Raw genomic sequence first — 288,358 nt, forward strand, 5'->3', positions numbered from 1 at the left:
AAATTATTCAAGAGAATATGCCTTTCAAGTCTGTTATATTTTAGAATTAGTGGGACAGGTTAGATTTGGATCTTCATCCATAGCCATACTTTCTGTCAACAGTCTTTTATCTTTGTCATTTTAAACTTATGACTAAGAATGCAGATTTTTTAAAGATTTAATTGGAGAGATGAGAAAAGTAATTTTCCTCTGAGATAATATATTTGATAAAAGTTATGAACACTTGAAATGGGAAGTTATGTTTGGAGCTTTCTTTGTACTAAACTGTATTAGCATGCACTATCTTTGACACTACAATAACTGTAAGGTCTAATCCAAATATAGCTGAGCCTAAAATTTATCAGGGAAAACTACTTTTTTTGCAGTAATTTGTACATTTGACAAATATTTTAAAGCTAAATATTTAACAACTCTCAGACTTTCACCCCTGGTACTTGGTAGTTTCCCATACCTGAAATTCTGTGTTAGTATGAGAATTTCTATGTCTGTACAAATACAGCAATTACAGATGTGGAGGCCTGTTTGGAGGGAGAGGGCAGAAAGACTCTTAGGTTGACAGGCATACAAATATATGCATGCTTCAGAAAAACTTTAGAGTAAGACTCCAAGGAGCTTATCCATTTGGCCATTACCCTGAAAGATGCTAACTTAGATTTTCACCAGACTAAAAATAAAATTTGTCAAAGAATTGCGTTGATGTGAGAAAAGCAGCTATGTAGAAAGATGATACTTTGGAGATTATGACCCATGAGATACTGCTAATCCTTGATGTGCTTTAAAGTCTAGTTAAAGAAAATAAAAAAAATCTTACAAAACATTTTGAGCATTAAAAATATAAATTTCATTACATATAATTACTTTGCTGCCTATTCTACAGTTTTACACTAAGATGAAACTGCAACTGCATAAAAATATTTTCATGCATTTATCATTGAAATATGATTACTGAGGTTTTTTAGAAAACGAAAACAGAAGTACAAAGCTATATTTTAAACTGGCCTTGCTTGTCACCCAGAATTTTTCCCTGTTTCTCATTTTACTTGAAGACCTCCTAAATAATGAACAGTTTCTAGCAATTAGTGATTCCCTCAGGTAAGTGAAAATGTAAATCATAGCTTACTCAAACTTCTGTGTTCTATAATTTGTCTTAGACCTAAAGTATATTTCTTCTCTGTAAATATTTCAAAAGATTTAATGTTACAATAAAATCGACACTGCAATATTATTGACCTTAGAGATCTCATTTTAATCCTCTTGGTATTCCCTGCATTTACTTAAATCACTATTTTACAGCTTCATTCTTATACCTGATGAATTCCAAGAGATCTATTGCTAATCCATTTGGAAAATGTAAATCCACAGATGATTCTCTTTAATCACGCTAAATTACTTTTACGTGAAAGAAGTTAATGGTAATTTAATTTAAATTTTAAAAGAAAGGACTAGGATATATTTTAACTTTGTATTCAATGTCTGCCCATGAATAATAAGACACTGTAAGATCAAATGCAAATAGAGGTTTCTTTATCTGCATTTGTGATTTAAAACTGCATTTGTTTTGTGGTGAATGAGTTGATGGATAGGGATGTTCTCAAATTTACAATGTAAGCAAGAATATGTACAGATAATATAATTGACATACAAGCAAAATAATTTACATAAAAGATCCGATTCAACAAATTACATTACTCTAGTCAGGAAGCAGAGAGTGGATATACCAAAAATATTCAATTCATTTCATTTCATGTAATAAATATTCTGAATAAACTTTTCATGAACAGCCCATAAACCATTAAATATTTATGGGAATTATTTAACCAGTGTAGAATAACAAATAACTCAGAAAAAAATTATGCATTGTGGGTGAATATCATTCAAGGTAAAAGAGTTCATATCACTGCATAAGTTATTAATTGTGAGTCATTCTTTTTACTATAAAGGATAAGAAAGAAAAAAAATTAGGTTTATTTTGCATATTTTGTTCAGTGTTTTTCAAAATGAGTTACAGTCCTTAAATGAGTATTATCCCCATTTCATACATGAATAAAGCTGAGGGACTTGGTGTTTTATCAAAAACCACAGATTAAGTGAAATGGTGGGATTAGGGACAGAAGTGCAATTCTTGACTTAATTTTTTAGTCTCCGCTCAGTAAATAATTCTTCTAAGATGACTGTCTACTGAAGGAAACAGGAAGATGGGAAGGCAAAGCTTTAGGCTCAAGCACCAGGAATAGGAATTGTCACAGGTTCCTATGGAGATTTCTTTCAGATTTATAAACCCTGTCTCTGATGAATGGTGCTCACAACCCATGTTGGTGGATTTAGGATGTTAAGATTATCCTAAACCTTGGGTAATGGGATTATTGTGGGCTTTCAGTTAAGACCATTCTCCTTCCTCCACCACCCTAGTTCTCTCACATTTCTCCTAAGACAGTGTGGTGCCTGCCTCCCCTGCCTCCTCCAGCCATGGAGGGCAGCCTCTCAGTGAGAAAGGACTAACAGGTGCCAGTCACCACTGGGGTCACCTCTATTCCATAGATGTGTGTTGAGGGATAGCATGTAAGAAAATAAAGATAGTGCAGAAGGTAATCTCACACCTGAGGAGTTGCAGCTGTACTAATCACCAAAGATTAGGAACAGGCCTGCCATTAACAGGCCACATCTGTGTCCAATAAGATGAGTGCTACAAAAGAGTGTGTTAACTGGTTGGGGAGAGAGATGGTGTTTGTTGACTGGGTTGTGAAGGAGTTGGTGCTGTGAGGAGCTGCCCATAAGAAATCACTGAGAAAGTATGGAACTTTTGAAACAAGATGACAAGTGATGTGCCTACTGGTGAATCCAATGGAGTTGCTGTATGTGGAAGGGGACATCTTTCTTTTCTCCTACAGCATCTGTTGCCTCTAGCACCCAACGAAAAAGATTCCTTTTGAGCCTGAAGGCTGTGTTGTACCAGACAGGTTGCTTTAAATACTTTAAGAGAGGAAGTGTTGTTTTCCCTAAGTCTTTGGGGCTACAGATGCCCTAGAAGTCAGCTCTTAGAGGATGCACATGATGGCTTGCTATAAAACCCAAGTCATTTCTGTTCCATCATTTTCATTCATGTGCTGCCTGCTTGTTCATCCATCAATGTGTTCATTTTCCTGTCTGAATTTGCATGCCTAGTCTCCATTTTCTTCAGGACTTTACCTGACATCCTCTTCCATCCCTTCTCTGTCTGTTTCCTCCTGGTGCCTTCTCTTTCCTAGCCTGAATGGCCCCAGGCACAGAAAAAATCTCACTGGCCTATTTGCTAAGATACTTCCCCACCCTCTAGGCCGGGATAGGTATGATACATCTTGGTGCTCCCCTTTTTGTGAAAGACCCTTGATGCTCATACAAAAACTTCTTGGCTTATACCCACTCCACTATGCAAGCCTTGGTTGTGATCACAGAGGATGTCCTCCTTGCCTGTGCTGAGCTCCCACAGACCACAAGAAATGGGTGAGCTTGGTAACTCTTGAACAAAGGTGTAGACACCTGTGTTGGAAGTGGGATGAAGTTTGGGCAGAATATTGTCACATTTATATATTTTGTATATATATCTAGATGGACTGGTGCATTTAGATAGTGTCAAGGAAGCAGAACAGTGCAAGGCTCAGCTTGATAAAGCTCCCCTCATAATATTTTCCTTCTATGTTTTCATGGGTAAACTGGAACTAATGCAGTGCTCTGGGTTACAACTGATGAGTTCCAAGACCATGTGTGATGCAAAGATTGGGGCTGGTGCCCAGAGAACATTTGAGGGCTTTAAACTGCAGGGCTTTGGGTGCATGAGCTTGGGTACAGCTCACCCAGCTGCAAAGAAAACACATCAGTCCTACACAGAGGCAAAAGTGCTGTGAAACCCTTCTATGCACTGCAAAGTTGTCATTTAGGACACACAAAATGAGGCAAGATATTAAGAATCAATAAGTGGTGATCATTATTTTTCTTAAAGGCTGATTTCAAATTATATATAAATTGTTTATTTGTGTCCACTTTTCTTCTAATCACTATGAGAATATGTGTAGTCTTTATTTTTCTGTGGTTGTGTTCGGTTTTACTTTGCAATTTGGAAAAACAAATTTTCTAATTTTCTAAGAATGTGTTTTAAGAAAAATTTAAGAAAATTCAGGAGAAAATGTCCATTTTTGCCTCAAAGACACTATCAAGCTGAAATCTTGCAAATTTTAAAACTGAACTCCTAAAATGAAGTAGACTACCACATTCTTACCTTTTGCTAAGCTTGTGAGATGATATTAAACCTGTTTTCTCTCCAGATTTGCTCTTGAAAGGTCCTCCCCAGACATCAGGAAAAATGGACCGACTCAGAGATGCTCCAGGTGAAAGTATAAAGTACATCATAAGAGGTTTCAAAAAAGTAAATAAGGAAAAGCAGTTTTCTGTCCTTCTGCCTATAGTACAGAAAAAAATTTCTTCCATGTAACTGCTGCTGTTTGATCACATCTATTCCAGTCCAGATAAAAGGAAAGAAGAGGCTGATCCATAGCTAATTACTTGCATCTGATCTTAAACTGGTCTGTTTTCTCCAGCATGCATTCTACTTTGCTTCATATATCTTTCCTTTCACTGTGGCATCTGAGTACATTTATTAAGCCATTTAAATAAATAAATAATGAAAAGCCCACAAAGCCCTGAGGATTCAGGAAGAAATTGCTTTTCATGGAGCACTTGTTTATACAATGATGTGGAGTTTTGCTGCATAGTTGTGGGTGGTTTAGATACTAGTTATAGTGAACTGCCCTGGAAAATCTGTGTATGAATAAACCACGTAGATGTCTGTTGTGGTAAGTATTTAGGTACTTAAATAGCACTAAGTAATTAATGAAGCTTCTCTTTCCCTCAGTGGCCCCTGGTGAACATGCTTCTGTCGTGTTCTGTGCTTGTAACTCTTTGCTTATCCTGTTTTACTGAGAACAGTGATGCAGTTTCTCACATACATAAGAACCACAGAGAAATAGAAGTTGGCTGGAGAAAAAAAGGAGAAGTGGGAAGGGAAGAATGAAAGGAAAAGGAGGAAAATGAAAAAGCAGAATATCTCAAGATGAGTGAGGAAATAGTATAATAATACAAAGTATTTGCTGCTGTCCTGTCCCTCTCACTGCTGTAGCTTTGAGGAGTTTATTTGCATTTGCAGAGAGGTCATAGTATCACTCATCCTATATGGAAACTTTGATTTTGAAACTTAGAAGAAGCCCAAGGTTGTTGAGAGAAGTGGTAGAGATAAAAATGGATTGAAGAATACTCTTACCTTCAACTTCAGCTTAAAAAAGATGATGTTGCTACTACAGGCTTTAAAGACAACAGGCATTTACTCCATCATTTGTTCTTTCCATGTTCTGAGTTCTGCCATTCCCTCCAGGCCCTGTGTCTTACCTGTGAGACCACACAGAAACATCTGCCACCAAAGACTTGAGTTTCAATAATTAACTGCAAGTCTTTAGCACTTCACAGCACTGAATCTCACATGGTTAATTTCCCTCTCCTTTCCATTTAGGTTTCGAGAAAAAACCCATTTTTCATAATTTTGCACATTCAGACACAAAAAATGTTCCTAGTGACACACTGAAGAGAATTTTTAAGTGGAGTTACAGATAGCTGTAATGTAAAGCTTTGTGTAAATACACCTTATATTTTTATAAGAGCAGCCTTTTCCCTCTACTCTTTTATCAGAGTAGAAAAAAACCCATGAACTCCTGCACTACCAAAAGCACCTTTTTTTGGAATGATGTGTGCAGCAGAGGAGCAGGTCCTGGTTCTGGGCTGGCAGGGGCACAGTTTTGGACCATTCTGCTGCAACCTGATGGTATTTCTTAATAAGTACTTTTTTGGTGTAAAGCCCATTTTGGTAGATTTTTAAGGAGAGGGAGGAATTTGGTGACTTTTTCATAGCACTGCCTCTGTGATTGGCCAAGTGCTTCCTTCCCAAACCAGAACTAGGGTGTAGCAAATCTTCTAGGAAGACTTCAAGTTTCATGTCAAGATTCTTCATGATGGAGAATAAAATCTCTGTGTAAGTGGTATCTGTGTTTAACTACCATTTTTCTTACCCCAAAATTTACACATCTCTTCTGGAGATAGGGTATTAACATATCCACTTGCCCTTCAAGAGCAGTATTTGGGAAGAAATCTATCTGCCCCAGAGCACCACCATGTTAACAGGACTTTTTTTGCTTTTTATTAAAGAGACCTCAGAATATCTCAGTGGCAAGTTTCCCAACAGAAGATGCTGTCAGCCTATAATTTTTGTTTTATAGACCCATTAACAAAACCTGACAACTAAATTATAGGTTCTACCTTTGGTCACACCAATAGTGTTTTTGAGAGGACACGAATGACTCCAGGCATTTTATTTGTGGATCCAGATGATCCCCTTGGCTTCAAACACATATCGAAATGGATATGCACAGCAAACATAAATGACTGCTTCTTAAATATGCATCCAAAAAATGGAGAGTCTGTGCAGCCACAACAGAATTTCAAAGAACAGTGTCCCTGCATGAAAAGCATATTTTGTCAATCCGTACAATTTGGTCTTAATTCACTCAAATCCACAGAGCTATCCTGTTTGCACTGACTGGTGGTCTGGCCTCTTTTGCTATCTGTCCTTCATCAAGTTCCTTAGGAGCACTGAAAATATATATAAACCAAACAAGGAACTTTTACTAGGGTAAAGCAAGACAGCCAGGGTTTGTTGTAGCCATAAACAAAATAGCTGCATGCCTGGACCAGAACAGGGAAGCACAAAACAGCTAAAAGACTACTGAGAGAGAGGAGAGGGAAATTGCATTGGTGCTGCTTCTTCCAGAATTTCTCCTCTATCTGAAATGCAAAAGGGTGTGTCCCTGCCTTCAGTAAGGTAAAGGTTAGGTTAGCTTCCTTGGAACACATGGAAAATTCCATTTTATGTGGGAATGAAGCACTAAGTAGTGAATGCAGTCTAAGTGTCTATGCAGATCCTTAACTGATTACAGAGATACCATAAATAAAATGACTTTCAGAAATAGAAAGCAGCACTTTAGCTGATTTTTGAAATGACCCACAGAGCTCAGTGTTTTTAATAATCAACATTGCTCACATATGAATAAAAATTATGGGTTTGGTTATCAATGCATGGAAAGCTTTGACATGTTTATTTTTATTCTTAACATAGAATCAAACTTCAGAGTACAGTAAGGTTAATCCTGCAAAGTAGTATTAAAAAAGCTGCAACTTTTTATGTACAGTGTGATTTGTATTTTGTTAACTGACATTAATCAGATAGGCCAATCTCTTCTTTAATGTTACACTTCAGTGTTTGTGTACGAGGCTGTGGGTTTTGTTTCAGTCTATCTTCACTACCTTGTAAATTGATAAGTCATTTGGTATAGACACTGGGCCATCTAAACTAGGTTTAATCATTCAAAGAATACCTCCTTTTCTGTTTAATTCACAACCTTGAACTTGATGATAACTTCAAAACTGTAACTGCATGTGTTGCAAACAGATTGTTCATCTTTTGAGTTGGCCATAAATTCTTTGAGTTCCATTTTCTTAAGCACTGTTCTCTCTTGCAGAAAAAATAAGTGTATTTTGATAACAAAAGAAATTACAGCTACTTGAGTCCCCTAGAATCTTTTTTCCTCATGGAGTGAATTCTCCAAAGTACTTATGATCCCTCTGGTTTGATAGCACTGCTTTACAAGAGATTATTGTGATAGGATTACTCTCAATTTCCAGCAGCAGAACTGAATTCAGCAGCCAAACCCAGTGGAGTATATACCACTAACTAACTGGGTAAGGACTTTCCACTGGCCCTGGCTTTGACCCTGCCAATTCTGCAGACTGTGCTCTCCTGAAGAGTAATGATATACACTGTCCAGAACATTTCTGATCTTTAAAACATAAACCATCTTGTGGTGCATTATGGAGAACCAAACATTTCAGAGTTGAGGGAGCATCTGGAGAATGCACTTGGTCATACAGTTTACTTCTAAGTTGCCCTCTGAGAAGCAGGAAGATGGACCTGATGATCCTTGTGGGTCTCTTCCAACATGAAATATTCTGTTATTTTCTATGATTCTAAGAGAAAACTGGAGGCAATCTTTGTGAGGCTTAATGCTGGCAGTGGCACATCAAAACTATTCTATCATAAATTATGCAATATTCCTCTATAACAAAAGTAGAAAAATAGTTATTTCCACTCACTCCAATAAGCCTCTGAGCATAACATTTTGCCTGGTAAGTATTTATGCTTTATCTTATGTCTTGATGTAAGAAAAAAAAAATGTCCTCTCCTACTATTAGCCATCGCATGGACTATTTTTTTCATATTTAAAGTGAGAAAAGAGTTGCTACTCTATCTGTACTTTTATGAGCAACATCAGTAAATACTAGCATTCCTGTAGGTGATTTCCTTCACAGAGTTCTACAACAGTGAACAATATTTTAATTATTTGGACTGGAAATTGATTAGCTATTCCATTGTTTGTATTTTAAAATGGGCTGAGCAGGCAGCTTCTTTCAGCATTGCATTTCTCACGCCCCACAGGAAGCTGCTGCTCTCTGGTATGGGTGAGAGACTCAGTGTTTTAGAGTCACTGCTGTGCTGACACAGTGTCCTGGATGTTCCTGCAGCAGAATTACAGCTATGTGGAGCTTGACCCAGTTAACATCTAGTTTACCTCTAGATAATATTATATTTCCAAGGAGATTTGCTTTCCTTCCTGCAACTCCAACAAAGCTTTTTCATGCAAGGGACACAGAATAACCCTTAATCTCCTTCCACATTTTTACCTTTTCAAATTTTCTGAAACTTTCCTTCATATGAATTTGCAGACCTTGAAGGTGGGATACTTATTGAGTAGATGTCTACAGCTTTTTCTGTAGAAGACTGACTGAATCCATTTTCATAGGAAAGAATGATCCAGTAGCCCATTATTCCACATGATACTGTTCTGTCAGTTCCTTTAATTTCAAGTAGGAAGAAATCAAAGCTTTATAGATAGAGAGTAGAAATAATCTGTGTTTTTGAAGTTGGACAAGGCTGTTATTGATGACTTTTTATTTTTTTATTTAGCTTCTTGATATTCTATAAGCATCTAGCTCCTAGTTGAGGCAGAGTACATAAAGAAGAAAAGCTATTTCAAGGCCTCAGGGCAAACCCAAAACATTCAGGTTGGATTTGGCTTTGTGTTCATCCTCTAAAGTTCAGTGCATACTAAAATCTCTCAAAGACACCAAGGTTTTCTGTGGGTTTTTTTCTTCTTTATTTTCCTTGGAAACTAAAACACATTTTACATAACCACATTATGTGCTTCACAGTAATATATGAGAATTCATAAATGGTATAAATGGCCTCATACAAATTCAAAACAGCACAAGAGTCAATAAACTTACATTGCAAGAGCTCCAGAACACAGCAGAGAAATATCTGAACCTTTCAAAATTAGTTCATTTTTTCCTAAAAAAACAAAAACAACTGAAAACCCCTGAAATTTGGTTATATTCAATTTATTTACTGAATGTTTTTTCCAAGCTTTCATTTTTTAATATCTTCATCAAATTATTTTATCTCCACTTTTGGCACTATTACGTTTATCATACATATATCCACTTAGATCTGAAATTGCTTTAATAGGGCAGTAAATATGCTAGAAAACATAAAATTTAGGGGGTATAGAAGATTTTTGTTCTACTGGTATGTGAGAAATTTATGGGTAAATATTCAAAAGTAATTAATGTAATTCACCTTGTGCTGAAAGAGAATCTTTGTCCCATGATGAAATTTATCATAGGTATATATTATTGAAATATTTCTGGATTAGTTTGAGGTTTATCTTAGATGGGAAAATTGCCAGCCTCACATCTTCCCCTCCATGTTGTGTCTTCCTTCTTGATTTTTCCCCTACTTTTGCAACATCTCTGAGGTTAGTTTTGGCTGGATTTGGTACTTTGTACTGCGGCTCATTTCCTCCAAGGCCACTTTATTTAGTAGTCACTAAATCTCCCAATTTTTGGGATTTTTTTTTTTTTCAATTGCATTTCTTTTGATCATATCTCCTTTCCAGAGTGTTTGCAAGTCTTTTTTTGCTGTTCTGCAAGATTTCTTTTCCCGTCCCAAAAAGAAATTCCATTTCCTTTTGGGACAGGAAAAGAAATCTTGTGATTTCAATGGAGATCAATTGGACAAGCTTTGGTGCAAGTCCCTGCACTTGCTGGCATGCCATGCCTTTTGATGGCTTTGACTGCAGCAGAGATTTTTTTCCTTTTTTTTTTTTTTATTTTAAGCATCCATGCCATGTCCCTCATATCTTCCCCTCCGAGTTGTGCCTGCCTCCTTGATTTTTCCCCTGCTTTTGCAACAGCTGTGGGGTTAGTTTTTGCCTGATTTGGTTCTTTTGCACTGCATCTCATTTCCTCCTGGGCCACTTTCTTGTAGTCACTAAATCTACTGATTTTTGGGGTTTTTAATGGTTTTTTTCCAATTGCATTTCATGTGATTGTATCTCCTTTCCAGAGTGTTTGCAAGTCTTTTTTTGCTGTTCCACAAGATTTCGTTTCCCTTCTCCAAAGGAATTTCCATTTCCTTTCAGGAAGGGAAAGGAAATCTTGCGATTTCAATGAGGATCAATTGGGCCAGCTTTGGTGCTAGCCCCTGCACTTGCTGGCATGCCATGCCTTTTGATGACTCTCACTTTGGCGAAGATTTTTCTTTTTTTTTTTTTTTTAAGTATGCATGCCATGTCTCTCATATTTTTCCCTCCAAGTTGTGTCTGCCTCCCTGTTTTTTCCCTGCTTTTGCAACAATAGTGGGTTTTGTTTTGGCCTGATTTGGTCTTTTGTACTGCACCTGCTGTAATCCTGGTCCATTTTCTCATAGTCCCTAAATTTCCTAAATTTTTTTTTCCTCCAATTTCATTTTCTTTGATGGTATCTTCATTCCAGAGTGTTTGCAAGTCTTTCTTTTGTGTTTCCACCTTCAAGGGGGATCAATAAGGTTTGTTTTGGTCTCTTTGTTATAATCTCTGTCTAAAAAATATAAAATTGAAAATATTTTACTGCTTTCTATTTTCTGAATAATTTTTCACAATGCTCATCAAAATGCTGGTTTGTTTGAGATGTATCCAATTTTGTGTTCATCTTGGCTCTTCTGCTATTCTTAGCATTCCAAGTTTCTGTGATCTCAGAAAAGGCCTCCTAAAGTTGAGATTTGTTTGTCTTACTCTCTCACTTCAGAACTGTACAGAAAATGATATGACATTTTGTGGCCTGATCCCATGCCCAGAGTCCCATTCGCCTCAAAAAGTGTTAGATTATGATCTTCAGTTCCTTGGTTTTATTCTTCATAAAGTAGCCAGAAGTGAAACTATAATTTCACTTGATTATGACTTTTAAAAATGGATAAGCCCCAGATTCTTTCTTTTCTTCCGGATCCCATGTGTTTAATTGGATAATTTTTTTTCTTTCTAAATAAATACTTAAAGTTTGAATATTTTTTAAACAAAAGCATATTGAAAATGTATCTATCATTTATCATCTGAAAGGAAATTAAAGTACACACTTGTGAGCAGTGCTCTTACTAGGAATCAATGCTGTACATGAAAAAAATGGGTGGAAGTTACTTCACTTTCAGATTTTCAGATATGTTGAAAATATATTAAATTTCTTTGACAAATATTTGTCTGTGAATCTCCCAGGCTTGAATGAAGGAGAGGCAAAGGAAATGTATGTCACTGTCTACCTATACTACTCAGGTAACTGAAGGTTTGGAAGAGCCCCAGGACTTCATCCATTTTTTTCTTAATTTTTCTTAAAACAAGGCTGTTAAGTTAGGGATTAAACAGACATTTCTTCATCTGGAATCAATAAATGTATCAAGTCTATTGTTTTCACTTTCTCATCAGGCTGCCCCAAATTCCACCTCGGCTTCTCCATTTCAAATGCACTGTATTTGTTTTCTGAAACAGATGGAAAATAAAGGCTGCTCATGATTTTACTCAAAAGAAGCTGCAGATACAAGTGAACATCATAAAAAAAACTTTAGACACAATAATAAATAAAATCATCAGATTCTCAGGAAGCTGTGTTTCTTTCTGGGACTGCCTTTAGCTTTGCCTTTAGTCACTTATTCACTCATCCCTCTTTGCTAATCTCCAGTTTGCTGAGCTCAGTCACAATAAATGTATGGCTCTGCCACACGTGTCTGTGCTAACATCTGAGGACAGACTATGACATTTTCCTTGACTAGCATGAGATGAAGAAAATTCAAAGCTTGGCACTTTTATGGACAAATCTGCCTTTTGAATAGATGAGTAGAGAAGGAAATTTGTCTATGCACTTGGAAGAAATGGAAGGAGAGAGATAATATATGAGCTTGACATTCAAACAAATTTGAGCAACTTAGTTCCTTTTAGAAAGCCTTTACCACAGGTAGCAATTGTGCTGAACTGGACAGAAAGAAAACTCTCTGTCAAATTGTTTTCCTTCTACTGAAGAATTTAAATGTCTGCTGTAATGCTTCATATTTTACTATCATGCTAATTTTTGTTATAGCAGCAAAAATGTAGACATTTTAAAGCAACTGTATTCCTGACATTTTGCATATATTTTTATATTTAATATATGTGCATAGATGAGTATATACAAAGCAGTCTTGAAGTGCTGCTAAGACACCAGCTATGGAAGTGAATGCATTAGCATAGAGGCATGACCTTTGAAGGTGCCAAAGTTAATTTAGATGTACCATACAATTCTGGAATAGTAACGCCAATTGTATGAAAATTTATTAAAAATAAAGTATCTATTTTTTAACTACTTTGAAACATTTGAACTTTCCACCTAAAGACATGCAGTTTCCTGACCATATATGTTCACCTTTCAGATCCAAACAAGCCATTTAGCTATTCAATGTGAGGTGTTCTTTTCATGTGATGTATTTTATGCAGCTGGGGAGTTATTGCTTTGCAAACACCACAGAACATTTTGCACCCCGTGCTCCTGTTTACCCTGCTGCTGCTCTGCACATCTGTGACATGACTGCAGAATCCTCTGCCAGGTGTTGCCAGCCCCACACTCCTCTTCCCTGACAGGACAGGAATAGAGATTTAACGAAAGGAGGTTGCCCAAAAGAGCTTGGAGGAGGGCTGGTCCTTTCACAATAGTGAAAATATAGATCTGTTGTGGTCAATAATAGCAATGTTTTTCCTCTGTGTAACTTCAACAATTTGTATCACAGTTTTTTTCTGGCAATCTGATACTGCTTTAGATTTGAAACCTAATTTAATTAAAAAGGTGTTTCTTAGAAAAATGGATTGGACTCGCAAACATTTTTTATAGAGATGTAAAATAAGAGAAAACAGATTTACACATACATTTTTGCCACCTAAATTACAGACTATGGTATTTGATACAGTTTTCAAAGTAACACTCTGCTGGCAATATTCTAATGATCATCAGGTATTTAAGTGGCTGTTGGTTACCAGCATACCTTTTTATTTATTTTACAATTCTATTTTACATTAAATACATTTAGTTTTACTTCATGTGGAAAACCAGGAGAGAAGCCTTGGAGTTAAAGGAAGCAAGACGTATCCAGCAGGTAATTTTATGATCTATGAGCATGTTGCTGTGAGAAAAAGCATGCGAATATCTTTAGAAAGTAATTGGCTTATTCATAAAATTAAAATGATTCAGGACCTTAAGGTTTACAAGGTTAGACTTGCAAGTGGTAATAGTTGGTTTAATAACAATGGAAGGCAGCTCAACTGAGAAGTGAAATAAAAAGCAAACTGACTCAGGAATGGTGTAACCACTGCTGGGTTAATTTAAACACTGGTGTACTAAAGTGAGTTCACAGGATTACTTAAAGGAATAATAAATTGCTTTGTTACAGATTCATGTCATCATTTGTGCTAAAATATTTCTTAGGAGAACTGTAAAAAATGAGCAGATGTGAGGCGTTTTTTCTATTAATTTTTATACTATTGAATGACCTTTAGTTTGTTTGATATTATTGGTTTGCTGAGCCTGTATTTTCTTTTCCTATTATTTTTCAGTATTAACTTCTGTCTATAGATGGCACTAACTTCTTGCTATTTCAGAGAATCCAAGAAAGAGTTTCTTGACATATGCAAAACATTTCTTGGCACTTTGTGTGCCATAATCTGTCATAAAAACATAAAATGACCAGTTTGTAATTTGCTTTAAAGACATTAAAAAATCTTTTTTTTTTTAAAAAAAGATTATAATATTTCCAATGGAAAAGAGATTCAGAATGTCAGCTGTGGATATTTATTTTTAATGTCTTTCATATATATAACGATTCAACCTTTTGGAAATAAGTGAAATGATCTAAAATAAGAGAATGAGTATGTTGTAAAGTTCAAGCCTTGTGCTGGCAGCATGACTCTAATAATAGGAAATGTTGCTACAAATGTTTCGTATAAAAATTTAGATTATATCTTGATATATCTTCTGTTTCTATATCTGCATTCATTAGTTGTAAAAAGCAGAATGGTTTCTGTATTAGACAGTCTGGAAAATAGAATTTAAATATTTCAAGACAGTTATACTGAAGTTAGCGTGTTTATGTAGGACTAAACATTTTTCTAAGCATTAAGATATGGCCTTTTTACATTGTATGCAATAAATGGCAGCTAACCTTTCATAGTTGTGAAGCATTACTGCACTGTAATTGACATCATTGGCACACTGATTTCTGCTATTAATCCAATTTTAAGCCTGTTTAGTATCATATTTCTTCCTGTGCTTTACCTTATACTTTTTTCTTTTTGTCTTATTGCTTGGCACTGCTGAGAAAAGTCCAGTTCCATCCTCCTGACACCCTCCCTTCAGGCACTGATAGACACTGAAGAGTCTCTTCTCAGTCATCTTCTCCGGAAGCTAACAGGCTCAAATTCCTCAGCCTTTCATCATAAGTGAGATACTCTAGTCTTCTTTGTAGCCTTCCCCTGGACCTGCTCCACGAGCTCCATGTCCTTCCTGTGCTGAGGAGCCCAGAACTGGACACAGCACTGCAGATGTGGCCTCAGTAGGGCTGAGTAGAGGAGCAGGATCCCGTCCCTTGTCCTGCTGGCAATGTTCTCCATAATGCACCCCAGGGTACCATTGGCCCTCTTGGCCCCCAGGGCACACTGCTGGCTCAGGGACACCTTGCTGTCCAGCAGGATGCCCACATCCTTCTGTGCAAATTAAAGATGATGATAGATGTGGTACAAAGGCAGAATAACTGGTGGAAAGAGATGGAAATAACTTTGAAGCAGATCTAAAGTGCAGAGTTTACACAGGGAAGTGATGATCAGATATCTCTATCTGAGAAGACGAAACGCTTTAGCATATGAAACCACAGATTAGGCTGCAAATATTTTCATTAACTCTAGTAATTTATTTAAATTGACATCAAATGACTGAAGCATAACAAATAGAGCATTTGTTTTTAAAGCAAGGTAAGGAGGCCATCAAGACACTACAGACACATTAGTTCAAAAGCAGTAAATCCAGGCTACAATTTGTATTAAAGAATCCTTAGGATATGGATACAAATTAAAAAAAAAAAAAAAAGAGACAAAATGCTTTATGGATTTACTAGTTTAAACAGATAGATTATCCTTAGTAAAAATGATTTCTCCTTTACAGATATCCTGAAGCCTGAACTTCATACAGTAATAGGAAAAAAATATTAAGGACAGCACAGAAATAAAAGTTAACTGAAAAACAAGGACAACTAATTGTGACACTGAAGAGCAATTAGGCTCCCAGAGTTCTCTGAAGATCATTTTTGCTGACAAATTGATGCAATATTTTCAAAGTAGAAATCATACAAGAAGTAATTTAAGTTAAACTTAGGGTGTTCAGAAACATATCTAAGTTACAAACAAGACTGGACAAAAATACTAATTAGAAGTACAAATTTAATATCCAAAATTTTTGCAGTGATGTAAACACAATTTAGTCAATCTTTCTGAATCTTTATATTCAAGATATGGAAACACTGTGTTCAAGCCTACTTTCTTTTGTGTTTCTTTGGGTGTAATTACATAGTCCTTGGTTTTCCGAAGAAAATGAAAATTTGAAATAATGTCTGTGAAAGACACAATGGTGTTAATGTATCCTCAGAACATGAAGCATATACTGACAATATGGAAATGCTCTGAGGGAAATTTATTTCACTTGCAATTTATTTGCTTCCTGCCGTAATTGGACAAAGGAGTTGAGTAGCTGCCAGGGAAAATAAGAAGCTGAGCATTCAATCACCACGCCTGAGATTCCAAAATTTTAATTGCATCATTCACTGCAAGACTTTGGGGGGAAAAGTTCTGAAGACAGAGCACATCATGAGTATTGTGCTGATGACAGTCTGTTTTCTTATTCCAGATGTCTCAATCACTGCCAAACAGCACTACTCAGCTCTGAGGAGAGCTCCTCTGGTGAGGACAGCTCCTGAGAGCTCCTGCATCAGTCCCTGGGGAAAGGCAGGCAGATTATGCAGATGAAGACTGTGATTATGTGGATTTTCAGGGAAAAAGTAGAACAATAACATTCCTCAGTTATGTTTCTGTATTTAAATGAAGCTGAACCCTTCACGTGCACAAATTGCAATAGCAGCATCCTACTGTCTCATTTGTAAGTACTTGATTGAGATGTTGGGAGCCAGATTGACAGTGGAGCTAGTTAATTTTGCAGACACCCACTGCCATGAGCAAAATCTGTTCCTAACTCTGCAGGTGTTTAAAACTTCTGCATCTGCACACCCCTGGGAAAGATGGTGATGCACTGCTATAGCCAGCAAAGTCCTCACAGCATTGAGACACCTGGCAGGTGATTACGGCCTCAGGCCTGACAAGGTTCAAAGGATTTTCACCTACTTTACCTGGAAGTCTCCAACCAACAGATGTGCTTAGACATGAAATAATTAACAGTGCATTGGCCCAGAACAAGAAAATGAAAATTCACATGAGTCTGTTGCTTTCAGGTCAGGATAATCACTTGGAGGTGCAAGGCCTGGCTTCCCACCTCTGTGCTGATACATGTTCTAATCCCTGAATCACTTTCCAGACTGGTGGGGAATATATCGAGGGAGGGGGCAGGAAGGGAAAAGGGGCAGATGAAGAAAATATATTATTTCCATTTGTGATGGTAAAGGCAGGATAGATGGATTTTTACATTTACAAAAATAAAGGAGAGCTTATCAGCTGACAATGGAAGAGTGTAGAAGGAGAAGATGTAGACCTGTGAGGTATCAGCATGTTTTAGGAGGAAGATACTTTGCAGAAGCCACTGCTGCATGTCTCCCTTTCTGGTGAATCTGAGTCTGTGTTCTGGGTGAAGTGGAACACCTCTGAAAGGGGTGGGTAAGAAATTCCCCAAGCCATGTTGCTGCTCAGCTGACCTTGCAGCACTTGGCTCCCACACTAGTGGAGGGGAGCCTATCATCTCCTCTTTTGTTTGAAAAGAAGAATGGGGCCCAGGCATTTGGAATAAGTTTGGTGTTGAGAATCTTTGATAACATTTGGGCACTAACAAAAAATGCAGCTTAAATTACCCTCTCTTTCAGAGTTATCTGCCACATTGACTATCAAAATCCCTCTTTAAGGAAATTTCAGCACCTATTTGTTGAGTTTTTAACACTCCCCATGCTAGAGTGGCTAATTTGAAAAGTCTGCATTTCACAGTGTAGAAGATGATCTAAAATTTAGGTCTCTAAAATCCCCAAGATTCTCCCATGAATTTATTCATTTGTGGTATTTTAGGAATGGCACTCAGCACACTGAGAATGTTAACAGATGCAAATGTAAGTGCCACTGAGTACATTTTTAATGCCAAACGAGTGTTCTTCGGAATAACTTTCAGGCAAAGTTGGAGAAGTTCCACAGAAAACTGAGATGAAATTTAGTAAGTGGCATCATGACAGATACAGAAATGTCCTAGAATTTTGCTAGCACATGACAGACATGTTAAACCTTCCACAGTCAAGTCAATGTTTGAAATAACTTAGGGAAGAGCATCCTATTCACACTATGCAAACCCCCACATTTAGATTCAAAGGTGGTTAGTTCCTGTGATAATTATTAAATCAAACAGACAGTGAGAGGTGTTTGCATCAGCTACCAGTACTTGATGCTGGAATGGTGAGGGAGAAAGCTACTTTAACTCTGGGGTTCATTAAAAATAAGGAATGAACTGCACAGTTTTCTTATAAACAATTCCTACATCAAAATTTATCACTATGAGTACATTAAAACTTTATTACCTTTACTGTCTTCCCATTAATGTCTTAAAGCTCTGGTTTCCAAATAAATGCAATGACAGACCTGCATTAGAAAGTTTCTTAGGTTTGTAAAAGGTGCATGGAAAAAATTCTGTTTAAAGTACTGCAAAACAATAAACTGATCAGTGAAGTAGCTAGTTCTAAATTTCTCATTAAATGGTTCCTCTGCTTTTCCTATACCTCAGAATTGAAGGCATTTGGGAACAGACTCAACAGCTTAGAGCTGGGCACATCGTGTAGCTATTGTTTCCACCTTTCCCCTTGAGAGGTGATGTACAATAGGTAGGAAATCTCACAGGAATTTCTTTTTTGTAAAGTGCTCATTCTGAAGTTCAGTTGTGTACAGCCCTTATCCTCTGGTCACTCTTTGGCTTCTCTAAGTGTCTAATGGAAAACCTTGGAATTCAAACCTTGACTAAAATATTTGGGTGTATTACTTTTAGATGTTATTTGGCTAAGACATTAGGAGTGTCTACACCAGGTAATAAACTGGTAGTGCCTGATATAGAATGGTGCAGCACAGTGATTAGCTACTTTTATTGCTGGCATAGAAACACTTTTTAGATGCTGTCTGTTTTCTAAATAGCAGCCCATGTATTCTGCATGCTTCAATTTGATGAATGTGGGAATCTTCAGCCTGACATGCTGAAGGATGACTGATTTATCTCAGAGAAATAAATGAATGATGTGAGCTCATTGGAACCTATGAACTGTCATTCTGCCATGTTTAAATGCTTCTTTTGTAGGTGACAGACTTTTGTAGATCACATAGACTGTTGTTTTCTTTCACAGCAGCTTTGATGTGTGCAACAAAAGTAACTGATTCTCATTTGGGTACTCATAAGTAACAAAGTTTTGATGTTATTAGAGCTTAGAGGTACTGCAATAAATTAGTGTTAGACTGATTCAATGTACATTACATAGTTTAGTAAGTGGCTTGCTTTTAGTGGTTTGTTGCCATGTTTTGAAATGCTGTGCAAAGTATATTCAGCACTGTAGACAACAGAAGTGAATTTTATTTTAAAAATTCATATTTAAGATGTATGGCCTGATTATTGTTCCTCAGAAATCTGGAGAAAGCTTTATTTTTTTCTTTGCATGTTTTGCATATAAATATAGAGGAGGAAGTAACACAGAAAGCATACGAAGCACACAGCTTAGGAAACTTGCTAAAATGATCAATGTGTTTTATCCCACAGGAATGGTTTTTCCCCATTCTCCTTGGTGAGCATTGAAAAAGTAATTTTGACAGCATGAATTCTTACTTGCTATAAAGTCAATTATTCTGTTAGTTTGTGTTTTACTTAAGAAATACGATTGTGGCCTGAATTACAAGTGTTTTCCTTCAAGCTCATTTCAAACAGGTTTTGATACCAGGGATGGCTGATGCATGGTCCCTTCATTTTCACAGGTCTTCTCTCATTGATGATGCTGTGTGTTATGAAGCTCATGTGAGTAAAAGAAGCTCATGTTGTGTGTTATGAAGCTCATGTGAGAAAAGGGAAGCCATAAAGTAAAAATGATCAAGACTTAATGAGGTCAGACACATTGGGGTTTTTTTGCATTTTTCATTCTACTAGAATTTATTAGGGGAGAGGGGTAAAAATCAACCATTCATCTGGATGCTTAGTTTGACATCTGAGCCATTCACATCAGTAAATTTGCCTTCGTTATGCAGTTCTATCAGTGTATTGAAAGATGCGAATACACACACATGCATGCACACACAAAAGAAGTGAGGGCAATTATTGTTTGAACATTGAAAGTCTGTCAAAAAGGAAAAGAATTAAAAAATGAGGCTTCTTCAAAGTTCTTCTTACTGCATATATGTTTGAGGATTGCCTCCTCCTGCTCACCTTTTGTGATAGTTACTCCTCCACCTGACCTGAATCCCTGAATGGCTGACTGGACGTAGGCTGTTGGCTCTCCCAACTGCAAAGTGTGAGGATAAGGAGGCTCAAAAATACCCAAAACTGCTGAGTCAGGTGGTGGAGAACTAGCAGTAAGACTATGACAAAGAATGCCTAATGCCTTGCCTAGGCAGTCTTTGTCCAGGAAAATTCACTGAACTTGAAACCTGTGCCCTCCTGTGAGAAGGGTAGCTCTGTGCAGACCCCCCTGGCCTGGCAGTGCCCCCACTGGGGAGGAAGGAATTTCTGGCTCCTTAATTCTGTGCTGGAGCCTAGTGTATAGAACTAGTGATAATACACAAATGAATTATTGCAGTCATAACATGGCTGTAGCTATTGGTTGTTCTTTGGCTCACTGGCAATTCTCAGGGATTTGTCTCAGGGTAGAACAATTCTATTACTGCGGGTTTGCTGTACACCCAGAAAAATAGGTTATGGCTATTAACCAGTGAGAATATCTTACTTTTTAATGTTGTGCATAAAAGTTCCCTGACTGTTCAGAGAAGTAACAGAAGATCTTTGTTGTGAAATCACAAGAAACTTCTTTCTGGCACCCAAGAATCTTTTGCTGAAACTGTTTTATATACCAAATATTTCTCCCATGTGAACATATAAATCATCTGTGTTTTATTACAAAAATACTACCAAGTCCTGACAAAGGGGAACTCTCACTAGGTTCAGTTGTTTGTTCCCTTCTTAAAAGAGGAATGTTGAAATCTGTTGTGTGAGCAGGAATTCCTGGCAAAATAAACTCCCAGGAATGTTGGAGACATAACTGTTTCTCTCAGCTAATAAACAGTGCAGGATTTTATTAAGCTAGTCCAGCCAGCACCAGGGCAACTGCCCGAAACTTTCCACATAGTGCAAAAAAAGGGAAGAACAGATGCACTTCACACAGAAGAAGTAATTTTGTACTTAGTGCTTAAGGTGCACATACCTGAAGGGAGCTGGGTTGTGCTGTCTTGTGTGCAGGAGAAAAGCTGCTCTTGGTTTTAGTGGTTTGGAGTTACTCTCCTATCTTCTCAACATTCTTTAATGAAAACATTGGACTCCCATAACACTGTTATTACTTTGGATAAAGGCTCTAAAGTAGCACCTAATCCTGAGCTGTTTGGAAGTTAAGTGTTTCATGGAAATAGTACTTAGCACTTGGGGAATGCAGAAGGTTGGTCTCTGCTCTGAGTTATTCTGGACTAACTTATATTTGTGTTCCTGAGCTCAGTGTCTGTATTTTTTTTTTGACAGCTTATTATTTTATTTTTTTAACTGTTTTTCCCCCTCATATTAACATGGACAGTTTGGTTAAACTAGATCCATGAAAGCTACCAGCAAATGCACACATCTGTCAAAGGGATTGAAGTCAATGGAAAAGGAAGAAGCAATCTGCTCAATGTAGCCACTGCAGTCACTGTAACATTTAATGACAGTTAAGGAAAAATGTGGCTGTATTTTTCCATTAAGGCTATGGGGTCCCATTGAATCCATGCAGATTATACTGAATTCTAGAATTCAGCAGTGGGGCAGTCAATTTATGAGGGAGATACCAAGAGAGATGTCTGCAACACATGATTTAAGAGTACCTTAGGTTTTAAAATAAACAAAGTCACTAAAGAGGTTAGAAAGTGTGGGGTTTTTGTTATTTTCTTTTTATTTTTTAAATTTAAAACTGTACAGTGAATTACAGTTAAATTTTTCATAGTGAGAATGACTTCTGAGGCACAGATACTGTATAAATCCCAACATATTCTCCTAAACATCACTTGTGAGAGATAGGAGGTTTTGTCTTTCGGTGAGGGATGTGACTATCTAGCATCAAAGCATTTAGCAACTGAGATGAAAGAGCAGCTCCATTGAAAAACACGGGCAAAGCAACAGGCTTTTGGCTTACTGCAATGTACAGGAGGTGTGGTCAGTTCTTGTTGGAGTATAGGGCTAACCTTTACAAGGCTGTCTAACTGGCTGCTATAATGACTTTGTCTTTAGCTGGAACTGCACAGAGAAAAGTTAGTCTTTATAGGAAAAAGCACAAATTTAAAAACTTGTTTTAATTTTGTACATAAATTATGTTAGGCTAATTTGGGGAAAAAAATTCTTTGAGAAAAGTCTGTGGGTACTTTCTAGTTTGAAGCATAAAATGCTGAGGTGGGAAATTTGGCCCAAACTCTTTTCTGAACCAAACAAAGCATGGTTTTGGATACAGTTTTCAAGCTATTTCCATGTGATGCAGAAATGAGGCACAGACATACTGATTTTTTTTGTAAGAAGATTCATTCTGGATCTGATCAATATCATGCCTGCAAAAGTTTCACTGTACTTGATGTATTTGGGTCAATGTAAAAAGGTTATTTTAAGAAATAACAATTTCTTGAATTTTTTTTTCCTATGGAAATTTGTTTCAAGGTTAGTTTAAGAAATGTGTTACCTAAGTTAACAAGCTATAATCAACAAATACATGTGTCTAGCAGTTTAGGGCAAATCTTTAGGTTATAAAATAATGAATTTCTTTTTATTCTCAGGAGTTCTGTATGTAAGTCATGTGTGAATAGAAAATCATGCATGGAATGTAAAAGTTAGAAATCTAAAATTGCCAATGGTGGAGGGAGGGAGGGAGGGAGGGAGGGAGGGAAGGAAGGAAGGAAGGAAGGAAGGAAGGAAGGAAGGAAGGAAGGAAGGAAGGAAGGAAGGAAGGAAGGAAGGAAGGAAGGAAGGAAGGAAGGAAGGAAGGAAGGAAGGAAGGAAGGAAGTGGCGGAACGAAGGAAGGAAGGAAGGAAGTGGCGGAAGAAAGGAAGTGGCGGAAGGAAGGAAGTGGCGGAAGGAAGGAAGTGGCGGAAGGAAGGGGCGGAAGGAAGGAAGGAAGGAAGGAAGGAAGGAAGGAAGGAAGGAAGGAAGGAAGGAAGGAAGGAAGGAAGGAAGGAAGGAAGGAAGGAAGGAAGGAAGGAAGGAAGGAAGGAACTTTTGCTTCTGATTTTTTTTTTTTCTGAATAAACCCTTTTAGATAATAAATGAATAAGCCCTTTTTGATCTGCTGGACTAAATTATTGCCCATGGCTTTGTGTTCCATGATGCAGAGTTTACATCAGAACCCCAAGAAATAAAGAGATGTCTAATTCTATTTTTCCAGAGGAAAATGATGTGTTTGTGAAGTGTTTCCATTTTCACAGCCTGTCACTCAAACAATGCTATTGGCAAGCTTGGCCTGCTTTTCCAGCACTCACAGAAGAGTGCCAGGTGGCAGATAAGGATGGGAAAGAGCAAGAAGAAACTTAAAAAGACCACTGGAGAAAGTAATTCAAGAAGCCTGTGGCTGAAATTGTTTCATAGTTCATAATATTTTCCATAGCACTTCAAAACTGGATAGGTCTTTAGTGGATGGAAGCAAGGATGTAAAAAATGTAACTTAATAGAGGAAAATATACACACAGCACATCCTCTAACTTGCACTTACTTTGCAGTTTGGCACAGAATTTCTGCAGAAGTGCATACTTTCACATGATTAAATTTTGTTTCGAAAAATCTTTTTACTCATAAAACTGGGAATCATGCTATTTTGAAATTCTGAGATACTCACAATGTGGTTTTGCAATTTTCTTTGCCTGCTTCTTGTTTTTTGGCATGGTAGCTCTAGTAACATGTCCTGCACAAGAAAAAAAAGAAGGTATCAGGATACTGCTACAAGGGAGAAAGAGTCCATGAAATCATGTTACCCCTGAGTAGGCAGACATGGGGAATACCCTGCAGGCTCTGCTTGGCAGAGTAAGTTTTATATTGATTAGAAGGGGATGATCCTGGTAGCAAGTGACAGAACTGTCCCACTTACATCTGATTTCACAGCATGGTAGTGGTAGTAGTATTTCAAGTCTAAATTAGCTCTTTGGCCAGTGTGTCTGAACACTTTGTCATGGTTACAGCAAATGCACAACTGGGCCAATGTCAGGAAAAACTAAGCAAAGAGTAGACTGGTTAAACAGTTTGTGAAAAATGTACACACAAATACCACATTCCACTTTAAGAGCGTCCACAGTGCTTCTCTGTTCTTTTTTCACAATTTTTTAAAACTCATCCAAGAAAATTTTATTGGCAAGAATGTTCATAAAGTGCTTTGGCTGCATCTGTGAATAGCAAGAGCCATCCCAGAAATGTTTGCACAGGCATTATCACTGTCTCTTACACTCAGAGAGGATAAGCACATTTGTGCAAAATATGTAAAGAAGGAGTATTAGGTTTTCTGAATATTTGAAAAAACTCTAGGTTGACATCTCCTTGAATAAATATATTTTTTAGCATATCACAGTTTCATTCAAGCAATCACACAACAACAGGCATATTTAAAAGTAGGTAGCACATAATATTTCCAAAGTTGTTAAAAAAGTTGTAATAAAAGGCCTAAAAAAAGATGATGCACAAATTCAGTTGAGAAATCAAGCCATGGGAATGAGTAATAAGTAGAAATACCTATGAAGTGAAGTTGTAGTTCTTCTGTCTGTGGATGTCTTCAGCTCCAGGAAGGATTTCCTTCCACCCCTCCCTCCTGCAAGATTTATTCTCAAAGCATAAACTATTTGCCTTACTGGAGGAGTTACTAGATGAAGTTTTATAGCTGGTAAAATACAAGTAGGCAGACTAGATCTAATGATCCATAGTCTGAAAATATATTAATGCAAAGGTCTTAACTTATTGAATGCACTTATTAAACAGATAGTTTTCAAAGAAACCTGTGGGAATTAGACACCTAAATCTCCATAAAATTAAATCTCATTCATTGCATTTTCCAGTCACTTCTGTCTAACTTTTCTACATTTTCTTCCTATAAAAGTGGAATAAAAGTCATCTGAGAAAAAAGCAGAATAACATTCTGACTATTTTACACTTTCTGACACTAAGAGAATTTCTTTATGGACTCCAAACAAAATCTTTTTTAATATAGGATCTGCAAAGTGGAATCTGGTCATGTTTCCTAACATGCAATTTAAACATTTGGTTTTTAAATATTGGAGTGTTTTCTTCAGCTTTCAAACTAATCTAATCCTGGCACTATTTACAGAGAACAGGATTACTGATTCCCATTTTTCTTTTCCTTTTTTTTTTTCCTTGAGACTTGACAGATTGGTGGTAATGCTGCAAAATCAAAACCTGCAAATAAGAACACAGAAGCACAGCATCAAAGAATTACAGAATCACAGAATGGGTTGGTTAGGAGGTGCCACAGTGGGTCACCTGGTCCAACCTCCCTACTCAAGCAGGGCCATCCCAGAGCACATGGCACAGGATTGCATCCAGACACTTGAGTAACTGCAGCAAGGGAGACTCCACAACCTCTCTGGGCAACCTCTTCCATGCAGTCACCTGCACAGTAAAGAAGTTTTTTCTCATGTTCAGCTGTAACTACCTGGGCATCAGTTTCTGCCCATTGCCTCTTGTCCTATTGCTTGACAGCACTGAGCAGAGCCTGGCTCCATCCTCCTGCCACCCTCCCTTCAGATACTGACAGACATGGATGAGGTCCCCTCCCAGTTTTCTCTTCTCAAGGCTGAACAGGCGCAGCTCACACAGACTTTTCTCATGAGATAGATGCTGATGTCCCTTCACCACCTTCATTGCCCACTGCTGGACCTGCTCCACGAGCTCCATGTCTCTCTTGTGCTGAGGAGCCCAGAACTGGACACAGCACTGCAGATGTGGCCTCAATAGGGCTGAGTAGAGGAGCAGGATCCCGTCCCTGGTCCTGCTGGCAATGTTCTCCATAATGCACCCCAGGGTACCATTGGCCCTCTTGGCCCCCAGGGCACACTGCTGGCTCAGGGACAGCTTGCTGTCCAGCAGGACCCCCAGGCCCTTCTCTGCAGAGCTGCTGCCCAGCAGGTCAGCCCCCAGCCTGTGCTGGTGCCTGGGGTTATTCTTCCCTTGGTGCAGGAGCCTGCATTTGTCTTTGTTGGATTTCAGACAGTTCTTCTCTGCAGATAGATAATGTTTCTGCAGCAATGTATACGAAGTGAGGGAGAGATTTTTCCACTTCACCTGACATGACTGGTGTCACCTGGATGTCCTCTTTGTCCATTCCAGACACCACTCTGTATCATTTAAATTAAACAAGTGTGAGGTTAGAGTAACCAGAGATTTTTTGGAAAGCAGTTTAAATGCTCTGATCAAAAAAAGTTATATGTTAGGTTTTGGACCAAAAGTTACAGTTCTGAAATTCTTTTATTTCAATACCTACTCCTGAAAACATTTGGCTCTCAACCTCTCAGGTACTAAAAGACTCACCTTGGTCCCTGCATGGGAGCACATTTGTCAGTGTTTAGCTTCCCTAAAAGCATTGTCACAACCCATTCACTTAGGTCCATCCTTATCTGTCTGTCCTACTTCCAGACCTTGACACCTTGGCAGCAATTTCCTCAGAGCACCTTAATGGGACTAGGCTGTGCAGAAAATAAAACAAACAAAAACCAAAAAAACAAACCAAACCAAAAGGCAGTAGATGAACTCATTAGCTTTTCAAGAGACATCAGTTAGAGGTGCTCTATTGTGAAGCCTGGTCAGCAGAGTTGAGGCAGGACAATGCTGCTGAGCCTTCATTGACTGAATGGACATCATCTGCTACAAGCAATCTGGGCTTAGCACCCACCACGAGGGTTTAACCACTTATCACTGCAAGTTTTGGACAATATTTTCTTCCTTAAAAGCTCAGCTGCTGAACATGCACCTACTGCCCAGGAGGCAGCACTTTCATTTCCACAGCTATTTTACTTCTGTATTTAGTAGAAGTGATATGATTTAGATACCTCAAATCCTAAAATTTCTTCCATTGTGTCTTATCATCTGTAAAAGCAAGTTTCTACCCTATTTCACTCCAGATTTCCACAGTGATTCCCCAGCTAAAGACTGAACAGGTTTTTCAGCCTCTGACTTTTACATCATCTTACTTACCAGTTTGGTTCTTTATTGAGAATTTTTCAGCCACAAGTCAGAGTGAATAATCTTTGTCATAGCCAGGAGCATGTCTTTGAAGATTACACACCTGCTCCTGGCTGTAATCACCTGAACAGAGAGTATTGTTCAGTTAAGTTTTCCCTCCTATTGCCCAGGACAAATCCTTGGGGCATAACAATGAGATAAATTACACAGAGGCTGTGTAAAATGAGCTGCTGATGTTTCAGAGCAACAAATTTGCAGTACAAAAAGTCCTATCAACAATTCCATTGGCATCACTGCTTCCTCTGTCACAAGCCCAACACTGACAGTGCTCTCACTGTACTACTGGAGTTTTCTTTGTTGTTAAACTGACACCAGCATCCTACTCATGCATGGGATCCCAAATGTCTGAAGGAATATATTTCACCCATAGTAAAGGGTGGTGGTATTTCTAAATTCCAGTGTGAGTAATTACTGCCTGCTAGTGTAAAATGCCTTTGCTTTCATTCAGGTATGTTTGCCACTTTTCCCTCTTTTCTACAGTTCTGGAGAAATGGATCAATAAACTGGAAGTATTGTCTCTTAGCTTCTACCTCAATTTCTTAAGGCCATTTTATTAATGCAGACTATAATTAACACTAAATTAAAGAAAAATCATCATTATATTTATGTCCAAGATAGTAATTTAAAAATAAATATTTGAGAGTCTAAATCCAGTTTTTCTCTTGATTTTATTTGAACAGACTTGAAACAAATTAAATGATTCATGAGTTCATCCTGGCTGGATATCAGTATTTTTTCTTATGCAGAAAGACTGATGAGCTGGAAAGTGACAATGAAAATATTCTAAATGTTAAGTCTGATTCCAGCAGAAGCAACTATGTTCTGGTAATTTCCCTTCAGAGCTTCTGGAGACTGGTTAGTACATGGACTATCAACACAATGGGCTGTATTGTAATGCTCTTTCAAAGATATTATATTTTCAGAATACATATTTCTACATAGTTTACCTAAGAAAGACATTTTGGGTGTTTTGGGTGTTTCTGTTGTCACATGACTCTACAGAAGAGCTAAAATGAGTGCAGGGACTTGAAGGGTAACAGTATAATTTGGCCAGATAGAAATGAAATACTTGGGAAAGGCAATTACAGTTGGCACAGCCTGTGCAGGGGTAGTTCCAGGATGGTCTTTAAAGGTGTTTTCTAGTCTTTAGTGACAGGTCCTACTGAGCACCAAAATGCTTGGGCTGAGACTACAGGTTGCTTCATGCTGTCCTGAATCACCCTTCAATATCTTGCTTTAACTGCTGAGATATTAATATCTGGATTTATATGTGAATATTATTATTATTATTAATACAGCTGTAGTAATAATATTGTAACATATGGGTCTCTATTTTAACATCACTATGTCATTCTGTGATTGTGCAGGAGAAGCAATTTACTGCTAAAAAAAAATTTGTGGGGGTGGGTTTTTTCTTCTCAAATTGCATAAAAGATACAAAAATATTCCAGTGCTAAAAAATGTCTTAAATCAGACACAGTTATGAGCATAAGTATATAAAAATCAGTAATCAATGACCAGATGTAAGGTTTGACTTTCACACTGCATTACTCCCATATTATTATTTCTTGAGTACTGAAGTATGTAAGGAACCTCTGAAAACAAAAGGACAGACTTATGATTAATTATGCCCTTTGTAACTTCCACTGGATATAATGGCTGAAAATAATTGTTATGAAACACCTTTGAAGATTGTACTGTAAGTGTGAGTGTAAAAGCATGAAATTAAAAACCCTTGCAATGCAGATGACAGTTGCCTGGGCAATAGAAAGGGCTTCTTTCTTCTTTCTAATATAGCCCCCCTTGCCTACAGAATCTGTTTCTTTGCACAAAGTTCAGCCATGCCAGGATGAGAAAATAGCAGTGAAAAATAGGTGTTCTCTAAAGGCAGAGTGACCAGAAAGGACTTTAGCTTTTAGAGGAGAACTTTTGAGATATGAATCCAAAAATAGCTCTCTCAGTGCCTGGCACACTGGGATGCACATCTTGAGGGAATTTGCTGAAAGGGGGAACAGCACCTGCACAGGCACCTTTTAAAAAACAATAGTGTTTCAACTGTTGTCAGCAAAGGACTAAGAGTCTTTGATCCAAACTTTCATTCTGTTCATTCCAGGAGAGCCATCAGCCAAATTTCTCCTTCTTTCCTTTTTACCCACCTCTCTGCTACATATAGGGCAAAAAGAACCACCTGAACTATATGTTTCCTCTTATGCTGACTTTTCTGAAGCATGCTTAAAATTAGCTCAGCACCTGCAACCTTATTAATAGCTTTGTGTCACTAGCCCCTAGTAGTGGAATCCCAGCCTATCTGCCTGATAAACCTGGATACATATAAATATTCTTCTAAGCTACCTGAGAAGAAATTTATCCAGGCCAGAAATGATATATGAGCTATTCCCTCTGTGTTTGTTACCTGGACTCTTACAGGATCAGGACCACAAGGAGACTTCAGGGACCTCAGCTGTCCTTTAGTTTAAATACAACTGTACAACATTTGTCATCATCCTGAAATAACAAATATCCACAGCATTGTTTTCCCCAGGTGCTCCATTCGTAGCTTCAAGGCTACACCTCACACTTCACACTACTTCCTGACAAAGATCAAGCAGCATTGGTGTAAAGAGAAGGCACTTGGATTGAACTCAGTCCTGCAAACATTTTGGGCAGGATTTGAGGCTTACAATACCCACCATACCATTAGCTCTGCCTCCATTTTTTGCAGACATCTTCATTGTTTAACAGTTTTTACTGTACTTGAGAAAACATCTTTTGTTCTTTTCAAGATGTGAATAATTAATTTCCCATGTCCTAACTCTTAAGGTATTCACCAGCTTTGAGGATCAGTTTCTATATTCAAATAACAACATGTGCATCCATTGTGGAGCCAGCTAATAAATATTTAGGTCCAAAAGAAGGAGAGCAGCAGAAGCAGCTTAATTTGTCAATTTCTTTTTCATCACTCCCTATAATTTCTTACAAAAAATACCTGCCAATGTCACAAGGCTCTTCTTTGATTGATGGAATTTATAAAATAATAGCAATTAGACATTACCTGGAACATTGAGTGAATTCATCAGTTTTTGTATTGTAAGAAATAATGCAGGTGGTATGTAAAATATGCATAATTCAGCCATATCTATTATCATTAGATGTAAAGAAAAATAAATAACAAGCTGGGTTGTGCATATGATTATCTCAAGACAAAGGAGCCACAGTATAATGCCATCTGCATCTAAGTTCATATATTCCACATTTGCAGTAGCTGCACATTGTGAGTTCCTATGATCCAGCCAACTTTCAGCTATTTTGGCAGAATATGTTTTCTCTGTTTTAACTAGAAAATGAAACAAAATTGGCAATATTTTTATTCAAAAGTCAGTATCCAACTACCTCCCCACGTCTGCATTGTGGGATTAGTAGATGAACAACATATGAAAATTATAAAGTATAAATTGATGTGTCTGTTAATAATAAAAATTAGGATTTTCGGAGGATGGAAATACAAACTGCTTTCTGATTGATTGAGAGACAGCTGTGAAGCAGAAAATAGCTTAGCCTATGACAAAATGAAGTGGCCAATAGTAAAAGTGGATCTTATGTAACCAAATTGTTGCTGCTTTGAAATAGTATGCCTGCTATGTGTAGTAATCTAAACTGTAGGCTTTTAAAAAAAAATTATATTGACCTTATAATCATGTATTGGCTTTCCTTTGTGTCAGTATTTGAAAAGACAAACAATAATGAAGGACTCACTCCTGCAAAGTGCTAGGCACCCTGGGTCTGACTGTGCTGAACACTGAAGGCTTGTGATTGAACAAGGGGTTGTCCCCCTCTGTTCAATGGTAACAGAGCAGGACTGTGACATTCCTTTCAATTAAATATGTGCTCTCCTGTTAGTCTGGATTATAGATAACAGTGCTAGGAATCAAAACCTAAATGCATAAATTGATTTGTTTTAAAAGCTGGCATTTTCCTTTGACGTCTTTGCAGAAATATTAAAATATTAACTAAATTTTCAGTGTGATTTTGTTGGCAGTAGATATTGTTTTTTAATATATAGACTATTTTTAAAGGAAATATATGTTAATTGGGTAGTTCCTGATTACCTAGGTTTGTGTATAGCCTTCATCACTCCTGGGAACTCCAGTGCTCGTCTAATTTAGTTGGTTCCATAGTGCTATTCTCTGTGAGATTTTAATAGCATAAAATATGTCCTTGGAGAGATTAGACTGCTACTGTTGATGTCTCAAGGGTTTGGCTTGAATAGACAGTCAAAAAACAAACACACACCAAACAATAAACAAATTATGCTAAATAACAAGCATCAATCACAGTAAAGAATGTTGTCAATTTATATTACATTTGTCCTTGACTTTCAACATGCATTTATAATGTGCCAATGATACAGCTTTTAAAAGTGAGAAGTCATTTAAAAATTTCATGTTAAAAGTGGAGCATTGCCAGGTTTCCACAGTGCAGGAGGGTACCTTGAAATGTACCTGTTTCTTTTGATCAATTGCACAAGGACTTGCAGGTGCAGGAGGGGGTGTCTGTCCTAGGAGGATTATCAGCATCTGTGGTTAATCCTCTACACTTGAAATTAGTGTCAGGCATCTTATTTAACTAGTGGAAGATATGACATAAAATAAGACCTTACCTACTATATCATATCAACCAAAATTCTTCCTTCTATATGTTTTTATTCCTTGCTTTGTAAGTGCAACCAGAAAAGAAGAATAGTATAATGGAATTTTCAGATTAATAATTGATGTCATGTTTGTATCCTACATATGGTCTCAGCCCTCTGTGCAAACAAGTACTAAACTGAAAAAGTTCTCATAAAATGGCAGTACTTTTTATTAGCTCTAGTAAAAAGAAAGAGAAATTAGAATAAAAATTTTTGAGCCAGCACAAGCCTTTTAAAAGTGAATGCATATGAGTGAGTTGATTACAGGAGGAACCTTTGATATTATCTGTCTCAGAGATCTGCTTAGTAATACTGTCAACTGTGGCACACTGTCATAAAATGAAGGAGGCTTTCCAAATTGTTCCCATAAGAGTTCAAGCAGGATTTGAGGCCACTCCAGGATGGGCATCTTAAACACAGGATGCATTTGCACACAATGTCAAAGTGCTCATGCAACTGACAAGGAACTTGAATTTTTTTCCAGTAAGCATTTCTAACAAAAGCAGGAAGCAACAGGAGCTTAAAAAAAAATAAAGGAGTACAGTCTCTGAAAGTAAGTGGAGTGGCAGAGCAAAGATAGTGTGGTTGTTCCATCTGGAAGAGATTATGCTAAAGGCTGAAGTGCCTTTGTCAGCGTCTTCCCTGCATCTCCCAGGTGTCTCTGGAGAAGCTCTCAAGTCCAGGAGGAAAATGTTGATCTGGATGATGGTGCTCTGAAGTGCCATTGCATGAGTTCTGCAAAACATTGCATCTGAAATATTCTTTGGTACATCATATGGGGAGATAGCAGAGAAAATGTCCTTGCTCTAAGACATCTTATGAGGAGAAGTGATTCAGGCAAGAGTTCAGCAGGGAACAGACACTGTCTCACTCACAGCTCTAGTGGATCTGTCAGTATGAGACTGGATCAGAGAACTGAAAGGAGAAATTTCAAGCCCAGAAAAGTGTGTTGTTCCTTTGCCCTCAGGGTTTGATCAAGTAGGTGGAACAACACGCCTTCTTCACAGAGAGCTAAAAAAAAACTTTTCATGAAGTTATGACACAGCTTTTGACAAAACCATAGCAGATTATGTGCAGAGACTGTGGGCTTTCTACAAATATCATATTTTTGAATCAGTATTTTTCATTACAGGCAATAAAACGGTTTTCTTTTTAAGTGATATCCCATTCTTTAATTTAATTTTTCCTTGGAAAGTTAGAGCTGGCTAATCCTGTGAAAGCCCCTTGAAGCAGGAGTAATGAAGCCCTTAACAAGAGACTTCATTGCAAAGTATGGCTGTTTCAACATGAAAGTTTTATGAGTGGCGTAGTCACCAAACAGGGAAAAGAAAGTACTCAAAGAGGTTTTCTAAATTGTTCCCTGTGTGAATCATCAAATGGTGGAAATTTTGCCCTCTGCAAGAGTGTACATCTTCTGATGATCATTAGAATATGTTGGTTTAGCTGACATTTAAGGTGTCATCTGAGAACCAGTAAAAATCAAACAAATCAAACATTTTCAAAATTTTCTTTTAAGCAGCATAAAGATCTGGTTCTAAGTCTTACCTTGACTGAACTTTAAATAGCTTGAGTTAACTTCTATCAGCTATCATGCTGATTTATATACTTTAGAAATCTAAAGAAGAGATATTCTGCCTGATGCATCTGTTAAGATGTCCAAGTTGGACCAGAAATCTCTCATCAAGACTCATCAAAACCTAATAACATATACTGTCGTCACACTTCAAACTTCAGTTAAACAAGTCCAAAGTTTTAATAAGATTTCTGTATAGAATATGTATCCTTCATCTGTTTGCTCTTCAAAAGTTATTAGTTTTTCCACTAGCAAACAAGTTTTTAATTCTTAAATGCCCGTCTTTGGTGAAAACTGAGATCTTTCTCTAGCAGAAACAAAATTAGTAAGGTAGGGTGGAAGCAGTAGAGCAAAAGGTGGTGACAGGGGCATGAACTGTTTTAGACTTGGAGAGTGTAAATATGCTCTGCAGTGTCATTTATTTGAGCCTCACAGACTATGAGGCTACCAGTCAGGCAGCTTACTCCTAGCTGAATCTCTTCCAGTCTGAATTTGGGTGTAGCCAGACAGAGTTGCCACCATGAGATGTACCATGTGCTCTACCAAGCTCTGGTATTTCATACAAACAGGTATTTCTACATTTCTGCCAGCTCCTCTTCACCCCTCTGCCATGCTCTTTTGCATAACTCAGAGGAGGATTTACCTGGGAGCCATTTATAACACTGCATCAACAGAAACTTTGGCAATCACATCTTACCAGGAATGCTGAGGTGTTCGGCTGTCCGTCTCTGCTCCCACACACGTGTAGAGTGGCTCTTTTGCAGGCTGAGCTTCAAAGGATGAGTCTGGACTCTAGCTTTTTGGTTCTTCAGAATTGTTTATTATTTCTTATCTACAAAGTTCTTTCTCTGCCTGGCTGGGATCTGACCAGCAAGGCAGCCAAAGGCACTCGGACCGCCCACGAGGCAGTTGCATCTTTTTATAGTAAAAACTATGTACATCATATTTACCTTTCATTCCCAATACCTATCACCCTTATTACCAAGTGCACCTTCACCACAGACCAATCCACAAGTGCCAACATCACACAGAAGATGGATGACAAGAAGAAGAAAGAAGAACCTTATGACACAGCCTGTTCCCTCCTTCTTGTCTCCATAACCCCCCTGTACCAAAACCCCAAAATCTGTGCTTCACCCTATAATTATGTCTTCCCTGCACCATTCACACCCATCACATGAGTGATTCTCATAGGTTTCATTTCCTCATACACAGGTGGCACATCCCTAGAAGGATCAAAATCAAGCCACCAAGTGCTTCTGGTGACATTCCAAGACCTCCGAGCCCCCCAAGGGTTCTCTCGGTAGCTCTGGACATCCGGAGTGATGTGCTGAGTTCCCACAGAATGCCATGTCATCAGCAGAGCAATGGTGTCACATTTTCTGCTGCTGTCTCCCACTTGCTCCTCTGTCTCCTTCAGGCAGAAGACTGAAGTAATTGTGAAGAAAAGCATTTTTTTCCTGCACAGAAATCTATGGCATTGTTCAGGCTGGTGCAGCCAGTCGTATTGCAAAACCATTATGAGCTACAATTTTCGTGTGGTAAGAATGAGTCAGTGTCTTACACCTGCCCTCAGGCTCTTTCTCGAGGTTAAAAAAACAACCTAACAGTAATTTTTTCTGGCATTTTGATATACTCCTCTCATACACACCACACTAATGAGATATCTGTTCCCACTGAATGAACACTCTATTGTTACTTGTCTTTTAACACAAGTATAAATTGAAAAATCATGGAAAACTCCTCCCATTTAAAACATAAATCAAGGGATATTATTATTTGAAATACCTTTATTCACCAAGTTATGGTGTTAGATACTATATCTGCTTTAGGTCTCATTTTATTTTTATGCAAATGTTTCTCTCCCCTACTGTATTACACTTATCATAGAAGAAAGTGAGTGAAGACAGTGGGAAAATATTTTGAAATAGCAAACCTTTCTCTCTTCCTCTCACCTCTCCACAGACCCCTAAATATAGTCAGCTTCACGTCATGATAGGAAGAAACTTGAAGATAGGAAAGGAAAAGAGAGAAGAAAAGGAGCATACTTTCACATTAGAAAAAACTCTGCATATTTTTATGCCCCGTCATGTCAAGCCCACATTAAACATTCTATCCACTCATTTCAGATGATCTCCTCTCCAACAAATGAGCGGGGTCTGTAGAATAATTAGCCTTACTAAAAATCTTGGGCTGTGTGAATGTAGTAGCTGATTCTCTGTGGTGTGCTACAAGCCATTGTGGTATTCAAGGTTGGACATCACCCACTTAAATTAGCAGTTTATCAGAGTCCAGGATGGAAACATCTGTGGGGATAAAGGATGGTGAATCACATGACACAGATTAAAAGTAGCTGTGATTAATGGGACATCACACAGCAACAAAAAAGAGAACCAACTGTGGAAAGAGATAACTACCACCACAAGGAGCAAATTATTGTCCAAGGTGATGTAATTAACTCCAAGCCTCCCCATGGCTTGGATGACCAATTCCAAGAAGGCTTGCTATTGTGCCCACAATAATGACAAGGCAGGGGATTCTTGGTTTAAGTACTGGGATATTAAGCTTCATTTTAATACATTGCAGGGAACTGATAGAATGTCAATGTTGAAGATATGGCAATTTGTAATAGCACAATTAGTACAATATATTGTTGTGAGTCTTTCAACTAACACTCCCCTGAGAGGAAAGTCAGAAGAAAAGCTCAGATACGGTATGCTGTGAGTTATGTGGTCCTTTAAATGCTTACACTCAAGAATTGCCCATTGATTATACTTTTTGTCATTGTGTGAACTCAAAGCAGCTCCCCAAATGCATTTTAATACAGTAGGCATGATTAAGGCTGTTTTTTTTTTCTTTGTCCTTATTACTTATGTCCTGGAAGGACAAGAGGTATTTTTCTTGTTTTTCCAAAAAACAGTTTTAGCCCTGTGAATCTTCCACTGTTTTGCTTTCTCAAAGATACCTTGGTTCATAGTACATCATCTTCATCTGTTTAGAAGACAAAAACTTTATTCAGATCATTTGCCAGCAATTCCTGCTGCTTTCTTTCTTTAGCTTAGAAATGAAGATTTATATGCACCTGAAGGGAATTTGCTGACAACTTAAAATATTGGGGTATTCCTAAAATATTCAATACCTGAAAACTGGAAAGTGAAGACAGAATTTTAATTTTCTCTGCTATCTTTGATACTATAATGATGATTCTAAGCTGTCCAAAAGAGAAATAAGTTTTAATAAAGAAATATCCTTATAATTTGCCATCCTCGTGTAAAAATGCGTTTTGAATTGCTTGTAATTTTATCATAAAATACATGTTGGATTTGGATCATGGGAATATTGCATTGGGTTCTGCTGTGGTGACAGATTGACTTCAAGCTGGCAGCCGTGTCTATTCATGTCTGATAGCTGTACATGATCACCCAACAATAGATCAGAAGCTCCAAAATTTGAAAGCCTTCTACATCAAAACTGAGAGAGTCCAAACTGCCTGATGGCTGCATACTTTCTGGGTACATTGGTTTCTTATGGTATTTTCCTTTTGACTTGTTCTTCCTTGGTGTTGAATTAGGCACATATATGTGTGTTGTGGTCCTAATGACAGAGTACTTGCTGTGGCCTGCATGAAAATCTACTAGAAGTCTCTAGACGTCAGAAAACATAACTTTGATTAGTTTTATTAAGCTCCCTCTCTCAAAATTTTAATTTCTTCTAATTGATTTCTAGATTGTACAAATGTGAGATGCACTTGGGGAAGTCTAAAAGATGATGCATTGGCATTTTTGGCAGTTTTTGTGGAGATAGCTTTCAAATAATGTGGTGGGCTACTGGTTATGTACAGCTTTTTGACCACTAAAACCAAAATAGTATTGCTTGCTGTCAAGGCTTAAGATTGTGAGATTCTTGAGACAGATGTGTCATTGTTTCATTTGTTCATTTGCTAATAAATACTGCTGTTTTTATAATTGCTTCCAAAAAGATTTACTAAATTACCTGTGGCAATAAAACAGATATTGATTGAAGCCAAGCTGGAATTTTACCAGTGTTCAGACATATTCATTTAATCCAGAATTGTGGGAGGTCCATATAGGAAACAGTGAGAAGAGAGAGAAAATATTCAGATACAGGTACTGCAGTTCTCATTAAAAACTAACGAGAGAATTTGTCTCTGCCCTGCTGGAGGCTGAGACAAAAACTCCATTACCTTTAATGTGCCCTGTATTGCACTTCCTGCATTTGAAGGCATTCATGGATAGCTGCTTCTCATTCTTTAGGCATAATAGCATCCTTGACGAGGTAAACTGAGCAGACTAGTGTGTGACTCCATTACATATTTTACAGGACTTCTGATGTCTATTTCCTACAGATTATGCTATCTGGAAAAGACCAGAACTAGCATGAAGTATAACCTCCTCTGCTCCTTTTAAATTTATGGCTATTATTGCTATAAATAATTTTACAAACTTCTGCAAAAATTACGTTTCAGACAGCAGTCATTCCTGAAAGTTTTCTCAGCCAAACATAAACCCTGCCCCAGTGGTAATTACTATTTAAAATCCATTCTGTGTTTTTCAAGCAATACTGACAATGCGCTAAGAGTGCTTTTAATTTTCTCCTTGAGGAAATGCACTGTGCAAATTCATCTCACAGAATGACCTCTGAACAAACTCTTTTGTGACTGCAGCAATATGAAAATGCATGTTTGTATCTGACCAAGTTAACAACAAGGTAGACAGAGGGAAAACTGCAGATCCTTATTCTGTAGGCAGAGCTGCTTGTTACCAAGGGATTCTTTCAAGAAATAGCAGCAGTGTTTTTGTCATCCCCACTCCTTGCAAGAGCAGCATCTTGAAATTTTCTTTTCCAACACAATGGTTTCTGCAGTCAGGGCTCTACTGGCATGGCACTCCAGAAACATGTGAGGAAGGGAAGAAAACTGGCCATGGACAGCATCTATCTATAGATTTTATTTCAACATCCTAGGAATTCTGCATGGATTGTCAAAGTCTTAAAATGGTAGCCTAATTTTAAGTTCATCAGCAGTCACTGACACAGATTTGCTAAGTGTTTAGATGTGGATATCTCACTTTTGAAGCTTCATCCTGTTCCCTGAAGTTAGTGTACACTCCAGTCAGAGAGATTATGCAGAAGGTCATGCAGGTCTACTAGAGAAAGGATGTAACAGCAATGCATTTATTACCTAACTTATTCCCCAAGCAATTTTCCTCTAACCAGATCTGGTTGCTTATCTAGTAATTTCCCAAAGCAGTAGAACGTAATTAAAACTGTTAATTTTTATTTTTTAACATTATGAAAACAGTAGCAGCAGAACTTTGCATATCTTTTTTTTTTTTTTCTTTAATGGATCAAATAACAAAACTGTAAAAGTCTGACAGCAGTTATCTTCAGATGACAAGATGCTGTTCACTTGGATTTTGGCTGTGTTTCAGAGAAAGTGTTCTTTTTCACCCCAAGAAAGAATACTAGCACTTTTAATCTTATTTTATCTAAAATAATTCAAAACCTTCTCAGTTCTGCCACTGGTGTCACCCAGCGCTTAAGAATTAATGATTCTTAATGAGAATCATTAGTTTTCTATCACAAATATTTCTGCTTAAAATATGTAGAAGTTTTTTTGTTCCAAATAGACATTAATGTTGAGTACTTCTCACAACAGCATGGGAGGCTTGTATGTCATGTCTGATAAATGGTGTTGTTAATCCTTAATTGTGTATTTATAGTTTAGTTTATGGTTAACTGGGAATAATTTAAAAGTACTTATGGGAACGACAATAGTTCTTCTCAGAGACTGAAAGTTGCCAAGATTAGTGTCTCTTGCAGGAACAGATTGTAGGAAAAAAAAGCTACCAGATCAAGGTTCATTCTATATATACATATCTCAAGTGGTTCTAGAATTAGTTATTACTGAATAAGCTGTTCCCATCCTCATTGTGTGACCAGTCTTATGCAGGAAAAGAAGTGATTTTTTCCTATTAATTTAACCTGTTTTGGAAATTATTTTGACCTGGTCTAAAATATGACCAGGAACAAAGAAATTGTTCAGCTGTCATTATGCAGATTAAATCAGGGTGTTGTATTAAATGTTCTTTCAAATATGGAAATATATATTGACTGTAAATTCCCTTTTTTCCAAAAGTGCACGGAATATTGGATAGTGATGTTTAGCTTCCACTTTAGTCAGAAAATAATTTCAGATACAAGTGCTAGAAAAACTAGTGATTTGATGCTTTAGAGAGCACATGGTATTGTGCCACTAATAAAAAGAAAAATCCACAATGCTGCAGTCTGTCTTTTTTTCTGTGCCTTTTCCTCTGTTAAGTCTTTGCTCTCTACAATGGCCCTTAGATCTTTTCCAAGTTTTGTACATTTGGTTTAAGCTCAGCAAGGATAAAAGATTAAATCATTTTTTTTTATTCTCATGCATATCAGTTTATGGTTTTCCATTACTAATTTAATTTAAGTATATAACTATCTGATCAGGACTGGAGGTACACATTTCATAGGTATAGCACTATGGTTATTAGTTGTAAGAAGCATGGAATGAAAGGTACATAACCTGTGGCAAACATATTTTTCCAGCTTTCATAACATATAATTGGAAAACAGTAAATAAACTGAATGAATCCCCCCCCCCCAAAAAAAAAAGGATTGAATTTCCCCCCCCCCTTTTTTTGAAATGACTTTAGAAATCAATGCAGAGCTTGCAATCCTTCATCCCTGTGTCTTTTGCAGGTCGTCCTGTGCCCTAACACATTGCACTCTTTAGCACTCCCATTTGAAATTGATTTGTCTCTTTATTTTCAGGTTTTCACATGTTCTCCTGCAGTCAGAGTTTCTGAGTCTGAAACCTGAATGATTGTAAAATTACCATTTGAAGTGGGATAACACATCACAGGGCTTAAGTTCAAAGTGTTGGGTGAAAATCACTTCTCTGCATTCCTGCTTTTAAAATACATTTTCAGTGGTTCTAGAAAGCTGGGCCACAACTGATGGGAGCCAACAGTTACTGCCAAACAAAGCAAACAGTAATTTTATCTTTTTGAAATTGTTGGCCATTTGTGAAATTTCCAAGAAGTGGATTTAGATTTTCATCAACTGGCTGTATTCCAGACTCTTTTAAGATTTAGAGTTTTGATTTGATGGAAAACAAACAAAAATATTAATACGCCAATTAATAATTCAGTTCTAGTGACCATAAATAAAAATTCTCAAAGAAGAAAGCCTTTAATAGGCAGTATATAGGTAGTCTATGAGACTGCAGCTACTCAAAATGTTATTTAGAAATTGGATTAGAGGTGCACTGCTACAATCAAATAATAACATGCAAATATCGTGTTATCTCTACTAGTATTTTACATCAAGTTTTACAACCTGGTACACAATAATTTCTGCAGCAATAACCCAAACCCAGAGATTGACTTTTCTTATACCCACATACTTTGTTCTCATTCACGTTTTTCAACAGAATAGGGATTGCATCTCAGCAACGAGCAGTGAGCTTGCAGAGTAATTAGTGTGGTTGAGCAGAGGAGCTAAGAATTATAACTTAAAAAAGCTTCTGGGGAGGCTTTGTAGGTGCTATTTGGTCTGACATTTCATTCCTTTTTTTTGTTTTATTTTGTTTTGTTTTTTTTAATGCTTCAAATGCTTTATCTTTCTGCTGGGACTTAATAATACTGTCTTCTGTTGTACCACGCTTCAGAGCAGCTGGTAAGAAGCACTATAAAAAATGAAGGCTATTATTACTTCATAGAGGAAGGACAAACTTTGAAGCTTAACTTCAAAGCCTCTATACTGAGGTGAAGAATCACTTTCTAGGCATTGCTTTCCTTGTCTCCTCTGAAAAGGCAGTTCCAGCAATGGGAGGAGAGCAGCTAGAAAGCCTGAGTCACATACTTGCTTGACCAGCAATATGTGCTAAAAAATTATTCAATCTGTCTCCTAATTAAGTGATTTTTTTTGAACAATCAGCACAATATTATAATTAAGTATTAATTAATTAAGCATTAGTAAGGAGGAGCAGTCTTGTAGTTCACGCAAATGTTTTGATACCTAAGGTAAGCATATCTTACTAGTTTCAACAATCAGTAGTAGTAAGAATTTGCCACCCAAGTCCTAGAAAACCAAAGTAGAATAATGGAAAAGGAATAGGGAATAATTAATCAGAAGCTTTAAAGAAGGAGGTGGAGTCTTGTTCTTCATGCTGAGATTGTTTTCATTAATTACTTCCACTGCATTCTGCAGAGATAGTTGGAGCTTTCTCAGAACATTCCAACCTTTACGTGCTCAAACATACTGTTAAATTCCTATGACACATGTGCTATTTTTTTTTTCTTGTACCAAAATGGTTGATATTGTGTGGCCTGAAGAAAACAGGATATTGGGCAGATTTGTACAGATTTACGAGAAAATTCAGCTTCCGAAAATAAAACACAGTAAATCACTATGTGCTTGAAACAGGAATCACTGAGTGGCAGTAGTCCCACTTATCAGCAAGATCTCTCCTGGAAAGATAGTTATATTTTCCTCTACTACTATCCACAGGAGAAAAAAAAATACATAATTATATTTTGTTCTTATATTTGTTATCATTCCTGTAAGTTGATTAGCTTTTCTTTTAGAACAATACAAGGAAAGAGCCACTTTCTCTGACAAATTAGACATGGGACATGTTAAGGGTCATTCTCATAGCAGTGACAAGAACAACAAAAAGTTTTTAAGGTGGACATGAATAGCTGGTATTTTGGTTACACAGCTGAAATTACACCTATAAAATCAAAGTGTCTACCTCCAACTGTCTACAAGTGCCACGTGTTACTGTCCATTCTCTATTGAGAAAACCAGTCTGAGACCATTTAAGGAGTCTGAAGGTGCACAAGTCCATGGGCCCTGACAAGACCCATGCATAGATCCTGAGGGAACTGGCCATGGAATTGGTTAAGCCTCTATCCATCATATTTGACATTCCACTTAACTCCTCACTGACTGAAAAAAGAGAAAAATAACCCCAATTTTTTAAAAAAGGAAATAAGGAAGACACACGAAACTACATGCAGGTCAGTCTCACCTCAGTGTCTGTCAAGATCAAGGAACAGATTCTCCTGCAAACTCTGCAAGGCTCATGGTAAATAAAGAGGTGATTGGCAACAACCAGCATAGGGAAAGTTTTTTTACAGGTTTTGCTTCACTAAAGGCAAATTATGCCTGACAAATTTGGAGGCTTTTTCTGGTGAAATAATGGCAGTTGATGGAGGAGAGAAGATCTACAGGTATCATCAACCTAGACTGGTAAATAGCATTTGACTGTGCCACACAACATCTGTGCCTCTAAATGGGAGAGACACGTGTTTGATGGATGGACCACTTGGTGGATAAGGAACTGGCTGAATGGACACAATCAAAGAGTTATGATCAATGGCTCAATGTGCAAGTGGAGAGCAGGGATGAGTGGCATTCCTCAGAGGTCAGGATTGGGATCAGCATTTTTTATCATCTTTATTAGCAACATGGGCAGTGGGATTGAGTGCACCCTTAGCAGGTTTGCCAATGACACCAATCTTTGTGGTGGAATTGACACACTGGACTGTAGGGATGCCATCCAGAGGGACCTTGACAGGCTTGAGAGTTGGGCACATGTGAACCTCATGAAATTCAATAAGGCCAAGTGTGAGGTCCTGCACCTGAGTCAGGGCAATCCCAAGCACAAATACAGGCTGGGAGGAGAACGGATTGAAATCACCCCTGGGTAAAAAAAATTGAGGGTGTTTGTAGACAGAAGGATCAATTTGACTTAGCAATTTGCATTCACAGACCAGAAAGACAAAAGTGTCCTGGGCTGCATCCAAAGCAGTGTGGCCACCAGGGCAAGGGAAGTGAATCTGCCTCTCTGCTCTGCTCTCCTGAGACTTCTCCCGGAGTTCTGCTGCACCCAGCTCTGGGACCCTCAGCACAGGAAAGACATGGAATATTGGAATGAGTCCACAGAAGGCTACAAAGATGATCAGAGGGCTGCAGCACCTCTGTGAGGAAGACAGGCTGAGAAAGTTGAGGCTGCTCAGCCTTGAGAAGTGAAGGCTGTGGGAAGGCTTTACAACTTTTCAGTACCTAAAGAGGGCTGGAGAGGGACTTTTTGTAAGGATGAAATGCTTTAGGATGAAAGAGGGTAGGTTTATATTAGATACTGGGAAGAAAGTCTTTACTGTGAGGGTGGTGAGACCCTGGCACAGATTGCTCAGGGAAGCTGTTGATGCCCCATCCTCGGAAGTTTTCAAGGCTAGGGTTGATGAGGCTCTGAGAAATTGGGTCTATTAGAGGGTGTCCTTGTCCATGGCAAAGGGGTGGTAGCTAGATTATCTTCCCACTCAAACCATTCTATGATCTATGACTTGGCTCTTCAGATGTAAAAATAAATTCAGAAATAACATTATTTTTAAAAACTTTATGTTTTTTGTTTCTTATATTGGTTAGTTTATTTCTGTACAGACTTGGAGTGCCTTAAGATCACAGTTTTGCTTCACTACTCATAGGGATTGTGTTTTTTTATCCCCAGTCATTTGGAGCAAATCAAATGTTGCTTAAGTTTATTTTACATGTCAGCACACCTAGAAGCTGAAAATCTGCTCCTGGGAAGATGACCTGAGAACATCTTAGGCATTGAAAGCTTAGGAAGGCATTTTTTTGTAAGAGTTGCTGTGTCAGCTCTCTGCTGCCTATTTGACAATTCCCTTGTGTAAGAACATTCTCAAAAGACTGGTTAAGCTAGTTTGTAGCTGTTTTGTGGCACTGTAGAGAGCCTAAGGATTTCTGAGATTAGTTTAAAGTGGACTTGAAAAAAAATACAGGCAATGTTCTTCCCTGTCTCCCCAGTTTCTAAGTATGTTTATGAAGGTTGAGTATTCTTTAAGAACCAAAATAATATTTTATCAATACATAAATATAAAAGGATGTCTATGAATGCTTTCAAAAACCTTAAAATGGATGAAATAGGTACCACATCCATGCCCACAGCTTAAATTCCCAATAAACTGTCACAGAGGACAACACTGCAATCCATGATGTCACCTTCTTTGCCATCTGATTTCAAACAAATGATTGTACATCCACTGCTGTCACAGTGCTTAATAAGTAAAGTTGAGAGGCCATCAGGATGGATTTGATGTTTCTCAGTCCATAAAATTTGGACATGAATAGCAGAGCAGATGTTGTCTTATGCAACTGCTGTCCAGGTCTCATGATTTTTTGATCATCTCCTGATGTTTTGCTACCCTAAGAATTAACTTTTCTCCTTAGTATTTAGCCGAAATCCTATTTCCTGTTAATTAAGCCACATGATTTTTTTTGTCTTTTAGACACAACACAGTGATTAGGGAAAAATGTTCCCCAAATGCTGAAATAAGGTTGTACAGAATAAACTACTCACCACACCCACAACTCCAAGCTCCTCCCCCTCAGAGCTACTGCAAGAAATTTATTCTGTCCAGGCTTTGGCCAGGGCAGATGGACATCTATGCTTCAACAGGCATGTAGAGGCTTGGTAACATAACATAATATAACACAGCACTGGCTAATCCATTTTAGTTAGCAGGTCTCTGTTGCATGAATAAAACTGATTGTATTCCTCACTAAAAGAAATATGTGCCAGAAGATGAAGGTTTTTTGCAGTGTTCAGCAATGGTGGATGGTTCAGGACAGGTACTCTGACAGCTTCTTGTCCTATTGTGACCATGGTAGCAAAGTGAGCTGCCCTATTTGCTGTGTAGTCCAACAGCATGGACCTCAGAGGAGGAAGAGTTGCACAAAGGTTTATAATAAAGGAGACAGAGACTTGCAGAGGAGTAGAATGGGCAGCAGAAGCATTGGTGTCTTCAGCAATCCAGCTAAATCTGCCTGAGCTTCTGTCAGGCTTTTTATCAACCACGTGAGTTCCCCTTGTGGACTGAGTCTGAGATCTCTAGGATTTTCTCTGCTTTGACACAGAGGAATGAGTGACGTGGGTTGGTCATGCATCATCCAGTTTGTCACAGCAGCAGATCCACAAGTTTCAGGGGAATTAGCTGGAGTTAGTTAGGATCAGAGCAGCACAGCAGGGAGTGATCCTGGACTGCAGGAGCAATGTGCAGCCTGCCACTTCTGAATTTGGTAGCCATGACTTGATGTCATTGCACTGCATTGGATGAAATTTAATGTTTTACACTTCATTTCTGTGTTAAAATTTAATAGAAAGTCGCAGGATATAGAAAGCCAGCACAGAATCTCAGACTCACATAAGTTTATTGCTGTAGAAAAGTTGCCCATTTTAAATAAAAACCTGCTTATCTTAAAAAAAAAAAAAACCTAGACAGTTAGTAACATTTTGTATGCTTAGCAATAGAAAATGTTCTTCTTGCTGAGTGTGGCTTGGTTACCAAATCTCATCCAATTTTGTCCTTCTCTGTTTATGCACCCACATTCTCTTGGGACCTTTGCAGGCAGGTGCAGACAAGGATTCCAACTGTTTACCTGCTCATTTCATAAACAAGTCCTTTTATTTATCATGCACATCAATCAGTTCTCTTCTTGGAACAGTTAGGATCCCTCATGCATTTTCTTCTGTATGTTCTTCTCTCAAAATTATTTCTTTTGTGCCTTTTTGTAAACACCTAGACTTGCACACTGTGTACGTGAAGAAAGTTGTGTGACTGATGAAGAACATGAAGTGAATACAGGGTGAAAATAAGCTTGCCAAGATGTTGTATTTAATAAATACAAAATTTTTACTGCTTTAAAGTGTTTTCATGGCTACTTGTCTGCAACACTGAAGAAGACAATTGAGAAGAAGTGGAGCTTTTCAGTCAGCATTGCCACTTAATTTTTAACACAGTTGTCTGAAGTAGGCATCTTGTAACACTCCCTCACATATCCATTTGTTAGGTGTATTTATTTGTACCTCAACTCTGAGAAAAGAGCCAGATGCAGAAGTCTAGTCAAAAATCACAAAATTTCAATTATCTGGAAAGTCTGAAAAGTCTTAAAAGTTTAACAGTACATACATATAACAGAATGGTGTTATTCCTTGAAGAAAGTATACATAAAATCTAAAAAAAATCAAAAATGTTTAGTCTGGGTAAAAAGTCAGACACTGCAGGCTCTGAGTCACTGAACTGAATAGGAATTTCTTGTTTTACAGCAGCTGAAATGTGGATTTTTTAACTTTATTTTACATTTTGGTGTTCAAGAAAAGTTACTGCACAAAGACCGACATTACTAAACAATATTTTCTTATTGTATTTGGTAACTTAAAGGTCAGCTGGCACATGCCATTGATTTCTTTTTTTCAGATACTGCAGTTAAACAAGTTCTGCAATTAAATTTATTACAGGTGATTCACTGAATGCTTGAACAGCACAGTAGTGTTTAATTTCGAATGCAATCAATATTTCCAAAGCAAAGCACAAATAAAATAAATTTGATACATACAGAGCGGGACCCATGGTCATTGACATTTTCATTCAATAATGTTTTTGAAAAACAGCAAACAATATGTTTAAATCAACTAAAAATTCATTGTTCTTGTGGTACAAAGGTAACTACTTTAGAAAAAAAACGACATGCAGGAGAACAAGCACTCCTCCCTCAATGCCCTAACAAACAGAGCTCTTACAATAATAATATATATTTCTTTTGGAAGAAGTAATAATCAGGAATAAAAAGCAGCAAAGGATGGTGGCCAAGGCCTCTTAATGGTAATAGCTAGAAAGCACTCTAATCCTTTCCTTCCTGCTTTTCTCTTTTTGTTGCTTTTTCCCTAGCAACAAAATGTATTAAATAGTCAATCAAGTGAGTAAATTTCAAAATTATTTGTCTAGAAAATAACACATAGATATAAGAATTTTATTTTCTACTTGAAGGAATTTGATAAGTGTATTTTAGCTTCTACTTTGATTTTTTTATTACAAGGCTGCAAAACAGAGCTGCCTTTTCATAGAGATCAATTTAAATGGGAAAGGTGAGTAACTTTTGAATACACTGTTGAAAATACTTCAGGGATTCCCTGAAGATTGATATGACTTCAAAGCTGGCTCTGCTTCAAGTCAGAGGTTGGACCAGATGATCTCCAAAGCTTCAATCCAGACTAAATTATTTTAAGGTTCTGAATTTTGCTCTTCAGCTGGCAGTCTTTAGGACTCTGCAGAAACAGCCATATTAAAGAGAGACCAAGAGTACAGTGTTTAAAAGTTAATCTTATTTCTCCAGATATTCTTTAAAAGACAGTAGGTGAACATTAAAAAAAAAAAAACCAAACATATATACTCAAATCTGTCTAGCTCCTAAAGGGGAAAGAAAGGAAGGGAACTTGGTTTGACTTTAATAAAACTATTGGAAAATTCCAGTTTTGCTTTAATGGTGTAGACTCTCCTTGTCATATAAATTTTAATATATGTGATATCAACAATTTCCACTGTTTGTTAATCTCATGGGGAACACTATGGAGGGTTTTCTTCCAGATCTCATCACCTACAACAAGTTTTGTGACTTTGAATATGAAATGTTTCTTGTCATAAATTGACAGTTCTTGTTCCACCCTAATCCCATGAGGCTCTTCTAAAGAAAAAGGAAATGTAGCAGTCAAATGGTATGATATGAAGTGACAGCTTGATTTGTAGCATTTAAAAGATGGCTGCTATTATTATTAGACAATTTGATAGAGTGGAAAAATGTAATTTTCTCTCCTACACACACTTTAGTTCAGTTTCTATAACCGAGTTGTATTTTACATGTATTTTAGTCATTGGGAAATTTGTCCCTACTTCCATGAAAATAGAAAATCTCTTATGTCAGAACATTTTTATAGCACTTCTTTACAACTCTCTACATTTTCACACCATTTGCCATTCAGGCAAATTCATGGGGAAGCCCAGTTTTAGATTAAATATTGAAAGATGTAAATTTAGCTGCTGTCCTCTCAAACCCATATTCCTCTGTCACAACTCATTCAGTTCCAGTCATCACCAACTAACTCCTTTCCCATGAGATATTAGGTCCCCTGAGTATGGGTGAGTAGCTGAAAAATGGGTCACCTTGACATATTCTACAGATATCTGGGTGAAGAAATTCAGGACTAAATTACTCATCCTTCTGATCTTTTATTATTTTTTCCCTCAGCAAATTCAAAGGAAACACTCCTTCAGTTTTTGGTACTTAGTGACAACAGATGTCATAGGAAAAATTCCTGAATTTCTATGATTTGGGGAACTGACCTGCTACCAGTTATGGGTTAAGATACATCAAAAAAAGAATATATGCACCATTCACTACATGAGACATGCTTCAAAATGCCTTCCCTAAATAGATCAAACAGAATATATTTAAAATCTAACATAAGATGCATATGATATGTGAGTCAGTCCAAACCATCCACAGCAGTCATGGATGCTGCCTCCACAACACTAAAGTCAATACAGAAAATGAATCAGAAAGAGAGAACCACCTGGCTCCATGTGCTGTGCATCTCTTTCCTCAGAAATTAGTGTTAAAATTTAGCAAAATTAATTGACAACTGAAGTCTCACACACGATTTTTTTATGGTTTACTTCCACTTTATTTCCTTGATTTGATTAAAGCTTCACTGGGTTACTCCTGAATTCATTTTTCATTAAAATATATCAATTTTACCCTCATTGATGAAGTACAGACAAGTTAATGGTGAGCAAAGGGCACAAAAGGGCATGGCTGATTCTCCGGTTTCTCTGCTGATCTGCATCTGCCTTGTTCTAAACCTTCTGGAGTAAATTGAAGTGCATAAAAGCAGTGTGAACAGTCAATTTGGAGGCTTCAATTTCACTTAAAATATAAATAAAACCCAACAAATACCAAAAGATGTGACAAATAGAGAGAAAAACATTTTAGCCATTTTTAATCCAATATAGGACTTTAGATCACTGCATAACTAAAACAGTAAAGGATGACTGAAGTTTCATTTTTCAAATCAATCATTTTCCTTTATATTTTAAAAAAAGACAATTTCTTGTCTCACTGATAAATGGCAAAATATTGCCCAGAACTTATAACATTTCCCAGTGTTCAATTTATCTTCTTGTACTGAATGTATTTACAGACAGCAAAAGAGAAAGAAACAAGACATGCAAACAGAAAAATATAAAATCATTTGAACAAAGGGAACATTCCTGCAAAACACAGCATCCATCAAAAGTAACTCTGACACATTTTTGCAACATGAAAAACAGCAATCAAAAGGCTGTTGCCAAAATGTTTTCCATTTTTCCTCATATGAATTAAACTCATATTCCTTATTTATGTAATAAAAACTTAACAATTCTCAGTCTGTAGAAACTGTTGCTACCAATTACTACACAAAAATGGCAAAGAGCTGAGGCCCAAAATGCATGTGCAATGCATATGCACATTATCTCTTGGCTCGGGACTAGAGAGACAGCACGCCCTGAGAAAAAAGTCCCCTAAGAGAGGGACTCTATTGTGAGCCACCAGCTACTGCCAGCAGCTGACCTAGGTGTCATAACTACCTCTGTTTGACAGTACAGCATGTCTGGGAACCCTGGAGAGTAGGAGTCTTGAATTTCTCATTAATCTGTGCATAGAACAACAGTAAAGAGCTAAGCCACAGCTAGATGAATGTGAGAGACTTCATCTCTCCCTGCCATCCACAGGAATGCCTTCCCTGCAAGAAAGCTGGGAACTGCATTCACTTCTCCTGAGTGCTAATTACATTTCTCAGTTGCAAGGCAAATGTCTTGCAAAATCCAAATAAACAAGTGAGATACCAAATGTGTTGTATAAATGTCTAATAAATCAGGGAAGTTTTTCTGCAAAGTTTGACTGTGAAAAAGTAGTCCATTATTCAGAAGCTGTGGCTGCAAGCTCTGCAGTCATTTTATTATCACACATATTTCTCTAAACTATTAATAGGAGTGGTGCAGCCACAGGGAGAGTATATGGTTAGACATGAAAGAAACAGCACAACAAGCCCAGTTCAAAGATGAACACAGAGATATTTTGGAACATTGTCTTTGTTTGTCTGTTTGAATGTTTTTTAATTAGACTAATAGTATGGGTATCATGAAAATAGACCTTGTTTGAAAACAGCCAGAGTCTGTAATAATATGAACTTATTCTTGACCAGATGTGTGCATACGTGTTGTTGACCTTTTTGTTCTGATCTATGTGACCTTCAGATATTTTAATCTAATCTCTAGAGCTGATACCAGATAAGCAAGGTCTGTGTGACACGTGTATACTGTTTGTGAACTAAATTTTTTTTCAGAGTGAATTTTTTTAGGAAGAAAAAGGGACAAAAATTATTGTGTGAGAATTTAAAAAAGGATGAACAGAAGAAATATTGGCCTGAAAAATATTCCTGTACTTTTTCTACCCTCAATAGGGTCATTTTCAATGTCATATGTAACTCTTAAATTTCTCACTATCCACTACGGAAGTGGATATACCCAAATATAATATATTTTGCTGTGAACAATGAAGAAAATACTGTGAAGAATGAAGCTTTAAAATAAAAGATTTCCATGAAGGTTCTTTCCAGCTTATGGATTCCGAATATTAAAATGCTGTTTTAAGCTTTCTAAGTCCCTACCAGCTGTGTGACAGGACCATTTTGTGAGAAACAACATTTAACTGTGTAAAACAATCTCCCCTTCATCTCTCTCTATGCTGATAACTCAGCTGTGCTATAGTGCAGTTACTACTGCATTACCCACTTATGTGGAAGAGCAGAATTCCCTTTACTGAGTTAATTAGTGCAGTAAGTAAAGGCAGACTGCAAAGCAGAAATCAGACTGGATGATCACAGTGTTACCCCTAGGCCTGAATTTGGTATCATTTCAAGATGGTAAAGTACTGCTCCAGGTCTTTGAGGGCAGGACATAGCTAAAGCATTCAAACACACATAATGAAACTCTTCAACATCTGGATATAAAATAGTCTAGAAAGACAGAAAACAAAACCAACTGTAATTTCATAATTGTCCACAAAGTCAGTAAAAGTCTGAGAGCTCTTAAAATCATGGTATAATTTCAGCTACTGCTTCCAAGATGAAGTTCCATTTTCAGAGCTAAAACACCAGCCACCTGAGAAACAAGAATATGCTCTAACTCAGAATGAAATACAACAAACTACCTACTTCTATTCTTATCAGACACTCTCAACAGATGTTACGCATAGGATCAATATTGAAATGTAGTTACACTGATACCCCACAACTGTAATTATGATCTAAATAAGCAAAGAATAAAATAAAGCTGGGAACCAGATGGATATTTCTTTATGAAAGCTATTTCAGATCCCGCAGCGTGACAATGATGATGAGCCCACCACACTTAAATAGGTTTTGCCAATAAGCTGGGCACCCAGAGCATATGTTTGAAATAACAATCAGGAATAGTAATTATTGTTTAGAAGGCACAGCACTGTGACAAAGAACACCCAGCATTTTTCATTACAGTGAAAACTAAATCGTTAAATTGTTTAAACCCAATAAGGTAAGGGATTAAAAATGTGAAACTCATAACCTGCTCTCAAATTTTGCAGCCAAATGTGTCTGTCTCTGGCAGATTTTAACCCACATGTGACAAAATATCTACTGAAATCAATTTTTGGTAATAGCTCCTAAAATTCATAGGAGAAATTTTTTTGGTGTTAGGGGCAAGCGTATGAGTGAGTGAAGACATAGGCATATGGAGACAGAGGAAAGTAACAAATGCTAAAATGTATACAAAATTTAGGAAAACATTTTCTTGTGATAAGAAATGCAATTGTATGAATTTTAACTTAGTTCAAAAGTTGTATCTAAAAATAACCTTCATCTGGCTTTTTTATACAACATAGCACAATGTTCTCTTGAGTGGGGTACATTAGCATGCCTAGCCGTGCAGTCTGGACGTTGTAAAGGAAGTTGCTATTGCTAGATATTTTCTCAGATTCCAGAGGAGGAAGTGTCTTAAACTTTCTTCTCCTCAAGGCAGTTGCCCATTAATACATTCTCTTTAGTCTGCAGATTGCTTATAAGAGGTATACTTAGACTGTTTTTCATACCCAGCTTACTGTTTTTATTCTGAGACATTGCTCTACATCACTTGTTACATAATTGTAAGAAAGCATGAATTTTAAAATACCATCAGTAACAAAAAAAGCTAAATCTACCCTTATTTAGGGTGAGATAATCCTAGATTCAGGAATGTGATTTGACTGCAGAGCAGAATAAAAGCCCTTCCAGTTCTTTCCAGTCCCTTCTTGCACACAGGGCAAGCCAGGCAAATACCCATGAATGTCTTCTGGACTTCAAGTGAACAGGAAATTTCTTCATGTCAGATGATTCAAAGTGCTCCAAGGGAGCACATACCTAAAACTACAACTTTCAAGGTAGGAAACCTGTTTTAGGAAACTTGTTTTAGGAAAACTCAAATCAATGCACAGGTTTACTTGTGACAGCAGTGTCCAGAGTTTCCATGATTTAGAGAAGAGTTTAGTGATTTAAACACTTTTTTCAGGGACCAGGGAAATCTGAGTGCTGTTCCCACCTAACATGACATCTGTACGCCCACCTAGAAGTGCTCACCAGAGAACCGCTAAACCAACTTTTCAAAGACCAAAAGAATCACTCCTCACTAGAAAACTAGAAAATAGCAAACAGTAAAATGGGACAAACCCAAGTAAACAGCTATTTAAAGGTGTGCTTGAGGACACTACTTTTTTAGTAGCTGCTGTTGATACAAGTATGCTGCAATCTCCAGGGTTATGTAGAGAGACCTGAGCTAGCTGTAAACAAACTCTTCTACCACCAGCAGTCTAATCACAACAGCATGGAGCTCTTAGGTTGTCATGCCTTTGCAACTCAAAAATAATTTTTCTGAAAAGTGAAATTGGTTTTTTTTCATAAGAAGGATTTTTCTCTCTAAAAGCCTGACAAAAATACTGATAATGCTTTTACTTTAGTGTTTGATTTACTCCTGGTGCAAGCAAATCTACAGTCAGGGGAAATGTTGTTCCTGGCAATTCCTAGCATGGGGCTTGAGGCGAGGAGATGTCAGTTCTGGTTCCGGCTATTTGTACACCACAGATATGAGTGCAAAATTTTGTGATCTTGGCCAGAAAACAACCAAGCAGGAATAGCAGGTAGGAAATCCTCATGTTAATGTTGCTGCTTAAACTCTTATGATATGACAGTCCCCATAGAGTTAAGGCTAATTAAGCCAAGGAGTAACATTTTTGGACCTTTCAGGATGGAGCACAACAGTTTCAAGCTTACCTATTCAAGCTTAACTGCAGGGAACTGGGGCCTCTTCCCTTTTAAGAGAGAACCTCCACACAGTGGTCTGCTGTGCATTAACTGAACTTTTCTGACTGTTCTAATGTCAACAATCTCTCAGCTAGACACAAGACTTCATGCAGAGAGATGTCACTGGGATGGGGAAGGAACGCAGAGCCATGCCTAGCGCAGCGCAAACTGAGTCTGCTGACACTATGCAGGCATGGAGCACTTCACGTCTGATTACACTGCAGCATTCCTGCTGTTTTAATAAGACTTTTCCTCTTAGAAGAAATAACTAATGGTGTCACATTGTGGGGTGGCTTATTCACAACTCTCAACACTTGACAATGCTAAATGACTTTCACCAGTGACCTGAATTCAACTCAATGAGAACCTAATAGCTACAATGTCAGAGGCTCTCCCTGTGCATGTACAGCTTCACCTGCATCACCTGGGGCAAGTCATTCAACTCACCTGAACACAGAACTGCCAGCACTGAATTAATTCAACAAATTGATGTTTACATGGATGCCACACTTAAAATGCTGGACTTTGTCTACCCTTACTACTTCTTTGCTGCTCTTATCCCTTAATAGCACACATAATAGTACTGGAAATTAGTGATGTCAAACCCATTAATGTAAAACAGCATATTTATTTAAAGCAAAATAATTTATTTGAATAGGGCACAAAATTTCATGGCCTGGAAAACCTCATGAAAGCATATAGATGTTGCTGTTTTATAGACAGAGACACTGAAGAAAACTGAAATTCAGATTTTGCCTTCCCCTGTTCCCATCCTAGAATAATTTTGATACCATTTTAGAGTCCTCCCCAAATGCTCTTTTCAATGTAGCCTGTTCCACTTACCCTCTTCTGTTTTTTCTCTGTCCTATGTACCACCTGCAGGTCTCTCTAATGTCCTTCTACTTTTCTTTCCTCTCTTTTCACTTGTTTCACTGTACTTTGCAGAGTGTTTTACCTTATGTCACTGCCAATCTGTCTCCTGAGGCACTAAATCTGCACTTGTGGAAGGAGATCCTCCCCTGGCTGAGTGAGTGCTGCTGCCTCTGGAATTGCTGGCTCAGCTCGGTGGGCGGCCGGCGGCCAGATGGCAGCAGCAGGACACTTTTACAAGCTGTGATTCCTCACCATCCCTGTGGAAAGGGTGAGCTTGCAAGACCCAGAGTAGTCGGTTTTGTTTATGTACTGGAATTAAAAATTAATGTTGGAATGATTTGCTCAGCTGTAGTGTTTTCAGTGCAGTTTGCCCAAGTCCTGAGTATATTGATTTATAATATGTAAAGCTAAAATGAATGTTTTCAGCAAAAAATGACACCATATGATTTTTTTTTTTTTTTTAGCTTTGCATTTTGTCAGAAATTCTGTTTTCAGGCTGTGGCTAAGTAGTGTGAATTTGTGAATAATCTGGAGAGAAACCCATGTTAAGCTGTGCTTTGATGTAAACTCAAGCCATGTTTTTTCTGGTGTTTTTTGCCTGGGGATGGAAGGCAATGCAGCAAGCTGTGACAGTGAACCTGAACTTGTTCAGACCCAGCACACCAAACAGAAACCTGGAGGTGGAGCTGCAGGCAGGGAGAAGGCAAATCCCAGTGCAGAAATCTGCTCCATGAACAGAGCTCTGCGAAGAAACCATATACAGAATGAGAGATCTTGAATCTTGCAGAGCATGTGGAATCTCAGCATACCCTGCAAAGTGAAAGCACAGCCCAGTTCTACTCTTCTGGGAGAGGCTTTTATGAGCATGGGGGAAACTGCTCCACATGATGTAAAGACACACTGGAAATCTGTAAGCTCACTAGTTTATTCGTAGATAAATATTTGAATATGGCCACAAATATTCACTATTTAAGTGTAAATTGTTAGACCTTCGGTAAGTTCTTTCCAGATGAAAAAAAAAAAGTATTCTAAGAAGTTGTTAGTGGTAAAACCATGAGAAGGAAATTTCTGATCTCAGGTCTACCAAATAAAAACCTAAATATTACTTGTACAATACTATAGGGACAGTCAACTCTGTTTTATTTCTTTCATGGAAAAAAAGCTGGAAGGTCTTTCAGCACAGAAATGAACAGACTATCTTAGACTGCAATAATGAATGAACTTAATCTACCTTTATCTAGACTTTGCATATTTTTATTGTTAGAGCTTTCAACAGAGGTGATGATTAAGTATTCAAAACAGTGTACTACACTCCAGACATATTTCAGCTAAGAGCTCCTGTACGTGGATACTTAGAATTACTCTTTATTCTGTTTCCTGCCCACACAGTTTCCCTGATCCATTGCTCAATCTGCCTTTCCTGTCTTTTGTTCACAATCCTTTTGCTATTGTAAAAGGTTCTCTTTGACTAAGATGCTACCTCTGTTTTTCCAAATCCTCCTTTGAATACCAAATGCACTTTGGCTCCAGGATTCAGATGATTAGGTAAAATCCTTCTTGCCTCTTTGAGTTCCTGCAGACTCATGAAATTCTTACTGGAGGTAACTCTGAGAACTCTGTGGATAGAAAAAACTATGGTGGAAACAGTGAGAAGAAGACAATGCAATGTTGCAAGGCTTTGATTCACCAGGTCAGCACTTCATCCCTTCCTAGTCTATGCTATGGTAAAATATCTTCCCTAACACAGAGACAAACACTCATATTTCAGCCCAAAGGAAAAAGAAAAATATATGTAGCTTTAGGTCAGTGTTGACAAGATGTGAAAGCAGTTTGCCTGACCTTTATGGAATTTAAATTGTTTTGATGCTAAAAGGAAACAGTAAAAGATAAGAAATCAAGTACATTTTGACCTCACTTTGAAAATTCTAGATGTTTGTACCTCTGACTAGCCATTAATTGAAAATGAAATTCAATTTATTATTTAATAGATCCCATTTTCCTATAACTTTATTTTGAATCAGAATTACCTTAATTTGAGCAGCAGGCCTTTTTGCAGCATTGCAGTTACTTCTCTGTTCTGGATCTCTTGATGTCCATTGAACATTACTTTTCTCCTTCTCAAGCTGACTGCATTTTTGTTCAAACTATCTGAAAAACAAAGTTTCCTGGTTCAATTTCTTTGAAGACCTCAGCAATAGACTCAGCTGCAAGTTAAGTAGCTGGCCTCCAGTAACCAAGGTCAGACCTTTCAAAGCCACCTGAATTTTTATCAGTGGATGCATAATACCAAGAGAAGTCATAGATATACCATTCAAAATCTGTTTCTGTTCTCATCTGAAGATTTTCAAATGCATTTCTCTTGTGTTCCTTGAAGTCAGGTCTTGGTAAAGAAAGTTTTAATATTTTGTGGTAAGTGTAAGTTCAAGGCAGATTTCCTATAAGGAATGGATACAGTATGGTCCAACAAATCAGTATTTGAAGCTTTTCCATCTCCCTAGATAGTTCTAAGGCTCTTACCACTTTTACTTCAAAGTGCTTTATCATAAGTTCTTCATCATCTTCTAGTTTGATCAAAACAAACCTGATTTTGATCTTCTCCATATGATAGTGAAAATTAGGAAGCCTGTGCAAAACAATTTAAATATTTCATCTATGGGAAGATGCTTGTTTCTGTCAGTGTCCCTTCCACACCTGGGCAGCCTGTGAGTTTACACTGATTCTTTTCAATCAAAAATATAGTTCCTGCTTTCAACATCTAAAGCTTTGCAAAATGGCTTCTAGCTAGGCACACTTCCGACTCCTTTCCTGGCATGGAAGTTCATTTGGTAATATCAGCCTTTGCACATAAAAAGTTCTGGTAATGCAGAGGCTGGATTGAGAAAGTAAGCACTTTATCTATAGTGAGTCATATCCTAAACTGCTGGTTGAGGCAATGGATATTATTGCTATTAAATTTGTAGGAAAAAAAGTCAGTGTATCACTCCTTTCAAATATCTAAATTTTTAAAAATTTAAATTTGAATATAAGAAAGTCAGGCTAAAAAAGAATATTTATGCTGACAGAGGAGTAGCCAAAAAAAGAATAGAAATTTTATCACAAACAGCAGGAAATTAAAACAGCTAAACATCACTTTTGATTCAGCACTACACTTTCTTCTGCAGTTCAGTTGTGTCACTGGACTGAGATTTCATCTAAACGTGTAGAAGTGTAGGACATATTAGATGTTCTATGGGGCCAGAATTACTAATATAATGATCATATGCATTTTTTGTTTTCATTAATGTTTCATTTGAGAGTTTCCACTTGTCATCAGTAAATTAAGTTTTCAACCAAAACAATTTAACAGGGGGAAAAAGAATAGATTCCATGGAAAGAAGCAAATCCTGCCACAAAAAGGATTAAGCCTGTTTAATCATAAAGCTGGTATTATATTGTAAAAGAATTTTGAGTTAATTTTTGGAAGAAATCTTTTTTATTATTCTTGGGTTGGAGACATTAAGTAATAAATAGAATTGAGTAGAAAATGGTAACCACCCTATTGCCACTTAAAACCAACCTCTACATTTTATTGCAGGGGTGCAATTAAGTTGCACAGAATTACTTAAAACCTCTATAACAAGGGTATTATCATCTATTGAGCTCTAAAGGGTTGTAGAGTAATTTCTTTGCCATATGTTTCAGCTTCATTAGAACATTCTTACTTTTATTCTCTCTTCTACTTGGCTTGCATTATATTGAACCTCTCTTTTCAGAAGTTAGTGCATCTATCTTTCATTGTGTTACCAGAACGCCAACTATTTAAGCAAATTAATTTTCACGTAATCTTGCCTTCAAATAAAATGACGAAAGTAAAATAAAATAACAAGCTTCTAAAATTAACTGTCTGTAGGCTTTAGGTACCCATATTCAAAATCCAGAAATTCTCCTCCAGTGTGGGTATGTTTTGAGGAGGCAGACTTTGGTTTGCACCTGCATGCACACGGACATCTCTGCCCAAACTTCTTGGAGCCTCACTTATGCTGGGGCTCCAACACTGAGTCAAGTTTTCACCTGTACCAGGCATGGAAAGCTAAGCTCCCATTCACAGCATAAACTGCTGTGAGTCACAGCACCCAAAATCCCGTGGTTTGAAATTAATTCTCCACAAAACCAGCATATGATTGTTCTGTGAGGAACAGAGCAGATAATGAATTTCTGGTGTGTCAGTAGATTTTCAGGTCCAAGTTGCTCAAGGGCCTTCCCTCTTATTCCGAGGTCCTAGATGAGCTCTTGCACCCCTGGGTTCTCTAGTGCCAAGGTAGGGATGAACTCAACCCTCGAGGGAAGTTCATAGACACTAAGTTGTCTGCTTAACTTCCTCTTTTAAATATGCTGGTAGGAAATAATGTCTTTAAAATCTTCACCTCTGTCAGATTTGGTTAAAAGCTGTAAGTGTGCAATTTGTTGGAATATACACATATATTTATACACGTGTGCACAGAAAGGGGCCAGGGTCTCCACTGTGAGTAGTTTGCAGATATATATTACATAATTATTATGCTTATTTTCTATGATAACTTCAATGGAAATTCTTTTTATGTAAAATAACAGGCAATTTGGTGCTGTAATGCTGCAAATTTCTCATACTGCTTTGATCAAATCTCCACTTTCATTTTTACTGTTTATATTCTTAAACTGCTGCAAAGTCAGTTATCTTGTCAGCTCCAGTTAAATGCAACTTCCTGCTAAAATCTGTTTACAGTGGAGACAAGCATCTTTAAATGTTTGAGAAGAAGTACAGAGAAATATTGAGAAGAAATAATTTGATGGTTATTGATAGATGTTTATTAAAATGTATTTGTCATCTTCTCAAACAACAATCATAAATACAATTTGTAATCTCCAGTGGTTTGAGCCAGCAGAGTAGTTTCTCCTTTTTCTTTCTTCCAAATGTCACAGTACGATCAATTCAGTATTGAGGTTTTGTATCCCTGTGGGATGTGATAAGATAATGGTAGTACAGACAGACCTAGTTAGACAGAATCAGTTTGCAGACTGTTTTCATAAATATTAACAAGAATCCCCTCCAGACTACCAAAGCAGTGGCTTGTCATTTGCACTGCCTGCCAGTGAAATGTTTTGGTGGCTTAGGCACAAGCAGGCACAAATTAATCAGGTTTGACTGAGCTACATCCTGACAAAATCCTTATCTTCTGCAATGTTGATTTCAAAGCCTACAGTAGCTATTTCATATATCTTATCATTATTCAAGGCCCTTTGGGGGAGTACCCTAATTTCGTAAACATATTATGCTTTTTTGGAAGGAAAAGTGAAACACATGCTGCAGGGGGAACCTTTATAATTTGTTTTGCTTACAGATATGCTGAGCTACTAGTACTTCATAATTAAAAAAAAAAAAAATTCCCAATGTGCACAATTATTTTTCTGGCAAGGAACAGTTGTTTTTATCCAAATAGATAGCCAAGATCTAGAGCTGATCCTCAGAAACTGCAGGCCACTTTCTCAAAGTTTATTATCATAGAGAGAGCTGGGCTGACTCGCCCTCTACCCCAGTTCCTCACATGATACTCAGGGCAAAGGGAAGAGCTGAGGTTGGAAAGGTACTGTTTTCATAAAGGAAGGACAGGAAGTTCTTTGAGCACCAGTAACCATAATGAAACATGATGGTGCATGGGTTTATGTGTCAGGACTCATTGACTGGAAGCTTAAGAAAGCACCAGCTCTAATTCAAGTATCTCTACAACTCCTTTATTGAACCTTCTCCAGTGCAGAAACTCCAGTAACAACAGGCAGGGTAACACTGAAGGGTTTCCTTCAGTTTAAGCATCTGTTTCTTTAGCTTCCCAAATTCCCTGTGAGAAAACTTGAGAAAATTTAAGATTCTTTAAAATACATACATCCTATGTAATTATTTTTTAAAATACAAACATCCTTGATTGAAACAAGCAATTTGATTGAAATAGGCTTACTGATTCCAAAGGTGGGAGAAGGGATGGCTCTGACAGAGGCAGACAACATAATAACACAAGCCCTGTTCCCTTAGGAAGAAAAGTCAAATAAAGAAATGCTGTTCTTTCCCAAACCTAAGAGAGAACTGTCATTTCTTCTATTGAGGTCAGAAACCACAAGCCTGGGATGAGCTGGGAGATAAGCAGTTTGCAAGAGGGAAGGACCCAAGCAACAAAATATCACCCCTTGACCAGGAGAAGGAGATGAAAGATGCAGGGAACCAGGGACCAAAAAAAAAAAAAATAAAATCACTCAAAATCTTGGAGATTATGGGAGACAGCAGGTAGGAATTTGGGTAGGCTGTAGTCAGATATTAAAAAGATTAAGAATTGTGGACATGACAAAAATGCTATCTCTGAGATAGCAGAATAGACTGAAGATCACAGCAATACTTGGAAGTAATTACACTGAATTTATGTGGGGCAGAATTCTTGTTATAGCACAAAGTTTGTGACAGAGAAGTAGAAAATAGCAACAGGGTTAGATGGAGTAGGATGGGACACTGCTGAAACACTGTCTGCGTTAGGAATGTTATCTGTTTCAAACTGAAGATTTTTTTTTTCCTCGTGCAGCTAGGGAAACTGTTGCATTATTTTTTTAATGCTAAAGGGAAAGGGTGATGTTTTTGCTGCCATGTCCTCTCTATGTTATCTTGTAATTTCTGTTCATTTCTTATTTATATTTTTTTTCTTTTTGCCTTTTCAAATCTTTTCCGCTTTTGTTTCTCTTGATTTTTCCTGTTTTTCAATGTTGACTGCAGCCTGTTACCCAGCCTCTCAGTTAATTGCTTGCAAAACCAATCTGAAATGTCACTGAAAATTGGAAAAAAAAAGAGAAAAATTGTTGTTTGATCTGATCTTTACTTTTTAGATGCATTTTTCCTTGCATTGATTATCATTTCACTGACTGCTATTTCCTGCCTTGCCTGCATCACCTGAGGTGAATTTGATCATTGCTGTTCATGTGATTAATATTTTGAATAAATGAGACAACCCAAGTATTTTGACCAGATTTCAAAAATGTTGTTACTGTGTGACTCAGAAATACCACAGTGATGGCCTTGATGGTCAGACATCTCTTTACACACAGGCCAGTAAAAGTAAAATCTTCCCAAAGTGTTTCTGCTCATTGAAGAATTAATAGTCAAAGACTCTACAACAGGATTACAAGGAACAACAGAAACAAAAGAAGAGAAATCTAAAAACAAAACAAAACCAACAAAGAATAAGAAAAAGAAAAAGAAAGAAAAAGAAAAAGAAAAAGAAAAAGAAAAAGAAAAAGAAAAAGAAAAAGAAAAAGAAAAAGAAAAAGAAAAAGAAAAAGAAAAAGAAAAAGAAAAAGAAAAAGGAAAAGAAAAAGAGAAAGGAAAAGAAAAAGAGAAAGAGAAAGAAAAAGAAAAAGAAAAAGAAAAAGAAAAAGAAAAAGAAAAAGAAAAAGAAAAAGAAAAAGAAAAAGAAAAAGAAAAAGAAAAAGAAAAAGAAAAAGAAAAAGAAAAAGAAAGCCAAACCCAAGAACAAGCCAAAACTCCTCTCTCCCATATTCCTTAATAATCTCTTTCCCATATTCCTTAACAAATCCTTGCCATCGTTATTTTACCTTCTCTATGGAACATGCCAAAGATGGCTTCTATTTTAAAATTAAGATTAAGACAGGTGTCTTGATCTAGGTTTAAACTTGTAACTCTCTTTGTTTACTGATCACTTGAATAAATAATCTGGATGTTCTTGCAGCACTCTCCTGGGTGGTTGCTCTTTGCACTGCTCATTAAACCCAAATAGCAAACACCCACCAAAACCTCAAACAAAAGTCGGGTTAAAAGTTCTTGTACTAATGCAAAATCCTCTCATGAAAGGGCAAAGTTACTTGAGAGAAGACAGCAAGCTTTAAAAGGACTGATGGCTGACACTGGGACAAAGACAAAGCAACTCAAAGTGCTGTGCAGTCACAGTTCAGAAAGAGCAGGAGAGCCCAGGAGAGAACTTTGGCAGTTTTGGTTTTGTGGTTATTTTTTTTTTCTTTTGTCTAGCCTGTTGGCTGGGTACAGGAAAAAGACCATGGACCTTATTGTGAGTTAACAATCTGTTATTCTGAACAGAGGCATTTGTTTGCCTCACGAAGTTTAAGACACTCAGCAAATGCACAGTCATAATTAATTTTCCACACTCCCTTGAGAAATCACCTTTCCCAGGTGTGCAGACAAAATAGTAATATGGCATCTTACTTTTAGAAAAGACTTTTCTTAAATAAAGCAGAAGAAATATTAAAAATGCAATAGAAATAAAGGAACAGCACTTAAAATATTAATTGCAGAATCATTTCCTCTTGCTTTATTTTCATAGATCAGCCTCTGTTCCTGAGGAAACAGGAGAAGAAAGGCAGCAGGTAGCCAGAAGCAGAGAGTCAATGCTCTCACTTGTCACTGTCAGTGCCTGCTGTGTGGGGAAAATACCAGTCTGCCAAGAGCCAGCAAAAGCCTCAAGGGGGCAAAGTATTCCTAATGGCTGTGAAACTTTGGAAGCAAACAAAAATATGAAAGGGCAAAAGCCCTGTGTTTTCTTTGCACACTCAGGCAGACTTTTTTCAAATATCTTTGAATATTTTTTGTTTCAAAATAATTTTCAGTGTATGTTGTAAAACTGCTGTGAACTCCAGGGGATGCAGAATATACCTGGGTTTTGCTTGGAATTTGCAAACCTGGTGTTGAGTGCTTCATGTGGGGTAATTAACACAGTGGAAGTGTTCCAATTAATGAACTTCAAAATGTTGGGGTTTGGATTTTTTTGAAGGAAGATCTAATATTAGTGCCTAGAACACTGGAAGTGTGTTAAATCTTGTCCAGTATCCTCAGTGTGTCAGCAATTCACATTACAGCATGCACTGCTTTAAGGAACCCCCAGCAGGCACATTCTGCACAACCCTTCCCTCACATCAGTCTCCTCCTCCTCTTCCATCACTGGAAACATGGTCACACCAGTAAAGAATTGCATACCATTTTCAGGGTTTTCCAATTTTGTACCTGCTGTAGGCCAAAAGACAAGGCTTTCAGCACATGAGCATCTAGAATAGGTTTTTTGATCTAAGGATTCTCCCCCTATGAAGGAGGGAGTCTATGTCTGAACTCCCAGGGGCAGCCCAAGCACACAGGGTTGTCTCCCCTCTTTTCCTTCACACCGTTTTTTAAGAAATGGTGAAAGAAGAAAAGATGGAGAAAAACACTGTCACCTCTTACTACATATTAGGGATATAGGGCATGGTTGTATTTTGCTCTTCAGAAAAAAAAAAAAAAAAAAGAGAAGAAATGAGATATGTACCACATAAAATATTCTGGCAGAGTCTGGATTTTCACCAAGAGCTTTTACTAGGACTTTTTTGCCATGGAAGTATGAATCAATCTAGCTGCACTAGATCCAGATTTACCCTAGCATGGGAACAAAATCTAAGCTTCATCTCTGAAAACAAATGAGAAAGCAGTGGGCAGAAAATCTCCCTGAAGTACTGATGTTTAATTAAGCTGAGGCACACTTGTCTTATTTGGTTATACTAAGATTTGAGTAATTTCCTCATTTTTCCAACACTGTGGCTCATATACACTTCTCATAAACACTTTCCTCTTAATTTCAATATATGCTTTTACTATTCTAGTCTCATAGATAGTTTTCTTGGAAGACTGGCTCACTTCTCTCTTCTTAACCAAGGAAGCACTGCAAATTTCTAGCTTGTTCAGGGAAAGGTAATTCCATCTTTTTGACATTATTCTTCTCCAACAACTACCAATTAAATCTCATTCCCTTGAGAATGCTCTGGTATGCCTCCAAGACACATTCTTTTGAGCTCATTTTTTTAATCAGATATTTCATTCTTAGCTCCACTGACTACCAGGGATTTTATTCAGCTCCTATGCTAGGCCAGGAAGGCCTAATTCTATCTTCAGAGAATGTCTGGAACTCTAAGCAGCTGCACTCAGCAGCCCAGTACCAGACTGGGAAGTTCCCCAGGTGCAAATTTGACACAACATTCCAAGTCCCGCAAAGTTTCAGTTTAATACATGATTTAATAGGACACAAGAAATGGCTGGAATCATGAGGAAAGAGAGAAAAGTCATGTGAGGCTATGGAGAGGAACCAAAATGAGCTAGAGGTCTCAGGTCTGAGAGTGGAAACACTTGCATTACGAAAAAAAAAAAAAAGAACTGGTTGAGGTTTTGAGGTTTGAAGGATCATTTTCACTATGAAAATATCTTCTCGATTTTCTGTACTAAAAGCTTGTTTCAATAACATTTTCCCACACAGCTCTAACAGCAGGCAATAAAGTCGAGTGTATTGAACTAGAACAATGGAATTGTTTTTATGATACATGTTGTCTAAGAATGAAGGAAAAGTACTGGGGTGCACTTGCAAACTGGCAATGACAACAGAACTAATAACGTCACTGAGGAATATTTAGATTGATTGGAGCTGATTAACACAGTCAGACAGGACAGTGCAAAGAACCACAATATGAGCTAGAGCAAATACAGATACAGAAGACACAAGGCAAGCCTTTGTTTTTAGGACAAGGACATAATTTCTAACTTCCTTATTTTTGTCTTAAGGAGGTTAGAAAGGTTAGGAGGTTTGTTTATTTCTTCCATGTATAGTCAGAGTTCTGGAAGTGACAGATGCTCATCAGATGCAGCAAGTTCCTTCACTAAAGGCCTTACTGTGACAGCAATTTTAAGTACTGATTTTCCTTGCTGTTAAGATGACATGATTTATCGTTTTTTCCACATAACTCAGAGGAAAGCCACCACTTTGTCCCACTTCAAACAGCCAGAACAATCTTCAATTTTCTGAATAGGTTTATGAGAGACTGCCAGCATAAATTTAAATTTAAGATATACTGACTAGAAAGTGTGAAGAATACACCACGTGTAGTCCACACTTCTTCTTAGAAATGGTTATATGCCAATTACCTTAATTATTTCATTTCCATGTCATATTTCAAGTGTAATCAAAGAAAAATTATTTTATTAAAAAAAGTTAAAAGAATAATATTTACTTGCTCTGAAGCAATATAACGGATGGATGAATATGGAGCTAGATTATATTTCTAAGCAGTATATATATATAAATTATAGTATTCAGAATACTCAGATTAGAGATTATGAATAAAAATTATGCTATTATAGGGCAAACATTTGAGGAATTTTTGAGTTTGATTTTCAAAAGGTAATTGGTTCCTTTTGCATTTTATATTCTATGATTTTTAGCCATCAAAATAGCTAAGTAGTTTTCAAACTCAGCCTTTAAATCACCCAACTGTTTTTAGTACATTTCCAGTCTAGCTACTCAGCCAAAAAAGATAATAAAAAAGAAAACGCTGGGAATGATTCAAATTGCTCCTCTTCTACAGTTATTGATGCAGAAAGTAAGACTAATAGTCTATAAATAAAAAAACACATCTGGTATAATATTTTCATTCTACTTTTCATATTTTCATTATTTAAAAATGTTGATACATGATGTTAACACTGTCAATAACTTATTTATTTGTTGAGAGTGACATCTGACCTTGTTTGCACATGAAAGGATGGGGAAATAACTAAGAGTTGTTAGCAATCCTGTTTTTAAGGACAGAAAAGGAGTGTTCTGTGCTGGAAAAGGACTGATTGGTACTTATTAGGATCAAGAGCAATCACAAGTAATGTTTATCATGAAATTATTTTCTCTCTTAATGAGAATGTCAGTGAAAATCAAACTTTGATTCATTTTGTACTACCACATAAAAATCCAAATATATGTTTTAGACTGTAAAGACAAGAAAAAGCAAATTTGCAAAAATTTTAAACCATGTCTAGGTACAAGCAGTTCATAATAGTTTTAGTAAATAAGTTATAATGGCTTCAAACTTCCAATGCCCTTTTTCTTATGCCTTTTACAGATTGTGATGCTGACCACCTCTCTCATGTTCATCCAGTGAACATCTTGAAATATTGTGGCTATCATCTAAGTAACAGAAGAACATTGGGTTTAAGATTTTCAAATCATAGAAACACCCAAAGAAGCCACCACATTACAATACTGCTGGAAAGCAAATGTGTTGTTGAAAATACTTCAACAAAAATTTCATTTGTGATTGTGAAAAGACAGAGACTAAAAAAATAACCTTAAACCCCTTGTTTTTAAACTCTGATCACTTCAGAAAAGGTTTTCATGAGATCTAATGGCCTTTAGTCCTTACTTCTGCAATACAGTAGCTCACTGGTTCTTTCCCTGTGGTGTGAAAGTTGAGCTTAAGGAACATGATTTCAAGAATAAGTAAGCTTGATTTATCTTCATATTCTTTCACCTTTTAGAGGCATTTCCAACAATTCACTTTTAGAACATTGCAGACCACTTTACAGCAATTTTTGTATGCTTTTTCGAAAATATTGGTAGTATTTCTGAAAAAAGGTAACACTTTCTCTGATATACCACCATTATTTCAATTGATTTTTCTTTGCAGCTATATGATGTACTAGTTCAACCTCTCTTTTCTCTAAACAACTTTCAGGCAGCTTCTTCCAAGCAATGTCTATGATTTTTCTTTTTCCCCCCCCACTAAATTTAGCCTTGATTTCCCCATTTCCCTATTTGAATATTTCCATCAGAGCAGCACATATTTGTTATATTATATAACTTGACCACTTGTTTGCAAACCAGGTCAATCCACTGTTTGAGGGTCAAACTGTAAGCAATGTTTGTGCTTTGACAAGTAACTGTCTCTTAAAAGTTCAGTCCTTACTATTCTTTACAACTCCAATGGATGCCTTATATTCACTCTGGGTTTTTTTCCAGTGATGTCAGTAATAGCATATCTCATAAACTTGTTTGTGATTTTCCAGGACCTGCACCTGCTTCAATATTGCTTTTTGCACTTGATCGATTGCCTTGGTAGGTCTCTTTGGAAGCGTGCATGTTGTTTTGCTGTCATTCTCCTGGCCTGTTCAAAAACTCAAAGCTGCTGACATATTTCCTTCAGAATTTCTGTCTTAAAAAAGGAAAATATTACTTTGTATTCTGATGTCAGTATTCAGATTCTTTCCTTTCCCTTTTTACTGAATGGGAAAAGCCCTTTACTCTCCTGCTTTTCTTATTCCTTTATTGCAGTGCAATATGCCCTAAAATATGTGCTAATAGCACTGACTATCACATTCTCATGCTGAAATTATCTGCCTTAAATATGATCCTTTTTTGTGGGTTTTTTGTTTTGTTTGTTTTATTTGTTAGGTTTTTTATTTTTAAATAAGTGGCTTTCTGAAATTTAATTCCTGCTTCTGCCTGCTGTCTGACAGTGCATTACAGCATTTCATAATACAATTTTCATAAACTTCATAATACTTCAAGAATAGAGGTGTGGTGGTTTAATCCCAGGTGGAAACTAAGCACCCCACAGTCAGTCAGTCAGTCAGTCAGTCAGTCAGACAGGCACACATTCACTCACTCATTCACTCACTCACTCACTCACTCACTCACTCACTCACTCACTCACTCACTCACTCCACACCAGTGGGATGGGGGAGAGAATTGGAGGCGTAAAAGTGAAAAAAAAAGTGAGTGGAGAAAAGAACAGTTTAATAATGGAAATAAAACATAAAAATAATACATATCAATTGTGATGAAATAGAAATAACAAAGAGAGAGAAATAAAACCTAAGAAGAACAAGGGATGGAAATGAAAACAGTTTCTTACCACCAACTAGTGATGCCCAGCCAGTCCCTGAGCAGTAATTCCTCTGCCAACCTTCCCTAGAGTTTTCTTGCTGAGCATGGCACAATATGGTACAGAATATGTCTGTGGTCTCTTGGCATGAGTTGTTCTGGCTATGACCTCTCCCAGATTCTTTTGCACCCCCAGCCTCCAACGGGTGGTGTGGCACTAGCAGCAGAAAAGGCCTTGGCTCTGCCCAGCAATAGCTAAAACATCCCTGAGTTCCCAACACTCTTTCCATCACAAATCCAAAACACAGCCCCATACCAGCTATTACAAATAAAATTAAATCCATCCCAGCCAAAATCAGCACAGTGTGTAACAATTGCTCTAATCAAGTAAAGAAGGATGGGATAGGAATTATTGAGACTTGCTTAAAATGGCCCAGACAGGAAACATCCTACCTAGAAATTAACAATTTTCTATTGAGTTCTGTTTCTGTGAGTAGTGTTATGACTTCTGCAGATTTTTATTGATTTTACACAGGTTAGATTCAACTCATAAGTTCAATTCTCATGCCTTGCCTCTTTCGGACATAAAAAGTACCTATGTTTATTCCCTGAAGTTAAAAGTTTCATATAGTAATTAATAATAAATGCAATCAAATAAATATGGTGAATTGTAAGATTGTAACCAGCTGGGAAAAATTTTTCAAGATATTATGGCACAATAAAAACTTAAAATGATCTAGTAGCAAACCAGTTTTATTTTTTTAAATTAATATTCATTATTACATTATTTTTAAGCATGTTTTCAAGTCAGGACTAATATCAGGTGCTTGGTGCTGCAATTCTGATTGTATTACCACTAAGCTTTAAGAAAAAAAAAAAGACAAATGGAAAAATTTCTTTCCTAATTGGATAAAATACTTTAGGATTACCTGTTTACATGTGAGAAGTTTTTTTTGGAGTAAGTTCAGATATTGCAGGTTTTAGATATGTGTAGGTGTCCAAGTTTTGTCAGGGATAGGGTTAATTTTTCCAGTGGGTGGGAGGGGAGCATGGCTAAGGCCCAGATGTGATTCTGTATCCCCCCATGTCAGTGCCAGGGTGGGGTAGTGGTCTGCTTCTGAGAGGAAGGGTGTTCCTTCTACGGGGAGAAGGCAGTGCTGGGGTCAGTGTTTGTCATGGGCTTGCTGTGTAAATCATTTCTTTGTACTACAATATGAATACTCTTGGTATTAATATTGTTTTGGTTTAGGGTAATTTTGAGAGAAAAACTTCTAAAGGGGGTTCCTCTAGAAAAACAAATTCAAGTGGCCCCTCCCCCAGCTGGTGTGGGAAAAAGATTTTCTTGGAGGAAAGTGGAAAAAACTGCTTATTTAACAGGCAAAGCATTCACCAGCACAAAAAAGGAACACTATTAAGCAATAAAACCCCGTGCCAATCTGAAGAGATGACAGACTCAGGAGTCCCTCCCTGGGCTGTAGCTCAGCTCACTCAGTCTCTCCTCAGTCCCTCCGGCGCTGGAAATGCCGCGGCCCAGCCCGGCCCGGTGGCCGCAGGTGCGAGCTGCCGGCGCTCCTCCGGTGCTCACTCCAGAGCAGGCTTAAACAGGTCCAAAGAAAAGGACCAACCACAGTCCAGGGAACTTCTCTGCCTCAGCTAGCTAAAAACTAACTAAAAGCAAAGGAGGGCTCTGTCCCACTGTCAGTCCATCCCATCCGCAGAGAGCACAGTCGAGGAGCGGGAATGCAGAGGAGTGAGTGCAGTGTCTGAAAACAAACTGCTCGCTTCTTCCCACTTCGCTCTCAGAACCAATCTTAAAGGTGCAAAACTTATTATACAACATAAACAACCTATTAGGGATACAAGCATCATATAACCACCCCAGGACAAATGTTGCTGCTATTTTTTCCTTATCTTGTTGCCATTTCCAGTAAATTGTTCTTCTCTCAACCACGGTTTTCCTCTCTTGTGCCTCCAATTCCCAACTCCATCCTGCCAGAGCAGAAAGGGGAAGGTCAAGGGGAAAGGGAGCAAGTGGCAATGTGGTTGGAACTCTTGGTGGAAGCACTAAATTAGGGACTACCATTCCTAAATCACAACAGTAGATAAAGACAAAACCATATTCAATTTATAACCCTTGTTTCATGTGGATTGTATTAGTTTGGTGCTTTTAAACTAATTAAGGAGCATTTTCGTTTGTAGGAAATATATTTGCAACCCAGTCCTAAATTTTAGATTCTGAATAATTCTAATTTACTCTAATAATGGTTTCAATTTCACTTAACAGCCCTCAAAAAGAATTGAATGTGATCAGTTGCTGTGTTTAACTGGATCTAATAAAAAATTGTTAGTAACTGAATACTGAAAAAAATTATGAAACTTTATTTGATGGTTAACATTTATAAAATACTGATTATTTACACAGTGTTTCCTCTATTTGACTGCTTAATTGGCTTTGTGAGATATATTTTGCCTTACAAATAGAAGTGTGTGACTCAGAAATTATATATATTCTCACATACAAACTTTTCTTCTTGTTGAAAGCAACAAAGGATGAATGTCCAAACAGAAAAAGTTTTACAATATATCATATAGTGAGGCATCCCCCAGCAGGTTTTAAATTACTGTCTTTCAGGTGGCTCACTGAGTGAATGAATATCAGCTGAGTGGAAGCAGCAGCCCCTGAGTCAAACATTTATAATGAGACTTTGAATTACACCTAACATGGAATACCCAATGGGGAGGCTCTCATGAGTTAGTTTTTCTTACTCATATATTTTTATACAAAAGAAAACAGTAATTTTCTTAACTTAAAAGGAAAGTTCAGCCATCTTTTATCCTTGATTCCACTGTAAAAATGGAATAACCTTTATTAAAGAATTATAGAGGTAGTTTACATACTTCTACAAAGTAGCTTAAATAACTTGAAAGTGATTTCATGGTGAAATTTACTTACCTCAAAGTACCATTTAATCACAGGATTTAACTTCCATAAATTATTTCAAACGCACACAGCTCAGGATTGTTTATATTCTGCTCATAAATATTTTCTACATTACAACATTATTTGACTTGCCCACTTTATATATATATATATATATATATATATACACACATATTTAAAATTTTATGTATCTTATCCTTTGTGTAACAAAATTAAGAAACCCTATAAATCAAATTAAAATGAAAAATACATCCTAAATCTAGTTCAGTAGTCTTCCATGTTTTCTAGATTACTTCTATTTCATGATGATTCTTCAGTGCTCTATAAAAGTTAATAGGCTGGCAAATAGGCTGTGCCATCTGTTTCAGTTGTGATGAGTTCATTAGTCTCTACCTGTAAATTTGAGTGTAGTTCTTAAACAGCTTACTTTTGTCTGTGAAAAGTCAGGCCCTTCTCTGTCAATGCTCTTTTAAGTTTTGAATCAGTCTAGCCAGTATTTCACCTTCTTGTAGAAAGACTAATATGAAAATTGTCATGGTGCTGAAAATAATCAAGGACATAATAAAGCAGGAAAAACACCTGCACTAAACCAAACTCACTGAGTTCAAGCTGTATTTCAAACAGACTTTGAACACTCATCTAGTGAGATGAGCTACTCAGACTTCTCCTTGAAAGTAAATCTCCAGGGGAAAAAATGCTGCTCTACAGATAAAGAGATATAGCTTTTTTTCTTACAATTTGGAAAAAGTCAGCCATAACCAGAAATGACACAGTACTATGAGTTTAATTAGGCAATGACTTTCAGAGAAGAGAGGTATTCTTTTGTGAAGTAGAGGAATTACTTGGAGGCACAAGAGACAGTTTTCAAAAAAATTCTCAATATCTTCCTTTTAAAAATCACTGTCCATTCTTGAAAGGAAAATTCTGATTTTTTAATATAAGTCAACTCAGCTTCAAAAAGTATATCACAAATGATTATTTTATTTTCTTAAGAGAGCAGAAATTATGCCTGCGCCTGCAAACTTGTTGTTCTTCTGTGAATAATAGGTTAATTCATTATTAGTAATTTTTTGTACATCTAATGAAGGCAATCCTTTCTCTCTCTCTGGCAAAGAAATTTTAGCATATAAATATTTTTTAATAATTTATCCTCTGCAGTGTTGGCATGCTGTACCCTGTTACAGTAAGAATAAAGATTATCACTTCCAGACTCAAGTATCACGTGTTGGGATTGCAGTAAAGTGTCAGTTCTACAGGTGCTGTATGCTTTTGATTTAATCATGTGTGAGGGATGTCGTGACAGCTGCCCCATTTTCTTTAAACATTAGAATAAAAGCTTTTATTTATAGTAGCAGATGGTGAACTTCGATCCACTCCTTACGTCTCAGTAAATTTTATAAACTGTTAGAACTGGGCAAATACCTTCAACTGAAATACAGTTCGCTAAAATTTGTGTTTTGTCCAACCTGAATGATTTGATTTTTATCGAATCTTCTTTTGGAAAATTAAAACCAAGTTGCTGGATTCAGGTCAACATCACTAGTTACACTCAAACTTTCTGTTTCTATGAAGCTATATCATGAAGCTCTTATTTGTTTTCCCCACAGCTCTATGGTCTGCTATCATCTCTCATTCCCTATGATTCTCCTCAGACCGGAGTTCATGGCAAGGTTTCCCTGCCACTGCCATTCTCTTGTGCTCCTGCCTGTCTGCCACCAATGTGCTTTTTCCAAAGTGTGCTTTTTCCAAAGGGCATTGGTACAAAGCTGCCTCAGCTGGGATGTAAAGGTGGTGGCATTCCATGAAATCACAGGCAGAAGTGACAGTTGTGCCCTGAGAGCCCTTTAATCACTCAGTGGGGAACAACCTGACCAACACTGCACCATACCAGCACTTACTCTGAGGCTTATTCTAAAATGTTAAGCGGATTTCCACTGCATGATGTGGATGTACTGGGGATATATTCTGGGAATCAAAGCCTGGATAATAAAGACTAAAGGGCCAGTGCTTTCAGGATTCTTTTGGTGTTTGTGTGAGTGCCTTGTTAATGGAAAATCACCATTTAAAACACAGAAGATAAAATTTTAATTGATTTGACATAAACTAATACAAAAAATAAACATAGTTTGTTTTACTTGAGATAAACTTTGTTATTTTCTTTCCAGAATTTAAAGAAACTGCCCTGGGTTATTTTGAATGTTTCCTTATTTTTTTTTATCTCGTATAGTATATTTTAGGAAACTAGATTTTCTTCATTATTTTTGAATGTTTAGTATTAGGAAGGACAGCTTAAAAACCTTCAGAAAGCATACAAATCAAAGCACAACACCTAATTATATCTCTGAATGATCACACCATCTTTTACTATAAAATAAAAAAATGTCCCTTCTTTTAGCTGTCAACTCTTCATATCAAGAGACTGTAGTGAGAGATCAACTACTAAGGGAAGTCTGAAAAAAAATGCAGTTATTTCAAATCATAACCTCCTTCCATGTCAGTGTGTTCTGATTTTCAGTGGTAATAAGGATGGTATGTTACATACTGTGAGCAACATCAAGATTTTTTTCCATGTTAAACTGGGACAAGGTTGCCTATGGGGCCAGAAAAGAGAATGACAAAGAAAAATATATACCAAGCCTTTGCCTTCCCATGCACCCACCCTATTAACTTTTTTTAGGGTCTTGCATTTATTTTCTATGTTAGAGATCACACTGGAGCCTTAAACAGGCTCTTTACTCAGCTTTCTGTATGGGCAAAGAACTCTTCAAGGTCCAGGCTGATGCCTTCAATCTGCAGAGTGAAGAGCCAGGCGCTTGTGGAACATCATTATCCCTGGGTCAGAGCTCCTGGGAATGTGGGATTTGAAAGGAAGTTCCTTTGAGGTTTGAATCTAAGTCAAAACACCCCCAACTATACACATATAAAAATGCCTAGAATGCTTTAAAATGAACTTTAGTTGGCTGAACTCAGACTCTATTTAAAAGTCCCAATTTAGGATTTGAGCTGAAATGACAAAGCTTAAGAAAAAGTTGGCACAAGGAGGTGACAGGGCAAGGTTATGATCATGGAAGCAAATAAAGTATTTCAAACATATTTGTGAAGAAGGAACATGGATGTGGGTATGGCCTTTTTTGATATTAGATCAACATATTTAGATTATGCTTATTTCTTTTCTGTTTTGCCTTTTGGAACTCTGGTACCAGCTAAGGACCATCAGGATGGGGTGTGAATTAGGCATAAGCTCAGAAGATCCAGTTGACATTTTAGGAAATGGCTTTGAACAAACACTCTTCCCACTGGGCTTGAATATTGTTTCTTATCAAGAAAACAAAAATTATAAACAAATACCACTTCAACATCACTTAGTTATCAGCTTTGTCATGTTTTATAAAATGATGCCTGGTTTTCATGAACTGGGTCATCTGTAATTCTTCTGAAGCTCACAAGAATCCCTTGCCATTGCTGTATTTTTAGCAAAGAATAATGAATAACTGATAGGATGAAATATAGTGCTACATAATTGGCAAATGGAGAACATTTTGCAGAAATCACTCAAACTATTTTGAATTTCATTCTAGTCATGGTTTATTTAACACTAGCAGAGTGCTGGAAGAGTTTCACAAAAGATTGATGACCCTCTAGAGCAATTCCTAAGTGTAATATTATGTCTTAAAGAATTATGTCACTTTCTTTAAGGGTGCTGAGAAAGATATTACTATGCATCAATAAAAATTCAAGTTTTACCTACCATCTGTATTGCATAAATCAAGTAGAGGGTAAGGGTTTCCCCGGAAAACAATTATGGAATGGAATGAGATGGCCCAAAAGGCATTTACTGTACTAAAGCATGTCGATAAATGCATTATGCTGCAGCTACAATGAACTTCAGAATACATTTTAAGGACAACATTTTCAAGGATTTGTGCCCGGGGCCCTGTATACATGGAAAATGGTGTTTCTTATCCTTTGAGCTGGAAATTTTCTACAAGGAAGAGGTGCACCTGCTCAGTTTGAAGTGTAGTTTAAACACAGCTTTAAAGCTAATTGGAAACATTTTTCAGGTCAGTTTGGCCATTTTATTTCAAATGAACTCAAACTGATTAGGAATCTTTCAGTTGAACTGAAACAAAATACTTTAAAAAGAATGTGTGTGTGTATGGGTGTCCCTATATTATGCATACATAGGAAGTTGTTGAAACAAAATAAATAGGAAAGCTTAATAAAAATATTTTTTTAAAAAATTCCAATATAGAAAGACTGCAGTCAAATCAGATCAATACCCTTAATTTAACATTTACCATCTTACTAAGAATCTAGGCCACTGTAAAATCACTTTACTTATTTTGACAGTGTTCGAGGAGATTAGACAATGGAAACACTTCAAAACTGATCAAATGTATGCTGTCTTCAGTTTTCTCCACTGAAGATACTAGTACCACCATGTGCAAGTCAAATCATATCTCAGATATACAACATAGCTGATCATGTACATATCCATTACTATTCTTTTGTAAAGAGACATTCCCCATGTCAGTTCCTCAACCAAGATGCAATGAAGTGCGCTAGAGCTGTTCACAGAGAATTGGAGCTAGATCTCTATTTGTTGTTCAGGAAATACATAAATTTTTGATTCATAAATAAAATACAATGATCTTGAAACTTTTTCAAATTTGAACGCATTTCAGAAATATTTATTTTGATGCTAAATAAAACCCATTTAAAGTAAGGATTTATAGCAGAAATTACCTCTGAATGTTACAAATACAGTGAAGAAGGAATTGCTTGGGATGGTTGTCTAGATTCTGGTGTCACTTGTATTTGGAAATGTACATTTTGAATAGAATTTATTTAGTAAAGCCCGAAGGGCAAGGGGTTAAACCGTGCAATAAACAAAACTGCGTGTTTTGGAAGGAGAGGAACCTTTCCTTAAAGTACATATCACTTGGATTGGTCAAGAGAACTGGTATGACATCTCTCAAAGGATTGCTAAAATACCATAAAATGAAAACTGACAAAGACTGTGCAATATAATAACACATGTATTATCATTTCAGCCAAGTAGCCCTTGGGAGGGACCTGCTCCCCTTGAGGAGCTGTGCCTCACCAAGGCAGTGCCCCACCTGTCTGGAGGCCAGGTGTGCTCTCTGACCGCCACCCTGACTCTGGCAGCTGAACCAAGATCACCCTACAATTTCATGGGCATTTTGGAGCTATTAATTTTCCACCACTAATGAGCTGAGATCAGCTCAGCTGGTTAGAGTATGGCACTAATAAAGGTGCTAATAACACCAAGTTCATGGCTTCAATCCCTGTACGGGCCATTTACTCAAGAGTTGGACTCAGTGACACTTGTGGGTCCCTTTCATCTCAGAATATTCTGTGAATCTGTGAGATGCAAGTGGAACAGATTATAAGTAGCACTGAGGTCTCTTTTATTGATTACCCTAGATATGTAATTCTCTTCTGCTTTTTGTATAACAGTGTTTGTCAAGCTGTGAAGGCTGTACCTCACTCATCAAGAGTACTGTGACATTAGTCTTTCTCACAGTTATCTGCTAAAAGCTTATCAGTTCCACTTAATTTCCTGAAAACTCAGTGCCACTCTACAGTCTGCTGAAGCACTCAGTGATATTTAGCAATGTTTATTGAGGAAAGATTAAAATGATGATCACCCAAGGAAGACAGTTTTATAAATTTTGAAGGTAGCTGTTTTCAATAAAACTCATTTTCAAGTGTTGAGCTTTTTAAATGAAAATGGTCACCAAAAGCATGCCTTTCTCAAAGTGGTGCTTCATTGCTGATGGTAATGTCTCCAAATTCTGCTGTGCAGTCTCAGCCTCAGCTCTGCTGTGAGATCTAGAATATTACCCAACTGTCCTAAAATACACTTACTTTTCATTCTTCTTTGTATGTGGGCTTGGCTTGTGGAAAAGTTTACAGATACTTCTTTCCAGAATGTGGGGTTTTGGTAAGAGAGGAGTGGTCTGATAAGCCCTCAGTGTTGCTTAACTAGATATAAGTATTCAGTGCATTAAAGCAGAAGCAGTGTGCAACCTTCCACAGTGATTGGAAATTATTTTATTTTTAGTAAATGTCCTGTCTCAAAAACTACAATTGCTAAAAGTTTGAGAAGTCAATTTTCTGATGTAATGATAATATTCTTTACTGGAAAAGGATGGGATTCATTATGCTACTAAATGAAATATTAATAACTTATATTTAAAAGTCAAAATAAAATAGAATTCTCAAAACTATTATGATGCAGGATGAACCAAACAGATACATTTTCAAAATAAGATTCTCTTTTTATTTTGACATTTATTCCAAAATCTCAAATATTTTTACAAATCAAGAAACACTATTTTTCATCTCACACTTTTATTATCAACTTGCTAGATCAGCCTCTCTTACCAAGCATCTGTGCTATGTCTGTCATGAAAAGACCCTGTCATGGCCCTTCTTCAGGCAAAAATTTTTTTCCTTGCACAAGAGGTTCTGACTCAAAACTTACTTAGAAAATTCTTATGTGAAAGGGGTGCAGTGTCTTGCAGGTATAGAGCTTAGTGCTCTGTGATTTAGTAGTCTAATTCTGTAGCCTAAAGCTCTCAGCTAGGTTAGCAAAAATCAATGATCCTTGTATTTTAGACTGCCAGCGTGTTTTAGGTAGTTCTCAAAATAAAAAATCCAGGAATGATGTGGTGATGTAGACTGAGAGTTCTTTAGTGAATGTTGTAAAAGATAGATTAAAGCACTGTGCCGTGCTGAGCTGTCTTTGCTTCAGCCTCTTTCACGCCTGACTTCGCAGTTACCCAGATTCAGCTGGAAGATGTTCTTTGTCTCCCTGGAACTCAGTCATTAAATAATAGCACTAAAAATCTTGTGAGTCAGAAGCCCCAGTTTTCTGTAGCTCTAACATTATTCCCAGACAACATGGTACATTCTCTCTATTATTCATTCAAATTCAGTCCAAAATCAGTACAAATGTAGCTGTAATCTTAACCATGAAAGCCTCCCTCTGCCCTGACATTTTGAAAAGAAAAGATGAATATTGAAAACAGGTCATAATATCAAAGCCTGTCTGTACAGCACATTTAGAAAAAATAACTGTAAATTTATGGAAACAGGGCAGTCTTCCTTGGAACAGTAACTCCAGCTAATACATTTCACCCAGGACACATTGCAACCCTCGAGCTAAGTAGCTGCAGTGCTCTCAGAGTGGGGAGTGCCACAGTTTTTGTCCTACACAATAACTGCAAGCAAGGACATAACAAAGAGGCTTGGTTTGGTTTACAGCTTGAAGGAGACTACAGCTTTTCCTGAGGCAAGCAGAAATCACAATGGCCCTGGTGAACCAGAGCAATTAATAATTATCCAGCCACCTAAGACAGCCATGTATGGATGCAAAAAGTTCCTTTCTCCTACTTCTGATCTCACCTTGATGCTGCCTGCTGCACTAGGGAAAATATCCAAAATCACAACTGGTTGAGCATTTGGCCAAGCGTTTGAGTAAATTTGGGAATTTTGACAGGCCTTTCTCCTGATATATTCAGGAGTTTAAAAAAACCTCAAAAGAATAGACCTGAGTTTCTAGGCTAGCATTCAAGGTACATTTTTGAATTCTAGTCGCTCTGCTGTTTCCCTCAGCCCATACTGAATTTTCCTATGACAGGACCCTAAAGATTAGGCGAATCAGATACTGATTGTAAGCTTGGTGGTAAAGGAAACATGTAGGTATTTCTGCTATCAGACAGAATTGATTCTGGTTTTTTGTTTTCTGGATCTAGCCACCAACTACTGACAAAGAGGAGAGAGTACAGAGTACTGCCAAGATCAGTATGAGGAATTTTGGTAGCTGTGCATCACTGGGAATAGAACATCTGCTACATGCATCCTGCTGTATTCTGGCAACTACCTACTTAGCATTATCATGCCCAGGAGCTTCCATTCAGGTACACATCTATGGTTTCACTGAGGGGAAGCTGTTTCTCTCTACAGCATGCATGTATCCACAGAGTCAGGCAGAAGCTGAGCAAAGGTTTTGAGGATCCAAATTTTGGATTCGAGATCGGTGCCTTAGAGAGACAATAGTGACTTACAGAGTTTGTGTCTGTTGAAGACAGTCTGGAACTGAACTAGTATGGTCAGCTGGTCAGTTCTGGACTTAATTCTTGTTCCAACAGACAGGCCGAGGTGATTCTACCTTGTGAGTTGCAGACTTCACTGCCCCACTGCTGTACTTTGGAGGTTATCCCTTAAGGGGAGAAGTGGCAGAAAAAGTTACTTCAGCAGTAGTAGGTAATGGTGACCTATCTCCTGGGGTGGTTAAGAAGCAGACAGGTATCTAATTGGTCCAGAAAGCCAATCATCAATGGATTCAAACTGAAAGAGGGTAGGTTTAGGTTAAATATTAGGAAAAAATTCTTTACCTTGAGGGTGGTGAGACACTGGAATTTGTTGCCCAGGGAAATTTTAAATGATTCATCCTTGGAAGTGTTCAAGGCCAGGTTGGATGGGGCTCTGAGAAACCTGTTCTAGTGAAAGGTGTCACTGCCCATGGCAGGGATGTTGGAATTAGCTGATCTTCAAGGTCCCCTTGCAACCCAAGCACTTCTATGATTCCATGAGTTCTTCAACCTAGCTACTGTAGCACTGACCTTGTTTTCCAAAGCACTTCTGGAGAGATAACCCAAAGACCTCCACTCTCTTTGACAGCACTCCATTAAAACAAAAATATTCTGATTTAAAGAGTCACTGTTAAAGGATAAAAAAGGAATGCTAATGAGGTCATTAAAAAATAACGATGCAAATCAGATTCATATGGAATCCTTAGTTTTCAGTGGCATTAAAATGCACATATGCTAAGTGGCATAGTAAGAATTCCAGAAGACTCACCAGAAGGAAAAGTACCAGAGTGGAATGGGTCTGACAACCAGAAAAATTTGTGGGAAATTTTTTTTTAAAGTTTGGGCCAAGTGATCAGCTCTGGGACCACAATGTTCACCTACAAGTCGTGATGGACAGACTTGTAATTATTATGAGCCTTGAGTTTACACTTGGCTTTACTAATTTGAATCTTTAATTTTCACAATTCCATTGTGAATGCATGGAGTTTTGAGCCACTGTAAAAATACGATTCCTTCCCTGTTAGAGCAAAGATATACCTAAGTAAAAGTTGTTTTTTTTCAAAATCATAGTTAAAAAAATCTTCAGTTTCTTCAGTCTTTTCCAAATTGTAGAGTAGCTTACATAGGAAAACACTGCTATTACTTCTGAAGGAGATGGCTTATCATTATAAGAGGAAGGAGCTTTCAACATTTCTTTTTTGCTGTCATATATTCATTGTTTCACATAATATTAAAATCATATCACTATGTTATTTAAAATGTTATATTTTCAGGTCAGAACTGTGATCTGGGGTCTTTATAATATTCTTTTCTTCCTAGGAGTGTGTGATAATTTATATACAGGGAAAGTATAATTAATGCCAGAGTATGCCCTAAAATCAAGTCAGAACTTTTGCAATGCAAAATTAAGGCAAGATCTTTGGGTAGGATATTACACCTATGTTTATACACATGGACAGCAGAGAGGTGTGCTTCATCTCTACTCTGGCAGTGAGTTCTAAGGAAATGGGAATACAGGATGTGCTCAGAGTAGCCATTACCTATTTCTGACACTTACTACCATGTTTCACAAAAGGTTCCCATTCTCCTGGCAAGGTCCTAGTCTGATCACACAGGACTGTTTGGATCTTGGCGTCTCAGTGACTCAGTCTTGGCATCTGAGTCTGCACACCAAAGGAACTATGAGAGAAAATTATTTCAGTGTGTATGAACAATATTCTGAAATTTGGGTTTATTTTGACTGGGACACACACATACCCTCCACGCGTTGCAACCATGAACAAAGTTTTCCACAAGAACAAAAATCCAATTTTCTTGCTGCAGAGACAGCCTTCCTTGGATTTAGACTGCCTCACAGCAAAGCAGACAATCAGAAAGTCTTTCACTGGATTTGTGATCCTTTCTTGGTTTGAACATTTGTTCAAGCTAAGCTTGTAACTGTGTGACAGTTATGAGTAATTCTGATGGAAAACTGCTTTACTGGCAACACCTTCAATCTTACCTTCCAAAAGTTCAGTTTTTATAAGTTGTTTAAAGTCTAGAGATCCTCCATCTTGAAATCAAATCCTGGTGTATCACTAGGTTTGCTTTTCAGATTGGTACTCATCTACAGATTATTTTCTGCAATTGCCTCTTAACAACAAAATTAACTGCTTACTACACAATATTCTCTTTGGTGAAAAAGGCGGAATAACAGACTGGAAATGAATGGAAAATATCTTGTGTTTAGTCTTGAGTTGGCTCCCATTGCTGAACCATAAATACATGATACAAATCAGGTGCTGTGCAGTGCAGCTGAAGCGCAGTTATCTGTGATGGACACTCAAGAATGAGCTAGCTGGACCAGAAGGACTGGCTGTGTGGGAAATTCCTGGGTTTGTGTAATCTAAGACACTCTGCTTCCCCTGAGAGCTGAGGAGACCATGGCTCCTGGTCTTCTTTGTGTCTTTCTGGTCTAACCCCTTCTAGTGTAATTTTCTTTCTAGGTTTGCCATGTGGTGCACCTGCCTGATTCCTTCTAACCTATGTTAGGGAGAAACAGACAAAGATGGGAATTATGCTACATGTGTTATTTCAAACCATTGAAGAAAACTCATTTTAATTGGAGTTAGCCATCAAACACAACAGCAGCTGTGAAAGATGTCAGAGAGCAGTGAGATCTAAAGGGGAAGGAGGGAGAGCCAGAATGCAAGGTTTCCACCACCAAACACACAGCAGGACTGAGCAGTGTATGTTCAGATTGAGCAGGGCGAGGTGGGGTTTACAGTTACATCTTTTCCTGCACAAAAAGCCACCTTGTCCAGAAAGCTTTTGGAGACTGTCATTAGCAAATATTTTTGACAGTGGTTTCCCCAGCAGTTTGTTTTTTTTTCTTCCCAAAACATGTGAGATGTGCTTTACAAGTGTTTCCCCTCTCACATGTTTTGATTTTTCAGATTTCTCTGTCTCCAGTGCAGCTTTCCTCCAGGAGTACCACTGAACCCACAAAAGCATCATTTTTTATCAAAAGGATATGAAATCATATGTAGTGATGAATGGACAGGATGAAACTGGCATTCTGCTGCAGTATATTAATTTTGGCACATTTGTATTCTCTCTCCTGACAGGTTGTGTCTAAAATATGTGCTAGGTTTTTTTTTATCTATGCCCTACTGGATTGTTCTTTATTCTTTCTTTCTGTGTTCCCATTTGTTACATTATTTATTTATATAGCATTTTTTTCTCTGCAAGAAGCTATCCCTAGCCTCCATCTCCATCATGTCTTCTCCCCAATCTTTAAGCCACACAGTCAGTTTCCTGAAGACAGTAGATACTTGTTTTATGGCACGCTACAGCAAGCCTGTTCTCAGGTTTTGCATTTGTGATGGAAAACTTCAGTCTCTGACAAAGCTACTTGGCAAAGAATATCTTTAGACCCCTACAGCATCAGTAACACCTTGGAGCAGCATATTATATTGATAAAGTAATTATTTCTGAGGTGGTTCAATAGCACAGAAGAGAATAATTTTTAGGGGGGCTTCCCTGATCTTACAACTTTTTGAAGGTCAACTGTGCTGCAAACTTCAGCATAGCTACAAAGTGAAAAAAAGAAAGGGAAGACTTTAGTACTCAGTATTAATGACTTTAAGCCCTGATATTTACAATGTCCTGTTGGATGTTATATTGTATTGCTTCCACCACTAACCAGTCACTTGGAATTGCATGGGAAACCTTTACAATATTTCTTTTAATGGGGAAGAAAAAAGCTTTTACATAAGTTTGGAAAGTTGAATTTGTAGAATACTACTAATGATGTTTTACGAGTAATTCAACAGGTTATGGATGTTAATATTTGCTTGACACAAAGGCATCTAAAGGGCTGTGGTGAGTTGAGCATTGTCAAGCTCCTTTTAAATCAGAGAGCTCTCAGAATGTCACTTTATGTCATGAAGCATGAAGAAGAAACCTTCAAGCAAGGCTCAAACTGATAAGGTGCAGAGTGCTGTGTCATACATGAGTATTGGTAGCTCAGGCCTGCCCCAGCTACAGAGGTGTGCAGCCTGGGGCTGACCCTAAGCCAAGAAACTCTTCCTCAGGAGGTCTAATTAGCAGTTTGCTAACTGGAAGTGGGGCGGTCTTACTGCCTCTTGGTCTACAGCCAGTTCAGTAAATGTCACCCTCAGGAGCTCTGCTCAGTCTTCTCTCCCAGTGTTGGTGCACCAGGGGGAGTTTTGAGGAGGTGTTGCACAGTCCAGGAATTGCATCAAGGCCACTACTGAACCCACATGTTCTGAGTGAGTGCTGTCACTTATGCTATCTGCAGTCTTCAGTTTGCAAAACCCCAAATATACCTTGTAAAATGTTAAAAAAAAACAGTTTATGAGCCTCAAGATGGGATCTTCCTTTAGCAGTTATATCAAGGTTTCCTAAAATGATTAAAAATTAAGACAGCAATTTCATCACTTTACTGTGTAAATTTATAAAGCAAAAAGTTCACACTTTTGCTTCTAATTACTGATTTATTTGTAGTGAACCCTTTCACAGTTTTTTCCCCTCCCATACTTTTAGTACTGTGGAGAGATTATTAGTGATGAAGATAGTTGGTACGCTATTCATTTTCTGCAGCAGTTTTGGAGTAGAGAGTGCTGACAGCTCAGTCCAAATGCAAGATGTTCCCAACAGGCTGTGAGCCTTCTCAGCATAGTTTCTAACCCAGGAGCAATAACAGCATTGCCCTCACAGCATAACTATTCCAAGGAGATCCAATATCTCTCTTCCTCTACAGCAGTTTTGAAATTGAAAGTTAATGCCTTCAAGAGAGCTTTGAAGGAGTTCATTCCAAAGTCAACATTATATAATGGAAGCCTGCCAGCTTAAAATTAATGTGAGAAAACAGGTTACTCATGAACTGCCATTACAGTATACTAAAGCTGGAGACTTTATTTCTAGCTGTGTTTTTGTAAGAAAAACATGTATTGCATCATCCATGAGAGCTTGTTAGCTGTATCCACTAACTTACATCCTTATCCTCAGTAACACTCTTAATCAGAGTCAATCCATTTTCCATACAGGAAGAAGATAAGGCAGGCAATATAATAGCTTGAGATTTCAGTAACATTATCTTACTTCATAAATACAAAGACAAGCCTTCCCTGGGATTCTTTTGGTTTGTTGTTGTTTTTAATGCCATCTAGCTAACTAAAAAAGTCTTTGAGCATTATTTTTTTCCAGAAGACACATGCATTTATGTTTATATAAATTCATGTGTTATTCTATTAGATCATAAAATAAAAAAATCCCAGAAGAGGAAATGTAAAATTTTAACAGTAACAGCTCCAAGCCTTTTAATTTTGGGAGGAGTAAAAAGAAAATACAAGTCTTGGTTCCTTCTCTCTGTTGGAGGTTAAGACTGCCAAAAATGAGCCTTGAGCAGGTGTTCTCTGACTAAGGATGAAACCAAATAAGATGAAACCTGGTGCTAACAAGAAAAGTTACTATGAAGGAGCCCTACTTTGGCTAAGTCAGTTCTGTGATATTAACAAGCCAAGGCAGGGACACCTGTAGATTTCCAGATTACACTGGGGCTCTTGGGTTGGGCTTTGGCCCAGTCTGGTGTATTCTGTCTTCAGAGGAGTAATCAGGAGGTCATTCAAGGCTGAAATATATAGAAAATAGCTACATGTTGCTCAGTTATTTACTCAGCACACAGCTACAGCTTTCACCCTAGAGTCACTGAATGCAGAATTCAGGTCGATGTGTTGACTGAGCAGATCACAGAAGTGATTGCCTCTGGAAATAGAAATGTCAACACCCACTGAAAGAAACTGAGACGTTCCTGTGGATATTAATGAGGGGAACTTGAAAACTGAAGCAAGAGCTATGGTCTCCCAGTGTAAATATCTCATTGTATTGATGAGAAAAAAAGGTCCCAGGTGATAGAAAGCCCTTTCTGGAGGTCACATTGCTGTTAGAACATTGCCCCTTTCGTCATTTTGTGGTAGTCTCTAGGTTTGCTAAGAAAACGTGCAGAAGTGCATACTGTTTACATGTCACTATAGGAGAATTGAGTTAGAGCTCTCCAAGGAATAAGGATAGTTACTCTTCCTTCTTGCTTTCAATTCCTCCTACGGGGTACTGAACTGACAAAGGGGTTACAAAAATATTTTAACAAGGATAAATATACAGATCTAACAACTTACCTGCATACAGAATCACTTGTGGTAGTATCTGTATATTTAATTTGCTTTGCTGATCCTTTTCTTTAAAAAGCGACCCTTCCTTTCTGTGCTGTGCAACAGAAATTCCTTTCTGATGCTTTCCCAGGGTACTGATGGGCTCTAATTATTAACAGTCTTGTGTGTCTGCACTTCTGTGGAAATGCAAAGGTGCTGAAATGGCCAGCTGAAGTTGATTCTGCATAGTATGAGATGGTACCTGGAATGCCTAAAAACAGTAATTTCACCACTGTGAAGCCATAGCTGAACTTAGAACGAAAGCCAAGGCATGAAGAGCTGTGCTTAGAGAGCATTCAAGTGCATCAGAGAGATTATAAGACCCAAGTTTTCTAAACTGAGCTACGGTTTCAACTCAGTCTATATTGGTGGGGAGTGAGCAGGGGAAAAGGAAAAAGAGAAAACAGAAGAAAATAAAAAAATAACATAATAATGTGCTAACTAGTGCATGGATAGGCTATTCCTATCTCTCTGAGCCACAAAAGTGAGACTGAAGGACTTCTGCATGGGAATCTCACACTGTTGTTTCTGTTGGAAATGGTCCTTCAGACCAAATATCTGCTGGCTGTCAACCAGCTAAAATTTCATCCCAAGGAGTGTGTAGCATAAGATCCAGTCCTCTTTTTGAAGACTAATAGGCTTTCATTTTCATGGCTGTCAATATGGTACATATACAGTAAAGATACTAACAAGAACTAAAGCAGTGGAGAAATTAAGGAGAAACATGGGTGGCATCTGGCTGTCTCCTGCTTATCTGTCCTCACTGGGTTTTTGTTTTAGCTTTGGTGCTTGAAAACTGTTTTGCAATGTCAAAGGATATGCAGGACACAGGAGTATTTGAAGAGTAACAGTAAACCTGATGTTAAACAAAAAATTCAAGGAAACTACTCATCACCCTGTGAAGGTTTCATATGGATGTACAGTAAATAATTTTGGTATTTTCTTAAAGGAACCAGCTTTTCACCTTGGACAGTATCACTACCCTCCATTTGTATGCTAATCAGATTCCTCAGATGAAATGTCCCATTCCACTCTTCTGAAATGTATCATGTTAGCTACAGCTTTAGCTTTGCAGGACTTGCCCTTACATAGATCTGGATTCTTCACAGTTTAACTCACATTTATCCACTGCACCACTGTGACACTTGGGAATAAATTCGGAATAAGCACTTTCTGTAAAATCAAGGAAGAGAGCAAAACTAGTGCCTGGACAAGATTGAGTTTAAGTGAAATAGAATGTAGAAATGTGTTGACACACTACTGTTGTATTAAGAAGTACAAAAAAGAAGTGAATGAAGAGGCGTGATTGGAGAAGTAGATGAATGGAAATTGAGAGAAGACACCAAGGGAGCACGTACATAAAGGAAAAGAACATATGCTGGAACAAAATACTTTAAAATTTTGATAAATAAAAAAGTGCAGGTAATTAAGTTTAGATCTGCCTATTTGTTTAATAGCATTGTGTAATAATTAATTCTGTAGTTCAACAGCCTAAAATGGTCTAGATGAAAATGCTTTAAAATATGTTTACTTGCTTTGCACCACAGCAAGCAAAATCATGGATTTCAACATGGCATGGCAGAACTGTTCCTTCTTCAGAATGTAGAGTCAAATGAAATGGTGGGACCATTGCAAAACCCAAGAGACGTTTCCCTGCTATCTTAGTGCTGAAACATGAGATGACTGAGTCAAGAAAATCAGAATCTGTTATTTTGTTACCTCCCATCCCTGATGGGTACTCCCTGCCAAGAGAAAAAACAGTCATATGCTTTTTTCAAGATAAGCATCCTGGAATTGAGGCAGCTACTGCTGGTGCACCTGTTCCATTCAGCAAGATGTCATATATGTGTTACCAGAAGCACCATGAGACTGCATGTCAGGTCTGGCTGTTTGGGAAAGGCAGCCTGGCAGGAAGTTCTCATCCACCTTTGGTGACAATTCCAACCACAAAGCTCTTCAACCTCACCTCTTTGCTGACAATGATTTATGTTTTGTGCAAACTGCAGAAAAGCTGTCAAAATGTTTTAGAGGATCCCAAATGCTCTAAAGCATGAGTTTTAGGTACACGACTGGAAGATAAATGTTGAAATGCTGGGCATTCAGGATACAGAAGTGGGCACACATTCTTCATCTCCTCAGGGAACTACACCTCAGTATCTGAGAGTACTCCCAACATCTCATACTCCCGTCTTAAAACACAGAATAGCCTCTTGCATGAATTCAGAGTTTCTTCCCCAACTAGCCATACAAAAAACTATGTTGTGAAGATTTCAGGCCATTTGAAACAACGCTAAAATTCAGGGAATTTATTGTTTTGCTACAAAATATTTATAAGATTTATTAGTTACCTTCACCTTTCATCATCAGAAACATATCGTGAAGGGATTTTGCAAGAGAAGAAATCTGAGTGGTAGAGGAGCATTCCATTTGAGATTACCTGAAAACTCAGCTTTCAGAATAGCTTGCTCTATTGGGAAGAAAGTGAAATTGGTTGTTCTTATTCATGTTGGCAGAGAAGAATCCTTCATTACAAAACAGTATTAGGTGAATGCATCTTGCTGCTAAGGACAGGGAAATGCAGAGACGAGAATTTTAGAATGTTAAAATAAAAAGGCCTTTCTGGAAGAGTGTGTTTAGAATGAAGCATTTATTCAATAAGGATCACAGACCTTATTTATTTTTATTTCAATGTTTTTTCATGCATTTGTGGTAATGGAAACAATTTACAGATTTATTTATTATGTTTCTAGGGTTAGCTTAATAGTTATTTTCCATATGCAATAACAATATAAAAACAACTGTGATATTATTCATCTCTTTAGCAATCAGTGAACTGATTCACCTTTTTTTTAAGCACAAATATTACTTCTTTTACATAGAAAGCTGAGTTTTGAGCTGTGAGGAGCTGTTTCCCCAGAAGAAATTACTCTTATGAGTGTGGATTTGCTCCAAGCTGTTTCCACCCTGTGAACACACACTTGTCCATTCTCCTCTACAAGATACTGATCCAAAGGAGGACGAGGTGAAGGAGCAGAGATTGTGGAGTTGCTGGTATGTGTCTTTAGGAGATCAGTAATACCTCTGTTCACAGCTATGGGTACAGGAGAAAGCTGCATTAAGTTTCTAGAAAAAATTTCTTCTAGTGATTCAAATGACAGAAACACATTTCTTACTTCTTAAATTATAATTCTATTTTTTCTCAAATTTAATTTGATCATGTTATGAAGCAAGTTCCTAGGAAGTCTATGGAGTCTGCTGTATACTGGACTACCAAACCTACCCCTATTTTACTACAAAAGGAGATTCCCAACAGGCAAATCAGTGTTTTTCTTCACCTTAACCCTTCTTATCTTATCAGAGTAGAAAAGAGCTTTGGTCTGGGACCCATCATAATTTAGCTAGAAATTCTGGGGTACTTGATGTCCTATAGCTTTACTGCAAGGTAATCTGATTCCACACAGCACTTATATCTTATTTTGTGCTTTCTTTTGGCAATGTTCTCACTTGCTTAATTCATTTTGGTTTTTTTTTTTTTTTTTTACAGATCAGGACCCTATTCAGTAATTGTTGGAGATTGACAGTTTTTGACTGTGGTGTTTCTACACCAGCACACCTAAACTACATTTATTCTAGCAAAGTGTCAGTGTGGTATGGTAACAGTGTATGGATAAAAATGATGTGGTGTGACATCAGTAGATCAGGTTTCTTGCTAAATTACTTTGGTTCTCCTACAGATTATAGTGCACACAAAGCTGTTTCTACTCTGTACCACAGCTGATCTATTACAGGTCCTTTAACAGGATATTTTAAAGCTGGGTCAGATGTATCTGCACAGTAGTGACTACAATACATATATTGCTAAGGATTTAAACTAAAAAAAGAAAGAAGAAGTCTGTCATGCAGATCCTTGATCCTGAAGGCTACAGAAAGGATGGACAGTTTCCCTGTCCTAAGTTTTGTTAACACTTCCAACCTTAGGAATATCAGTAAGTGTGTGAGCAATTTCTAACTTTATCGCTTAACTTGAAGTTAACTGAAGTTAAGATTGACAGCTAATTTTAGCACTTCTTGATGACTACTTCTATGATATTCCTTTCACTGAAATGCCTCTTTATTTTTGTTTCTATTTGCTACATTCAATATAATATTGATTATTAGAAATTTCACACATCCTTTCCCAATATATAGATAAATATGATAAATATACAGGCTATAAAGCAATACCAAAATGATTTATTGTTCCTGAGTCAGGAACTAGGGACTACTGTGAAACATATTGTAAAGGCTGACCCCTCTCATGGATGGTATCACTAAACCATTTGAACAGAAATCTGTGCCTTAAGGAAGACTGGAAGAATTGTAGAATCAGCATAAAAATTAATTTTGTGTACCTCTCACCTTGAAAATAAACTGTTTTAGGCCAGTTTCACACACTGTAAAAGCTGGTTTGGGGGGAGTATTACTCTTGGCCTCTGCCTCATGTCACCTCCTCACTGCTGTCAGTGCAGGGAGTGCTGACACTGAAAGCCAAAGGTGTGACTGTCACCCTGCAGCTGTGCCCTGTCAGCTGCTTCAGGCTGGTACCTGTGCAGCTGCTGGCAGCACAGAGTTCAACATGGAGCCTGCCAAACCTGCCAGTGACACTGAGCTGGCATTTAGGGCAGGTGGAGATGAAATGTTGAGACTCACTGATCTCCTCTGGCTATAAGAAGCAAGCTTTGAACTGAAAACTGGATGGCTGTATTAGTCATGCATGGGACATTAGCAGAGGACTGATCCTGCCCTAATTACAGTGCTTCTCAGGAGAGTTTAGGGTTTAGGTACACTACAGTGCTACCATTGCCATTGTTAAAATGACAAAGGTGACCAGTGCCCAGCTGGTCAGGAGAGCAAGAGAGGGAGAACCACCCTGCAGCCTGGCCACTTGCATCCACAGAGGATCTCTGCAAGATGATCTGGGGACATGCAGGCTCTTTGCAGTCACACATCTTACTGCAGCATGGACTCGTATTTTACACATAAATTCTGAGTGTCTGACTGCTGACCTAGAAAAATCATACTGTTTGGAGCTCCAGAAATCTGGTAATTATGGGGGAGAAATCTGTGTCAGTTAGATATGCCAAGCAAATTCAAGAAATGTGGTTATTGAAATAAGCCCTCCAGATTCGAACAAGCCTGTACAAACGTGCTGATATCTATGGCTGATTACTGGGCTGTTGGTTTGCAGCATCATCTGGGGGCTGTGACAAGGATTGCTGATTTACTGTGGAAGTGTGCTAAATAACTGAACCTCTGCTGCTGAAGAGAGTACAAATTCAAGAAATGTTTGAAAGAAATGATATTTGTTCTGTGCTAACATAGCCTTCAGAGTGAAGCATGTGCAGCCCCCTTCCATGCAGATAGCAGTCACAGGTTCTTGTGTTTGTTTTTCTTATTCTGGCTCCGGTGGATCTGAGTTTTAACCTGCAGGACAATGTTAAAGCTCACCTTGAAAAAATGAAAATCTGCCTGAAAGTAGCAAGAACACAGAAACTAGAAAAATTAAGTGAAATTATGAGGCACAAAAAATAGAAAAGGAAAATGGAAGGAAGGAAGGAGAAAAGAAGGAGATAAGAAAGAAAGAAAGAAAGAAAGAAAGAAAGAAAGAAAGAGAAAAAGAGAAGATTGAGGTCAAAGGCCAGAAGTGTGGAATAGAGAAAAAAAAAAAAAAAGGGCACCTGGCTTCTTTGGAGCCATGGGATACCTCCAGTGATGCTTTGTTTGGTGACCTGGCATGACATGAAAGCAAAAATAGACTCCACAATTCTCAGGACCTCCTTCCTCTTCCCATTAGAGCCATGTACATAGAAGGATTGCAAATTGTTTTTAAGATTTAGTGGGTATGACCTGTTCCTCCTACAGTACTGAGGTTGCTTGTGGAGAAGAGGGAGAATTGAATAAGCAAGGTGACATAACAAGTTTATTTGTGCCAAACATATTTTTTTTATTATGAATTTTTTATTCACATAAATGAATGCACACATTTGACCTCAATAGGATTGGAAAAGTGGCATTAATCATTTTGATAAAATAATTTAAAATACCTCTCCCATTGCTAATGAGCTTGTGTTGTTCTAGTTATAAGTATCCATAAAAATGTGTGCAATGTTGTGTTAGGCAATAATTGAATATCTGTGAATTATTATTATTGTTTTCATTCTACTGCATTCTACCTAGGTAGTACCTGCAATGTATTAAGCTCTCCTCAGGCTACATACAAATGCAGGCATTTCCCACAACATATGCTAATCAGTAAAATCAAAATGTTCATGGCAAATGTCAATCTGTGAACCCAACTCCACTGAAAAAAAGTTTTTCTTTGTGCACAAGCATTGTGTGCAAACTACACTTTCCAGATGTTTTTCTTTGTTTTTGGAAAATAAAGTTGATAAAAAATGGCTGTCAAATGCAGACCTCTGAGCAAATGGAATTAAACTGTCAGAAAAATCATCTTAATCTTATGCCCTCAAGTCAAGTCCTTTGCTCAGCATTGCTTTAAAAACCTGCCTAACCCAGAATTTAAATCCTACTGGAGTCAAGATTTTTTATCTAAATAGTTAGGAGTGCTCCTGAACTGGTGTATATGTTGACAGCAAAATCCATGTATTTTAATAAATTTTAAAATATATATATATATATATATATATATATAAATGTATATATATATATATATATATATATATATATATATATATATATATTTATTTATTTATTTATTTATTTATTTATTTATTTATTTATTCAATAGATTTACAAAATCCTTTCCATTAGTCTGAAACAATATACCAAGGTAACCTCATGTGATACGTGTAAGAGATAAGCTTTCCCTCCTTTCTCAGGATGGATTTTTGAGATTAATCCCATTCATTACCTCTATTAACTCATCCATAGTTCTGCTGTAAGGATACTCAAACCCTTCCACTGTCACATGAAATGGTGTAATATCAGTCAGTACTCCAGCCAATCAATGTCTACCTGTTAAGCACATGATACACAGCACAATGAAAATATGTTTGGAAGTAACTGATCTAAATGAATCCCAAGTACAAAGCCTGACCATTAGTCTGAATTATGTTCTGTACTAAGAAAGAAATATTTTTTTCAAACCTGTCTTGCAAAGCTCACCAGATATTTAAAATATCAAATAAGTTGTCTAGCTTTCTCCAGGCTAAGCATTTTATGCACTTTCATAGTAGATCAAAATGCATTAGTGCAATTATTATAGAGATTAAGACTAGAAAGACTCTGAAATGTATGTTATGTTTCTTTAAAAGTAACCTTTCTCTCCTCATTAAAATGGTTATTGGTAAAACCATTTTCCTCCCCCTGGAACTCACAGAATAAAGCTAGTAAAAGAAACTAAGTACCATTCATTATTGCCAGCATCTGTAATTGTTTGTATAATACTTTATGGAAAAAATATATAAAAAGCCACATCTGAACTCCAGACTATTAAAAGTGTCAGTGCTATTATATCATTTCTGAAGACCAATTTGCCTTTTTTTCAAGAGGTTGTAATGAGCTAAGTTCATTTTGCTTTCTACCATTTATCTTTTCAGCAGTAATGGAAAATTTCCCCCTCAGGCACAGCAAGCTATTCTTATCTTAGACAATTAGGCAGAAATGAAAGGGATCATAAAGGTGAGATTTCTTCGCAAACAATGTGATGTACTTCATACCATTTAACACCGAGGAATGTCTGAAAAACAAATTCAGAGTGGTATATGAATGCAGGTTGGCTAATAGCCAACTCTGAATAATGTTTCAACTTCTTAACACATAAGAAAGAGGGCAGGCAACCAGGGTCACTTAAAGATATGCTTAGTTTCTAGTTCTGTTATTGACAATATTTCATTTTTAGCAGAGCTTGGAAAACTTACACAGACTTTGAAAATAAACAGAAACAAGCCTGTGCAAAGCAATTAATTAATTACAAGATAAGAGGAAAAACACACATTTGGATGGCTTCCTCTACCTGTAAGCCTTCCTTGGGAGGTCTGCAGACATCAAGGTTTTGGCAAAATATTTGCATTGAGCCCAAGAAATGGCGAGGGGTAGTAGCTGCATGTAGATTTTTTTGTTGCCTGCATGTCCCTGTGGTGGTGCTGGTGGCTGAGAATGCCACAAAACTCTTTAAGGTCTCCTTTACAGAAATCTTCCTCTAGTGTGTTTGAACTACAAACTAGCTCTGCTTCTGGCTGTTATTTGACTAATTGGGTTCAGTTATGGATTTTTGGGTGCTGATGTTCTGGGGCTTGATCCTCTCTGTCCCATCCTCTAAAGTATCACTAAGGTGTTTTAAGGCTAGAGACTTATTTTATGGCCAGTATTCAGTTCAGGATAGAATATTCCTCCATAGCTTATTTTAATCTTTGTGAAGTGACATTACTATATGATGTTACCAGGTGGCACTGGTGTAGTTGGGTGTAGCTAATTCTAAATAATTTAGGTGTATACATCTGCTATATCTAGCCTACCTCCTCAAATGCAGGAAATGACAATAATGATATGAGTCCATGAGAAAGTTCACAGAGAAGCACTGTGCAATAGCTGCCTAGTGATTCCTGAGAACAGTGTTGTTCCTCAAAGCACAAAAATTTGAGAGAAGGAGAAAACTCCTATTTTCTGTGTACACCACAGGATTAACATGGTATACATATAATAAGTAGTAATTTAAATTACTTACCCCTTTCCTTCTTTCTTTTTGGAAAGTAGCATCTTTAATTTAATTGTAACCTATAAATCCAACAAAGCTATTTATTTCTCTGTTACGAGAGAATAGTTACTGCTGAAATTTCTGCACTGCAGTGCAGAAAGTGGCAGGTAAAGCACTGCAAAACATGTTGCATAGCACAGAGTTAGGACACATCCATATTGCAATAATAGAGTATCATAATACCATAGCTTTCTAGATACTACCTATACAAATTGTAGAGTGCATGGCAGGTGTTTAAGGCATGTTGACACTGTTACACCAAAGAGAAGACTCAAAGAGTAAGAACTGGCAAAACTTCAATAGGAACTGAACTGTGCCCTAGTCCATTTTATCATTGCAGGAAAATTCTAAGTCTTCTCAGAGGAAGGAAAATTGTTGGCACTCTACTTAGAGCAAATAGCTGCAATTAAAAATCATTACTTAGAAAAAATTCTCCTTTCACAGAGAAAATTCTAATTTTGAAATGTTCTAGCTGAAAGAATAGAATTAGAAAAAATTATGTTCCTCAGTATTTACTAATACTCCTTACTGCCCTTCAGATTTTCTAGGAAACTGCTTAGGTAAGCACTCTGTGACTTAGCGCCTTCAAACCAAACTTAGATAGTTCAGGCTGATATTTAATGGTCTGTCTTACATGGACCAAAAAAGAGCAGAAAGTGCCTATCTCAACAGTGGACTTGGAGAACCCCCAGGGGCAGCATTACCCTTTGCACTACCCAGCAAGGTGGTCAGGAAAGGTTACAGGTAGGAACCAGCTCTGGTGACAAGGTGGTTTTTCAGCCCTAGGAGCTGCAGCCATGTGGTGATGAGTGTTTTCCCCAATGTTCCACCCAGTTCCACATGTTCCATATGTTCCACCCAGTTTTCCTTCTGGCTCTTTGGTCTCCCCAGTCATTTTCAGTCTTACTAGTGAAAATGCACCTGGTCTTGGAGGTGATGGTGTGTGATGAAATTGTCTCAGAGGCTGTGACTCTTCTAGAATGGCTCGTGCAGCACAATCCATGTTACAAAACAGTCAGCATGTAAATGCATTTATGTACCACTCTAGGCAACCTCCTGGACATTGTTTAGTGGCAGTTTGCTATTAGAAAATCACTGTTTGATTATGAACTCTGTTCCATGTATAGGAACATAGGAACATCTTTTTTTTTTCTTTCTGAGAGTTGTTGAACTGGGAGATGGTATTAGTTTTACTCTAGACTCAATATTTTCTGAGTTTTAAATTTTTTATATTGGTATATTCCTCACTTTTGTCAAGAGTACCAATTAAGAAATGGGAACTCATGACTCAGGTTTCTTGAAATAGAAATTCTTCCACTCTTAGATGAATCACAAGTCTACATGTACATTATTTGACATACCTAATTTACAGGATTATTGCTGTTGCCAGTTTGACATTTTTCACTTCAAATAAATTCACCCATAGGCACAAAGCCACTTTATACAGATTTTCTTATTGAAACAAAATGTCACTATGAGAAAGCGACAGGCTTAGTGAAAAATACCACTATCCTATAACAAAAGGGTGCTGAAATTTGTAATATAAAGAGTAAGTTTTGACAGGAATAATACTGTCATCTGTAGAAGTATATTTTGGGAAAACTTATAGAGGAACAAACTTATGTAGAATGAAATATGTCCTTAAATTTTTCTGCATGAATCTGAATCCATAATATTGCAATTAATTAATAGTAAAAAATGAAGTGAGAAAAAAAAATAAAGAAAACATGTACTAAGGAACTTCTTAATTGGGCTGAAGACTTTGTTGTAATGAATGTGCTCCCCATTCCTTCTATAATTAAAGGAATAAGCATATAATAAGTTTCTACTAACATATCTGCAACAATGTTTGTAGCTTTATACACATGGCCCATAGCTGCTTGATCACAGGATTATGATGATTCTATGAAAGCAGATGATAATCAGAGAGCAGAAAAAGTGTGGAAGTGTGCAGAGAAGGAAAAACAAACATGATGTGATCTAGTGTAGGTAATGAGCCTTCAGTGTGAGAGATTCAGATCAAAGTGATTCAGTGGAGACAGGGTTTTGGTACAGAGAGTAATGGGATTGCAACCAGAAAATTGGATCTGCTTAGCACCTGCTTCAGGTCACACTCTGCAATAGTCCAGAAGCTGTTCTCTGGACTGCTCTCTGCTAATTAGATGACAGGAAAATATAAGAATATGTTTAGAAAATATTCTGTGGGTTCTTTAAGAATTCCTAACCGGTGATCTTTGCATGTTTTCAGAAAACCTAAAGATCATCAGATATGTTGACATCACACTATATAATGACTGAAAAACAATTGTGAAGAGAAACATTATCTGAGCTCATATAGAGAAATATTTCTTCATTTGTAGTTTCTTCAAAACTCGATCACAAAACACCCAGCAAGTAACCCTTCTAAAAATTGTTTCCTTTTATTCCTGTAATTATTCATTGCCTACCAGAAGAAAAAAGGTGACTTACAAGACTTCTGTCACCATGAAAATCAATGTTATACTCAATCTCTCTCTAAAAATAGCAAGCTATCATCAGTCAAGATAACTAAACTGATAAAACACCTTGGAAAAAAAGTGACCCTTGCCTCATGTTGTGATCTTTCTGATGTTCTTATTGAAGTTCCTGATAGATATCAATACTTTATGGCCAGACATCAATATGACTTTCAGAGACTTTGCATCATAAAAGATTATCCTCTACATCAGAGAACAGTTTAAAATGTGTTAAGACCAGATATTGTGTTTACTGTTCATAAGGAAGATGCCTTAGAGACACTTCCAGGACACACCACAAAGCAGAGACCTTGAAATTATGGGAAAGATATTCATAATATATCAAGTTACTACTAGCAGTTGGTAGCAAGCTCTTTTTTTACTAATTAACTTTTGCACCTAAAAACTTTTAATCACCAGAAATTATATAAATCCTCTAACAGTTAGGGAAAGTTCTTTGGAAAAAATCCCTTTAACAGTGGAAAAGGACAAGGACATTTCCAAACAGGAAAAGAGTATCTTAATCATACTGGTACAAAGACTTCTGCTGTGTATGCAATTATTTGGGGCATTGCAGCATTCATTAGCTTGGAAATCTTGAGAATTTTCCACTTCATTTGGCAAATATGAGAATTTCTAGTCTGCTAAATCTAAACAACATGCTCACATATCACTGAATCTCTAAATCTCTAAATAGTACAGAGGCCATTTCTTTTTTTTTTTTTTTTTTTTTTTTTTAAATGATAAAGAAGGTTCTGTACATATGAAACATATACCTTAGAGTATTATCTGAAATATTTAGAGAAAATGAAAAATACATGTTGCTACAACTGCACTATCAGTGTCGTGCTGCTGGTCATGCAACCAGTGCTATTTCTCCAGCAGGGCTCACCAGGAGGGAGATTATATCTCAACTTGATGCAACAGCTGTAGTAGCCAACAGAAATTGTCTGCAAACCCACAACTCTTTGCTCTATCAGAACAATTTTAACAGAAAAAAGTGCACCAAGACATACAGACGGGTAAAGCACTTGCCAGCTGGGTGCAGAAGAAGAGGACTAGAAGCTGTCACTAGAAGGTGACAGAAGTGTGCCATTGTAGAAGTAAATAGCTTAGCTGATGAATGTGGAGGTTGAATATCAATAGGAAATAATGCACACACATAAATATGGGACTGGAACATCCCAGTGTCATAAAATTCATTTGTATGCAGTAATTATTCCTTAAATGTGCACTTGAGCTGAAGACCTTGTGGTATACATTACAAGATTTAAAGTAAAATCCATATCAAGTGATAAAACTGCACACAGAAAGAAAGTTTTGAGAGCAAACATTAAAAATTTGTGGTGGTGATAAAGAGTTGTAGCAGTTATTGATCTTTCACATTGCTTTTCCAGTTAATGTGACAGTCATTTGAGTCAAGCCAGATGCAAACAAGATATTGCAAAGACTGTGCAAAGTCCACTAAGAATAAAATTATATAAACTCTCAGCAACAAAGAATTTCCAAGACTGATGCCCTTGCAACCCTCTGAATCATTTAAATTAGCCCCACATCTCAAATCAATCAGGACACAAATGTCCATGACAACTTTTGTGCTTCTAACAGCAGTGTCAGCTTTGGCAGATATTGACTTAAAAACTAGAACTGAACTAAAACCATCTTTTCCCCAGCCAAACACAGATCAGAGCTACTCTGAAGTTACTCTTGGTTGTTTCAAAGGTCCAGTGTGCCCTAGTTCGTGTTGACCTTTAGAAAGCACATGCAAGGGAGAGCTTAGCAGAATCAGGAAGCTAACCTGTGATCCTATGGTATATTTATTTGTTTTCTTTTAGGCAAAACAGTGCCCACTATGAATTTTGTTTCCTCTTTCTTTCCTTCACAAATCTGATGGTGAAATATCTCCTAAAGCATAATTTTCTTCATAGGGCCTTAACTTCTAAAGGACAACTCACAGTGCTATTAGAATTTAAATCCTAATTGCTAATTGACCATAGAGTTAAACTGAATCAGTTCCCTGTCAGTCAAAATACCAAATAGAATTATTAAATAGAAGGCAGTCTTCAATCAGCAGATGCAGGACTGTGATGCAGGGCAACTAGGACAGTCCTTCCAGGGGCAGAAAACTGTTATGGACTGTGGAAGCCTTCTGATCCTTTCTTTCTAGTCAGCAACTTTCCATATTGATCTTTTCCAGAGCCAGAAGGGCAACCACTCAAGTCAGAGGAGGGGTCACTTGGTTGAAATTAAAACATCATGAAGTCTGGTCCAGGAATGATCAGTAATTGCTACTCTGCTTTCTCTTTTGCTTTGTGTTCTATGATTTTACATGTTTGACCTATTCAAATTGTAAATTCATTCATGGCAGCAGTTATTCCATAATAAAATACACAGTTTCACCAAATTGTCCACACTGAATCACTAGTAATATATTTCTTTATTAATATTATTGCAGAAATACTGTAGCTAGAGAGAAATAGTCAGGTGTACCTGTAGTGAGATAGAGCTAAATATTTCTTTCTTACAATGTTATTGCTTCTTATTTTTAAGACCGCTATTTAGCAAATGTTTAAACAGCTGAAGATGACCTTACTGCTGTGACACTAAATCACAGGAAAGAGCTTCTAGTGTCAAAATATTAATAAGAAATGTCAAGAAGTCCATGGATATGTCATTGTAAAATAGAGCCGTCAGCTCCTGTTAGAGAAACATCAGCTTTACATTTACTTCAACAAGTAGTAAACAGTCCTGACAAGTGAAATGTTTCTTGTGTTTCATCCCTTGGAGGATTTAGAGGAGAACAGATGCTGCTGTTTCTGAGGGGTTCAAATGCAGGTCACAGTGCCACCAGGAGGGCAGGGCTGTTCAGCAGCAGGGAGCACACTGCCCTACTGTGCTTCCCACTCTGGGGCAGGTCTCCACGACTCTGCACACACAAGCTGATTCTGGTCCCCTTCCTCTCCCACAGGCAGCCCTGGGGACAGGTGCCCCTCAAATAAATGCCTGGTGAAACTGAAGAGGGTGCACAGCTGCAGGCAGCTGCTCTCACTTGCTACCAACAAGCAGCATACCTTGGCTTGCTTGAAGTTTGCCATCAGAGCACCTTTGTGTTCTATAGGATAAATAGGTTGTGACTCCTCAGAGCCTGTTTTCCCACAGAACTGCAAACAGAATTTGGTACACGACACAAATACAAATATAAGAATCTTCCCTACTCATGGGAGGGTTTTTTGTTTGTTTCTACATAGAAATTCCAGGAATGCCATTTTTTAACTAATTTTGTTTATACAAAATCAGATTTCAAGAGGGTGTGGAATCCTTGGAATAAAATAAATACTTAGATAGAATATACATGTACAATACAATAAATAAATTAAAGCTTAACTTTTAAAGGCTCCTATTAGGTTGGTTGGACCTACTTAGGTCAGCAGGAAGGTCAAACTAAAGGCTACTCATGGCTTAGTTTAGTACTTTGGTCAGTGAAACAGTGCCCTGCTAAACAATGTTGAGGATGAGGTCACAGTTTACAACTCATATTGTAGTGAGGTGTTTTGAAATTTATAGTAATAGTCTCAAGTTTTTAAAATCTGTTTTATCTCTTGATGCCATGATTCTAATTCTACTGAGTTATTCTCCAGAAGACATCCTGCTATTCTTAGTTTAACTTCATAACTAAATGAAGCTACATTTGGAGCTAAATCATTCTAAATGTATCTGGCTGAACACATTTGCACCTCTCCTGAAGGCAGCAGCCTAAGCCTGACACTGCCACTGATGTCTAAGCAGCACAGGGAGTGCTGCAGGAAGCCACAAACAAGGTCCCTATAAGTGTTCAGTCCATTAGTACTCGCCCTCCTCCTTGAACTACTTCTGACTTTGGGACAGGCCTAGTTCCTTTTGGTTATTATTTCCCTAAGCCTGTATTAACTAATTTTTTGTGGGTTTTTTCTTTTTTTTTTTCACATTAAGACACGCTCTTTTGATTGTAACTTCCATCTTTCTACTGTAAATCCAACATCTATAGTTCAGGATTATGAGGTACACAAGTCTAAATTGCATGTAAACATGAACTAATCTTTCTGGTCAGACTTTAAGCTCAGTAGTGGTGAAAGAAGCTCTAGAAATTTTTGACAGTCAAAATATATTTGTGCAGGCAGGATGGCATCAACTGAAGATATGCTTCATTTTTTCTCATCAAATACAAATCCCTTAGGTCAGTCTTGACACTATCAAGAATCTTAATACTATATAGAATTGTGGCATTCATAGTAGCATCCTTTATAAAGAAAATTACTGCCTGTTCAGCTTTCTAGGTATTTTCTTTTCTTAGTGAATAACATTAAAGGAACAGAGATATCAGATGTTCTGAGCTTTCTCTGCAAATGCTCAGGAATACATATTTGTTTTTCCTTCTTTGTTTACAAAATGCCTGCAGAAATGTAACAAAATGTTCAGATTTGCATATATGTACAGAGCTTTTTTCTCCTTGTAGTCATGAAGTTTTCAAGGAGTTTTTTAAGTTTAACTGTAACTCATGCAATTCTCTATTTAGTTAATTTTAACTGGTGCATATTTACAGAGAAATCCCAAAAAGCTACTTTCATGTTTATTGGAAACACAACTGCATGGAGCTACAGAGATTTATACTGTTCTGTCTTAAAATTAAAGTTGAAAAAGACTCTTAGAGAGAGAGAACCAATTTTGCTGAAAAGTTTTTTCAGAGACTAGTCCAATTTTTCAAGTGGAAATTTGGAAAAAAATTAACAGCTCCATGCCACAGATTACATGTTTCAAACAGGTGAGGCATTTAACATAGATAGAGATCATGAAGTCATATAAGAGACAAGGATACAGATGGGTAATTATACAGTTTGCTCATTGACATGGCTGGCTGTATAAGACCTCCTTAAAACATCATGTAATACCTGGGGAAGACTTAAGAGATATCAAATATGCTTTTGACAAATGAACCAAGTTTAGATCTCGATTTTTGGTAAAAATGTCAGTGACAAGACCAATCATAACGTTGTCACTGAAATTCCTAGGCCTCCCACAAGAGCATGGGAGGAAAACAGTGTTTCTGCTACAGGAAGAAGTGGCCATTCTAGTTTGCACTAATATCTTTTGGCTGTACTTCATTATCTGAGACTGCTTTAGAAAACATTTAATAAACCTTTTGTTCTTAAGCTTGTAAACTCGACGCTGCCTCTGGTTTGTAGTTTTTTCAGTTGCACACAACCCTGAGCATGTTGATTAGCAGTGATGTTTGCAGGTGTTTCTTGCAGTTTTATTTGCTTGTCTCTCCACTCTGCTATAAAGTTGTGGAAAGAAAAACTACCTTAATTTTAGATGCACAGAAAATGAGTCTTCTTTCTACACAGCTGCCTGCCATCAACACAGTCCTGGCACTGTGAACTCAAATTATTTCTATTTTCTTACCCAGGAGAGCTGATGAATTTGGACCTCAGTCATGGGACGGTTGTGTTTTTTAAGAATAGGGCTTAAGCTCTTAGAGCCAGCCATGGAACAGCATCCTGTGGTCCAGTTCTTGGCTAAAAACTAGATCAACAAGTGTTGGTTGCTCAGAGATATTTCCAGTCATGTTTTGAATATCTCCATGAGATCTCAGCACAACCTGTTCAACCATTCTTACAATAAAAATAAAAAGGTGTTTTATCATCTTTAAACAGAATTTTATGTGTTTCTATTCGTGACCTTTGCTTCTTGTCTCTGGACAGCATCCAGAACCACCTCTCTCTCTTCTCTTTACTCTCCCTTTCAGTTGTTTTTATGCATGGACAAGGCCCCTCTGAGCCTTCTTGTCTCTGTGCTGAACAGTGTCAGCTCTCTGAGGCTCCTCCTTGTATGAATGGTGTTTCACTCCTTTAACCATCTTTGTGGCCCTCCACTGGCCTCACTCCAGCAAGTCCATTTCCTTTTACAAAGCTCCACACAGCAGGTGTGGCCTCACCAGGGTAGAAAGAGGACAGTTGTCACCTCCTTGGACCTGCTGGCAGCTCTGCTCCTAACACAGCCCAAGATGCAGGTGGCCATCTTTGCTGCAAAGGCACATTGCTGTCTCACAGTCAACTTTGTGCTCACCAGAACATCCAGGTCCTTCTCTGCCAGCATTCCTGCCCCTGTGAAGGCTGGTGCCCTGCTGAGCTCCCTGAGGTTCCTCTCTGCCATCCCTCCACCTCATCAAGGTGCCTGTGGATGGCAGCCCACCCCAGAGGTGTATCAGCCCCTGCTCCTGCTTTGTACCATCAGCAAACCTGTTGGTACAGCACTGTGTCCCAGAGTCTATGCCATTTATGAAGATGCTAAACAGGATCAGCACCAGTTCTGCCCCCTGTTCTGAGCCCAGCCCTGGGGACTGGCCCCCAGCTGGAAGTCAGGCTCCTGATCACAAACCATTGGGCTGGCTCTTCAGTCAGTTTTAAATCCACCTCACCATCCATTTAACTATTTTGTACCTCATTTACCTGGTGCGTACTTCATCAGCTTTTCAATGAAGTTACGATGTGAGAAAGTGTCTAAAGTCTTCCTTTTTATTTCATTTTTCACTTGTCTTGCTGAGGAGCCCCTTAGACATATCCATGAAGTTTTTAATCCCTTTTTCTTATTGAGTACTTTTTCAAAGAGAAAAATTTTGAGACGTTTTTGGAATATCTTCCTTATTTTAAGGAAACATATGACATTTTAAAGTTTGACATTTAGAGAAATATGGTGTGCTTAGATCAGCATGCTCTTTAATTTCAGTGTTTCAGCTAGATTGTCAGCAATAAGAATTTTGAATTAGTGTTTAAAAAAATATTCTCCCAGGCCTAGGATTTTGGTTTTGGTTTTTCTTTTTCCTTTTCAAATATTTTATTCATGAGAATTTTTAGGATTTTTTACTCTCTTGATTTATACTATATTTTTCTAAAAATCAAGAAAATTGCAGAGACGGAAGAAAAATGTGTTCAGCTCCTATCTATGACAGCCTTTGTCTACCCAGAAACCCAGATATAAACTATCATGTGTATGATTACATAAAACCACCATTCTGCATTCATTCTTCTCATCTTCCTTGGAAGCTGTGCACTCAGTTTATACAATCCAATTAAAATACCTTCAAACTTCAAAGTAGAAGTAATCATAATATTTTAAAGAGTAGTTCATTATTGAAAAATCATGTTACAATATTTCCATGTTAGCTGGAAATTCTTACTACAATTGAGCAATTTTAATGCAAAAGAATATAAGAAAGAAATCATTGCATGTTGTTGTGGTTGAATATAATTGATGAAATCCTGGACCCACTGAAGTTTGAGAAGTTTTCATTGACTTGAGCAGAGCCAGGATATTATCCAATACATCTGATACTGTATTTCACATGCATTCTAAAGAGGCAATTATGTCCTTGCTTCACATTACCATTTTGGTAGTGTCAGGAAGCCTCAGTGAAAAGTACATTCTGACAGGTATTACTCTTTCATGTGTCTTATTAGTCTTACAGATGTCACTCCACAGGCTGCAAGAGGATCACAGCTGCCTTGTAGGGTTATGTATTTAGGACAGAATCAGAGCCTTTCTCCCGTTTCGATTCTGAAATTGATTTAAAGGCTCAAAATGTAAACCCCTTTTTAAAAATGACATGCAGGCTTTCTTCCTTCCTGCATCAGGTTCAAAACCTTTTTTCAGGAGATGTTCTAGCTTTTTCTGAGGCTGCCAGTTTTCACACTGGATTTTGCTTCTGAATTGAGCACAGGTACACACATCCACCCATGCAAGTGAGAGATGTGCCAGGGAGCATGGAAAGCATTTTTTTTGCTTTAAAGTTCTTAATCACCATGAGCCCTTGCTATTTTTAAATTTGAGGGTTTAATATAAACTACAGTTTCTAAATAGCTTTAAAAAATGACTTTGACCAGATTTCTACATAGAAACTCCTTGTTCTCTCTTAAGAACCTTAAAAAAATCCAACCCAGGGGTCCTCTTTCAGTGCCTGAAGATGAAAGGTAAAGACATGCAAAACTGAAGAATGGCTTCTGCTTCTGTGTATGAGGAGCACAGAGCTCCCAGGTGAGTGACAGAAGCCACAGCCTGCTCCCAAGACCAATGCCACTGCAGCTGTTGGAAGAAGTCTCCCAAACCAGTATTGTGATTAATATCACTTTTCTCAGCAAAATAGCTCCTTGTAAGCTTCTGAGTAAAACTTGGAATCAGCTGTCCTGGACTTTCAGGCTCTTGATTTTGTTCACTGAATGATCTCATTATAAATAATAGCAGCCTTTACTTGTTATTCTTTAAATAAGAGCACATCAATACCTGACATTTAAGCATGGTGACATGGAAATTTAATATGGAATTGATATTACTGGATAATCCTGTGCTCAGACATGCTTTTGTCACAAGAATGAACTTCCTGTCTTCTCAGGCTTTTACTTCCCTCTTAAGCAGTGTGATTGCAAGGTTTGTGACCATTGGCCTGGAGTTTGGATAATTAGTTGTTGAATATTAGCAAATATCCCTCTCCTTATAAACCCCGTGTTAAACGTGAGCAAGTAAGAACATTAAATCACTGTTAGCTTTCCCAGCTGGAAGCTAAGTGTGTACTATTCTCCATGTAGGTACTGATGCTCTCTCTTTGGTTCAGCTCTGTGCTCTTTGCAGACAATACTTCCAGCCCTATGCAAAATGAGCATTGGAAAGATGATACATACCAGGAACATAGAACACAACATTTCTGTTCTGAATTCTCCTTAGTCTCACCCACACTGGAGACTCTTTTTAAGCCAATAAAATATAGCTTCAAAGCACAGAAATTTTAGTTGTAATACATGAAGTCAATATTCCTGTCTTTTGTGTCCAAATCACAGAGCAGGCCTATCACAGCTGTGTCACATAGAATCTCAGAGTGGTTTGGCTAAGAAGGCACCCTAAAGATAATCGAGTTCCAAACCCCCAGCCATGGGCAGGAACCACTTCCTCTAGATCAGGTTGATCAAAGCTCTCCTCAGCCTTGAACACTTTGGGGAGGGACATCCATAGCTTATCTGGGAAACCAACTCCTATGTCTCACCACACACACAATAAAGAATTTCTTCTTAATATCTAACCTAAATCTTTCATTTCTCATTTTAAACCCACTTTCCCTCATCCTGTCACTATTAATACAGGGCACACAGTCAGCATACTGTAAGGTTTTACCACTTGAGAGCTGGCTGTACCACTTTGGCCAGTGAGTGATGAGAAAGTTGAAACACAACATTCAGGTCATCTGGCCAGGTATCTCACTGGTGCACTTCCTAAATCTGTTGAAGACCATGCTACCCTGTGGGCAGGGAAGCAAACTGGAAAAGTTAGCATATTATTCAAAACACTTTGAGGTTATGCAAATTTATTCTACAAGTTCATTTCTATAGATAGCTACTTGAAGGGAGTTGCTTGACACTTTTTTTCCTTCTTAGATTTCAAGTCAAAGTGGGTGTACAGAAACAGAAGATGAGTCCCCCAAGCACCAAAATTTTTTGCTCCAGTACATTAATAGTACAAAGTTACTGCCACAGCAGAGCTCCAGCAAATCCATTCATTTACCTTAGACTGCATATGTAGTCTACTCAATGTTAAATCTTCTTCAGGCACTCTGAAAGTAAATTGGGGTGTTATTCTTTATGTTGCAGCTCACCTTGCTTGGCTTTGGTATATAAAACAGAATAAACAAGATAAGACTTTAAATGCTTCTGAGTGCTTTAGACAAGTTTGATAGACTCTTATGGACCTTTATTCACTTTCCATCATGGGTCCTTGTCAAAACTGACAGAAACTACTTAGCCAAGTTTTTTCCATACATCTCTAAATTAGTCACTGTGCCAAAGGTTTTTATTAAATTAGTTAAAATTGCATAAAGGTCAAGATTTTCTCTTGACAGCATTGATTTGTGAAGCAGTAAAAAGTACTTCAAGTCTTTCAAGTCTTGCTTTGAACCCACAATTGTGATCCATATGAACTATGAAATGTCACAACAGTCACTTGAGGAAAATCTGCAGAAAGATTTTGCCCAACATGATCAGCATAAGTTGAGTGGTGTCTAGTGAAATCTGTAACTACTTAATAAAAATGAAGAGTTACAAATGTGACTAGAGTGAGATATAAATAATAAGGCACAGTATTTCATTAAATAGCAAAACCAAAAAAGGTGATCTTTTTTTTAAGAGCAACCTTTTCTCATTTACAGAGATTTATATTTTAAATTCAGGAGTTTTTTGCATAACCAAGGACTGCTGTCTAGTAGGTGTACCATGGGCTACATTTTAGAGATTTTTTTAATAGCCTTTGCTTACCTTTTTCTAGCTGCACCAATTTTCAGAAGTAATGTGGATTGCTCACTATTTTCATCTTCTTTGGGAGAGGCCAAACGGTTTGGATAGGTTTGAAGGAAAGCAAAACTGTTTAAAAATTTGCCTCTTGCTGATTTGTCATGCACATTTAACCTAGGGAGTACTATTATAAAATTTGAGCATACGTAATATATCAATTCCAAGCTTTACAATTCATTTTATTTTTAATATATTATATATATATGTGTGTATATATATTTTAGAGGAAAGGAATATAAGGACCACAATAACGGTTTCTAATACAAAGGTGTGGAGAACTTCAGATTAAGGACAGTTGTATAAATTGGTCTATAAATGAAGTAATCAGATAAACTGCATGGTTGTCTTTAAGAATACATATAACTCTCTTGAGTTGGAGGGTATCTGAGATATCTGTGAAAGATGTGATATTTATTAACTTGTACAAAGAGAAATAGGGAGAGTGGGGCTACAGCCTCTTTAGAGGTAGAGTACCTGTCCTATGAAGAATGGCTGAGAGCACTGGGATTGTTCAGCCTGGAGAAGAGAAGGCTTCAGGGAGACCTAAGTGTGGCTTTCCAGTACCTAAATAAGGCTAGAAGAAAGTTGGAGAGGGACTTTTTACGAGGGTATGCAGTGATAGAACAAGGGGGAATGGCTTCAGATTGAAAGGGGAATAAGTATAGATATTGGAAAGAAATTCTTAACAGTGAGGTTGGTGAGGCACTGGCACAGGTTGCACAGAGAAATTATGGATGTCCCATCCCTGGAAGTGTTTAAGGCCATGTTGGATGGAGCTTTGAGAAATCTGGTCTAGTGGAAGGTGTTCCTGCCCACAGCAGTGTTCTCGGAACCAGATGATCTTTATGGTCCCTTCCAACACAAAATTGTAATATTTTGATTTTATCATGTTTCAGTGGAAGTAGAGAGTGAATTCTAGTCTGTGCTAACAGTAAGATATAGCTGAAAGGACTGAGCTGAAACTTGAGTGACAGCTTTTCTTTGCAATTTCTGTTCTTTGTGGTTTGCATGGAGCAACTTAATCAGCTTGGGCCCAGTAGATGACAGCAAATGGTGTTTCATTTCCATCTGATCACGTGCTGTGTAATATACATGAAAAGGGCTGAAGCCTCAAACCATACTTATTGGTCTGAGCCTCACAGACCTCTCAGGGGGCCTATAAAGATGTGATGCCCTCAGCCACTTTCCTTGAATGTTTGAAGTGTAATCCTTCTATAGCTAGGGGACTTGGTATGTGAAAGTGCTCTATAAGGTATTACTTATGGGCAGTCTTGTATGAACTAAATTTTCAATCTGTTCTTTTAAACCATCAAGTTCATTTTGATGGAGTTTAAAAATTATGTAGTATTTCAGTCATGAAGGATTTTATTTCAATAAAAGTAATAAGGGAGCTTCAAGGGTTGGGATCATTACTGAATTACCACATCCTTAGGGAATTAGAACCATTTAGATACTTTTTCTGTACAATTAAAATATGACACCGTGGGATTAAATGTTAGGAAATACACCACAAGTAATGACTTCATGCCTTATTAGGTGCAAATAAATGTTAACAGGACAAGAAAGATAACAGGCCAGATTAACTCTTGGGGCACATGGGACAAGGATCTGTTGAATTCTGCACAATTTCTGTGCCTGGTATGCCGTGACAGGATTCAGCCAAGTATGCTTTTATGGCCGTGGTATTTATGGTGCATACTGATTATGTTCTAGATGTATATTACACCATAATTCAAGAGGATTCAGCTCACAGACCGAAGATTCATCTGGTGCTGACAACATTATCTTGCTTGGCCTTGTTTTCACAGGAGCCAGCTGAGCAGCACAGTCAGGGCTAATAGTCACTTTACTGTGGGTATGAGGCTCAACATCAGATGTACCTGTCTCTTAAAAGCCCAGCAGTGGCAGGTTAAATCCACTGTGATTAGAACTGCAGCATTTCATTTCAGTCACCTTTCCTTCTAGCAGCAATCAGTCTTGTGACTCCTTCTAAGGAAAGGGAAGAGCTAAAACTGCATCAAGTATCAAAACACCTAATTAACTGGTAGTAAAGGCTAGGAAGACACTCTGATCCTGCTGAGGCAGTTCAGCTCCATAGTCTGGGCTGAGCTGGGGAGACACAATGAACCATCAGCACTCAGAAACTTGCCCTTAAAATCTGTAGTTGCCTGAACTTCACAATGATGGCAGTGGCTGCAGGGCTGCACTCTTCTCCTCCTCTGCTTTAAACAATGCACACAATCCCCCTGTATGGCAATGGTAACAGGGATTGTCCTTTTCTGTCAGAAGGATTTAAACTCACAAAGGTCCCCAAATATTTCTTGGTCCGTTCTGTGAATGAGTATATTTCAGATGACAGTTCTATTGTACATGGAAATGAAAAACCATTTGCCCTCATCTACAGGGCTCCAGCTGATTAAATTACTCCATGCAAACCACAAAAGAACAGAAATTGCAGAAGAGAAGCTATCACTCAAATTTCAACTTATTCCGTTGAGTTACACAGCCAAGAAAGCAGACAGGACTCATTTTCTGAATCAGCTGGTAAGAGGAAAACACAGCTAAATGTACAGAGCTAAATCCTCTGCTCTCTAACCTGTATGTGCTCAGACTGGGAGACCTAGTCCCTGCTGACTTGTGATGCCTCCTTGATCCAGCCATGAGCAAGAGCATACCAGTGCCTGAGCCATTCTGCTTGCTGGGGTTCACATCCCTCAGACCATGTGGGAGAGGGTACAGGGAGTTTTCTTGTCACTAGAAATGAAGTCAGCTCTGGTTAGAAGCCCACTTGCAAAACAAGCCAGAAAAACAAAACTTTTAAAAGTGAAGTTTGGCTGATATAATTGAAATGATGAAAATTATTTAAGTAGATGGAAAATAATGAACTTTGCTAGAATATTTGAGGTCATCAACAGTAACTCATAATGGTCTCCTTGAGGTAAAAAAGAAACACCAGGAGACCTTTTAAGACCCCAGTGTTCCTGCTTTTCTATTTCAGTGAAGATGCTATGAGAGCATCCTGCAAATGGAGCTCCAGAAGAGCCCAGCCAGCAGCAAGCCTCCCTTCCCCTCTGCCCACCCCTCACCTCCTGGCAGGCACATTGCCCCTTGGTGCTAATTGCAGAGTTCCAACTCTTGACAGCCTTTTTATAGGCAAGGCAGGAGGGAAGGAGACATTTTTTTACAGGTCTTTACAAAGTACTAAAAGACAAATTTAAAATGCTTATTATGCTGGAGTAGTTCCACTCTACTTAAATGCTGGCTCCAGGTTTACTTCATTATCCTCTTACCAGTAATTAAGCTACCTAGAGACAATCTGCAAATAATAAAATTCTGTGGTGGAGGAAATTGGTTCAGACTACAAAGAACTGAATGAAATTATTGTATAAAATAAAGGTAAGCAATGGTGTAAAAAAGATATTTAGTTATTTCTAGATAAATACATTTTAAGGGCCATAATATTTCCTCTACATGAAATAGATAAACTGAGGATTTGGAGAAGTTCCTGCTCATTTCTTCTCAATGAAGTTTATTAGGTAAATATGGCTTTTCATTCCCCTAATGTCTGCTCCATGGACTGGTGATTTTCCTAGATTTTCAGCTGTTTAAATCCAAAGGCTAAAGGCAATGCTTAAATGAGGTGTTCTGACCCCATCTTCCATCCCATTGACTGAAGAATACAAAGATATGAATGCATGGAAGAAGCAAGTTTCTCCTACCCTGAGCTGTAAACAAAGTGCTGAAATCAGGTCTTCCTGGAACTGAGGCCAAGGGTTTAGCTGGGCAGTGTCCTCACTCTCTATTTTCCATTTCCTGATCTCACTTTAGCTCATGTAGGCTTTTTTTTTTTCATATCCTTGAGAAACTTTCCTGACCCAGAGCTCAAGTCAGAGCAGGGAAGGACATGTTAACAACAGAAGAACTGAAATGGTTTTATTTCTACTTATTTTTTAACAAATAAAAAGATATAAAAAAAGAATGAATAAAAGAAAAAAGAGCAAGGTATGACAAATTGAAGGAAGAAAAAGCAAAAATGGAGGAGAGATTTTACTTCATGCAGCATCAGTAAATCCTAGTTAAATGATCTCAGTTAATTGTCTGAACTAGATTAGAAGACAAGTGATACACAGGGGACATAAAACCTAGCGCTTGACTGCTCCTTCTCATCCACCCTGCAAATACTGATGTAAAATCTGTGGAGGCTAATTAATTCCTACAGATGTGAGAGAAAAATCTGCCATGTAAAAGGTAAATTTCCAGAGGTAAAAGCCTTACACAGTATGGAGCTACATTAAAGGAGCAAAAACGTATTTCCTTTTAATACTTTATGGGTGACAAAGCACAAAAGCAACTGAGAACCTTCATGGTGCGCTTTAAAGAAAATGGACCTTAAATGCTGTCAGGTATTTTCATCAGTTCCTCGGTTACAGAAAGTGGCTCTGCAGCACTGGTGTTTGTAAACATGATGGACACCCTGACATCACAGGAGAAAACAACAGACTCTCTTTTCTGTGTGACTCTGGAGCACTTAATAGGTTAACACAATGGGTTTTTTTCACAGAACACACCTCCCCCTCAAAAAGCTGCATTTGTTCAATTTCACACTGCAATGGGCAAATTGAAGACAGCTGGCTTTGTTACTCATCTGTGATTTTTTTGGTTTTGGTTTTGATGGATTAGTTGCTTTGTTGCAGGTATTAGTAGAAGGAGAAACAAATAATTCAAATTGCAAACAGTATAATTAAGATTTTGTTATTGTGCCAGTACAAGGTAACCTGAAATTTTAAGGTCACAACTGAAGTGAAGGTTGGGGAAAATAAATATATCCATGGCAGGGGATGAAGATCCACCTGAGCCTAGTGGCTCTCTGATCTGATATATTAGAGCTTTAAAATAGGAAAGAGCAACATAGGAAGTCCGATCACTCCTGGTATTTATGTCCCTATTTATGTTCTCTGCTGTCCTGATGGCATTGCCATCAATCCAATTACAGTGCAAAGTAAAGATATTTGGTGTATTTCTAAAATCCAAAGCCCCTGAAGTCATGTGATGGTAACTCTCTTCCCTCTTTGTGTCTGTACTAAGTTCTCTGTCCTCAGAGGTATGATGAAACTTTGATTTCTAAAAGGTCAAAATCCAAAAGGCAAATGCAAAATCTGAAAATGTGTGGGGATCTCTGAAATGTATTTTAGTCCTTCCTTATGATACTCACAGGGTCTAGCTCTAAATTCTTGAGTATGCACAGTAGGTAAGGCTGAATATTTAAGTTCCATTCACAGCCACAGGAAAAAGGAAATATGTCTATGACAGATGCATATTCCCCTTGAAAAAGGTTTGTGTCCTATAAACACCATCAGTGGGCTTAATTGCAAACAAGATTTTCACAGGCTGTTTCTAGAAAACAAACAGGTTTTTGCAAATTGTAGAGAGACTGGCTTCAACGCTACTTATTTCATTATTGGACTTAAGAATAGTGGCAACCTATTTTGAAGTTTTCCTCACCTATTTTATCAGAGCTTTGTATATATAAACAAATCTAGTCAATCTTGTTCATGTTTTAGGCTATTTTTTTTTATTAATTACTAGCATTCTGAAAATAATATATTTTCATGATTTAAAGAAAAAAATAAATCTAGGCTGAGGTTTTTATTGATGAAAGAAAACAAAGGTATTTTTCAATATTTGGTAAAAAACACTCGGAGGCACATATAATGCATGATAAACATTTTGGAATATAAAAAGTAGCATTTAATGTGATGTATGAATTGCTAAATAAATTATAGTAATGCTGTAGTTATTTTTCTCCACTATTGTAAGTGGAAATTTACTAAAAGTTGTAAATACACTTTCCAAACTGATTTCTCATAAAACTGCTAGAACGTTAAAAGCAGAATCCTTGTGGTTATTAACCAAATCCTTGCTTTATACAAGTTGAAAGGCTGTTTCAGATAATGATGTAATAGTTAATATTTTCTCTGAGACAGCACAGTTAACAAATATGTTTTAAAGAAGAGGAGTTTAAATTATCCCAAGAAATGAAGTCTACTATAAAAACTTACTTCTTAGGAGCAATTTTCCAAATGACAATATAAACAAGACTTTCTGGGAATGGATGCAAATGAAATTTGAAATATATTATTTTGTTTAGCTTGGGGTAACTTTTTCTGGGATAAAATTCTGTTTTGTTCAATTAATACATTATAAATTATGATTCTAGCAAAGTCTGTTGGGTGGCTTACTGAAAGACTACTGTCCATAGCATGCAAAGTCACTTCTTTTTCAGGAAACATAATTTCTCCACTAAAGGGTTTTCATTTTTTCTTCCAGTGCCCTCTATGTGAAATACTTTTATATTGAGTTCTCTTTCTAAATTTTTAATGTAAACAGAATATGGAAAGTACAATGATAATCAAGCTCCATTGAAGCACTATATTTAGTTTACAAATAATCAGAGAGATAAATAATGAATAGGCAGCAAAGTCTTATCTTTCTCCCCAGCCTGCTCCACTTGGTGTTTTGCTCCGAAGTTATTAGCCATTTTTATAAAATTTATTATTCTATTTAGTAAATTAAAACTTTACTGTGATTCAACAGCAAGATTAATCCTACATGTAGAGCTCATGGGAACTTGAATACTTCATTAACCGTACAAACTCATGTTTCCTTACAAGGCTTCCCATTCCTAAATACAAAGCACAGGTCTGTGGCTGCCATGTCAAGCCCTTCAGTGCTGCCAGGCTGCTGCTGTGGTTTGACAGAAGTGTGGATGGATTGCCCATGGAGCAGAGCAGAGCAGAGCAGAGCAGTGTGGCAGCCCTGCAGCCCGAGGCGCTCTGGGGATGCTGCTGGGTGTCACTGAGGCATGGAACCATCTCACCAGGGCTCGAGCCCTGGGCCTTGGCTTTGGTCACTTGCACAGCTCAAATACACAGTGACACCACGGAAATGATTGTGTTAGTGTTAGGCAGAAGGAGTAAGTCTAGTCCAAACTGCTGGATCTCACTCAGAGATCAGAAAACAGGACAGACATTGCTGCCATGGCTGGAAATAATGAAACTCTGTGCCCTCTATCTTTTCTCCACGTAGGCTTGCATCAGCACTGCACAGGGACAGTGCTTCATGGAGATCAGGTAATGGTGCTGGCCCTAAGCTGGGAAAGCCCAAGGAAAGCACACAGCTCCCCCACAGGCTAAATGTGAAGTTTGTCAAATGCCTGTTTGTGAGGAGCCAGCTCTTGGCATTGCCTCTGCAGAAGAGCCTGGGCACAGCTGTCATGTCCCTTACTTTCCCACCAGGCCCTCCAGATTAAAGCAAATGACAGCCTGGTAGGGCTTGCACTGTTACTAGTTGTGCTCTGAAGACTCTTGGTCCCTCCTGTTGGCAACATTTTAAAGGAATTTTGAAAGGTCTCATTTTGGCAACTTCATCGAGCATATGCTTTATTAAAAGGAGCAGTTCCTCTGCTTTAACTATTTAGATGTGTGTCTGCACAGTGGTTTGCTTGCCTAGTTACTACTTAGGATACTGAAATCTGATTTTAGGTGCATTTGACATCTTTAAAAACCTTGTTTATTTCCTGCCTAAACTTGAAGATGCCCAGTGGCTTTTTGTATCTGCATTTTTGCTCCAGGGTGCATGTGAAGCAGTGGAAGAATTGGCAACAAGTTATATCTTGCATATACTTATGAATTTGGACAGATACTCTTGATATCCCCAGGGATTCATTCAGTAAGTATTCTCCAGACTCATTTGTGCCACACATAAAGAAAGGTCACATTTGTGCTCATGATTTTTATCCTTCTCAAAGCACTCACCTGAATGTGTAATACCCAGTTTCAAATCTCTTTCTAATTTCTCTCTTCACTGCTGGGATTAATAAGCACCAATATATTCCTTGACTGGAATTATCTCTCCAGGTTGAGCTACTGCCCATGCCTGTGCATAAAGAAACCCAGACTTCAGTGCTGGTGCCAGGAGAAGAGCAGCAGCTGGAGTGATGCTCAGGCTCCTGCTCCTGAGCTCAGCACTTCTGATCACACAGTAGGGGCTGAGCTCCTGCTGTCCCTGCAGAGAACAGCCTCAGTGCAGCTTGTTTCTGGCAGTTCTCTGACACACATCTCATCACAGGGGCTGAAGTGGGGATCCCTGGGGGATTTTACAGCTGACACTCACACCCCCATGGGACACAGAGAGGTTAATGCCACAAAGCAAAGCACCCTCTAAGTATAGGTTAATTAACATCAGTGTTCATAACAGTGCCTTCCCAAAAGTGCCTTTATGCTTGCTGCTGGCAAATTAAAGTGTATCTGGAAAAGTCTTAGGAGCAAGATAGCTCTACATTTATTTTTCAGGCAGACACTAGAGAAAAGCTTTTACCTACAGGTGAAAGATCTCCATTCTAACCAGAGCAGCCTACTTACAAATTACCTCACTCTTCCAACAAAGTTTCTGGATTATATACAAGTAATTATTTTATGAAATAATTCTCATCTGGATCAGAAAAAAAAATTCTGTGACTTAAAAGCAAAAATAATGCTTCCAATAAATATATCTTGTAATAACTCACATTGTTCATGAGCTGCAGTTGTCTTACATTCAATAAGACTCAGGTAAAAACTAGATGGGATAGGAAAAGAGTGAATAAAATATTTAGAAACTAAAAGTCACAGAAGAATCAAAATCCTTCTAGATATTATCTATTTATTTCTTATTTTGAAATTTCATACATTTTTTGTTGTCAACAGTCTGACTCACGACAGTGTTTAGGAGCCTTCTCCACTAAATTTTACTTCTTTCTTACACATATATAATTAATAATGCCTATTGGAATTCTTGATATTTCTGGTAGATGAAAGTCATTCAAGGTGGAGGAACTTCTTTGGCTGAGTTTTGTGAGGAACTCCAGCAGAGAGGATAATTAAATGGGAGCTTCACTGAATCACTTCTTACTTGCCTTGGAGATCTCTTCCTTCCGTGCCTGCTTCCTCAGGGATGTCATAGAATCATTATTTATGGACAATGTTTACCTGTAATATTATGTATAAACAACTATACCACATATTTCCATGTTAGGAATTAAAAGTTGAAGGAACAGGAGGTATTGCCTTCTGTTCCAAACACAGGAAACCTCTGCACTTCAAAGCTTTTCTCTCTCTTTGGTGAAAATGTCACTATTTATTTGTTTCTTAAATTCAACTTCACCTCCATGAAAAAAAGATCTCTGCATTTCTCACAGAGGTTCTGCAGTCCAAGAAGAGGGAATTGATTGTATTTTAAATCTTCCTATAGTGAGTATTACAAAGCAAAAATGATCTTGTACAGTGCATGTATGCTGGTTCTCTGCTGTGTAGCTTGAGAGTAGTTTCATTATTATTTATTATTATGAATTTTGAAGCCTGATGGAAATCTTCATCTGCTTTAGAGTCTACCCTCAGTGCCTGAGATTTCATCTGAAATTGAAACACTGCAAATTTCAAACAAATATTGGAGCCCTATGTGCAATGGAGACTTTTTAGCACAGCTCCATGTATCACAAGCCACATCTCTATCAAGCATATACTGCAGCTCTTTTTTAGCAAAAATGACAGAGGTCCCAAATTGCACAGGTAGGTTTGTCTTGCTGACAACATCATCTGGGGATTCTCCTCCTCTTTTTAAATTCATAATGCTGCAGAAGGTTGGTTGTTGCAGATTTAACTATTTGTAGGAGCAATGAAGAATAAAAATATACGTACCTTGACTCTACCCAGATCTCTTCAAGTCCTTGATCTCTTTTATTATTTTTTTTCTTTTCTTTGGCAAAGCATATATTCTGTTTGTTTTGATGAAACTAAAAAAAAAAAGGTATTTTTCTTCCCAAATATCCTTACTGGTAATGAGCAATTACAGCTATTGGGTGCCTCAGCAAGGGCACTGCTGTGATGAAGCTGGACCCTGCAAGCAGGTGACAGGAGAGACTGAATAGAGTCAAGGATCCCCCCAGGATTGCTAGGACGCAATATGAGGGCAAAGAGATAGCAGGGGGCTGGTGTTGGATTCCATGATAGCTACTATTCTCTTTTTATTGCATGGATATTAAAAAAATTTACTCAAAAATTTACCATCACTAAGCCTTCTCTTTAGGGTACCAAAATCTTGAGTCCTCCTGGGTCCTTCTGAAGCTCTATGGCCTTTTAGTCAGCTAGCAGTGATTTTTCAGTACATCTATGTAGCCTCCAGCCCAGCCTGAAGCCACAGTAGACAATTCCTTTGATATTGTTTCTTGCCAGGTTAAATTTTTCTGTCTGTGTTTTTAAAGGGATTTCTCAATTCTGGTATATCCTGTTCTGAATAATACAGGATATAGGAGGCCGTTCCTTGATGCTCAGTTAGCAAGTTAATGAACTGAAAAATTGTAGTACGTGGATAAAAATATTTTACACAAAAAGGTCCTCTTTTATCTTTCCTATGAAATTATATTTAAGAAACTGAGAAGATTAAGATTTCTGTTTCCATCAGAGTAGAAAAGATTTTCACAATCAGAATCCCCTACTTCCAGCCAGGACAATATTAGTTTCTATAAAAAACTTCTTATAATTTTGTACTATATTCTAGGAATGTTTCAGGAGAGTATTCACACCAGTCTGGAATGCCTTTCAACACTGAACATGTAATATCTCTCTTAAGTATTCTTCTGCCATGTGAGGAAATATTGCCTGTTTCCAAGGTACATTTCAGAATAGGAATACTGGCTGATCTTGGTGATACTTCCCCTGCCTCCCTGTCAGATGGTGTGACTGACTACAGGGGTCTTCTGCTCACCAAAGAAGCCAACAAGCAGGGAGATCCGCTGTGACATAAAGCTGCTGCATTATAAATAGCTGGAAGCACTTTTAGGAAAACTCTGCAGTGCAATTTGACTTGGTAGATTAGCATGAGCTATTTGTGTACTGACTTGCCAGTGAAGTCCAAAGATCATGGCCAAAACTTTGTGGTGTCCTGTAGATTCGTCCTTAATTCTCTCACAAAAGTAAAGATGCACACACACACAATCCTCTCATTCTTGACCTCCATGAGCTGCTGCACCGTAGGCACCTCTCTTGCCCTGTGTGGTAGTAGCTGTGCTGGCTGCATTAACAGGAGTATGCACTGGTGCTGCACTGGCTTTTACAGAGGTCAAAGGTCTGGGACCCCATCAAAATCTTTTTAAGAGCTTGAGAAGACCTTGGTTACCCAGCCACAGACTTTGGATCAGGCCCCCACATTACTGTGTGTGTGTCTCTAACAATGAGCACCAGTTAATGCTGTTTTCAAGGGCAAGCTTGAAACAAATGCACTGACTGATGGAAGTGAATTTCTTTGAAAACAGAGGGCTGAGATTATTTTGGCAGGTCACAGAAAGATCAAGAAGCAAAGTTCCCAGTAAGAATCTCCTTACTGGAAAGAGAAAAGAGACAGGAGAAAATAAACGTTGCCTGCTAATATTTAAGTGTTATTTATTTTGACAGAAAAATGTGGTACATATTTTAAAAGAATTTTAAAAACTGTATGATAAAATAGTACAAAGAAATGGAAATTTCTATCAGTTACTTCTTTTTCTTCCACGTCATTTACTAAGATGCATAACTATTGTGAAGAAATCCTGATAGTCTGGATGTATTGGGTAAGGTAATATTCATTATGCAGTTGATTCTTGTATGCAAATGTTCAAGGAAAAAATACATTTGAGTAATTTCCTCCAGAGGAAACTTTAATGATACAATATTTTGCTTTATGCAAATTTCCTACCACAGGAGATAGTGCCCTTAAAACTAGTTTGGGGTCTTTTTGCCTAGTACAGGTGAGTGACAGATTTCATTTTTGTTTTAGTGGTAGTCCTGAATTGCTGTCATTTATAGCACATGACATTTGCTGAAGAGAAAAAGTATATGATTCAAATAATCCTGATTGGGCTGAAGCTATTCTTTATATTATAATATTCCTGCAATCTGGAAGATGCACAAAGGCTTAGCTGATACTAGCAGTAATTTCAAGTGAATTCAAATTAGATATGCTTATTGCAGATCAAAGACACTGCTAATAGCATCACACTGTTATGGTTGAGAAAACAGAGAACTATTTCAGAGAGCTCAAGATTTTTGTTTTCAGCCCTCTGAATTTCAGTGACTTTCCCAGCCAGGGTCCTTCATTTCCAAAGTCAAATATGCAAGGAAAACTTGAATAAATTGAACTCCAAAGTGTTTTCAGTCAGCTGCCTACAATTCTCTTATGCAACAAATAATACGTTTTAGAGATAACCCCTAGCCTGTACATGGAACCAAGACAGATTATTTAATTTATAATTTGTTCCTGAAATGGGCCAATCAAACTTAGTTTTCTTACAAAATTTATTGCCAGGAAGTTCAAAATGTAAGTATGTTTTCTTATCTGTTTATAAAGGAATTGAAAAAAAATAAACAATTTGTTATAAGGCATTGCTAGTGAAAAGTAGAAGTCCGCGAAGCAGGATATGAAGGGCAAATAAACCCAGGGCTCTTTCCTGATGATGTATTTTGTGACATACATTAAAAAGTAAACTTGTTTTCCTTTTTGTAAAGTAAACCTAATATGTAGGGATTATATTCAAGCAATACATTTGCTATTTGAAAATACTTTTATAAAAATCATAATTAAAACCATGAGCTAACTTCAAAATGAAATCTATGTTTTATTCCCTATTTCATCTTGTAGGCACCCTTTTAGTTGCTGCTCACATTTTAATGATCAGGTACTACATATTACCTTTGAGTCAATGAGAATTGTTTTCAGCATTTCATTGATTTCACATACTTCAAAGCAAAATAATTATATATTGAAAAGTGTAGTTAAAATATGCTGAAGTTTAGTTACATTTCTTACAAACAATAATGCACTGTGGAGGCATTAAAGAAATTTCATGGCTCTTAAAGCTGACTAGGTTATTTTGGATGAAATTCATTTGACTAACATGTTTTTGCTAAGCCTGAAAATGGAAAGCTTCCAGTCAGCCAAGCACTAAGGCAGAAAAGAAAAAGCCAGGGGCAGCATCCCTTGTAGTAGCTCTGTTCTTGGACATAGAAAAGGTTTAAGTCCTTCACCTGCATGATCACCTGTGACAGAGTAGGAATGTTTCCAGTGAAACAACAACTGCAACATTCTTGTTTTGAAGAAGAATTTTGCTTTGAAAACTTTCATGAGGTTCTATTTTTTAAGTCTAAACTTTTTTCAAATGCCAGACAAAGCCTGCATGCATTCTTGCTAGTGTGTCCTTGGCCAGGGTCAATCCATATAAGTTGTCTATGGACCCTAGGATTTATTTTGGGGTATTTGTGATCAGTTAACTTGAGCAAGAATACTCTGTAAGGGGAATGAATTAGTTCTCCCTCACATAGCTCTGTACCTTGTACATTGGCACATACTGAAATGAGGGACCCTCACACCAGATATCTCAACTCACTTTGCTTTTGTGAAAACATTTTTCGAGTATTGCTCTTTGGTCCAACACAAAGATCTCAAATAGCTGATGTTGCTGCCCAGATCTGTTGAGCAATTTTTCATTGTGGATGTCATGACTGCTTGGAAGTGTTTGGGAAAATCAAAGATGAACAGCTAGGTTGGCTTCTTATACATTCACTTATCCAAAGTGCTGGTGGCAGAACTCTCCCCAGCCAGCTCTCTCATAAACCAGCTCTACTGGCATGAGCTGAATGTGGAATCACTTATGTGATTCCAGAAATGTCCTCACAGGCCTGTCTGGCATGCAGAGGCCACTTGGATCTCCACCACAGCTAACACTTCTGAGGAAACAGCTCTCTTCCCTGCTATCCTGTGGGGATCATGAGTGGTGGCACAGTTAAACTATTCATCCAGGCAATACCTCAATAAAAAAGTAATTTATTAATAGGGCATATATTTGTAAGAGTGTCTTTGCATCCCTCTGTATCTTTGCTTAAGGACCCTTGTAGTTCTTAAGGATAAAAAGTCACCCGTGTTTTTCTGAAAAATCCATTTGGTTTTGGGAAGATTTTCCCTTGCTCCAGTTGCTAAGCATGTCTAAAAATAGTCATTCTGATTTCACTAAAACTACTCAATGAATTATGAATGTCTCAGCCCAACCACATGTTTTACAAGAAAGTGCTTAAAGACCAGGATGTTCCTAAGATGATTAATGTGGTGAAGGGTTTTCTTCCTTTTTTCCTACTGGAGTTCTAACACAAACTCTGGTACACAGAAAATTTGACTTGTGTTTTTATGGCAGTGAGTCAAACTCAAATACTCCCGTTCTGAGCATCCTTCTGCTTAATTGATGAGCTTGATTTGTTCAGGACAGGATGGGAGCAGACAGAGGATCTAGTTGTGAAAGAGTTATGCAGTATCTGCTCAGTTTTTCCCCATTTGACATTTGTCCCGCTTTGTTATGAGATTGTTTTGTGTGATCTTTTGTTTTTTTTCATTGCTCCCCAGAGACCAGCTGCAAGATGAAAAGGGCTGCAGCATGCCCAGCTACTGTGTAGCCAACAAAAGCTGCAAGAAGCTTAGCATCTTCCAAGACTTAACCTTGCCAAAGACTGGACCTTTAAACGGAGCATTTTGCATGTGTGTAGCATTCTTATTTTACACTGAATAAACTGTAGGAGAAAAGTAAGAAGTCTTTCCCCTTTCCAATCCTCTCTCCTCCTATCACCCATCCAATTCTGGCCTCCACAAGCAATTTTAAGGTCATCTGCAGGAGGCTTTCCTTCCTCTATGGAATAGTTCATCTTACTGTTTCCCAGATATTAGTGTTTCCTGCTTAGACTAATTTTTTTTAATTAGACTGCTTTTATTTTACTTTTCAAGGTCTATTTTTTCAAAGATATGTGTGTGGTTTGTACTTTTCTTCTATTCTTAAGCTAGGAAACATAGAGAATAAGAAATTCTTTTATAATCCAAGCCTGGCATTCCTTCAGTTCTTTCACAGCTCCCAAACATACTGCTCACCTTCTGTTCACCATTTACTCTCTTCATATTTTACCATTGTTTGCATATCTTACTCCAAAAATATTTTAATGTAAATAAGCTGTGAGTCTTTGCAGCTTTCTGTGGTACAGCTCAAAGCTGAACTCTCGTGTGCCTCTGTTGATAGCTCTTTCCCTGACAGCAGGCAAGTGGCAGTCTTGCAACCAAATGCAAGGCATTGGGCTCACTTCACAGGTGTGGAAGATCACATGTCTTGTGATAATAATGAGGTTGCAATCAAGGTTTGAAATTCCCTAGCTCAGCATTTTCTGGGGGTTCACACTTTCAGAGGCAATTACGTTTCCTACCAGCGAAGGACTTTCTAACATTATTTCTGCAGACCCTGATAGATTTAGCTCTGAAATGAGGCATGCTACTGCTCTGATATTATGCTTTTTGAGTAGACTGTGTATGTGATCTGCAGACAGCTCACTGCATCTCAGAAGCACTATAACTTCCTCATACAGAAAGCACCTAAATCTGTACCAAGCAAACCTCTTCTTTTAAAGGTTTCAAGTTTTGTGTGGGGCTAAAATACATGTTGGAACAGGACTGAGATGAGAAGATTTCAATTCTATGTGAAATGTTTCAGGAGGGATGTATCCATGTCTGTGCTCCAGGCAACTTGTGGAGTGAAAGCTAAACCTGTAGAGGTCTTGATTATTACTTAGACATCTGCAGTGCACGTACAGCAGTGGAAATGGCACATACACATACACAAAAAAACCCTACAAAAACTTGGGTGGAAAAGGAAAGAGGGGAGCACAGCTCTTGACTCCTTTCACTGAAGTGTCTGTTTGACATAGAAATTCAGTATTTAAATGAGAACTACATGTGGCCAGCAGCAGGAAGATTGCCAGCAATAAATTAGAATCCTGTCCTAGTCCTTGTTCTACCAGGCCTTTGCTTATCACAGTACATACATTCCTTACACAAAATCTGTAAATAGGCAATGGGACAGAAGCCCATGCTCAGATTCTTTTCTACAGAAGGCTTGGCCAAGAGTGGCTTAAGTGATTGTTTCAGGAGAGGATGTCCAATCAGGTGGAGATAGCAAAGTGATTTGGGTGAAAACTCACATCAAAAGGGGCAAAGTATGCCAAACCAGGGACTGACGGGTATTGAAGTGCTCAGGTGAACATGCTGTGGTTTCTCAAATACATAATATAGAACAAGGAACAGAGCAAAGAAAAAGCCCATAGATTTTCCCCAGGTAAAAGAAAATTATTATTTTTTTATAAATATTTTTTAAGTAATCAAGATTAATTTTCAAGTCTTTTCTACTGACCTGAGCACTATCCCTTGACTGAAGTCATGATAAAATAGATAAGAATTGCATTGGCCTTACTGTAACACAATGACTCTAGTGTGAGCTGTCACATTTCATGACACAAGAAGCAAAATATGGCCACAGCTGAATACAGAATTCATTAGCCACAAAGGGATTAAAACCTTTTTGTCAAAAGACACATCTGCCGTATGTCAGGCAAGAACTTGATGCTGTCATGCACATTAAATTCCAATCTAAACCCAAAATTACTTTGTTAGCTCTGAATGCACCTGGAACCATGGTAACCATCACTAACTGGTCTTTGGCCAGAGTTTAACTTTTCCCTCTCCTGCATGTCATGGTCATAGGAAACACCAGGCCAAGATAAATTCTCATATCAGTAAGTGTTCATTCATCTTTTTAATGTCTCTGAGCAATTTTCTTCTTGTGGCTATTTAGATTGTCCCATCTTTGACACATATTCCACATCATAGAGGGACAGGAATGATAATTTCAGTGGTGCATGAGACATACAGGTATGACCAAAGTGACCATCTAGTTCTGTGTCTGAAAAAATGAAGCAATTAATTGATGAGCAGTTCAGAAAACAACTGATGCTATCCAATAATGCTGATGATGGAAGCAGTGTGGTCAATTTCTTTCATGAATGAAACTCAGTCATACTTTTGGCTTGTTAAATCACAGTGTGGTTTCATGCTCTTTTGGCTGTAAATTAATTGGATCTGACCTACAAGGATGTTTGTTTCAGCTTGTATCCACAGAATTACAGTAGATCTTGTTATTTTCCTAGTTAAAACGCTAATTAATGTTGAATTCCCTCAAACTACTCAGACAAATGTTGTTATTCCAGAATTTATTGCCATCAAACAAATTAGATTTCAGCTTTTTATAATTTCAAGTAGCTTGCAAACTTACATAATATACAAGAAATAGGTAATTACTTTGAGAATAATTCTCATACTCTTATTGTAAATACTTGAATTATTCATCTAAGAATAAATTTTATCCTTTGAGTACTTCTACCTATTATCTGACACCAAAAATTTTCCCATAGGAAATGCAATGCATTTTGACTTTTATTTTTCATAGGTTTTATAGAACTTTTTAATGTATTCCCTTGACAAAACATTTTTCTCTTCAATATGTCTTAAAACTTGCATTGGTCTCTTAAAAAAACCCTCCTCAGACACCAAAAAATGAACTTAAACCACACAAAAAGGTGTTGGAAATTGTAGTTACCATAACTGTGAAAATAAGGAACGTGTACATTGGATAAAACCAAAACCAAGGGAAAGTGAGTTTTGATTTATGATATATTCCACATAATATGTGTTAGCTTAATGATATTGTTTGCTTTGTGAAACCAGGAAAAGTAAAAAACCAATCCTTTTTCATTTTATCTGAATCATTCCAATCCATTTTTGGTGCAGAGTACACTTTAGTCTTTGAGCTATTATTCACTTTATTTCTCCCTTCTCCAGTCAAGGAAAACTCAGAGAAATAAATGTGAAAGCAAGAAGTTTTTAAGTAAGTATGCTCTTTAGAAAAAGGAGAGGAGGGGAGGGGAGAGGAGGGGAGGGGAGGGGAGGGGAGGGGAGGGGAGGGGAGGGGAGGGGAGGGAAGGGAAGGGAAGGGAAGGGAAGGGAAGGGAAGGGAAGGGAAGGGAAGGGAAGGGAAGGGAAGGGAAGGGAAGGGAAGGGAAGGGAAGGGAAGGGAAGGGAAGGGAAGGGAAGGGAAGGGAAGGGAAGGGAAGGGAAGGGAAGGGAAGGGAAGGGAAGGGAAGGGAAGGGAAGGGAAGGGAAGGGAAGGGAAGGGAAGGGAAGGGAAGGGAAGGGAAGGGAAGGGAAGGGAAGGGAAGGGAAGGGAAGGGAAGGGAAGGGAAGGGAAGGGAAGGGAAGGGAAGGGAAGGGAAGGGAAGGGAAGGGAAGGGAAGGGAAGGGAAGGGAAGGAATAGAACATCCTATGAAAACGTTGAAATAAAGCATTTTAACAGTTTTCTATTTTTTTTCATGTGAATAATGTTGTTCTTCCCGAAATGCCAGCTTTTGATAAATTATCTCCTCATCAAAGTATATTTAGTCAGCTTTGCTGAAAATAGAAAACACTGTAAAACCACATAAAATATGCGAGCTTAGTAATGTGGGACAAATCTGAATAAAACAACCTATGAGTACCCAAGGCAGCTGAGGTGCCCCTTCCGTTGGAGGCGGTGGAGGGCACAGGAGAGGCAAAGAGCAGAAAATCTCCGGTTTTCCCTTTTCCTGCTCCCGCCGTGGAGCGGACGGAGCCCGGAGCCGCGGGACCGCTCCGTGCGGGCTCCAGCGCCACCTAGCCCCGCGCCCGGGTACTGCACCGCGGCACGGCCGGGGCCCCGCCGCGCCCTCGGGGGAACAGACCCGGCCTGCCGCTCTAAACCCAGACTGCTGCTCTAAACCCCGACTGCTGCTCTAAACCCAGACTGCTGCTCTAAACCCAGACTGCTGCTCTAAACACAGACTGCTGCCCTAAGCCCGGAATGCGGCCCCAAACCCGGCCTGCTGCCCTAAGCCCGGACTGCGGCCCCAAACCCGGATTGCTGCCCTAAACCCAGACTGCGGCCCTAAACCGGGACTACTGTTCCAAACCCAGACTGCTGCCCTAAACCCGGCCTGCTGCCCTAAACCTGGACTGCTGTTCCAAACCCGGCCTGCTGCTCTAAACCCGGCCTGCTGCCCTAAACCTGGACTCCTGCTCCAAACCCAGACTGCTGCCCTAAGCCTGGACTGCGGCCCTAAGCCTGGCCTGCGGCCCTAAAGCTGGCCTGCCGCCCTAAACCCGGGCTGCTGCTCATAGCTCACCCAAAGGCAGCCGGCAATGCTGCCAAATATCTGCTCCAGGATGTTAAAGTGCCAGGAGTTCTGGGGTAAACCAAAGTAGGATTTCCTAAGCACATGGTGCTTGTGAACTGCACCACAGGGTGCCTGGCACTGCTGACCTTCTGCAGTGATCTGTGATGCCAAACTCCTTAGTGGTGATCAAAGCAAGTGGTTTGGATCCTTCCAAAGACAAAACTCTGCAGTTGGTGGTAAGGATTATTCTGAACAAAAAAATAACAATAGCAAATCCAAAAACAAGCAAACAAAAAACCAACAAAAAAAAAGTAACAAAAAACAACCAACCAACCAAACCCTCAAAAAACTAAGAAAACACCCCCAAAGTGGCAAAAAGTGAAACATTCTACTGGAATCAGCCTTGGTTTGGTTAAATTTTCATTGGGAAAGCCTATTTTGGTTCCCAGGTGGATTTCCTCCATAAATGTCTTGCAGAAAAAGGTCTAGAATAGAGCTTGACGAAGCCACATTCCTCAAGGCAAGAACTATTATGTCTAAGTTACCTCTGAGAAGTGATAGTTCAAATTACACTAGACAACCTTCATTCCAACGCATGCTTTGATTGGGGTTTTTGTTTGTTTGTTTTTATTTGATTGTTTGGTTGGGGTTTTTTGTTTGGTTTGAGTCTTTTTCAGAAATCTTCTCCTTATTTCCAAGCAGAACCTTGTTTAATGTAATATGATCCCATTATTTCTTGTCTAGCTACCCTGGACATAGAGAGGTAGCTCTCTCCAGGATATCTTTATACCTAGCAAACTTGCTACTGTGTCACCTTTTCAATCTTCTTTTCTTTAGGCTACATGTCTCATTTCCTTCAATCTTTGCTCATAGGTTTTCAGGCCCCTGATCACTCCTGACATGCTCTTGTCACCTGGGGCTTGGGACACTCATGGAGAGCATGAGCCTTTGCTTTGCCAAAATCAGACAGAATGAAAGCAAAAGCTTTACCTGACAGCACTGCAAAGCAGTACCTCTGACCTAGGTTTTAAAGGACGTCTCATTAGTGAATGACTTTGAAAGTACACAGTGATGCTGGCCCAGTTTGAGCAAAGGTGTTCAAATCTTTTAAGAGTTTTATTGTACATCACTTTATGTTCTGATAGGAAGCCATGAAATATGCATAATATTTTGATGTCTCTTACTTGCCCTCTCTTTAGCAATGCTTTCAGACTACCAAAAATTTTTCAGTCTGGGTTTGTTTAAAAAACAAATGCAATTAACTCAAAGTTTTTAATGCATCCTGTTTGTAAATAAAACAAACAAGAAATCCATTTCTCCTGAGAAGATCTATGGTCTCCATATCACATTAAATTATTAACAGCTCTTACCATGGCAGCAATTACTGGGAGACATTTCCTGGAGATGGCCTCTTGCCCTCAACAAACACATTGACTAATTTTGACAAATATCATTGGTTGCAGAAAAATGCTTATTCCTGCTAGCACATTTAATGATCTGCAGAGCATGTCCCTTTCTAATACTTAGCAGTTATAAAAAAATACCTCCTACACCCTGCAATTAAAACAGTCTGAAAAATAATTAGTCACGGGGAAAGAATGTCAGACACGAATAAGGGTTCCTAAGATCACAACCATTTTAGTAATAATTGTTGAACAAACTAGAGAATGACTCAGAAAGCTACTGAAAGACATAATTTTAGTGATAACTTATTTTTAGGGAGAGTTTATAAGAAATATTCAAAATTAGTGGATTTCATAAAATTAAATATGCTGTTTGGATATTTACCACAATTAAAAAAACAATGAAAAAAACATTGCTAAATCAGGGTTCCAGACCTTTTCCAAAGTATCTCAGAATACTGTGAGAATCAGTTAGCTAATATGAATCTCATTAATATAGTTTATTTTCAGAGGCTATTTCAGCAACAACATTCCTACGTTCCTCCCAGGAGAAAATAAAGAGGAAGTATTTAGGAGAAATAAACATCAGTGGAACAGTAATGTATTTTACTAGGAGAAGAAACTATGTTATCAGATGCTGTGACAGCTTCTGGACACAAATTCAAGCCCTGAACCAAGCCCATGCCAAAGGCAAAGTCTATTCAGTGCCTCTGCAGGGGGGTGCCTGCCCATCAGGGCTGCCCAGAGTGCTGGTCTCATCCCTTCTTTCACATCACTGGCCATGGGCACCACACAGACCATGTTAGCCCCTGGGTCTGGGGACAGGGACACATGTTTGGCTGCTCTCTTATCAGCAGTCAAGTTTTCTTTTTCCTGAGTCTTCAGCAGGTAATGTTGAACAATGTCTATAGTCCACAGTTAGTTTCATTGAGCTTTTGGGAAATTCTGCATGAAGGTGCAGCAAAGTTGTTTCCAATAAGAAGAGAATAACATATTCCATTTTCAATGAAAATCAACCTTGTATCAAGTCCGTCTTTCATTCCAGACAGGTTCCTTTAACATTGGGATCTTGGTTTGATGTAACAGGTTTTTCAGTGCCTTTTCTGTGGCTGATGTTTAAAATGGCATTGGACTTGTCTACACTAGCTTTTGGCTTATAGTTCACAGATGATCGTTGTTGTTATAATCCTATTTTACTTTGACTAAGAGGGATTTCCCATTTTCAGAAGTGTTTAATCTAATGGAAGGCAAGCAGCAGATGTTTCATAGGCATCCTCATTAGTCTCTCTGAAAGATTACTGTGTGGGTAGAAACATCCTCTGTTTTCAAAGTAATTGTCATATAGCAGCTTAATCTGGTGCACACAATATTCCAGGTTTTATATAATTACCCTAGATAAGACTGGGGAAGAGAAACAGTGAGGTCTACAGGAACATTTTTGACCTTGGGTATGTCACTTTTACTTCCTTTTTACTTCCTGTTACCCTTCTAGTTTGTGGCATAAGTTCTTTGACACAGAGATTATCTTTCACATATGGTCTTACAACAGGTGCCTTTGTGCAGTCAGAGCTTCTCTGCTCAGTGTAATAAAAATAAACAACAGGGACAAGAAATTAAATACTGTAGGCCTTTATTCTGCTGTGGTAATAATGTGAACAAAAAGGAGTGTAAGGGTGTCATCTAGGAGTATGTGAGCATCAAGCATCAAGCTAGACTCATGAGTGGAGAGATTAAATGCAAGGCTTGAATTCAGAGAAATTCCCACTGTAGTCACCACATATATGTAAGTAGGCTTTGGCTTTATCCAGTTCTGTTCATCATAGAAAACTAAAGCAGAAGAGAAATGGGGAACTGATGGCAATAGTAGCGTGGAACAAATTAACTATTCACAATTAGGAAATTTTCAGGCTTGTTTGGGTAGTTTATGCCAATCTGAGATGCAGACTCCAAGCCACTTTTGAATAATTCTCAGTCTGAAAAGCAAAGAAAGACAGAAAGGTGAAGATTTGCACTGTGGAATATATTGTTACACTGCACCAGTTACAGTAAGTACAACTTTGTGTTTCTGTTTCCTTAGTGGGCAACCTGTGTAAAAAAGGTTAAATTAGAACCATAAATTACAAACAGTTCTTTCTAATTACCTACTTAAAAATATTCTACATATTGGGCTGTAAAATTTTTCTGTTCTGAGTATGGATACTATGTTGAACACTTCAGTATTCATAGAAAGAGTAGTTGAGAGTATCACAACCAACCAAATAAAATACATTTTCTCCCACTACTACATCAGTTCCAGTTATGAACTTGACTGTACAATCACAGCCATACTTAGATTGTGGCTGTAAAGGCTGGCCTGGTGCTAGCATACCCTCACAATCACACTTAGTGCAGCAATACTCCTCATTTGCCATGTTTCAGCACTGCTTTTGCTGCCATTGTTACTGCCATTTACACATTGTCTGTGTAAAATATCTCTTTCCAGCAGAACTCTTTTCTGTGACTCCTGGGGTTAGTTTAGAGTAGTTCTAATAAATATCAAAGTGATTCTGAGTTGTAATACGTGTATAATGTGGTTTTCCAGTAATATTTTCAGTATGTCAGGAAAACAGAATGTTCTTTCTGATTTATTCTAATTTACTTTCTTCTAGAAAGAAATCTGAATACATTTAGGCTGCAGAATCAAAACCATAAAAATATAATCATTTTCAGAAATTACTTCTATAAACTCGCATGTAAACAAGAACCAAATACCCTTATCTGTGGTAGGTGAAGGGAAATAAGTAGCTACCATCACCTGTTGTGCAGGCTGCTGGCATGGGTAGAACAGGCTCACAAGAGGGACTGGGCAGGCACACAACCACATTGCTGGCTGTGTGGGCTGTTAGTGCCTCTACATTTATCATTTACTAAAAAAACTTACATGGAGAGAGAAAAGGATGGAAAAATATTGAGATATCCATATTTAATTACGTATTCTTTCTAAACATCTCTTTATGACCTGTCAATGTTATTTTTCATAGATGTGTTTATGGGCTATTATGGGTATGAGGATATTCCTTCTGCACATTTTTTTACTAACATTGCTTAATGGCCAGCTAAATATATTTATTAGTGAGTTGTGTGGATGGGAGTGAAAAATGTATATTAAAACAGTCCAAAATTTTCCAATGAAAATAAAAAATCACTATGTAATAATATGAAAAAGTTAAAATTTTTCAAGAGATACTGTTGATTTCAATGTAAGTTTTACTGACAATGTTCCAGCCAAATGACTATTCAGGTCTAGGACTCGGGAATTTTATTCTGCCCACTACACATTTAGAAATATCAGATCTTGGTGTCTGACATGCTGAGATGGGATCTCATGTAGTCATTTTCTGTTCTTCTCCACCAAAGAGCTACACGATTACCTCTCTCACCCTGGGCCAAACACAACCAGCTGGCCATATCTTGGTGACAGACTTTTTTCCCTTGGGAAGGCTTTCACATGGCACAGGAGAACTGGTCACCATTATGCCAGAGGTTTTATCCTGTAACAGGGAAGCTTCAAGCAGCTTGAGTGGAAAGGTTAGTGCTAGGGCATTGTGCTAAATCCAAGACATTTTCTTTTTGGTCAAAATATCTAAAGTTAACATTGTTTCTGGTCTGACCTCCTTGTTCTTGGCCTGTGAGTCTTTAGAACAGAAATTTGGGATGAATTATTCTCCCGTGCCTGTATATTTTGTGGGTTTTTTTGGTGGTGTTTTTTTTTTTTTTTGTTTTTTTTTGTTTTTTTTTGCAACTGAAGTTTACTAGAAGGCTATGATTTAAGGAGCAAAAGAGCACAATGTTAAGTCTGCATACTAGAAATTCAGTTTGATCCTATCCAATTCAGTGGAACAGTCTGTTACTCCTTTCTGAGCCAGGCAAAATCTATTCACTTGTGCATTTTCAGCAGTAGCATGTTTTGAAGGGAAGTTGTTATTTTTGGTGCCTTATAACAGACCTTAACTCTTTTGTATGTGTTCCACACTGGACAGTTCCAGGTATTAGTTGCAGTGGTGGTTCACCTAAACTTTTTCGGCAACATCTGCAACCTATATTCAGACAAAACTTCTAAATGAATAAGGTTCAGAAGTTCAAAGTCATCAAGGCTGGTGAAAAATATTTCTTAGAGAGCTGCATTAATGTCAAGTAAATTAAAAAACCCCCTTCCACTAAAACAAAACAAAACAAATCCAAATCAAACCAAACCAAACAAACCCAAAAAACAACCCCCCCAGAAAACCACCAGTCATTCATGCAGTTTTAGTTTTAGTTTTCAACACAATTAAGAAATAACTGTGAGGAGAAGAACAGTCTAGGAATTAACATGCAGATAAGATATGGTGCTTTCTGCATTGTCTGATTGTATCCACAGTCATTACAATGAGAAGTAGCCCTTTAAATTAAAATAGTCTAGGCCAGCGTGGACAGCCTCATATTTGCTGCACTCAGATAACAATTTAAAATAAAATAACTTGTGTAAGGATGAATTCTGAGCATATTAAGGCTTCCTGATTGACAAGACAGCCAAAAATTTCTAACAGGAGATGTTCAGGACTGTCTTTGGACTTTGCAAAGCATAAAATATAGACAACAGTTACACACAGAAGCCCGTCATCACCCACCAAAATTTGCCTTCTTACAATATTGTCCAGGGCTCTGAGCACAAACACTTAAGACACTGTAATGTAATGATAAATAAACTGAAGCTGTTCAGTGTGCTCACTCCCTAGGAAAAAAGGGAGCTTATTTTCTCTCCTAGCACATCAAATATTTAATCAGCCACTGGAACATGAGGCACTGTGGATTATATTGTCCCTCAGTCTGTTGTTCTGCCATGAGGGGCATTGCTCTAGGTAACTGCAGGGACTTCCAGCAAGCATCTGGGTTCCATGCCATCCTCTCAACCCCCTTTTCCTCCTTTGCATTGAAATCACAGACTCATTTTAGGTAACACCAAAGCTCGTGATGAATGCAGTTGAGCCAATATCTTATTCTTTAGTTTGATGTTCTGAAAAAAATCAAATTACACTTTTGGTTTTTCGGAGGGAGAATACCTCATTAATATCATGGTGGTAGAGTACATAATCAGCATATTTAGAGGTTCTTCACTCATAGCAGCATTTCAGATATCCAATATTTGAACTCCTTTGGATAAACAAATATGTGGAAAAATAGAATACTTATATAATGAAATGTCATTTATCATTCAGTGTTACAGATATTAGACAAAATGCCAAGTACAGAAATCTGTATAGTGAAACCAACATTCATCTTCAAAAAAATCAATGTGCTAAATAATAATAGCTAACCTGAAAGAAAATATATTTGCAGAAGCTCAGTTACGCATGAAGAAAATGGATGCGAGTAAAGAACAAATGCTCAACAAGAAATAATACGGCAATTTTTTATCTGCTTAAGATTTATCTACAGAAAATTTTAGCACTTTTTTTCCAAGTCGTATAAGTTATGCAAAATTCACACAAGATGTGTTTTACATCCCAGAGGATCTTCATTTTAGAAGCTCAAAACTTCACTTTTCTGTTAAAAGAAGATTTTACGGATCCCATAAGGTTATAAACAAAAAGAATCCCTCAAATTAGATAGTACACCAAAAAAAAAGAAAAAAAAAGAAAAAGAAATAGTAAAGCAGTCACATAGTCCATCTGCTATGGTTGGCTAATTTAAATAAGACCTTGTCCAACAGTATCTTGTTATTCAGCATTCAGATTTTAACAGGGCAAAAAACAAAAAAAATTGAGCAAACCTTTCACACTTTTAACTTTGACAAACACTTCCTTTATATTTGTATCTAAAGTGAAACAGAATATGGTAGAATATTTTAATTAACGTGAGTTAGGGTATTTCCACCAACAAACTTAGAAGAACTCTGTTGCTCAAGGCAGTGCTCTGAACTGTGCTCTTCCTTTGCACCTTTGATTGTGTGCAAAGGAAGACTGAATACCTTCACAGTTATCAAAATCCAAGCAAATGAAAAGAAAAACAACTCTTCACTCAGTAAAAAGTCCAGAAGTAGATAACCCATTACTGTAGGCAAAGCTGGGTTCAAGGAAACTCCCATAGTTAAAGTGATTATAATACCACAGCACTGAGCCAGAAGAATTATCCAAGACCCCCGTGTGTTGTTTTGCAGTATTCATAAATGGACTCCTACTATAAGGACCTGGCACCTAGCAGTGTTTTTCCATGGGGAAGACTGCACCACACATCAGATATGTCACACTTGTAGAGACCTCAACTCACTGCTCAGGAATACTTAGAATGAATTTGAATTCGTGCAGGTCTATATCTACCAGACTTGAAACAATAGGCTCAATTTGGCCGTAACAGAGGGGAAGTAAAATACACAGCAGAGTGTGTATTTTTCTGTATACTGAATTCCTAGCCTGACTTATGGTTTGACTGTTAAAATTCTGGGGAAACATAGTTGTACCAAAACACGGACTAGTGCAAAATCCTCAACACAATAAACATAATGATTTTGTCAGTATCTCAGACATTTATAGTTATGAAAATACAATCAAAAAACCAAAATTGTGTTTGAGCCAAAACCAATATGAGGCATTATACCACAGTGGTGTTTTGCAGTATCTGGCATCTGTTTAGAGCTCAGCACAGCGTGTATAAGTGCCTGGTGGACTATTGAGACTCTTTGCTATAAAACATCTTACCTCAAAAAACACACAGAAGCCTCGTTATAGAGGAGCTTTGAGCTGAATTATAGCTGAATCTAATAAGAGATATAAACCTTTATTATAATGTCTTCCCAATTTGTTTATTGAATAACTGAATATCTTTGTTCCTGGATTAGGACCCATGAGCTATGGATCCCAAGGGCTGTCACTATTATTTAAGTGGTTTATAAAATGCAATACTGTTTTTGCCATCTTAAATTATTCACATTTAACAAGCTCAGGAAAAAGTCCTTTTCCATATAGAACAAACCTTCAAATTCAGTGAAATGTATAGACAATGCCTTTCTGATAAAAATTTTGCATTTCACAGTTATATAAATAACAACTCTGCTCCTAAATTGTTTTAATTAAAAATCCAGTCAAGAATGCCTCTCATTCTCTTTTAATTTCATTAAGATTACAGAAAGTTAGAACAAAAAATTATTTTCTTTACCTCCCAAGACATTTTCAAAAACAAGATGTTCCTTTTTCGTTCACTCAAATCATTGTGTTGCTCTTTCCATAGAACAATGCATAACTCAAATAAAGAGGTTTTTCTTCTGTTGATATCCAAGATACAAGCTGCTTTCTAGATTCATTTTATGACAAATTATCATTTCATCCCCAGCATGGGTTTCAGTGTCTCTCCACATATATGACTATAACTTCTCTATGCAAAGTCAGAAACAAATCTAGACACACAGCATTGGTATCTAAATGAGATCCACTGAGAATTACCAGATCTTAAGAGAAATCAACAATCAACAATCTTCAGAAATGCAGCCTCAGCACCATGTCAGTGATGATTCTCTCTATGAAAATAACACTATTTGTAACACTTGCTGTAAGCAAGCTTGAAATTGGAGGCAGCCTTGAAAGAATAAATTCACAGTGCTGGATATAGAAGTACTTCATTCTAGGAAATGGACTTTAATTAGAACATCACTGGTGTCAAATTTCTAATAAAATGTTTAAAGAAAAATGGAGATAGCAGAACCTTGGGAGCTCTGCTAATGTAGAAACAGCTGTTAATTGCTGGGGATTTACATTTTTATATTAGCACAAAGTCTGAGGCACAGAACTGATAAAGAGACACAAAGGCTTTGTATTCATCTAAGCTCTTTTCAGATTGCCAATAAATGGTGTGTTCAGCCACTGTGCAGCCACCAGCAGCTCACAGAGCCCTCAGCATCACCTCCTCTGCTGATGCAGCCTGTGGGGATTAACTCCCACCTATGGTCCCAGTCATTTTCTATTACTCCCTGCACAGATTACCCTGGACTGGCTTCATCTGCATTTAGAATAAACCCAGTTGTACTCAGTCTTTCCTAAGGAGGCTGGAAGACAGAGAAGGATTGCCATTTTGATAGCTTTGCTTCCTACTTCCTTGAATCTCTCCCACCACCAGTGGAGCATGACATAACTATCCTCTGAAGCAAAATATTCTGCTGAGCCCTGTATGGATTTTCAGTAAGAAATTTGAGAACAGATTATTGCATGTCTTCAGTGAACGACGTGAATTTCTCTCTGGGGCCTCTGAGGATCAGACCATTAAAAAGGCGGTAAATTGAAAGCTACAGGTAGGAAGTCATGCAAAAACTTGGGGAAAATGGATCCAAATTAATTTTGTCTCTCCTGAAGCTGTCAGGTACAGTGGGCCAATGAAAGCAATATGGAAAATTCAGCTACTAATGCAACAATATAACACCCAAAGAATTCCCCCTTCAGAGAAAAACAAAAACAAACAAAACCCCAACAAAACACAAACAACAACAACAACAACAAAAAAAAAAACCCCACAAGCCAAAAACCCCCCAGAAATACCAAAAATATATTGATCTTTACTACTCAAATTTAAAAAGTGATCTTCAGAAGGATGTATTTGCATAAATTGCATAGTTTAAAACATCTATATTTCAAAATGACTCTATGTACTTTCAAAGCTATTTAACAAAATCACTCAAAAATAGTAATTTGGGAGGTACAGAGTGGAAAGAATCTGATGAGAGAAAGAAGCAGACATGACATGCACAAATGAAATCTATTGTGCACAGCCTTGCACCTCAATTGCAGGGAATGTCTGTGAAAAAAGCCAGAGGGAAGCAGTGATATATATGTGGATATACATTTGTGCAAATGTATTTCGACAAATAATCATTCAATCATAGCATATCCTGAGTTGAAAGGAATCCATAAGAATCATCAAAGTCCAGCTCCTGGGCCTGCACAGCACCATCCCCAAGAGTGTTTTTTACACCATGTGCCTGAGAGTGTTGTCCAAATGCTTCTTGAACTCTTAGGCTTAGTGCTTTGACCAGTTCCCTGGGGATCCTGCTCCAGTGCTCAGCCACACTCTGGGTGAAGAACCTTTGTCTAATACCCAACCTATACCTCCCCTAAAAAGTTTTAATGCCATTCCCTTGAGTCCTGCCACTGGTCGCCAGAGAGAAGAGATTGGCATCAGCTCCTCCACCTCATGAGGAAGCTGTAGGTCGTGATGAGGTCTTCCTTTAGTCTCCTCTTCTTCAGGCTGAACAAGTCAGGAAACCTCATCTGCTCCTTATATGGCTCCATCATTTTTGTGGTCCTTCTTTGTATCCTGTCTAAGAGTTTTATATTCCTTGTGGCACCCGAGGCTGTGCACAGTATGTGTATAGGTGCATAAGGTCTCTCATTTCTAGGTAGGATACCAGGGCATTGGGGCAGCAGTGTCAAGGGAAATGAGCTCCATGCTAATGGACAAACCAGCACAGTTCAGAGACATAAGGTGGTGAACTCAGAGAAGAGGATGTGGAGGCTGTTCCTGAGCACCTCTGTCAGATGACACTCTCTTCAGATACAGCTTCACACCAGAGACAGGCTCTCTTCACTAGCTTCTACACCAGCCACCTCTCTTGCCCATTTTGCCCTGCTCCAGCAATGCCCAGGCTCCAGCTGTCACTTTTGTGGGGAAATGTCTGTGAGAAATAGAAACACAGAAGAAACATACTTGCAGTGCTGTCACTGGTCTTAGGTTGGCTCTGTTTAGGAGGACATGCTTGGAGATACCAAGGACTTGAATGGACAAGGTTCTGAGCAACTGAAGTCTGTCTGTCCTTGCTTGGGGTTGGGTTGAAACCAGTGGCTGAAGTTATGGACTGTGTCTCAGTGGTACTGCAGGGAGGCTTATCCTGCATGTCACTCACCACCCTCAACCTCCTTACCTGCTCAGGACAGTAATAAAACCAGAGGTCACAGCACTGGCTTTGTACCTGCTGAAAAAACAACCAACAAACAGAACAAACAAAACCCCCAAAAAATTCCTGGTTTTCATACATTCGTTGAAAGTAATTGTTTTACACAACATTCAGGATGTTTACATTTTCAGAGAGGAAAACTGAAGTGCTGCTAGAGGAGGAGTGATTGTAATCCACATTTTTCTTTTGCCAGAGCTGTGTGAGTAGAACAGTTTTATATAAGGCATTGGGGTTGGAGGTTTTCTCATCTGCTGCTGTGATTTTTCACTTCTGTTGGCCCGGGAAGATCATCTGTACTGAATAGCAAAGAATTCACTTCTGTATTGAAACACCTGTAAGGGACTAATAGTTGTAAAGCATCTTCAGTTCATCCTGAAAAGGACTATAGTACTAAGCTGAATGTACTTGAGAGTTTCCAGACACCCTACTCTGTTCTAATAAACAATCTAACATTTTTAACAAGTTCTGCTAATTCAGAATGAAATAAATAAAATATACACATTAAAGTGCAAGAACCACTTCTGAGATGAAGTTCATTTTATTTAGCTATTTTAAATATTAAAGTTTATTACATCATAGAGCTTGTGCTCCTTTAGTTGAATTTCTGGAACTAAAACCTTGGTAATTTGAGTATCTAAATGATCTGGAAGGGAATAAGTGGAGTTATATACATTTTAAAATGAAAGCAATCAGTTATATCTCACATCTATAGACTGGGTTGTGGCATTATCTCAGGCCTAGCATAAGGAGACTCATTTAGGGATTCTGCCCCAGACGAGGCCAGGACTGAACTGGGGTTCAATAAGTTGCACTTCCATTTCTGACAGTGCTTGTTGCAGGGGCACAGGGAGTGGGGACAGCTTTAGCCCTGATACACAGTTTTTGAGTTATTCCTGCCTGATATCTGTGCCCACAGGAATCCTTTCCCACCATCTGCCCCAGGCTGCCTTTGCTCCAGGAACATAACTCTTTATGTAGATGGCCTAACCAGGGAAGCAAAATATTTGCAGTTTGTCACAAGATTCAGCATGGGTAGAGGAGTTATTTTAATCCTTAAAATAATTAAAAATAAATTGGAATCACTTTTCAAATCACATGTAAACACAGACCATGTCCTTGTTATCATGCATTATCTGCAATGTCAATACTTGAGTAAAACTGTAAGGACATATTTTCATGCATCTTTTGATTAAGTAAATGAAAAAGAGCTTTCTTGTTCTGAGGATTCTTTGCTGAATGTATTATTAGGTATTACATAAATACTGAGATTAACCCCCTTGTACTTTGTTTATCCGTTATTTAAACCTGCTGCATTGACAGATATGGTTATTGTGCTGTTATGAACTGTAAAGATAAAAGCCAATTTAACTATATTTGCTATGCAAGAGCAGTCAACAGTCAAGTTAATGACATTTTTGACAATTACCTTTTTTAGGTGTGAACTAAAAGTAGCTAGAGCACTAGAGCAGGATAGTCTTTCTTTTCTATGCAGCTTATCATTTGATAAGAAAGCATTTACAGATTTAATGGTTACTGAGAAAGAAGTAATCTAAGAACCAAAATCTGGGGTTCTAAAAGAGCTCAATCTTTTAAGAGAGCTTTTCTGCATTAAGGACAGCAGGATTTCATTCTGTGCTTTTAAATGAACAAACTAATAAATAGTTTTGAAGACGCAAAGTCAAAAAAGTAGTAAATAAAGGTCTTTGATGGATTAACTGTAGAAAAGATTCAACTAATCATTGCTTATGAAGGGGTGACCTTCAACATAAATAGAGCTATTTTGTCAAACCAAAGTTGATTTGATGGAAACAGAACTAACAGGGAATAAAATCACAAATTGTCTGCAGTCAAAATGCTTTGTGCAAGGTTATAAAAACATTCAGTACATCTATCAGTGGTAGGGCACTCCCATATTTTAGATCTATGATTGTGACTTGTGATATAATAGACTCATAAAGGCTGAGGCTGGAAGGACCTTTGGATCATTTATCTGACCAACATCATAAGACTTCACATCTCCCCTATGCACCAGTGCACTGAACCAATCAGTTCTTCTGGGCTAGACCATGGCTTGATATAAATGCCAGGAAATGCATATTCCTTCATGCCCTGCAATACAATTCCAAAACAATGGAATAAGGTTATAGATGCAGAAAGTGATCAAGCCATCTTCATTCCCACATGGTTTGTGGGCCACTGCAAGGCAATGGTTTGACTCTTCCCTGTACTGAGGAGGCAGGATGTGAAGGCTGTCTAGTCTCCCCTCTACACAAGAGCCCAGCTAGCTTTACAAGAGCTTAGGATACCTGGTGATTAGTCCTAAAGTGTGGAGAGACCCCTTTCAGCCTCAGCCATGGACCTTACCCATGAGAAAGAAAAATTATTAACCTGGCCTCATCACATGTCCTCAGATTTTTTCTCAGTTTTTCTCTGTTCTGTGACAGGAATGAAACTTTCAGTCCCTGCCCTGGGGGAGAGAGATAAGTGAAATTCTGTTGACCTGTGGTGAAGAGAAGCTTTGGGAGGGCTCCAGGGTCTGATAGGCCTGTATTGCTGCCTGGTGCATTGAGAAAGGAGTGAAAGGGATGGTGTAATAAAAATACGAAGAGAGGTCCATGGGCAATCAGAAATTACTACAGGGCCTGGGACAATTTGGAGAGGGATCGGGAGCAGAAACAGTGATTTCCTGCATTATTCTGGTAACAACGAATAATATTGATAGGAATAGGCAGATCCATCAGGTCAATGTGTAGCTCTGAGGTTGGTGCCAGCCAAAAAATTTGATTTGTCAGCCATGGGAGAATCTACTCAATACCTGGTCTATTGACTGCTGACAGGATGCGGCTAACTCAGAGGGACAAAAGGGTTCTAGTACAGGAGATAGTAGGACTCATTGTACCCCTTGTCAAAAGAGAGTATGTATGGACAGGCTGGGGAATGAGATGCTGGAAAACAATGCCATGGTGAGGGACCTGGGGGGTCCTGGTCAGCACAAAGGTGAATGTGAGCCAGCAGTGCCCTGCCAGCCCAAGAGCTGGACTTAATTACCCTTGTGGGTCCCTTCCAATTCAGCATGTTCTGAGATTCTGCAGATACCAGAGCCCCTTCTGAACACAGATCAGCTTACAGCTAATCACTGGGCGAAACAACTGCCTTTCCTTATAAAGACTGTTGGAGATGCTTGGAGTCTGCAGTCTTCATTTCAGCCCTCAGACAACCTGCTTGCACTGTAGTTTTATTCTAGCTGCCTTTTTTTCCCCTGGGTGATTCTTTTTGATTTATCGGGTTTTTTTATTGGCAAATGCCTGAATGGTCTAGTACACTATTTAAAGGGAAAGTGCTTGTTATTAGCAATTTAACTGTAAAGCTGATGAAGCATAAAGAACACAAAACCAGTTGAGAAAAAAAAAAAGAGACAGCTGCAAAGGAAACAAGGAAACACAATATATAGTCCATAGCCCCTATATATTCTGAGTTGAAAATTAATTAATCTGTCATTATTAAGACTAAATTTCTTCCTTTCCCTTCTTCAAAAGAAAGAAGAATTGGAGATATTTTTATAAGCCTAAGTTCACTTAAACTTTGACTTTGTTGATGTTTGGATCAACCCCAAAGATTTAGTGACTTAGGAATGTGAAAGTGATGAGCAGGAGGAATCTGGATTGAAGTAGCCAGACTAGAGGATACAGTTCCCTATGGTGAGCAAAACAGCAGAGAGAAAATGTTTCTTAGTTGTGACTTGAGTAAAAATGACCACTTCAAATGACAATATTCCAAGGTTTCCACATACATTATCACAAAAAGGAGGAAAACATTAGGAAATCCTATTTGTAATGGGTAATGTATATCTCACTGGATGCCAGAGCATGAGCATACCAGAGCATGTTCATCCAAGTGTTCAAGCAATCTGATGATAAAGTGGATTATTAAACATTTGGACTCAAAATAGAAATAAGACACTGTTAGATCTGCTAGAAAGTAAAGAGGAACTATGGCCAGAACTCAACTGGGTGGAGAGTTTGTATAATTTTTATACCTTTGAATGTGACAAGAGACATGATGCTGGAGTGAGAAAAAGACTGACACAGTGACAACCCAAAACCTACTACCTGTTGACACATTATATCATGCAAAGTAGCAGTTATTTTTGCTCTGCAAATAGCAGTAAGTATTAGAGGTGACAGGAGATGGGAAAATACAAGGAAATTTTAGTGGTTTTCACTGGAGATAAGAAAGAAAGGGAACAAGTTATTATGGAGATAACAGTTCTCTAGGATAAATAAAGAACTTTTTGGTCAAAATATGAAATATGGTCTTTCTATACAGAGTTTTTAGCAGTTCATATTCAAGTCTGTCAGTATGGTGAGTATTGCTGAAATAATTTCTACCTTCAAAAGAGTATGTTATCAAATTTCTGTATTCATTCAGAACTTTTTTGGATACATTCTCCCACTTTGTTATCTCTTGTTCCCTCTTGTTCCATCCAGAAATAAAACTTTCCTTAATTCTTTTTTTCTTTCCAGGCAACTCCATGGTTATAACTTAGGATTGGTTTATTAAATCCAAATATTACTTATTGATCTGAAACAGATAAAAATGCAATTCATCCAGCTGCTTATGCTCTCTGAGAGACTTATTTTACATACCAAGCAAGTGCATGTCATAGCCAAATTGTGGAGTAAGTGGACGTCTTGTAAATGGGAGCTTGTAAAGCTTTTCATTTAATTTTCCTTTGACATTCCAAAGGAAATGGAGCAGATCTCCTCAAATTAATGGAAGGGCATAGAAACCTTTGCAAAGAATATTGTTAGGCCTGTGAACGATAAGTGTTACTTTTCATACCCGGTGAGCAGGAAATTTTTATGTCTCAAAAAGCGGAAAAAAGAAGCAGTAATTAGACTCTCTAATAGTGAAATACAAGTATATGAATAGTCTGAGGGAACTGCATGTCCACAAGGTCAGTTCAACATTCCTACCAATTTAGACCTGAAATTGTTTTCGTTATGCACATCTAATACTGCCTTTCCAGACTCTCCTGAGTTGTAAATAAAGTGACAGACTTTTATGTCAGTAATTGGGTGGTATTGAGTTATTGAGAAGTGGGCTCAAGGGGCATGATAAAGTTAATGAAAGCTCTTGCACAATACACGTACTTGAAAGGAGTACAAAGGTATAACTTGTCTAGGATGGCCTATTTCAGTAGTCAGTAGGAAGATTAATACGATGGTGTCAAACAGAGATAATTGATACCAATTTTATGTATTTAAGTTTCTATCAAGGAAGTGCACTGAAATCCATCATTCCATTTACAGTGACAAGCTGGTGTAATAGCAGTGGAATTTTTAGGTTTAATTCTTTCGTGACTTGTGATAAGCTGTTATTCTGAATTATCAAGATTATGAACTGGCAGATTTAAAGATCACACATGGGGCCCAGTAATGCATTCCATATGAAAAAGGTATTAAAAAAGATGAGAAAACATTTCTAAGAACCGAGCTGCAAGGAGACACTGAAACTGTATAAAAAGCTTTTCAGGCGTAAGGCCACCACATATCTCTCTTCTTTCTGTTAGGTCCCACTGTCCAAATAGTCATCCAGCATCACTTTGTATTTGTTTTTGCATGTTTTGCAGCAGTATCTAAATTTTCATCAGTACTCTGCTATACCAAATAAATCCTCTCTGTCCCCAGTGTGTCACCAAGGACTTGGGGCATTTGGCTAAACAAGCACTGTGTGGTGAATTGCTGCATCAACAACTAGCAATCAGCTTGGAGTTATCAGTTAACAATGGATGAGTAGCACATTCTTCACATGCACAGAGAACCCATCTCTTCCAAGGAACATCATCTTGGGAAAGCCAGAGATCCATTGAAAGACTCTAAAAAGGCTTGTGTGCAGACAGCAACCATGGAAAGGGAAAACCAGCTGGAAAGGGCACTACCTTGATCATAGGAAGAAGCACCAATGGTGGGATCACCAATGCACATGGGATCACCAAAGCACATGGGATCACAAGTGCACATGGGATCACCAATGCATGTGGGATCACCAGTGCACATGGGTGTAGCCCCACATTTCTCTTCACAAAGAAAAGCAAGGCACAATTCTTCTCAAGAATATTTCTGGGATCCACATTCTCTGAACCTCAGAGAATGTAAACACAGTTCTTAACATTTGCTGTGCCTGTGTTTGTACAAAAGTAGAATACAACATGGAGATTGTTTATCCAAAATCATGGTGTTTTGTTTCCTTAGCCTATCAGGGCCAAGAGTGTGTGTGTGTCAGGACTGTCAGGTGACAGTCACGAGATTCAGTGCAGTGTGTGCAGTTTGTGTATAGAGTTGAGTGCTTAACAGATTCAGTTTTAAATATATAAAATAATATAGTATAATAAAATAATTAATTAGCCTTCTGAGGTCAATGGAGTCCTCCTCATCATTCCTCCTTCGTTGGAGCCTTCTCAGCATTGCTCTACGTGGGATCACCAATGCTTCCTTATAGTCAGTCCTGGTGCCAGGCACCTGTAACCTCTTGCCCTGAGGGTTACTGGAGTAGAACTGTTACTGCTTGCTAAGGACTGTCCTTAGCCCATCTCACCAATATAAATGTATACATTTTTCAGTAGTTGATTTATTAGATAGGCAATAAAATTCCAACACAGTTTCTTCTTCATTTGGAGGTGTGTCAAAAAAAGTGAGTGAAAACACTGCATTATCATTTTAGTTACAGCTTTTTTACAGTTCATTTAGCCACAACCAGCTTTGTACGTACATGAAAATTTAAAAAAAAACCCAAACTTTTAATATAAACATGAAAGACCCTGCCCTTCTGCAGACAGATGCTTAAATAAATACTTTGGTAGTTGTTTAGTTTTCAGCATTTTTGTTTTCCATTCTGCTGCACCAAAAAAGGTATATAAATACATCACAAAACTCCATATGATTTCAATATTTAATTGACTGGAAATTTAATAAAAGATTTTACAAAAACATTTTCTAAATTAAAGCATATACATGTCACTGTTGCAAATTTACTGTTTTGTTTGCCTATAAATGAAACTGAGTATGCTATATGGCAATTTCAACTTTGCAATGATTTGTGTTTGTTTTGTCTTAATTTTTCAAAGCTGACAATGCATTTACAGGGCCTATGTGATAGAAGTGAATTTTTATTTACTCTGTGATATTCTGACACACAAAGGCACGTGTTTTGTTATCCAAACAGATGAGGACTAACCTAATATGTTTCCACATTCTTTTTATTTAAAGAACATAGAACTTACACTTGTGTTCAGTTGGGATAGAGGACTCTTATTTTCTTGTTGTTGATGATGTTTCATCACTGGTAGATTAAGGAAGAGATATTTAACTCTATCTTTCTCACTTAATTTGAGTGGACATGGGGCTTTTGACAACAATTACTCATCCAAAAGTCCCACATGCAGAAACCCTTCAAATGAGAGCCTTTTCATAACACAGCCAATATTTGTCAAGATGCTTTACAGATGCCCAGTCCAATATAGGTTCTCCTTCTTCTTCTGTTCTCTGTGTTTTCCACAACTCATTACAAAATGGAAGACCACAAAACGGAAGACCAAAAACACAGACTTATTCCCTCCCAGCAAGCCTGCACCACCCCAAATGTTCTGATCCATTAGGAACACTCTGCAATTTGTCATTTGACCTGATTTTCAGAGGGAAGTCTGAAATGTTGTAAGTGGCGTCATGAAACAGTTTCCATTTATCACAGAAAAGTGTGTGATGGTAAGGAGCTGGTAAAAAAAAAGAAATCTCCAGATAAAATGTTTACTTAGAAAATGAAAATATTTCAATTCCAATCAGCTACTGCTGTTTATCACTGGAGTGCTATTTTGACTGTGTTTCATCTCTGTTCCCTGTGGGCCTATCTCCTTGTTCAACTTTTTCTTAACTCAAAAATATTTTTTATGAAAAAAAGTCTGATTTTCTAAACAGTAAATAGATTTATATTTGCCTGCTTTGTGCAGAGAATATATGCATATTGATTATTTCATACTAATACTGTAGATTTTTATTAATAATATAATTAATGCTCAAATTTAGATTATGGATTTCAGAATATAACATAGATAACACATGTATGTTTATTTTTATGTCTCCTTCCTCTGAGAGAACTGGAAACCATTAGTCTTTCATAAACTGGGATATAACTTTCAGAAAATTCATGGAAGCAAAGAGAGGGTTTTTTTTACCATCATCTTTCTCTAGATGTCTATTAGCTATCCAAAAAAGAAACATACAAAAAAATTCATTAACCAATTTAAATATTTGATATTCTAAGTCATAAAAATTATAACAATTTAAAAACCACTTATTTGTTAAAAATCCCCAAAGACAAACAAATTGCTTGTTGATATTTGCAGAGTTTCAGAGTTATTTGCAATGCATGAACACAGTTCTCTTGTATAAAAGAGCATAACCAGACTGGCATGGTCCTCCAGGGCTGACAGCTTTTGCTGGGCTGGTTTTGTAAAGCTCACAAGATATTCATGGAGGAAGAGGCCATTGTTAACATCATTTTCCAGTGTCCCCTTCTTCTGTCCCCAGAAGCAGACCTGGAAGAGGGACTGGTGCTTCAGGCTCCAGTGCGATCCTCACTAGAAGCCACTCTGGAAAACTGCCCCCAGACCCACCCTCTGGCTTGCAGCTGGGGTGGCAGGGTGTTGTGAGGTGAGAGTATGTGAAGTTCACCTGATGGTCAAGGTCCCTGGGCTCTTTTTGAGCACATGTTTAAAATTCCTTCTTCAAACATACAGAAAACCTACGCAGGAACTTCCTTTGAGGCCCTGCTAAGAAGGTATGTTTCTCCCTGTGCAATTCAAAACTTCTGTCAGAAGTTTTCTTGGGCCATTCTTTGAACTTTTCAAAGGATATTCCTTTGAAGATGCGTTTTACATGGCAATCCCACAGGTGCTAAACCAGTGCTGCTGCAGCAGGGCTGTGTTTCACCAAATCTATTACCTCAGCTGCCTGAATGGGTGCCTGCAGGAGCACTGCTGCCAGCACCAGCTCACCTCAAATGAGGCTGGGCTACGGCAGCCCTCATTTAGATCAGTTATTGCTGATCTGTTAATCATCAACCATCTTGAACAAGGTTTTAATTTTTATTATGCCAGATGTCATTCATCAGTTACAATGACGTGTAAGCAGCTCTATATATTGGTTTTGGTGTTTTTTTTCTGGTTATACTTATGCTAAGGCTGAAATTCAAAACTAGGGAATCTTAGAATATATTAGCATATTATTATCACTCTAAAGCTAGTTAAAAATAAGCCCCAACTGGATAACTATATTTCTAGTCACAGATTCTTATGAAATAAATATAAAAATGGCAAAAATCCAGTGCTTGAAATAACATGGAATTAATTTGTCATTCTGTAAAACAAACCAAAGCATGATTAGATATAGTTAGGTAAAGAACAAGACTGAAAGAACTTTCATTTTCTTTCTTTTATGACTATGTGTTTTCCTTTCCTGCCCAAATACAGGCTGTATTTGTACTTCAGGCTGTTTGTTTCACGTATTTTTTAGCACGTGCTTATCTACACCCTCAGTTCTTTGCCACCATATATCTGGGCATTTTTCCTCTTTTATCTACTACAAAAATACAAGAAAGTATGAAGATACTTCACCTACACTGGGATAGAATATTTACATTTACTGAGAAAAGAATGCACAGTAAAGATATGAAGCTGAAAAGCTGCAGCAGATTCAAAGCTTAAACATCTGATCTATAAATTTCAACCAAATGTTGCCAAGCCCTGCTTTGCTTTATTGTCCTGCTGCTTAGGTCAGGGCCAGTGGACAATGGGGAATCGATGTTGACTGGGTTCCTACAGGATCCAGTGATGTACTTTTTTGGGGAATTGTAAACCAAAACAGAATGACCCACATCATGCTATCTGGAGTATATATCAGTTAGATGACATTAATAGGAGAGATAGAATCTCTGGGAATCTCCAATACACCTGATTCTTTCTTCTTCTGCCACTTAATTAAAAAAAAATACCTTTCAAGTCTTTAACAAACATTAAATATTCAAGTTCCTAAATTTGCAAAAGAAAGGAAGTTGCTGATTAATAGGAACATCTTTTTCCTATTCATACAAAGAGGCTGAGGCTAAAATCCTGCTTGTCAAAGACTATGGATGTCCTAGGCTTCAGATGAGGGAAAAGCCCTACCTAATGCATCCTAGCTTCTAGCAGGCTTTCATTTCAAACTTTTTTGTTAGAAGACAAACCTGTCCACTTCTAGCTACTGAAGTTTAGATCCAAATTTGTAATGCTGTTAAGAACTGGCAAAGTGTGGACAATTCCTGAAAAGTTATTAGAATGTAATCACAAACACAAATTTATGGTTTACATTTGTCCATCCTGGACATTAGCAAGGGTTGAAATTACAGTCCTTTAAAATAAAATAAAACAAAACAGAATTAAGCTAAAACCTAAAGCCTTACTTTTTATTTGGCATGGAGTGATATTTACTGTCACTGTTATCTTCCTGCCAGATGATCCTGCCTTGTACTTTGAAAACACTTTGTGTGTGTGTGTGTGTGTGTGTGTGTGTGTACGCTTAAATTACTAAAATCTTTGCTAAAATAGTGAGGGAATGAAACTCCAATGATATCAGCTGCCCTAATTAATGCAAAAGCCAGATACTGCCCTCAGAGGGGTGGTCTTTGCATTGCACTTCTGTTTGTACCAGAGACAGAACTAGACCAGAAATCTTAGTGTAATCAGGCTTAAAGAGATGGCATTTAGAACAGGGAGGCAAAAAGATATGTGCTCTGGCATTACCTATGGCATATAAATGAGGGACTTGAAGACAGAAATGGATCAATTCTGATCCAATTCCTTGCAAGTGAAACACCACATCAGCATAGCCCCTTGGCTTTAGTGAGACTGTGAAGATGTGTCAGTCTATGTATCTTGGATTTTAAAATAAAATAAGGAAATGGCTAAAGGTGAATCCTATCTGGCTATGAAATAACATTTGAATTTGAAAAGAAGGAAAACATTTAAGTTCTCCATGGGGGTGAGCATCAGTAAAGCTTTCAGACTCTCGACAGCTACAGGGATCTTCAAATGTTTAAGTTGAAAGTACTTACAGAAATCCTGAATAATCAGGAAAGCAACTTTAATGAGGTTAACCACAGGGAGCACAAGGAGTTTTTTCCTCCCTTACTGGCTGGGTATTCTCCTTTAGGAGGACAATTGTAACTGTTAGGCTAATTCACTGAGATGATTTTTTGCCACTTTTCTTCCTTCAGTTATATCCAGAGGTGAGTTAATATGGAAAATAATCAAAAGACGCCACCAAATTTTGCTCCTGCTTTTGTTATTCAAAGCCAGTCAGGAACTCAGCTGTACCAATTAAAAAGATTTGTTTAAAAAAGTGAACTCTACCATGCTACAAAAGCTATATTTGTAATGGCTAAACATTTTTTTTCTTTTCCTGGAGGTAAGCACATTTGAAGAAAAAGCTAAGAAGGAGAGAATATTTTCAGACGGGAAGGAGGACACTGTGCTCATATTTTAATCAGAATAGAAGAAATGTGCAAAATGTTGATAAACTGTCAAGAATAGTTGTAAAGCTACCACAGTGACAATGCAAGCAAACCTGGTTAGATAATGCAAGTTTCTTACTTTGTAAAGTAAGGTGAAGGGAATCAACTCTTTTCACCAAATCACTGTATGATTTAGATTGCAAAAGACCTTCATGATCATTGAGTCCAACCTAAGACCAATCAACATCCTGCGGAGAGATCTGAGGACTGTGGAACACTGCTCCTTTATGGAGCAGAGTCAATTAGCTGAACAGGTGATTTAGGACAGTGGGCAGTAGTGGCTCCTTCCTTTGTTATTACAAAGGAGCAGCTCCAAAGGGTAATTTGAACTCTAGATAGGATGAATCCCTTTCCTCTCTTTGCTGAGATTCGAAAGAGTGTAAACCATTGTAAGTTGGATCTTGTGAGCCTAACAGTACCCACGTTGCAAAGAGCTGTGTACATTAGTCAGAAGCAGCCACAACACCCCTTGGAATAGTCCAGCCAAACAGTTGGTGCAGAAAGATGCTGGGAAAGTATGATGACAGTCATTAAAGAAAAAATTCCTGCCTTGATTGGTTATTTTGCTCTTGCAAATCAACCATTGCTGTATTTCTATAGACAACACACTGTGATAAAGTAATAAACCAAAGTACAATTCCCCTCTCTGAAAAACCAGAGCTGAAAGAAGACCTGATCCAAATCCAACAAATGTTTTTCTACTGATTTCAGTGGACATTAGATTATGATCATAAAATCAACTCAAAATTCTCATCTAACCAGCAATGCAGCACAGCAAAGATATGACTGATTTTATTGCACACATAAATGTGAGCAAAACTCTTCTCCCCCAGAATTTGACTTGTTTACCTGATCAGTGTTTAATACCAGGCCTTGCTCATGTGCTTTTTAAAGCCATAAAAATCATGACTGACACTTTTCTGCAAGAGAGGTGTTAGGTCTGGTATCTCAGCTGGCTCCAAATTTGGGTAATTACCTTCTGCCCCTGCAGTTTAAACAAGATACACCATTTGTCTTCATTACCTGCCCTAAAATCTCTGTTCCAATTTGCTGTGCTTTACTGCAAGAGCTGCTGCATTTCACTGCACTGCTTTAAGTGGTAGGTGAGCTGATTTCAGATAGATAGTTTATATAAAATATTTTGTGATCCTTTGAAGTGAGCAGTGCTCAGAATTATTTTTGATTTTTAAGTCCTCATGAGTATGCCAGGATAGTCATATTAAATATGGTACTTGGCAGCTTTTGTTTTTAAAGACTACCATATGGTATATGTTCATCACCCAAGCTACTTCCTAGAACAATTCCATATGAGTGTTTGATGTTAATTTTATTTGGGACTGTACTGAGATCATCATGCCAGGTTAATTAAAAGATGGCAAAGAATTCTCACAATGAACTGACGCTAAAACAGAAGGAAGTGTCAGTTTTCAGTGAATAAAATAGCAATGCTAGAAGGTAATTGTTTCCTGTTGTTAGCAAAAAAGAAAACATAAGAATATTGCAGAACTCTGGTTTAAAAAAAAACAAAACCCAAAAACCAACCAACAAAAAAACCAAAACTAAACCAAACCAAAACAAAAAACAGAAACAAAACCAAAACAAAGAAAAAAAAAGACAAGCCCACCAACAAGAGGCTGTCCAAAACTTGTAGTAATGATTAACAACTTGGGTGAATTTATTCCTTACTTGGCAGCACAGAATGTAATATTCAGAACATTGTCATATAACATGCCATAAGGAACAGAGTACGTGAGTCAATAGGGATGGAAGTGTATTTCAGTTTGAGTCTTTAATTTATGAATATTGCCACTGATATCTTGAAATGTAAAGTGCTTTATCCTCTGTGGCTGTGACACACTCAATTCAAATAAGGCACTTATTTGATGAATCCTATCTTTCCTTTAAATGTGTTTCTGCCTGTATTCCTGAGCAAAAGTCCTTTCCAGAGTCCTGGATTTGGCCTTCATTGTAATTCAGTGGGTTTAATTAATCACTAGAATGACTCAGTTTTATACCTGTGCAATTCCATAAATTTGAGTTAAGGTACTTCCATGCTAGCTGTAGTTATGCAGTGTTGAATAAAATGTCATGCCAGAAGACCATCAAAGTTGCAGGACTACAGTGAACATTTTTTGGTTGCCTCATATTTTCCTTGAAGTGAAATACACTTTGTTGTGAATCAAAGATAAGCCTAATATCTTAAAATGTTAAAACCAAAATATTTTCTGGCAAAGCAAAATCTTTTAAAGTCGAGATGTAAGCAAAATCAGAACAAGCAACTATGAATCAGTACACTGGAATTTTTCATTTAGCAGAAGACTGATCTTCTACAGGTACTGACACCTGTGTCATGCTTCCTCCCAGAGTGATGTGCTGCTGCTCTGTTGCATTTGTTACAAATGAAAAGCACAAAATTCTAGAAAACTGTAACCCACATCTCTTAGGGGAACAGGGCTAACTGCAAAACCAGTGCAATTAACCTGCACTGTGACATTTCATGTTGCCTGTGGAAGAGCCAACCTTCCCTACAGGAGAAGGAACTCACCTTCTACAGCATCCCCTACAATGGAGAGGCCAGTTCCTAACCTTGAGTGTGACACTAGAGGAGCAAAATTGGAGAGCAGTTGGCTCTTATAGTATCCTTTTCCTCTTCCCCTTTTATTAGCAATATTGATGATTTGGACCATGGATTTCACATCTCACATTGACCTACACCATAAAGCAATAAAGCAATATCACCCCTACGCCATACTTGCAGCCTGGGCAGTCCTCTGTCTTCCATACCATGTCAAAAGTTTCAAGGCACAGGGGGAAGCAATGCTTTCACATCTGGAGAACCCACACAGCAAGCCAAGCCTGCCAAGAGACCTACCTGCCTGAAATCCTTGTTGGCATCCGGGCCGTCAGGACAGGGCTGCAGACATCAGGGAAGTGTGAGTTAAGTTGTTCTGGGTGGCAGCTTGAAGCCCCATGATCAATAAAATTCCAGAAAAGACAATATTCATAGGGAAAATGTCTTCATCCTTAAGCTTCCAAAAAACAAAGTATAGTGCTGAATACTTTTACATCTTGATTCCAGACAGCCCAAGAGACCCAGTTAAAAAGTGGTCAGTCTCTGGTCAGTCTGACATGGCCATGTGAAAGCACACATTCAGCAAAAAGAAAATATTTTCTTTTTTGTCTAAACTCTAATTCCTTTATGATTCATGATAGATTTAAAAAAAATAGTTGTTACAGCAAGACAGTGATATTTTGTAGTATTGCTTTCCAAAGCCCATTTCTTTTCAGGTGACTGGAAAATGTTTCTGCTGCTTTTCTTATCAATCCAGTATGACCTGGCTAAAACTATGTATGGGGCACAAGCGCTCTTATGAAACCCAGATGAGGTTTTGGAATCTAAAAATTTGATCTTAAATTTTTAAAGTTAATAAAGACATTTTATAGTAATAAAAGAGAGAAGCAGCTGATGCTTTTTGAAACTAAGCCTGACCTTTTCTGTAATGCAAAACAATCACCTTTAGTGTATACAATGTTCATTCTTGGCCTTAAAAGATTAGTATAATTGTATTTAACTTTTTTCTCTCAAGAGGAAAGACAACATTTTCAATTTCGTTTAACATTGTCTTTACTGTTAAATAAAGGTTTAAATGTGCTACACACAACATAACTGTGAATGATATTTCCTGGGAAGTGTTCTAATCTCACACTATGGTCTGTTCACTCAAATGCTTATAGAAATTAATGTCAAGTCATCAGACTTCTTTCCACTTTTTAATTTGTCATTTTAGCTCCTTTCAAAATTACATCTAGCTATTCACTCTGTAACAGCACTCCCATGAAAAATTTGCCAACCAAAGAGAAATGACCTCCTCTCTCATAACACAGTCACAAATCTCAGCTGAACAGTGTCAGTCATAGTCTGGGTGGAGGTCTGCTTAATAGTTTCTGCAGTGATTTAGACCTGTGTGTGCTGTAAGCCTGGGGCTCACTTTGGAAATGTACATTCAGTGTCAGATGGCATGTTTATTTTGGGCCCATATTGGGCTACATTGTTATGTGCTTGTTTGGCACCAGACTCGGCAGGCATTGTTTGCAGAGGTCTAGTGTTGTTCCCACTGGCTTCTCTTAGGCATTCTATGTGCTACTGGTCAAAGTTCCTGGTTTGAATGTACAATGCACAGCATATAACTCAGCCAGCCACGAATATTCCACCTAAATATTTGTCTTTCCATTACTGGGTGCCACACATCAAATCAAAGAGATGCAGCAATACATCATTGCATCAGAAAAAAAGTAGTGCATCAACCAATCACACCAATGGCACAAAATGTAATCAGACTGAATTCCAAATTCTGTGTCTGGAATGGACAGAGTAACACCAGGCACAGTAATAAATGGGGAGAGGAGCAGCTGCAGAGCTGCCCTGCAGGAGGGGTCTGGGGGTGCTGCTGGCCAACAGCATCTCAGTGTGAGCCAGCAGAGGCCCTGGCAGCCCCGAGGGCAAACCCCACCCTGGGTGCATCAAACACAGCACAGCCAGCTGGGCAAAACAGGTCACTGTCCTGCTGGGTGAAACAGGTCACTGTCCTGCTGGGTGAAACGGGTCACTGTCCTGCTGGGTAAAACTGGTCTCTGTCCTGCTGGGTGAAACAGGTCACTGTCCTGCTGGGTGAAACGGGTCACTGTCCTGCTGGGTGAAACTGGTCTCTCTCCTGCTGGGTGAAACAGGTCTCTGTCCTGCTGTGCTCAGCCCTGGGGGGGCCTCACCTGGAGTGCTGTGTGCTGTGCTGGGCCCCACAAGTCAAGAAGGATGTTCAGGTGTCTGAATGCATCCAGAGGAGGGTAACAGAGCTGGTGAAAGGGCTGGAAGGAATGTCCTGTGAGGGGTAACCGAGGACTCTTTCTTTGGTTTGGAGAAAAGGACACTGAGGGGCTACCTCATTTCTCTCTGCAGCTTTCTGAGGGGAGGAGATGGGGAGGGAGGTGCCAGTCTCTACCCCCTGGGATCCAGTGATTCCTGTATGGGAATGGCTCAAAATTGTGCCAGAGGATCTTTGGTCTGGACATCAGGAAACATTTCTTTACTGAGAGGGTGGTAAAATTCTGGGACAGGCTTCCTCTAGAGGTGATCAATGCCTGAAGTTGTCAGAGTTTAGAAGGCATTTGGACAATGTCTGTGATTACAGGCTTTAAGTTTTGCTCAGCCTTGAAGTGGTTGGGCAGTTGGACTAGAAGATCTTTGCAGGCCCTTCCATCTGAAATGTTCTAGTCTAGTTTAGTCTAGTCTATGCAGAAGTAGATGAAAGAGATGTGGTGAAGCTTCATGATACCATGGTAACTCAGAGTGCCAAAAGCCAAGCACCTTACTGAGCTATCTCTTGTATGCCATTAGTATATTTTGAAAGCAGAGTATCTTATCTCACTCAAGGATACTTCTAATTATCAGCAAATGTGTACTGCATTGTTTAGCATGGAGTACTTCATGTGCCCAACTGTAAATTCTACTTGCCTTTGAAAAGCCATCTACATGCAGACCTGGCTTTCTGGAATGTCTTGGAAAATGACAGAATATAATGTAATACAAATATTACATACATACATTATTCTTCATAGTCTTACTTGCTTTTTTTGAGTGGCAGGTGTCCAGTCACTGATTTGCTCATAGCTTCTCTGCCACTAAGAGAGCAATGAGAACAGAATGAATTATACTTTTTTTTCTACCTTCCAAAGAGTTCTAAACTGTTAAAAAACAGCTATTATTTATTTTCATGGTCGCTTGTTCTATCACCAATCTTATTACAGTAAACTATGTGCAATAATTGAGGGCTGTGTAAGGAGGGCTTGGTCAGAAAAACAGACATGAATGAACAGTGCCAGAACTGGCTGAATATATCTTCTGTGTCTTGGGAACTGGCTGTCATTCATGTCTACTATTTAACTAGGACAAAGAATTTTAATTGAGAGACTGACTACAATCTTGCTCAATAAAAGCCCTTTCCTTGAAAAAATTAGTGTCAAATGTCATTGCTCTTCACTGGTATATCCTCATTACTACAGCTTCAGTCTAACAACAGGCTTCTCTCATCAACCAGTTTTTTTTTTTTTTTCCTCCAACTCCTCACTTTTTAAATGCATTTTGCTGTGGCTGTATATATGACATGTTCATTCACATGAAAATATTTATAGATCAGTTTTACACACTGAGGACTGAAGAGTAAAGAGTTTTGAAGCACCTGTATATAAAAACACCTGAAGTTAATATTTAGTTATTTGATAACTCTTTATTTTAAGATGAAATTACAAAACATAAAAAAAAAATTCCAGGTGTAAGCCAATGGCAGAAATTCACCCTCAGCGTTAACAAAATTGAAAACAAGGTCTATTTCCTTAAAGAAAGCTTCCATTGAAGCTCAGCTGGTAGTTACTGAAGCAGGAAAATCCCATCTTACAAACCAGAAATTGTTCTGATGGTAAGATTTGCAATTTCCCCACCTTTTTTATAACATCTTTTATACACACATCAGCAAAAGTTCTGTTTTCTCTTAGCATCAGCAAGTTTGCCAAAAGTCTTTGTTAGACTGCAACTAGGTTTTGTTTCTTTTGAAAATCCTAGTTCAAATAAGCTAATTTGGATAACATTCATCAGACAGCTTCAGGCACAAACCACTCCTGACACATTTCATTTCGAAGCATTGATACTTTATACCTCAAAGCAGTTAAAGTTTTTGGAGACTTTAGCTAATTTTATCTCGAAGGAGTAAAACCAGCCTAAAGTAAATTAAAATAAGATATTAAATAAATTGTATTCGATCAGAAAATGAAGCAAATAATTTGAATTCCAATTTTTTTTTCCTAGCTTGGTTTGTTGCTGAAAATGCTTCAATTACATATATACTTGTGCTTCTGAATTATCAAATTTTCCACATATTTATGTATACATTTACTGACTGTGTTGCTGCCAAGACTGTCTAAGTGCATAAATGAAGCTATATTTGTAGGGAACTGCAATAATCTCTATTAGACCAACTGACACAGCTGGTAGGAAACAAACAAGCTTGCAGGTTTACAAAGCCTGCTCCAGATCTGGAACAGATGCAACCACCTCAGGCTAAATACTCACTGCAGACAACTGCTCTGAGTTTCTCTTGATTGTGTTAAATTTGAGGCAATATGAGACAATTAAAAAAAAAAGTGATGGGCATGAGAAGAGCAGAAGGGCAGGTTAGCAAAAGGGGAGATGATAGTGTTGCTTACCCCCACGGGACAAGCAGAAATTGAGAGAAGGAATAATTATCAGCTTGGACTGTGAGATACAAGTGCCAGTTTTTGCTTCAGTTGAATAATGAGGAAATTAAATATTATTTAGTTTTGTGATAGCTAAAACAATGGAATGTACTTCTAAAGTGCATGGAAAAACCTAGTGTGAATCTGAGGAATAAGTCAATATATATTCTTTGGGGAAAATTTTCTTGCAATCAGTTTCTGATTTCCTTTGTCTTGAGACCCAAATCCCAGCGCCTCACTTGTGCCAACACTATCTGCAGGGATTTCATGGAAGCACTGGAATATATTAGGCTTCTTCAGCAGGCTGGTTTGCTTTTGTCCTGATCCAATTTATTGATACCTTTCATGGTATTTTCCCCTGCCTCCACAAACAGTCTTACTGCACCACCACAGGTAAAGCACATCTGGTGACATGTGTAACAATGATAACTTGAATTAAATAATATTTAATTTAAAATTTCTTAGCACTTAAAGAGATTTTATTTGTAATATAGCTATATTACATATAAAGAATGGCCTTTTTTTTTGCACTGGAAACACTCTGAGATATTTTACCATTAGAATCTAGAGATGATTTTCATCCTCTGAAGGACAATGTGCAAACATGTTCAATAATTTTGTTATTATCCACTGCATCAAGCAGCAGATGTATTTGCTTTAGAAAATGTAGTCACCAGTAATTCACTCACTCTTGGCTGGGTAAAAAACACTAGATAGAGAATGAAATGAGAATAACGTTTCTCAAATAATAGAGAAAGAACAGTTTTGACATGATTTTGAAACACTATCCCAGGGAAATATTTCTTTGTTCTAGCATACTTAAGTTCAAATATTTAATACTAAATTGCTATGAAGCTGGAATTGGATAAGGAAATACATTGTGTCCCAGAAAGTGCCTTCTTTTGGGTGCATGCACAAAAAAAGTAATGCTCACCTGTGGGAGTGTGTGCAGCAATGGAGAGGGCAGTGCCTGTGTACTGCCAAGCAGCTTGCATGAGGGTTCAAGGAAATGCCTGTGGAAATGGAGATGAGGAAGAGACACAGGATGAAAGGAGTCGACTCAGTTGCCCCCTTTGTTAAAGACTTTGTGTGTGAGCTTGCTTAGGCCTCATTCATAAACATCAGAGTAACACATTTTAGATACAATTCTGCTCATTTCAGGAATCATTCCAGTCCAAGCCTCCCTAGACCATGGCAAGCAAGAATTATTAACCTAAAATATTGGGATTGGGTGATGCAAGAATGGTAGGCAGAGCCTAAAAATATGCACAGACATACCCAGTACACATAAGGCTAATATAGCAAAGTATGGTCAATGACAGTATGAACTCTAAAGGAGTAGGAAAAGCTAAGATAAAGCATCATCAAGCTCAGTCTTAATTATTCTTGTTCCTCTCACTTCTGCTGAGTAGAAGGTGTAAAGGTGTCAGAGCATAAGGAGAACACAGCATCAGTCAGGTGACTGACATTCTTCTGCCCCCCTGTGAAATAGATATTGGACAATATATACATATATGCACTGATACATATACATGTATGTATGTATATATGTATATATGTATATATATGTGCAGATAGATTTTCATCAGCAAACCAGAAAAGATTTTTTCCTTGTCTTGATTTAACTTATCATTTCAGTAAACTTTTTCTGACAATGTTCATACTGTAGTTAGTGTGTGTACAGATGATAACAGTTGCATTGGTTACTTTACTGATGAGTAATAATAAAAGGTAGGAAACTAATTGCAATGGTCTCTCAAGGAATGAGAAATTTTTCTGTATTATAAAGGGAAAGGCAGAATGATATAAGCTGTAGCAATAAAGAGGAAAATTAATTCCAAGCTTTTACAGATGACTGCAGCTGTATTGCTTAGTATGCATGTCAGCTGCAGGAGAGTGTTTAAGAAAGGAGATTCAGTTCTACAGTAACAAACCACAAAGCTTCTTAAATGGGCCAAATTCAGCAGTAGAGTAAAACACTGAAGTCAGAGGAATTACAAACCAGGTAAATTTAGCATCCTGTGTTCTGCATCTTTTAATAATTAAAACAAAATTAGAGGGGAAATACTTGGTCTCTACTGAGTTGCTGTTACAGACAGGTTACCAACACCATATAAAAGAGAACGCTAAAACAAGATAAAGTGATTTCTTTTCATTTTTTTATGTATTTCTCTAGGTAGAAGAGTATTGTACAACCTTCCATACTAGAATTAATATACCTTGTTAGTGATATTCACTGCAATACTTCTTTATTTCCCTCTATAGAAAATGCAGATTATGGAATTAGATTGAGGACAAGTTTAAAAATAGAGGCACAATCTTTATTCAAACATAATTCACCATTAGAGCCTTCACCTAGCCAAAAAGTCCACTGCTAAAAAGCCACAATGTGCTCCAATGGGTAAAGACAGAGCTAAATGAGAGCTCAGTGCATTACCCTGCTTTGAGTATAGGTACCATAAAAAAATCTGTAAGGTACAGTAACAATTAACCTCCAGTTTTATAATAGCTACAATATTTTTCAAAATATATTCTTCCATACCTGCTACAGCATATTTCTGATTCTCTTTGCCAACAAATAAGTTTAAATTTTTTAAAGACATAATAAATGAATACATTTTTCTCATTTTAGAAAACTGATTGCTATTATGTTTCACATTGATTTTTTTTTTTACTTATTGAAATTCTAAATGCAGAAGATCATTCAAAACCTTACTGACAAAATTACAAGGGAGTTTTATTTTGAATATTTCACTTTACAAGAAAAACAGAAAGTGCAGAAAGAGAGAAGAGTGGTTTACTATCATTTTCCTAAATCTATGATGACATTTTTTGGAAACTTCTAGGTGATTTGGGCTTTAAAGTCCTCTTCTCTAAGAAGAGTTTTGCAATTCCAAAAAAGCACTTTACAGAGCGTATGTTCCAAGAGTTGCATCTGTACTGCAAGATAACTACTCTCTGTGGAACTGAGAATCTCAGCAATGAGATTCTTTGATCACCAAGCCCAGGGTTCTAGTGGATGATCTGTGTGGACCCCTGCCGTGTTTCCATCAAAGAAAAACAGCCTGCAGGAAGGTTAGTGACAAAGCAGGTTTCATCCTCAAATTACTGTCATGCAGGAAGGCATATCATAACAGAATAAGGGGTAAATGCAGATGGCATTTCATTTGCCAGAAATTTTATTTTAGTTTGAATTTTCATCAGCCTCACTGGGACAATCAATTTATTGAAGTTAAACTTGTCACTCAGTTTTTGAGGATTTGAACCTAAAAGAGAATGGAAGTGAGAATGCCTGTAGTGCAGTACTGAAGTTAGGATGGTCTCCTCCCCAGATGCACTTGTTCTGCAGGGTGCCTCCAGATTTAGGGGACACTGACTCTGCTGGTCTCTTCTCCTGTTCAAGACACAGGAGTTTCCTCATTCCTAATGCCCAAGTGCAACTGCTTGGGTGCTTCCTGGATAGTCTGTGGCCTTGACAACTGCATTTAGCTCTAGCTCTCCCATGAGATCCAGCACTTAAACAATCATCTCAGTAAATGCTGGAGTGCTGCCACCTCACTACAGAATCACAGAATCAATTAGGTTGGAAAAGATCTCTGAAATCATCGAGTCCTGCCTGTCACTGAACACCTCCCTGTCAACTAGGCCATGACACTGAGAGTCATGTTCAGGCTTTCCTTAAAAGACTCTACCACCACCCTGGGAAGGTCCTTCTACTGTCTAATCACCATTTCTGTGAAGAAATTCTTCCATATATCCAACATAGCCTCCCCTGGATGATGGTGTCTAGTTCTAGCTACCTAGAGGCTGACTGCCACCTGGCTACAACCTCCTTTCCTTCCAAATAGTTGTAAAGAGCAATGGGATCTCTTTCCAGCCTCCTTCTCTCCAGGCTGAACACCCCCAGCTTTTTCAGGCACTCCACATCAAACTTGTGCTCCAGACCCTTCACCAGCTCTGTTGCCCTTCTTTGGATGCGCTCCGGCATCTCAGTGTCTTTCTTGCATGAGGAGCCAAAAACTGGACGCAGTGGTGAAGGTGTGGCATCAGCAGTGCCAGGTACAGGGGGGCAATCACTGCCCTGGTCCTGCTGGGCACACTAGTGCTGACATAGGCCAGGTGCCATTGGCCTTCTTGGCCCCCTGGGCACAGCTGGCTGATGTTCAGCTACTGTCCACCGGCACCTCAAGGTTCTTTTCTAGCAGGCAGTTTTCCAGCTGCTCTATCCTCAGCCTGTAGTGCTGCATGGGGTTGTTGTGTCCCAAGTGCAAGGCCTGGCACCTGGCCTTGTGGAACCCCAAACAGTTCAACAGACCTGGCCCCAGTGGGGAGCTCTGGTGGGCACCTCTGGCTGCCAGCTGGATGTAGTACCACTCATCACCGCCCTCCGGACCTGGCCATCAGCCACTTTATGGCCCAGAGATGAGCATGCCCACCTAAGCATGAGCAGCCTGTTGCAGATTACAGTGTAACTCCTGGAAAACACTCATGCTGACCTTTCTAACTCTGCTGTGGAAGGGAATCAGCAGAAAGACAGAACAAGAATGAATAAAAAAGGAAATTTTGTCACTTCTATTTATTGTTTCCACCTCTTCAGCAGAATTGCACAGTTCAAAACACTGGGCTGTCAGTGCAGGACATGTGTTGATTTTAATAATTAAGCACTGCTGGATTGCTGACACTATTAGTCAGGGGTCAGTAGACGTTTTCATTACAGTTGCCATTTTCTAAGACTTCATAAATGTCATTTTGATTCACACTGTGTTGAGACTTAGAGTGTAGGTTATCAACTTCCTGGCACTTTTGCCTCACCATAATAATCTATTTTTAAAGTTTTCAAACCACAGCAATTAAGATTTTTTTTTTCAGTCTGCTTCCAGTTGCACTCTGTAAGCTGTGGGAACTGAAAAAGCAGCAATTTTCAAACCTCATTTCTTCTCACACTCTAACAACACTGAAGCCTTTGGAGATGGAGTAGCAGAGAGCAGTATAAATCAGTGGAGGACTGTTGGAGCTGTGGAGACAGGGTTCTTAAGGTCTTGTGAGAGAAGTCTGAAATATGGGTAACTTTCCTTTGAATGTAGTACCACCCTCCAAGACACAGGTGTTGGGAAAGGAAATGCACTTTCCAGTAGATGGAAAACAACTGACAGCTGAGCCAATACAACTCACGAGGTTGTTGGAAAACTTTCACTGCTACCTTGTTATTCCCTCTCCTCCTCTCCTGCCATAGAGCAAATTAAGCTGTTTACTGAGCTCTGTTTCACTGTCAGGTAATGGATGTTCTATATGCATCTATGCTATAAGAAATTATACATTAAGAGTTTGTCAGCTAGACCTCCCTGCACACTAATCCCTAATTTAACACAGTTTTCCCTCAGGAAGAATGCTAAGTGTATTTGTTGTGACAAATAAGGATGCAGTCCTTGCCACTATTTATAGATGTCCTTGCAGCACATAATAGTTCTGTTTTGGTGACCCAGATGAATTTGTCTGTTTGGACTTCAGCTACTTGTTTTGCTTTGTAATATTTAGGAAACCTGCAGCAATTTGCTTTTTATAATGACTTTTTATTCTTTTTTTTTTTTTTTTTTTGCCCTTCTCATCCAGCTTTGCCTTGGGAGGGCAGAACATCTCAGGAACAGTAGAAAACCCTTCCATATAGGCTCAAGTCTTAGGAAAAGATAACATGGGCTGTAACACAGTGCTCAGGTCATGGACAGACTTCCCTGCTCACCCAGGAGAAATGGCTCTTGAAGTGGAGGACCAGTTCAAAGAAAAAAGTCTTATGCTTCTGTAGTCTGTGTTCTTGCTTATCCAGTCCTTATCAATCAGAAGTGCCAAATTTAACTTCAGCAGAGCAACCTTTAAAGAAACTTGCTGTTCTGTTTTAGATGAGTTATATGACACATGAGCTAAATACAGAATAAATAAGACACAAATCTCTTGCTATTCTCTCTATCAAAGCCAAAGAGCAGTATTTGAAATGGATCCCACTATTCCATATTTCTCCTATTTATTAGTAAAATTTATAATTTGATTAAAAGGATAGTAGGGCAACATAGGGATCTTTGGTTCAGTGGCTCTTGGGGATCTCTTGATGGTCTTAAATTGTATTAGGCTGAAGCATATAATTCCCAGAGAAAAATGGGTGCTTCTGCTGACCAGAAGAATTCCACTTACTTGGAAAATCCTTTTCACCCATTCCCAAAAAGAAGCTTCAATGTTGACTAGAGTCTAAATTCTGAGACTAACTGGTAAAATATTTTTCATGTCTATTAAAAAATACTATCTTGAGCAAAGAGTTGATAGACACCAGAAAATTAAATGAATTTATTTCAAATGCATGGCCTGAAAGCCTAAGTACTGGAGAAATTCTACAGTTTGTTGAATTTTGATTAGTTTGAAAATGTATTGAATTTGCATGACACACACAAAAAGTTATTTTTAATGTAGTCATTTACCTTAGTTACTGCTCTTGAAGTTTAGTCTTATACAGCTATTATCAAAAAAGGGAACATCAAAATTAGGTGAATTTAAATATGAACATAAATATTTCTTTCTATATGTGAACCAGTAAATAACATCAATTTCATTCTCTGAGTTTCAGATTTAGGCAAAATTTCATCAAAGCAGTAAAGATGTACGTATTCTTGTATACATGAAAAGAAAAACAAAGTCAAAATATTCAAATCCACAAAATTAATAGTTTATGTTTTAAATATGCAGTAAACCAAGCTATCAGAATTCAATTTTGCTTGTATTTCTTAGTATTCGCTTTGTGGTATTGAAAAAAAAAGCAAAGTACAGAAATATTTTCATAGTTTTCATTTGATTTAAATTGTTTTGGTTTACCTTGAAAAGATCAGAGGTAAATATATTGTTATATTTTATATATTTAATATAGATAATATTTTTATATATATTTACAAGCTGCTGCTTCCAAATATATATTTATCTTTGGTTGCAAGTGTTACTGTTTTGCAGATTTCTCTGTAGAGGCTTTGAAACTGCACTGAAAAATCATGTTTGAAGAGAAAAAAAACATCCCTCTACAGTTATTACAACCACAAAGGAGCTATAGGTGAGAAGTAGTTCATAACTATATTACCCCCTCTATAATTATAAGTGTGGCAATTAACTGAAAGCCAGAGTCAGCATTCCAGTTCATGACTCACAGCAAAGCTACCTGTAAAATTTTACAGAAATTCATTGAAAGAGCTCATATCAACTGTTAGGGAAAAAAATCTAATAAAAAAATTGATATTCAGAATGTTCTGTGTAATAACCCTGATGAGATAAAAATATACATAATTTTATCAGGAGTTTGGTAGAGAGAAAATGAAAAAACAACCAAACACAAAACCCCACAGTGAAAGAGTACCCATATTGACTATGAAAGAATATTCGAAATCTTGAAAAAGTTAAAAATTCAAGACATAACACTCAGCCAAGTATATCAAACAAATTCTCTTCTTCATTTTTCATGTCTAAACATGGTTTTACATTTCTCAGCTGCATGTTCAATTATATTTCAAAAGAGTACTCAGCCAAAGATTGAAGCATTGTTTTATCCATGCTGTCATGAGCACACCAACAAGCTCCAATTGCCCTGGTCAGCTGTAACCATCCTGATCTGTAATGAGCTTTTTCAAGAGTGTCTCCCCACCAAGGGCTGTGTCTGATGGTGCTGGAGGTCAGCTCTGACCCGTGTGTGACCGTGGATCAGGCTGCTGTGAAGGGCTGTGAGAGGGCTCCTCCCGGTCTCCCCCTGCAGCTGGGGCTGAGTGCAAGCTCAGGACCTGCACCTTGCTGTAGGGAGGGGTTGTGGGGACTTGCCTTGCACCAACCTCTCACTGACCTTGGCTCTGTTTTTACATCTCTTTCTTGCCCTTGGTCCAGAACTGTCATGGAATCCTAGAATGGTTTGGTCTGTAAAGGACATTAAAGATCCTCTTGTTCCAACCCTCTGCCTTTGGCAGGGACACCTTCCACTGGACCAGCTTGTTCAGGGCTCCATCCAGCTTGGCCTTGAACACTTCCAGAGATGGGGCATCCCCAGCTTCTTGGAGCAGCCTGTTCCAGTGCCTCGCCACCCTCACAGTAAAGAATTTCTTCCTAACAGCAAACTCAACTCTATTCTTTAGTCTTCACCTGTATTGCTGGCACCTGGCTATCCCTGTCCTGCTGGATGGCCCTGGTTTCCATCCCTGGAGCTTCTCTGCTGAGGCATGGTGGGACTGCATCCATGCCAATGAGGATCCCTTCTGTGACTCTCAGTTCCTGGCTCCCACGGCCCCATGGGATCATCTTGTGGTTGCAATGTCCTGGCAATAATGAGTGAAAGTGGATCATGCCAGCAATTTTGAAATGTGTAAGTATAAAAAACAATACAGGAACTTCCCATGATGGACACTTCAAACTCCTATCAGTTAACATTTTCTCATTAAAAAGATATTGGAGGAGAAAAAAAAAATCCTAAATCCCAAACTGTTCCTGTGTTGCTTTGAATTTGCCCTACTTGACTGTTTACATGTGGTACCTGAGAGGAATTGTGAGATGAACTTGATTGATGTTTCTAAAAAACAAAGTTGTGAAACCTGTTCTGAAGGCCTTCCCATAAAGAAGTGCAAGTTATTTAGTCATCATGCATGTTAAACATTCTCCAAAAAGACCATGAATGTAGCATATTCTCTTTAATTGATTTCTGTCTCATGTTTTAATTATTCTAAATCAAGCATGAATATCTGAACAGCTGATTAATTTCCCTCATTAAGAAATATTTTGATGGTCTGGACATTTTCGAGTGTGACATTTGGTTAAACTGAATGTAAACTTTAACTTTCTGTGAGGAATTACATTAGATCTGTGTTACAGTTTGAGCATTGAAGTATCATCTATTTCATCTTGTTCCATTCAATAAACTTTTTTTTCTGGATACTGGCACTGATTAACTATATGTAATTACAAGTGATAATGGGACTGTAGAGGTAGGTAAACAGTAACATGAGATTTGCTTAATGATTGGTTCTTTCTTCCCCTTAATTTCAAGGTAGTAAACAATGGTAGCAGCAGGTTCATTAAGAGAATCAGTACTTTTATGGACAGTTAAAAACTAATTGTAAAGGTGGCTGCATTCAAGTGAATGGTATCTCCTTTTTTTTCCTTCTTTTTTAATTAGAAGAAAAGCTAAGGATGTCAAGAGGAACCACATCCTTCAGACAGGAGCATCAATTTTAGAGGAACCACAAAGTTTTATATAATCAGAAGTTTAAGAACCAGAACACTTGCCTTACTGACATTGTTTACATGCAAAAAAAAAAAAAAAAAAACGCCTTGAAAAACTTCATTTTGTTTTATGGTTTTGCTTTGCTTTTCAGTTGCAGTTTCTAGCTATGATCTTCCTCTTTATTTTTTGGATGTAGAGTGTCATTTTAATTGTGTGTCTGTAAGACAAATAAAGAAATGAGGCTCCTGATTTTTCATGGAAAAGATGTATGTTCATAAAGAAAAAAATAAGTGTCTGTTGTGGGGGAATTGCTGCTTGTCACTGTCCTCACCCCTGTTCTAAATCTCAAAATTAAGAAAAAGACCCTTTTTTACTTTGTTTTTTGAGTATTTTCCTCATTATCTCTAACTTTCTATCTGTACAAATAAGTTTACAGCAAAGGACTTGAGGAATATTAGTGCTGAGCAGAAAAGAGCAATTGAATTAAATAAACAAGATTTTTTGGTTACTGAAGGTGAATACAAATTAAAATTTCAACCCCATCACACATTCCAGTATTTCTTCATTTAATCACAGACAGAAATAAGTGGCAAATATATTCAGATTTTCACAGAAGGGAAATTTTTTAAATTCATGCTTTCAACTGTTAAAATTCATCTGATTAGGAAAAAAAAAGGTGTCAAAAGTTCTCAGAGGAGATAAAGTCCATCAAAAGTTTGATCCTTCTTTTCCAAACGTCAAAATATTATTTTCTTCAGTGTGCTTACTCCAATACAAATATAATGTGGTACAGACAATAAAATAAAATAAAATAACTAACTAGTAACAAAGTAAAAACAAAGCACTGCATGTACAGTTCTTTGCCTAAGGAGACAATGACAGAGAGAATGGATAAGACACAACTAAAATTACTTAGAGTGTTTAATGCATTTCTGTAATCTGCTCTCACATGATATCAGTGGGGACACTGCAAGAACCTTTAAAGTAAAGCATTTTTGCTTTTTATTCTTGCACCAAATTGGAAAATCATGTTTGTTTTTCATTTGTTATATAGATTTTCCTATGGCTGTGTCTGTATAAGCAAATAGCCTGATGCAGAAAGAAGAGATCAGTGCATCAAAGAAATTGGTACTCAGGATCTCATACCCACACTGCATGTGGCTGGAGAGTTTTACTGAATTTCAACAGGTCCCTCACATCCTAAATGTTTCCAGCACATGTTTTTTTAAGAACAGTGGCAGTGGATCTCTGCGCACCTGGCCACTGGAAGGAATCTACCTTCTGTGCACTGAAACCTTCTGTGACCCAAACCAATGTGTGGATACAACAGGGAGATTAACTTCACAACTTCAGTTCTGCTCTCCACCAAAATGCCACTTTAAACACAGCATGTGTCAGATGAACTGCCTTCAAGTTGTTAACTGGAGTACATGTCCTCATGATCTCACTTTTAGCAATGCACCACAAGCCTAAGAGTTGTGCACAGCAGCATTTTGAGTAGGGGAGGCCCACAGTGAATCATGGGTGACACATCTCAATCTGAAGAGCACAGCTAGATAACACAGTAGCTGTCTGATCACACGGGAACCACTAAACTTCAGCAAATTGTAATGTTTCAGATGGCATCTATCCTGAAATAATTTTGCTTTATTTCTTTATGGGAAATTACAGACCTCAAAAATTAACACTTTCAAAAGTTTTAGGAGAACTAGTAAGCACAAGTTCTAAAATTGTTGCCTTTAAATTAGCTATTAATATTTTTGAAAAAGATCTTGGATCTTGGTAGCATTAAGATAAGCAGGATGGTAGAGGAACAACAGATGTTTATTTTAGGTCAGATACTAACATTTTTAGAGGCCAAAGTGTACTATGACTAATGCTATTTGTGATTAAATGCACAAAGTTGAAATCCAGATGTCTGCTCAGCTATTAAATAGACCTGCAGTACTTAATTAGGTGCTGGTTTCAACCACAAAGTTTTCCATGCTTGTATTTATTGTGCTAAGTTATGGTCATGAGCCTTATAGAACTATTAGAAAGCAAATGAAGCTTATAGAGATGGTGGAGGGTCTAGAGTGGAAGCCATATGAGGAGCAGCTCAGGTCTCGTGGTCTGTTCAGCCTGGAGAAGAGTGGACTCTGGGGAGATCCCATTGCACCCTGCAGCTTTCTCACGAGGGGAAGCAGAGGAGCAGACACTGATCCCTTCTCTGTGTGACCAGTGACAGGACCTGAGCACATGTCAGAAAACTGTGTCCAGATATTAGGAACACTGGAAGACACTCCCCAGGGAAGTGGTCATAGCTCCAAGCCTGACAGAGTTCCAGAAGTGTTTGCACAATGCTCCTGGGGCTGTCCTGTGCAGGACCAGGAGTTGGACTTTGATGATCCTTGTGGGTCCCTTCCATTTCTGGATATTCTATGATTCTATGCTATGGTTATTTCTTAAAACCAAGAAAGGAGAATTAAACTAATAGTACTAAATGTACAGCTACCAAATGCTTAGGGCAATCACCTGTGAAATGGGAGACCCAAAATGTGTGTCCAGCTATCTCAGAAGGGTTTCCACTGCCCACATGTTCCCAGAAGGATAGTTTAACCTAGGAAATAGCCATCCTACATTAAGTCTCTGAAAGTCACAGCAAAGAATGCAGCAAACAGAAGAAATCACACACCCAAAATACAAGGAAAAGGTAGTATTTTGCAGCTTAGTGATACAAAAACATTCAGCTGGAAAAGTGGGACTAAGGATTGTTTGTGTTATGTGAGACAAGTACTGGAAAACTTTAATAAGAAACAAGTAAAAAGGAAAAAAAATTACTACTTAATTATTTGAAAAAAATAGTCAGAAAATGAAAATTCAGACCCAGATTCAGAGTGGACAGAATTGCTGTTGCCATGAGTAACATAGCTCATCTGAGGGACAGGGATTGGATTTATTTGTATCCCTATGTGTCCTGGTAACTAAGCCATTCTCCCGATGGAGAGAAAAGATTGCTGGACAGAGATTCACTTGACCACCTATAATCTTCCCAAAAGAGATTAGATCAGTTTCATCCCACAACAATCTTGACTATAGATGGACACTATATCAGATAAAGGTATCTCAAATAAGATGAGAGAAGTTACTTTGGTAACTAGGTGTCCCCAGGAAATTGTGATGGCAGTAGGGGCCTAAATCTGAGACTTAAAATTGTCATTTGGGTACTTAGAAAAGATACTCTACTACATTAGGCACCTCAGCCTTTTATTAGATAAAGGTCTTATTGATGATGCAGGCAAGAGATAAATCCAATTTCTTCTTACAGTTTTCTTCCTTGGTTAGCAATAACCCAGCCTACGAGGGACACTTGTAGCACTTAGAAGCACAACAAAGGAAATAAAACATAGTTTAAGTGCAGAGACATTTTAAAATGTTAAGTGCTACAGTGCTGTGAGTTGCACAATTATTAGAATTAAGCCACTTAATAAGGTAGCAGTTCTGATTACGTGCATCAGCTACCTCTGTGTATTGTAAATCTGGAAATAGGTTAGAAATGACAATTTATTTTAAAGATGTTTCTATTTAAGTTAATGGTATGGAAAAATCTAAAAAATTTGTTCCATCAGAAGAATCATCTTAGCTTAATAGACACAAGAATTATTTTGCAAAAGGTTTTGAAAGTATCCCTTACAGCTGATTCATAAATAGAAAACAGAATATTGTAGAGTTTTATTCACCCTACACTTTCAAATTTACTAAATAGAGATAAACAGAATGGGCATGCTAAGATTTTTTTTTCTGATTAATTTTATGGCAATTCCAAGTGTTTCAGTTTTAAATTAATTGTTTGAATACAAAATTATGCAGCTTTATGATCCAGGAGATAAGAAGAGCTCTAAAGATGCCTCTGAGACTTGAAAGAGACAGCATTAGAAGCTCATTATTGCCGGCACATTTAACATGGTTAAAGTAGGGGAAAATAGCCATTAAGTTAATGTAATAGTTAACTGCATTAATTTGAAAAACTGCCCAGTGAAATGCTTACAGTGATGGTGTTGGGGTTTTGTTTGGCTTTTTGGTTGGTTTGTAGTTTTTTTTTTTTTTAATTCTGTAGCATCTTCAAATATTAGAGTCAAAACCATTTGAAGAGTAGTTATTTCCAAGCAACTGAACATAATGTTTATACTTGAAGAAATATTCAGTTTATAACTCAAATATGTGTCAGAGTATCAACATTTTCTAAAGAGAGAAAAGCAGATGTTAATATGCATAGAAGATTAATGAATTCAGGACTATTGGGTCGTAAAAACAAACAAAATAAGCTCTAACTCTCCTTTCCATTAGTCCCTTCATCCTCTGGGTCCTTTATTCCAAACTTTAAAAAGTAGTAGAACTTAATGAGAGTAACAGTACCTGTCTCCTAATTGCTTAAAACTCCAAAGTAAACATTACAAACTGTTGAAAAAAAAAAACAGGAGAGCAAAAAGGTAACACCTAAGTCCTAGAAAAGTTCACATTGAAGAAACATAATGATTGATATCATAGGATTAGATTTAATACACTTTATGTCTCCTAAAACGAAGTAATCAACGTCACAAAAGTAAAATGCAGAGTAATCCCCAAGACATATATATGGTTTACCACTTGCTTCAGAGTGGTTACAGAGTATGGTGCTATGTTTAATGTCCCCTCAAATTTTTTTTCATATCAATTATACAAACTTCAGATTTTTTTTTATTGCTGTTGCAGTTTTACCACTTTTTTGTTATCTTGTCACATTTTTGGTCTCAATAATTTCTTTGGTAACAGAACCCACTGTTCAACCACTTTGGAAAAAAAAAATATTCCCTAGATTTTCACTTCAAGTTACTTCCTGTGTTTTAAATTTGAGACAATGATCTACTGAGGTTCTACAACTCAAACTTTGTAAGGATCGTTGTAGATCCCAAGGGTTCTGGCTGCAGGTGGTGGCATTAGGTAGAAGTGAGGCAATACCTTTAAGACAATCAAGCTGAGGAATGTGGAGTACAACTGTCTCAAGAGACAACTTGCAGAAAGAGTAGCATTCACAGAATTTCACTGTCAGGGCGTATCCTTAAATGGGAGCATTAACTGGGTAACATAAAGTTTGGAGCTGCTTCCCATACACTGATGCCATACCCTGATGTATCACGCCGGAATTCACATCTGATAAAACCTGGACAGCTGATGTCACTCTCTGTTTTGGTGGACAGGACGTGTAGTGCAGATGGGTTGGGACTGAGCAAATAAACACTGGAATAAGACACTTGAGCAATTCAAGAAGTCATTGTCACTGATACTACCTCAAAGTAGAACTTCCCAAATCTCTTACCAAAGCAAGGAGTAAACTGGTCTGGGCCAGGTGAAAAAAAAAAAAAAAAAATTTGGGGACATTTGGCACCTGCTTTGTACCTGATCTTACACTGTGTATGCTGCTTCTGCCCAAGTGACTCTCAAGAAGCTTTTGGTGGCAGAAGAGGACAAGAAAAGATGAAGAAATTGCTCTGTTCTCAATCTCAGACATGGAATCAGCACATAGGAACTCCTAAATTGTAGGGCACAACAGTCCTTGTGGGAACAGAAAGCTGATGCAGATCTAGAAGAGAGCAGCAGAGCCAGCATCACTCAGGGTCACTGCTGGAAGCTTTCAGGCAGCCCACACAATACCTAATTTACACATTGTAACTGGGAAGAATGTGACTGTTATGCAGATCTCCTACTTTGTGGCTCCACACCATGGTGTTTGGGGAAGGAGAAATTCAGGCAAACTACTCTTCATTCTTCTTCAGTCGTTTTTCCTTCCCATTAGCCCTGACTACAGGATTACAGAGGTCATTGCTCCTCTACCCTCTCCCTAGGCAATGGTGGAAGGCTCAAGAGCTGCAAATATGACTTTGCAAAATTAGAAGTCTGGTCTGTATGGGGATCCAGTATCTACCCGAGGAAGACATTGCATGTCTGTGCTGTCCTTGTTACTAATCAGGCTTTGGCAGCCCTGGAAATGGGTGCCAAAACCCAGCTACTTCAAATTTGACGTGAGGAGGTAGAAGTAAAAGATGGAGAAAGACATCAGGAGTATTTTCCACCTCTACTTTTTGAAGTAAAATAAGCCTTAGAGTTCCTGAATCCCAGAGGGATTATGTTATGATTTAGCTCCAAACCCCACACCTGGTAAAATAAACTCAATGGGAATTTTTTCTAAAGACAGTGCAGTTACCTCAACTAGAACTTGTCAGAGATCATAAGTGAGTAGAAAATAAAGTGAAATTAAGAACTCAAACACTTTAGATTCCATTTGAAGGATAACTCTTCTACTACTAAATCAACTGGAAATCTATTGAGGCAAGAGCATCCTATAATTTACTGCTCCCAGTATCTACACTGTAAATTGCTTTTTTTCTTGTCTTGGCTACCTTAAACTCTACTGAATTTTCCTGACTTACTAATGCCTTCTTAAAGAAAAAAAATTTAGAGAAGAAACAAATAAAAAAAGTTTTAAATTATTTTGTATCTTCCACTGACAATTCAATATGTTCAAATATTTGTTTAACATTATTAAAGTCAGTTATGATTCCTTGTTTTCTTTTAAGAAATGTCCAGGCTACACCAAAAGCACTTTTGGTGAAGGTATATCTTTGGAATATATTTTTGAGACCAATTTAGCAATTTTCCAAAAGGGAGGAAGTGTTACCTACTATTCCATGTCAGTGAAGTGAATGCATGAACAAATGAAAATATCCTCTTCCTTTCTACTGTATTTCTTCTTCTCTCCTGAATTTCCTACACTGATTATCCAATTATATGACCTTAACTGACATGAAATTAAAAAGAAAGCGGAATAAGAAAGAGTAGCAAACAGCTTTTCATTTGTTGGCAAATTCACTTTGTTATCTCCAAAAGAAACATGAAATAGCTGATTCTCTGAGAGTCTTTACAATGAAATCTGATCAAAGTTTACGCCCTTCAAACAGGAGCAGAGCACTATTCCTATGTAAAATGTGTGCTCCAAAACCATTGCAGTTACACACAGCATGAAAGTTCCATGTTTACTTACAAGTAACAAATGGGTGTGCCTTGAAAGAACTTGTTTGTCCAGTCTAACCTTGAATATTTGGATGCCAAAAGGGCCCAAACAGGCATCTTCTTTTAGGTTTCATTCCCTTTAGACACAGATAAATAAGAGATCCCTTTTGGTATTTTGTGCCACTATAATAATACTGTGTACACCTACTGCAACTGTAAATTCTTCTAGTATATTCCACTGGCAATGATTTGTATTTGAATAGTTAGCCTGTTTTTTCTCTGACACTTTTTATGCCTCTTTCTTATTTTCTTTTCTGTCCATTTTCTTGAATATTGCTTGAAGAATGCCTACCGTGCAACTTACCATAGAGCAAAATAGCTGTGAGACCAGGCATTAGAGTCATTATGATCCCCATGCCTTCCATGAGTTTATTCCATGAAATATAAGCAACCTTCCATTTAATACAAAAATAGAGCTTTGATTTCTGTAACAACCTCAAGGGACCTTAGACTGGAATTCTGGGTTGTGAAATTCAGATTATTGGATTCCATACATCTTTGTTCCATACTTCCATACTGCTTCCATACTAATTAATTCTCTGCAGACTATAGAGTAACCACATAAACCAAAGAAAATGTTCTTTTGTAGTTTGCTCTACAAGAGCCCATTTTGTCAAATTCCTCTTTGCCCAAAGTGGTGGTCTAACCAGTCTCTTATCAATGGCTAGCAACAGTGAAATGTGAAAGCACATTCCATGTTTTCAAATCTCACAGCCTGCATAGATCAGCTTGCAAGGTGATGTTTCACAGATCAGCTGACATGCTATCAAAGAAGATGGCTGATCTTTTGAAGGAGGCTCATAAGTAAAAATTGCAATTAAGGATGAGAATTAAAAATCCATTACATAATTTAAACGTACTGATGATTGCTTCTTGCCTTACAAAAGGTTATATTATTATCTCTTCAATTAATGCAATTTTTATTAGCAGAGAATATAAGGCTCCCCAAGAGTTGGACAGAGCAAAATGAATGTGGATCTTTTTAAACTTAAGTACCTGCAAAATGCCATTAACTGATTTAAATTTGACACTCAATTAGCCACTCTGATGTTATAAGTGCTTTTAGTATTTGGAAGAAAAACATCTCAGCCACTAATTTTGAATTGAAAATAGGTTTAATTTAGTTGATTCTAAACTTTTTCTGCCGGAATAGAAAGGTTTTTATAATGAACAATAGGGATTCTGAGAGCAGTTACCATGAGTCAGACTGGGACTATGTCACATTTTCTTAAGCATGCTTAACACTCCCTAGTTATAAAAAAAAAAAGTTTTCACTTTGATATAATTTTGCCAAATTTTAACAATTTCTCATGAAAAATTTTACTCCAGGTGTATGTCTACGGACCATCATTTCCTTATCCCTGAAAAAGTCAGTTAAGTAGTTCAATATATGGCTTTACAGTGTTAAAAATGCAATTCAGCTTAGAGCATTTCATGTGTCCACAGAACAGCTTTCATTGACTTCACTTACAGCTGTGTGTACCCTGCACCTGTGCAAACCAGACTCCAGAGTGTGCCCAGAAAATTGAGGAAAACATGCAATTCAACCACCTGTGAAAAATTTAACAGCTTGATCCCCAAATAAAAGTCAAAAATACATAGTACTTTCTATGCCTTCTTGTTGAAGTATCACTATTAATGTAAATTAGAAGTGAGAGATGGGCATGTGTTCTCCTAATTATTTGAGTGTTATTCCAGGGGAACAAATGGGTTCTGTGAGTGGAACAAGAAATGTGTTAATTCTCCATTTACACTGACTTTGAAGGTGACTTATTTCCTGTGTGATGCACCTGTATTTCCACTATAGCTACCTTGGAAGAACACTGCAATGGGATACAGCAGATATTTTTACACTGTGCAACAAAACCTGAGTTACATGAAATTATCAGTGTTTTCAGCTGAAGGCTTGATGCAGTAAAGACAAATCAGTATGCCACCACTAAACCCCACTGCCAAAAGTTCTACTTGCCATAAGTGCCTCTTTCTGAGACTTTACAGGCTTTGCTGCTGGGTATCTGACTCATTATGAACAAAGAAAGTTGTGCCAACAGAACTTTATAACAGAGACAAAGCTTTTGAAAGACTTGGACTCATTCATGCAGTCATTTAAATGAGCCTTGTTTTCGTCAAGGCTGCAAGCTTTTCCTTTTGTGATATATAATTTCAAGGGATCAATGAAGTGTTTGCTTTATGAAGAGAGGCACCTCCTTTCTTTCTGATATTTCAGTTTAAACTATTTCATCCCTTGCTGTGATTGCTCCTTATAAGGCAGCAGAACAAAACAAATTTTTACTTGTCTTGTAAATGACTTTCAGTTCTCATCACTATTTTGTCACAAAAATACATTCATTTGGTGCAATTTTCCACTTTTCTTAAATTTATTATTGTGACCCAGAGAGTAACAAGGACACATGATTACCTATTGAAATTGCAAGACTGATGAAAATGCACATAACTTTCATAGAACTCCCAATAATGTATTTTCAAAACAGTAACCCTCAACTTCTGTTTCTAGGGGATTTTTTTTTTTTTTTTTTTTTTTTTTTTTTTTTGCCAAGACATCCAGTGCTACAAGGTTTCACCATTGTACCACAGGGGTCTGTACCACCTACAGGCAAAACACTGCATTGCCTCAAAGAAAGATATTTTTCTATTTGTTCATAAAGCAGGCTTTGTTCCTTGGTGGAAAATGCATTGCAAATGTGCCTATTTAACAGGATAATTTATATATTCTATCTCAGTGGGACAGTATGATATGTCACTCTTTCTTTTGTTTCCATTTTGGATTTTTTTTACAGAACTTAGTTAAACTTGGCCAAATCCCACATGAAGTAATCTGTGATGACCCCAGAGACACTGAAGCTCTTAAGAGCAAAGCTCTTTTCAGCTGACTGTTAAATTAAAATATTCAAACTTGCCAAATCCAGTAACCCCACAGTGGCAGAGCTGCTGTACTGGTGTGTCCCCTTGTCCAGCCACAGCGAGGCTGAGCATGTAGATGTGCACACATGGGCACCCTTGCATGGAACACACGTGCATGTGCACACACAGCCACACAGGACAACATGGGGAGAAAAATCTGCACTCAGGCAAATGCCAACAGCACCAGAATACAGAGTCCCTCACCCAGTAAAATAGGTAGAAATGGAGTTTGATGAGAACACAGGACAGACTGCAGTGATTAGGCACAGGGAATGATCTGACAAGTGCCATCTAAGATGCCACTGGCCCCTTTTATTCCTATCCCTCTGTTTCCATGCTTGTTCCTTTGTAGAGCATGCTGGTTTCTCCATTCTGTGCCTTGGGTTCTTCCCTAAACATCTCATAATGAGGTCTTGTATAATCCTAACATGCTCTTCCACAGCATCCCACAATGACCCCCCAACTTGGTAGGCAGTAACCTCCTCACCTCATCTCCTCACTAGAACCTGTGAAGTGATCCAGACAGCTCTCCCAGTGACAAATGGTGATGAGTGCCATCCCCAAAGCACTGATGGCTGTCCTCTGACAGCCTTGGGAGGAGCCAGGACAGGGGCTCATTTTTTCTAAGTTTATTGTGATTCTCTCTCTTCACAGTGTGAGTCTCTGCATCTTAGTGTTTGTTGGACATGAGCTTTTAGTAATATAACCTAACACACACTGGCACATTCTTCAGAGAAAGTGGATGGCTTCTGGGCAGTGATCTGTGTGGAAGTTCAAAGTGGCTTAAATGCAATTTTGACAATAATGACATGTTATAGTGCATTTGTGTTCAGCCACCTCTTTGATGACTGGAAGTACTACAGTAATGCTTATATATTCCTAAAACTGAATGGGAATTTATCCTCCTTAGACAGGATATGTAGCAATATCTGAATAGTTTCAGTTTACAATGTACCACATTAAAATACAATTTTGTTTTGCTTGATATAGTGGTGTCTAAGCTCAATATAAGAGAATGTATTTATGTCTCATTTCCTTGCCCATGCCAAAAGAGTACAAAACCTTGGGGGGAAGAAGACCAGACATTTGAAGGCATTAAACATTTTACCCCTCCCAGTCTGATTTGCCATGAAGTAGGATTCAACATAAATCTGTAATAAATTCCTCTGCAAGTGTGTGTGTATATATATAATATTAGTTCTTATAATCTTTGTTTTCACTTACTTGAACTAAGCCAAATGAGTTGTGCAAACAGCATTGCTGTGTCATTAGAGGAAGAATCTGTGTCAAGTGGGAAGGGCTATCAGCCTGGCATTAGGACTTCAGAGGAGCACCAGCAGAAGGTTCTGGTGATGCCTAGCATGTCCCAGCCACTGGACCATCAAGGCTGTTGTCTCTTTTCCCAGGGTTCTTCAGAATGTGTCAGGTTCAGCTTCTTTCCTCACTGTCCTGCCATGGATGAATTCCTTAGGCTGACCCCTCTGATTGATAAGCATGGGATTGATCTTAAGAGGCAAATGCCAAATCTTCAGGGTCAATCCTTATCACCATACACAGAAGGAGAATGCAACCTCTCTGAAATAATTCAACACTTAAAGAATAAAATGAAAAAACCCTCAGAATTCTTTAAGAGGTACCTGACTATACTTGAAAACAGGTACAGATAAACCAAACAAAAATGTGTCATGATGTAAAATCATCATCCTAGGATCTACTGGTTAGTGACAGTCATGTTAAATTATCTTCTGTCATGCTTTCTCTAAGTGGAGCCTAGTCATTGACATATCCTGTCCTTGGCTTCCCCCCTCTGAAGTAAATACAGACTGAAATGACTGTATTGATTTTACATTTTCTTTCTTAGTTAGAATTACTTTAGTAAGTGCATGCTCTCTCCCTGAGTTTTCTACAATCTCCAGTCCTAATGACTGATTTAATTAAGCAAACTGCTCATTTCTTACCTACAGAAATACAGTTTTGTTTCACAGAAATTTTCTTTTTTCATTCCATTTAAAGATGCCTTTGAAATTCTCCATTCTACCAGTGAAACTTCACACACAGAAATGTGTTTTTGATTGTAAATCTGCCTAGTTACAGATGCAGTGCAGCATATTCTGGCAGATAAATGGGTCTTTCCAGACTGCATTTTCTCATCACAGATTTAAGCACCTAAGTTTTCCAGAAAGCTGCATGTTTATCATGCAAATCCATAAATGAGGACAAAGAACATGTCTCTTTACCACGCCTTGTCAAAGAGTAGATATGAAGTTGAAGAAAAAAAAATCATTTGGGGTGTTTGACTTAGATGACCCTTGGAGACAGCTTGCTGAGATCTGGAGAAATGCTGGTAACAGTCTCTGTTATCCTGCAATGTAAAAACAAGTTCTGCTATTAGAACCTATCTGTAAAAATGCTGGGCTGTTCAGTGCTGGATCCTTGCTGGCTTTAGGAAAGTACTGCAGGCACAAGAGACTTGCAGAAGAAATCAGGCACACAGATGAAGCCTGGTTAGACAGCTTACTTCTTTTAATCCTTGATAAGATTGGAAATTCCTCCATTACAATTTTAGAATACTGTGCATTCCTTTAAAAAGCAGGTCTGTGTGTCAGGGCCAAAGAAATTTTAAAATGGTATTAAAGTAGAAGTCTTTATACAAGGTCATGTATTTCAATTATGGAGAAAGATGTCCCAGAGGGAATATAGTAATATCTACCAGCAAAAAGGTTTTTGCTGCTTTATTCCACTACTGGTTTGCAGAGGATCCCTGTTGCCCTGGCCAGTACCAGAGTCAGTGTGGGTCAGCAATGGTCCCCTAAAGCAACATTTTGATGTCCCAACATGGGTGAGAATGATGCAAATTTGCCCCTGCAGCTGAAACAAGGAAGACTTATGGAAGAATAAATGTTTCTGTACTGCTTCTGCCAGGTCACTTCTGCTGTGTTTGGTTGGCACAGCCAGCAGTAAGCTTGTGTGATGGTTTCTGTTTGGTTTGAAGTGGAGATCCCTCCCTAATCAGTACCCAAATGAAAACATCAGTTCTTTCCACACAGAATGCTGCACTACCTTCAGGGATAGCCTGGGAGAGTCAAGGATGCACTTTGTAATCCTTTGCCTCTAGTCTAGTGTTATGTACTATTATAGTAATATTTCAATTGCCTTGTCAAAGGAAAAAGGTGCTTTGCACACAATTCTTACAATCTTTTTCTGTGGAGAGAAGTTTCTCCTTTTCTACTAATATCAGAAAATATGATCTGTCCATCCATCAAATTTTCAGACACTAACTACATGGCAGATTAACAGATTTTGTTCAAATGAATTTTAGGGAAGATGAATAAATCCTTTTAAAAAAAGATGGTGACACCTGCCCACAGTACCATTTGGTCCAATTCCAAATCTGATGTATCTATTTGAAGTTCTTCCTAGGTTTTCTGGAGCAATATGGAGTTGAATTTGGCCCTATCTATAGCAAATGACTTGCTATTTTACTATGACAATTTGGGGATAGTGCATATTGATCCTTCTACTGTAAGTGGTACAGGCTCCATTTTAATTAGGTTATTCTGGTAGCAGTACACCAAATATTACAGTTTTTACAATAAAATCATGTTTAAATTATTAATTATTGCATTATTACCTTAATAAATGCTGAAGGTACAATAAAATTGTGATTAAAGGTGCATTATGAGAAGAAAATTATAGCATCTTTTAAGTCCTGGTGTTTACTGCTAGGCAATGATATTACTGCTATGACACACTTACAGCATTTTCAGCCATCAGCATTAAGCTACCATTTAGCCAGTTACCAGTTTATTTTGAGATAGTTCTCTGTTGTTAAGCAGAAAACAGAATCAATGTGCAGAATGCAGTGCTTTGGAGGGGGGAAAGCTTTGGGCTTAAGTTTCTCAAATATCATAACAAATCTCAAATATCAGCCATGTTTCTTGGAGCTGATGTAACAGCCAAAACAATGAACAAAAGGAATGAACTCTTCCACAGGTGAAGACAGAGATCTGATGTCAGAGGATTCTGCCCCAAGATGAAGAGTCTTGAGGTGATGGACAGCATTGGCTGAAGTATTCCTATTTTAACAGTAGCACTATTAAAAGTAATACACAAGCTTTTAGTACTCTACTTACCTGGAGTTCCCCACTATAAGAAGAGACTGCAAGACATTTTTCATGTTGTTGCCCAATATGTCTTCATCACATACATTCTGATTAAAATGAAGAGAGAAGTTCTATTGGGACACAATGATGAGTCTGATTACCAGTGTAACTTGAGCTGGTGTAGCTTTGGTAATTAGATTTGCAGCACCATCTAAATTTTTTTGCAAACTTTTTTTTTTAGAGAAAGAAAAAAAAAGAGAGAAAAAGAGAGACCTTCTATACCGACACAAAAACAAAGAAAGCTTGCAATTTATTCTTCATTAATATTCTATCTTACTGTATCAGTTCTGATGCTTATCTGATTCCTGGCAATTCTGTTAAACAGTGCTAAAAGAGATTTAAACATTGTGTTTGCTGTTTGTGGAAAGTTCTTAATTTTAAGAAAAAAAATATTACAGTTCCACTATTAGTTTTTATGAAAAGGATATTCACATCTGACCCAACAGTGCAGAGCATAGGGTACTGCATGGAGGCTTTTCCTAGCTCTCAGCAAGATGAAACAAACCTGTGAAGTGAGCAGTCCAACTCTGTTACCTTAGAGCTCTAAACACCAATTAACCCTGGGGTTTAGCTCGTATTTCTTCCTTCTCTGTTGTCATTTATATTGCAGTTACAAACTTAATTAGATAATCTATCTGGATGTTTCGTGTTTCTATTTAAAATGACAGATTCTCTTGGATAAGGTGATAAAAAAGTCACATATGTGGGAGCTGTAATGACAACGATGTGGAATTTCTTTTAGCTTTGAGTGATGGTGAGAATTTATCTTCTAAGAGACAGATATAATTTTCTAGCCACAGTTTGTTTTCTCTGTTGCACATCAGTGTTTGCAGCTGTCCTGCATTTCTCTTCACCATATGCCAAGTATAAGGTCCTTTTCTATCAACATATCACACTTGCTTAGTATATTTAAAATTAGTTGAGAATTAATGAGCTTGGTGTATGTTGCCACATTTTGTCTTTTCTGCTCCTAATATTTCTCAAATGCATAAAGTAGACAGGTTTGATGGGAGTTAGGAAGTTACCCTAGGTTGAAGTAATGCTTTCATCCATATAATATCATAGAATAGAATCATAGAATACCCTGAGCTGGAAGGGACACACAAGGATCATGGAATCCAGCTCTTGGTCCTGCACAGGGCAGCCCCAAAAATAACACCATGTGCCTGAGGTCAGCGTCCAAACCCTTCTTGAACTGTGAGTTAACTGTAAAATGTTACACACACACCTCAGTTACATACTGTTCACAAGAAATTATGCTGTAAGCCAGGAACAACACCATATATTTTCATTTCTTGACACCTGGTCTACAAATATGTATTTAGTCAGATTTCCTTTAGACAGAGAAGTCCTTGAACATAAGCATTTAGGAAACTATGAAATTTTAATGGCTATAATCTCCAATGCATAAATTATCTGAATATATGAAATTTCATATTGATACCGAATTAGTCAAGCAGTGCTGAAAAACCTTTCCTTTTCTCCTTCCCTTCCCAACTGTCCTAAACCAAGTTTCTTTTCATAGCCCAGACTCCCTGCTCTGGGTGAGGATAATAAAAGGTCATTTGCTGCATGGAGTATAAAATTTTTTGCTTGTTGCACATAAATTGCAGGTGCACATATATATATATAGAAGGAGAACTTGCCCAAATATATATATACATTTTATGCTGAACTTAGCCAAATTTGTCTGAGTGTGAGCCTGTTACTGGGTTGCTTGATGCTCCCAGCTTCAGAGGAGTAAAAAGTCACCAAGATTTCTCTATTTTCTTACATTCTCCCATTGTCCAGACATAGCTGAACTATCAGGACCTTCCTAAAAAAATTAAAATACACCAACATATTAATTAGAGCCAAGATAATAACCTATATCTGCAGTTAGGACAATAGTCTGGGCAAGGCAACAAAGGCTTATTCTGCCTTCTCTAGAGAAATGCCAGATCAAACTTTAAGGAATTAAACACAACAGATGGCTTCTATGACTAAGACCAGCTCTCTAAGCAACATGGGTTAGAAATACACTTATTAAACAGAATTACTTGCATTTTGGAGTCAGAGACAGATACTTTGGTATATCTCTCTTCCTATGTAAGTGTCTGAAAGGTTTTATTTTTGTTCCAGAACAGAACAAAAATACAATTCTAAAGTTCTTTTGATACAAAATTTTCATCCTCCTCAGTCTAGTGCCAGATACTTCCTGAGAATATGTGCTTTTAATCTCTCTACATCAGTCGAATTAACTTTGACACATAACAATCTGTGGCTCTCAGAAATAACACCTAAGGAATAAATCTTTCACACTGGTCCAAATGTTTAGGAGTTTAGAAGGAAGTAATTGCCTAGGCTATTTCACTAAGCAACCAAAGAGACTGAAGTGCAGAAATTTTCTCTTTACATCCTCAGAAAACAGTCAAGGTATGCAGAATGTAAAGAAACACCTCTTCTGTTCTCACTGCTGCATAAATGAAGATGCAATTGAATGGGGTAATTTTAGTAAATTCTGGAAGATTAAATGAAGGCAATCATAGAATGAGTGGTGCTCTTTTGTATACAAAACACTAAGAACAATCTGCTGTCCAAGATGTAAAGTTTTCTTATGAACATACTTCATTGTGCCCAAGAGCTGAATAGTTTGTTACAAGCCTGCAGATCAGCATCTCTGTAGTCCACCAACAGCTGTATCATTGAATCACATCTATAAAAGGGATCAGATGTAAATAACGAAACAGGACTTACCCATGACCTTCCACAGCTATTGAAAAGTGTAAGGAAATATTACTTTAAGCCATAAATGTACAGTAGAGATAATGCCAAGAGAATTAAACAACCATCTGGTGTAATTATTCATGTTCTCTAAAAATAGTTTGCATGTGAATGTGGCACCATATTTCCCTATATAATTTAGAGGTTTGAATCTAAAGGAAAATTACAGAAAATCACAGGAAATAAAGACTACTCTCTCTCTCTCTCTCTTTTTTTTTTTTTTTTTTTTTTTAATGCAGATTAACACATTCTCTTCTAAATAACAAGGCACAGGGAAAAATGCAGGGAGTGGGGGTGAATGGTGAGAGAGGAGTGTAGTATTTGTACTTCTAAAGCAGACCTACATGTGACAGCCCATCTGAATTCATAATAATTTTTCCTTTATGTGCTGGGGTTTTCATGATACTTTGTAATACAGATATTTTTGGATTGTACAGTTATCAAGTGAGGAATTGCATGAAGATTTTGGTGGCTGCTATTCTAAATATATGATGTAAAAATGTGTTTGATGTAATACAAATGTTAATAAATGAGATTTTTGTCATAGAAATAAATCAGTCATCTCTAAGGAGGGCTAATTTGTGTATAAAAGACCATTTCTTTTCCCTGCTGCAAGAACCTACCAACATTTCTAGGAGCATCAGGCAGTTATAGGAGCTTCAGCAGTCTCCAAACACTGGCCAAAATTCTTCAGCAAGCCACAGACTGAGCTGTGTTTGAATACTGCATTCCAACAACTCAAAACCAAATTAAGTTCATAGCAACCTGTCCAAGGACAAACTGCAGAAATTGTTCTCTCCACTCTTAATTACACATTTGTCTTCTGTTACAACAGGAAAAAAAATCTATTCATAATACAGGCAGCACTATAAAATTGTAAATTCTGTTGGGCAACTTGAGTAAAATTCAGCAGAAGCATTTTTCAGTGATAATACGTGACTAATGCACATCAGTAATGAATTTACAGAGAATGTGAAATTACTGCTCTTCACTAAGATAAGATGACCAGAATCACCACAAATGAGTATACGAACATGTGTGGAGAGAATGAATGGATGCTGATTGCAAAATAAATACCTGCAGTAGGTGTTGTTTGCTGTGTCATTTCCCAAGACTGCATGTGTGCAGGAGATCATACACTGTGTGCTCTGGGAGCCAAGTTTCCTATACAAATATGGGCAACAGAAATGTGGGCTTAGCTATAACTCTTCCATATCAGATGGAGAGTTGGACCCCTGTGTGTAAAAAAACTCAGTAAAATATTGTCTCAGACAAAAATTTTGGAATTAAAACTACCACAGGAGGCAAGAGCAGACAGGAAAATCACAAGCAGACATTCTCTTGCTGCATTTTATTTTATGAAAGTTCTGTTTGCTTCAGTCAGGCTTCAGGAGACACAATTGCACTTAAAGTCAATTCTCCATTCCTTCTTCTAACTTTCAGTGATCTTCTAAAGTTTAGCATTTTGGTTTCAATACTCTCAGAATCCTATTCAATAGGATATTCAACAGTGTATTCCTTCTTAAATCAACTAAGCAGAAAAGAAGAATAAGTAGGCAGCAGGATAGAAGAGTTAGGAGAAGGAAGAGCTTAGCTTGTCAAAGTCATGTTCCTAGGAATTTCTTTAGTTGTCAGTACAGACTTTCCACACTACTAGAAAGAGAAGGAGAATAAAGATTGACACTAAAATGGATAGTAACAGTACTTTTATGATTTATTCTCCCAAAGTCAAGTTGTTATAAATGCATCTTCACACCTACTTATATCAAAATAATATTTTTGTATCATGATGGTCTCTTGGTTTTCTCTGTTTTTTGTTTTTTGGGTTTTTTTTTTTTTTTTACTGAGGAATGAATTCAAACTAATTAAAGAAATTCCATCGTGTTTTTTTTCCTGTCAAGTGCTTGACTAAGACCAAAGCTCAGCAGATAGCCTTTCTGTGGATTAATACAAGGGCTGTATACACACGTAAAATGAGTAAGGGTCAATAATTCCTATCTTGTCTTCACTTCTTACAATGTTCTGTATTATTTTCTTATAAATATATTCATTAGCTTCTAAGGGTAGGCTTTTTAACATATGCAGTATATATAGTAGAAATATCTATATAAAAAATAGAAGACTATTATAGAAGTCTTGTATATATTTCACTAACATTTTAAACAGCTTCTTTAGCCAACAGCATTCCTTCATGTAGTACCAAACATTTGCTTTTTAGACATGATTTCTACCTCAGGAAAAAAATGGTTTGAAAGCAATGTTTTTTTTTACAAAGATAGAGTACTGTATCAAAAGTAATTTCAGGGAATTCTGTCTGATGAACAAATGGATTTATTATAAGAACAGGAAAATAAAACAGTAATAAAAGTAAATATCATCTTGTCCACATCCTTCTTTTCAAGGCAAAATCTCCACATACTCATATGTTAATCCTACCAAAAAAATGGATATTAAACATCTATATATACTAATAACTCTCTAGAGACATGGAAGAAATCAGGAATGGTGGGAAAATATTTTCCATACATAACCTGGTGCTTGCATTCATCTAACTCCTGTTTCAATTCAGCACATTAATCATGTCTTTCTCTTGAAATGCTTAAGATGACAAATCCTTTTTCAGGACCGTGCTTGCCAATACTCTTTATATTATTAATCAGGAAATAGCAACTTCCAGATAACCATATTGTATGACTAATAAAATGTTTCATGTATCCAAAAAATCAAACAACTTCAGTGAGTTCTTTACTAGGAACAAAAGCCATTTGAGCATATGCTATTTATCTTAATTGGGGAAGTTGTTATCTGACAATACTTACACCATGTCTGTGCCAAATTCAGAAAGACAAAAGTCTGTCCAAGAGCTATTAATACGTTACTGTGCCTTTTGGGATAGCTCTTTAAATTTAAAGACACTAAAAAAAAAAGTTTTCTTTAGAGAGGTTATTTTGAAAACAGAGAAGCTTCATAATAAGTGAGATTTAAATCAGAACAGAAATTCTTGTTGTTTTCTAAAACCAAAGAAATATGCCTTAAGGTAGGTCAAGCAGAGGACAGTTTAAAACTCAGACGTCAAAAACTTTTAACCTCAAAAGCAGTATAATCACCAAGTTGACAAAAATTGCAGCCCTGAATGTGTAACACCAGGCCCCTTTCATGGTGTGAAACTGCTAACAAGAGAGAGATGAAATGATGAAGGAATAACAGCAACTAATTTTGAATCCAGCCAAGCCTGAAGGAAGCATATTTTCCTCTTTCCATGAAACTCTTGAAATGGTGGGGTGCTGTAAATCTCTCTGCAGTGAACAGGCAGTAACAGATGCCTCCCCTTCCTGGAGGGAAGAGCTTCAGAGCTTCTCACAACAGAAAAGCCACCTACAAACACAACATGCAGAAGAATAAAATTCAGCTTGGAAGCAACTGCCCACGTCATACAGTATCTGCACTATGGTGACTTCATGGAGATTATTTTACTATGGATGAGATAAGGCAAAGATATTAATTATTACAAAAGTTGAAATTATTCTTGCTCTTGAACTAATTGAAGTAGACATTAAAATAACATCAAAATTCAAAACAATGATAAATTCTCCTGTAAAAAAATTGAATACTTAATGCTTCCAGTCTTGAGTAAGTATTGAAAGTAACAGTTGTAAGCAGAAGAGAAAGGACACAAGTGAAATAAAAGAATTCTCTATATGCATAGATTTTTCTATTATTAAAATATTACCTTTGACCTATTTTCCTGAAAGGGGGTAGGCCATATCAACTACTTAGAACATCATTCTTCTCAATATCTGACACATAAACTGAAAAGCACCTTATCATTGGTATGTAGGTTGACTGCACTCTATGCCTGATCTGTAAGGAGTAGAACACACACAAAATGGTATCTAAAAACCACAGTGTGCTAATAAATGCTTCATTGTGCCCAGATTAAGGGGCAAGTCTCCTCAAATGCACAAAATACAAGAGATGTGGTACTATTGGTTTTTCTGTGAGATCATAGTAAATCACAATTTTGTTGCATTCAAAGGATCTTATGTTAAATTATGCCTTATCAGTTAATTTCAAAAGCCAATTGAGTGTTTACTTCCACAACGTCTGCATGAGATTACAGATGCAGTCTTTCAAACCATCAATACTGCCAATTATATTACCTCAACAGCTGGAAATATATTATGGAGAAAATCCACAGATGTCCATAAAAGCCCAAAAAAGAACTGTCATCATGTTTTAAATACTGTAATCTTTGTGTGCAAATGAATTAGACAACTCAACTACATGTCACCAAGTTAGTAACTGAGACATTGGTATCAACTTCTTGGTGGATAGCAGTTAATGGTGATTAACTGCTAATCTAATTAATTGAAAATTCAATTGGACCTGGATTCATCCATTGTAACCTTAATGAGATATTCAAATTATAAAATTTGATGTAAGAAGTAATCTCCACAGTTTTTGGAAAGGCCTCAGCCATTCTGAGCTTTATGTGGTTATTTCACCATTAAGAGGTTCAATCTTCTTCTGTCACCTCTTACAGAGAAGAAACTCAGGTGACTAAACTGAAGATGTGGGACAATGTGGAATTGAAACACCTCTGCCACAGTGAGTGATAAGTAAAAAACCTTCTAACTCTGCTGGGCAGTTAATTAAACTAAATGTTCAGATGTTGATCCCATAAAGAGACATCACTGCAGCAACTGATTTGAAATCATCATCTGCTTAAACAATTTGGGTGGAAAAATCTGAGAGTTCAAGCATTTAAGATGTTTGATAGCTACATCAAACATTTGCTGCAGCTACACTGAGCTAAGCAATGTCATAGTTGAAAAGAAAGCATCTGAGGTGGTTTGTACACTGAGTGTGGTGTCCTTGGTATTAACTGCAATGATTATTCTGATGTCACTTTGCAGACCAAGCAGTGATGTGGTGACCAATAATGCAATCTCTAGACAGATTTTAGGGCTAGTTAGTTCCTGGGCTGTTCCGTTACTACTTTGTTATTGTGAGGTATGGACAGCCTGTTTCTGACTAGGTTGTCACTTTTTTCACTGCCTCAGTGGTCTCTGGGATGAATACCTAACACTGGAAAGCAAGATATTGCCCTCTGGTGTTGCAAATTGCTGGTGCAGGAGACACAGTGGTCACATAGTCCATATACACAATGAGGAAGTTCTTGAGCATTCTGCCAATCTCTGAATAGAAACTTATCCAAGAAGAAGTTGAACTATTAAGACAAATGCTACTTTTAACTCTTTGACTTAGCACTAGAAGCATATTTCTCAACAGGATTTTGATATAGCAGCTATTCCTTGGGTTCTGAAAAGGTTCAGATATACAAGTAATGCTTGAGTCCTGCAGAAGCCAGAGTACATCTCAGTATGTACTGATGGGAAGAGGTAAATTAGCCCATGAGCAGACTGACTTGGCCTCATATCTTTTGTTTGGCTCATGATCTACTCAGACCATCTTGGTTTCAGCACACAGAGTACCATGCAGACCTAACAGCTGTAGGAAGAGCACAAGGCTCAGGAGCACAGAAAGAGTAAGCCAAGGGAACACAGAGAGGTTCAGAGGATCTGAGCTGATCGTTCCTCCAGGATCTGCTCCCTGCCCCAAGGATTGTTTACGCATTTTGTCATTGAAGAATCCGCAAATAAAATACAGGAGCAATATCTGAGCTGGCCTCTTCCTGGGCCAGGCTGTGTGTGATGAGGCTGTAAGTTACATTCCCAGTTGTTTACTCTCTTCTCCTTTCTGGCTCTCTCACTCTTGTTTTTTCTTTCTGCACAGTGGTACAACATCAACAGAAGAGCAGTGAATAAACTTCTATAATTCTTGTCTTAAACCAGGAAATGAAGGCACAGCTTCTGGGATATGCAAGATAATTTGAAATGCCTCTGAAAGTCCTCTGTTAAGGAAAAGGTGGACAGAATCTGACACCTCCCTTTTCAGCTGAATTTTCAAAGAGAACTAGAAGACAGCATCCAAACACAGAGCAGCAGCTAAGGCACCAAAGCCCTCCAGGCTGTAAATACCAGTCTTTCACAAACACCAGCTTTAAAAGTTTTCTGAACTGCTGAAAGCTGGAACAGAAGTACGAATTTCTCTCTGCCTCCAGCATTTCCTCCCAGCTCTCTGGCTGAGGCATCCTCAGTTCAGATGAAATTTCACAAGGCCGTCTCATAATCGTAAATCTCAGCCAACAGTCTAACTCTTTCCACTTGTGATGCCCAGAACAGGCAGTTTCTGGAATATGTCAAATGTAGTCATAGCTGACTAAGGCCTCAGTGCAGAGTTGTCTGGTCTCCCTTCTCTCCATAATTCTGTTATTTCTGCATCAGCATGACAGAATCACAGCTCTAGTCCGCTGGGTTAGTGCAGTTTTAGGGGGTTTCTATAGCTCCTCATCAGTGGTTTAATCTAACTGAGATATGAACTGGAGCAATGAGGTGCAAATCTAAGCTCTGTCCTACTGCCTCTGCTCTCGAGGGCAGTAGGACAGAGACAGAGGACAGCAGTTGCAGAAAAAAGTATTTTAATTTACCACTTGTGCTCAGTCTCTGCTGCCATAACAATCAAAAATTCAGCATGCTACAGTCAATCTTTAGCTTAGAGGACTTTCCTTTAGCTAATTTTTAAGTAAAAGAAACAGATTTCATCCACTACCAAAATGTTCAGGAGTTTGCCAAATGTCAGTTGCTAGATGGCCAAATTTGTTATCACAGAGAAGTATTTTGTTTCTCTGATGGTATAGTCAGCACATTCAGTGAGTGTCACCAGAAATGATCATTCTGTGCCATTTCCACAGCTTTTGGCCTCAGCTGCTACTACCAGTCAGGGAAGGAAAATTCCATAATATGAGATAAAGCAGAGCTCAGAGAATAAAAAAATAACATCTTTGATTGCTTTTATTGTGGATAAATTGTAGAGCTGGAACACCCTGCTGCTTTCCACAGAATCAGATTAAAAGAGAGATCATCTGGCAAAAATGTACTAGACTGGCAACTCTTGAGTAGATGGTGTTGATTTAATGCTGTTAAAGTCACTTGAGAATAGAAACTTCAGATAAGACAGAGAGTGACATGTGCTTGTAATGAGTTGCTACTTCATTTCTGAGTGGTTTGGAGCTTAGAAGTCACAAAACAGTAAACTTCCAAGTGCTTCAAAGACAACATTTTTCCCCAGGCTTCAGCAAAAATTGAGAAAGGAGAGGAGTTCTCAGTAATACATATGTGAAGACAATAAATGGATTATGCTGAACTTGTATACATAAGGACTATTAAAACTATGGCAGACTTCTCTTAAGAGAAAAAGCATATCCTTCTTATTTACAATATATAACCTCTCCACTGGCCTTGTTATCTCTTTCTTCCCTATGTAATTTTGCTTTATATGGGTTATTCAGGAAATAACAGCACTGAAAAAAGAAAGTGATTTATTGGTCTGTGAGCCACATAAAATGTAATTTTAGCTTCGACATCTGAGGCTTTTAGGCACCTTAAAAACCTCTGAAGCTTTATGGTGGCGTTAGATCTGGCACAGGAACCTAAACAAGGACTTTCTGTGATACTATTTCTCTAAACAGGCTAAAGATTTTGTGAGTGATTAAGGAAATATTAATAATGATTTATGTCTTCAGGGGTATTTAGGTGTCAAATCCCCATTAAATAAGATTTGAGTGAAAAACCTAAGTACCTTTAAAGATCTGAGATCATATTTTTATACAGTGAACCCAAATTTACACTATCTACTTCTGCTCAAATTTTGAACCATAGTTCAATATTTTTCTCTGTGTGAGCATGAATTTCACAATCAGTTTGATCTGCTTAGCATGACACTGCCTTTGCCATTTCATATATTTATGTGTGTGCTTGCAGGTTTTTTTAATCCATGTCAAATACCAGAGTTGCTATAGATGTGTTGATCAGAAAGAGAAAACCATGAAAGCCTTGGTCCATGGCTCCCAGTTCAGCAGTTTGGCATGTCCCAGAGCCAGGGATGGAGTTCCCTTTGCATTTCTGGGTCCTGGGCTGGGCTGGTCCTGCAGTGCCTCTCTGTGTCTGCAGGACCCAAGGCAGTGCAGGGTAATTTCTCCCCCAGCCCTACTGCCTTTTCCCCAGGGAAAACTGCCCCTGAGCAAACTTGGGAGTGTGTTGCATTTGTGAGTGCACTGCACCATTGAAACAAGGATTAAACTACTGGATTTAATTCAATAATTCACTGCTTTTGTCACTAATAGGGATAATTTTAATTAGTTGTAATATTTTAATCCTCTGATATTAATATAGATTAAAGAAACCATGTGGGAGCAGGGCAGACAGAATACAGAAAATGGAAGAAAGGAAAAACACAGTGTTGCATAAAACTTACAGGAGAAGCAGAATAATGCTCTGAAGCTGATTGAGCAGGTATTTTGACTTCAGAATGAGTTTTGGCAGGCAGATTGGGCACATAACAATCTTAAACCAATATTTCCTATTCCATTAAGTGCTGCCTCATGCCATCAGAGGCAGGGAACTTGCAAAACTGGGAGTGGGAGGAAGTGAACATGGGGAAACTGAATGTGGCCTGAAAAGCAGAAATTTTACTTCTAAGTTATACAAAGCCATAGAACCACTTCCTGCAGGTGTGGGCTACCAATCCTTGCTTACTCAGGAAACATTTCATCCTGCTTGGTCTATTCACCCAGAAACTCATGAAATATTATTTCCCTTTCTAAGTCTTTGGAACGGCCAAAAAACATAATCACCAGCTCTTTTCATCCTTATCTCAGATCATTAACAATAGCTTTTCAACAATAAAATGCTAGAGGGAATGGCAACAGAAAATAATACTCAAGCCATGTTCAGTTAAATTTTAACTTTAAACTCCATGTTGTTTTTCTTCCTCATTTAGTTACAGATGTGAATACCTCTGCTAATTAAGGAAAAGTTTTCCTTCTCTGTGGTGCAATACAACTTTTTTTCAGATATACAAAATTTCAGTTGTCCTTTTTTGGCAGTATTATATCTGCTCCCTTTACTGTTTTTGTTTGAATTCTCATGTACTTTTTTTTTTTTTAAACCAGTAGGAAAGTATGCACTCTTGTCAATAAGAACTGTTTATAAAAATTGTCAGTAAAAATTCTGAGAACATAGAAAATATCAGGTCAAAAATTTTCACTCTAAGTTTATGAAAATTGAAGGTGTTGGCAATTTTAAAGTGGTTAGGGTTGTTGCAAAAGCTTGGTTTTTAATGAATAGCAATTAAGTGCACCATGTCTGGCCATCTTCATAGCATTTCTAATGATACAGCTATTTGTTGATCTGATATTCCTAAAGAAATGTTTTGTGTGCCACAAAGCATTTGCAGGTAATTTATCCCCAGATGAAATGAAACACCTGTTGGCACAGCAACAGTGAGATGGAGTGAGTTCAGTAAGTCTGCAAGTTTCTTAATTAACACAAAAATAGCATTATGTCTGTATAGAACAGCTTTAAATTAAAGTTTTGTAGAGAGCCATAATACCATTTATTCAACTAATTGAGTGAAAATGGCAATGGCTTCAAGTCTTCAAGTCTGCGTAAGAACTTGGAAAATCCTTAGTTAAGTATAATCCTTAAGAATGCCTGTGTGTGTCTTTTTTCTCTAAAAATATATCCATTTGCCAAACCTCAGTAAAAGCTTCTTAAACTCTCTCATGCAGCATCACACTTGTAGAAAAAGAAAAGCATTGCTGCTGAAAATCCTGTACTATAATAACACGAAAAACCAAGAGAGGATATACCATTTTGACATAAATGAGAATAGAGTTGTGTTAGTTTTAAGCAAAAAACCCCAAACAAACAAAAAAAAAAAATCAAAACAACAAACAACACCATAAGAGCTGTTTCATAAGGGAGTTGTAAAGGACTAAGTCTGTAAATCTTAAAAAGAAACCCTGAAAGCCATGGTTGAAACCATGACTGAACTTTTCTAGGCACCAGAAGCAGTGAAATCACAAAGCTTAGAAAGGGGAAACCTGGTAGACCTGAATGTGTTTGTGGAGCTGGTGTGGATTGTGGTGGAGAATAGAAAATGTCGCAGAATCCACAAGAGCAAGTGGGAAGTTGAGTTTGCAGAAAGCCAGGTGAAGATACAACTTAGGAAAGCACTTTATTCATGGAAACAGGTGAGAATTAGCATACATTTAGGCACTAAGTGCAGTAAGTGATAGATATTTGCATTGAATTGATTGACATATATTCCAATGCCATATACTCTTCTAAATAGAGTTCTACTTAAAACAAATGCTAAGGACCAGCTAAGGCTTTGCTTGTCACTGTGTTTGTGGATGCACTTCTGTCCTTAGACATAACTACATCAGATGACCTCTGTTCCCAACTCACACCCAGAGTTACCCAACCTGAGTCAGTCAAAAGTAGCGTGATTGTTGCTCTACCCCAGCAGTTCAACAGCACAGGCAGAAAGAGGCTCACAGGGCAGGTGTGACTCTCCAGGCAGAAGAATGAGAGAAGAGCACTGTGGTGTAGAATTGAGGAGGGAGACACATAATTCACTGGCCAGAAGAAACACCGAGATCATGAAATGCAAAAAATAGTGGAGTGTACTTTGCTGCAGTAACCTTATAACAAGAGTAGTTCCTGCAAAGATTGTGTTTTTATAGACATAGGGATGGTGAGGGAGGGGAACAAGGGAAGGTCTAGGAGACACTGGGCCGTGGAGGATGCTGTAAGACTCTGTGTGTGTTCTTGTGTGTTTTACCCAGGTGACATTTTAACAGCATTGAGTTAGTCACAGGCCCCCATTGCCTCTGTAAGGCCCTGCCTCAATACCATGCTGCTTTCTGACATGTACTGTAGCCATTGGCTTCTGCTCTTCAGGTGTTCTGTGTATTTATTTGATTTATTTGATATTTATTTTATTTATTTGACATTCTGGTATCAGTTCTGATATCTGGTATTAGTTGATTTAATATTCCTTTACATCCCTCAGCTTCAAATTTGGAAAAAAAAATGAGCTCCTTTTCACCAAATTCTCTAATTATTTATGGAATGAATCCAACAGTACATTTCTTTTCCAGTGTTACAAGGGGAACAAATAACATGAAAAAGAACAAGCTAAACTCTCTGTTCTTTAAGGGATATAAAAAGCAATGAGAACAGGGCCCAAATCAAACTATCATCTGGAGGAGAATAATAAATATATTCATAAAGTCTCCACACTAAGTGACTGAACATAGCTCAGTCTTAACAACAGAATTACAAATCACAATAAAAGTAAAACCTATCCTCATAACACATCAAAGGAGAAGACCAAAGAGACAGAACAAGCATACACTTCTTCATTATTAGATGTGGAGTACCTTGAGAATGATGTTTAGAGAAACGTATTTGGAGAAAAAGATTTGAATAGGGGAACATTTCTCACAGCAATGAAAAACACTACAATTTGAATCCAATAACAGCAAACAAAACAACCAAGCAGTCCAGGCAGGATTTGATATGTGAACTGTGTTAATGTTAGAAGCATATTATTTCTTTGATGTTTTACTCCTGAATATTTTGGAAACCAAGAAACTCATCATGACTGTTTTCCAGGGCAAGGAGACCACTTGCATGCATAATATTGTCTTTATCAGAACAAATAGAAGTGTTTTCATTTGTCTGTCCGTTTTTTCAGCAGTGCTTATGATAAACAAAGAAAAAAAGTGTTAAGTTACTGTGTCCTAGACTACCTTTAACATGCTGCATACAGGCTCAGATATTCACAGGTGAATTTTTAAAAAACAGTAACATTTTAAAGCAGATAGTTCATAAAATTACTAATAAGAAATAGATTATATCATCAGAAGCATTAAAGCATATTACTAAATAATGAAAGTTTTAAAAACCCCGCTGAACCAAACCAAACCAAACCAAACCAAACCAAACCAAACCAAACCAAACCAAACCAAACCAAACCAAACCATTTTGTTCATTTTCCATTTATTCATGCAATAATTACAACTATCACTGCTGGGTTGATTGTTGCTGTCTATTTTTCACTTGGGGAATTCATTTAGCTCTTTAAATAAGCCAGCACCACATTTCACAGCTCTTTATTCTCCTCTCCTCTCCAGTCTACTACTTAATTTTTCTTAGAATTCTCTATCTTTGGTACACATATGTCTTTGTAGTTCCAATGATGGAAACCCTTATTGATTCCTCAAATGCTCAAAATAAAACAAAACTGTTCACTAGACAAATAAAACAATATTTTCATTCTGTAGAAACACCCTCTATGATCACAGGGATGGATATGATATTGTATGATAAACAATGTCTGGTTAAAGTATCATGAATTTCCTTGAATAAGTTCTGTGCAGAGGTCATTTGTACAAAATATTGTCATTCTGTCACATAACACAGCCCAGTATTTCTTCACTCATCAAACAGATACAGCTACATTAGGCTTTCACTAAATCCTTACATTATAAATTATGTGAATGACATTGAGGCAGATTTAGCTATTAATTCCCTGAAATCTGCCCCCCAATTATTTCTATCAAGCCTTTGTAACATTCTGCAGTGGCACCTGAATTTTTTTTTTTCTATGTTTACAGTTTCTTAAAAATGGAAAAAAAAAAAATCACCATTTATTGATCTTTACTGGGGTTTATTGACCTTCATAGGATCTTAGTGACTTAGGAGGGAAAATGATAATAAAAAAAAAAAAATAAAGGTAAAACCAAATGTCCCCAAATGAAATAGAGGAAAAAGTGGATAACCTCAGTGATTACAGATATTGGCAATAAAAATATCCACTCTATTCTACTTGGGATTGGCTCCTCCTTCTCACTGATTAAAGAGGCAGAATACCCTTGATTTAAGATAGATGAGTTTTATAACCTACCTAAAACACAGAAATAAAAATAATAGCAGAAAAATTTAAAGCATGAGAACAAAAATAAAACTGTGGTTCCAGTACTGTGGCATGACTTTTGTTTCCAGAGGAAAGGTGTTCATGTAAACCTTCCTCTTATCTTTGCCTTTGCACACTGAGAGCCTCTGGGGCAAGTGGGCACAAAGAGCCAGGGAAAGCAGCAGGGAGCCATATACAGGAGCCTGCTTAAGTCAGCAGAGATCACCCCATCATCAGTTCATCCTCCTCATCCTGAGACGTGAGGAAAGGGGCTGCACTTGCCTTCTGGCATCTCTTTGGAGAGATGATAGAAACAAATGGACACAGATATATCTGAGAGAGAAAAATAAATACACTTCTCCCTCTTGTAAGGTGTTTTCACAGAAAAAAAAATCTAAATACAAGCTAGATAAATTCAGCCCTTAACACAGAAAACCAAATTTACTCAACCATGTCAATAAGAAATCCAGAACTTGAAAACTAAAGTCAATGGTAGCAAGGCACTGAGTGAATACTGGATTTCTCTGTTGGTAAAATTCTTACATATTTTTCTTTTCCTTTCCATTATATAACAATGGATCAACCACTAGGGAAGAGCTCCATTTCCATGAAAAATGGAAAATAAAGGAAGAAACAAAACTGCAGGTTATGGAACTAATACCCTTCTGATCATCTACAAAACTTTGTGGATTAGAGAGATGGGCAATCACCAACCATATGAAGTTTAACAAGTGCCACATTCTGAACCTGGGATGGGGCTACCCTGGTAGTGCATAAAGACTGGGGAACAAATGGCTGGAGAGCAGCACTGCAGAAAGGAACCTGGGGAACCTGGCCGACAAGCATCAGTCAGCAGTGCCCTGGCAGCCAGGAGGGCCAGCCCTGTCCTGGGGGCATCAGGCACAGCATGGCCAGCTGGGCAAGGGAGGGGATTGTCCTGCTCTGCTCTGCCCTGGGGCAGCCTCACCTTGAGAGCTGGGGGCACTTTTGGGTGCTGCAATATAAAAAAGACATTAAACTATTAGAGAGCATTCAAAGGAGGGCCACGAGGATGGTGAAGGGTCTGGAGGGGAAGGTGTGTGAAGAGTGGCTGAGGGCACTTGGTCATTACCCTGGAGGAGACTGAAGGGAAGACCTCATCACAGTCTGCAACTTCCTCATGGGGGGGAAAAGAAGGGGCAGGCACTAAACTCAGATCTCTAGTGACAAGTGACCGGACCCAAGGGAATGTCCTGAAGTTGTTTCAGGGGAGGTTCAGGCTGGATATTAGAAAAAGGTTCTTCACTCTGAGGCTGGCTGGGCACTGAAACAGTCTCCCCAGGGCAGTGGTCACAGCACCAAGAACTTACTGTTTGTCACACCTGACAGAACTTAGGAAGTGTTCAGACAACGCTCTCAGGCACATAGTGTGACTCCTGGGGATGGTGGTGTACAGGGCCAGGAGCTGGACTTTGATGATCCTTGTGGGTCCCTGCCAACTCAGTATATTCTATGATTTTATGATTCTCTGATTACAATTGCTAGCAATTGTTCTCAGCCTGTTACCCTGAATAATTTTTATGCCAGAGTATTTATTTCCATAACATTACATCATGTGGCAAACACCACCCTTCCCATACAGCAAACTGCAAAAGATGAGAACTAAGTCACAAGCCTTTTCCCCAGCCAGCAAAACTTCCATTACCAATGTGGAGATCATGTGGCCTATCAACAAATTAAATTTTGCAAGCTTCAACGCTCAGATTTTAAGTGACCATTAGAGCTCAGATAATCTTATATTAGAAAAAATTGTTCCTCCTGAATTTGGCCTCTATTTCACACAATCCTCAATTGCTTGCTCATTTTATCCAGCAGAAGGAATATTTTTAGTCCTGTGGAACTGAGGAAAAAATGACATATAATAATCACAAAATTCAAAGGCAAATGAAAGATTGCCTTCTTAAATAAGAGGCACTCAAATATAACTTGCACATCACCTCAAGACACTGTTCACTGTCAGGGGAGATAATCAGATTCTTTAACCTTTAATACTAAGATATATACCCTCTTTTGATTTAGAGTTGAATAAAGACATGAGAATATAAAACAGGATTTAGGGGGACACAAGGAATTCTAAATTCAAAATTATGATCTAAAAAGGTTTGTTTACACTCAACTAGACAGGGATGGTGATGGGCTGTCCACGGAAGGGCAGGGACAGGAGGCTGAGGGACAGCAGTGCAATGCAAACTGAGAGCAGAGCTTTCTGCATACCCAAAGTCTTACAGAAACCAAAAAGGGAAATTTGAGCTCACCAGCTACAGAACTCCTGGCCTAAGCTCTCTTTGTCTCTGGCCTGGATGAAAGTTTACTACACACCCAGATCACATTATTGCAGCCAAAAAAACTGCTTGCCTAAAGAGCTGCTTAGCCTGATTCTTCCTGCCCTGTCCCTGGAAAGGTACCAGAGAAGCCTGGAGAGGTGGCAGTGCTGTGGACTTGCTCTATGGAATCCTTCTGAGGAATCATATCCAGGCTCAGAATCCTCGAAAAAAGTTATTATTTGGCACAAAACCTATAAAATGGGTGTTGTTGCTGAATCTATCTATGACATAATGTCAAGTTAGAGAAGAGTAAACTAGAAATCAGGGCTGCCTGCCTTTATCTGGAGCCCAGAGGAGCTGCTCAAACCAACAGTTCTCATCTCTGAAGAGCAGCAAAACACTTCTCTTCAAAAACATTTCTCCATATTCATAAAAAAGACCCAAGAGGTGAAGAAGCAGAAGCACAGTGGTTAAAGTATTGTAGATGCAGAATCCTGAGATTCCAGCCTTAAGTGCTGAAGAAGCTCTGCCTTAGAAATAAATCTTACAAATACACAGTAAAGGTGTTTTGGAGATCATGTAACATCAATCAATACCATCTCAATTTTCACTTGTTTCTTTTTTGAAACTCTACAAGATCACTCTGAAAGTGGTTACAAATGTGGAAGTGTGTCTCTGCATCAGGATTTCACTTCAAGTACCTACAGGTATGACTAAGCACAGGAAAATGCACAGTTTTCATGAAGTCAGGATCACATTGCGGTTCTTTTTAATTAAAGACTTCATTTCATGTACCTGATACTTTTGCCAGGTACAGTGAGGTCACCTAAAAACATGCATTAATCATAGTACCACCATACTTATTAGCACTATCTATACTAATATTTCTTTTGTTTCACTGATTTCTCATCAAATGTGTTCACAATAGCCCCTGACATTTTCTGACACTTGTCATGTGTTGTACCCTGACACAGGTCAGCAGATTTTCTTGTAATCCTGATGAAACTTCAGCCAAAGCCTGGGGTTTCTGGTGCACTTTGGACACACAAACAGCTTCAGAACTGGAAGACTTCAGAAACTACACAGCACAAAGGTCGATTTCTATCAGCAACAACAGTAGTATATTTTCACTTATTTCCCTCTTTGGGAAATAAGTGAAAATATACTATACAAAGGCAGGTGCTCCTGCTTAACAAATGCTGGCAAAGTTAATTAGTAATACACAGCAAAACTGTTATAACTTAGTGGTGATATGAGACCACAAATTCAAGTTGTCAAGGTGTAACAATGAAATTTAAGCTGCAAAAACAATATACCAAAAGATAATATCGTGATAAGAAAGCAATATCCTGGGATCTTGAGAGCTGGCTAAACATATTAAAAGAATTTTTAAAAAGCCATGAAAAACCCATCAGTTCTTAATCTGCATCACTGCCATCAGATTAATTTATAATTTGGCTTTCTGGGTATAAGTTTGAACTATGTTTTTTGATGAGTCTACATCTATTCTGATAGAAAGAAAGGATTAGTTTTCTGGTTTTTTAATACTGGCTTCTTTTGATGAATAAAGACTTCATTTCTTTACTGAAATCCAGTTTTTCTTCATTATCCTCTTGGAACTGGAGCTGAAACCAGCCAGAAGGGACCAGCAGAGATCAGTCCCTTGCTCTAAGAGCTGTTGGTCCAGGCTTGGAGCTTACCCCTTGAGTCTCATTCTTTTAAGTTCCTTTGGAGAACAAGCTGGAAATTTATAAGAGCCAAGAATATTAAGGACATCACTCTGAGATAAAATTTAGGATGACTCAAGCACAGAGTGCCTTCTCTATTTGTTGCAGCTTCGGCTCTGTGACTCTGGGACTGTGTCAGTTGGGACTAAGGTGGGGATTCCATCGATGGGTGGGATGGAATTGTCCAAAAAGCAAAAGGGTTTAATGACAAAAACAACAAATGGGAGAAGCCAAGCAGCAATACGGGACTAATTGCAAAAACAGGATAGGCAGGAGATAGATAGATATAGATATAGATATAAAGATAGATAGATAGATAAATGGATAGATAGATGGATAGATAGATAGATAGATAGATAGATAGATATGGTCAGTTGAGGGGTGGAGTTGAGGGTAAGGGTCCAATCTGAAATAATGATTTGGAATATGTAAAACTCTGCACCAAATGACAACCAATCAGGGGGAAGAACTGGGGAACCTTCTAGAACCACAACCTCATATGAATAGAACTATTACCATATTTTTTTCCCAGGAGTCAAAGCTGCTGGAATGATGCTCACCCTAAGATGAGTGTCAGTGAGGTTAACCACAGACCAGGTTCCCCAGTTTCAGGTTGATACTTTCAGGCAGCTCAACTCCCACAGCTGTCCTTGTTGTGAGAGTTAGCACACAAAGAAGTCAGTAATCAGAGTCTACTTGCATCCTAGGATGACTGCAGGCTGACTACTAAAATTCTGAAGTCAAACTCATGTATTTTTCCCACAATCATGCAGGAGAACCACAGCTCAGCTCGTGGGATGTACCTCCTCTTTCTGTCTGGGGGATGTCTATGTTTGGTAACAGAATCTCTGATCTGTACTGTGGAGATTGGAAGAAAGTCCTTTTTAATCTCCTTGCTAGCTCCTAGCTGGATGGGCTCATGATGCCTCAGGTCATCATGCTGGAAATACCACCTATAAGTGGGCACGAGACCAAGGGGTGGATTTAACCATGGACAGTACTTCTCAGATTACCCACAACTGTGAGACGTGTGCTGCCATCAAGCAGGCCAAGAGGCTGAAGCCCCTGTGGTATGGTGGGCAGTGGTGCAAATATAATATAAAGAAGCCTGGCAAATGGATTACATCTCATTGCCCCAAACACACCAAAGTAAGCAGTATGTGCTCACAATGGTAGAAGCCACCACGGAATGATTAGAAACCTACCCTGTGCCTGATGCTATGGCTGTAACACCATCCTGGACCTTGAAAAACCAGTCCTTTGTAGGCATGGCACCCCTGAGAATATTGAGTCAGACAATGAGACTCATTTCAAAAACAGCCTTATCAACACCTAGGCTAGGGAACATGGCATTGAGTGGGTGTACCATACCCCCTACCATGCACCAGCTGCAGGCAAAGTGGAAATATACAATAGACTGTTAAAAACCACCATTGGGTGGGAGATCTTTCAAAAATTAAGAGCAACATCTAGCAAAGGCCACCTGGTTAGCCAACACCCAAAGTTCCACCAACTGAGCAGGCCCTACCCAGTCTGAGCCCCTGCATACAACAGAAAGAGACAAAGTCTCAAGGTACATTTCAGAGATTTGTTAAAAACTTAACTTAATTGATCCAAACAGTTAAAAACTGTTTGGATCAATTCTGCTTCAAGTACGGTCATGAGGTTGTCTTTGCTCAAAGACCAAGTTGCACATGGAAGATAATGCAGAAAGATGGAACAGCACGATGTGTACCTTAGAAAAATCTTGATTGTTGAATGAAATCCATGTATAAATGTCACTGTTTGCTGGATGTCACTAGAAACATCTGTATATACATGTATGTATGTATGTATGCATGTATGTATGTATAAATGTGTGTGTGTAAAGTTAGAATATATATTAGTTTTGTTAGTAAGCTGACAATATGGGGACAAGGGGTGGAATGTCCTAGGGTGATTTTATGAAGCTTGTATCCCCAGCTGTCTGCTCTGTTTATGCTGGATATTGAGTTCTGCACCTTTAAGACTGGTTCTATGGGTGAAGCTGGGGGAGAAGCAGCATACGGTTTACTGCAGAAACCACTTGCTCCCACACATTCCTGCTCCCAGAATTCCTGCTCCTGCAGCATGGACAGCGGGAGGGAGCTCTCCTTTGCTTTTAGCTGGTTTGTTTTTTTTTTAGTTAGCTGAGGCCAGAAGTTTTTTTGGAACTGTTCAGCTATTGTTCAGCCCAGGAACACCAGGACTGTTGTCTGGGGGCCCCCCAAGCTGCACTGCAGCCAGGACACTGGACCTGAGCCCTGGAGAGAGACATCCAAGCCCCAGAGAGACTGAGAGAAAGCTGAAGACACACCCACGAAAAAACATCTGACCTACAAAAAAAAAAAAAAAATCTAAATTTGCCATCTCTTCAGAACAATGAAAAGTTCTGGGTTTTAATATTATTCATATTATCATGTTTGTGAGTACTTCACTTGTTAAATAAGCAATTTTTCCACTTTTCTCTAAAAAAATCTTTCTGGAACCTTTAGAAAAAGAAAGTCTGCTTAAATTTGCTTTCTAAAAAGACCCCATTCAAAAGTTTCCTCCCAAATTTGCCCTAAACCAAGACAATGTGGATCAATAAGAAACAATGAACTCAATGGCACCATGTGATCTCAGTAGCAGCCAAGCTTGCTGAGAGCACTGCAAAGGACAGGAGAGGTCTGGGGCCTTTTATAAATGTTCAGCTTTATGCTCACATCCTCTAAATAACCCAGAATCACTCTGAAAGACTTTCCATGTTGAAACTAAGTTAAAGTTTAAAATATTCTGGTTTCACTTTCATAAATACCAATATAATCTTGATTCTAAACTGTAAAATCTCAATGTTTTCTGTATCTAGGGTGAAATGAAGACTTTTGCTGGTCCTTCAGAATGTCTTGTTATCCCATGTTTACTATATGAATGCCTGAATTTTCAGATTCTTAGGAAAAAATGCAACTAAAAGTTCATAAGCTGTCTAAAATTAAAAAAAATACATTAAAAAAAAAACAACCCCAAACAAAAAAACCCTGATTATTCCACCCTAACTAAAACATTTCAGTGTCAGTAACTTCTAAAGAAAAATCTATAAACTTTTGAGATATATATTCAGTTTGAGAATGATTGATTCAAAACAAAAAAATCAAAATACCTAGTTTATAAACTGTCAAAATGAACTATTTCCCATTAGAAAATAGTATTTATGGTGGGGTGGAGCTATTTGCCAAGCTTGGCATAACATCACAAATAGCTGCAGTCAATCAAAATATATGGTTTCAGATAAATGAGGTATTTGTGTTTTTATAAAAAATTACCCACTGATGTTGTCTACTGGTTGCTTAAACCTAAGGTTTATATTTTTTTTCATTTGTTTTTTTGTGATATTGTTCCAGTGCTTCTTGCTTTGAAGTCTGATGATCTGCATTGTGAGCAAATTTGGCTTTAGCTTTGTACCCTGTTTGTACTTCAGAACACAACAATAAAGGCATGTCTAAATAAAGGATTTTTTTCCCCCAAATAATTTTTCTTTTTAAGTTTAAACTCATAGATTAATAACTTCAGGCATGATTTTATACACTGTATTTATTCTCAAATTGCACTTTCCCTATCCTATATGAATTACCTGTTCCTCATTCAGACAGGCTTTTGCTCCCCTCAGGGTTCAAGACCCAGTATCCTGAATGGTTGCTGCCCACAAGCTAATGTGTATTATAATTACTGCAGATGGGATGAACCCAAACAACCCCCCTTTAAGCAGATCAACTATTAATGACTTCCTGGAGATTCCAAACTCACTCCCATTAAATATTAATTGTAAAACAACCTATTACCCTACTGAAAGCAAGAATAATATCTCCTTAGTGACCTCATGCATTCTGATGATAGCTAATTCAAGACTGATGGGAAACAGTGGAGCTCAGTGGAGAGCAAAGGTGCACAGTGAGATTTTATGATGCCAGAGGCACCACACAGGAACTGTATGGCTGCAGTTTACTTTGCTGTTATCCACTGATATTGATCTTCACCTCAATATGTAAAGTCACTTGGATGCCAAATAAGTTTTATATACAAAGTCAAGGACCCAAAGATCTCTAAAGGACTGAATACAGAACTTCTGCATACTCAGTCAGTTATTAAGGATTAAACTGTCTCCTCTTTCTCTGTTACCCAACTTTTACCAGGTCTTTCACTTTTCATATAAAGGACACAAATGCAACCTCATGCAGCTTACGGAGTACTGGATTTTGCTGTGAAATTTACTTCTTTATGGAGAGGTAGAAAAAGTATCAACTGCCCACAAAACAGCAGTCTAAAATCTTAGCCTGCTCCCTGTCCTGGAGGAAAAGTCTGTGTGGCCTCAGGCACAGCCTCACACGGCAGCCCAACATCCCCAAGTGGGGATGTAGCCCTGAACCCCTGTGCAGGGCCAGCCAGCCCTTCATCCTATCACATCTGCTGCTTTTCCTTCTGGGGCTCCAGTCAAGCCTCCCACAGCATCAGTGAGTTTGATATTGCAAGAATCTCAGACTGTGATTGACATCTAGATGCCCCACTGCTTTTGTTTGATGCACTGTTGATGCCTCTGGTCTGTGTGTCCTAGGGAGAGCAGAGGGTTCTGTCAGGTTATGTTTGCCATGCTGAGGAAAAGCTTCCATCCGGGTGGGAGACCAGGGTGCCGTGATGTCTGCTTGGCAAAAAACCAGACAAAGAGGAAACAAATAATAGAGGAGAGATGATAAGTAACCTTTAGGACTGAAACCATTGTGATTGAAAGAAAATACAAAGCACAGCATCAAATAAACATAGGGATAGTCCTGCATTTTCTTTATACCTTCACTGAACACACGAAGGTTGAAAGTAAGGGTTTGAGGAAGGTGAAAGTCAGCCAGCAACAGAAAAGTGGTCTGCTATGACAACAAAAACCTCTTCTCAAAACTAGTAGAATTAACCTCATAATAAATCCGCTGTGATGAGCTCAAGGGCTGCAGCACTACAGCTGAGAAACAGTGCTCTTGGATATTTTAAGCTGATAAGATTTTGTGGCACCTGGAGGTTGACTCCTCAGCAGTGATGCCAAAAGCCGCAGCACTTAACAGTGGGTGCTTCCGACCCACTGGCACCAAGGGTTTATGGTTAAAAATTTTATTGTGTGTTTTCCAAGCCTGCTATTTGATTAATGCACTGGCCTTGCAGTATTGAATGAAGCTTTAAGTGAATTTAAGATCCACTATCTCAAAGGCCAATAGAGTCAAGCTATTTCAAAGCTGTTTCATACAAATAAATAAATAAATAAATAGAACCCAACACATTTCCTCGTGTTTGAAAGTTTCTGGGCCAAGTTTTCCTTATAGATTCTGAACAGAGTTAGTTCAGTTTTTTCAATCTGTCACTCTAGTTAGACCTAGAATTAGAAATTTCCCAAATATTAACTGTAAGACGCAGATACCAGGTTTACATAGAACATGAGGAATGTAGGATTGACCACTAGAATATGTATTTAGAAGACTTTTAAAAATCCAGTCTTAAAGCTCTGCCAAATTAATTGTCTGATAAACCAAGTGGGATGTGTTAAACAAGAAATTTATAGTGGTTTGGTTGCATAATAAATAGAAGTTAACTAAATCAAATTAAAAATTTGTACTTGACAAAAAGGCATTCAGACTACGTCTGGACAGGATCAGGTTTGTCACAGGTTCACCAAGATGCACCATTTCCTCTTCTGATACAACATATCTCCCAGGTGTATCAACCTGCAATGGTTTTTGCAGGTAATTATGCCCAAACAAAGAAAACTAATCAAGCCCTTTTTAAAAAGACATACAGAAGCAGTAATATCATTTATGTTTAAAGCTCATGTAAGGAGCAAACTAGATAATGAGGATTAAAGAAGTAACAAATTATGAAATCTTAGTTAGGAAATGTAGAGGAATAGCAATGGTTAGTAAATTTTTGTGCCAACAAGCAAGTAAAATCTATCCCTTACTCAGCTGTGAAGGGCACAAAACATTTAACTACATTTACAATGAAAAAGATGGAAAGATTTGCCAACCAAACAGCAGGAGAGAATAAACAAAATCCAGTTGTCTTAGAGGAAGCTGCTGAGAAACTTTCTGAGCATATCTATTACTTTTCATAATTAACAGACACTTGAAACGATAGAAATTTAAAAGGACTGGAGGAGAGCCACGATTAAAACTGAATAAAAGCAGGGGCTGTGGGAATTCAAGTGCACTTAGCAATTCCTGGAAACAAATATGGAACAAATTTGAGACTGCCAATTAAATTTAGAGACTATGGAAGTGTTCACCATCAGTCAGCATGAATTTGTGGAGAGTAGGTCTTTTCAAATCAACTATTCCTTTCTTGTTTTAGGATTTCAGGTCTAAGGAATATAATCAAGTTATATTTTTATATATTTGGGATTGTCTTAGAATTATGACAATTCTGTTTCTGATTTTTCATCTCAAGACCTTGGATCTAAAAGACAGCAAAATTATTCAAAACTTTTATGATCCCTGATGGATCTCAAAATGCAAATCATACTGAGAATGTAGTCAGGAATGAAGCTCTAACCATAACGCCAAAAGAAATTTTTTCTTGTCCCCTATTTTTATCCAAGCTAAAGCTACAAACATTTTACTAACATGATAACTGATAGGATCAAAGAGTATACTTGATAGTGCTGTTGCTCTTACAGGGAGACCTGAATCACTTGGTAGATGATCACAAAGTGATATAAATACATTTTGTATGGTCAAATAGACACAAGGTAGCGAGGAACCCAGAGTGCAGGTTGTGCACATTTCTGTCTTGGAAATAAATAATTCAGAAAGGAACTTAGAGGTCATCATAGGTAATTGTCTCAACATGAGTTCACAGCACAAAGCTGTGGCAAGAGGTTCTTGTACATTTTAAAAAACTAACTTCAAGGGAATGACAGAAATATGGGTTGTTTGGGTTTTATTTGTCTTTGTGCACAGCACAGGTCATGAATTTCCTGCTATGATCATCTGGACACATCTCTCCTAATCAGCTCCCTGCCATTGCAGAGGCTTCAAGCTCACAACGTGGTCTCTCCTCTCTGCCAGTGGCACACACCACTTAACTCTCCTGGTGAGCAAATTTTTTTATTATTTAGGCCAACAATGCAGCAGCTTTGGAGTCAGTATTGAAGTTCTAGATGAAAATGTAATGAAATAGTGTCATGGGTAAGGGGCATCAAGCTTCATCAGCAGAAGCCAAGCCTTCAACCTTCCCAAGAAGGGTGAGAAGAGGCCAGCTGTGCTGATACACACAGCGTTTCTCTTATCAAGGGCAGAAAGAGCTCCTGTATACACTTTTTCCTGTGATGGGGGACAGTCCAACACATGGACTTTCAGTGTGTTTGCATCTCAGAGCTTTTCTGTAGGATATTATCCTCCCAGAGAAGCCAAATCAAAACTGCATAAGGGTTGGATGCAGTAAAAGGGCTACAGATTGGCACCCCTTTAGTCAGATGCATCTTGTCAGCTTCAAACTCTAGAATTTCATTATATATATTGTGTCAGAATTTATTTAATAAAATTATAATTCTGCCAGAGACAGAAAACACTAGGCTGACAGCTCTACACTCAGCTTTACAAAATGAGCACATGGATTTTTATACTTGACTGTAAGTTGAAATATGTGGGCAAACTCTTTAGATCAGGTTCCTTCTTCATGGTAGAGCAGTTTTTTTTATATTAACAATTAACTATTAGATTATTGTTCACGGCCCTAGGAGCTTTCATTTAAAATCTGGTGTTTCACATACTCAAAAGGCATAGAAACAGCATTTTCAGAACAATGCTTTGTTTAGGTATCTCTTCTCACAAGTATTTGAAAAAGTGTGTTTATAGAACAAAACAGACAGACTCATCATTTTGTGACCAAATTTGAATTCAGCTAATGACTACCAGCTCTTGAATTCAGCTAATAACTCCCAGCTCTTTCTGGGCACAGTTAGTCATTCACCTGTTTGCTCACAGCATATCACTACTGCTCTGCATTTCTAATGACTAAGAACCCATCCCACCCCTTCCAGGAGACTTCATTTAGCCTCATTCCAAAACTTGGGAAGAGTAAACTTCCAGTTTGATGGAAATAGAGAATACTTCCCCACAGGGAGACTTCCTGTCTTTCTAGACTTGTGTCTATTCCCTACCTCTTTGGTTTTGCCTTTAGCATTTTATTTTGATAGAACTCCTAAAGTCAGATAGTAAAAAAAGGGATTATATGAGCATATAATTTAAAAAAATCATTTCTGCAGTTCTTTCATTCTCTCACTTTCCCTTAAAGGATTGCATAAAGCATTTAATACTTTATGTTTGTAGAAAGATCACAAGGTCACTTTTTTCTGTTAATAAATCAGAAATTCAGAGAACACAGGGAGGTAAGAGAGATAACTTGGTTAAATCATTAGCACAGCCCTCTGAAAATGTGGTTCAATGTATAATCAATCATTTTTACTTTATTACACTCCTAGGGTCTGAGTAGAGATGATTAAACACCTGGAGTATTATTAGGAGGAATTAATTGATCCTCATGAAGGTCCTTTGCACTACAGATATGAGGGTCTTAAAAGTCATGCCAAATGGACATTTCTTGAGTTGGAGCAAAAGAATCACAGCCATGATTCTTCCCTATTCCACAGAAAAGGGGATGGCTTTCTTCTTACAGATTACATAGACTAATTTTGCTAGAGGAAAGAATCATTCAGGAAATCTGGAGTATTCAGGAATTTAGTGCTAGTGCCAGGAGGCTGTGAAGAGAAGAATCTGGCATTGCTTCAATCCATGAAAAATATTTCCAAGATAATATTCTTCAGGTTATTTTGAAAACAAAACAAAACACTTGGTCTTTAAAAAATATCTCTTCCTGGATGTTAGCTCTTGACTAGTTGAGTTTCAAGGCATAAATATTTATGTTTATTGAATGTGAAATGCTCAGTTCAGTTCTTTTGCAGCAAGATCAATGCCTCTCTTGTAAAGACTCTGAAGCAGGAATCACTGTGGATTTAGGGGATGTTGCCTACTTTAAGAAAAATACATTGGGAGCAATAACCCAATATCTGATAAGAAAGTCTCCTGCTGATCCCTCTTCACTGTGTGAAGCCCTTGCTTCTGTCCATGGATGATTTGGTAAAGGTCCATAGACTTCACCTGAACAGACTTCACCATATCAAGCATCACAGAGAAACATAAACAAGAACTGATGTTTATTCAATATTCCATAGGTAAAATTACCATCCACTTAAGTCAGGCCAGTCCAGAAACTCTGTGTAGTGGTTTGACCTGGTCTGGAAGCCAGGTGCTCTCCAAAGCCATTCTATCATTCCCTTTCCCAGCTGCACAGGGCAGAGAAAATAACGCAAAAAATTCATGAGTTGAGATAAGGGCAGGGAGAGGTTACTCACTGATAACTATCATGTAAAACCAACTCCACTTGAGAAAATTAGTTGGATTTATTACCTATGAAAATCGAAGTAAGATAAATAAAAATAAAACAGATCTTAAAACCAACTTCTCCTAACCCTTTCTTCATGGGCTTAGCTTTATTCCTGATTGACTGTGTCTGCCCACTCAGTGGCACAGAGAGATGAGGAACAGGGGCTGTGGTCAGTTCATCACACATTTCTGCCAGTTCATCACTGCTTTTGCCTCAGGGGAGAATTCCTCATATCCTTCACCTGCTCCACTGTGTGGTACTTCCCATGAGAGACAGTCCTCCACAAACTTATCCAGTGTGAGTCCTTCCCACAGGTCCTTGAAGTTCTTCATGGCCTGCTCCAGTGTGGGTCCCTCCAACAGGATGCAGTCCTTCAGGAACAGGCTGCTCTCCTATAGGTTCCCATGAAGTCACAAGTCCTGCCAGCAAACATGCTCCATCATGGGCTCCTCTCTCCAGGAATTCACAGGTCCTGTCAGGAGGCTGCTCCAGCATGGGCTTTCCACAGGTCACAGCCTCCTTCAGGCCTTAGCCTGCTCTGGTGTGGGGTCTTCCATGCACTGCAGATGGTTCTCTGCTCCACCATGGACCTCCATGGATGGCGGGGGGACAGACTTCACCATGGGCTGCAGGGCTATCTCTGATCCAGCACCTGGAGCACCTCCTGCCTCACACTCTTCACTGATTTTGGCGCCTGCAGGGATGTTCCTCTCACATATTCTTACTCCTCTCTTCTCTGGCTACAAGTACTTCTGCACAATAATTTTTTTTTCCACCTTCTTAACTGTCTTCTCCCTGAAACACTACCACTGCTGCTGATGAGCTCAGCCTTGGCCAGTGGTGGGCCCATCTTAGAGCAAGCTGGCATTGGCTCTGCTGGACACAGGGAAGTTTCTGGCAGCTTCTCAGAGGTGCCAGCCCTGTATTCCTCCACTACCTAAACCTTGCCAGCCAAGCCCAATAGACTAAGCAACCTATTTCTCATCCATAGGATATTTTGAGGGAATGCTTGGGACTCTTCTCCCATTTCTTTTGTGTCCTCCATTTGTGGTGCAGCTCTGCAGTGTCTTTTTGGGAAACACTGTTAGTCACAACCAAGAAAGTATCTCTGTTTAGTCTGTGAAGATGTAGGAAGCTGAAAATATTAAGCAATATTAAGGTCCTCAGGACTTCAACCAGGACTACTTCAGAAACCATGACAATTTTGAAGACTACAGGCTGTGGATAAATTAGCAAGATGACTCAGAATGAGCAATAAATAGATATTAATTTAAATCATGCTGACCGTAAATTTGAAGACAGAAGAATGCATGGAAGTTTAGAAAATTATAATATTCTATAACATATACAACCTGAAAGAAGGCAATTATACTCCGTGATTTTATTAAATTGCACAGTAATTTAAAAATACAATTACATTTTAAATGAACAATTGAAAAGAATAATTATATTTCATTATGTCAGCTGGGTTGCTCAGATGAACACTGCGTAGTGCTGGGTAGGTGCAGTGGCATTATGTGATCAGTTTAAGAAAATCATGATTAGCAGCCCCATATGCTGGAAGATAATTTATTACTGCTGCTGGCAACTGACATATTTAAAACTCATTAGTTGGAAATGGAATAGACATTGGGGAGAAAAATAAATCAAAAGGTAACACTCATACCTTAAAACACCCTTTTCCAACTTCAATCCACCAAGAAAGTTTTGGAACTCTTTTTGTCTTTGATAACATAGCTAAAGAGCTGCTTTAGAATACCATGATTTGGTAAGGCACCCATTCTGCAGCCCTTTGATCATCTCTGTGGCCCTCCTTTGGATTCTCTTCCATCTCTCTGCGTCTTCCTCAAATTGTGGAAACATAGTTAGAAACATGAAATCATAGAATATTCTGAGTTGGCAGGGACCGACAAGGATAGTCAGGTCCAACTCCTGGCCCTCCACTGCACCATCCCCAAGAGTCACACCATGTGCCTGAGAGCGTAGTCTGAAGGGTGCTTAGACTCTGCCAGGCTTGGTGCAGTGACCACTGCCTTGGGGAGCCTGCTCCAGTGCCCAGCCAGCCTCTGGCTGAAGGACCTTTGTCTAATATCCAGCCTAAACCTCCCCTGCCATAACTCCATAGCATTCCTTTGGGTCCTGTCACTAAGACCTCCATTGTTCCTGTGCCTCCACTGTTCCTGTCCCTCCACTTCCCCTTATGAGAAAGTTGTAGGCAATCATGAGGTATCCTCTCAGCCTGACAAGGGCTGAATGGAGTAGGATGATCATTTCTCTAGTGTGACAGTGGATGAAGCCCAGGATCTGATTTGCTTTCCTTACAACATTGGCGCATTGCTGACTCATGTGGCTTGTTGTCACCAGCACCCCCACGTCCCTTTCAGTCTCACAAATCCTGATCTGTCCTGATCTTTGATTATGCAGGTGGAGGACATCGAATTTTGCTTCATGAAATTTCATCTGTTCCTTCATCTCTGTACCTGAGAGTGTGAGCACAGTCTTCCAGACTGTCCCAGTCTCTCAGCTCTCTGTAAAATGTCTCTCCCTTCTGACTTGTTCACCTCACCACTCATTTTGAGTCATCAGCACACTCCACCTTTTTATAAAAATTTTATATTCCTATATTTGGTGTAATACTAATGGAAAGACCTTCAAATGTGTTCTATAGAGGTGACCCAGTTATTAGAAGACAATAAATTTTACATTACCTCCTTTGCACACTTTAAAAATACTCAAGAAAGAGGAATTGAACAAATAGATCAGAAATTCATGTGGTAATATTTAAAACATGCTCCAATTTAGCCTCTAAATCACCACTTGTAGAATCATTCGCATTCCCATAAATAAACACCTTGTTGAAAACAGACCTTGTCATGAAAGAAGAAAATTTCACTCCCCAACATGCAATTAGAGCTAATGTCAACCTGCAGGTATTTGAATCTCATTAATGGACAGTAGGTGCATAAGTTGTTTTTTAGCTTCTTAACTACATTGATAGAACTTAGAGAAAGATCTCCTGGTTGTGTAAATATTCCCACATATGTGCATTTCCCACATATGGCAAAATGTGGATGAGTCTAGCTGCACCTTACAAGTCTGAACAAGACCCATCTCTCTCCTTCTGACCCATCTCCTCATGGTCTCTTCTGCCTGATTGATTTGTTTTTCAGCCCCACAGTGATTTTTTTTTGGGGGGGGGGGAACAATGGTGTTGTCCAAGACAAAGTTTAAGCACAATATTTCTGATAAATAACATTCACTTTTATGGAAATGCTGGTAGTCATTAAAAGTTTTGCATAAATTTTAAGATTTCTGAGAGGTCTTTAAAGTAAATACTGCTTATTCACCATCCTAAAAGTTCTAAAACAGAAAGAAACTTTTCCTGGAGACATCTTTCAAACTTGAAGTGTTGGGCCCAGATCTGTTCTCCGTAATCCAAGGAAAAATTCCTGAGGCTAACGTACTTCAAGTTTGCACCATTAGAAAACAAATTTGTTTTATGTAAAGAAATTTGTCATCCATTCTATGAAGATACATTCAATGCAATTCAGAACATCAATAGAGCTACAGATCAATTGTGTGTGTCATGCTAAAACCTGAATCCACTGAAATAAACTCATTTTTGTGGCATTTAACTTCTGCCATCTCGATGTCAATTCAGAATTCTCTCTCACAGAGAGTACATTTTCAAGTGGTTTTTCTTTCTGGTAGCTCTAGGAAGATACTGTTCCCAATCTCAATACATTTTTTTTGTTCAGAATTTCACTTAGGCTGAATTTTCCTTTTAATCTATTGTTACGCCTTGCATGTCATTTTAATATTGTGTATAATTCTTCATACTCCTTGATATTAATGCATTTGTAGTTGAATTCTCACTTCTTCTATGTTATTTAAAAACTCATGGACATCAATTTTCAATCTTAAGCAAAAAAAAAAATGGGCAAACTTCTTGTCCCAGATCAGATTTTTTCTTACAGTGAACAGTAGCTGGTGTTTGTGGGAGAATAAAGTACATATGGTTATGACCCTTTTCTTGACAGATGACAGTAATCAGCAATTTCAAGACTCCTCAAGCTGGAGGTTACCTCTGGGCCACTGTATTTCATACCATTATTATTCATGAATTTGCCTAATACCTTTTTGAACCAATTTATAATTTTGACCTCCTTGCAAATTGAGAGTCATCATTTAAATTACATATAGAGGGAAAAAAGTGCTTCATGTCTTTTAAGTGCTGCATTTATTATTTCACTAAGTCTTCTTGTTCCTGACTGTGGCACAAAACAACGACTTCTTTACACTATTAATGTGTTACTGACCTTTATCATGTACAGTGACTTTTTTTTTTCAAATTAGAAAGTTCCCTACAGCTGTAGGGAAGCTTTTCATACCTTGATACTTTTCTTCATCTGAATCTTTTTAAGATGGAAGAACCAAAATGAATACAGTAAGTAAATCAATTCTGTTTTCCAAAGTCTTTCCAAGATCTAATAAATCTGTTTTTCCAGGACTTCAGTCAATGCATTAGCAGTTACACATCCCAGAATTAAAATGCATCATGCAAGTGACAGACAAGGAAGCTTCAAGCTGGAGAAAACACAGGAAAGTTGTCAAAACACTGTGCCAGGGACAGGAAAGTGACAATAGCATGAAAATTACAATTATGCAGGGCCAGAGTTCCCCTCAGCAATAATGCTGCTGAGGATGTGTTGCAGCTGTGAAGAGATGCAGATATTGTTTCTCAAGAACAGAGAGACAGAGGAAAGGAATAAATAAAGTTTTCACTCTTAGTTGTAAACATTGCAAGTAAACATTGCAAATAAACATTGCAAACCATGGATCATGTGATCTTACAAAAATTACTAAGATCCTAAACGTGCAAGTCTAAGGATACTCATTGACAGCCTCATCACTTCCAACAGCCCTGCTCACAGTATGATGTCTACTCATAAACACAAATTTTTGCAGTTTCAGGACACAATTTCTAGATTACTGGCCAATTTTCAGCAGTGAAATAAAACCAGTATTTATCCTACTGTTGCAAGATGATGTACCAACACTTGAGACAGCAGACTGAACAGCACCAGAAGGGACCTTGATTTTACCCCATACTGAGTAACCTGTAAGATAAAAGTTTATATATTCAGTTCAATGAATGGGCCAGGACATATATGCTTGATGACATCTCGTTTTACTAATGTGAAATATACTTATGTGGGATTATGGCTTGTGATTTATGGCTTGTGATTTATGGCTTGTGATTTATGGCTTGTGCTTGACTGCGGAATATGCACCTTTGCTCAGCAATCCACTAGAGAGGAGCCCAAAGGGGTGCCCTGCCTCACTTCCTTCCCCAACACCCAGCAGGGGAAAGGTGGAGATCTGCTGGAAAGCTATTTGCACACAAGCTGTCTTAAGAAAGAAAACACTGGGAAAAAAAGTAGAAAAAAGTAGAACCTGATGAAAAGGTGAATGTGAAGCCATCCACTACCTCTACCACAGAAAGAGAAGAAAATAATGACTCATAAAGATATCTTCTTATTATGATATTTTAAAGGAAAAAAAACCCCAACAGAAATAATCTTAAATTAATGGAATTAGGCCGCAATGTCATTATTCTCAGGGCTGTTAGAATAACATTTTACATTTTTAAAAAATAATCTCAGAAAAATCTCTAGAAATCCTAACTTTTGTTGTATAGGAAATAAAATAAATTCCTTTTTTTCTGAGCCTGTCTGTCCAGAGCACTTTTAAATCTGATCCCTACATTTGCAAGGTGCAGGAGGGTCAGGCAGCGAGAGAAATAAAAGGAAACCAGCACATATTTCTTCAAGTGATATTTTTAAGCCCCCTCCATTCCAATTCTTTTTTCTCCATATTCCTTGTCTTGTGACATTTGGCAAGGCAAAGCCTGAAAACTCTATTATTAGTTAGTGAGAAAATGCAGCAAATGGCTTAGATGGCTCAGCTTCCACATTCCCCTTCTCTTACACACAGTGTTATCCTGCAGCTCACCTCCCTTGAAAGGTGGGAGAAGAAATTCTATGTTTTGAAACCACCGGTGAGATTGCAGTCAGTGAGGCAGGGAGGGAGTGCATGTCCATGTGAGGAAGGACAGAAAAAATAGAGCAATGTAAATGGTGCTCTGGAAAAAGCCTAATTTACTTGCAATTGGTTGGACTGAGGGTGTGCAAGCATCACAAGGAGATTTCTGAGCAATAGCAGCTAATACATGCTTAGAGACCGCCTACTAAAATTGCATTTCTAGTGCTGCTTTTGTCTCTGATTCACTCCTGAAAGACCAATTTCATTTTCTCTGACATGCCACTGCCAGTGAGTCCTTCAGGGCTCACAAACTGACAGGTAGAGGAAAGATAAAGGCAGAAAGACCTCTTTCTCAAGAGGTATTTCAATAATCCTTATTCATCTATTTCTCATCGGGCCTTTTCTTTTTTTCTTCTCTTTCATATTTGCTGACATAGGTTTTAGAGGTTAAAAAGGAAGCTGTGGCAGGAAATCCACCCTGTTAAAAAAATGCAGTGTAACATAAAGTACTGTTTGAAGCAAATATCACTACATAGAAGAAAAACACTTCTATAAGTAGTATAAAAAAGAGAAAATATTTGTACAACAGTAGCTAAGTAATAGGATATTTTCATTCACAAAAATTGTGGTTTATTGGAGAGACATATAAACATCTCAAAAAAAAAAAAAAAGCCCCAAAACAACCAACACCCAGAAAACAGATTCTTTTTAGCTGTTAGGCTAAAACATATCAGAAAATTCCTGTGGCAAAGATCTGTCTCCTCTGAAATAAATGAAGAAATTTCTGTTGTCCCAGTGGAATTTAATTTTTCACATTTATAATTTTCTATGAATGCTGGGAAAACCTTGGTGTTATTGTTTTACTCCACAGAATTGAGATGTGTGAGAAGATCTTGCTCTCTGCCATTTCCCCACTTTGTCCAGGTGAGCACAACCTTTCCTACATGAGGTTGCCCAGAACACATCTCTGGAAGTGTTTAAGGCCAGGTTAGATATGGGGTGTAGCCACTTGGTCTAGTGGGATATGTCCCTGCCCATAGCAGGGGTTGGAACTAGAAGGACATTAAGGTCTCTTTTCAAGCCAGACTATTAGAAGATTTTATGATTTAATGTTATTCACCCAGACAGGGCACCTTCTTGCGTACCAGGTGAGCACTGATATCAATGTTTTAAAGTTTAGGGGACATTTTCACAACAGTGTTGAGTATGGAAAATATCTTTTGCTGTTAACATATTTGTATCAGTGTAATATTAAATGAAAACTCTATCTATTCACACACCATTTTCATACAGCTTGCTAATGAGAAATTTCACTGCACAATTATAAATTAGCCATTTCTTTATGCAAGCACTTTGGTTTTCTTGCTACTGAAATACAATGTCCACTTACATATTTGACTTTAAAATTTTTCTTTTAAAAGAAGTCTGAATTATTGGAGCTTCTCTCTGCATTGAATTTCTACTGAATATCTACAAGTTTAGCCCCTTACTGATAAATCTTTTAAGAAATGTTCTGATTGTCATTATTCCAGAAGAGGAAGACAGGTCTTTGTCGGTGACATACCTGTCACAGGAATCATATTTAAGCTACAGGGTTTTCTTCTACAGGAAATCACTGTTATGATTACTGCCACTTTCAGATTTAAATGTGTCACCCTTGACTTTCCTTTAGTTCATCAGAAACAAAGGCAAACAAATAAAATCCCATAAACTTCTTTGCCTCAAATTAGGAAAGAAGAGCCCCATTATTTCTATTCTAAGACTTTAAAGTACACTAATATTGTATATACCTGAGACCTTATTGCTAAAAGATATTTGTGGGAGGTAGAATAAAACGATGTCTTTTACAGAAACATGAGTGAAATTTTAACAGGTCTTTTTGGTCCTTTTTGAATCCAAGTATTGGTTTTAAAATCAAACACTAAAATAACCCAGAAGAGGCAAATGCTTTTCTGTTTGTCTGAGCATAAGCTAACATGAGGATTTATGGTTTTTATGTTATTTTCCAGCAACGTTTTTTTGTCATAGTTTTCTGTCCTTCCTTCTTTGCTTGGCAAAAGCTATTAACAGTTTGTAACATTTCCAAAACACTCTGAAATATGCTCAGGAATATGACTTTTTCCATGTCCCTGCTCATTGCCAGCAATTATTTATCCCAAAAGAAAAATCTTTTTAAAAATATTGTCCTTTGAATACTTATTCACCAGACTGAAGACTGTGTTAAACAACACATTCCTCTCCTTTCTCTGAATTTTATAGATTTAGAACTGTTAATGTTCAGAAGGAGTAATGACTTAAATTATTATTTCTCATCACTGCTTCATTAGTAGAATAAGGAATGATATGCATGACATTGCTGTTTTTTCAATCTCTGCATTTTTAAATTTTAAATTCCAAAAGCCAAGCAAAACAAATAAAATTTCAGTGCCAGTTTAAGGCTGTCTCAAAACTGTTCCTGTAGAACTAAGCAAGCAAACAGGCATTGCTACAGATAAAAGAATCATCCTAAAGACAAGATTGCAGAAGGTAATAAAAAGGAAACAGGACATGATATTATCTTTGAATTACCCATGATTCGCTAACATTTTACCACAGCGGATATCCTTACAAACTTAATTTTCCTTCATACTACTTCAACAGCAACTACTGTGCATACACTGTTCATAAATCACAGCAAAAATGCACTGTAAGAGCAAGCAAGACTCTGCATTGTAAAGATAATTCTGCAATAAGAATCACTATTCAGACTAGTTTCCTTTTATTTTCAGAAATACCTCTACATTTTCAAGTGGTTACTACAGAGTGTGCACACATAAGTAAACTGAAAATTATTGAAAGAGCATCAACATTAGGGTAAAAGAAAACAAAAGATAATGAAGTCAAGATATTGAACATACTTTAGAATTAACTTTCTACAGAAGAAAGGAAACCTTAACTGAATTCTAAGTAAAAAAATAATTTCAATAGAATTTGAAGGAGTATTTTCATATTGTAAATGCTAGTTTTCTCCACTTCATTGATATATTGGCATTTCAGTGTTTTTGTTCTTGATTCAGAAGAAAGAAATATATACATAATTTCTCCTAAAATGTAAATTTTAAATAGCTCATTTTGAAAATGTGTGTATGCTAAATATGTTAGGAGAACTTTCTTTGGAAAACTTATTCTCCAAATGGGAAAAATCCCATGTGGAAATGTCATGAACATCTTAGCCAAGATCCAAAGAATTGGTAATTTTGTCAAAACAGCATTTTCCGTAGTAAATGGAACCTTCTGCACTTGCATAGTTTTTGTTTTTGTTGCAGCTTGTCTTAGGACCTTCATTTACTCAAGGTCAATGCAGGACACACACATACAAGTGTCCTTCACTGAGAGTGTTTATAAACTGAAGAATGTTTTAGAGGAAATTGTCTCATCCCAGTTTTACAGTTAAAAACAAAGACTAAATTTTCAAAGATAATACAGGAAGTCTGAGGTGGAATTAGGACTGAAACACACATTTCCTAAGTGTCAATGCAGCTCTTTTTTTCAAAAGGATAAATTTTTGCCCCGCAGACATACAGTCAGAGATTTTTATCTTGATGCACAAACTTGTTTATAAATTCAACCATTTTTTAATGTAAAATTAGGTTTGCATTGTAGAGTTATCAATTGCTGCCTACTGTCTCAAATTAAAGCTCATCACAGGCCTGTACTTTATTTAATACAAAGTTAGATTTTAGTTTCAATAAAAAAAATTTCCCATAAGGATGACACTGTGTTTGTATCTAAATGACCTTTCTCTAGGAATGTGAAGATTCATACCACACTTCAGCACCTGCATGCTATTCCATCTTTAACATGCCCAACACAGAAAGTACTGATTTTTTTCTTATCTGTGATATGCTGACATTTCCAACCCAATGAAACTGTAGGTGTTGTTTTCACACTGCGTTCTCCCAAACTTTCAAATTTCACTACAGGCAAACCTGTTTCAAGATGTTGCCTGCAGCACTATGTGAACTTGCTGTCAGATCGATTTATTTATGGATGATTGCTGACTTTTATTCTCTTGAGGTCAATATTTGCTTCATGTGCACGTATGGATAAGGAGCTGACATATTACCAACATTTTTCAGAACTTTCATACTTCTGACAACTATTTTCTTGAGAATTACAAAGCAAATTAGTTATTGACTTTTAAAAATACACACTTGAAAATGGGGAGAAATAGTAGCAATTAAATCATAGAGTAATAGAATATCAGAGAATATCTGGAAGGTACTCACAAGCATCATTGTGTCTAACTCCTGCAACAAAAAAAAAAAATCCCAAAATCACATTGTGTGTCTTAGAGTATTGTACAAATGCTTCTTGAACTCTGCCAGGCTTGATGCTGTGACCACTTCCTGGGAGAACCTGTTCCAGTGCCCAAACACCCACTGGGTGAAGAACCTCTTCCTAATGTCCAGCCTAAATCTCCCCAGACAGAACTTCAGGCCATTCTCCTGGATCCTCTCATTGGTCACCAGACAGAAGAGATCAGTGCCTGACCCTTTGCTTCTCCTCACAAAAAAGTTGGAGATTGTGATGAGGTTTCCCAGTTTTCTCTGCTCCAGGCTGAACAAGCCAAGTGACCTCAGACTCTCCTTATACAAATTCCTCTCCAGACCCTTCACTGTCTTAGTAGGCCTCCTTTGGACATTCTCTAATAGCTTTATATCCTTCTTAGCTTGTGGCACAGACCTGCACACAGAACCTGAGGTGAAGCAATCCCAGAGCAGAGGGGGACAATCCGCCCCCTCAGCTGTCTGGCCATGCTGTGCCTGATGCTCCCCAGGACACAGAGGCCCTGAAGCACCCCAGCCCTCCTGGCTGCCAGGGCACTGTTGACTCATATTCAACTTGCCAGCAACCAGAACTCCTAGGTCACTTTCTGCAGCACTGCTTTCCAGCCTCCCATTCCCCAGACTGTCTGTACATCCAAGGATGCCCCATCCCAGGTGTAGAATCTGACCCCTGCAGCTCAGTCCTCTGATTTGTTGAGGTCTCTCAAGTAGGGCCTTTCTGCCTTTCTGGGAGTCACCAGCTCCAGTTTTCTACCATCAGCAAACTTCCTTAACATAGATTCAAGTCCTGTGTTCAAGTCATTTATGGAGCTGCTGAAGAGCACAAGGCTGGGGATGGAGCCCTGTTGAGCCCCACTAGTGACAGGTCTCCAGTCTGATGCCACTCTGAAACCCTTTGTGCCTTACCCATGAGCCAGCTGCTCACCCATCACATCTTGTGTTTATCCACCTGTGAGCTGGACATTTTCTCCAGAAGGATCCTGTGAGAGACAGTATGAAAAACCTGACATCCTTGAAGATTGTATCAATTGGCTTTCCTGGATGGAGGAGGTGGGTAATGGTGCCACAAAAGGCTAATAAGTTGTGATAAGCAGGACATTCCCCTCACAAACCCATGCTGGCTGTGACCAATGACACTGACTGACAGGCCTGTATTTACCTACAGGTACAGAACATCCTTCTAGCCTTGTTTTGAAAACTGGGAAAACATTTGCCACCCTAAATGCTCACTCAACAAAACAGCTGCACAGCCCTTACAGGGGCTTTACAAGAATATCTCAGTTTCACAGAGCTGTGTAATAAGTGCCCAGAGGGCCACATGGTAGAGCACTAAATGGCATCACTTTACAGTCCTGACCTCCAGTGTGAGTCACAGCAATTCAGGCAGCTTGCTGTGCTAAAGGAAGAAGCTATGAAAGCAATGGTGGAGCAGACAAAGCCACAGCCTCAGTGACAGTGCCCTGCCATACCTTTCTCTCTGGCCATGCTGGCATCTGTCAGCCTGCTTCAAGTGCTTCTATCTTCCTGGACCAGTCTGCAAGGTTTGAAGATGCTGGTCATTTGCTTTTCTATTCTTTGCTATGCTTATTTTTTTTAGCTCTGGGTTTCATCTTCAGTTGAGGTTTAGTCACAAACTGTGTTACTGGGAAGGTATTTACAGTTGTATGAGTCACCACAATTATTTTAGTGACAACTTCTTCACTGCAAACCTGAACTGAGCGCTGACCCCCTCCCATGGGAAATAATACCAAATTCAGAAGATCATGTTTATTCACATTTGATACATAAAACATTTCTAAGTCTCAGCTATATGACAATATTCCATGTACAGACCCTTACATGTACAACCAGTGTGTGTTCTGACTTTGACTTCCCGGGATCAGCACACTCACAGTTATCCATTATCTGCTCAGAGGGATTGCAATGCAATCACCATCTCTGGGAGAAGTTAAAGATCCTGACTAGAGAATACTTGATACAAAATTATCAAGAAGATGCTGAGATTTTATGGTGTGTTGAGCATTCTCTGTAGACATCAGAGCTGCAAAATTTTTTACATGTAACCAGCATGTCAATTTGAAATACTGAATTAATTCATCTACTGTAGTCTTCACAGCAGTTTGCATCCCTTCAGACTTGTATTTAATACCTTGTCTAAGCCTGGAACAAAGCAACAGTCCTATTGAATGCCATGATGCCTTAAATTTTTCACTGCTTGGGCTTCAAAAATTAACCATCTATGAACAAAATCCTGGTGGGATTAGTGGATGTGGGGCAATGCTCCCTTAAATTTGAGACCTATGACAAGTTTGAATTGTCAATACTTGCAGAAAAATTAACAAAGTACAATTCAAAGAAAACCTGCAATTTATTTAAACACTACATTTGAGCACTATTAATGACAGAAAATACTGTATATGTTATAGTAGTAGTCTTTTACTCTATGATTCTGCAGTCTGGTAAAGAACTCATAAATTTTGCCAAATAGATTAATCAATAAGGAAATGTGAAGCTAAACCTTTGTATAATATCACATAGACTTATGCAAGAGTCTATTTCAATATTCCTCAATCATTAGGGCGAAACAGATCCCAGGAACTCAACTTTTGTATTCCATGGGGCTGCAGACTAGTTACAATTAAATTAGGTCATTTTCCCATTTAGAGAAATGCTTCAATGTTTAAAAAAAAATTGAATTTTTCTTTTTAAGCCTTTAGGACAAAATAAAAGTTTTTAGACTTAGAAACCCAAAAAATGAACAAAAACAAACAGAAAAAAACCCCACCCACAAACCAGCCAAAGCCAAACAAACTAAAGAAATTAAAAAAGGGATACATAATCAAAAATGACCCAACTCAGAGCCTTGAGTGTTGCTGTCTCATGAATCTAATTGCACCAACACCGCTCTAACATGGACCTCAGTAAAGATCATTTCCTGTTTTCCAGAGAAAGAGATATTTCACCATAACCTCCCAGGCAATTATGGTAAAATATTTATACATTTCTCTGACACAAAACAAAAACACTTGGATTGATGTGCTTTGCTTGGATTTTGTTTTTCTTAAATGAGGCCCTTGCTGTGCCCTAAATTAGCTTCACAGAAACTTTTATAAAGGACAAAGCTTTCTGCTGATGAGGACTCACAGTGACAGAGCAAATAGCCACGCAGGAAACCAACTGGGGAAAATCATTGTTCTGAGGGATGTTTGTCTTGGTTTTTCTTTGTGTGTTCTGCCTTGGACTGCAGAACAGGGTTCAAGGAAAAGTAGGTCAAGAGGTTTTTACACTGAGAGATTTGAGAATTCCCAAATACAGTGGGAGGCAAGACAAAGGCACCTACTCTCAATTTATCTGCATTATAATGTGTTCCTTACTTGAAAATTGAACTTGCTGGAGAGGCATTAACTTATAAGCAGTTTTTGCAGAAATCCTTACAGTGAATGAACAGAGAAAGGTATGTGTAGACCAAAATCCTGTAATTCTTGTTAGCATTGATTTCATGGAGCACAGAATCATGCAAAGGGATCTGATGCTCCAGTGAAACACACTCAGTAAGGAAAGGGAATTTAGTGGTAATGTTATGTGTAACCCTGGCCTCTACAGAGGCAGATGAAGAACTGATTTGTGCAATGGCAGCAGAGAGGGCACGGAGCAGGAGGATAGCTGATACAAGGAAACAAGACATCAGCAGGCAACCTGGGGAGGGCTGTCAGAGACAAGAGAACATTTGGGTGCAGGAGAGGAGAATGAGGGTTTAAGGGGTGAAAAACATGATATTCATGAAGAAAGAGAGGTAAAGGAGAAGAATAAACAGCACAGTCTGTACTATTAGACCAAAAGTCCATCTAGTCTAGTGTCCTGCTTCCAAAATTTGCTAAAAAACATGTCTAGGATATTCTTCTAGAACAGAGAGGGGAGCACAGATAGCTGCACAGACACCCACACTTTTGGCTGAGGGAGCTGGGGTACCTGCAGGTAAGAGAGATTCTCTTATTAGAACTGCTCTCTTTGGGAAAGGATCCTTATTAAGGTTCCAGAATTTCCCCATACCTCTGCTTACAGCCACCATCTCCCCATCTCCCTTGTCTGGGCTTAAAGCTGTTCATTTTTCTTTATCAGTTTGCTGAATAACTGGATTTATGTGTAGAACTGGCCAAAGACTCTGCCAAGAAAACCCAGCTCTGGCCTTTCTTTTCTAGTCATATGAAAATCTAATCCCTTGCTCTGTTTTGACATGAACTGCTTAAGAAACATAAACATTAAAAAAAAATATCAAAAGACCAAGAATCTCAGGATATTAGTGAGACCGGCTGTCAGAGTGTCAGCCATGCAACTCCCCAGCTCCCATGAGGCACTGAGAGGTTATCAGGGCTGAGCTGAAGAAGCTGAGCCTTCATTTCAGCCAGAAATCAGAAAATTCTGCCAAAACAAAGTTAGGTTTCAAACATGCAATTTTCAATACTGGCAACCATCTTGTGAAGACCTCTACATCAATCTAGCAATGCATTGCAATTGCAAACATTATCTGTTTTAAAAGATTTTATATCTCTGTCTCTTTTCTTGGCATTCTGGACTTCTGAAAAATTATACTTAAAAGGAATTTTGTCAATACAACTGTTGTAGCTTTCTTCCTAATAGATAAGAATAATGATTTTACGTAACAGTGATATTACCTCAAGTTTTAACTGGCTTATTGACGTTACTTTCAATGTGAAAAGTTTCTCTCTATTCAATATTCTTTGAAGTTCTTTAGTAGCAAAACAATTTAATAGCTAAAATCTCCTATGAAATGACAGCTTTACCCCTATTCTTATTATCTTTTTTTTTTTTTTTTTACCCATAACTGCTGAGTCTCATCTCTTCTATGAAGGTCTTTTCTCTTGTAGTCCAGTAACACTTCTTTAAATTCTAAAAAGGTGTTTAGGAACTTCAAAGACCTTGGGTTTATTTTGTTCACCTGGATCCAGTCACTGCGTTTCCACTTGTCCCTGATTTGCCACGGGAGGTTCAGATAAAAGAACAACTTAATAAATGCCACTCTGAAAAAGAACATATGTACAGTCCCAGAAAAATAAGTCCTATCACCTTGTCACAGTCTTTTGTCCTCTTGCTGCTTCTCTCCATGTCAGCACAACCCCACAGGATTTCACCTACTTTGTCCTTCCTCTCTTGCACAAATGTGCAGTGACCAAGTACAGAGTGGCACGAGACCAGTATTGTACTGGCAACAAAATGAAAAGGTTATGTCAAACAGGAATTGATAGCAGAACTATGAGAAATGTCACCTGCAGAGACTGAGATTAATTTCTTGAACCCTAATCACCTCTTCCCCACTAACAAAATAAGCACGTTATGAGCTAACATCAAGTCTTGTCTTGCAGTTTGTAGCTCACATACAAATCCCAATAATTTAATAATGAAAAAGTTTCTGTCTTAAAATGGCCTCCAAGTTATCAACCCCAAAGAAGCTCCTTCTAATAATAGTGCCATAACAATTATCATTATATACACACCATGCAGAATCAATTTAATTGTAGCAAAAACCTTTGGAAACACTTTGACCACTGAAAGCTCTCTACTGCTGGATACATTTACAGCAAAGCAATTGGTTATATGACAAAATATATAGTTTCATAAAAGCCAATTGCTACATTACAGAACAAATACTCAAAATCTTTATAAAAGTCCTTGGGATACTCTTTATGTTGTTGGCTGTAAAATTCACTATCATATGAGATAGGTTGGACAAAAAAATATTAAAGCAGTGCTTATGAAATTCCTAGAGGAATTTTGCAAAAAGGGGTAAAGTAGAACAATGTCTTCAAGAAAAATCAAGGATCTTTAGTAGGTTTTTTTAAGTCAACTTCTTACTGGCATTGTTAAATTATGATGATGGCAAGTAACAGAAATATTTTAGTCTTATTTCTAGTCTTTCTGTATAATTATGACCAGCACAAAGCATTTTGTATCATAACAATCTTTCAGTTCTCAGTGATGAATAGAGCCATGCAATATAATTCCTTGCTTGAAGAACATAATGGAAATTATTTCAGCAAAAACTAATGGTGCTATTAAATTCATCATGTATACAGACACAAGGAAAATTAGAGGTTCAGGTCCCTCCTCCATCTTTGATTTACTTTGTGCCTTTGGAAAAGAAAAAATATTTGAGGTTACATTCAATAAGGATTTGAAAGCATAGGATTTTGGCCACAAGGCAGATCCCTGGCCCAGGTGAAATCTTGAACCCACAGTAAGAAACAGGGGCTCCTAATTGCACATTTGCACCCACGAGCCTCACATTCCTAATGCTCTATTAAATATACTGCCTATAGCAGTCAGTGGGAAATGCCAGGCTTAAGACCAAAAATTCAAATGTCTCTTACTATTTCCTAAATATCATGCACACTCTAGGCTGATTTTGAAAATATGGCATGCTGGGAAAGTAGAACTAATAAATACTGAGAACAGAATCCATAGCCTGAATTACTGTGTCTTTCCAGAGAATGATTGCTGGCATCCATCCAACCAAAAGGTCAGAATCTGTCTTTTAAGACCATAACAGCTATTTTTTAAAAGTTATTGAGATAGCTTTCCTTTTCCTCTCTTTTAAAGTGCAGGTTGCACTTACAAATAAATACACTTCTTTATGTCCTATCATGAACTTTTTTTTTTTTTAATTCTCTGGTAGTTGGTATGCTCATCCAGGAATATTTTTAATATTAGTTTTAATTTCTAGCCATGGATGATGGCTATCCACCTGTAAATGCAGATCCTGATTTTGGATGACAAGTTTGTACTGGGATCAAGAACACATATGTTTGATTAGCTGGGCAATAAAGTTTAGGGATACACTAGAAAAATAAGCCAAGCAGATAGATTGGAATGGATCTGTCTGCCCTAATACTTTCTGATTTAATATCTACATCTTCATATGAAAATCAACATTTTGACCTTCATCCTGTTCAAAATTTCCTGTTTTCTGCAGCCCTCCAAAAGTTAAGGAAAAGCTGGGATGTTTAATAGCTTTGGTGGTGGCAGCACTTCTGGCTTTTTGCATGGTATTTAGTTAATCCAGAGTCAATCTTCCTGTAATATGCAAGATGGACTTGTACTCCCAGTCCTGCAGCACGGCAGGTCCATAATATGAATGTTTTAATGATAAATCTGATTCTTTGTCCATATGTTTGGTCATACATCACTCACCCTTATTCCTTTCATTCTGAGGCTGTTTTCTTTCCAAACATTTTACAGTCCCTTCCCTTTTGTCTGGAACTGAAGCTGTCCGGGAGCTGGCTAGAACTGTGGAGGAAAATAAAAAGAGTTTTTTCAAATATCTTCATGGCAATAGGTAAAAATAACATTGGCACATTACAGTAAAAGGATGGTCACCTGACAAACAGGGACAATGACAATGCAGAGGTGTTTGATGCATTCTTTGCCTTTGACTTCAGTATGGATGACAGACCAAGGGGGTCTCAGTGCCCTGAGCTGGAGGACCATGACTGTGAGAAAGATCAACTCCCAGCTGACCTGAAATTGTGTGGGATCTAGATGCATCCCTACAAACCTATGGGCCTTGATAGGATTCATCCAAAAATCTTCAAAAATCTGGCTGATGTTATTGCAAAAACTCGATTTTTGAGCAGTCTGGGGAATCCAGAGAGGTCCCAGCTGAGTGGAAGCTGAAAAACATTGTCCCAGTTTTCAAGAAGGGCTCTTGGCAGGAGGGTGCTGTAAACTACAGCCTGTCAGTCTCACTTCAGTGCCTGGTGAGGTTTGGAGAAGAGTATTCTGGGAGGTATTGAAACACCTGAAAGACAACTCAGTCATTGGTCTTTTCAACAGCATTACACCAACTTAAACACATTTTCCTAAAATGTAAACAAATAAATAATACTTCTTCTTAAAGCCATATTGCTGCCCAATTTTCAAATACCTTAATCTTGAGATAAATGGTTGGGGTGAAGTAAATCAGGAATTTATAAGAAAAACAAAGCCTACATATCACTCTGATTGTAAATACAGCTTTGCCTTAGTGCTGAAAAAGAAAACAAAGCAAGGAAGATCACACACTGGAGACCAGAGCTGAGTTTTCTGAGGAGAAGGGTAAAATGCACCAAGATTTTATGATTACAAGATAGTACAAAGTCTGGCAACTAGATGTAATAAAAGATGACAAGCCAGGAGATCTAGAAGAATAATATCCCATCATTATGAAGTAAGTAGCAGGGGAAGAAGGAAAGCCTATGGCAAATCTTACAAATATCTCATTGCAGACAAAGGAAGCACAAGAGGAATGGTGGATGCCTAATACTGTTCAAAAGTTTAAGAAGGATCAAAAGTGTAAGAGTGATTTCCAGCTATCAGATGATTGCAGAAAGCACCTATGTGGGGTGCATACCACATAAAATTTACAAATGTATTATTTGGCAAAAGGTGGTTTGTGATTCTGACTTGGAGTGTATCATCTTGTACTGGCCTCTCCCAAGCTAAACCAAAATAGCAAAATAGTGAAGGGTGAGGCAAAGAAGACAGAGTTCTTTTCCGAAAAGACAGAAATGGCTTACACTGCAGTGCTTATTGTGCTCAGCTCTACAGTTTTTCAATTGGTTTCAGCAAAATATTACATGCATACTTTTGAAATATTTTTTTTAATGGCACAAAATTGAAGAAATTTATAAAAGGCACTGCAAGAGAAGACAGATTAAAACTGACTGAAGATTCAGAATTCATAAGGGAAGAGACATTTTGTTATTCAGAGAAAACCAGATAGAATTTAATAGAACTTCTGATAACTTTGCAGTTTTAAATATCCTGTAAAGCTGAACACAATGGAAAACACATTGAAAAAGTTCTGAGGGTGAAACACAAAGGAATCCCAGACATGACTAAAATTTTTCATCTTATTAGAGATAAAGCAACATAAGGAGAAAAATCGTCCTTTTCCTACTTTTCAATACACCTAATGGTAGTGCTCAATCTGATAGTGTCATACACATAAAATTACTCAAATGCAACCAAAACGTAGGTGTGCAAGAGACAAATGCAAGAAGACATTCATTAAGGCAGATATGTTCTTCTAATGTTGTTCTCATAAAAAACTATGAAAAGCAGAAACTAAATCAAATCTCAGTGGCATTGGAAGGAGCAGAATTTCAATAGCAGTAATACATGGCCATTAATAGTTTCTTCTTGCTAGAGAACCTAAATATTAGCTACCAGTGTATATGTTCACTCCAGTCATGAAGGATGATAGTAAAGTCTGCATTAAACATCTCTGACCACTGAGAAAAATGTTTCACATTTAAATTCTTTGAGCCATGAACTGCCATTCCCTGTGTCCTAACTGGCTACAGAACCATTTCTTTCATGGTGCATTTCCTTATACAATAATGAAATTCATTAAATTTGATACCACAGTTTAGGTCTCTTATTGTGTTATCACTTTTCCTGAAACACTCTAAAGATTTAAACTCACTTTTCTGTACAACTTATTACTGAAAGCTGGAGCTTCAGGTTAATAATATTTTTGTTTGTTTGTTTGTTTTTGTTTGGTTCGTTGGTTCATTTACTGTTTTTTGGGGGCTTTGTGGGTTGTTTGTTTGGGGTTTTTGTTTAGTTTTGTTTTGTTTTTGTATTACATGTGTAGGTACAAATTGTCAGCTCCACACAGGGTTCTATTGTACATAACTCCCTGGCACAAAGAAATCTCTAAGATTCTTTTGAAAACTTCCTTCACACTCTGATCCTGTAGGCTGATGGCATCCAATGATCTTCCCTCCACAGCCTTTACAACTCACCTAAATTTCTGGTATCTGTCTTGAAAAGTCAAACCAGGCTTCTACTTCTGTCTCATGTCATAGCACTGCAGTGGGGTACAAGAAATTACATCTCTTTCTCACTTGCAATCATATGTGTCTCTTAATCATCTCAATCACCTAAGGTTTATCTCTTTCAAAATATTCAATTCTTTCTTATCATGCCTAAAGCAATTCAAAATTGAAAAATGCAAAATTTTCCTCATTCACCACTCTAATCTTGATATTCCCATTAAGTAGTATGACATTTTCTATATATATGCAATCACCTTAAGAGTTCTGATGTGCTGCAGGTACAAGCTCTGTACTTGTATTATGGGAAAACATTTTGAGAGTCTGCACAGAATTATGAGAAATACTTCCTGGAAATACTGCCTTACTTCTCACTCTCTCCTGCTTCTACAAACACAGGAGTCTGGAGCAATCATCTGAATGTGGTTCTGAATGCTGATCAGCCCCCACTTAAAGAAAATATTTTCTTTAGTAATAAGACTTATTATAACTTAAATCTTCAGTAGCTTGGGGTCTGTCTTCAAAGTAACCATATTTGGGGTGGGTTTTACCTTGTAAATTTAAAATTATGGAAATGACCTTCTTGTTTCAAGCCAAACGAAACCTGAGTGCTTAGGCATTCACTCAGATCTGCAAGGAAAACTTTCCTGTGCTGAATGTGCCATTTTGCTTTTGGGTGGCCTTTGTAGCAGTAGAGTTTCACATATAATGTGCCTAAATAGGAGATGACAACTTAACACAAAACAAAACTGGAAAACTTCATAACCCAAATGTTAAGCCTTAAACTTGCTCTATCATGCTGTGTAAAGTTCAGATTCACCAATGACATCAGGCTTTGATCTACTGTATTGCAGTGAATATTAGTAGAAATACAGTAGCAGTTGCAAAAGCTCTCTGGATACATGAGATAAACTCTCATGTCATTCTTTTCATTGCTGATGTCCCTGACAGCATGGGCCATCAGAGAAAATAACTCTTGCTACTGCAGTTGGATTGGATTCTACAGCCCAAACTTTCTCCAGTCTTACTCATCACACCCAATGTCATAGCACTTGAAAGTGCTAAATATCTGTCCAAATATCTTCCAGCACATCCAATTCTCCATCTGGACATTTTCAAGACATTCAATATGTAGATGAGAGAAATTGTTTCAGTGGTAGGGCAAACACTTCTTTAAAAAGTCTTTTAGCAGTGGTAAATCAACAAATTGGAATGGAATCTTAATAAAAAAGAAGAAAATACATGTATATGGTAATGACAATCAAACCTGTAAACAGCCTGTGCCAAAATCTCTGTGATGGAAACATAAGGAAAAAAAAAAAAAAAGTGTGCTCCAAAGAAAGAAAGCAGAAAACATTTACTGTGGCTTTGGGAAAGGAGATGTCCACACCACTCACAAGAAAACAACCTGACATCATTCCAGGCTGCAGCTGATCCAGCACAGGAAGCCAGGAAAGCTTCGGTCTATTGTCTCACAGTTTTTAAGCTTACTTTGAGACAAAATGAGGTGGTTAGTTAGAAGATAAACTGAAAATTGAGATTAGAGGGATCCATGCTCCAATTTAGGCATTGTTTCAGCATCATTTCATTGGCTTCAGCTCACATCCATGCCTTCAGTAAAATATAGATGTTGAGTACCTTTGAAATCTGCTGATTAAATGTCTTTTTGAAAACAACAGAATTATTCTGCTAAGTTAAACCTTTGCCTTGCATTTATCTTACAGCTTCATTGACTGACAGCTTCTTTGCTTTCAGCTGCCAGGAAATTTTGACCCTTCTCATTGTAGCACACCCATCCTCTTGAGGACACTCCAAGCACCTGCCAGCCTCCTTCCCTTGCAGCTCAGAATAGTGAAGACACTCAAACATTCAATATTACATGAAAACAAGTGCACAAGCCATGATGCAGGCAATTCCACAGAGGGAAAAAAGGCACATTTTGGGAGGGGCCCTTCCAGCAATAACATTCAAATGTTGTTAGTAATATGCCTTGGGTTGAAAACACAAGATTCCTTGAATTATTAAAGAGACCAGATACTTCCAAGCAGTAAGATGGGTGCAGAAAAGCAGTATGGACTACAACTTACTGATACTTGTTTGGAAATAGCATCTTTATTCCACTGGAATCTAGATTTTTCTTATAATTATTTTCCTGATAGTCATTCATCAGTATCCTGGCAAATGATACTGGAAGTTTAGCATTTCACTTTCCATTGATTTGTATTGCAAAGGGGCACAGATTAGAAAAACAGGAAGGTCTTTGACTCCTCTCTCTTTCATTCAAAGACAAGTGGCAATGCATCTAAAAAGGGTTGATCTTGCAAATGTCATAACCCTTACCACAAAGAGGACAAATGAATGAGAGCAGAAACTTAGCTTACAAGCTCCAGAAAAAATAAAAACCCACTCTTTTTTTCAAGTGCAACCATTCCAGAAAAGTCTTGCCACAAATCTACTTGCCAGGCTCTATTAAGTTGTCTGGGCATAATGACTATGACATTATCCCCACTCTTTTTCCTAGAGTTCAAAAATAAAAGTAATTGGAAATAATCTAAGACTGAAAGCCTCCAGTCTATAGAAAATGCACAATGTCTTAATTAACATTTTTGAATTCTGATCACATTCCCTTTTCAAGGAAGATAAATCCCTATTTTATTAGTTTTGGTGACTTTATTTCAAAATGAATAGTGGACTTCAAATGCAGAGCCAGATACCCAGCTTTCACTGGCTTTTACATGCTGTTTCAGTAGCCTTTCTGGATGTGATATGTGCGCTTCTGAAATATTTATTCATGAGAGTAACCCTTAACCCTTACCCCAAGGCATTAATTTAATGAAACTGAACATCTGACTAGGTCCATAGCCTAGCCAAAAAGGCAGAATTAAGTCTAAGCAAAGTTTGTTACCCAGCTGATAAGGCCTGACTTCCTTTTGTGTTAAGAAGCTGAGTTGTCCTTAACTCAGAAACTGACTTAAATTTAGATAAAACATGCTGGCAATCTATTGGCTGAATCAGATACTTTCCTGTTTCCTGTTTCAGTCTCATATACATCTCTTCTTCTATAACAGAACCCTGCCAAATCCCTTCAACCATATGTTCCTTGAGCATTTCTTTGCTTTAGGAAGTAACAGATGCCTGCCCTGGAGGGAAAAATCAATTTATTTCTGTAACTTGGTGCCAGTAATGTAACAGAGTTATTTTGTTTAAGGAAAGGGCAACCAACCCTGAAAGGATGCTTCTTTTACCTTTAAGAAATATTACATAAATGGTTTGTACTGAATAATTTATGAGCTTATACAGAAGAGTTATTCAAAATAGCTCAAACTGTACATTCATCATAACCTTTTTCTTCAGCTTTCCACTAATTAATGCCTCTGAAAAGTCCTAATTTTAAGTTTCAGAAAACATGCATGTTTGGAAAAGTATCTCATTTTATGTTCGCAATGAAATATACATGAACCATTTTATGAATTTTAATGAATCTTTATTAACTTTGGTCAGTTAACACTATTCATTAACAATTCATAAACACTTCAACCTATCCCTATTATGCAGCATTATGAACTCTTATGAGAGCGTTTGATACAAAACAGTCGTGAGAACAATTTTGAAATAGAGGGGAAAAAATCAAAAAGCTTCTTCATATGCCAACAACGTACTTTTCTCAAATTAAAATTTCAACAGGTTCATAGATACTATTCAAGTGGGTCTGCAAGGATCTAGTCATGTCTGACTTCAGATCCCAGACACTGCTACTATGTCAACCTGGAACATATCCCATCTAGAAGTTACTGAATTCACCTAAACTAGGCCCACTGTAAAATGCAACATGAGATTATGGTTCAGTTGTGTTCATTTCTTCATGCTGGGAAAAGTAATTTTCTGCATATCACTTAATGGCATTGGATTTTTCTGGATAAGAGTGTTGGGATTTGACTTCTAAAAGTATTTACAAAAGGAGTAAAGGTTAAAAAAAGGGAAACCATTCTTCCTTTATATTAGGTGTGTCTAAGTTTTTCCGTTACAACCAATTCAGCCTTTGGAAGCTCTTTGTATGGTTTTCTGGAAAAGTGGCTATATCAATGCCCTTTTTATGCTTTTGTTGTAGGCACTTGCCCAACACTTGCAGAAGTCAAACATGACTACTTTTTTCTCTAGAGAAGAGCAAAGCTCCCTAAGGGTACTCATAAAGCAGGTACACATGCTGTGCATATGAACCAAATTTTCCTACAGCTAAATGTTAAAGACCTGAGCTGCTAGACTGCCATTTCCCAGAGAGGAAAGGGCCAGCCTGACACAGGCATGTCCTGGGAAGTTATCCTGAGCAGCAGCAAACACAGCTCTGTGGGTGGGAGCTGTGCCTCAGCCTCCAAGGGCTCTCATTATGCTCTAGCTAACTTTCCTCTTCTCTCAGTGACTGGGATTTCCTGAACACCATAACTAAGTGTCCAATTAACATCAGGTGTTTCAGGGACATGACTTTCACTGCTCCCCTTTGTCAGGCGTTTGAACACAAAACACTGACCTTGATGGGTTTCCACCTGTACATTACTCACCCAATTAGAAGGATGAATCTGCTGCAGATGGATTTGTAGCCAAATGCCCAGCTGCCCAAATTCTCCCTGTGATCCTTCTCTAGGCCAGAAAAGCATGTACCAAACAGGAGCAGCTGAGCTATGCACTGTCTGTGGAATCTGTCACAGCAAGGAATTTTACCAAACCATTTTTATTGTCAGAGGTGAAAGAAATTGGGAGAAAGTGGCATTGTGCTGATAAGTGCACATGAAGTATACAAGAAAATACAATTTGTTGAGGATGCAGGTAGATGAAAAATATCCCCATTGAGAGAATGAGTTCTGTGGGCACTTTTTATTTTTTGTCAGGCCTCTCAATCTGATTGATCAATAATGTGCATGTTTTAAACTACTCCAATCCATTCCATACTCAACATTTTAAAATCAATTCTTCGGTGTTTTCCTTAGACAACATGCCACAATTCACTCTCCTGTGCCTAATCCATCCACAAAATGCATTTTGTCAAACTATTCAATTCTCTCCCTTGAATGAAGCACATTCCATCAAACCAAGGCGTCTGTTCTTACAACAGAATGAATTCTGTCTAATGTAATAAGCAGTGTATGAAGAGAGGCATTTAATCTAACATATATGTTTAACAAAAAGAATCATTCCTTGTTTGGCAAGACATATTTTAAATTCTCTATGAATTTTAAAATATTGCACCACTGTAAATTGACAAATGAATGCTACACAACTTTTGAACAAAGCAACCGTTGTACATAAAATCTTTCTAAAACCTTCTCTCTTTAGAAAATTTGGAAACAGGAGTGGTGTATATTAACTAGCTTCATGCTTTGTAAACTTGAATGAAACTACTGAAAAACTGATCTGGTTTTTACTCTTAAAAGGTTTATAGTGATTAACTGTTACAGAGGGAACTGAGTAGAGGCAGCTACAGCAGCTGTGATACTATACTGAGAATTCTTTTCAGTGTGCTTCTCACATTCACACTGGTTATTATTGGGTAATGAAAATCTCTTTATTCCCTCCTAAAATCCCAGAAACCAAACCCAGTTCTTTTCAAAAGAATGAAAATGAAATACGACCTTAAACACACACATTAACATTCCTGACATCTGGTCCACTTGTCTGATTTTGCTTTATGCCAGGGATGTTCCAGGGACTGCATTGAACATTGAAATTGCAACTGACATGTCATTTGTACTCTTCCCCTTTCTGCCATGTGAATAATTCTTACCAGAGCTTTTCTGTGTGAAAAGTCTGGACAGGAAATATATGCACATGTACTGCTTGTGTTAAAGGTTTTAGCAGGTAAAGCTTCATCTGACTGCATTACTTCATCATTACCAGCGCAAGTTATTGTAAAAAAGGATACAGAAAATGTTTATCCTAACACTCTATATTACTTACTTCATGATATATGTCACATTTTACATTACCATAACTATTTCAAGTATTATAATTTCGGCTGAACTTCTATTTCTTGTAATGTTTCTCTGAAACATTATACTTGGGCTGTTATTTGGACTTATACTTGCCCAAAACAAAAAAAAAATAACCAGGCTCCCTTATAGGACCTAAAAGATTGAAGGCTTAAAACCTTTACCATAACAGGGTTGCATATGTGGTGTTGGAGGTGACTCACTAAAAGCACTGAATGGTGATAAAAACCTAACACCTCAGAAAGAAAACAAGTGCAATTCTGAGGGGGAAGCAGCAGAAAATCATCTGATTGAGCACTGGAAAATGACCTTGAGAAAAACTGTGGGGGAATTCCAGAGATGAGCAGTATCTGAAAAGGAGGTGGCAACTATAAAAAAATAAACTTTCCTGTGAGAAGTCTGATTAGGAAAACAGATTTCTACAGTCTTGATAAAAATGAATATTTCTTTTCTCCTCTTATTCAACTATACAGCCCTGAATTTTTGCTAAATTCCTCAACATAAAAATGTGATTGAATTTTATAGATCCATTTTTCTTGAGAATAAATCAAGAAATCTTCTCCCACATACCACCTGCAAACCCAGCTGATTTAATTACTCTGACTAACTACACATCTGGCAAAACCCAGCATGCTTTCCCCAGTAAAAGCCAAGAGATTTTTCTAAAATATGATACTGAATGATGTTCACAGCAAACAGCAAGTCAGACCCCATATGCATATTTATGTATATGCATGTATGTATTTGCAGGGGAAAATACTTGATTATATGTCTTAAAACAAACTTAATGAAATCTTGCCTACATTTTAAGGTGAGAGAAAAGCAGTCAAAGAACAAGTGAGGCACATGAAGAGTGTGAGGCACAAAGGGAGCAGCAGAACATCCTTGTGAGCAGGTGCAGGCACTGGGAGCCTGATGCTGACATTTGGAAATGCAGGAGATGATGTGCAATGCTGTGATGCAGTCACTGCCTTCAGAAGTCCTGCCTGTCTGCAGGACCCAGGACTCACCAAGCTCCATGGATCCCACAGAGCACTATTTACCTCTCTGATCCTCTGAGCAGGATCAGCTCCCTTTTATGCATTTGTTTCACACAGAAGTGCTGAAATTAAATGGTCAGTTCACCTACCTGCAACTTAACCAAATCAAAAGATGGTCAGAAAGTTTAATTCAGGAAGTACTTTGAACACCCAGGATGAAAGATGTGCTCTCTGATGAGTACAATGAGCTACCTTCCCTCTACCCTTTACCAGAAAGCTGTGTTGAAAAGCTCCTCACTACACAAATGAATTTTAATTGCTGACAAATGCATGAAAATTAGTGCTTCATCAATTGCATTTGCCACATTTTCTGCTTGCAGATTTTTGCATGCCAAAGTCTCTTCAACATAAACACAGAAAGGGAACCGAAGATCACCAAAAAAAATGGGAGTTCTCTGATTTTCCTCAGTAGAATTTTACAAAGAAATAGATATAAAAATAAAAAAAAAAAAAAAAGAAAGAAAGGAATATAAGGATGTGCTCACCCTAGTAAAAAAGATGTTTAAAAGATGTTTTCTTTCAAAAGGGTTTTAAAGAAATACTAATTCCCAATTATTGTATCTAAGTGTTATGCTGAGAATCTGAAGGCCCATGATTTAGCCTGTATGTGCCCAATAGAGTGGATTAGGACTATACAATATAACCAGGTTTCATAGAAATTTACAATTCAGCCCTGGCTGGTAAGATTTTATGAGTCATATCTTTTTTAATCTCAACTGCAGGACAACCTCCTCTCCAGTTCATAAACACATCATAATTCTTTACATATGTGTCCATTTACTCAAAGATACTGTACAAATGTACTGGATCTATAACGCCATTACTGGCTTGTAATGCAATTTTTGAAACAAAGTTTAGCTGGAAGCCAGGAAGTGAACCCACAAGCTTAACCCATCTTCAGTGAGCTACTGTTTAAGATATTCTGAGTCAAAGTTTTCTGATTTTGTTAAAGCAACAGAAGAATTACACAGGAAGAGTCCCAAACAAGGACTGTGTCTCAGATCTGACAGAGTCTTATGGGAGGGAATGTAACCTGTGCTCTGATACGCTCTTGACTCTGGTCAAAGGCAGAACTCCCTCTGGCTTCAGGCTGTAAAATCTTGCTCTTTTCTGTCAGCAATACAGTTTGTTAAAAGAGGCACCTCCACCACGCCAAAGGAAGATTTATCCATGTGTAAAAGCTGGTGCTGTCCAAAGAAAAAGCTGCTGCCGGTTTTTGGCTTTTTTGTTCGTTGAACTCAAGGCAGACATTGTTACAGCTGCGAAAGAAAGCTGGGTATGAACTTCTGATAAATTTAGGCAGAAAGTTATGAAATGAAGATGTCTTCAGTTGAGCAGAATATTCTAGTATGGAAGCCTTGCATGAAGATTTAACAATGGAGTATTTGAGCTAGTAGTGACACTTATTTTCAATAGATTACTTTGGACTTCGGAATTTGACTGAAGCAGGAATTGAGTCCCATTACTCCAAGGAGGATATTTTGAGTCTTTTTATCACATAAGATTCTGGTCCAGTACAACCTTTCTTCTTTTTTAGTCAAAATTTTAGTCAATGGTCTCAAAAATTCCAACCAGCACAAAATTTTTACGTAGCAATTAGCATTAAATGGCTGTTAGGATACCAGATCTGGAACTGTATACTCAGTTTCTTTCCTTTCTGCATTTGAATTTAGGAAATTTACGATCTTGTTAGGTGGTTGTCACTCACTGAATAAAAAAAAAAACAATCCCTATTTTCTTCACTTCAAAAACATTTTTTTTTGCAAAAAAATTGGTTCAGAAATACCAGGGGTCACCTGTTTTACCTTAGGGGCATGAGAGTATTATTTTTGAGTATTGCCCTGCAGAAATGCGGTAATGCCTGTCTTTCATTTCTCCCTGCTTAGGGAATCACAGGATAGTCGTCAAACAATTACGCTAGACACAGATTGAGGTAAGCACTGCAGTGTCAAAAATACCTATATATTATAATATGATTTTAAACCAAATTTTCACACCCTTACTCTGAATGGCCAGACTCTTGATTGTTCATATTTATGTATTTACTTTATCTCAAGAAGCACTTAATTCAGTGAGAATTTATATCAGCTGAGGATCTGAAGGTGGTCAAATCATAAAGCTTTACAATAACAATTGTCTGAGAAGTGAACTCAGATCTTGTATCTGTACTAAATAAGACAAAGAGTAGATTTTAACCTAGATCTGGAGCTTCCTGTTGGATGTTCTAACCACCAGATTATGAAAAAAAAAATCACATTAAAACAACAGTATAGATGATAATTCAGCCCATCTTTGCAAACACATCGAAATCATCTATCCCTGGGGCATAAAACTGGTGCACAAAATATTCAAAAATATATTTTTCAGATATTTACATAAGCTAATACTTGAAAAGACAGTTCTCAAATAAAGGCATTGGTGGGAATTTTTTGCAACTTCTGCAGGCTTGAGTCTTTTTTTCTGCAATAATTTCTTTCCTCTTGAATTATATTTATAATTAGATCTGGAAAGGAACGTAAGCGATGGATTTAAAGTGTTGCAAATATTAGATAGTTGTCTCTTTCTTTTCTGAGACGATGTCTGTAACTATACACAACACTGCACAGAATGCTTTCATGATATAACCATTGTTCAGTTTCTGTGTGGATACAATTAATAAAAAAAGTACAAAAGTCCTTTCTCCCACCAGGAACTCTACTAGCCTTGATTTCCTAAATAGTGTCTAGCTGAAATTATTACAGATTAGTAGACAATGTGCAGACACAGAGGAGGCCATGACCCTTTTCCACAGGTAGCCTGAGGCACAATAAAGTGGTTGCTTTAAGCATTGAGAGCATCAGGATCATCAGCAGCAATGAGCTGGGTGCCCCACCAGCACACCAAGCACAGGAAGAGCCCCTGGTGCACCCAAAATGCCCAACCTGGGCAGAGCTGCTACCGTGGAAGCTGATGAATAAGCAGATTAGGTGACTAAACACAGCCTTTCAGGCTGACTAATGTGTTATCTGAACATATAGAAGGAAGAGGAAAATTGAGATGTTCTTACAAAAGGGTTTCAGTAAGTCTTATTTTTAATAAACAAGAGTCACCTCTCCAGAACTTCATACTAAAATTCAATAGCTCTGTGTATAGGTGGCCTTTTTCCTCTCATTATAAACATGAAGAACAACAAAATTCAAAGTCATAAGTATCACTAAGTCAAGGTGAGCCCATATAAAGGTTTAATTTTCTTAAAAAGAAAACGAAAAAGAATATCAAACGTTAATAACACTTATGAACTAGCAGAAGAGATACAGAAAGCAAAAGTTAGCTGTAAAATTGGTACTCAAGGGTTGTAGCACTTATATTGTGCAAAATATAAAGGACAATTATGAAGTCTTCCTGGAAAAATGTGGCGGGAATAACTCTTTAAGATGGAAGGGTAAGTATATAATAACAGGCAATTATGGGAAGATGGTTAGGATGAAATAGTTTTGTGATACAAGATTCTGCTAGATTTTATTTCTGAATTTATCCACAGAAAATTGTGTGTCAGTAATTTTTCCCTTCTTTAGTACATTTTTAATACGTTTTCTAAAAAGCAATTCTGAAAAACTCTCCTCTCAATTCAATCATTTTATAAGGTCAAAATATAGAATTTATTGCACAATATCAAAGCTATCAAATTTATTTCAGCTTATTTTCTAATAAGGTTGTGGATTATACAGTTTACACAAAAATTTATGCTTTTAAATTTGTTCATCCGCCTCATTTGTACATACAAAGAATTTTCCAAATGTGAAGATTACTGCATTATATTTCACTGTGTATATTGCAAAACTACTTACCAGACTTCCTGCTAAAGTTAGTCCAAAAATTTCATGTTCAAACATATCACACAATAAATAATGCTCCCCTACAGGAATTTAGTATACAGAAAGATGTTGGATGGAGGAAATCTCTTACTCCTGTTTAAGAGAGCATTAACTCAGCAAAAAAACTTACATTCATTATATATCAATTACTGCTTGTTTGTAGCTGATATGTATGTAAAAATAATCCCTTAACACAAAAAAAGTACTGCAGCACTATTTTGTAAGGCATTAACTTTTCTTGTAAATTCCTCTATGCAGATTCTTCAAGATTAATCTGGGTCAAATCACGTCAAAAGTACTGTCACCTTTTCCCAAGCTAGCAAAAGTGTGATAAAATAAAGGCTAAGCCAAAGTCACTCGAAACCATTCCAAAAGGTTGCTGGGATAAAGTCAACTTTTCTGTAACCTGTTACAAACAGGTTCAAGTTAATACGTTTTAATTCCATTGACTGGAAACAGAGTATTCCAAAACCAGATTTGAACCTTCATTTCCTTCCATCTTGAATATTTGATGGCTGGTTTTGCCCTCACAAGTACACTGCTGTCTAGTGACTCCTCTGTGCTTGATACCATAAAGATAATAACAATCACTACAAATATCAATCCCTCCCTTTTTACTGGCCTACAGGAGGCACAGTTTGTTTATATTATGTAGGTTTTTTCAGTTGTCTCTCTGTGTGTAGAAGAGAAAATTGTGTGTGAAACGTTATTACTGAGGAAATTAACTGGAAGACACACTACATAATTAGTTCTTGAGTTTTTCAGCCAGTAGTTAAGAATTCACTTTGTAGGGGTCAGAAAGGTCCATTGACTAATGCAGATTCTGGTGAAACCATAAGCCTGAAGATTCTCATGATAATCTGGCAGCAACCTTTCCTAAAAACTGCATCAGAAAAACAAAAATAAACTTATGATGTAATTTATAGCTTTTCTCAGGAATTGCTTACCAGTCAACACAAAGTATTTTTCAGAATACTCTGGAATATTGGGCAAAACTTTCTCAAGAATTCGACGACCTTTATAAGAATTGGTGAAAACTGTCTTCAGGAACTGGGGTCTAGCAAAGATTCCCTCCTAAATAAATCAAAGGTTAAGTCAGGAGTTTGTATTATTGATCTTATGAAAATTGTTCCCTTTTTTTTGTTGCATATTTCTAGAAACTGGATCTGTACATTTCTTATCTCTAATATTACGTCACCCAGCATTGTTAGGCAAAGCAGATACCTATGATAACATCTTTACACAGTAGAAAGGAAGTGAATAATTACAATTCATCAGATAGAATATAAGCATTCAAATGTCAGCTGTCATAAAGGGGGATTAAAATTTCATGTGATTAAGAGTAAATTGGACTAAACATATTTTAAAAAGAGACACAAATTTTTCCAACTGGAGCTTTATAGCTTGTATATTAATACACATGCACCTACAAAGAAAAGAAAAGCTAAAATAGCTCATAGAAGAAATAACTGTGAGAAGACATGGGAGAAGAGTCCAGACACAGATGGTTGCAGTCTGTATTTATTCTCAAGGAAATATCACAAGGCAGCCCATATGATGCTGAGGAAATAAATAGTGTATTTGGACGCTAGCATACACTGTGTTTAAAAAGATCATCCATCTTGTCAGAAACAGAAATTCTATATAAAGGAAATAAGGAGGCTGTAATTTGTGTTCAACCTCTGTTACCTCCCTTCCTTTTGCTGAAATGCCAGGCAAAGACAGCAGCAGCCGTGTTGGCTGTGCATAGATAGATGCAACCAGGACTGCTAATGCTAAAGAGGATAAAATTCCTCTTTGTGCAGTTCCAGCTACATAATCTTCTTCCTGGCCCTGCCATTGGCATCTATTTATTTTTGTACCAGGTTCAGTCACTTGGTCCCTGCTGCCAGACTGATGCCACCACAGCCACCTACACAGGTTTCTATCTGAGCTGCCCCAGCTCTGAGGGGCTCTACCACAGGAGTGCTCTCCCAGTGCCACCACACCCTGAAGGAAGGACAGATCCTTTCCTGCTTATGACCTCCTTTTGTTTCCAAACTGAGACTTTCCCCTCTGAATAATTGCTCTTTTGTCTTAACTGACAGTGCATGTATTCCTGTTAAAAACTGGAAAACAGCTTCAGAAATCTTGAAGAATATTAGACCTCTTTAATCTTTAGAAGTCTTCTTTTTCTACAGTAAAAAAATTTATTAAATATTTTCTGGGTCTTTTTCATTAAATAATATCACTTTTTACTTTTATTCCTGTGTTTTAAAAAGATTGGAATAATTCTTCTAAGATTAAGAAACATTTTAAGTGCACAAATCCACTATTAACAGCTATGTAGCATGTGATTGGTATCATAATGGATTTACTCCATTATATTTTTTTTTGTACACTTTTAGGGATGAGGAGGACGGTTTCTTGTTCCTGAAAAAAAGCATAAAAAACCTCAACCAATCAAAAAAAAAAAACCCCAACCAAACCCCAAAAAACAACTACAAACCAACAAACAAAAATAAAACCCACCAAAAAAACTCAAAAGAGAAAAACCCCAAAACCAACCCAAAAATCCCAGCCAAAAGAAATGAGCAGTGTTTAGTCGTGATCAGTTACCAAAGGTACAAGAGAACATCATTTCAAATAAAAATTAAAGGTACAGTTAAAATTATTACTTCCTTCCTCTTCCTGTTTGTAAAATCAACTTAGAAGTTATTTTTTTCAAGTTTTCAGGACTTACGATAGTTAAAAAACCTTATTGCAGCTGCTAAGTACATAATGCCAACAATGTTCCAAGGAAGATACTAGGCTTTTTGAACACTTAACATATGATAATAAGGATATATTATGGAACATGCTATTCTTATTTTTGTATTTTAATAATTACTTCCTCAGCTGTGTAGATTGTTTAAACTCCTCAATACTCTATCACAAAAGTTAGCAAAGTGAAGCCGTCTATTTTTGCCACAAAAAAAAGTGAAAAAACCAGAAAATTTCTTGGGAAACTGCACATAAAAAGTCTTTAAGTGTTGAAGAAAATCCACGCTTGCTCTGAGACACTAAACACACAGTCAAAGGTCATCCTTGAGTATTCGTCTAGAAAGCTCTTTGGGTCTGGTCCAAAACATTTTTGCAAGTGAGAGTGTACTTAGGAATTCAAGTTTTATGGATCTTAGAATGAAGAATAAGCTTGAACTATCAAGTATCATACACTACCCTTCCAAAATGATAGACAGATTGTATTTGGAGGTTGATGTCTCTGTTAACAGTATGGCAATGAAAAGCATGCCTTTTAACTTAGGAGGAGAGGGCTTTGCATTAGCAACTATAAATCTTAAGTTCAATTCCAGTGCTGTCACAATATCACTCAAATTTTATAGATATGCCTTTTTATATACATCACCTACATTCCTAAATGTGTAATGGATGGCTAGTTCATGATAAAGAGTGTGTCCTCCTAGCTGCACAATTTCATAAGTCTACCATCATTCTAGCTGGAGAAATGGGCTGGAGACCTCATAATGGTCATATTGAAAAATTTCAACCCTCTTCAGACTTTTCAGTCAGTTCACTATTTGTGCATTTAAAGACCAGCATACACTAAGTTCTCAGTGTCAGGAAGCACCAAACGCCCTGCTGCACTATGAGACCACTTGCAGCAGACCCACTGCTCCTCCCTTACTGCAGTGTAAGTCCTTGCAACTAGAGTTGGTTTTGATGTTTACAGCCACATCTCTCTCTCTATATTTGTTTGTTCTGTTAATCAAGTTTATTTAGCTTAGGAAGTTGTAAAAGCTATTCTCAAATAACTGAAGTTTGTTGATCTCTTTCCAGACATGAAACCATAAATTTTGCATTTTCTTCTTTTGATTTTGAAGCTAAATTTAATATTTTATATTAATAATTTAGGACTATCTGCAAACTAGATGCCTAATCCAAACTCTGCCTAATTTTTCTAAGTGTCTACCTTTTTTTTTAATAGGAACAAGATCTTTGTGTTTAAAGCTGTAATAATGAAAGGCATAATAGCTTGGTTTATTCAGCTTTATAATCCTCTGAGGCAGTGTTGACTGAAGGTCGAATAAACATTGGGTTTATGATATTGGTAAACTCTTAGGAGATAAAAAATTGGGGAAAAAGTCTTCCCAAAACTAATAAGATATTAATATGCAATAAAATTAGGCAAATATTTTTTAATCCTTCAAAATCAAATTAGATTGCTGGCTTATACCATTAACTTGTTAAATACAGCAAAATAATGAAATTACCAAATGGGCACTCCAAATGGGCTTTTTCTAGAGAGCCACTGATTAATCAGTTCAAGATAGTCTTGATGGTCACACAGCCTTCAGACAGGACTGCAGTACATTGTTATGGTGGATCTCTGCAAGATGCTAACTTTTATAGCACCTTGAAAATTGCTTATCCATAGTGATTATGCAGAGGATATTGCAATATAAATTATTGGGCTCAACCATCTAAACTAAAGCATAGCTTTAAGTAATTGTTTTATACATAGCTGTGTGACACCAGCTGAGCCTAACTGCCTTCAGTCACCACTTTTAACATTAGCAGTTAAGCCATCTTAAAGAAGCTTAGACATTCAGAAAATAAACTCTATCTGAACCCTCTGTTGCTCCCAGGAAAATGCCATTTGAATTTTAATGCTCTCATTCACAGACTGTCTAGATCCACCCAGTTTTATTTCACAGTTCTGTGGTCTGTATCAGACCTTTCTAGCAGCCACTATTTACTGCAAAAATACAGCTTCAAAGCACGATTCATGTATCTTAATCAAATTATTGACAAGTGAAAAGAAATAGTCGGTTTTTCACAAATTCAAAAACTCGCAAAAACTTTCTGCCATGCCTTTTGTTATTGAGACACATATTTCTTTTGTTATTGAGAGGTGTGGCCAATACATTGGCACAGGGCATTTTTATCAAAGCAGCTTCAGCCTCCTTGCATTTTTCCATGCTTGAATACATCAAGCAATCCTGTGTTTATCCTTGCTTCTGAAAAAGACTGAATTGGAGCTCTGCTTAAAACCACTCTTGGCCCAGAATTTAGCATCTTGGATGTAAATACTGAAATTTTCCTTGCAGCTCTTTCAGTACACAATCATCAACATATAATCTTTCTTTTTTGGACTTATTAAGTTAGCTTGAACCTTGGAAAATAATTCCGTTATCCTTAGTACCACATCTGTGCCTCAGCTTTGCCACCCAGAAGTACAAATCTGACACATTTGTTTTACATTATTCATAGATAATGAGTTTACATCAGCTTGATGCCTTTGTCTTCTTTTTTATAGTTCAAGCTGCCATGAACAAAGGTAACTCCAAAACATTTTAAAGTCCTTGTGCATGGACACTTATCCTTGACATGTTGAAAGTCAACAGATTTTATTTTAAAATTAAAATCTAGCTGTTAAAATTAAAATCTAGATATTTTAAAATTGTTGAACTATGGCAGAAATATGTTTACAGCTCAAGCTTAGTTTATAATAAATGTAACAAGCATCTGAAAGGTATAAAATTAAGAATCTTTCTGAGAATTTAACCCAAATATATCTGATTCTCGAGTTTCCAATCAACACCAGTTCAGTATAGAAAAGATGAAAGAAGAAAATAGACCCTGTAAGCAGCCATAGGATGGAGGAACTAGGACTTCTCAGGGCCCCAGCTTGCAATAGGGGGTAAGGACTATCTGGGGAAAAAAGTCCCCTTCACATATTCAAATTTCTGAGAGCACTAGGAAAGTTTGAGACCTGGATGTGTAATTTTTCTAGAGCACCTTGAATGATGCAGCCTCAATCTTTAAAGTTTTTGTCTCATTTCTGGTAACAAAATTCACCTTCAAAAGACTAAAAAATCTCCTAAAGACCTACCTTGGCCTCAAACACACTTTCAAATCTTCCTGGAAGCTGTGGGCAGTTTGCTTTGCACCTGTAGGCAATGCAGTGGATTAGCTATAGATGGCCTTTCCCCCCTGTGCTAGAACAGCAGCACCATCTCTTTTTCCACAGCCAATGCAAATCATGCATTCTGTTCTTGAGGGATTTTGACAATACCAGAATACTGTGATGAAGCCTGAATCCTAATCTGCAATGACAAATGTGACGGCATTTCACAGATCCAGGCATTACCAGAGACATCAAGATACCTGTTATGGCACAAATGGGACCCAGCAGTCCTTATACACCAATTACTAATACAGTGTAAAACTTCACTTTTGTTTTTACCCTGTTTGCATTTTGTGCACCTTATTTTTTAATGCTAAATAATTGTCTTGGAGCACACTTAGTGTGCTTCTGATCTTGTTTTTATTCCTTGACACTAGTGGTTAACCCAGAGAGAGGTGAAATTTTTTTGAGTAGACTTATTAAAGTGTAGCACAAAATAATACTGTTTCTCCATGCTTTCCTTTTTTTGCTTGCTCAGGAATAAGTATTCTAATAAGATTTGGCCTAAAAGTTGCTGAAGTCAACAGGCACCTTTCCATTAACTTTAGAAGGTTACAGATGAAGTTTAGAAGAACTAAGAGGGGTCAGATTGTACTGATTAGTTTTCTTTTAGTCTGTATTAATTTGTGCCAGAAAAAATATCATAAATGTTACAGGGGTAAGCTGATACTTGCTTTGACTGTTATGGAAAGCCAATCACAGAGCAATAATTCTAGATTCTGTATATAAAATATATGAATACTAAATGCCCATGAGAACATTTTTTTTTCTATCTCTGATGTTTTTCTTCCTATGGCTGGTGAATGCTGTGAATCAAACACCACACAAACTTTTAAGGCTTTGGTATATACACAAAGGAGTTTTTTGAAAAATATTCATTGTTAATGATACTAGAATAAGTGCAAAAGAAATCCTTTTAAAACTTAAATTTGCATGACTTCCTAGAAATGGACATGAAATCAATCAATGATTTTTTAAGCTGATATAGTATTTTTGTTATTTTAATGAAGAAAAAAAAGAAAAAAGCTTTTTGACATTACACATGATTAGAGTGGTATGTAACGAAAAGTATGATTTTCATTATTGGCTCTCTCTGTCTAAAATAGGTAACAGGTAAATCAAGGAGAGTACGCAAATGTGACACCAAAGATTTTCAATTTCTTTTTCTACTAAATGTTTCACTCATCTGTACTTAACCTCTTTGGTCTCCCAGTATGTTTTTAGAATGAAAATTCCATGCCCAGGGATATAAATAGTGTCTTTTTCTCTGTGAGAAATAATCTGCAGCTACTAAGATGCTATTTGAAGTATCCCTCAGCACAAACAGGTGATGTGGCACCTATCAGAAGAGTTCAGGAGATTTTTGTGAGAATGGATTATTTACCTGTGTCCATACCTACAGTAATAGTAAGGAAACAGGATTTGATCTGGATTTCAGTGTTTATTGTGAATCCTCTGTTGACATTAATGTGCTCTGGAAGAAGTCCATTATAGCTGTTACAGTACATTAACAGATCAGCTTTTAGTGCAAAGGATGTCCAGGCATACTGCAAACTGTAAGTGTGTGTACTCTTCAAATGTATTCTGAAAGTGTATGGCACTTTACAGGAACTGTACAAAATGGATTAACCACTTGAAAATGTGAAGGAAAACAAGGTAAAATGGATACCCAAAGTGGAGCTGTCCAGTGGAGTTAATGCAGTTTCAATCTTCTATTTAAATGACAAAACTTTAAAGAATTTTAGTGTCTGGTCTCCTTTTAGTACTGGCCTCATCTGTTGGGTCAGTTGGAGAAGCAGCAGCAGCAGCGGGGGCAGCCTTGGTGACTGAGATAAGTCCAAGGGTGAGGGTTAGACTGAGCTGAACAGCTGAACACTCCTGAGCTCAGGGACACCTGAGCAGCAGCTCTGTGACCCACCTGGATCTCCAAGCCCTGGGCAGCCAACCAGGCATGAAGGGGCTTTTCCAGGAGCAGATGGGAAATTTAAATGAATCTAGGGAGCATGGATGACCAAAGTGGGACAAGCAGAGGTGTGGCATGACAATGAAGGTGTGGCATGGTAGTTTGCATGGCAGTTCAGACAGGTGAGGCGAGCAGGAAGGGCACCTCTACAACCACAACAGGCAGATAAACAGACTTGGTACCTGGTGAAGAAGAGCACAAAAAGACCCCTTCAGCCTTATTAGTGTTCCAGTGAGGACTTCTTCAGCTGTGGCACTGACATGCTGTGGAGCCTCTTTCCCCTCAGCTCTGGAGCCACAGAAGAAGCCATGCAGGAGGCTGCCAGCCAGCCAGACCTGCTGACAGCACATGGACCTGTCCAGGAGTGACTGAAGCCTTTCCTTGAGGCTGGGGATGACAGAGTTCTACTGCAGGTGAGCCCTGGTGGAGACGCTGTGTCACCTGGGGAGGGAGCTACAGGAAGAAGTGAATAAGCTACATTGTATTTGAGTGAATGAGCAAGAGGTCAACTGGCTATTTTCAGGAAAGCTACAGGCTCAAATCTCTCAGGAGTCTCAAACCTTCACTGGAGTGGAGAAGCAGCTGGGCTCAGAATCCTGCAAGGTAATCAGTCAAGGGTCTGCTGAAGATGAAGATGTGAAGCAGGTCACTTCACATACCAGGAGGAAGGATCCCCCTAATTCTGAAAATTTAACAGATAGTACTGGCACCTTCTACAACATGTATGAGTCTGTGGAACTAGGACAGACATGCAGTGAGGTGGGGGAAGGTCCACACTGGCATAAGTGAAACCTGCTGAGAGAAGTCCTCTGACTGGAGTGCCCTGTAGGGTGGTTCCAGGCTCTTCAGGAGGGACAGGCCGGGCAGAAGAGCCTGGGGGGTGGCCCTGTGTGTAATAGAAGCGTTAGAACATATGGAGCCCACAGCTGGCCATGGCACAGCTGAGAGCCTCTGGATAGGAATCAAGGGATGTTGCTCTGGGAGTCAACCACAGACTTCCCAGCCTGGACGATGACACCAATGATTTCTTCTTTGAGGAACTAAGGGGTGCTTCCAAGTCAAGTGCCCTTGTCCTTCTGGGCAACTTCGACTTCACAGAAATAACTGGAGACATCACAGAGGTGTTGCAACCCAGGCCAGAAGACTCTCAAAAACTTGGATGACAACTTTATGGAAAAGGTCCTAAGGGAGAAAACTCAGAAAAAATCCTTTCTTGATCTACTGCTTGTCAAAAGAGAGGACTTCGTGAGTGGAGATTGGTGGCCACAGCAGCCACAATGACCACAAAGTGATTGAATTTAAAATCTGTTGACAGAAGGAAAAGTGACAGGAAAACCTCAGCTCTGGTCATGAGGAAAGCTGACTTTAGGCTGCTCGGGGAATTAGTAAATAAGGACCATGGGGAAAATGTTCTTACAGGTGCTGGGGTTCATCACTGCTGATCACTTTTTAATCATCCCTCCTCAGGGCACGGGAACAGGCAAGTCCCAAATGTTGCAAAGAGGCAAGGCAGAAGGCTGTCTTGGCTCAATAGGAATCTTCTCTTGGAAATCAGGAAATAAAAGAAAGGTGTATTCCCAGTGGAAATACGGTCAGGTGACATGAGAAGAAAAGAGAAATGTTGCTTATCATTGTAGGGAGAAAATTCAGGCACCCAAAGCTAAACAGGAGTTGAAGCTGGAAAGAACCATGGGGTACAATAACAGAGGGGTTTTTTCCCACTACATTAATGGCAACAGGCTGGAGAGCAGCACCCTGGAAAGGGACCTGGAAAGTTGAACATTAGCCAGCAACACCTTGGCAGCCAGGAGGACCAGCCCTGTCCTGGGGTGCATCAGCACAGACCCACCAGCCAGACAAGGGAGGGGATTGTCCTGCTCTGCTCTGCACTGGGGTGGCCTCACCTTGAATCCTGTGTGCAGTTTGGGGTGTCACAGTATAAAAAAGACACAAAGCTGTTAGAGATTGTCCAGAGGAGAGCCACGGAGATGGTGAAGGGTCTGGAGGGGAGACTGTATGAGGTGTGGCTGAGGTCACTCAGTCTGCTCAGCCTGGAGAAGAGGAGACTGAGGGGAGACCTCATTGTGGTCTACAACTTCCTTGTGAGGGGAACCAGGGCAGGTAGTGATCTCTTCACTCTCGTGGTCAGTGACAGGTCTTGACGAAATGGCATGAAGCTGAGTTAAGGCATGAAGCTGGCAGGTTTAGGTTGGATATCAGAAAAAGGTTTCTCTCCTAGCAGAGCTGAAGAAGTTTTTGACAACACTCTCAGGCACATTGGTGTGACTCTTGGGCATGGTCCTGTGCACGGCCAGGAGTTGAACTCCATGATGTTGATGGGTCCTTTCCAACTCAGTATATTCTATGATTTCTATGATCTTTTGTGAACAGCAAGTAGTGTCAGATCAGACTTTTAAGAAAGAGAGTGGAGCAAGCTTAACACTCCAGGTCTCAAACCTTTTTCAGAAATGACAAGATATATAAGAAGGAAAATAATCTGTATGAGGTTTGGGTTTTCTTTTCTTGTAAGTCTATAAAAAATTCTATATGTTTCATGAATGTTCCAATAAAAAAAAAAAAACACAAAACACCAGAATTTGGCAGAAACTTCCAATGTACTTGGAAGAGAATTCCAGCACAACAGATGACAGTTTTCATACTCACTGCATAGTATTCTCCCCTAAGAGGTACGATGCCTGGGCAGAAAAAACTGAGTGCAAGGTACATTTAGTCTTACACATTTCTTGCCTGCTCTACTGCACATGGCCTGTTTTATTCCAAGCTGTGCGTGGGGAAATTTCACCCTGCAGTTTTCAAAAGATAGGAGACATGAACCTGCTGGTGAGTCCTACTGACAGAAATTAGGGGCTTGAAAGTAATGGGAAAGGATGTTAGAAGCTAATGAATTCCCTCAGGCATTTCCCACTCTCCCTCTGAGGATCTCTGTACCTGGCATTGTCATCCACATACTGACTCATAATCACTGTATTTCCAGGGGCTCCCATTGGTGCTGTCAATTAAATACTGATATAGCTGAGAGGACTACACCATATGGTGGCATTGCTGTGTTGGGTACAGTTAAATACAGAAGTGATGTGAGTTGCATGTATGAAGCTGTATTTTTAGTATTCAGAATGACAGCATAGGCCAGATTTTTCCAAAACTCTTACTCTCATCAGTGTATCGAAACTGCGGCCAGATTTTCAAGTTTTCAACTTGCAGCTCCTAGTACTGGGACACTAATTGTAAGATTTTTCAGATGAGTTTTCAACCAAAAGTACTATGATCTTCTGATTATGTTAATCTGCTATGACAATGAGTGCTGAGATGCTGCAGTTTCTCTATGGACTGGAGATTTTTATTTCATGCAAATGTAAGTCTGGCTATTCATAGAGTCAGCTGGGCTTCTTGTGCCTCTGCTCACTTAGAGATGTTCAACTCCATGGGCATAACTCCTGAATACACAGACCTAAGAGGACAATCATTTACATATTCAGAAAAACTCCTAGAGGGAGCAGAAAGACCAGTATGATCACTTTTGTGAATGCCATTACAAATTCCTGGCTTCTGGCTCTGGTTACTTCTTTTAATCGAGTTGTAATTTTTTCAGGAATCATTGTAAGAAGTGGAATTTTGGTTTTTTATACATGTGATAATAAAAGATGATGAAGAAGATGGAAAGAGGAGACTCAGGGGTGATCTTATTACTGTCTCTAAAACTTCCTGTAAGAAGTTTGTAGCCAAGGGGGACTCGGCCTGTTCTCCCAGGCAACCAGTGACAGGACAAGAAGACATAGAGTTAGGTTGTACCAGGGGAGGCTTAGGTGATTAGATATTGAAATGGGCTGCCCATGGCAGTGGTGGAGTCACCATCCCTGAAGGTTTTAAGGAAAGACTGGACCTGGCACTCAGTGCCATGGTCTGGTTGACAAGGTCATGCTCAGTCACAGGCTGGACTCGATGATCTCAGAGGTCTTTTCCAGCCTAATGGATTCTGTGATTACTACATGTCATTCTATCTAAACAAGAGAAAAAAGATAAACAGGAAATAAAATATTTGCCTAGCTGGTACCGTGAAAGCATGTGATTATTCTTACAAATGTACATGTAAACTTTAGTCCTCATTGAATTATTGAAATAAGAATATGACCAATGCAGGCATTGTAATATTTAGGATAAACTTATGATCCTTAGAAAGTTAATTTCAGAATCTGTCACCATTTTTCAGATCTATTTGATTTCTTTTCTCAAAAAATCAGTAACAGGTTATACTGCCCACAGTACTTGATCATAGTATGACTGATGCTCATATAACACAATCTTACTGTCTTGTGATGAAAACTTTCTAACAAACAGGAATATTTTCATATGTAATTCTCTGTGACATTTTACACTGTTTCTCCAGTCATTTTTTCTCATGCTGACTGCTGTGACTGCTGTAACTTCTGCTTCTCTTGTGCCCTCACCATTTTTAAATGGATAGTCATGGCATGTGTCTCGGAATATCACAGAGTAGTACAGAATGGTTTGGGTTGAAAGGGACTTATAAATACCTACAGTTCCAAACCCCCAGCTCTGAGCAGGCACATTTTCCACTAGATTACGTTGTTCAAAGCTCCACCCAACCCAGCTTTGAATGCTATCCTCCTTCTTGACCCTGTCACTGATGCTTGCATTATGCCGGAACTCTTAACTTGATTGAGTTCTTCCATCCTCAAGTCCATCTGTTTTGTCTCCTCCTCTGTCAAACACTGGGCTGGGCAATAATACCCACTTTCCAAACACATCTTGGGTTTCCCTAAAGACAAATGGTTTCTTTCTATAGATATACTTAGTTTTGCATTCACTTTTGTGGTTTTTCAGTTAAGAGATTTCCAGGAATGTAGCCCAGAATGGAAGCCATCTTGTGTGATAGCAATTGAAAAATATAATAAATTCTTTTTTACCTATAAATGTCTCTCATTTTAATTACAAGTTATCTGAGTCATGCTTAAATATGCTTAAATCCCTCCTTTTTTCCCCCCTAATTGATATATTCTCTCAAGGCAGTACTTCTGAAAAACAGAATTCATTTTTAAAATGTGATTGAGGAAAGTGTAACACTGAGGTAATATTATACAAAATAAAAGAGTTTATCAGCTTTTCACAACAATTAGCACTGAAAGAAAAGTTTATATATCAAAAGCATGAGGTTGAATTCTTGAGCATGTGTAAATATCACTGACTTCAACAGGACTTTTAAGACTCAGTATCTGTTAGTCCAGTCTGTAGATTGTACCTACCAAGTGGCAATATTTGCAATCAGTATTTAAAGGATGCTTATACCAAAAATCAAGTGTAACTCCAACTTCTCCCTTACAGGGTGTGAAGACAAAAACTGTAATTCTCCTCATGCTTTAGATGTTTCACAGTGGTGACAGCCCTTTAATGTCCAAGCATCAGAAAATAAAGACAAACACACCTTGCATTTTTTTTTTTAATCATTTGAATGAAAACCTATGCAGAAATTAAGATATTTATTTTCTTCCAATGATTTCTGAAAGCATTTTGCATAAACACTAGATACTGATTTGTCTTCCTTAACCCACTGATAGGAGCAAACACTATTCATTTTAATTTGTCCTGGGAATTTCAGGTTTCACAGAAATGGTGCTCAGTCACCATGGAATGTTAAGGTACATTTCCGGAACATGTTCTTCCCTTTAATCTGCAGATTGTGTGATTAAAGACAAGAAAGGTAGTAAATAATTCCCTAGGGAGATTTTATGCATGTATAAACATGTCTGGAGGAGTGGAATGGGGTTGCTGTAAGAAATAAGGCTTTCTTTGTTTAAATCCTATTCTGGGGTTTGGTGCAAGCAGAAGAATAAGTAAAAATCATGATTGCTTTCCATTAAGTCATGAGTTACTTCATTGGCATCCCTGTGAAATCAGTGAGGTGAAAAGAAAGTTGCAAGATTTCATTTGCTAATATATTTGTTAAAGGTGGTAATTGTACCTGTGCTGCTGAAGGTCATACCAGTCTGCCCTATTTCAAAAGTTATTTCCAGCTTTTTTGCCCACAGATGATTCAAAATCACTAATAAGGTGTAAGAAAACTGTGCACAGAAGCAGTATAAAACATGGGAACTGAACATATGTGTGCATATAAGGAAACAAAAAATATAGCTGAGAGCTTAAAGGTTTGCATATGTGATTATGCACAGGCTGTGAGGAGTCTGTGCAGGTTTGCATTAAAAGCATGAAGTATGTTATCCTCTGACAAAGGCTAACAAGAAATTCAGGCTGTGCAGCCCCTGTTCCTTCTGCTGTCCTGCAGGTCTATAGATAGGGTATTAACAGTGCTAATCATATTTAAAAACTCAAAGCTCCTCACTGGCTGGCTGGAAGCCAGTCCTCTTGGGACACTTTTTATTCTTTTGGGGTGCAGGTAGAAGCTACCTTTGCTACCACATCCCTAGGCTTTTGACATGTTCATAGCCCCACTTCCTGGAGCAATGAGAAGCTTAATTTTCCTTAAAAATGAAGTGTCCAATGCTGCATGGATTGTGGAAAAGTGTAAAGACCTAAGTTAACTGGATTCAACATCCCCAATATAAAAACATAAGAAAAATCATATTTGCTTCCACTAAAATCTCACAACTTTTTAAACTGACTCATTAGTTTTGAAATAATTTTAAGCCTATCTCTAAATATTCTTGAACTTGCTAGTGGAGAGTTTACTTGCATTTTTTGATTTTTCTATTATTCATCTGGCAACTGAATGAGGAAATGCCAAAATCTACCTATGCTGGTCAAACACAAAGACACAGGCTGTCATAATGTGCAGAGTTTGGATGGAAACCTGTTAGCAGGAAGTGAGGACAGTTATTAAGCAGAGGTAGTCTTGGTACCATTGTACTGAGCCTATTGAAAATACTGTGTTAAACAGCACAATATTTACAGCACGATCAAATAACAGCAAAACTTGACTAAAGCTTCCATAATAGGTAGGAAGATCCTTCCTTCCTTCCTTCCTTCCTTCCTTCCTTCCTTCCTTCCTTCCTTCCTTCCTTCCTTCCTTCCTTCCTTCCTTCCTTCTTTCCTTCCTTCCTTCCTTCCTTCCTTCCTTCCTTCCTTCCTTCCTTCCTTCCTTCCTTCCTTCCTTCCTTCCTTCCTTCCTTCCTTCCTTCCTTCCTTCCTTCCTTCCTTCCTTCCTTCCTTCCTTCCCTCCTTCCTTCCTTCCTTCCTTCCGCCACTTCCTTCCGCCACTTCCTTCCGCCACTTCCTTCCTTCCTTCCGCCACTTCCTTCCTTCCGCCACTTCCTTCCGCCACTTCCTTCCTTCCGCCACTTCCTTCCGCCACTTCCTTCTGCCACTTCCTTCCTTCCGCCACTTCCTTCCTTCCGCCACTTCCTTCCTTCCGCCACTTCCTTCCGCCACTTCCTTCCTTCCTTCCTTCCTTCCTTCCTTCCTTCCTTCCTTCCTTCCTTCCTTCCTTCCTTCCTTCCTTCCTTCCTTCCTTCCTTCCTTCCTTCCTTCCTTCCTTCCTTCCTTCCTTCCTTCCTTCCTTCCTTCCCTCCTTCCCTCCTTCCCTCCCTCCCTCCTTCCTTCCTTCCTTCCGCCACTTCCTTCCGCCACTTCCTTCTCTAAATTCCAGCTCTTATTTTATATATTATTTATTGTGTGGAAATAGATCTCTATTTTTGGTTCAGGTTCTGTTAGTGAAGTTTGAATCAGTTATTGAAAATAAGGGAAAGAAAAAATTTAAAGATCAAGAATATTTTTTGAAAGAAGCTTCATATCAAACTGTGATACATTTACAAAAAAGAAATGCCATACTGACACAGAACACCAGCCAATTAAGGACAGTAATCTATCTCTAACAGCATAATGGGAGATGCTATTTTAGAGACTAATTGTGAGTAGCAGTATTCCCTTCCTTTTGGTGACATAGAGCATCCAAATACTCTGTGTGAGATTTAGATAGCACGTCCCTGACTATTCTGTTTTGTATCTGTTTCTCCCACACTGGATTTCCAAAACTTCCCCTGTGGTTCTTTATGATTCTGCTGATATTATTTTTCTTCCTAACTTTTTGTTCCAAACTTTGAAGAAGCCCTGTATCCACTGTGTAAAAAAATCCTCTTAATTGTCTTGTTTAAACTTACCTTCTGTTGACTTCACTTACTGCTCAGTCAGCTGGTAGAGTGGGGTTGGTGAATAACAGTTCACATATACCTTATTCATCATCTTGTAGATATTGCAAACCTTTGTCAAACTCTTTTGTCTTCTCTTGAAACTGAAGAGTCACAGACTCCTTAGTGTCTCCTTGTAATACAATGGCTTTACCTCCTTACTCAGTTGCTCTTCTCTGTACTTTCTCAAACTCCAGTGACTTTTCTGAGATGCTGAAACCACACATGCACACAATACTCAAGATATGCCCAAATATCTGTGTTTCAATTAGTAAAAGAATACTTTATTTTGCTACAATACTGTTTTGGGTTTTTTTCAGTACTGTTTCTGATGATGCCACTTCTTGTCATACAGATAATTTCACTCAACTGATGACAATAAATTAAATCACTCCTCTGAGCTGTACCTCTTATTTCTGAGCACAGCATCATGTAAACATGATTTAGATTATTTTTTTTCTTCCTTAAAGTTATCTACTCTCAAGCTAAGCTGTTGAGTTTTTTCCTGTAGTTCTATTGAAGATCCTGACCAGCAGCATGGTATTTGATTTCCCAAAATAACTTACAATCATCTGTGAAATTGGAAGTTTCACAATTCACGCCTTTTCCAGATGGCTCAAGATTCCATCATCTTTCTGATGAAGATCTTGAACCAAACTGGTCTGAATACAGATTCAGTTTTGACCCCTCTACCAACTCTTGACCTCTTAAAAAGAGACTATTAAACCCTTCCAGTTTTCTATCTAGCCATCTTTCAATCCACAAAAGAACTTTTTATTCAACTTTAAAGAAGTTTTATTCCCTCAGGAGACTTTGGTTAAAAAAACTGTCAAAAGGTTTTAGAAAGCAAATGCATTCAGACTGCTTTAGCCCCTTTGTCCACACATCTACTGACACACCTGGTAAACCAGAAAGATGAAAACTCCACCAGTGAAGCAGGAATAACCCTTAGTTGAAGTCTCCCAATAAATCACCTTCTTAGTATGTTTAGGGACTTTTACTCATCACAGATTCAGTGGCATTGTTATGGGGGGAGAGCAGATTCACCAGATTGTAGGTCCCAGGACCTGCCTATCCACACCTCTCTTTCAAGATGGGATTGCTTAAACATGACTTCTCTGGTACAACAGACTACAATTTTTTTAAGATACTCGTCAAATTCTCTTATTCCTCTTAATCTTTTTTATATGTCATGTATTATGGACTTTTCTTTCTCCTCCTTGGTGCACACCTCCCATTTTTTAACTGCCATTTTTTTCCCTAAGACAATAACTTCTTCTATTTCCCATAATTCGCTATGATAGCTTTTCCCCTGAGCCCTGAAGAGATTGCATTTGATGGCTTCATTTTCTCCTGGAACTGCAGTACACAATTTAACTGGGCTTGCAATACATACTCCAGGCTCCTGCTTGTGGAACTGTTCCTTACAGGACATTTTTGTTGGCCGGTTGAATTGTTCATTTTCTTTTATTTTATTTTTTACTGTCTCTTTTTTTTATTTAGTGCTCTTTCTTTAAACTGGATATCTGTCTGCAGGATTTGTCTTTTTCTCTTATGATACAAAATTAAGTTCAACTGTACTGTGATCACAGTTACAGACTGGCTCACCCACTAGTAACTCTTGAGTGAGATCCTGTGCCCTTGATGGAATGTCTGGGCCCCTATTTTTTCCTCTGGTTCTGAAACAGGCTAATGTAGGAAGGAACTTTATATTGCATCAAAAAAATTCTTCATCACATCCTTATGAGGCACTGAACTATATCTAGACAGTTAAAATCTACTATTATTTAGTACTACTCTACTAACTGTCTTAACTACAGCTTCCTCAGTTTTGCTGAAGAAAATGCTATATTTTTATTATTAAAGTCCTGGATTTCACAAACAGATTCCTCAGTTCTCCTCTTTTCCCACAATATTTTACTTGAACTTCCCACAGTATTATATTTGAACTTAGCATTATACCACCTGTATTGTGCCTCTCACCTTCTTATCTCCTCTTTACTTTTTATGAAATTGATGTCCTAGCACCATAATGATCTTGTTTACCTCCCTTCAACAATCTCTGTGATGTGTTTTCTGCCAGGTTTGCTACTGGTGCCAACCATTCTAATTTTTCTATCATTTTTAGACTTCTACTATTGCTGCAGAAGCACCTGTAATTTTTTGTCTTGCTCGGTGTTGCAAATGCTACTGAACTGGCACTCTAAGCAGACTGATTACCACTGTCCTTTCATCACAGTTCTCTATTTACCTCCCTCCTGACCTTTCTGGAGGTGCATTGGACACTGGCCACACCCTCTTTGCATCAGACTGAACCAAATGTTCCTCAATGCCTGTCAGCTTTCTCTTGCTTCTAGTGCAGACAATCCTCTATGATTATTTTATCTTCCAGTGCCTCTAGCTTAGGTTAAAGTAAAGCCTATTTCTAGTACACATTACCCAAATATTTATCAGTTCTCAATACAAACGAACCCCTCCTTTCTATACCTTTGATTCAACCCTGCCCTGAGGCCCTTGACCTTCCCACCCCATGTGCCTTACACTGGAATTGGCTGGATTTCAGAGCAAAGAGGTCAGAGAGGCCAGTGTCCTTGCATTTGCCATAAAAGCTGGCTCTCCTGTACTTCCACAGGTTGGGGGTAGCAACATGGACCAAGATCAGCAGCTCTTTCTCTGTTCCTTGAACCAAACTAATCAAAGTAAGGCCTTCTGAGGTCTGCTGCCTTTGCACCCCACTGCAAAATTCTGTGTGATCCTCTCCAGTGTCACAACCTCAGCTATCCTCACGCCCATGAAACAAGAATACCACTCACACCAGCTGCTTCTCTCAGCCCTGAAGTCCCCTCAGCACAGACACCATGGCACCAGCTGGGTGCTGGATCTTATTCAAGAGCCCTCTTACCCTGAGACTTGCATACTCCTTTGTCACAAGGCTCTGGGGGAAGCAGGGATGTGTCCCTGGACCTCACTCGTGAACCTCTCTGACTCTCCTAGCTGCTCCCATTCTTCTTCTCTCAGCTAGGGAGAGCAATCCTGTCCTTCCAGGCTAGGGCAGTGCATCCTATCCACTTGTATACCTGGCTCCTTGGGAAGACACTCCTACCTGCTGTGCCCTGAGCACTGGGTAAGGGACTTGACAGCCTATTGCTGCACTTCCACTTGCACCCTGAGCTTGAAACATGGCTTTGGAAGCACACGGCTATTTATCTTCCCTTCAGTAAATAAAGGAGATTATGTTATCCTCTTAATCTATTTTACCCTTTTTAAGCTAGTTAGCAATAAAGTCAAATCTGGCCTGAGACCTACCGTGCTGACTTGCCTTTGTGGAGCCATCCTGACAAGCCGTCAGAATTCCTGAAGGCACTGCCATTGTTCTCTCCATTTCACTGTCATTTATGGAGGCAAGATTGATGCAAAACGCTTTCTCATCTTGATGTGAAAAGATTTTATTTCCATATATACATATGGGCATCTACAATTGCACAACATGTTAAGAAATACTGAATTAGACCCAGGGTGTTCACATCCTGTTTTTTCCTATTTTTGCTCTAATCTTATTTCCTGCATTAATTTATTTTCAAAGAAGAAAGAATCTGGTTTTGTTTTAATATCTGTTAAGAGTACAAATCAGAAGAATATTATTTTGTTTTAATTTAATTAATGTAGCATTTCATATTATATGATTTCTATGAATTTGCATTAATCTACATTGACTGTAACAGATTATTTTTTAAAACTCTATGAATGGTTTTGTTTGGGTTTTTTTAAATGGCTGTATCCTCAACTGCAACAAATCATGTAATATAGTCATTATATGATTGCTGCTCAGTGAGGATTTGGCTCTATAATTTCAGGTGAAAGGTCACTTCACCAATGATAGAAAGCCAGTTTAAGACATATATATATAAACCAGCTGCTGGTGAAGTATTTTACTAGCCAAGAGAACACAGCTTGAGGCCTTCACTTTCAGTTATACACAATGGCTCAGATATCTAAAAGCTAGCTGCCAAGATAAAAGCAGCAATCTAATCTTATTTCATAGTAATGGTGAGAAATAGTCAGGAAATGTTGTGTTTAGATGCTTATCCCAGGAAAGAAAGGAAAAGGAAACTGGCAATGTCTCCAGACCTGCTGGAGTAATATAAGTGAAGAGAACTACCAGCAACATGCTAGAGATGATATCTGTAAATGGAGAGTAACTGCTGTGTTGAATTCAGAGAGTTAAAAAGAATAAGAAAGGACAGGCAACCAAAGAAAAGTTTCAGATCATCAGGTCATGGCTATAGCAATTTTCTTTGTTAAAGGACCATGACAGTCTATACCACACATGACTAGAGAAAAAAAAAAAAAACAAACAAAAAAGGCAAAAAAGAGGGAAGATGTAGATGCAGGAGAGAACACACCCAAGGAAATTAAAGAATTTTGTAATTATATTGCACATTTATACATTTATTAGTGCCACCCCTGGGTGATGGTTGTTCTACATAAGTGCAACCTGAGGCACAACTTGTCAAGTTTCTAACTCAGGTCAACAGCCAGAACAAAATAATGAATATATCAACTGTTCTTCAGCAAGCTGAGCCTTTAGCTCTGCAATTTCTCTTAAAAAACTCTTCAGAAACAAGAGCCACAATTACAAAGCAGTTACTGATGCACTTTTTTAGTACCTGTATTATCATTCTCTGATGCTTCACATTTGTTCTGACTTAAAAGCTCAACACACTCAGAAACAAATTAGAAATATATTTCAAGACAACACTGTCTGACTTTGAGTAGATGCAATTTCAGACATGTAAGCATGGAAACAAAGCAGCACCATTTTTCATGGCTAGCTGTTAGTAACTTAAAGCAGCTCCATAGGGATCAAAAACTGTAATGAAGAGAGAGTCACTGGGGACTGCCAGCCCTCTGGAGATGGCACTAACCTCTCCCTGCATTAGCCCATGTCAGCACACTGCACACCAGCAAAGCTTTGAGAGCAGGGGACAATAAATTTAGGAACTGTGCACAGAAAGTGAGGGAAGAAAACCAACATGAGGAAGAAGAGAGAAAATGAGAAGAACATGGCTAAATATCTCCAGAGAACAAATTCATCCCCTGACACAGACCAGAATGGCCCTTGGCATTTGTAGAACTCTGCCTGCATTCTGCTGACATTCCTTTTTCATTATGTGCAGTTTCCTTCAAGAAAAACTTGATAAAGGGTTTAGAAACTTCCATGTTCCTGAGACGCAGCCTTACTTGATCTCACAGAGATCAATGAGGAAGAGAACAGTCATTAAAAGAGGAAACTTAAGTGTGCATTTCTCAGTAGGAACAGAAAATAAATATTTCTATATTCATGACAGCCACAGTGTGGACTTGTTGCTGTTGCAATGTAAAAATGAAGTTATGACAATCTACCATGATTTCATAAGCATACATTTTCAAATATATACATTTTAACTACATGTTTTTGTATTTTAAAGCACTATAAGACATCTTAGGTTCACAATAAAAATACTGCAGAGATTTCCAGAATGAGTTTAAGAAGTTGGGCAGAGTTCTCAGTAAATATAATCAAAACAGAGTGGGAATCAAAATAAACTCACATCTGAGCATTCCACATAAATGTAAAGAAAAAAAATTTAACATTCCTTCCACTATAAAATCCTGAAAGTTATAGAAAAAATCCTTGAAGTCCTCAGGTAAAGATTCAGTTAAGGACTAATGTAGGGTTGTCAGGGAAGCAGCTCTTGTGCTCATTTACAAACTCTCTCCCACTGACACTTCTTGTACTACCGGAGAACAGGAGAGGAAACCTTGTCCTTCTACCTCACCTTTCTACCCGAGAACATCAAGTACAGAGGGGGACAAGGTGAGAGTGAGACCCACCACATGGCAGGCACTGACCACCTGAAAATCCTTCCCTCAGCACCACAGCAAAACTGGAAGAAGCAGGAGCAAAGTGCAAATGCCCCCAGCCCAAGATCACAGACATGGGAACTGCCCTTTACACAGAGCCCGAGCAGAAGTGTCCCAGTTTTGCCTGGGAGGAGTGTTTCCAAGAGGGGCTGCATAAATCTCCAGTCTTAAAAGAGCTAAAAGAATAAGCACAGTTGTACAGCTTTGGGAGAAAATAATTGGAAAAAAAAAAAGAAAAAGAAAAGGAAAATAAAACCGAAAAAGAAAGCTGTCTTACAAATTTACAATTTATTTGGAAACCACAGCCACTTTATTTTTTCTCTGAATAATAAATCTCGTGCACACATGACTGAGACAGGACACCAGAATTTTGACCAAAGTCAGAGCACCAGTTTGTCCAGTGGGGTAGAGCAAGGAGCTGGGAGAGAGAAACCCCTTTTCTTAGTCAAAAGTTGAGTTCTGTCTATATCTCCAATACACTTGGGATTAGTTTCCCTAACACATTACTATTTGATTTTCTTCTTAAAAGTGAAATCACAAGGCAGAAAGGAATAGTATTCTCTGTAGAAAAGAGGCTTTTCCCTTCACTTCTCTTCAAATAAGGTGAGTCAATGGATTTACATTTTAAAGTAATATTGGGGGAATAGAATAAGCATTTTCTAAGATAAAGTCTATATCAGTGAAAGTTCACCATCCAGAAGCACAGAAATGGCAGGGAATGAGGGGTGGAATTGAGGGATGGAAATGAGTTTTTTATCTGAACTTTCAACCAAAATGGGCAGAATCTGGCATCCATGCACACACTGAATGCTTCCCTAAAGGAATAGTCCTGTAATGAAATAAGGGGGAACCAGGCAGCCTCAGCTACTGAAATAGAGACTGCACATTGAAATTTGCTTAATTCTTAAGAAAACTTCTTGTTGTGAGGAGAGGGAATGGAGTGTTTCTAGAATTTCTAGATTTATTTTTTTTTTAATAACAAATGAAAAAAAACTTAAAAGAGGCATTTTTACTTTTAGAAAACTTTGCACATAATGGAAGTATTTATGTGACTCATACATTATAGCAGAAAAGTAAGGTGGTTTTTTTCCTAGTTTTAGTTTTAGTGAAAAAATCTTAGCTGAATCACCCAGTATTTTTTTTTTTAATTCCGTGCAGTTGTTTGGTGATCTCTAATACGGAAATTACAAGAACAGTGAGCCTGGAATGATGTATATAATGAGATAAAGTAATTTATTATCTTTGACATTACTCTGACATTGCTTTGCTTTGTTAATAGAATGGGACTCTTTGGCCTGTTATGCTAAAACAAATAAGAAGATAATCAGGTAAAGTTGTGAATACAAATAGCAAATTTTTGGTTAAGTATATTAAGCAATTTTAGTCATACGTGAAGTTGCATCTAAGAATATTTAGACTGGTAAAGAAAACTGAAAGCAAAAACTGAGGCTAAGCCTCTTATATGCTAAGACAGATGGAGAGCAAAAATTCTCTGTGCAAATTCATTAATTCAAATCAGGATGAACTGGTACCCTTTGATGGATAATGATCAGAAGAGAAGACTGAAAGAACAGAACAAAAGAAAATAAGTAAAAATATCAATCTTTGAAATCTTAAAAGATTACAGACACAAGATAAACATACTAGTGAACCCAGGAAGTACTGATCTGGTGGAAAATAAACCCAAAATTATAAGGAGATACCTCCTAGGATATCTGGTTCTGCTTTGAAGAAGATTTTGTCAGAACAGGGGTGGAAAAACTTTGTAGGCAGGAGATAAAACATGCTAGTAATCAGAAGTTAAACTAGATTGTGAAATAAAATAGATTATAATTTGTGACAAAAGTAGTAATCAGCCTGGGAAACTGCAGTAAAAATGCTTAGACCTATATCCTTCTGAAAAAGCATTCTTAACTCTGAATTTTATTTCCATCTCACACGAAGCAGGTCCACTGAATTCCAAGAACCTAATTTTCCTTAGGAGCATTGTCATTTTGATTTATGCTTCAAGCACCATGGAGGAAAAAAAAATCTCTGCCTTCTTACCACCAAAATTGTAAATGGATCTGGCTTGTGGTTCTCATCCAAGTTTATCTGCATTATTTTCCCAACATAAATCATTGATTTTGCATTTGGATTGTGGAATGGAGAACAGTGTATTCATTCATAACATTAAATTTCCACTTCTGAATTAAGTGGAAATTTACTTCTAAAAAGCAGCTGTTCTCAACTCTTTTTCTATATAATTTTTCTTGGTCAGATTTGTATTTTAAAGGATCCTCTCTTATTGATTTAATTAAATTGGAATAAACTCTAAAGCAAGAGTCCTTCCATCAGTGGCACAGCCCTCCTTGGCCATATTAAACTAAATCTAATAGAGTGGTAAACCGGTGAAAATATTTACACAGGAGGAAATAAATATTTTTAATTAAAACAGGACTTTACAACATTGAGTCCTAACAATAAATCACTATCTATTTAAATGTTTTGCAAAAAAAAAAGCAGAATTTTACCATGTGAAAACAGGTGCTGGTAATTAATTTTTTAAATATTTTGAAGGACTTACAAGAAAATCAATCCAACAAAAATGAAAAGCTACCTTTAATGTACACTAACATGCCCACGTTATATCCTCACCCATTAATCACTTTGTGATATTTTGAGCTTTACAAGTGCTGCTGCCAAGATTTTGGTCCTGTATTCAGACCAATTCAGGAGCTGTTCAGTGTAGAGATGCACAATTTCTTAGTGGTCCCAGAAAAAGAGTGTTCCAGATCTGTAGCTGAATATAAAGACACTCTCCTCAAAACCTCTGGTCTCCAGCTCTGCCTCCTGTGTTCTCTCTAGGAATACCAGAGGTTTGGTGCATCATCTGCCACACAAGTATTTCCCATATGAACAACTCTCCTGCATTCATACATGAAATTTAAGGCAGCGAAAATCCAATCCAACCTGCCTCCTGAGTTATTTTGTCCTTGTTTATGGTTACAAACAGCAAACTTGGATAGATTGAGCGTAGCCACTGAGGGCAATCCTGAGCCCTGCTAACAGGAGAGCTAGATCTCATAAAAACTGTACATTTGTAAATATATTTGTATATGCACTTACTGTATCTGTATGTACATCTATTCTGAACACAGTTAAGAAAACACACTGCAACCAGGTTGACACATTCAGACCACATAATATATAAATTGTTCATGGTAATTAATTTTAAATGAATGAGATATTCTGATAATGACTTTGTAAATGAAAAGAATAAAACAGAAGAAAAAACAGAGAAAATAATCCAAGCATTCCTGCATTTTAGGTCAGAGTTCTAGGGTGCTTTATTCTGTAAATTCATGAGAGGGAGGAATTCAGTGACAGGCCAAAGTCTTCAGGCCTTAATTAATGTCATGGTGATGATAGATCTGCAGTGCACTCATTGCATTTCATACAAATGACTACACAAGCCACCTTTGTTATCTATAACTGTTCTGTGAGAAGAAAAAAAGTCACCTACATGAAACTATAATCCAAAAGAAAAGGTCTTAGGCCATAATTTTCAAAGACATTTAAAGTGATAAATTTAAAGTATTTAGGATTTCAATATTCTTTACATCTTGAAGTTGTACTGAAAACCTCAGCTGCAATACCTGCTTTCTTTTAGGCTACACCCTATCAGTTTATGAAATACAGGGTAATATTAATGGTGTTAAATTCCACTCCTATTTTTAATGGTTCTGTTAAAATCACATTGGTATTTATTTTAAGAAATAGCAGGTAATACATGGTCCTTTGCTGGCTTCAGCTGGCAGATATCTTGCTCTTTCCATCACCCATCTGAACACTTTGCTGACAAACCACATCTCATTTTAGTTTTCATGCGTGTAAATTATCTTTACTGGCAACACTTATTTACAAAGAGATGAGTGATTTTTTTATGTGAATAGTGTTCCATGGAGCATAAGTGGTTTTTTCAAATTATTATAAACTCAAGCTTCTCTTGAGACCAAAGGTTATGCCAGACCTCTACAGAACTGCATCTAGGAGTCTTTAATAATCTGAAATAATGTATTATGTCCTGATTTGGACAGGAAAAAAACCAAAATAAAACAAAACAAAAAAACCCACCAAAACAAACCTAAACCAAGAACTATACCATTTTTCCAACTGGGTAACATGTTTCAGGTATTTGATGAATTTTCTGTCTAAATCTGAATGCAGACTTTAAAAGGAAGCAGAGGTACATTTCTCACTGCAGAGCTGGCACAGTGGAGCGAGGAAGCACAGCTGGATTAGGGCTGGGGGTACCCAGCCGTGCACGTGCTTCAGGAGAGAAACTGAACAGGGTGTCAGGAACAGCTGAACTGCCTTGGATGCATTGCTGGGTGCAACGTGTGGGGGTTCAGGAGCTGCTTCCCAGCTCCACTCATCAACAGTGCTGTGGGAGCAGTTCCCTGCAGGAAAAGGGCAGGGATGCAGCTGGTGCTGGCTATGCCACCTCTCCTGCCAGACAGGACAGCACAGAGGGGCCCCCACCCTGTCCGGTGATAACAGACACCCATGTTTGTGAGGAGCTTCAGAAAATAAACTGTGTCACCTGTTTAGACACCAGCATTACCACATGTAATCTACTGTTGAATTGCAGAGGTCTTTTGTTTAATTCTTTAATCAATATGTTCATCCACAACTACATCTGACTTAAAGCAAAAGTAACTGATCATACTACTCATGGAAATGTATTTCACATATGCAATATGTTCAGCATCAGTGATAAGCATTTAAAATTATCTGTTTTCAATTTGAAAACAGAACACTTTGGAATAGAAAAACTGGGAGGAAAATTCATATCAAGTATCAGACCAAATCTCTCTGGATAGTAGTCAAAGAGGCAAGGTAGTGATTACAGCATCAGCCAGGAGGTTCAGAGGCTCAGAATCAGTAATTCCTCATGCCTTGCATTTTTCAAGGGGTCTGAGCATTAGCAGACCACTCCATAACCCTTTGTTTTCTTGGTTTCACTATATGTTAATCTTGCTGGAAGAGGAGATTTGTAACATTCAGGATCTAAATCTAAGTTGGAAATTTCAAAAGTTTGCTGTTACAATGCAAATATGAAGTAATGGTGTTAAAATGAGGATCACAAATGTTTCATTCCTTTGTGTACATGCCACAGGGGAAAAAAATATCACATCATCAAGTATGTAATGGAAGATCTGCCAGAAGGCTGCAAATTTTACTGAAATATCAGAGCCACAGGTTTACTCTGCACATGAGTGCAGGAAGGAAATTCACACTTTGCATCAAACACACCACTTGATCAACTTCACCAGCACATTTTTATGCCCCATGTCTCTAAAAAAAATACCTCCCAGCCACTCAATCTCTTGGCCCAGCATTCACAGACTGGTATAAAATCTGGGCTAGAATAAGTAAGGTCATTCCTGTATTTATTTCTCAAATAATCATAATCTAGTGTAGGCCCAGTTCTGCAACACTTCTTCTGAGCTCTTTTTCACCCAGTACAAAAACAGAACAGTGTGTCCTGTCCATAGGGGCTGACAATCATGAGCAAATAAAGCAGATAAGATGGGGCTGGATGACCAGGTCCCAGGAAACATCGAGATTATGGTGGTTAAATTGATAAGCAGTCCATGCTTAGCCAATTGCTCACAAGCTTTTAAGCATCACAGTTTTCCTTGATGAACACAGAGTGCTGAAGGAATGATCTGAGAGATGATAAGGAGGCATTTTTGTCAGTGCTCAAGATGGGGGGAATGTTGCTCTAGAATACGTTCATGCTTGAAAATATAACAAGTAAAAAGTATAAAGGAAACTGGCACCAGAGGTGGATTGCAATCTGGGAGGGGGCTGAGAATATGGGGAAAGGAGGAAAGCAGGGAAATGAAACCCAGCCCCTTCTGTGCAATGCAGTAGAGGAGAGTACCCTGCACAGGGGCTGAGAACTTCTGCTATTGTGGTACTTGAGGAAGGTGGAATTGAAAAACTGAGGAGGATGGGATAGATTACAGAATGATGGCCTGACACCAACTGTTGTTCCAAAATGACAGCAGGTGTCTATTTGTAACCACAACCCCAGGGCTTTATAACACAGGAGTGTGACAATATATTCCCCAGTCTCTTAAATCTTCAAAATTTAACATTTCCAAGAGTTGCAGCAGCAGAGTTGCTGATGTCTCCTTAGTTTATGCAAGTCCCTTTACTGGAGAAAGAGCTTATTTCTAAAGCAAGACATAACCTCTTCAGCATGTGATGCTCAGCATGGAAAGTTGCTCAGCAAACAAGCCTTGAAAGCCACAATTGCAAAGGCAGATTGGGTTTCTGCAGAGCATCTCAGAGCCGTGACTGACTATGGCTGTAACATCTTCACCCTGCCACATGCAGCCAGCAACTCCGGCTGTAACACCAATGGAATTACCAGACTTCAAGCAGGTGTTAAGGGAGGTCTAAAATAGATTTTTGTTACTTTTCCCCTTGGGTGGAATTAAGGTATTGACTACAAGAGACAAAGAAATGAGCTAGACTTGATCTGAAAACTTTTGCAGACCTACAGCTTTACTATTGACTTCAACAAAAGTTGTCAGCACTTTAAGAGTGATGAATGTGTAGGCGAGTAAGCTGTCTGCAGCCCACACAGTCTCTTCACACCCAGGTTGCCACAGCCACCCAGAGCTGTTCTGAGAAGGGCTAACATGCCCCAAAAGCACTCACTGCCAGACACAGCCAAGACAAGGCTGAAGGAGTGAGAGGTTGGTCTCTTATCGTGCATGATTTCTTACTGCTGGAAAAGTTACAGTCCTGTGTTCAGAGCTCTGTGCTCTCAGAGGCCATCCAAATCTATTTAGCCTCAGCTGCCAGGTTACAAACTTCTGAGCAAAGGCCAGAGTATTCCCAAGATGCTTTCAGATCCAGCAGAACAGTAGGAGAGTGAGAAAATCAGTGCTCTATTGTTTGACTTGGCAGCAATATTTGATCAGCTGCTAGTCACAAGCAAAGAAGCTCAAAATAAACTTTGATCAAAATACTGATTTTTGCATGTAAATTCTGCTTCAGGAAAAAAAAAAAAAAAAACAAAACCAGAAAAAAGGATATCTAGAATGTCAGACAAGAAAAATGTACCTAATTCTCAAAGATATATTGCAGACAGAATAGATTCACATGAAACTTCTGCTTCGTCCTAGCCAGAAATATTTTCTTTTGAGGTATTTGCTATTTTAGAGAATAGATAAAGGAACAACACAAATATTCTAAAACTTTAAAATACTTTAAAATATAAATATACACTTATAAGCACTTTAAAAAATAGTGAAAAGGTTCTGAAGTGGGAAAAGAACTTTTATATATGCACAGAGATAGAGGGAGAAGTGTGTGTGTGGTGTGTGTTTGTATCAGTGTGTGTATGTACAGATGTGGTAAGAAAAATTTTAGCCATCTCTGCCTGCACAGGAAAAGCAGATGCAGTTGTGTAACTCAAGTTCATTGCTTGTTGAACCCTGGTTCACATCACTTGCTCTCCAGCTGAACCAAGTGTCAAGCATAATAGGGAACACACTGATTTAACAAGTTAATCTAGCAGCAGTAAAAAACTCACCCTCTCAAACACAGCTGATTTGTTTTACTTCTGTTTGCTTCTATTCAGTTCCACAGTTATCTGCTTTCTGACTGCAGTTCTCTAAAATTGTGCCAACTGTGTTCCAGATTTTTATCATAGCATATCACGATAGGATCTTTCCAGCCCATGAGAACATACAGACAACAAAGCTCTTTTCCCTTCATTTCCTGAGCTACTGGCAAAAGCAATTTCATTTTCAGGATGTTAACATTATTATTTCTGGCTAAGAAAATAATAACCCATCATTAAAATGCTGATAAGGTATCAGCAAAGAATGTTTTGATTGTGGTTTCCATCTAAAAATACGCATTTATATGTAGGTTTTTGAAAATAAAGGCACACTTTCAAGGTGCATAATAATAAACCAGTTGCTGAGGAAGACTGTTAATAATGACACAAAATACAAATCATACTAACAAAACCCCTATATTTGATGTAAACAAATAATATAACATGAAGAGGTCTCAATTTTTACACCTAATTGTTGGATTTGGGTTACAGGCTGGAGTTTCCTTCCATACAAGCAATATCTAAAAGCTGATGGGCTGTCAGTTCTGTGGGGCACAGTGGAATTTTTTAGAGTATCTGTATGAAGAACCACCTACCTCAGACTCCTGCTCTTTTAATACTTCAGGTCAGCCACCTGTTGGAGGATACACGTGAAGCAGACACCTGACTTTCCTTCCACAGAAACCACAAAACAAAAAGTTTGCAGAAGGGCTTGTGCAGGTCTCCATCTCATCATCACCTGGAGTGAAGATACGAGTGAACATCACTCCAGGGCTAAGGGATTCAGAGTTTTCACCGTTCCAGAACAACTTGAAAAGGCTTTTAAACTCTCAAACACAGCACCCCTGGGAAAACCTCAAAACCTGTGAAAAGCAAGGAAACCAAATCAAGGTATTTTCCTAGCAATGGTATTTGTTTTTCCTTTTTTTTTTTTAATTTGGACTAATCACAATAATACAATTATTATCCTGCGGATCTAATTACATTGGAAAAAAGATCAGTAGACATTCTTTAAATTAAATTAAATCAACTAATTTATAGAGTGAATATAAACTGGTTTTTTCATGTTATTTTTAAATGCCTCAAATAGGTGTTGTTTTTGTATTAACACCTCCTATTTCTCATAAATGTTAAAAAAAGCCTTTCCAATATTACAGTCCTCTCAGTTCTGCTAGATAATTTCCTACAAAAATATTAGTGAGTTTTAATTACAGCAAGAAAATTGTGAAGCATCTGAAAGCTTATATATAATGTGGACAGAGAATTAAAAAATTTGTGTTTCCTTTAGCAGCTTATCAAACTTCAGCTTTCCATTCCTTTGTCTTATGGTGCAGTGTGTTTTGTTCCATTCATTGTAGAATTCAAAACACAACTGCTTTAATGGATTTCCTATTTCTGAACTATTTCATGTTATATAAGAAAAAGAACGTATTTGTATTCTAGGGTGTTCTTGGTTTGTTTTCACCTGAGGCAAACAAAGAAAGATCTTTCTTAACCTAAATCTAATATTATACAACCCTTCCATTGAATGACAAACTTAACCTCAATGCTTTAAAGTTTCTGACTGCAAACTTTCTCTTCTCCTGTTCAATACCATCTTCCCTTTCTTTTTTTTTTTTTTTTTTTTGACCCCAGCACTTAGGTAACTTTGTTCATTCCTGACTCTTTCAGAGAATGCTCAAAAACCTCTGATAGTTCCTACAGTTATGGCAACAAACCAATAAGGAACTGACCAGATTTTCACATTGAATAACATCATCCTAAAGAGTCTCCAGTTAAAACATGTATTAGAGGAGATGCAACAAAACACTTCTGTACCTAAAAGGTAAATGTTTTTAGCACCAAAAGGCAGACAATGAACAGAAGTCACACACTCACATGGACTGGACAGCTCAGAAAGAGGCACAAAAGTCACCGCCCCTGTTGCTGAGATGGGCAGTGATAGCACAAACAAGGCACCAATGCTTAGAACTGGCCAGCTAAGCACCTGGGTCTAAACTGACTCATTTTAAACTTCTCTGCTCTTTGACCTTTCATTCAGAGGTTTCTCCCCTTACCTGAGTGGAGCATCTACTAATAAAAGGCACCTATATATTTTTTTCAAAAACAGACCTGTGCTTGACAAAATACATTAAAACACAAAATAATGAATTAAGATATCCTTTTGCTGCATGTGTAGGGCAGTTATAGTCATCTGCTAGACTATGGAAGATCATTTCAGTTCTTCACTAGATAAATTATTTCATAAGGCTGAAAGCTCAATTTAAGTCAATAATTTTTGCTCCCTCAAAGACTGCGCAGAACAACAAGACAGTTCCTTTCAGATAAAATGCAACAATGCAGAAAAACATCCAAAGCTATTTTGTAATTCCTCCTCATACCAAGTTGTGAAGTACTTTGTAAGAAGTTTCAATCAGTGCTTCCAAGCTTTTGACAAGCCAGAGTGAATTATTTTTGTTTCTCTTTTTGAAAGGAGAAAAAAGACTAACAGTAAGGATGATCCTATTACAAAGGCCAACTTAAAAAAGGTGACAGAAATAGCAAGCTGAACCATAGGAACAGTGGCTCACTGGACACATTTTATTCTTAGACAACTTTCAGATTTATCAAAAGTAGACGAATAAGAGCGAATAAATGCATAAAATCGATTAAAAGAATAAATATAACAACTCTTCTTCTCAAGCACCCTTGGCTTTTGCTTCTATTCAAGTACTTACTGTACAAATAAATGTTCTTTTAGACCAGTGTTTATATCAATATTTATGCATATACATGTAGAAATTTATGTTTCCAGGAAGACAATATTTACTCAAAAGTAGCGAGTATTTTTGGATGAGAGCAACAGAAGTGTGGATGGCCAGAGATGGAGACTTCTACTAGAAACAATTACTGGGTGTTTATTTTAAGTTTGGACTGATACTATTGTAGATTTTTTTCTCATAAAAAAGTAAAATATAAAGAGAGATCTCTAGTTACAGATATTCTTTACATCTTATCTATGAAAATGAAATAATAGGGCCCAACTGTTTGCATTACTATTTAAAGTTTTATTGTAAATATTTGGATAAAAAATAACTTTATTGGTAGTAAAATACCTTAGTATTGCTCAAACTATGTCTCCTAGTGATGTAAAAATACTGAGAAGCAAATACTTAGACTCAGTTGATTTATAACATTTCAGGGAAATGCTATAACATGCTATAATAGTATGAGCTGATGAAGTCAGCAGAAAGTATATACTGAGGTTTTGGTTGAATATATGAAAGAGGAAGAACAAAAATCCCCAAACACAGCCAGTGAGGTCAGGAAGACAAAATAAATTCAAAGTTTCAGGGACATTGCAGCCTTGCAGACAGGAGCCAACCTAGGAAAAACACTTGTAACTCAACATGAAGCAGAAGCTGGGTGACATACTGGGTAAACAGCAGCCAAGCTAATGAAACAGCAAGCCCACAAAAGATAGAATAATTTAGTCTAAGTTTAATTAAGGCATTAGAGTTTTAGATATAAACAATTACAAATTCAGATCAGAGTCATGGAGAGAAACTTGTTTAACTCTCCTTGATCAATTTCCAGGTACAGGAGTTAAAAACTCAAATATTGCACAGCTTCCACTGGTAGTGGGTGATGTGATCCATGTCTGTTGGTACAAAGCCAACTCACAACCAAAGCAGGCAGAAAACCAAAGTCAGGACATTGTTGTAACCTGTTGTGGGTGTCATGTTGCCCTACTTGAAAAGCAAGAGTGTCCAGTGAAGGAACTGCAAGCTAAGCCAAAATCAAAATATACAGCAGAAGTGGGTGTCTCAAAGGCAAGAGCCATGACCAGAAAGCATCAGCAGAGACCACTTAAAAGGAACAGAACAAGAAGGTGAAACACAATCTAATTCATCAGTTTAACACAGTGTGGGAGGTATGACAGTGCAGTGAACCATGACAAGAAAAATGCAATAGACAAAAATGAAAAATCTAAGAAAATGCACAGTTTTGTCAAAAGCTGGTATCTGAGGGAGGACAAAAAAATTATTGTGAGAAAGCAGTCTAGGTTTGTCATTATAAAAAGCTGCTTAAATCCAAATTTTTAGCTACTGTAAAACAGCCCACATTCAGAGAACTCTTCATTTACTTGGATCAGATGGGATTTACTTAAACCAAGATGAGGATCACGTGGGATTTTGGGGGGTTTTTACCCCTCTATTTCAACTCTAACATGTAGCACATTTTTCTGTAAAATTCATACTATAGAGGGTGAACCTAAGGCACTGGTGGTTAACTCAAAGAATAGTAAAATGGTTTTACAGAGTGGAAATTTCACAAGAACTCTTGCAATCAAACCAATCTTGCTATTTAAATCCTCAGAATGATCTCAATAAACTGTTGACCTCACATTGTCCTAATAGACAATGATAGAAATAGAGTCCTTGGTGATGCTAGACATCATTACATGTTCCAAAGTGCTGTGAGGTCCTTATCCCCAGCTGTCCAGATTAGGAGCTGACTGGGAGTGAACAGTGGTCCTTTCTGGCATAAACATACAGATTTCCTTTCTAGGGAAACAGCTTCACCACACATCCCTGCTTGTGGCTGGAATGAGATCAGAATGTATGTGCATGCCCTAACCAGCCCTTCAGAAACACTCCTGAGCCAAACACTTTAAATAGTGACCAAGTTATTGCAGATTTGCACTAAACTAGGAGAAACCAGAACTTGTACTTTGTTCAGTACCTTTTATCCTGATTAACACAAATCCTAAATTTACTACCAGCAAGAGAAGAGAATGCAGCCACCCTATGGCCAGCTCTGCATCATTACCTGCTCAGTCTGTACAGCCTTATTTTACTGAGAGCCCCATTTTACTTTCAGCTCTGCCTTCATACAGCACCTAGAACAGTGGATCCCATCTCTTTGTGAGCCTTCCTGTAAGAGAAAGTGTGTTACATTTAATATCTACAGCCCTTCCTGTGGCTGAAAGGCACATTTGCATCTTTCCACTATAACTGCCAGCACAGCCTGCCCAGCACAGCCATTTCCTTGTACCAAGTGTCAACATCTGATTGCCATGTGATTTTTAGCTGGCCACATTCCTGAATTACTGGCATGACTCCAGTAATCTGATGATCTAACAAAAGTGGCAGCAGATTTTGACCCTGAAAAGTGATTCTCAATCCTTTCCAAAAGTGGCTATTAATATTTATTTCTCCAATCACTCACTCACCTTGCCAGTAAAGTGGTTTGGAAATTTCTCTACTTTTTCCAAAGGCATAACTTCCTTCTTCACCTGAATTCTTTAAGCATGATTAAAACCACAATTATTACTTATTTACCCGGCTTTACTCACACAGAACAAGAGATTTGGTATTATCCACTTTTAGCTCAGATTCAGGGAAACACATCCCAAGTATGTGTAACTCTCCCCCGTGTAACTCTCCCCCTTCAATGAAATGAATAGAAGAAAGAGAATTTATTCTGTACAAATTTTGCTGATGTGCAAATCTGAATCCACCATAACAATGCATCATAAGAAGAACTATGAGTGTGAACATGCTTTTCAATATTATTAAAAGTGCAGCATATGTATTTGTTAAATTTCCTGCTTGCATTTTTTTACCCTGGTGGAACAGAGAATAGAACAAAGAATACTGGTAGGTGATTAATTTTGCCTTATTCCAGTGAATTATAACGTGGAACAGCTCAAGTCTCAAATTAGTGACTCAGATAACTCATCCAGAGGCTCACAGGCTCACAAAATTCTTTCCTACAGAGATAGTAAGAGTTGTTTATAAAGCTGACCACTATGGTCAGAGGGAGACAGAAGACAAAGAAGCAGTTGCAGCTGTCTCTTCATGATTTTAACTTTCATCTTTAACTGATTAAACAGAAATCTGAAACCAAGCAACTTCAATTCAGAGAAGTACGGGTCATGGGTTTTTTTCCCCCTAAAAAAATGCATTCATAGCTTCTCAAATTCACTATCACAATGATTTTATCTGCATACTAATTTCAAAAGCATGGCCTGTGCTTAATCATCCTATTTACAGTGCTCTGTAAATTAACTGTTGGAGTAATTTACATCTAAGTCCATCCATGCCAATGAGTCCCTGAGGCACTGCTAGGGCATTATTGCAGCTCTACTTTTCATTTATTACAGTTTGGCCTGGATGCTGTACTAATTCCACACCTTAAAATATGCCTACTTTTCTGTAGCAGTTAGCATAGATCAATTGCATGTCATATGGTATATTATTATGTGCATACAGATATGTATTACAAAAAACCAGCATGATGGCTCCACAAAGCCTGCATTTGAAAAGTCTTGTGACAGATTTTGGGTTGCTCTTGTGGCAGATGTGTTTTTTTCTTACCTCTGTTACTGGGAAAAAAAGTATGTAAAATTATAAAGTATGCAGACCCACAGCATTTCTGTGTATTGAATTTCCTACAGCCAGTGTGAGAGACAGAGCCAGAATCTGATTCAGGCACAAGAAGCTACTCCATTTCCTGCTTCAGTCTATGGAAACAAAAAATAAATGAGACTATCATAGGACAATGGAAGAAGACTGAAAGATTTTCATTCAATGCTGCCACATTCACACTTGGCCTCAAAGATTTGGGTGTTTTTGCACATTTCCCTACAAAGACAAGGAGCCTGCCTTGTCCTGAGTGTGTAACCCAGGCTGCAGTCAGTGCCTTTTTCAACATGGAGCAACCCCACTAAAGTCAGTGGAAGAGTCTGGATTGCCTGTGGAAACAAGTCAACCTTGGCACTCTAGGGATCAAACAATAAAATTTCAGTCTTCTCACCAAGCTCTGAAACACCCATTTGCTTTCATTTACAGGAATACAAGCACTTGCAAAGCTGTGCAGAGGTGTCTTCCCACCCACCATCATCCAATTTTCAGAGGTTTTATTTCAACTTTTAGCTGCAAAGTCCTTGTGCAGTGTTTATCAACATAAATAACCTGAAGATTTATCCATTCTTATCTCTGAAAAAGTTTCTTTCTTCTTATGTAACAAAAAGATTTTTTTTTCTCTATCATAAAGGCTTTCAGAATTACAGAGACAACTCAATTCTGGGAAACTGATAAAGACCTAAATATACAGGAAACAGATATAAATTTGTTATAAAAAAAAATATTCTTTGCTTTTCCTGAGAAATGATGACTCATGCAAATTAAAAATGGTGGCATGTAATATTTCAATGTATCAAAAAATGGAACATTGTGCTATTTACATTACACTCATACAGAAACAATGGGGGAAAAAATCACTGCTGTAAGGCTGTAAAAGTAAGGCTGTACAGTAAAGCAATGCAACAAAAGGCAATTTGAGCATTTTGCTAACTTATTCACACACTTTAGGATGCAGTCTTGAGTGACTTGATCAATGACTGATCTTCTAAAAGATCTGCTTCACACAAAAAGCACAGGAATGCTGGGGCTTCCTCACATGGATTGTGTTTGTTTGCACAGCAATGGTCAAACTCTGCTCATCTCTTTTGGGGTCCATCATTGAGTAGCTGAGTCCTGCTGATTCTAAATGCACTGAATGGGAATTATTATTTTCCTCTACAGACTGTGTTGTTTTCACAATATTTTAGAACTGGTTTTGAGAAAGAACAATAAAAAAAATCTGCTCTGCTCTAGGGATGCCACACATCCTATCCAGTCACTGTGCAGGAGTTATATGAGCCTAAAGTGTGCTCAATCCAAGGGGACTATTCAAAACACCCCACTGCACTCTTGTTGTCCTGTACTGTTCTTGGCATGTTAGAAACCAAACTCTTTAGAATCTTGGAAACCAGTAAAAGCAAGATGAATTTTCAAAAATTGAAAACACATCTGTCTACTACCATAACAAATATCCTGAATAGTTAACGTGATTTACAGCATTCCAAATTATGAAGAAATTCCAGAGATCTTTTTGTCAAATGCAAAGAAGAAAAAACAATATTTTTCCTTAACTTCATTTTTAGAAACGGCCAAACCATTAAAAAAATGATTTCCCAAGTCAGACATTCAACATGACAAATGTGTGCCCAAACACATTAAATTTAGCGAAGTTATACACTGCTATAAACATGGCCTTGCAGCATAAATGCATTTATTTTGATAAATATGTTTACACTGCAGGATATAAAAGAGCTAAGATATGAATTGGATTTGGAATTATCTGCAAACTAGTAAACAGCACAGAAAAGAAATATTTTTACGTATGTTTATTATATAATACTTAATCTTTCCATAATTTTATTTAGGGAAAATGGCCTACTTTATGTCTATTATATTAATAGATATACCTGTGTGCATTTAAAGACTGACTTGTCTATGGGAGGGTACCCAATACCACATAGTCCCCGTGCCACATCCTGCAGCCCCCATTACCTCTCTTATCCATGACCAGAAAAAGAAAGGGACACAGTTGTAGTACTTGTCCTCAGGTGGTGATGCTTCCATCTGCTGTGGCAGGTAAACACTGTCTAGCTCTTCCAAAAGAGAATATCTTCTGATGGACTGTGATGGAGCAGCAGGAGAGAGGAGCTGTTCCACAAACAGGAAGGGATGTGTAAAAGGAGAGCAGATGCTAGCAGTGAATAACCATTTCTTTCACTTCTAACCTTCCTTTTCTTAAGGCAATACATCAAAATATCTATTCAGGACAAAACTCTTATTAGTTATTAAAGATTCAGCATGTAGTACTAATTTTGGAATTTATTAATTTGTAGATAAATGTCACCTCTCCACATTCCTTGAAAAGATATTGGTTTTCAATTATTTTGGTGTTTTATAATTCTTCATGTATTTTTTTCTCACTCATATATTAGTTAGTTTTAAACTTTAAAAAAATTGCTTACAGTAGAAAAGAAGTCAAACTACTGTAATTGCTTGATGGTATCACCCTGCCCTTTTGAGGTTAAAGCACAACAGTATGGAATTTTTTTCCTTACCCTCTTTCAACAGATGAGCCAGGAGCAGACAGTCAGTTGAAACAGTGATGATTACTAATGACAACTTGTAGCATGTGTTATCACAGCCACAGTATAAGTAATTCTGCTAACAATGTATTTTGCTAACCATATGGATGCAGGGAAAATTGTTTTTTCTGTAGGAAATCAGATGAAATATCACAGTATGTCTTTCCCAGGATCTGTATGGGACAGGCAGGCTCATCACAGCACTGCATGGGACAAATGCAATGTTAGTTTAAAAGGTCTTTAGCAGACATTGGGTGAAAACCAGGCTCCATTTAAAGCTAGTGACTAAACATGCACAGACTTTAGCATGGCTGAGATTGTTCCAATTTCTCAAATAATTGTTGGATATTTTAGGTTCAATTCAGCCTGTTCACAATATAAGAGAAACCTCTTCTCTCAATGGTTTTCTCTCTTGGTTAGGTTAATCAAATAAATCACATCACAGGCTCACAGTGAGGCAGGGATGTGGCAGGTTCTTGAAGGTGTCAGATGTGACCCTTGCTGTGCTCGAAGTTCTCCTGAGGTAACTGTGAATTTCAAATTCCTCCCCTGAAGGACACAGTTCCCATGCATGTAATTCCAAACCTCATTACAGAACGGCTGCGCTTGATGGGCACATAGGAAGTGAGAGACAAAATGGAATTATCCAGTTTAAAGTATGCCTGGACAAAAGATTTAGATGTGTCTGGAAGAAGGCATGGCACAACCCCAGAAATGGAAATGTAAGGGATTGCAATTGAGTAAAACCAACATTTCCATAGAGAAAGCTAAAGGAGGAGGAAATGTGAACTATGGGACACCCATTGCTATTCCTTAGTGGCAGCTTTCTCCCAAGAGGGACAGATGGCAGAGCAGGGACCCTCCCTCAGCCTTCAGCAGCAACAGCAGAGTGGTGCCAATTTACTGTTCAGTATCCACTCTGAAACCTTAATGACAATTTCAGCCAAATTACCACCCAGCCAAAACAGCCTAGGTTCACAGGTTAACTCTGCTGGTGTCATTAAGCTAAGTACAAAAAATAAACATGATCAATCTCCACAAATTACAAAGACTGGGTAGGGAACACCTTTTGAAAACCAGAAAACAGAAACACAGTGGAAAAAAACAAAAGGGGAATTATTTATGCTACTGTGAAAGCTGAAGATATAGCTCATAAGGAAAGGTATACATTTATAGATTGCAGATTTTAACAATATTTTTTAACAATTTTTTTTTAATTAGGGGAGCATTTTAAAAGCTTTGGCTCATATTCTTCGGGGTCACTGATGAAAATCATTTTGAAGCAGCTTAATCCTCTATTTTTTATTATTATTTTGGTCTGTGGTTCTTTGAAAACATTAATTTTCCCAGTACGGTGGGGACCTCTCAACCCTACAGAAGTAATGTGAGAGGCAAAACACACCAAAATATTCAAAGGCACTACTTTTTTACCTCCAGTTTCTACTTTTGGTAAATATTCTCTAGTTTACCAGACTATCAGCTGGTATCAGCTGATAGTCTGGTAATCTAGACTAGCTGATATCAGCTCTACTGGAGACTTCACAAAAGACAGAGTAACAGCTACCCCCTCAAGCCTCAGTTTTTGAAAAAAAAAAAACAACTTTCAGCAAGTGATAGAAGAAAAAAAAATCTGTATTATTCCAATATCCAGAAGAATGTTTATCTTAATGCACTTAAGACCGTAGACACATTTCAGTGGGATGTCCATTCCTGTGAACAGAATGCAAGGAACTGACAAATGAAATCTGCTGCTTTGGATAACCATGTTAACTGCAGACATTTTTATATAAAACTTACTGCAATGAAATGCTCTAATACAATCAATCAGCAATCCCACCTATATAATCTATAGAAGAAAATTCACTTCTTTCATCAGCCTGCAGACCAGGGACTGTGTTTGAACTGTCAGGATGATAGGAACCACCAGGGAGCCCAGAGACTGGCTGGCTCAGTCTCCTGGATGTATGGAGAGCTGTGAGGTCATGAGAAGAAAAATCACGACTCCTTGTAACTTCACATATTGCTACTGCCCAGACACTTCTCTCAGACTATTTCTAATGCAATTTGTCTGGGAAAATGGCACCTTCCAATATCATTCACTGAGACAGAGAGAACATAAAATATCTTGGGAACTGTCACTTATACTTTCCAATTCATAAGCAGTTTTCCTTGCAAAAACAAACAATCAAACAATCTCTGAAAATAGCGTTATGGAAACACCATGAATCTAGTTCTCCATCATGCAACACTTGTCAGCTGTGAAACTGGTCAGTTTGCCACTGGCTGCTCCATTGTCTCTCCTAAAATAGGGATATTAAAAGAAATCTAAAGCCAGAAAGGTCAGAACTGGAGTCTCTGTTATGTTGTCCTGGGGGACTCACACCAGGGAAGTCAGGGCATGAGTGATAACCTTAAAAAATCTGAATGACAGCACTTCACATCCCCTTGAAAATGTGTTACTGACTGTGCAAGGCAGCAAGAGAAGCTACAGAGGGCTAAAATTGGACATTCTCTTCCTCACATTCAATTTTTTCCCCTGATTCCCAGAGCAAGGCCACTCTCATTTCCCTTAAATACAAAAAGGCATTTCTTATTTTTAACCTACTCATTGTCATCGAGGTCATTATATAGTGATGATTATTCAAAAATTTCCTCTTACTCCAGTAACTTGAAATGAAATTTGCTCGCTGTGCTGCACACAAAGTCGGAGTAGTGCACCCAGTGACAGGACATTTTCATGCAACCTTCAGTTGTGTGATTCATTTCCCTACGGCTGTTTCACATGAGTACTAAGAACTTCCCTGCCAACAAGGATTGGCCTCTTGAATTACTTGTTTGGTGAGGGCAGCTTCCCTTAGGCATTTACCTCATAACATGCAATTAACAATTACCATTGTACCATCAGAGTTCATGCTTAACTGTGACTTGCCAAGTGATGTGTTCTCTCTCCTTTACTGATGTTAATGTTTTTTTCTGGCACAGCATCACAAATTTGGTCCTTCTATCAGGATTATATGTACAGGCTTGGTATATGTACAGCAATACAAAAAACACGTAATAAGCTTCATCATGTGAGCACTAGTGAGAAACTCTGGATTCCACAGTGATTGTGTCAAAAATCAGCTTAGTCCTGAAGCAAAATATTTAAATGGCTGTAATAGTCCTCCTGGTAACAGAAAGAAGACAATTCAAGAAACAACAAAGTGAGTAAATACTCCCCATTTACTGTGCAAGTTGACAAGCATATACACAAGAATGCAAGTCCTCGGGGAGAAGAGAGCAGGCCCTGAGCAGAGTGATCTTGTTTGGATTGGTGACTTAGCAGTTTTCCTGCTCTTTGCAACTCCTGAAAGAGTTACACCACTATTGGAGTTGAGAAATGAGTAGCAATGCTCCATATGTGCTTCAGCAGAGCTGGGAAATGACTTTACAGGTCAGCTGTTTTCCTCTGAACAGGTGGATACAAGTAAGAGCAAGATGATACCATCACAAAGCATCTGCTATGTGTCACTTATTAACACTGACCATAACTTGCCAGAAATAATTATTACTGTAGAATGAGTCATTTTACCTTGATGCAGTCCAAAGATAAAGAAACCACACTTTATCTAAAGGTACCTACATCACATATAAATGAGTTAGTTTAAGCTGCAGAGCAAAGGTAGCCATGTTAGCACAGCGTGACTCTTGCTTCTTGACAGAGCTAATTAATCTGTACAGAGTACAGCAGAAATGTGGCTATATTGTTTCTGGCAGCAGCCCAGAATGGGCCTTCCCACAGCTCTGTTCTTTCTGTCAGGAATGTCAGTTCCACATCAGCCAACGCTTCCTGAGCTCAACTGGAACTAAGGTTTAAAGCAGTGGAAAACTCTACCGGCAGTTGGGACATATAATAACTTTTTGAAATTTGAAATGCAGGAATATATCACTCAAGAAAACTTCCCAGATAACACTCCCTCAAAAACCTCCACTTCAGAGTCACAGGCCAAGTATTGGAGGTCAAGGTGATGGGTAAAGAGGAGACATTAATGGAAAGATGTATTAGACTGAAGATTGTTTAATGTCATCCATGGCAGGATAAGAAGAAGACCTTTTGCAGCCTATATCTTCTCCTGAACTTTGAGACATTGATCTGATATCCATTGTGGCATTTAAGTGGATTTCCATGGAAATACTTAATTTCACATCAACGAAGTTTTCTTTGCATGTGAAAAAGATGTTTACATTTTAACAGTAAAATATCTGGTGTGTTTTAGAACCTACTCTTTGATAAGCTCAGTGACTGCTGATTTCATCAATTAATTTGCAAATGACAGTCCTCAATTAAGATTTTGTTTCTGTTATTAACTTTCTGTTATGCCTATTATTATCTTCAAATTTTTATTGTTACTTCTAAAAGACTTCTATGAATTCTGTTTGATCAGAAGAACTAACTCTGAAAGGATTCCTGTAAGGGGTTTCAGTTCTCCACAGTAATTATTAATTACCCCAGAAAAAAACCAAAAAGCCCACATGTGACTTCACATCAGGGCATGTGCATAATTGCTAACACACATATATAGACCTTTTTTTAACAAAGGTATTGAGGCATTAAAATATTTTACACGCATTTAAAATCTCATTTTCCATCCATCCTTTGAGCTAAGGCTAAGGGCAGACCTTGTTGTGCAATCAGCCTGTTGTGCTTCAGGCCTGAAGATACAGGAAGTTTCCCTTCAGCTGTCATAGCGGTGGATGGACACTCTGGAAATGAGGGCTAGAAGTTCAAGCAGCTGAAGACTCTTTTGTGGCACACTGCCAGCCACTGTGTCCCCTCCCTTTTATTATGGCTTGTCCATATGCAGCCAATTCATCTTAAGGTTTGATGCAACATTTGCAAATGTTCTTTGATAAAAAGTCATCCACAAATTCTATCATCATCATTATTTGCATTTTTCCTACTACTGAGCACTGTAATAGAATTTCCTGTCGTACACCACCAGCAACCTATGAATCACAGCCACCTAACTCAGCAGGGTATGAACTAGTTGTGGAAAAATTTGACTTGAACATAATTTCTTTTTCCTCAGAAGTATTTGGACAGAATCCACCTTTCAGCTGAGAAGGAACTCCAGCTCCATGGAAATTCTTGATGAACTGGGTCCTTTAACGCCTTATTACTTTTACAACAGGATAATACTCACAAGTGTAAAAAAATGTTTGCAACCTGTCCCAAACACTTGTGAGACACAGTGAGAATAGTATGGGAAAGGTCATTATGAAAAACTTAACAGTGGGTGGCTTCACAGGTCCCAGATACTGCAATATGATCAGAAAATGCCTTATAGAAGAAAAACTAATAATTTTCTGCCTCTTCTTCAGGATCTAGTGTGCTTATAGGTACTTGCAGCAGCCTCTACTGAAGTAAAGTTATACATATTCAGTAGATTAAATGTAGCCATGTCTACACATACAAGCTGAAGCTCTGATTTTTAGCTGAACGTTTGGCATTGTGACCATGGACTTCTTAATACAGGCTATTTTCTGTAATCAGGTATTTGAAATAGATTAGGAGGGGTAAAACTATTTTGCTTAATCATTTCTACAATTATATTGACCTGCAGAGCCTTTGTGCTATAGAAGGATTTTGGGTCCAGATGAAAAAAACATGTGAGCAGTACTGGAATGTTCCTATGAGAGCTGCCTTTCATACACATCTTGTCTCTTAATACCTTCATTCCTGAAAAGAGTTGCAAAATGTTTTCAATTTACATGAAAAGGTAAGGTATTGAGTGCACTGCAATTGCATATGACTTGTAATAAATCACAAGAGCAATATGATTTCTCAGCCATACCTTTAAGTCCAGCTGCAATTGGGCATAGACTATTGCAACTTAGTAACAAAGCTAATACCTCCATTCAAGAGAGGACTCATAAACTCACTTGCTTTTAAAAAACCCACAAAAAACCCAAAAGAAACCAGCTCCAAGTGTCCATGAAGGAAATCTAGCAAGTGATATCTTTTCATGGTCTCCTATGCTGACTGGACATGCAAGAGCCTCAATAAGGCATTAGAAGTGGTTAGGATGCCACACATTTCTTTTGGGAGGCCTGACACACTGCTTTTTGGGCATGGCATTCAGAGAGCATTTCCTACTGGATTTTAAAAAAGAAATCAGAAAGCTGATTAATGCTCTGTTTCTTCTTCACAGTGAGAGTTCTTCATCTGACTGACTTTCTTGCTTCTTTCCAATGCCCCTCACAGTCAAAATACACTAACAATTACACTAACAGAGGCAGTGCAGTCTCCTGTCACTCAAATATACTTTTATGACAGCAAAGGAATTAACCCAACACCAGCAACTCATAGCCCTCATGTATTAATACTGCTACCTCTGTCAATAAAATTAGATTTAAGCATATCTTGAGCAAACAAAAGGGTTTATTTCTTTTATTAGTTAACGTCTGAAATGTTCATATTTTCTTAGAAAATTAATTGTTCACCTCAACACTTTTCACTTAGTCTCCACTTTGAAGTCTCCTACAATTATTTTTAGAAGAGTTAAACCTTCACAAACACAGGAAAAGAAAAAGCAGCTCCGAAACCAAAGACAAACTTTTCACTTATTTGGAATTTTGATGCAGTTTTTCCTGACAAAGCACTAAAAAGAAATAGAGCAGATACTCACACAGGCACTGGAGAATTAAGGATATAAACCTAGGTCATACCTGCTATCTTTTCTGTGCCCATTTTTTTAAAAATTGAGTGCAAAAAATATTGCGACGGCATGTACACCTAATTTAAGATTAATATTGTGACAGAAAAAAACAGTATAACCTGCCACCTAGAAGACAGATTTCAAACATAGATTCCTTGGATAGTCTCGAGTGTGGAACAGAGCCCTGAGAATTATTTCCACTGAGAAAACTAATAGTCTGATTATTTTCATAAGAATGGATTTTTTCAATTACATATTTAATAAGAAGAAGTTGAAAAAAACTATCTCAACTTTCTCACAGCACACCAGAAATGGGAAGCAATTTTATTTTAACAATGTTAAAAACATTTCATGGTGTTTCCATTCTTAATTTACATTAGGCTGTGTTCTATTCTGCTAAAAGTCAGAGATAAGCAAAGAAAAATGTTGAATTGAAATATTTTTATTATATTGAAATAACAATAAATAAAAACTTCTTGAAACGAAAGTAGAGGATAAACAAAAATTAAATCCTTCAGGAGTCCCAATTGATAGTAATTTTATTTTTTTTTTAATGTAGAATTTCACTGAAAGATACTATGCTATCATATCCTCTCTCTCCCACAAACACAAATCCAGTTTCTGACCTGCTTTACTCTATTAACTGCTTGTAAAGATTATTTTATTACCTCCCTATGAGGTAAATTGTTCCTGTTTGGCACAGACTACTGGAAAAATCAATGCAGACCCAGGGAAGGAGTAACAGGAAACACTGGGGTTTCTCAGAACTCCCTGACTGTCCTGGGAGATGTGTCAATTTAAGGCATCCTTTTAGTGAGGTACAGCATATTCACCACTTATTAATCTCACTGTGCTGGTAACAATAAAGCTCAATAGCTACTTTCATGGCTGATTATTTTTAGAGTTGCAATGGAGGAAGAATGGGAATGAACACTGTAAGACCCTCCATGAAAAATAGAGGAAGGCACAAGATTTATTGTAAGAAAGACCAAGAAGATGTCCCTAAGAATCTCATTACACACACATGCACAAAGAAAAAGAACCTGCAGTAAGAGTAGTATGTGAGTACTTTGAGAGGAAAAAACAAATTTGATCCAAATGCAGTCTGTGTGTTATTTTGCAGAGTATATGAGCCCACAGAATGGCATACAGTGTGAGCTGCCTTTGTGAGCAAGCAGAGAACAGACCAGACACATAAAAGCAGAGTGAAGAAGGCAGGTAAAGAATACTCATGACTCAATTGAGTGGAGTACAGAAGCATCACACATCTCAGGTGCACACAACTCTAGGGTCTCATGAATCATCACTATGAAGCAAACAGGATTCATCTTTACAATAGGAATTGACGTGTAATCTGCAGTTTACTTTTTCCTTCTCACACGCTCCTCAAAAATGTAGGTTGTCATATTCACTTGATGTTACTGTTAGGTGTTAGATTTCATTATTTCACAAGCAGCTGAAACTACGTCGTTTATAAAGCAAACAGATTGCTCTTTGTTCATGTGATGGTTATTCATTCTGTCGTTAGGTGAGATACCAGAAAATAAATACTGATGGTTTGGTTTTGAATGCTGTATTGCACAAACTCTGTAAAGTACCTCTTGGGAGAAGGATGACAGAATGCTGTTTTCCATGTGATTAATCATTCTCTATTATTGCACCCTTTTCCTGAGGAGGATGATATAATACGTATGGCTGCATAAAAACATTCATACTTCTCAATTCAAAAAATTAAGCTATCACATCTCCCTATGCTCATGACTTACCTTGGCCTTTTGCCAACATTTTTATGAACTCCATGGAAGAAAAATTAAATTAGCAACCAATAAAATTTGTACTTAAAAAGGTCTCAAAGCTAAACATGTATTTCTCTAATATAGTGTAATTTGCAGCACTTATTAGTCAACAGCACTGACAGACACATTTTGGACCAAGTGATTGCCAGATGACCCTGATTGTCTTGCAAGCTGCTGCAGCTTTACATTGTCATGGAATGAATAAGAGGAGCTGAAGTTCCAAAGCTGATTTAGTAAGAAATGGACAGTTTTAATGACAGAGACTATTACCCAGCTAGTGAATGAAAATGGTGGAGATGTGATAGCTGTTGCTGTCCTGTGAGTGTGAAAGCACCATGTTCATGAAAGGTCCTCATAGTCCACCTGACTCCAGTATTGACCTAAATATTATAGAAAACAGGCCAGAATATTAAGTGCCTTCCATTTACTCTTCTGCTAAGAGTATAAAATGTCAGTGTGGGAAATGATTCAAAAGGTAAGGCTAACCATAAAGATCACCATTAACCCCTGAATTGAGGGAAACCAAAGATTCTGCATTGGGAAGTTTTCTTCCTGTTCTCCATGGCTTCAGGATCAGTTAAAGATGTTTGCAATGCTCACAGTGGGAGCCATAGTTTTAGCAATGTTGTACATTTAATTTCGAGAAAGCATAAAACTCCGGTTTTGTCAAAGGAGAGAATCAATAGAAGTCAGTTTGGCAACTCTTCATATTTTTCCCCTCCCCCAAAACATTGATTAAAACATAAATATTAACATTACTTTCCTTTATGCATTCTGGACTGGCTCAAGTCTGTAGACCTAAGTTCTTCCTGGAGTACAGACTTAAACATTTTTTACATGGTATCATGCAAAAAGCCAAAATTAAAATTAAAGAATGAAATCCTGCAGTTACTCATGCATTATAAATTTTTTCCCATGCAATCACAGTGAAATGCATACACTGGATAAACATACAAATCCCAGTTGTTTCTCCCTGCAAAGCTAGATTTTATTCTTTGCCTGCATCGCTATAATGCAAGAAGACAAAGCAAGATATCATGGGAATTCCCTTAAAATTAA

The sequence above is a fragment of the Haemorhous mexicanus genome, chromosome 4 (genome assembly GCF_027477595.1).
Source record: "Haemorhous mexicanus isolate bHaeMex1 chromosome 4, bHaeMex1.pri, whole genome shotgun sequence".
NCBI lineage: Eukaryota > Metazoa > Chordata > Aves > Passeriformes > Fringillidae > Haemorhous > Haemorhous mexicanus.